Source organism: Dendrobates tinctorius, unplaced genomic scaffold (genome assembly GCF_039654945.1).
Source record: "Dendrobates tinctorius isolate UK_male_01 unplaced genomic scaffold, ASM3965494v1 ptg000270l, whole genome shotgun sequence".
NCBI lineage: Eukaryota > Metazoa > Chordata > Amphibia > Anura > Dendrobatidae > Dendrobates > Dendrobates tinctorius.
Window position 1 is genome coordinate 7647450 of NW_027361937.1, and position 232551 is coordinate 7880000.

Below are 232551 nucleotides of genomic sequence, written 5' to 3' on the forward strand. Positions count from 1 at the left end.
CTGGTTTGTGGCACAGTGGGGCCACAACCCCCCCGGCTCGCGCCATTCAGCCAAGGCGCGAGCGTGACAGGCATATACAGTGTGTGTGTGTATTGCGTACGGTGTATAGAGTGTGTGTGTGTGTGGTGCGTACAGCGTATAAAGTGTGTGTGTGGTGCGTACAGTGTATAAAGTGTGTGTGTGTGGTGCGTACAGCGTATAAAGTGTGTGTGTGTGGTGCGTACAGCGTATAAAGTGTGTGTGTGTGTGGTGCGTACAGCGTATAAAGTGTGTGTGTGGTGCGTACAGCGTATAAAGTGAGTGTGTGTGTGGTGCGTACAGAGTATGCAGTGTGTGTGTGTGTGGTGCGCACAGAGTATATAGTGTGTGTGTAGTGCATATGGCGTATACAGTGTGTGTGGTGCGTATGGCATATACACTGTGGTACGTACGGCGTATACAGTGTGTGTGGTGCGTACAGAGTATACTGTGTGTGTGATGCGTACAGAGTATACTGTGTGTGTGTGTGTGTGGTGCGTAGGGCGTATACAGTGTGTGTACGTGTGGTGCGTAGGGCGTATACAGTGTGTGTGTGTGGTGCGCAGGGCGTATACAGTGTGTGTGTGTGGTGCGCAGGGCGTATACAGTGTGTGTGTGTGTGTGTGGTGCGCAGGGCGTATACAGTGTGTGTGTGTGTGGTGCGCAGGGCGTATACAGTGTGTGTGTGTGGTGCGCAGGGCGTATACAGTGTGTGTGTAGTGCGTACGGCGTATACAGTGTGTGTGTCGTGCGTACGGCGTATACAGTGTGTGTGGTGCGTACGGCGTATACAGTGTGTGTGGTGCGTACGGCTTATACAGTGTGTGTGTGGTGCGTACGGCTTATACAGTGTGTGAGTGGTGCGTACGGCTTATACAGTTTGTGTGTGGTGCGTACGGCTTATACAGTGTGTGTGTGTGTGGTGCGTACGGCGTATACAGTGTGTGTGTGGTGCGTACGGCGTATACAGTGTGTGTGTGGTGCGTTTCGGCGTATACAGTGTGTGTGTATGTGTGGTGCGTGCAACGTATACAATGTGTGTGTGCTGAGTAAGGAGTATACAGTGTGTGTGGTGCGTAGAGCGTATAGAGTGTGTGGTGCGGTATACAGTGTGTGTATGTGTGGTGCGTGCGGCATATACAATGTGTGTGTGTGATGCGTAGGGTGTATACAGTGTTTGTGGTGCGTAGGGCGTATACAGTGTGTGTACGTGTGGTGCGTACGACGTATAGTGTGTGTGTGTGGTGCGTAATGCGGATACAGTGTGTGGTGTGTAGGGCGTATACAGTGTGTGTATGTGTGGTGCGTATACAGTGTGTGTGTATGACGTATAGTGTGTGTGGTGAGTAGGGCGTATACAGTGTGAGTGTGTGGTGCGTATGGCGTATGCAGTGTGTGGTGCGTAGGGCGTATACAGTGTGTGTGTGGTGCGTAGGGTGTATACAGTGTGTGTGTGTGTGTGTGTGGTGCGTACGGCGTATACAGTGTGTGTGTGTGGTGCGTACGGCGTATACAGTGTGTGTGTGTGGAGCGTAGGGCGTATACAGTGTGTGTGTGGTGCGTAGGGCGTATACAGTGTGTGTGTGTGGTGCGTAGGGTGTATACAGTGTGTGTGTGTGTGTGGTGCGTAGGGCGTATACAGTGTGTGTGTGTGTGTGTGTGTGGTGCGTACGGTGTATACAGTGTGTGTGTGGTGCATAGGGCGTATACAGTGTGTGTGTGGTGCGTACGGCGTATACAGTGTGTGTGGTGCATACGACGTATACAGTGTGTGTGTGGTGCGTACGGCGTATACAGTGTTTGTGGTGCGTATACAGTGTGTACGTGTGGTGCGTAGGGCGCATACAGTGTGTATGTGTGGTGCGTACGGCGTATACAGTGTGTGTGGTGCGTATACAGTGTGTGTGTGGTGCATACGGCGTATACAGTGTGTGTGGTGCGTAGGGCGTATACAGTGTGTGTGTGGTGTGTACGACGTAGTGTGTGTGGTGCGTAGGGCGTATACAGTGTGTGTGTGGTGCGTAGGACGTATACAGTGTGTGTGTGGTGCGTAGGGCGTATACAGTGTGTGTGTGGTGCGTAGGGCGTATACAGTGTGTGTGTGGTGTGTAGGGCGTATACAGTGTGTGTGTGGTGCGTAGGGCGTATACAGTGTGTGTGTGGTGCGTAGGGCGTATACAGTGTGTGTGTGGTGCGTAGGGCGTATACAGTGTGTGTGTGGTGTGTAGGGCGTGTACAGTGTGTGTGTGGTGCGTACGGCGTATACAGTGTGTGTGTGGTGCGTAGAGCGTATACAGTGTGTGTGTGGTGCGTACGGCGTATACAGTGTATGTGCGTAGGGCGTATACAGTGTGTGTGTGTGGTGCGTAGGGCGTATACAGTGTGTGTGTGTGGTGAGTACGACGTATAGTGTGTGTGTGGTGTGACTCGCCCCCCCAGAGGCCGTGGGGTACTCGGTGCCGGGCCCGTTCACTTCAATGGGAGAGGTCACAGCGGCAGTGACCTGGTCTGTGGCCTCAGGCGGTCAATGTAAAAGGGGTAGAGTGATGGGGATAAAGTTGTTGAGATGATTCGTGACGCCACCTGTGGTTTCTGGTCAGTTTGACCAGCGCTGCAGGGTTGCTTCTCTTGGACAAATGATGTGGTGCAGCAATGATGTTGAAGCTCCCCACAGGTGGAGCTCTAGTCCCAGGGCAGTGTAGATGAGGTTGGTAAGTGGGAAGATGGTGTAAAGAAGTAGATGTAGCAGAGCCGGGTGTAAGGCGCAAGAATAAGGGGAGGACACAAGGGCATGTAGTTCCAAGGCATTACTCACAGTCTGGTGCACACAAATGCCCGCTTCGGGGCCGTGTCCTCCAGGTCAGGGGCTCAGCCAACTCCCAGGCAAGGTAAAGTACACCTTTCCAGCACTCCTCCAACATGTACCTTCTCTGAACGTCTCCTCACTAGCGCCTAATCTGAAGTACTTGTAGTTTCGTATTAAACTCAAGTTCCTCCTTCTTGATGTTACTTAGAAGTCTACTTGTACGGCAGACAGCTGTAGCTTGCTTCGGGGACTTCTTTCTATCATATCCCGGCTCACCCATGTTGCTGTTGTGCCCCCAAGTCTCAGATGGGAATAAAGTGGTGACGACTTCTATTCCTCCAGTTTCTGCTGCAGGAATATCAGTTTCCATACAACCTCGGGGACCGGACCCCGGCCATGCGCTTCAAACTTGAGGAAGGGTTCTGCTCTGACCCTAGTCCTTAGTTCTCTTCTTCTCCTTATGTTCCGCACTAATCTTTCTTCCATCTGAAGAATCAGGCTTTCTATGGCTCTTCCTGTGCCAGCAGCTCCAGGTCACAGGAGTCTGCTGCAGCACTTCCTTCACTCCATCCCTCTCAGGGGATCTTCTCTCACAGACACAGACTGACCTTTTCCTAATATTCTCCCACTCTCTTGTGTAATCTAAGCTCCACTCACCTCCAGGGAGCCATGAAGGTTGCACTGCTACACAGTTGAGCCTAGACTGTATGGGCTCCTTCCAGGTCCTAACTGCAGCCCATACAGTCTAGCCGGCTCACTACTGAAGATGCTAGACTGGGCTCCTTCCAGGTCCTAACTGCAGCCCATACAGTCTAGCCGGCTCACTACTGAAGATGCTAGACTGTATGGGCTCCTTCCAGGTATATTTTCTTGAAGATAGCAGACATTATGGGCTGCTGCCTGGCCCTGACTGCAGCCCATACATGACACTAGAATGTATGTGCTCCTTCAAGGTATAAATTATTAAAGCCAGCCGAATATATAGGCTCCTTCCGGGTCCTAACTGCAGCCCATACAGTCTAGCCGGCTCACAACTGAAGGTGCTAGACTGTATGGGCTCCATCCAGGTATATATTATTGTAGATATAGACTGTACGGGCTCCTGTCAGGAATATATTATTGTAGATACAGACTGTATGGCTCCTGTCAGGTATCTATTATTGTAGATACAGACTGTATGGCTCCTGTCAGGTATATATTATTGTAGATACAGACTGTATGGGCTCCTGTCAGGTATATATTATTGTAGATACAGACTGTACGGGCTCCTGTCAGGTATATATAATTGTAGATATAGACTGTACGGGCTCCTGTCAGGTATATATTATTGAGAAACTGGGTCTGAGCAGAAAAAGTAAATTAATGTGCATGCAAAATGTAATTGCATATGAACACATGACCTTTACACAGAGAAAACCAAAAGCAAAACACAAAACAAATATCCTGGAATAAAAGAGTAATTTTATTCCAGGATATTTGTTTTGTGTTTTGCTTTAGGTATATATTATTGTAGATGCAGACTGTACGGGCTCCTGTCAGGTATAGATTACTGTAGATACAGACTGTACGGGCTCCAGTCAGGTATATATTATTGTAGATACAGACTGTACGGGCTCCTGTCAGGTATATATTATTGTAGATACACTGTACGGGCTCCTGTCAGGTATATATTATTGTAGATGTGGACTGTATGGGCTCCTGTCAGGTATATATTATTGTAGATACAGACTGTACGGGCTCCTGTCAGGTATATATTACTGTAGATAGACTGTATGGGCTCCTGTCAGGTATATATTATTGTAGATACAGACTGTATGGGCTCCTGTCAGGTATATATTATTGTAGATATAGACTGTACGGGCTCCTGTCAGGTATATATTACTGTAGATAGACTGTATGGGCTCCTGTCAGGTATATATTACTGTAGATAGACTGTATGGGCTCCTGTCAGGTATATATTAGATACAGACTGTACGGGCTCCTGTCAGATATATATTATTGTAGATATAGACTGTACGGGCTCCTGTCAGGTATATATTATTGTAGATATAGACTGTACGGGCTCCTGTCAGGTATATATTATTGTAGATACAGACTGTACGGGCTCCTGTCAGGTATATATTATTGTAGATATAGACTGTATGGGCTCCTGTCAGGTATATATTATTGTAGATACAGACTGTATGGGCTCCTGTCAGGTATATATTATTGTAGATATAGACTGTATGGGCTCCTGTCAGGTATATATTATTGTAGATATAGACTGTACGGGCTCCTGTCAGATATATATTATTGTAGATACAGACTGTATGGGCTCCTGTCAGGTATATATAATTGTAGATATAGACTGTACGGGCTCCTGTCAGATATATATTATTGTAGATATAGACTGTATGGGCTCCTGTCAGGTATATATTATTGTAGTTACAGACTGTACGGGCTCCTGTCAGGTATATATTATTGTAGATATAGACTGTACTGGCTCCTGTCAGGTATATATTATTGTAGATATAGACTGTATGGGCTCCTGTCAGGTATATATTATTGTAGATATAGACTGTATGGGCCCCTGTCAGGTATATATTATTGTAGATATAGACTGTACGGGCTCCTGTCAGGAATATATTATTGTAGATACAGACTGTACGGGCTCCTGTCAGGTATATATTATTGTAGATATAGACTGTACGGGCTCCTGTCAGGTATATATTATTGTAGATATAGACTGTATGGGCTCCTGTCAGGTATATATTATTGTAGATATAGACTGTACAGGCCCCTGTCAGGTATATATTATTGTAGATATAGACTGTACGGGCTCCTGTCAGGAATATATTATTGTAGATATAGACTGTACGGGCTCCTGTCAGGAATATATTATTGTAGATACAGACTGTACGGGCTCCTGTCAGGTATATATTATTGTAGATACAGACTGTACGGGCTCCTGTCAGGTATATATAATTGTAGATATAGACTGTACGGGCTCCTGTCAGGTATATATTATTGAGAAACTGGGTCTGAGCAGAAAAAGTAAATTAATGTGCATGCAAAATGTAATTGCATATGAACACATGACCTTTACACAGAGAAAACCAAAAGCAAAACACAAAACAAATATAGGATATTTGTTTTGTGTTTTGCTTTAGGTATATATTATTGTAGATGCAGACTGTACGGGCTCCTGTCAGGTATAGATTACTGTAGATACAGACTGTACGGGCTCCAGTCAGGTATATATTATTGTAGATACAGACTGTACGGGCTCCTGTCAGGTATATATTATTGTAGATACACTGTACGGGCTCCTGTCAGGTATATATTATTGTAGATGTGGACTGTATGGGCTCCTGTCAGGTATATATTATTGTAGATACAGACTGTACAGGCTCCTGTCAGGTATATATTACTGTAGATATAGACTGTACGGACTCCTGTCAGGTATATATTACTGTAGATAGACTGTATGGGCTCCTGTCAGGTATATATTATTGTAGATACAGACTGTATGGGCTCCTGTCAGGTATATATTATTGTAGATATAGACTGTACGGGCTCCTGTCAGGTATATATTACTGTAGATAGACTGTATGGGCTCCTGTCAGGTATATATTAGATACAGACTGTATGGGCTCCTGTCAGATACATATTATTGTAGATACAGACTGTACGGGCTCCTGTCAGGTATATATTACTGTAGATATAGACTGTATGGCTCCTGTCAGGTATATATTATTGTAGATATAGACTGTACGTGCTCCTGTCAGGTATATATTATTGTAGATACAGACTGTACGGGCTCCTGTCAGGTATATATTATTGTAGATACAGACTGTATGGGCTCCTGTCAGGTATATATTATTGTAGATACAGACTGTACGGGCTCCTGTCAGGTATATATTATTGTAGATATAGACTGTACGGGCTCCTGTCAGGTATATATTATTGTAGATACAGACTGTATGGGCTCCTGTCAGGTATATATTATTGTATATACAGACTGTATGGCTCCTGTCAGGTATATATTAGATACAGACTGTACGGACTCCTGTCAGGTATATATTATTGTAGATACAGACTGTATGGGCTCCTGTCAGGTATATATAATTGTAGATATAGACTGTACGGGCTCCTGTCAGGTATATATTATTGTAGATATAGACTGTACGGGCTCCTGTCAGGAATATATTATTGTAGATACAGACTGTACGGGCTCCTGTCAGGTATATATTATTGTAGATATAGACTGTACTGGCTCCTGTCAGGTATATATTATTGTAGATACAGACTGTACGGGCTCCTGTCAGGTATATATTAGATACAGACTGTACGGACTCCTGTCAGGTATATATTATTGTAGATACAGACTGTATGGGCTCCTGTCAGGTATATATAATTGTAGATATAGACTGTACGGGCTCCTGTCAAGTATATATTATTGTAGATATAGACTGTACGGGCTCCTGTCAGGAATATATTATTGTAGATATAGACTGTACGGGCTCCTGTCAGGTATATATTATTGTAGATATAGGCTGTATGGGCTCCTGTCAGGTATATATTACTAAAAAACAGTGCATATATGGGTGTGACCGCCCTCTTTCTGAGCTGGGAAAGCCATCCAGTCTGGCCCAAGCTGTTACTAGTGGTTCAGCCGCTCGACCCTTGTTCACATTTACGCCACTTGGCAAGTGAAAAGGTTTTAAATACTAGAGTAGGGACTGTCCCACAAGGGTTGCGGTGACGTGGCGGGATGGCTTGTACATTATTTTGATCAAAATTATGTTTACTAAATACCCTTATTATTATTATTACCTTTATGCATTATTTGCAGTATATTTTTTACTTTTAGTTCAGGATATTTGTGTTTTTTGCTTTCTGTTTTCTCTGGTTAATGGTCATGTGTTAATATGCACTTACATTGTGCATACACATTAACTTACTTTTCTCAGTTCAGATTTGTTTTTTATTCATTTCATTGTGCATTCAGTGCATATATGGGTGTGACCGCCCTCTTTCTGAGCTGGGAAAGCCATCCAGTCTGGCCCAAGCTGTTACTAGTGGTTCAGCCGCTCGACCCTTGTTCACATTTACGCCACTTGGCAAGTGAAAAGGTTTTAAATACTAGAGTAGGGACTGTCCCACAAGGGTTGCCGTGACGTGGCGGGATGGCTTGTACATTATTTTGATCAAAATTATGTTTACTAAATACCCTTATTATTATTATTATTATTACCTTTATGCATTATTTGCAGTATATTTTTTACTTTTAGTTCAGGATATTTGTGTTTTTTGCTTTCTGTTTTCTCAGGTATATATTACTGTAGATAGACTGTATGGGCTCCTGTCAGGTATATATTAGATACAGACTGTACGGGCTCCTGTCAGGTATATATTATTGTAGATACAGACTGTACGGGCTCCTGTCAGGTATATATTATTGTAGATACAGACTGTACGGGCTCCTGTCAGGTATATATTATTGTAGATACAGACTGTACGGGCTCCTGTCAGGTATATACAGTTAGGTCCATATATATTTGGACAGAGACATTTTTCTAATTTTGGTTCTAGACATTACCACAATGAATTTTAAACAAAACAATTCAGATGCAGTTGAAGTTCAGACTTTCAGCTTTCATTTGAGGGTATCCACATTAAAATTGGATGAAGGGTTTAGGAGTTTCAGCTCCTTAACATGTGCCACCCTGTTTTAAAGGGACCAAAAGTAAATGGACAATTGACTCCAAGGCTATTTCATGGACAGGTGTAGCTAATCCCTTCGTTATGTCATTCTCAATTAGGCCGGGATCACACTACAGCGAGATACAGCCGAGTCTCGCTGGTTAAAACCAAGCTCTGGCGCCGGCACTCCGGAGCGTGCAGCCACCGGCAGTGCGGAGCGTGCAGCCACACAGCAATACATGGATAAAATAAGAAATTTCCAAACCATATTAGTAAATTAGTGGTGGCAAAAAAAATTCCACCATGTTCAATAATGAACATAGAAGCAACGACTCCTGTATAGCTTTAAACAAATAGGAAAATTGAGTCTACGCCAGTATACAAAAATACAAATTTTATTAAGTCATAGAGTAATGACATGTACAAAAAATAAGTACAACAAACATTAGGTAACATACATGATCAGAGGAAAAGTGTATGAGGATAAAAATTAACAATCAATTTAATGACCTGTATACCCTAGATCATAGCAATTAGCCTGCCCACAATGGAAGTGCTAATAGGGCGGGAATTAGTAAAGTAATTAAATCAGCTGCTTATAGAGAGGGGCAGCACAAAGCAAGAGACACAGTACTACACCCCAGTCTAAAGGAATTCCACACAAAGGGATATTCCAAAATGAACATTAAGTGAGTCATGTAAACCTCATCAAGTGAAGATATTATGAGGTGAAAGCTACATATGCTGGGGGAAACTAGAAAGATTAGTCTCTGCAATTGCTGACCACACACCAACAAAAGCAAGCCTAATAATAATAGAATAACATAGTAAAATAATTACCCGTCATACTACAGATCCCAGGGGCAGGGAGAGAGAAACCGCAGCGCACGTTTCGGTGTGGATGTCCTTCCTCAGGGGGCGTGGCTTTAATGAGCCCCGGTTCCCATTTAAATACCCACTTTATGTCCCAATCAACCAATAAGAGCGTAAATAGTAAATGGCGCTGTATCGCCGTCATAGATAGGCATCCTGTGCGACTCATATACATTGTGTACACCACCCCCTATAGTCATATCAACCAATGATATTACACAAATAGTGGTGTGCCCACCAATGGTAAGCTAATACGTCATTGACCGCTTCCCAGGAAGTGAGGGGAAAAAAAAAAGAAAGAAAATCCCTCCTGCCAGCTTCATACCGCAACGTCACTTCCGCCCATAAAGAGGCGGAGGGATGCAGTACTAAGAAGAGGAGATAGTGCATCCGCCTAAGGTAGACCAGCACGTCACTCCCGCCCGGGAATCATGTCACGTGGGGCGGCCGGCACCTGGCCGTAACCAGGCAACATGGAAACAACACGGGCAGCAAGTGCGCGCTGGAAAAACCTGCCGGTGTCCAATGCATGTGCACTTGATCAAACTGACCAAGTAGTGGCGAAAAAGTAGAGCAGGATGAGGCGGGCAGCGGGAATAATCAATGCAAACCATTATATATTTTCCCATATAAAAAAAAACATAGTCATAAGGGGACATTAATTGCACACAATATACAGGTTGAATGGATATAAAATAATCAGAATATAATTCTGCAAAGATGGTCATGATAAAGTAAACAGTCCCTCCGTTATCAAACAGCATATTAGCGCAAATACATCCACATGAATTAAAAGCATATGGGAAATGCAAAGACAGATATGATAAAATATTATATAGATTAAGTTAAGTTACCGCGCAGGTACTTGATTACCAGGTGGGAAAGACCCATGAGTCTCATTGCTGCAGCTGGACACTGACACACATACCCAGATTAAGTTAATATACAATATAAATGACATAGCATATGACATAGCATTTCTAGTTAGGGGCATCCAACATATTCATAGTGGAATATGGGGTGGAGATATACAGCGTATACTAGCGCAGAAGGAATGTAGATGGATTGCCATCTTAGGAACAATGTCTCCACGGGGTCTAAATGAATCGCAGGGCTTTGCCTCGTTTCTGTGATTTATTTGAACCTATTTCTCATCTTCCCCTATTATGTTTGGTCCCTTTTAATCCTAGGTTTTCCTTACCTCAATTTTAACGGGCTTTTAATTTAATGTTGGCATTTATTTGTTGTTCACTTTTGTTGTGTGTATTTTTTCTAGTGACCAATTATGCCATCTTACCCTTGGTCCCATTGATTGTCCCTCAATAAGATGCCATCCAACATGCCATTGGTTGTTGCCACCAAGAACTATGGATATTCTGTCAAGACTTGATGTCCTAGAACAGGCCTCATGTGTGTTTGTTCCATTCAGGCATTAAGAAAATCAGACTTGGACTATTCATAGTACAGATCAATGCAAGTTATACAATATATCATTGGATATCTCATACATCATATGCTATGTCATTTATATTGTATATTAACTTAATCTATATAATATTTTATCATATCTGTCTTTGCATTTCCCATATGCTTTTAATTCATGTGGATGTATTTGCGCTAATATGCTGTTTGATAACGGAGGGACTGTTTACTTTATCATGACCATCTTTGCAGAATTATATTCTGATTATTTTATATCCATTCAACCTGTATATTGTGTGCAATTAATGCCCCCTTATGACTATGTTTTTTATATGGGAAAATATATAATGGTTTGCATTGATTATTCCCGCTGCCCGCCTCATCCTGCTCTACTTTTTCGCCACTACTTGGTCAGTTTGATCAAGTGCACATGCATTGGACACCGGCAGGTTTTTCCAGCGCGCACTTGCTGCCCGTGTTGTTTCCATGTTGCCTGGTTACGGCCAGGCGCCGGCCGCCCCACGTGACATGATTCCCAGGCGGTAGTGACGTGCTGGTCTACCTTAGGCGGATGCACTATCTCCTCTTCTTCGTACTGCGTCCCTCCGCCTCTTTATGGGCGGAAGTGATGTTGCGGTATGAAGCTGGCAGGAGGGATTTTTTTTTTTTTTTTCTTTTTCCCCTCACTTCCTGGGAAGCGGTCAATGACGTATTAGCTTACCATTGGTGGGCACACCACTATTTGTGTAATATCATTGGTTGATATGACTATAGGGGGTGGTGTACACAATGTATATGAGTCGCACAGGACGCCTATCTATGACAGCGATACAGCGCCATTTACTATTTACGCTCTTATTGGTTGATTGGGACATATAGTGGATATTTAAATGGGAACCGGGGCTCATTAAAGCCATGCCCCCTGAGGAAGGACATCCACACCAAAATGTGCTTTGGGGTTTCTCTCTCCCTGCCCCTGGGATCTGTAGTATGACGGGTAATTATTTTACTATGTTATTCTATTATTATTAGGCTTGCTTTTGTTGGTGTGTGGTCAGCAATTGCAGAGACTAATCTTTCTAGTTTCCCCCAGCATATGTAGCTTTCACCATATAATATCTTCACTTGATGAGGTTTACATGACTCACTTAATGTTCATTTTGGAATATCCCTTTGTGTGGAATTCCTTTAGACTGGGGTGTAGTACTGTGTCTCTTGCTTTGTGCTGCCCCTCTCTATAAGCAGCTGATTTAATTACTTTACTAATTCCTGCCCTATTAGCACTTTCATTGTGGGCAGGCTAATTGCTATGATCTAGGGTATACAGGTCATTAAATTGATTGTTAATTTTTATCCTCATACACTTTTCCTCTGATCATGTATGTTACCTAATGTTTGTTGTACTTATTTTTTGTGCATGTCATTACTCTATGACTTAATAAAATTTGTATTTTTGTATATTGGCGTAGACTCAATTTTCCTATTTGTTTACAGCAATACATGGAGCTGCACGCTCCGCTCCGGAGTGCCGGCGCCAGAGCTTGGTTTTAACCTGCGAGACTCGGCCGTATCTCGCTGTAGTGTGACTCCGGCCCTAAGCAGATAAAAGACCTGGAGTTGATTTGAGGTGTGGTGCTTGCATTTGGAAGGTTTTGCTGTGAAGGAAACATGCGGTCAAAGGAGCTCTCCATGCAGGTGAAACAAGCCATCCTTAAGCTGCAAAAACAGAAAAATCCCATCCGAGAAATTGCTACAACATTAGGAGTGGCAAAATCTGCTCTTTGGTACATCCTGAGAAAGAAAGAAAGCACTGGTGCACTCATCAATGCAAAAAGACCTGGGCACCCATGGAAGACAACAGTGGTGGATGATCGCAGAATAATCTCCATGGTGAAGAGAAACCCCTTCACAACAGCCAACCAAGTGAACAACACTCTCTAGGAGGTAGGCGTATCAATATCCAAATCTACCATAAAGAGAAGACTGCATGAGAGTAAATACAGAGGGTTCACTGCACGGTGCAAGCCACTCATAAGCATCAAGAATCAAAAGGCTAGACTGGACTTTGCTAAAAAAACATCTAAAAAAGCCAGCACAGTTCTGGAAGAACATTCTTTGGACAGATGAAACTAAGATCAACCTCTACCAGAATGATGGAAAGAGAAAAGTATGGTGAAGGCGTGGTACAGCTCATGATCCAAAGCATACCACATCATCTGTAAAACACGGCAGAGACAGTGTGATGGCTTGGGCATGCATGGCTGTGAGTGGCACTGGGTCACTAGTGTTTATTGATGACGTGACACAGGACAGAAGCAGCCGAATGAATTCTGAGGTATTCAGAGCCATACTGTGTGATCAGATCCAGCCAAATGCAGCCAAACTGATTGGTCGGTGTTTCATACTACAGATGGACCATGACCCAAAACCTAAAACCAAAGCAACCCAGGAGTTTATTAAAGCAAAGAAGTGGAATATTCTTGAATGGCCAAGTCAGTCACCTGATCTCAACCCAATTGAGCATGCATTTCTCTTGTTAAAGACTAAATTTCAGACAGAAAGTCCCACAAACAAACAGCAACTGAAAACCACCGCAGTGAAGGCCTGGCAGAGCATCAAAAAGGAGGAAACACAGCGTCTGGTGATGTCCATAAGTTGGCAGTCATTGCCAACAAAGGGTTTTCAACCAAGTACTAGAAACGAACATTTTATTTACAATTATTTAATCTGTCCAATTACTTTTGGTCCCTTTAAAAACAGGGTGGCACATGTTAAGGAGCTGAAACTCCTAAACCCTTCATCCAATTTTAATGTGGATACCCTCAAATGAAAGCTGAAAGTCTCAACTTCATCTGCATCTGAACAGTTTTGTATAAAATTCATTGTGGTAATGTCTAGAACCAAAATTACAAAAATGTTGTCTCTGTCCAAATATATATGGACCTAACTGTATTATTGTAGATATGGACTGTATGGCTCCTGTCAGGTATATGTTATTGTAGATATGGACTGTATGGCTCCTGCCAGGTATATATTATTGTACTGTAGATACAGAATGTATGAGCCCCTGTCAGGTAGATATTAGTGATGATATCAGAATGTATGGGCCTGTCAGGTATACAGTTGTGCGCAAAAGTTTACATACCCTGGCAGAATTATTGCTTTTTTGGCCTTTTTTCAGAGAATATGAATGATAACATCAAAACTTTTTCTCCAATCATGGTTAGTGTTTGGGTGAAGCCATTTATTGTCATACTACTGTGTTTTCTCTTTTTTAATTATGACAACCCAAAACATCCAAATCACCCTGATCATAGTGTCATGATCTGAAGTGATCTGACAGTTTTAAATCACTGGGTGAACTTTTTTTACTTTGGAAAGTTCCAAGGTGTCTTGACTGTCCCCGGTGGTGGTTTTGATATTGCACTTTAGGTTTTGTGCACTTAATCATGAATCAGGTGTTACACCCTATAAAGGTGTGCTAGAGGTGTGCAATCACTGCCTGTGATATTGTGAGTTTGTGTTCACTCTGTTTTTGGAGAGCCTGGATGAAGGATGGAGCTGGTGAGGAGTCCTGCGCAGCTTAGCCAGGGGGGATGTGTTTCAGCTATGGTGTCTGGATGAAGGGCTGGCATGGCGTGGTGGAGTCGCAGTGATGGTGTCAGCGGGAAGTGTCTGCATGGGCTGGTGGAGTGGCGACTATGGAGAGTGGCACTCACCATGTGGGACTTGGCCACTGAGCTGGACTCAAGCATGCTCGACTTCGTGTCAGCAGCTGAACTCATCCTTGGGACTCTGGTGCTGAGCAGCTGCGACTGGTGGTGGACTCGGCTCCAAGGCTGCACTAAGGTGAAGGATCCTGTTAGTGTGATGGATCCGGGTGGAGGAGAAGACGGACGCAGGTGGTGGACTCTGTTGCTAGGAGCGCACGCAACAGAGCAAAGCTAAGTGGTGTTTCCCCTGTATTGTCTCTTTCCTCATGTGTGTTATTAGTGCAGTGGTGGGATTAGTCTCCGCACCGACCCATTCCCTAGTGAGGGTTTAGGTTCAGGGTGAGCAAGGGCGTTGAGGTACGCGTGCGGCGCCCGGTGCGAAACCTGCATAGGGAACGTTAGGAGTGCAGGGACACTGGCTCAGGAGGTCTCCAATTCCCTTATCCCTATTGCAGGGACCACCATTGTTAAAGTTTCCCAGGTTCCCCCTTTATTATTTGATTATTGTATGTATAACGTGTAATACCTAAATTCGCCAGGTGGAGGTGGCGTATCCACCTGCACGTTTTTATTATTTAAATGCGCCCCACTGGAGGCGGTGTATCCAGGGTCACGTGTGTTATGGGTCCGCCTTGCGGTATCATCTGCGTCCCGACACACGTGACCATGACACATAGTTTACATACCACATTTTTTTAATACCATGTATTGCCCCCTCTAGTATCAATTGACTGCTTGAAGTCGTTTGTGGTAGTTATGGATAAGGTTCTTTATTTTCTCAGATGGTAAAGCTGACCACTCTGAACACCAAAAAGTTTTGAAGTTATCATTCATATTCTCTGAAAAAAGGCCAAGAAAGCAAAAGTTCTACGGTGGTATGTAAACTTTTGAGCACAATTGTATCAGTGATGACATCGGAATGGAATATATATAAGGAGAGAAAAAAAACTCTGCATCACCATTAAAAAATAGAAATAAACTAAAAACTTTATTCAAAACATTAAAATCATGAAAAATAACGCCCACAGGTAACAGCTCTATCAGTGATCTACCGCCCACACTGAAAAAATATTGCAACATTTGTTAATAGTGAGCTGTACTGCAGGTTGTGACTTCAGAAGCAGAGGCTATAAGTACAGAGATGCAATGTATCTCTATGTTCATATATTGTACAGTTGAAGAAAATATTTTTTTCATATAAAATAAACTTTAAAAAATGCCAATTTCAATAACCTTTTCATCCCCACCCCCAGTATTTTTTAACTTTAATGACAAGACCACTCCTAGGAAGTTTCACCACTGTACCGTGTTTTCTCCTTTTGTGGATAATGGGTCTCACGGTGGTTCACTGGAATATCAAAGCTTTAGAAATGGCTTTATAACCTTTTCCAGACTGATAGATCTGAATTACTTTCCATCTCATTTGTTCATGCATTTCTTCAGATCGCAGCATGATTTCTACCTTTTGAGGATCTTTTTGTCTACTTCACTTGTCAGGCAGGTCCTATTTAAGTGATTTTTTGATTGAGGATAGGTGTGGCAGTAATCAGACCTGGGTACGGCTAGGGAAACTGAACTTTGCTTTTCAAAGATGTGACAAACCACAGTTAAAAAAAAGTAGGGGGCAATAACTTTCACACAGGGCCCTGTATTTTCTTCCCAATCAATAATAAAGACCTTCATTTACAAATTGAATTTTGTGTTTACTTGTGCTATCTTTGTCAAATATTTTAATTTGTTTGTTACTCTGAAACATTTAAGTATGACAAACATGCAAGAGAGTAAAAAATCAGGAGGGGTGGGCAAAAAGTATTTCACATCACTGTACACTACCGGGCCACACAGATCTTTATATGAAGTATGTATCCACCACATCTCCTGTATATACAGTAATGACCCCCTACAAGTAGTGACTTAATCCCTTCCCGACCAGTGACAGCGTATGTGTCATGAAAGTCGCTGCCAATCCAACTAATGATGTATATGCTGTGTCATAGATTTAAAGCCCCCCTGCGGGTCAGGTGACCAGGGTCAATGAAAGGTCACCTGACCCGCAGATACAGGGGGCTTTGTACTTCATCACAGGGGGGTGGCTTCGCCCCCACGTGGCTACGATCGCTCTGATTGGCTGTTAAAAGTGAAACAGCCAATCAGAGCGATAGTAATATTTCATCAATGAAACATTACAAACCAGCCAGCTGCAGTAGCATCGGACATGGCTGGAGACACCGATCTAACCCCCCACACGGTTAACAGGGGCGATCTGCCCCCCGCCGCTGAATGACAGCGGCGATCGTCTGCCGCTGTCATCATCTGCTCCCCCCCCGCCTTCCGATCACCTCCCCTCCCCTCCCACCCCCCGGTACCTTTCCGAGTGCCGCTCCCGGTGTCCCGCGGTCCCGGATCATGGGCGCCGCCATCTTAGAAAATGGCGGGCGCATGCGCAGTACGCCCGCCGGAATCTGCAGCTGCAGATTTCATTCATTAATTTTGATCACTGTGATAAACTTTCACAGCGATCAAAGTAAAATAAAAAGTAAATAAAACCCCCCCTTTATCACCCCCATAGGTAGGCACATATAATGAAATAAAGAAAATATTTTTATTTTTCCATTAGGGTTAGAATTAGGGTTTGGGTTGGCATTAGGGTTAGGGGTGTGTTGGGGTTAGGCTTGTGGTTAGGGTTGGGATTAGGGGTGTGTTGAGGTTAGGGTTGGAGTTAGAATTGAGGGGTTTCCACTGTTTAGGCACATCAGGGGGTCTCCAAACGCGACATGGTGCCACCGTTGATTCCAGCCAATTTTGCATTCAAAAAGTCAAACGGTGCTCCCTCCCTTCCAAGCCCCGACGTGTGCCCAGTGTTTTACACCAACATATGGGGTATCAGCGTACTCAGGAAAAATTGCACAACAACTTTAGGGGGCTAATTTCTCCTGTTACCCTTAGGAAAATAAAAAAATAGCGTCCTAAAAAATCATTTTTGAGGAAAAAAAATGATTTTTTATTTTCACTGCTCTGTGTTATAAACTTTTGTAAAACACTTGGGGTTTCAAAGTGCTCACCAGACATCTAGATAAGTTCCTTAAGGGGTCTAGTTTCCAAAATGGTGTCACTTGTGTTGGGTTTTCACTGTTTAGGTGCACAGGGGCTCTCTAAACTTGACATGGCGTCCAATAACGATTGGAGCTAATTTTCCATTCAAAAAGTCAAATGGCGCTCCTTCCCTACCGCGCACAGAAACAGTGGTTTATGACCACATATGAGGCATCCGTGTACTCAGGAGAAATTGCCCAACAAATTTTAGGATCCATTTTATCCTGTTGCCCATGTGAAAATGAAAAAACTGAGGCTAAAAGAAAATTTTTGTGAAAAAAGTGGGTTTTTTTTACGGATCAATTTGTGAAGCCCCTCGGGGTTCAAAGTGGTCACTATGCATCTAGATAAGTTCCTCAGGGGGTCTAGTTTCCAAAATGGGGTCACTTGTGGGGGAGCTCCAATGTTTAGGCACACAGGGGCTCTCCAATGACAACCGCTAAATATTCCAGCATATTTTCCATTCAAAAAGTCAAATGCCACTCCTTCCCTTCTGAGCCCTGCTGTGCACCCAAACAGGTATCCATGTACTCAGGAGATATTGCCCAACAAATTTTAGGATCCATTTTATCCTGTTGCCGATGTGAAAATAAAAAAAAATTGATGCTAAAAGAAAATTTTTGTTGGAAAAATTAAAATGTCCATTTTTTTTTCTTCCACGTTGCTTTAGTTCCTGTGAAGCACCTGAAGGGTTAATAATCTTCCTGAATGTAGTTTTGAGTAGCTTGAGGGGTGCAGTTTTGAGAATGGTGTCACTTTTGGGTATTTTCTGCCATATAGACCCCTCAAAGTGACTTCAAATGTGAGGTGGTAACTAAAAAAAAAATGTTTTTTTTTTTTTAAATTTTGTTGTAAATATGAGAAATCACTGGTCAACTTTTAACCCTTATAACTTCCTAACAAAATTTTTTTTTTATGTAAAGTAGATATGTGGGAAATGTTATTTAGTAACTATTTTGTGTCACATAACTCTCTGGGGTAACAGAATAATAATTCAAAATTTGAAAATTGCTAAATTTTCGACAAATTTCTGATTTTAGCACAAATAAATGCAAAAATTATCGACCTAAATTTACCACTAACATGAAGCCCAATATGTCACGAAAAAATAACATCAGAATCGCTAGGATCTGTTGAAGTGTTCCAGAGTTATTACCTCATAAAGGGACACTGGTCACAATTGCAAAAAATGGCCTGGTCATTAAGGTCAAAATAGGCTTGTGATGAAGGGGTTAAAATACAATGACCAACTTTCTACTCTGCTTTCTGTGCCACTTTGAGGCATGGCAGGCACAACACGTAGGAATGTTCTCCCGTGTGGTCTGATGTCTGGCGGGTACAGTCTCATAACGTCCTCACGTGTGGTCCGAGGCACGGTCTCAAAACGTCCTCACGTGTGGTCCGAGGCACGGTCTCAAAACATCCTCACGTGTGGTCCGAGGCACGGTCTCAAAACATCCTCACGTGTGGTCCGAGGCACGGTCTCAAAACGTCCTCACGTGTGGTCCGAGGCACGGTCTCAAAACGTCCTCACGTGTGGTCCGAGGCAAATGTGAATAACATCTTATACTCACCTACGGGGCGGTCTGGTATTATGTTTGTCACTGTTCTTCCAGTAGTCCTCCTTCCCGTGGATGATGCATCCTACGTCATCCACACAACCTCTTCCATGACGCTTCTGTGCAGGAACACGTCTCTGCCCTGCTGATCACAAAGCAAAGTATTGCAAAGCGCAGAGAGAAGTCTGCACCGGAGCGCGATGGAAGACACTGTGTGGATGGACTTAGGACGCGTCGTCGACTCAAAGGAGGATAGGAGGAGGCACCGGATTAAGACTAGCGAAGCCCATTGGATGGGACTGCCCCGCAGGCAAATCTAATAAAAAAAAAACAAAGTTATGCAGATTGGCATTCTAGAATGTTGTGTATATATAAGGGCATTCAGATAGTGGACGTGCTTTATAAAATGCTGTATATAGAGGGTATACAGGTAGTGGTCGTACTATATATACAGCATTCTAGAATGCTGTATATGGCGACATACAGGTAGTGGTAGTACTTTATATGGGGGTGGGAGGGCATAAACAATGATTGAATACCCTGTAGTAAATAAACAGCAATAATGCATGAAAATATAAGGTACTTGGTTAACACGCTCGTTTTAAAAAAAATGCAAGAGCCGTAAGCCATCCTACCATTTCAGTGACCCTAATTGGGACAGTGATAACTAATATTAAAACCCTTTATATATTGATGTGGTTTCCCCTTCCTGTGTGTCCACTATTTGGGCCTAATCCTTCTCAGTCTTTATCCACAAGCAAGTCACAGGACAAAGCGGTAAGGTTTTTAATATTAGTTAGGACTGTCCCAATTACGTCACCGTGAAGTGGTGGGATGGCTTTGGCTTTTTTTTAATAAAGAACGTGTTAACTAAATCCCCTATATTATTTTCATGCACTATGCCATTTACTGCAGGGTATTCAATCATGTTTGTTTTTTTTTCTGTTCAGTGGCCAGTGTGAACATGCGCTTACACGCTCCATGCACACCAGTTTGTATCGTTTTTTTATGGGGAATCCTGGTGACATGTTCCCTTTAGGCAGGCTTACATCTATGCAGCTTGTACAAGTGAAATTCACTGTCTCAAAAGTGGTTGACCTGTCTAAGGCTAGTTTCACACTAGCGTATCTACACGCAGCGCACAGGGCCGCTAAGCCCCGCCCCTCCGGTCATCTCCTCCTATCGCACATCGCTGCATGCGATCTGCGCACCCTATCTTTAGCATAGGGTGCGCAGACCATGCGCTAGTAGGATTTTGCGTTCGCTGAACCCTTTTGACGGTGCGCCGAACGCACCATGTTGCATTTTGGGGCGCTCGGCGCACCGTCAAAAGAGCGCAGCGCACGCAAAATCCTACTAGCGCACGGTCTGCGCACCCTATGCTAAAGATAGGGTGCGCAGATCGCATGCAGCGATGTGCGATAGTAGGACGAGATGACTGGAGGGGGCGCCGTGCGCTGCGTGTAGATACGCTAGTGTGAAACTAGCCTAACCCAGTTATTACAGTACCTTCCATGTGTTACACAGATGCATCATGGGCTTGTCCATGCATGAAATAAAAGGCTAAATTATAACATGGAGACTTACGGTAAATCAGAGCAATGTTTTATTTACATTCAGAACCAGTTTAAGAGGAACAAATTAAGATTTCCCACAGAAATCTGAGACTTTTACTTACAGAAATATTGGCTAAATAACATTCTTACATATATAGAAACCTTTAATTTTATAAAAGTGCATTTTTTTGCATTGAAAACTTTTGCTTGTTTCATGTAATGCATTTCTTATGTATTGTAGAACTGTAATATGCTGTTGGTGCATGCGGGCAGGACTGATGGGAGGGTCTGTGGCTCGGCCCCCCGGGGCCTGCTTCCGGTGTCTAGGACCAGATATCATAATACCAGCCTTGAATAGTGAAGGAGACGGCAGCCAACCCTGAGAGACATCCAAGGTGGGAACACCCCGTCATGCCAAAGGGAGTCTGCTAGATCCAGGCGTAGTAGACCAGCGCTGATGGGTTTGTGGACGCCAGGAGGGGGTTGGGCCTGAAGGAAGGTTTCTTTTCCTGGCGGGTAGGAGAGTTGTCCTGTTGGTTGCTTTTTTGGACTGAACAGTTCCGAAACAACCACAATTGGACTGTGCTTCTCTTGGGAAGCAGGAGTTTAGCCCTCAGTTGCAGAAGAAAAGTACTCTTACCCTGTTAGGTAGAGGGCAGGAAGCACTAGAAAGTTGGCGTGCATGATTGTTCAGGGCGCTGGCAGTGTGGCCCGGCCACCAGAGGCTAGACGAGAGCCTGGATTTTTTTTTTTTTTTAAAGTAGGGTCGCAGGAGCCTCTGTCAAACGTGGAGGCTGCATGAATAGGAAGGTTTCCCCAGGAGATGTCCATATTGCTCAGGGGAAAACTAGGACATATTTGTCTTGTCCCTTCATTTTTTTAATGGAGCCCCCTCACTGACTGGTAGGATATACCTGTCCTGAAGACTTCAAATCCTAACCTTTACACAAACTTTCGGGCGACTGGCAGGTAACGGATTTGTCTTCCCTCCCTACTCTATCTGGCTCTGGGGGGGGCGAGAGGGTAGGGGATTAGTGGCAAGGACTGTCCGCCGGAAAACCGCAAACACTCTTGATGTGTTAGGGCCCTGCCTCGTAGACCACAGATGATATGGTAGTGACAATTCTAGGTGGGAGATCAGAGTGATAACTCCACTCTGTCGCCCTTAAAAGCCATATTTGAAAGAAAAAGGGAAATCATTACTAAAAAAAATCAAGACCTAAGGCAGAAACCAGCCTGGGTGGTACGGACCCATGTCTGCCTCCTACTGACACTAAGCTAAAACGGATTAGCTTCATGCCAGTTGGTGTACACTCCTAGCATAAGCAGCATACAACCATAGTTTTTTGTGTGCCCCAATGAAGCATTAACCACCCCGCACGCCAACCAGAGGGCCACACAGGGTAACCCCCCTGTCCAATCATAAACCTCCACCTCATACTAATCAGTGGACCCCACAGGATAAACCCATCAAAGCCCAAATGCCCCCTTCCCCCAAGCGTAAATCGCCATCAGACGCCCGCTCAAGCATAAATCCCCATTATGCACCCTCCAACCCAAAGCAAAACCCCCCAAAGGATGCCACCTCAGCTTAAACCCCCCATTGGACGCCCTCCCCCACAGCATTAACCCCATCGGACGTCCAACCCCCAAGCATAAACCCATAAACTCCCATCAGACGTCCATAAGCCCCCATCGGACGTCCAAAAGCCCCCAAGCATAAACCCTCATCGGACGTCCACCCCCCAGCATAAACCCTCATCAGACGTCCACCCCCCAGCATAAACACTCATCGGACGTCCACCCCCCTTAAGCATAAGCCCCTATCGGACGTCCACACGCCCCCAAGCATAAGCCCCCATCGGACGTCCACACGCCCCCAAGCATAAGCCCCCATCGGACGTCCACACGCCCCCAAGCATAAACCCTCATCGGACGTCCACCCCCCAGCATAAACCCTCATCGGACGTCCACCCCCCTTAAGCATAAGCCCCTATCGAATGCCACTCCCAGCATAAACCCCCATCGGACGTCCACACGCCCCCAAGCGTAAGCCCCCATCGGACGTCCACACGCCCCCAAGCGTAAGCCCCCATCGGACGTCCACACGCCCCCAAGCGTAAGCCCCCATCGGACGTCCACACGCCTCCAAGCGTAAGCCCCCATCGGACGTCCACACGCCCCCAAGCGTAAGCCCCCATCGGACGTCCACACGCCCCCAAGTAAGCCCCCATCGGATGTCCACACGCCCCCAAGCGTAAGCCCCCATTGGACGTCCACACGCCCCCAAGCGTAAGCCCCCATCGGACGTCCACACGCCCCCAAGCGTAAGCCCCCATCGGACGTCCACACGCCCCCAAGCGTAAGCCCCCATCGGACGTCCACACGCCCCCAAGCGTAAGCCCCCATCGGACGTCCACATGCCCCCAAGCGTAAGCCCCCATCGGACGTCCACACGCCCCCAAGCGTAAGCCCCCATCGGACGTCCACACGCCCCCAAGCGTAAGCCCCCATCGGACGTCCACACGCCCCCAAGCGTAAGCCCCATCGGACGTCCACACGCCCCCAAGCGTAAGCCCCCATCGGACGTCCACACGCCCCCAAGCGTAAGCCCCCATCGGACGTCCACACGCCCCCAAGCGTAAGCCCCCATCGGACGTCCACACGCCCCCAAGCGTAAGCCCCCATCGGACGTCCACACGCCCCCAAGCGTAAGCCCCCATCGGACGTCCACACGCCCCCAAGCGTAAGCCCCCATCGGACGTCCACACGCCCCCAAGCGTAAGCCCCCATCGGACGTCCACACGCCCCCAAGCGTAAGCCCATCGGACGTCCACACGCCCCCAAGCGTAAGCCCCCATCGGACGTCCACACGCCCCCAAGCGTAAGCCCCCATCGGACGTCCACACGCCCCCAAGCGTAAGCCCCCATCGGACGTCCACACGCCCCCAAGCGTAAGCCCCCATCGGACGTCCACACGCCCCCAAGCGTAAGCCCCCATCGGACGTCCACACGCCCCCAAGCGTAAGCCCCCATCGGACGTCCACACGCCCCCAAGCGTAAGCCCCCATCGGACGTCCACACGCCCCCAAGCGTAAGCCCCCATCGGACGTCCACACGCCCCCAAGCGTAAGCCCCCATCGGACGTCCACACGCCCCCAAGCGTAAGCCCCCATCAGACGTCCACCCCCCAGCATAAACCCTCATCGGACGTCCACCCCCCAGCATAAACCCTCATCTGGTGTGTGTATGTGTGGTGGTGTGTACGGCGTAGAGAGTGTGAGAGTGTGTGTGTCAATGTCTTATCTCTACAAAAAGGGTGGGGGAACAAGAGGTGCAATAGTGCCCTATCACTAGTGACACTACGATGTGAGTGGTGTAATGCAGTTCCACTCACCTATTCCGGTTGTGTGACCCACAACTGGCTTGAAGACATAACACAGTATCAGCTGCTGCAGGACCTCCACCGACCACTCCAAAGTGGAAAAACTGCCAGAGAATATGGGAAGCAAGATGTGCCACAGTCCGCGCTGCTGAATCCACAAAATCACCTGGGATGCAAGATGTAGTAACAAAGTACTGCTTTATTCCTTCCTACGCGTTTCGGCGCCCTTCCTGGCACCTTCCTCAGGGATATATCCCTGAGGAAGGTGCCAGGAAGGGCGCCGAAACGCGTAGGAAGGAATAAAGCAGTACTTTGTTACTACATCTTGCATCCCAGGTGATTTTGTGGATTCAGCAGCGCGGACTGTGGCACATCTTGCTTCCCATATTCTCTGGCAATGTCTTATCTCAAGTCACTTGCATATTTCACATCTTTATTGGTAGCACAATACTACATTGTCCTCATTCTTATGTCTTAATTACAGAATAGAGACTTTCATATTATTATTAGCTTTAACCTATCATTTGTTAATTAACCTCTCATTTGCTGCACGGACAATTCAAACATAATTTCTATGCAGTGATTGCACATGCGCCTTGGTATGCAGCAGTACTTTAAACAGGAGCTGCATAGAAGACTTTTCTGCACTGCACTTTAAACCCTGTCTCCGATTGTCTTACATGCATCTTTTCTCAATGATGGTGTGCATGTACAGGTTTCCAGCCTCAGAAGCTTCTGGAAGTGCATACTAGCTGACCGCATGCGTTCCACAGATATGTGTCACTTTGCACATGCCAGGAAGCTCATTTCACCGTAAACAACTCTGTACTTATAGATATAATAAAATATAACCTATAATGGTTTTCTTTAAAAACTTCAACCAGCCAATAAGTGAATCAACCAGAATAGAACCACCATCACCAAAACAGACAGCAGAGAGAAAATAGCCTGGGGGCAGTGCCTGACCCCGCTCAGCTGGCTACACTCTCCCAGCCTTGCAGCGGAGGATGGCATTCCACAATAAACGCAATTGGCGCCCCTGCTCCTCGACGCCCATCTCTTCTAGCCCTATAAGGCCCTGGCAATGGGGCCAAGAAAGGAATATAGGGACACAAAAGTTGAACACTTTGGTGTATACGTGTAAACCTGACTGTAGCAGTAGAAGGGGTTTTAAGGAAAGCTATATACATATATATAAACACCTTATCGTGTCTGTCTATAACCGAAATCGCAGGCCCCCGCCAGGCCTCAACCAATCAGTGACAGGCGCAGCTGTTTGTAACGGTAAGCTGCGCCTGTCGCTGATTGGTCGCTGCTGCCAGGCCGCGACCAATCAGCGGCAGGCGCAGGCCTTAATCTGTAAAAAAGAGAATTAAAATTAAAAAAAGTTATTCTCACCTTCCGACGGCCTCCTGTCTTCTTTCCACGCGCCCGGCCTCGCGTTCCCAGTAATGCTTTGCGGCTTAGACCGCTGATGACGTCACTCTCGCGAAAGCGAGAAAGAAGACGGACGTCACTCTCGTGAGAGCGAGAAAGACCGACGTCATCAGCAGTCTAAGCCGCAAAGCATTACCGGGAACGCAAGGCCGGGCGCGTGGAAAGAAGACAGGAGGCCGTCGGAAGGTAAGAATAACTTTTTTCTTTTTTTATTATTTTTGAACAGGGCCGCGGCAGTGAATGGTCGCGGCTACAGGGCCGTGTTGCTGATTGGTCGCGGACAGAGGGCCGTGACGCTGATTGGTCGCAGCTACACGGAAAGGGGGGTGAGGGGACCATGCATACCAGGAAAGAGGGGTGAGGGGACCATGCATACCAGGAAAGGGGGGTGAGGGGACCATGCATGCCAGGAAAGGGGGGTGAGGGGACCATGCATACCAGGATTTGGGAGTGAGGGGACCATGCAGACCAGGATTGGGGGGTGAGGGGACCATGCATACCAGGATAGGGGGTTGAGGGGACTATGCATACCAGGATTGGGGGGTGAGGGGACCATGCATACCAAGAAAGGGGGTTGAGGGGACCATGCATACCAGAATTGGGGGGTGAGGGGACCATGCATATCAAGAAAGGGGGGTGAGGGGACCATGCATACCAGGATAGGCGGGTGAGGGGACCATGCATACCACAAAAGGGCAGTGAGGGGACCATGCATACCAAAAAAGGGGGCTGAAGGGACCATGCATATCAGGATTGGGGGTGAGGGGACCATGCATACCAGGATTTGGGGGTGAGGGGACCATGCATACCAGGATTGGGGGGTGAGAGGACCATGCATACCAGGACAGGGGGGTGAGGGGACCATGCATACCACAAAAGGGGGGGTAAGAGGACCATGCATACCAGGATTGGGTGTTGAGGGGACCATGCATATTAGGAAAGGGGGGTGAGGGGACCATACATACCAGGAAAGGGGGGTGAGGATACCATGCATACCAGGATTGGGGGGTGAGGGGACCATACATACCAGGAAAGGGGGGTGACGGTGAGCATACATACCAGGATTGGGGTGTGAGAGGACCATGCATACCAAGAAAGGGGGGTGAGGGGACCATGCATACCAGGATAGGGGGGTGAGGGGACCATGCATACCAGGATCGGGGGGTGAGAGGACCATGCTTACCAGGACTGGGGGGTGAGGGGACCATGCATACCCCAAAAGGAGGGTAAGAGGACCATGCATACCAGGATTGGGGGGTGAGGGGACCATGCATATCAGGAAAGGGGGGGGACCATGCAAACCAGGATAGGGGGTTGAGGGGACCATGCATACCAGGAAAGGGGGGTGAGGATACCATGCATACCAGGATTGGGGGGTGAGGAGACCATACATACCAGGATTGGGGGGTCAGGGGACAGTGAGCATACATACCAGGATTGGGGTGTGAGAGGACCATGCATACCAGCAAAGGGGGGTGAAGGGACCATGCATACCAGGAAAGAGGGGTGAGAGGACCATGCATACCAGGATTGGGGGGTGAGAGGACCATGCATTCCAGGATTGGGGGGTGAGGGGACCATGCATACCCCGAAAGGAGAGTAAGAAGACCATGCATACCAGGAAAGAGAGGTGAGAGGACCATGCATACCAGGATTGGGGGGGTGAGAGGACCATGCATTCCAGGATTGGGGGGTCAGGGCACCATGCATACCAGGATAGGGGGTTGAGGAGTAGCATGCATATCAGGATTGAGAGGGAGAGAACCATACATATCAGGATTGGGGGTGAGAGAACCATACATATCAGGATTGGGGGATGCATTATTGCATTATTATTAAATCTTCAAAAATAAACTGCATATATATTGTAGAATTCCCGATGCGTTAGAATCGGGCCACCATCTACTATACCATAATGGCCAATAAGACAAATCTGTGCACAATAAGGCCCCAGATAGGTAAAGTTAATCATGATATATACTAAAAGGAGTGGTATATATGAATGATCTCCTAAATAAAAGTCTGACCAAATCAAAGTGGGGGACGGTATCTCCCTTAAATTGCCCCTGCCTACGAAGGGAGGTTGGCACCCTATGTAAGGGCGGTTTCACATGTCCAGATAATTCCGGTACCGGAAAAACCGGTACCGGAGCTATCCATGTCCGTGTGTCCATGTGGATACGTAGGCCATCCGTGTGTGATCCGTGTGCTATCCGCATGTCCGTGTGCACCATCCGTGTGCTATCCGTATGTCTGTGTGTGATCCGTATGCTGTCTGTGTATTAAAAAAATGGGTTTCAGTGTTAACCCTATGACTCCTAAAAACGCACACGGATGGCACACGGACGCCATCCGTGTGCGGTAAGTGTTAACATGGACCCATTGACTTGTATGGGTCCGTGTGATCCGTGCTGTTGCACAAAAACGGACATGTCAGCGTATTTTGCACACGGTCCGTGAAAACACGCCGACATCTGCATAGACACATTCATTAGAATGTGTCTATGTGTGTCAGTGTCTCTGGTACGTGAGAAAACTGTCACTACGCGTACCAGAGCCACTGACGTGTGAAACTGGCCTAAGCCAAAGTGGCACACCCGCTCCCGACGGCTTACCCTTCTGTTCCTATTGGCACAATCAGTGAGGGGATAACAACCAATTAGACAGATAAAGATATATCATTGTGAGAAGGGATACGCTTAATGCATCTAGTATGGACTAAATATACCCAATCTATCAAATGCGCAATAGGCAGTTTGATGACAGAGCGTAGATATATAAAAACAGGGAACACCAAAATAATGATTTAGTCACATCAGTCTGCAACATCAGAACAGAATATTATCTATCAACATTAAGATACTGAAAAATCCTGTCTGTTTCATATTGAATGTGATCATTATGGTACTAACAAATTCCATCATCTTAATCATTAAAGGGAACCTGTCACCTCTTTTTTGGCCTACTAGGTAAAAAATTAAATTGAGTGTCAGCTATGCGTTCTACAACTAGTTCTGAAACCCCCTGACTCCCCATGTATCACCCATAAAAACCTTTTTTATTTGTCCCGCGCTGTATATTAATCTGTTTGGTCCAGTCCGATGGGCGTTGCCTCTGTTCCGTCACTCCACCCCTCCTCGGCTTGCTGTACGCATTCTTCTCTGTGAAGATCGCAGATCGTGTACATATTTTGCGCGTGCGCATCAAAATGTGACCTTGCGCGTGTGCAGTATGCTTTGCTAAACTGAGGATAAAGCCGAAAATCAGTAATGCGCATGCGCCGGCATACGCAGTTGTTCCTTATGTCCCGGAAGTATTTCGCGGCCATGGGCACTACTGATTTTCAGCTTTGCCCTCAGTTGGGCAAAGCATACTGCGCACACATGAGGTCACATTTCAATTTATACCATTTTTAGTAATTACTATAGGATAAGAACCTATTTAGCGCTACTTTTTCTCCTCAGCTGTTTATATCTCAGATGTTTACTTATGACATGATCATGATGCACTTTACCTATCTGGGGCCTTAATGAACACAGGTTTGTCAAACCAAGAAGACGAGAAAAAGCACTACTATAAAGTATGCCCACTACACCAAAAAATAAAGAGCAGTAATAATAATAATGAAAAACGAGTATGAATTTAATTGGCACACAAAAACAAGGAACATTAAAACATAAGTAAAAACATGTGGCTATAACCACTCAGTCACCTGCATTAAGTATACACAACATACCGTATATACTCGAGTATAAGCCAAGATTTTTAGCCCATTTTTTTGGGCTGAAAGTCCCTCTCTCGGCTTATACTCGAGTCATTTACGGGGGTCAGCGGGGGTGTCAGAGATCATACTCACCCCCTCCTGGCGCACGGTCTCTGCAGCCCCTCTTCTCCCATGGTCTCGGTGCCCCAGCACTTCCTGCGTTCAGAGGTCATGTTGTACCGCTCATTAAAGTCATGAATATGCGCATATTCATAAGTCTAATGAGCGGTACCATGTGACTGCTGAAACCTGAAAGACCTGCGGCGCCAAGACCATAGGAGAAGAGGGGCTGCAGAGACCGTGCGCCAGGAGGGTGTGAGTATGACGGGGGGGCGCCATATTCACCTGTCCCCGTTCCATCACCATCCACAGCTCTGTCTCCCGGGTCTTCTGGCTGTGAAGTTCAGCAGAGGGCGCGATGACGTAGTCAGTGCGCGCCCTCTGCTAAACGTCACTGCAGAGACCCGGGAGACACAGCGGTGGATGGCGATGAAGTGGGAATCGGTAAATATCGCCAGTGCAGGATTCTGAACAAGCGGTGACACCGGCACCTGGCCCCCAGCGACGAGAGGTGAGTATGTCATTTTTTTCTTTAATTGCAGCAGCAATATATGGGGGGTATTTATCTATGGAGCATTTTCTTGGGCCAGCATTAACTCTTGTGCAGCAGCAATATATGGGGGGTATTTATAGAGCATCTTCTTGGGCCAGCATTAACCCTTGTGCCACAATATATGGGGGGTATTTATCTATGGAGCATCTTCTTGGGCCACAAATAACCCTTGTGCAGCAATATATCGGGGGTATTTATCTATGGAGCATCATCTTGGGCCAGCATTAACCCTTGTGCAGCAGCAATATATGGGGGGTATTTATGGAGCATCTTCTTGGGCCAGCATTAACCCTTGTGCCTCATTCTATGGGGGGTATTTATCTATGGAGCATCTTCTTGGGCCACCATTAACCCTTGTGCAGCAATATATGGGGGTATTTATCTATGGAGCATCTTCTTGGGCCACCATTAACCCTTGTGCAGCAATATATGGGGTGAATATGTGGGGAGGAGGACCCCCATATAGTGATCGGGCCGGAACCAAGGAGACCGCCATCAGGGCTATTGAAGGAACCACACCAGGGGGATTACAAAGGGAGACATGTGACTGAAGTTGTCAGGGCAACAGGAGGCGGGGCTAGGACAAAAGGAGCAGGGGGCGCGCTGAGTTGGCAGTTGGCAGAGAGCCTGGGAGGAGACAAGAAGCCGTGTGGAAGAGAGAGGACTGAGGTAACGGACTGTGTGTTGAGGAGAGACAGGCAGGGGACTGTAAAAAGAAACCTTTGGACTCACCAACCGGTGACACGGGAGAGACTTTCATCGGCGGTCCCTCCCCGCACACGTTCAGAAAAAGCCACGCCCACTGATTCCCTCCGTGGTGTGACAGGCCTGGGACCCCAGGCAACCGCTGCGACGAGACAGCAATCCGGTACAGCGGCCAGGACACTGCCTCCCTACCTTCTCCCACAGCTGTGGCCCTGTCATCACCGGCCACAGGGGGGTGCCACCTCGCTATAGGAGGCCGTAGAGCCCCCGTCCCGGTTACTGGGGGGGGGGCACTGAGCGGAGGCTGTTAACCGTTATGTTTTTGGACTGCGTCATGACCTTGCTGAGGGACGAGAGCCTCTAACCGGACGCTTGAGAGATCCCCACCACACCAGTCTCTTCAGGGCCCGTTGCGCCCCACCGTACCAGTTTCTTCAGGGCCTGTTGCGCCCCACCGTCACAGTCTCTTCAGGGCCTGTTGCGCCCCACCGTCCCCGTTTCTGCAGGGCCTGTTGCACCCCACCGTTCCAGTTTCTTCAGGGCCTGTAGCGCCCCACCGTTCCACCGATTCTTCAGGGCCTGTTGCGCCCCACCAATCCAGTTTCTTCAGGGCCTGTAGCGCCCCACCGCTCCTGTTTCTTCAGGGCCTGTAGCGCCCCACCGTTCCAGTTTCTTCAGGGCCTGTTGCGCCCCACCGTTCCACCATTTCATCAGGGCCGGTCGAGCCCAAATCCTTCCAGGATATCGAGGATTACAAGGCAGCCACATCAGCAATCCCTGAGCGGTCGCATCTGCGAACCCGAGCGACGCCTGGAAGGTTAAGTGCGCTATAGAAAATAAGGGCCCTTAGTTTGGTCATTCGTGGACTTTGACACCCGGAGTAGCCAGGTTGCTTCCAGTTTATTTAAAAGCATTGTTCTATTGTTATACTGTTTCGAGTCCCTGCGAGGACAAATGTTTCATACCCCTTTTTGCTGATTCAGCTTAGCCTCGGCGGCTTAAAGTTTTATAAAAGTTCATTCTACAAACCACATTCAGTCTCGTGTCTCGTCACTGCATCCTGCGAGCCTGCTCGAACCCTACACTTGGTGTAGTCGGCAGAATGCAGTCTCCGAGCGCGGACAGTGGTGGCCCAGGTCCAGGGGTAGCTGTAAGCTCTGTAAATAATGAGGGCCCCCGTACTAGCATTTCATTGGGGGCCATGCTGAACAACCTACCTAGATTCTCCGGCTCCAATACTATGCTATGGAGCTGGACAGAGCGAATGCGGGGGCTCTTTCGAATGCACCCGATGACCCCTGACCTGGAAGCCGAAGTGGCACTCACAGCACTAGACCGGGAGGTGCGGAAGTCAGTGATGTTGAAACCTCCGGGGCACCGCAACACGTTTGAAAAAGTGTTACAGATAGTAAAACAGACCCATGGGGACCCTACTGATGTGGGAGAGTTAAGAACCCGTTTGTTTAGTTGGATGCAAGTAGAGGGGGAGACGATCACAGAGTACATTAATGTCCTCCAAGAATTGCTTACGGCTTTAGAAAGAAAAGACGGGGTAGGGGTAGGACCTGTTGACATTACCCTACGTGATTTACTGGTGACTGGACTGCGAGATCCACTAATAAAGCAGGCATTACGGGAGCGGATCAGAATGAATCCCCAAACAGACTTTTCAGAAGTGGGAAGTCAGGCACGGGTTCAAGAGCAAGAGCAGGGGATGGCGGTCCCCATGGGAAAGGTCCGAGGTGTGTAGGTCTCCTTGAACGCAGTTGAGGAGCCTCAGTGGGTGGAGGAGATGAAGAGAGAATTGAAAAATATTAAGGGCGAGTTGGCCGAAGTAAAGAGAAGAACCGAAACTGGGACTGGGCGACCTAGCTGTAATTCTGGCCCCTGGGGGTCACGCTCCCCGCGGGGTGGTCAGTCTATAACAGCCCGGTGTTATGAGTGTGGAGAACCAGGCCACTTCATCCGAGAGTGTCGGTGGCGTGGGAGATACCCACCCCGGCGGCCATTAAGCTAAAGGGCTCTGGGCTGGGGGGATGCCGCTCGGAGCCGAAAACCACAACTAGGGGTGGTGGAAGTCCCGAAGATTTGGTAGCAAAGTGTCCGGTGGTTTGGGCAGAAGTGGAGGGCCGGGCTGTCCGGTGTCTGGTAGACACGGGGTCACAAGTAACCACTATGCCCGCAACGTACATTCAACAAAACTTTCCGGAAGCAGCAAGGCCTCAGTGGGGGCCCATGATCAGATTAATAGCTGCCAACCAACTGCGGATCCCGGTTGCCAGGGTAGTGTGGGTGCAGGTGACGTTGTGCTGTAAACCCCTTGGTTGCAGAAGGGTGGTGCTGACTCAAGGAGAAGCTGATCAACGACACCCCGTCACCCTAGGCATGAATATTTTGCGAGAGTTTGGCAACCTGTATGATCCCACACAAAAGATACTGAAGCAGTGGGGTTCTCGCACAGCTCAAGGACAGGTATTCCAACAGCTGGTGCGAGGTGCGCGGGTGCATTAGGACTGCCAGGAAGGCAAGGCTCTAGGCAAAGTCATCGCGTCAGTGGCTCCCCTGCTTGTATTACCTCCTGGGCAGACTGTGGTGGCCCTGCCAATTCGAGCCTCGATACCTTTGGAGGGCGTGGAGGTGCAGGTGGAGTGCTTGCCTCCTGGCATACTGTTGGCCCGTTCCCTGGCTACCGTGACAAAGGGAACCGTCCTGGTATGCTGCGTTAACCTTGAAGATCAAGACACCGTTTTAAAAGCACGGACTGAACTGGCCAAACTAGTAAGGCCCTTAGAGGAAGTACTGCCAGCTCCTGCGGTTCAATTGCAAATACACCCTGAGGATCCATGGGAGGTCACGATTCGAACCCTACAGGCCACCGACATCTCAGCTCAGGAGAAGGGTCAAAATATTCTGGAGCAGATGCGGGCCGAGCTTTCCGGGTTAACTGCAACCCAACTCTCACAGGTGAAGACGTTGCTGTGACAGTACCACAAAGTATTTGCTAGTGATGAAGAAGATTTCGGATGTACCACCACCATTACTCATGAAATTCCCACAGCAGGAGCGGCCCCTATCCAGGAACGATACCGACAGATCCCTCCACAACTCTATCAAGAAGTGAAAACTTTGCTAGCCCAGATGCTGCGAAAAGGGGTGATACGGGAAAGCCAAAGCCCTGGGTGGCTCCAATCGTGTTGGTCCGGAAGAAAGATGGCACACTACGGTTCTGTGTGGACTATCGGAAACTGAATGCTTGCACAGTTAAAGACTCATATCCATTGCCCCGCATAGAAGAATCCTTGTCCGCCTTGGGGAAGGCAACATACTTTTCGACCCTGGACTTAGCCAGTGGGTACTGGCAGGTGCCCATGTCAGAAGAAGATAGAGCCAAGACGGCATTCATATTGCCCATGGGACTATTTGAGTTTAACCGGATGCCATTTGGGCTGGCCACTGCCCCCGGGACCTTTCAGCGATTGATGGAGCGGTGTCTAGGAGATCTCAATTTTGAGGCCACGTTGATCTACCTGGACGATATCATTGTCTATGCCGCCACATTCAAGGACCACCTGAAGCGGTTGGGGCAGGTACTCAGCCGGCTGCAAAAGTACGGGTTGAAGGTGAAGCCTCAGAAATGCCACCTATTTCGCTCCCAGATCGAGTATCTTGGTCATGTCGTTTCGGCAGAGGGTGTGAGACCATCCTGGGAGAAAGTTGCTGCTATCCAGGAATGGCCTACCCCCGAGACGGTAAAAGATGTGCGGGCTTTTCTGGGGTTAGCTGGATATTACCGTTGTTTCGTAAAGAATTTTGCATGTCGAGCTCGAGCCCTGCACGACCTGCTGAAGGGGGCTCCCGCTGGGGCTAATGGACGAAGAATCCAGTGGCAACACCCTCAGGAACAGGCCTTCCGAGACCTCAAGGCTGCGCTCTCGGATGCCCCAGTGTTGGCTTATGCGGATTTCTCTCAACCATTCATTTTGCACACTGACGGGAGTCTTCACGGGCTGGGGGCTGTGTTGTCACAGGTTTAGGATGGCCGGGAGAGGGTGATCGCATATGGACGTAGTTCACTCCATGACTCCGAGCGTAAACCTGACAATTACAGCTCTTTTAAGCTTGAGCTCCTCGCAGTGGTGTGGGCTATGACGGAGAGATTCGCAGAGTACCTAGCAGGCTCCGTGGTGGTAGTGCGAACTGATAACAACCCACTGGCTCATTTGGAAAACGCCAAATTGGGGGCTCTGGAACAACGATGGGTGGCCCGGATGGCGAAGTACAATTATAAGATTATCTACAAAAGAGGGGCCGAGAATGTCCATGCAGATGCCCTCTCCAGGATTCGACATACAACTCCAGGGCAGAATCGAGACGAAGAATTGGAAGGAGAGGAGATACCGTTCGCTCTCACTGCTACCGTGCTCACCACGGACAGTAAAAAGATATCTTCCTCTGAGACCCCAAGAGGCATATTGGAACAATCCCGGTGTCACGGGGCTGGATACGGGGGCAAGAGTGGACCCACTGGACCGTGACGCCGAACTCTCCCTGAGCGAGCGCACCAGGTGGACCGACCCCTATACAGGGACCGTTTGGGAGCAGGCTCAGGAAGCTCAAACGTCACGGCGGCCAGGACCAGGGGTCGGCTCAAGAGGATGAGCAGCGGAGAGGAGGAGGAGAGATCCGGGGTAACCAGGGTCCAGGGAACGGAGGTTGTTGCGGAAGGGTGAGGAGAGCAGCGGGAACCAGACGGAAGCGGGGCACAGGAGGCTGAAAAAGGAAGACACAGGGAGGTTAGCAGGGAGACAAAGGCTGATGCAGCTACAGGAGCCGGGAGAGCGAGCGAGAGCAGGGGCCAGCGAGAGCAAGCAGGGCCTGAGAGCAGCGAGGAGAACTCGATAGTCAGGCGCCTCCCCTAAGGGAGGGCGGCCTGAAATACCTGCTGGTATCCCCCGATTGGCCAGGCGGAGGGTCAGGATCAGGTCAGGCAGTGGGCGTCCATACGGCAGAGCGCGCGGTCAGGCCCCCCGGCGCGTGCGCAGAGGCACAGTGCGCGCGGCCGAAGGCAGAGGAGGAACGCGCCGGAAGACCGCCCGCCGGAACGGAGGACGACTGGTGGTGCGCGCAGGGAGCGAGAGGCCAGAGGAACCCGGACCGGACGCCGACGCAGCAGCGGTGAGTATGGGGACGGCAGGGACAGTGGGACCCGTAATAGCAGCGGTGCTAACACCCGGGATAAGTGGATAAAACAGCAACAAGAAGACGAAGAGGTTGGCCTCCTCAGGACATGGGTTGCCGCTGGGCAATTACCCACTGACTCTCAACGGCAAAATTTGACTCAAGATCTGTTGCTTATGCTGCGACAGTGGGAGAGGTTGGTTATCCGAAAGGGACTATTGTACCGTAAAATAACATCGCAAACAACCTCAATGACGGTTTGGCAAGTGGTTACGCCCGGAGCTCAACTACACGAACTGGCTCGAGAGGCTCACGATAAAGGGGCCCACTTTGGAGTTAAAAAGACTTTGCAGTGGTTGCAACAGCAAGCTTATCACCCACGCTTGCCGGCTGGTGTGGACGAAGTTCGCAACACAGACAATTGTGACTTCAGCACCCCTTGAGCTCCTGACGGTGGATTACCTGACCATTGGTCCCGCCTTCCAGGGATACGAACACTGCCTCGTCATGGTGGATCATTTCACCAAGTTCGCTGTGGTCACCCCTACTCGGGACCAGACCGCGGAGTCGGCCGCCTCCGCAATTTGCAGAAACTTTATACAAGTGTATGGCTGTCCTCAACGTATACATTCCGACCAGGGAGCATGTTTTTTGGGAAAAGTTATGGAGGAACTGCATCATCTCTATGGGATTGACAAATCCCGATCCACACCGTATCACCCGCAAGGAAATGGGGCCTGTGAACGATTTAATCGGACATTGATTCAAATGCTACGTACTCTGGAGAGTGACAAGAAGGCTCGTTGGCCTGAATATGTTGCTGAACTAGTATGGGTCTATAATAATCGGGTACATCGGGTTACTGGCTATACCCCTTATTCTCTGCTATTTGGACGAGAAGGTAAAGGGATCATGGAGGTTGAGTTGGACCCTGAAGAGCCTCGGCCCTGGACCGGAGTGTCGCCCTGGGTCCGGAATCACAGGCTGCAAACTCTTCACCGAATCGTACATGCCAAACTCCAAGACTGGGAACACCCAGGGAGGAATACAACTCCACCTCCTCAACTCCAAAGCGGGGACCGTGTGCTTGTACTGGATCAACGCCCCCAGAACAAACTGGAGTCGCGTTGGGAAGAGAGTCCTTATCGGGTACTACGCCGTGTCCATCCGGAAGGACCTGTGTACGAAATACGGCCCGAAACACTGCCCACCTGCATTGTGCATCGTAATATGTTACGCCCGTGTATTTCCACTGACCCAAAAAAATTGGAGCCCATCCCATTGACATCTGAACCGGCGTCCACATGCTGGGACCCGGACGACGACGAAGATTTTCCTCCAGAACCCAAAGGCCCTCTACTCAATAATGAGCCAGTTGACACAATTAGCCCGCCTGCATCATCCAGCCCACCAATGTCCATCACCCCAGAAGACTCTACCCCAGTCGAATTAAGATGTTCCGAGTGGTCAACAGCCGGCAAACCCCCCGAACGGTATGAACAAGACCAGTTCGTATGGCAACGAACATTGACACCCTTACAGGTCAATCTCAATAGACTAACGCCCTTGCCCAAGGACTGGCGAGCTGGACCCCCATATAGTGATCGGGCCAGAACCAAGGAGACCGCCATCAGGGCTATTGAAGGAACCACACCAGGGGGATTACAAAGGGAGACATGCGATTGAAGTTGTCAGGGGAGCAGGGGGCGCGCTGAGTTGGCAGTTGTCAGAGAGCCTGGGAGGAGACAAGAAGCCGTGTAGGAGAGAGAGGACTGAGGTAACGGACTGTGTGTTGAGGAGAGACAGGCAGGGGACTGTAAAAAGAAACCTTTGGACTCACCGACCGGTGACACGGGAGAGACTTTCATCGGCGGTCCCTCCCCGCACACGTTGAGAAAAAGCCACGCCCGCTGATTCCCTCCGTGGTGTGACAGGCCTGGGACCCCAGGCAACCGCTGCGATGAGACAGCAATCCCTACCTTCTCCCACAGCTGCGGCCCTGTCATCACCGGCCTCAGGGGGTGCCACCTCGCTATAGGCAGCCATAGAGCCCCTGTCCTGGTTACTGGGGGGGGGCACTGAGCGGAGGCTGTTAACCGTTATGTTTTTGGACTGCGTCATCACCTTGCTGAGGGACGAGAGCCTTTAACCGGACGCTTAAGAGATCCCCACCGCACCAGTCTCTTCAGGGCCTGTTGCGCCCCACCATACCAGTTTCTTCAGAGCCTGTTGCGCCCCACCATCACAGTCTCTTCAGGGCCTGTTGTGCCCCACCGTCCCCATTTCTGCAGGGCCTGTTGCACCCCACCGTTCCAGTTTCTTCAGGGTCTGTTGCGCCCCACCGTTCCAGTTTCTTCAGGGCCTGTAGCGCCCCACCGTTCTACCGATTCTTCAGGGCCTGTTGCACCCCACCGTCCCTGATTCTTCAGGGCCTGTTGCGCCTCACCGTTCCAGTTTCTTCAGAGCCTGTAGCGCCCCACTGCTCCAGTTTCTTCAGGGCCTGTAGCGCCCCACCGTTCCAGTTTCTTCAGGGCCTGTTGCGCCCCACCGTTCCACCAATTCATCAGGTCCGGTCGAGCCCAAATCCTTCCGGGATATCGAGGATTACAAGGCAGCCACATCAGCGAACCCTGAGCGGTCGCATCTACGAACCCGAGCGACGCCTGGAAGGTTAAGTGCGCTACCGAAAATAAGGGCCCTTAGTTTGCTCATTTGTGGCCTTTGACATCTGGAATAGCCGGGTTGCTTCCAGTTTATATAAAAGCATTGTTCTATTGTTATACTGTTTTGAGTCCCTGCGAGGACAAATGTTTGATACCCCTTTTTGTTGATTCAGCTTAGCCTCGGCGGCTTAAAGTTTTATGAAAATTCATTCTACAAACCACATTCGGTCTCGTGTCTCGTCACTACATCCTGCGAGCCTGCTCGAACCCTACAAATATATCTATGGAGCATCTTCTTGGGCCACCATTAACCCTTGTGCAGCAATATATGGGGGGGTATATATCTATAGAGCATCTTCTTGTGCCACCATTAACCCTTGTGCAGCAGCATATGGGTTTCTTTTTTATCTATGGAACATCTTTTTGGGCCACCATTAACCGTTGCGCAGTAATATATGGGGGTATATATCTATGGAGCATCTTCTTGGGCCACCATTAACCCTTGTGCAGCATTTTATGGGGGTATTTATCTATGGAGCATCTTTTTGGACCACCATTAACCCTTGTGCAGCACCACCCTCAGCTTATTCTCGAGTCAATAAGTTTTCTCAGTTTTTTTGAGGCAAAATTAGGGGCCTCGACTTATGCTCGGATCGGCTTATACTCGAGTATATACTGTATTCAGAGTGTGGGGGATTTATTCAGTGTGTGTGTGATTTATTCAGTGTGTAGGGGGGTCAGGTATTTATTGTGCGTGTCTGTGTGGCTTTTATTCAATGTGTGGGAGGGATTAGCTATTTATTGCGTGTGTGTGGGTTATTCAGTGTGTTTGTGTGTGGGGGGTATTTATTCAGTGTTTATGGGCAGATTTATTCAGTGTCTGTGGGGGGTATTTATTCAGTGTGTGTGGGCGGATTTATTAAGTGTGTGTGTGATGGGGATTTATTAAGTGTGTGTGAGGGGGATTTATTCAGTGTGTGTGTGGGTGATTTATTCAGTGTGTGTGTGGGTGATTTATTCAGTGTGGGGGGTATTTATTCAGCGTTTGTGTGTGTGTGGGAATTTAATCAGTGTGTGTGTGTGTGGAGGGATTTATTCAGTGTGTGTGTGGGGGTACTTATTCAGTGTGTGGTAGGGGATTTATTCAGTGTGTGTGTCTGAGGGAGGGTATTTATTCAGTGTGTGTTGGGGATTTATTCTGTGTGGAGGGGTGTGGATTTATTCTGTGGGGGTGAGTGGGGAGAGGGGTGTCGACACAGTGAGTAGCGAGGGGAAAAATATGTGCTGACGCAGTATGGGGAGCAAGGGTGATGGGATGTGTAGGGACACAATATAGGGAGTCAAGGGGGATGTGTGAGGAGGAAATATGGAGAGTGAGGGGGTAAATATGTGAGGAGACAATATGGTAAGCAGGGGGGACGTACATGAGGATGGGGGAGTAAAGTGTGAATGGGCACATAATAAAGACTGAGTAGTTTGGGGAACAGTGTAAGGGCACAGCCAGTAGGGGATAGTATGCCAAAAAGGAGGAATATAATGAAGGGGCACAGCATAGAGACTGTGCCCAATGGAGGGGACACAGTGTGAGAGGACAGTGTGAAGAGAGGGACCAGTATGGAAAAGAGAGAGCAGTGTGGAGGGCATGTACCATAAGAGGGAAACTGTGGGGTCATATTTTGTGCTGGGAATATAGTGAGGGGCTTTTATTTATTTAGGGGCTCAGCGCAGGGCGGATATTTTTATTCATGAGCATTCTAATTACACTGCTATTTTAAATAGCATTGAGTGGGGATGTGCTGCACAAGCCTGAGGAAGATGGAAGTCTACAGAGACCGCAGTGGATGACAAGAGTCATCATGGCGTCTGGACAAGATGAAGATGAAAAGAAAGAATGACTCCAGAGATGACGTCATGTCATCTATCAGGTACCTGGATGTAAATGTTTTTGTGATAATAATTCTCATATTGTTATTTATGTTAGGAACATTAAAGGTGTTGTCCAGGTTTGTGATGAGTATGCAGGAGTCACTCTATGTGACTGCAGACTTCTGAATTCTCACAGTGCGCACTACACGCTGTCAACACGCTGGTGTTGGCGATTTTCATACATGCAGTTACGTGCTGACTAAACATGCATGGCGCCACTCAATGAAAATGAATAGAGAGAGGCTGGACACGTCTAGTCAGAATGTGGCCAGAAGTATACAAATCACATACGTGTGCTGACGTGACCATCCACTCTTGCCATCGGCAAGGGAGAATACAAAAAGTGTGCAGTGCATGCGCTGTGAATATTCCGAATCCTGCAGTCACATATTGTGACTTCAGACTTTCATCTGAAACCTGGACAAGCCCTTTAATTATAAAATGAAGCTCTGTAGCCAATCATGACAGCATGTAGTATCCTCACTGTCAGGGTTCAGCTCTGCAGGTTCACATGGACACTTCACTCATATGCAATTTTCATACGGACAGTCCCTTGACAACAAGCTTTTCTTCCTACTTCTCTCAGTTTTTCAATGAACATTGAGAGAATTAGGGAGAGCAGCTTGTTGGCACGTGGCCCAATGTTAATCTATGGGGCAGCTTACATCAGCGTTTATTTTCTCAGTAGTGTTCGGCGTGCGTGTAAAATCGCAGCATGCTGCGATTGTTAACAAGACTCGCCAATGCAAGCCTATGGGTGCGAGAAAAAAAGTCACACAGCACTTTGACCATGCAGATAACAAGGGTGTCGGTGGAATAGATGAAATTGTATGTATGGTTTAATTAAGATTTATTAAAGAGTGTGTGTCATTCTTTCAATTAAAAGACTATTCTGGGTGTCTGTTTTCATGCAATGTGACTGTGGGGTTAGTAATGGGGGCGTCTTATTGACGCCTCTCCATTACTAACCTCGGGACTTGATGTCACATGACAATACAAAGGTGACATCAAACCCCCCCCCCCCCCAACTATCACTCCACTTTCCACCGCTACAAGGCAAGTGGGAAGAGCAAGGCTAAGTGCCAGAATTGGTGCATCTTAGAGATGCACCTTTTCTGGGGCGGCTAGGAGGTGATTTTTTTTAGCCTGGGGGGGCCAGTATACATCGCCCCTTCCTAGGCTATTAATATCAGCTTGCAGCTGTCTGCATAGCCTTTGCTGGTTATTAATTGTAGTGGGGACCCTATGTAATTTTTTTGGGTCCCCCATTTTAATAGCCAGTAAAGGCTTATTATACAGCTGTGAGCTGATATCAGTAGGTTGGGAAGCTCCATGGGTATTACCTATTATATATATATATATATATATATATATATATATACATACACAAACACACACACACACTGTGTGTGTATATAGATATATATATACACATATACACACACACATATATATATATATATATATATATATATATGAGTGTGTGTTTTGACGAATATTTCCTTTGAAAACAATGTGTGAATGACAGAGAATTGCTCTATGTAAAAGCTCATGTTAAAATCGCATTGCAGTTGGATAGCAGTCGCACTGCATTCGGATGTAAATCGGATGCTAGGTGTGAAAAATCGTATTGTACTCGCATGACGCTTGTATTACACTCTTGGCAGGGAGACTCGGACCAATTTTTCATATGTTTAGTGTGATTCCGGCCTAAGTGTACAAATCGCGTATGTGCTTGCGGGTGTGGGGGCACCAAAGTGAATTCTTGCTCTGGGTGCCAGAAAACCTAGATACACCTCTGCTCAGAGCAGGTCCTATTCTGATTCAATTTGTGGATCAGACTCGGCCACTCTTATCTATGAGGATCTGTGAGGCACAGATACAGATCAGAGGCTTCACATTTGTTTCCATTTTGTATCACAGATTTGTTGCTTACTGATGAACCTGAAAGTAAACATGATCTTTCAAAAGATTTTATTATTGGCTTGAAAGCAAGCACCTCTACAGACAGAAGCAGCTAGGATACAACTAGCAGGATACATAAGAAAATTGGTACATTTATCTCAGATTGTAACACTCACACAGATGAGTGAACGTAGCCTTAGACTGTGAGCCGAACACGTTGATATCGGCGAGTGCAGCTAACGTTAGTCTACTCTGTATAGTTGACCCCTTAAATGGGTTATTCAGGACTATATCATTTTTTTTACTATGGGCATAAGAACAAACAGGCAAGTAGTTAGCTAACCTGCTTGTTCTACCCGTCACTGATCTCTGCTTGCAAAGAGAGGTCACAAAGCATTCATGCTGGCAATTCTGCAGCTTCCACTGATGTCACATCAACAGAGCAGCAGCTTCTTTTCCACTCTGCTCTGTTAATGGTTTGTGACCTGCCAATGTCATGGTGATTGTTGACAGCCGGCTCCCCACTGCCTAACTGCGGGAAGCCAACTTTCAATCAGCATAATGTCAACAGAGCAACCAGGAAAAGGATGAGCTGCTCTGCTAATGCGGAGCAGCTGAATCGCCAGCAGGAGCGGTCAATGACTGCTCTGAGCCAGTGTCGGATAGAAGAGGATGCTAGTTAGGAACTACCTAACTCTCAGCTTTTTGGCTCATAGTAAAAAAAAAAAAAAAAAATCATCTAGTCCTGATAACCCCTTTAACTACTATCTAAAGGGTATGTGCACTTTTAGTCTGACTTACCAGTAGGGGGCGTGACCATTTAAAGTGCCTAGGGCAGCATGAATACCAAATACAGCCCTGAATAAGCTGATTATTATTATTACATGTATGCGGAGTTGTCCAGTGCTCTTTTTTAAATGTATATTTATGTAATTTTATTATTTCATTACTTTAAAACACATACAAAAAAGAAAACTAAGGGACCGATTCCTTACTGAGTCAGCACCTTATTTTGTCTTGTTTTCTGCGTGTTTTCATTTCCACCTTTTTTAAAGTCTATTTTATATGTGGCCTCTTTTTTATGTTTGTCATTGTGGTCAAAGTTTGGAGCTTCCAAATGTTTTGGCCAATTCATCATTTGCATTTTTTTCTTTTAAAGTTGTGAAATTTTGAACATTTGTTCACTGGAGTGATTTTATAGACGTTGAATATTTTTGCTTAAATTTGGCAATATTTTAGTGAACTGTGTGACTTTTTGCATGAAAAAGTCGCCAAAAAGTTAAAGATAAAAAGACATTTTTGCACAAAACTCATGAACTTGGACTGCATGCTCCATTGTGAAGAATTTGGCACCAAAAAAGTAAACGCGCACAAGACAAAAAAAAGCATCTTAAACCCCCCACAAATGAGGATTTGGCAGCCATGGTGCTTTTTGTGAATCTTTTGTCCGTGTCGTATATGGCGTCTTTTACTCTTGCTGGTAATTCTTTTGCTTTTTTGTGTATGTAATATTTCATAACTTGAAGCAAATACAGCTGATTATGGCCTGCAGCCAGTGGCACAATCAGGGCATTATTGCCCCTACTGCTGTATGGGGCCCGGTGAGCAGCAGTACAGAAGGGGGCCCCGCTCTTGTGCTTCTGCTCACCGGCCCCATGTGCTGTGCGCCATAGGACCCCAAGTGTTGTGTCCTGTGGTGCACATGTCAGCACACTCATCGGCACTGGTGCCCGAGGCCGGGAGCTTTCTTGGAGCTGTGCACGGCTGTCTAACCTTGACGGCTGTGTACCTCCCACTTCCTCCGTGTTCTCTGTACTTCCAGTCTAGTGACGGTGAAAACGCGATGACATCATCGTGTACGCGCTGACATGTACTGACGCTAGAAGCAGAGCTGCGCTGTTGGGGAACGACTGCGAGGCAAGTATGTAAAACATTTTTGTTTTCTTTATAAAATGAATTCAGTGGGTGGAGGTGTGAGAGTAACTGCAAGTGATGAAGTGGAAAGTGTAAGGGGGACTGCACATGATGAAGTAGGGTGATTAAAGGGGACAGCACAGGATGAAGCGGGAGTGGGGCTGCACATGATGAAGTGGGGAGGTAAGGGGGACTGCACATGAAGTGGGGGGTAAGGGGGGACTGCACATCTTGAAGTGGGGGTAACGGTGACTGCACCTGATGAAGTTGGGGGGGAAGGGGACTGTGTACATGATGAAGGGGGTAAGGGGGACTGCACATGATGAACTGGAGGAAGAGGACTGCACATGATGACGTGGGAGGAAGGGGACTGCACATGATGAAGTGGGGGGAGTGGGGCTGTGCATGATGTAATGGGGGTAAGGGGACAGCACATGATGAAGTTGGGGGAAAGGGGACAGCACATGATGAAGTGTGTCTGAGGGGGGACTGTACATGATGAAATGAAAGGGAGATAGGGGTCTGCAAGTGATGATGGGGCACTGCAGATGAATTGAGGGGGTGATAGGGGACTGCAATTGATGATGCAAGGGGGACTTCAAATTAAAGTGGGGGACTGCAAATGATGAAATGGGGGGAGAGGACCGGTGACTGCAAATGATGAATTCAGTGTAAGGGACAGGGGACAGCATTTTTAATTGAAGGTGGGGTGGGGAGAGCAAATGATGAATTGAAGGTGGGGTGGGGAGAGAAAATGATGATTTATGGGGAGAACAAATGATGAATTTTGAGGGTGGGGAGTAAATGATGTATTGAATGTGGGATAGAGCAGTTGATAATGAATAAAGAGTGGGAGAGAAAGACATGAAAATAAATTGGGGCTGGAGGGGCATGTAAAAATAATGAATCGGGGTTAGGGTTAGAGCAGGAGGTACATAGTGGGGGGGGTGTGTTAAGGATGAAGTGACTGGAAATGAATTGGGGGTGCTCATTAAATTATATATTAAATGGGGAAAGTTGGTGCAGCGTGACAGGCAGTTATCACAAGGAAAGTTCACAGGAAAACATGTTTAATGTCCAAAACGCACACAGTGTATGTACAGCACACGATATCCTCGTGATCGCAGCCGGGAAACAAGACGCTGCGGTTTGCCAGGAGTTCGCTCTGCTGGGCTCTGTGTTGCTTTCACACTGCTTGCTGCAAACTCCACTCTGATACTGACACACAACGCTCTGCTGCAAGGGTTTTTACAATAACCTGTGGCCATAGGCCACATGGAAAACGAGGCCTGGGGGAGGAAAAGGACCAACCCCACTACCTTCCTGTAGTACATTTCAAAAATAAAAGCCCATGCAGGTTTTCTTAAATCTGCCCTGGATAAATAGCTTGTCCAAGACTACACTTACTTTTATTCTGCATTGCAATCACAGCAACGTCTGTGACTGCAATGCACTCCCGCAGCCTCAATACGCTTCTGAGCACATCCTGGGGGACACATAGTGACCCTCGCAAATAACACCAGTCGCTGCCTCACAACTAACACTACATACTGTATTCGCTGCCTCACAACTAACACTACATACTGTATAGTATATACAGTGGTCCTGTGTATAATGTCACTGGTGATCCCTTTAGTAACTGTACACTGACACTATATACAGAGCTCCTGTGTGTATCACCAGTGATCACTGTTTTACTTGTACACTGACACTATATACAGAGCTCCTGTGTATAATGTCACTTGTGATCACTGTATTACCTGTACACTGACAGTAAATAGAGTTCCTGTGTATAATGTTACTGATCACTATATTACCTGTACACTGACAGTAAATACAGAGCTCCTGTGTACAATAGTAAGGAGGATGACCGGGCTGCGGGTACCTGCATTGAGCCAGGTCCGGAACTGTCGAGACTGCACCCCATGTTTCCCGGGGGAAGGAATAGGGGACCGGACAGACCCCATGACTCGGGAAGAGGGGTTTAAGTGGCACACAGAGCTGGGGGCAGTTTCCCGACTTCGTGGAGAGTGCAGCAGGGTGAGCAGCACACTTTGCATCCAGGGCCGCCAAGCCGATCAGCATCCACATTTACCCGCACGCACCAGCGGGACTTTGACTAAGGAGAGCGCCGTGTACCCGGATAAGCGATGGGCAGTGCTCGTGTGGACAAGGGTGAGCCATATACGGGACTCTGGAGTGCGTCTCCCTCTGCTGATCAGCGTGCACCAGACCACGTTTGTTCCAGGGACTCCTGCAGCTTCTTTGACTTTGGCTGTGCAGGCATATGGACTAGGGGCTCAGCGATTAAAGCTGGAGACCGCCCGCTGCCGCCAGAAGACAGATTGCTAACATCTGACCCCACCTGAGGACTCTATACCGGCTGTGGCCGGAACTACAACCCGCATCGGACTGTGGACTAAGGAGCACCCACAAGAGCCACAAGAAGTGTTATTGGAACTTTAGACTTGCGCATTAATTCCTACTGTTGCTTTAATTCTTGTTCACTGCTTATTATCTCCCCGTGAGATTACTCCATCTTTACTGTTAAATTAAATAATATTGTTATACCATACTACTCTGCAATCCCTGTGTACTGCATCTCTGCATCTGCTTAAACCATGTCACCGGTGATCACTGTATTACCTGTACACTGACAGTAAATACAGAGCTTCTGTGTATAATGGCACTTAGTATTGTGCTTTTTTTTTTATTAATGATCAGTATTGTAGTATTCAGTCATTACGGTGCCTTGCGAAAGTATTCGGCCCCCTGGAACTTTTCAACCTTTTCCCACATATCAAACAGTTGTGGCCAACAGTATTGACACCCCTGCAATTCTGTCAGATAATACTCAGTTTCTTCCTGAAAATGATTGCAAACACAAATTCTTTGGTATTATCTTCATTTAATTTGTCTTAAATGAAAAAACACAAAAGAGAATGAAGCAAAAAAGCAAAACATTGATCATTTCACACAAAACTCCAAAAATGGGCCAGTCAAAAGTATTGGCACCCTCAGCCTAAATCTTGGTTGCACAACCTTTAGCCAAAACAACTGCGACCAACCGCTTCCGGTAACCATCAATGAGTTTCTTACAATGCTCTGCTGGAATTTTAGACCATTCTTCTTTGGCAAACTGCTCCTTGTCCCTGATATTTGAAGGGTGCCTTCTCCAAACTGCCATTTTTAGATCTCTCCACAGGTGTTCTATGGGATTCAGGCCTGGACTCATTGCTGGCCACCTTAGAAGTCTCCAGTGCTTTCTCTCAAACCATTTTCTAGTGCTTTTTGAAGTGTGTTTTGGGTCATTGTCCTGCTGGAATACCCATGACCTCTGAGGGAGACCCAGCTTTCTCACACTGGGTCCTACATTATGCTGCAAAATTTGTTGGTAGTCTTCAGACTTCATAATGCCATGCACACGGTCAAGCAGTCCAGTGCCAGAGGCAGCAAAGCAACCCCAAAACATCAGGGAGCCTCCACCATGTTTGACTGTAGGGACCGTGCTCTTTTCCTTGAATGCCTCTTTTTCTCCTGTAAACTCTATGTTGATGCTTTTGCCCAAAAAGCTCTACTTTTGTCTCATCTGACCAGAGAACATTCTTCCAAAACGTTTTAGGCTTTTTTCAGGTAAGTTTTGACAAACTCTAGCCTGGCTTTTTTATGTCTCGGGGTAAGAAGTGGGGTCTTCCTGGGTCTCCTACCATACAGTCCTTTTTCATTCAGACGCCGACAGCTAGTACGGGTTGACACTGTTGTACCCTTGGACTGCAGGGCAGCTTGAACTTGTTTGGATGTTAGTCGAGGTTCTTTATCCAACATCCACACAATCTTGCGTTGAAGTCTCTTGTCAATTTTTCTTTTCCGTCCACATCTAGGGAGGTTAGCCACAGTGCCATGGGCTTTAAACTTTTTGATGACACTGCGCACGGTAGACACAGGAACATTCAGGTCTTTGGAGATGGACTTGTAGCCTTGAGATTGCTCATGCTTCCTCACAATTTGGTTTCTCAAGTCCTCAGACAGTTCTTTGGTCTTCTTTCTTTTCTCCATGCTCAATGTGGTACACACAAGGACACAGGACAGAGGTTGAGTCAACTTTAATCCATGTCAACTGGCTGCAAGTGTGGTGTGATTTAGTTATTGCCAACACCTGTTAGGTGCCACAGATAAGTTACAGGTGCTGTTAATTACACAAATTAGAGAAGCATCACATGATTTTTCGAACAGTGCCAATACTTTTGTCCACCCTCTTTTTTATGTTTGGTGTGGAATTATATCCAATTTGGCTTTCAGACAATTCTTTTTGTGTTTTTTCATTTAAGACAAATTAAATGAAGATAATAATACCAAAGAATTTGTGTTTGCAATCATTTTCAGGAAGAAACTGAGTATTATCTGACAGAATTGCAGGGGTGTCAATACTTTTGGCCACAACTGTACTTCAAACATAAAGATACCAAATGGAAATTTTTGGTGAAGAATCAACAAGTGGGACAATTGTGAAGTTGAATGAAATTTATTGGTTATTTTAAATTTTTGTGGAAATTCAAAAACTGAAGAGTGGGGCGTGCAATATTATTCGGCCCCTTTAACTTAATACTTTGTTGCGCCACCTTTTGCTGCGATTACAGCTGCAAGTCGCTTGGGGTATGTCTCTATCAGTTTTGTACATCGAGAGACTGAAATTCTTGCCCATTCTTCCTTGGCAAACAGCTCGAGCTCAGTGAGGTTTGATGGAGATCATTTGTGAACAGCAGTTTTCAGCTCTTTCCACAGATTCTCGATTGTATTAAGGTCTGGACTTTGACTTGGCTATTCTAACATCTGGATATGTTTATTTGTGAACCATTCCATTGTAGATTTTGCTTTATGTTTGGGATCATTGTCTTGCTGGAAGACAAATCTCTGTCCCAGTCTCAGGTCTTTTGCAGACTCCAACAGGTTTTCTTCAAGAATAGTCCTGTATTTGGCTCCATCCATCTTCCCATCAATTTTAACCATCTTCCCTGTCCCTGCTGAAGAAAAGCAGGCCCAAACCATGATGCTGCCACCACCATGTTTGACAGTGGGGATGGTGTGTTCAGGGTGATGAGCTATGTTGCCTTTACGCCAAACATATCGTTTGGCATTGTTGCCAAAAAGTTCGATTTTGGTTTCATCTGACCAGAGCACCTTCTTCCACATGTTTGGTGTGTCTCCCAGGTGGCTTCTTGCAAACTTTAAATTACACTTTTTATGGATATCTTAGAGAAATGGCTTTCTTCTGGCCACTCTTCCATAAAGGCCAGATTTGTGCAGTGTACGACTAATTGCTGTCCTATGGACAGACTGTCCCACCTCAGCTGTAGATCTCTGCAGTTCATCCAGAGTGGTCTTGGGCTTCTTGGCTGCATCTCTGATCAGTCTTCTCCCTGTTTGAGATGAAAGTTTAGAGAGACGGCCGGGTCTTGGTAGATTTGCAGTGGTATGATACTCCTTCCATTTCAGTATATGATCGCTAGCACAGTGCTCCTTGGGATGTTTAAAGTTTTGGAAATCATTTTGTATCCAAATCCGGCTTTAAACTTCTCCACAACAGTATCACAGACCTACCTCTTGTGTTCCTTGGTCTTCATGATGCTCTCTGTGCATCAAACAGAATCCTGAGACTATCAGAGCAGGTGCATTTAAACAGAGACTTGATTACACTCCGGTGGATTATATTTATCATCATTAGTCATTTAGGACAACATTGGATCATTCAGAGATCCATAATGAACTTCTGGAATGAGTTTGCTGTACTGAAAGTAAAGGGGCCGAATAATATTGCACGCCCCACTTTTCAGTTTTTGAATTTCCACAAAAATTTAAAATAACCAATAAATTTCGTTCAACTTCAAAATTTTGTCCCACTTGTTGATTCTTCACCAAAAATTAACATTTGGTATCTTTATGGTTGAAGCATGATATGTGGGAAAAGGTTGAAAAGTTCCAGGGGGCCGAATACTTTCACAAGGCACGGTATGTGGTGGCAATATGTGATCTGGTCATGGTGTGGCAGTATTTGTTCCTTGCTTATGGTATTATTTGGTCACTATGTGTTGGTAATATGTGGTCTGGTCATGGTGTGAAGGTATTTATCCCTTGTATGTGGTATTAATGGTCATTTTAAAAAAAGTATGAGACTCATTCCCTTAAAGAAAATACATAAAAATATAAGGGGTAACGTTTCTCCTTGTGGAGAGTGACATGCCAGTTCTGGCTTGTCAAGGTAAGGAGGCTTATTCGCTGTGCAATGCTCCTCTGGGAAAATAATATGCAAATTGCCTCTTCAGAAAGAAAAAGGACTTTTACTCTACAGCACCATCTATTTGGCTTTTATCCTAAGTCATATTAAAAGACTCGTTAAAGGGTTGATTGTGACTTGTAGGATCGCTACTACCAATAGGTGGTGCTGTAGAGTAAAAGTCCTTTCTTTCTGAAGAGGCAATTTGCACATAAAAAAATATTTATTTTTAATAGTTTAAAGTAGAGTAGGGCCCAGCCTAAAGAGTCTACCGTGTCGTGGTGGCGGCTTAAAAATTCTTTTGGCCAGAACAAAAGCTGATGGTTATGAATGTGATCTGGTGTTAGATGGGAACTGTTAATTTCTGATTGGTGAGGACGTGGTGGCAATGTTGAGTTTTTCCAAGAGTGGGCGGTGAGATTGTGGAGGTGGAGCTGGAGCTGGGATGGAGCCTGGGTGGAGTCTCAAGGGGGCCCGAAAATTTTGCCAGTATGGGGCCCTGTAATTCCTAGTGGCAGCCCTGCTTGAAACTACTGAAACTTATCAAAAATACACCACTTCACAAGATACAGAAAAAGATTTTGTTTTATATTATCAAAGTAGAAAACATGATAATTTTTCATGATCACAGAGAAAAGTGAATTATTTGTAGAATTTCAGTCTTCCTTCCGCGGCCAATGCCTCTATTAGGTTTGACTCGAAGTCTGCATTGTGGACACCTGTCCATCTGAAAGCACCTGCAAATCTGTTGTTTTCCCAGTAGTGGTGCCAGTTTCCTTTTCGGTCTGCACCAAAACCAAATACTGATATCTAAAAAAAACCCCACAAACCAATTACTAGCGGAATCATTCTCAAATTCACTATTATTTACAAAGCTAATTAAATACATTATGCATGCTTGCCTTATTTCTGGGTAAAGGTATGTGCACACAACATCTCTTTCAAGGTGGGTACGTTCCGTAACCTGCCTGATAAAATTGTGAAATAAATATTTAGGCCACGTTCACACATTCAGTATTTGACCCTTATTTGTAAGCCAAAACCAGAAGTGGGTGATAAATACAGAAGTGGTGACTTTTTTTTTTATACCGTATATACTTGCGTATAAGCCGAGATTTTCATCCCATTTTTTGGACTGAAAGTCCCTCTCTCGGCAAGTCATTTACCGGGGGTCAGCCAGGGAGGGGGAGGAGGGGGTGTCAGATCATACTGCCCCCCCGGCGTGGTCTCTGCAGCCCCCCTGCTTGTTCCATGTTCTCAGCGCCCCTGCTCTTCCTGCGTTCAGCGGTCACGTGGTACCGCTCATTAAAGTCATGAATATGCACATATGCATGACTTTAATGAGCGGTACCACATGACCGCTGAACGCAGGAAGAGCAGCAGCGCCGAGAACAGGGAACAAGCAGGGGGGCTGCAGAGACCGTGCACCAGGAGGGGGTGAGTATGACGGGGGAGCCATATTCACCTGTCCCCATTCCAACACTGGGCGTCGCTCTGCTGTCTGATGCGTCCTCTGGCAGTGATGTTCAGGTCAGAGGGCGCAATGACGTAGTTAGCATGCACCCTCTGCCTGAACAGTCACTACAGAGCCGGCAATGCTGATGAGCAGCGGGCAGCGACAGAGGGGACTATATAGTTTTTTTTATTTTTTATTTGCAGCGGCAGCATATGGGGCATAATCTATGGAGCATCTTATAGGGGCATAATCTATGGGGCATTTTATGGGGGCATAATCTATGGGACATTTTATGGGGGTATAATCTATGGGGAATTTTATGGGGGCATGATCTATGGAGAATCTTATGGGGCATAATTTATGGAGCATCTTATGGGGCATAATCTATGGAGTATTTTATGGGGCATAATCTATGGAGCATCTTATGGGGCCATAACCTTTATGGAGCAGCATATGAGGCATATTATTCTATGGAACATCTTATGGGGCCCATCATGAACTGTATGGAGCATTATATGGGGCTCCTGATTCAATATGGATATTCAAAAACATTTAACCTACTGATGTCTCAATTAATTTTACTTTTATTGGTATCTATTTTTATTTTTGAAATTTACTAATAGCTGCTGCATTTTACACCCTAGGCTTATACGTGAGTCAACAAGTTTTCCCAGGTTTTTCTGGCAAAATTAAGGGGGTCAGCTTATAGTGGGTCGGTTTATACACAAGTATATGCGGTACTTTTCCTTCCTCTGATTACTCCACTCCTGGTTTTGGCCTACAAATACGGAGGTCAAAAACTGACCAAAACTGAACCGTGGCCTAGAAAGAATAAACACACGTGGCAATGTAAAAACAACTTGTTGTGCATATGTTCAGAGACACAACAAAAGACTCATCAGAAAAAAAAGTGTTTTCCTGAAGTGTCTTCTGCTTGAAAAAGATGATGGGTACGGTGGAGTCTGAAACACGTGGCGTGCACATACTCTGAAGAGGTTTTTCAGTTTTTGACATTCCCTCTCCCGAGGCGCAGTTCTGTTTTTTTAAAAACTGCTTCACTCACCCTTCCTGGGTCCAGAGCCAAGTTTCCACTGCTGCTGCCGATGTCTGTTCTTGTCTGCAGCCCTGATGTCATGTCGATAGTGCAACCAATCAGTGAGCTCAGCAGAGCAGCTAATCTCAGTATTTGGCTGCTTTGCCGTTGACACAACATAAATGCTGCGAACAATAATAGACACCCGGAACAGTGCCTATGTTTTACTCATCCTCTCCGGGTCCAGTATAACTTGTTTGTTTTTTCAAACAAAACTGTGTCAGGGCAGAGGGGTTCTCAATTTAGAAAACCTCTAACATATATGAATGTACAAACAAATCTTGGTAAATTTTGAGATATTATCTTCAAACTAGTATTAGTTTGCAATATATTTATGTATTTTCTAACCCGACCACACACACTATATTTAGTCTATGTGGCGCCCATATTTGCTAGCAAAACAAAAAACTAGGGTGTGCACTAGGCTTACAATAAAGGTTAACACATATGGTAACTGCCTAGTTTAGTTGTAATACAACCCTCATTCAAAAAAAAAAAAGTTTGGACCCTGTGTAATAAATATGTAGAGAAAATAATAATACAATGATTTGGAAATCTCTTATAACAACATTTTATTCACAACAGAACATAGGACACTGATCAGAAGTTGAACGTTAGACATTTTTCCATTTCATTTAAAAAAAAAAAAAAAAACAATTTAGCAATTGCATTTAGATGGTAGCAGCACATCTCACAAAAGTTGGAACAGGGTTAACAAAGGCTGGAAAAGTGGTGCAAAAGTGATACCAATAAAAAATAGCTGAAGAGTCAATTTTCAACTAAATGACATGATGGTGTATAAAAAGGGCATGCTAGAGAGGCAGAGTCTCTCAGAAGCAAAGATAGTCAGAGGTTCACCATTCTGGACAACTACCGTACATCTAAAAGTTGTGGAACTATTTCAGAGATAAGTTCCTTGACAGAAATTGAAAAGACTTTCTTCCCACCATCTACAGTACATCTACTGTTGTAACAAAAAAAAAAAAAAAAAAAAAAGAGATCCTACACAATAAAAGATATAACCCTGTCCCAACTTTTTAACGATGTGTTGCTGCAATCGATTTCTAAATTAGTTCAGTTCTTTCAAATGAAAAAAAGTCTAACATTCATGTATATCAATCTGATCAGCACATCATGATCTATAACATCCTGCCTGCAGATATGATACCATTTTCAACATAACAGGTTCCATTTAAAAGAGGTGTTCCGGCTCCACTTCAGATATAGAAGGTGAGCAGGCCAGTGACATCATGTCTACGGATGTGTGCTGATCAGGCAAGGATATGAATTCTGGAGGCGCAGGTGACCTGCAGATCATGATCATGTTGTGGTAGGTATCAGTAGATTTAATGTCCCCATGCTCGCTCACCTCTTGTTGCTTAAAGGGATAGTTTCGTTTCAGACAATGTTCTGCCCCAGCGGCAGTTTAAAAAAAAAAAAAAATAAGAGCCAAGTAGTCATTTCAGTTGTACTAAAGGGGGTGTTCTGTGTAAATGGACAGAACAGCTAAGCACAATGATTGGCTGCCGTGTTGTCGACATGTCAACACCAATGCCAGACACCGAGAGCAGTGGAAGAGAATAGCCAGTGGACTCAGGGAAGGAGAGTACAGCACATTGTCATGTTTTAACAAACTACAGCTGTGGCAGAACATCAGAGCCAGAATATCCCCTTCAGAAAAATTTAAAAAAGCAATATCCACCCCAACAATCCAATGCTTCCAAGTCTGAAATTGCCTAGTTCTGCGCCATTGTCTACTTCCTGTTGCAGCGATTACATCATTCGATCCCAACAAAAGTGTACTTGACCACTGAAACGGATACTGATCACCTCTATAGCCAGTGAAGGTCAAGCAATAGTGATGAGCGAGTATACTCGCTCATGTCTATTAAGCAGTCATTTCCTGTGTGCTATGAGGGACCTGTTAAGTGCCCAGAAAGGAGCGCCAGGAAATCATGACGAGAGTATCACTTTTGATTTCATTCCATTCTGAGCTTCTTTAAAAAAATTTTTTTGAAATGGACAACCCTTCTCAATTCTCCAGCACCCAGCTGTTCCAACGGTTAGCATTTGCAGCTGACATTTTTGCATCACTGCATTATAGTCTATACGTATAGAATAGAGGTACTTCACACAAAAACTAGCCAATTTGTGTACGCCCACTAGCCATGACACAGCGACCATTCTTTCATCGGATGCCAAGTATCAGACATGCTTCTCTCGTGCAAAGGTCAAGAAGTTATAACTAGATATACTCACCTCATCACATATATGTAAAGCAAAAAAGAGCGCCAGCATTCCAGTAGACGGATACTTTCCATGATGTTTTGTCCAGTTGTCATGGATGTATTTAAAAAAGGTTGGATTAAATATTAATATCTGAAGTGTCGGGAAAAAAAACACATTACTATACACTGAAAGCATAAATGGGATCAAATTATACATATATACCCAGAATTCCTTATAAATAAAGGAAAAGTAATACTGGCAAAGCAAACCTGATGGGCACATAAACGGGGCAAAAATACAACGGGTAAATAGCCCTTATACTTTTTTATTCCCAGAAATTGTTTTTCAAGTAGAGCTCACCTTATCTTTATCAGCTTGAATGAACTGCTTCACTCTTGTGTATGTACTAAAATGAGAACGTAAACAGTATAAATCACAAAATGAAAATTATCATTTATACGTCCGGTAAAATCCCTAATGTAAAACACATGTTCGTACGCAAAAAGAAGACATTTAGACAGTAGTAATATAACAAAAAATAGGGTCAAATTAAAATACCAAAAGTTTATTAAAACTATATGATGTCAAAATTACCAATGCTGACAAAGGTCCATCTTACTAGTAACAAAAAATAAAAAGTGAAAAAATGTAATGTAAAAAATATCTAACCGTTTTAGGCTAGTTTCACATTTGCGTGTCAGGGCGCAGCGACGGCCTGTGCACGGCCGCCGTTAATCCTCGCCCCCTGCCGCGCCTCCTCCGGTAGCTCCGCCTACCGGCGCATGATGCTGCATGCGTTCCCTATCTTTATCACTGGGGACGTAGGCCATGCGCAGTATGCGTTTGGCGGCGCATGCGTCCTTTTGACGGTGCGCTGACCAGCGCCAAACGCAACCTGTTGCAATTTGGTTGCGCTCGGCGTACCATCAAAAGGACGCATGCGCCGCCAAATGCATACTGCGCACGGCCTGCGTCCCCAGTGATAAAGATAGGGGACGCAGGACACATGCAGCGTCATGCGCCGGTAGGCGGAGCTACCGGAGGAGGCACGGCAGGGGGTGGGGCTTGGCGGCGGCCATGCGAGGGCCGTTGCTGCTCCCTGACACGCAAATGTGAAACTAGCCTTAGCATAGAGACAGACAGTGGTGAAAAAACAATTGATTATTTTGCTATAAATAGAAACTAAGCACAAAAAGGTGTTAGAGCATGCACTCTTACTATTCATTTATTTACTTACTGCAGGACATTTGCGTATTTTTAAAAAATCATTTTTAGATTTGTCTGTTAAATGGCCACAGTGTGAATGTGCACCTACACACTGCACTTATGCCAACACGTCTTCTAGCTCATTTCTTTGGTTTTGCTGTAGCTTTTTGTACATATGGACTGTGGCGCCCCTTTTTGGGCTGAGTATCTGCTGGGCAAAATGAAGTTATATTCTCCCTGTAGCCACTCAGCTTCAGTTAAACCCTCACTGACATATGATGTACATATATACAAAACATGCGGCCACAGGGACCTGTCACTCGAGCACCCACGATGCATACCCGAGTGAAATAGGCACACTCGACTAACGAGCACTTGTGCTCATCACTAGTTGCTATGATCGTCAATGGTCTGCTGAAGACCCCCGTGCTGCAGGTGGAATCGCTATCTTCCTGTGGCTGTTAACACGTTAAATGCCGCTGTCAATCTTTAACAGCGGCATTTAGCATGATCGGGCCAGAATCTAGAATATGGGATCCAGTTTTGGGCTCCACATTTTAAAAAGGATATTCGGAAGTTAGAGTCAGAGTAAAAGCAGCAACTAGATTATTACAAGAGATGGAAGGTTGGATAAGTTGGCCTTGTTTAGCTTAGAAAGAAGACGCCTCAGAGGAGATCTCATTTATAAATATATGTGTGGTCAATGCAAAGGACTGGCACATGACTTATTCCTTCCAAAGACCATACTTAGTGACAGAACGTGTATTGTGAGAGAAATGTTGAACTTGATGGACCTAGGTCTTTTTCAACCCATGTAACGATGTAAAAATAAAGTCTCATGAGAAAATGGGTTAAATAATAACACAGCATAATAACATAAAAATGTAAAAAGCTATATAATTTTATTGCAAGGCGTGTAAAACAGAACAATGCACTTAAACCTGGTTTTACAATTGCTATATGGCTGGCAATCCTGTTTTATAATAGGTATAATCTGTCAGATAAATGCTCACTGAACACATACCATAATGTACTATAACGTAGACGCACGCTATCTGCCTTGTTACTTACACCTTTATCTCTCCAGTTGAAAGTGCACTTGTAATCCACCTTAGGTCTTGGAGTTTAAAAGGGACCAAAACCAAGTGCACTCCATGTGAGAGGTGTACCGCACTTTCTGGGTACATAAAATGGTGGGTTGTTCTGGAGCCAACATCCGCCTCAAAGCCAGCGGTTCGAGCCCCATTCATTCTGTTGAGAGAGTGAATATGAGATCTGTTATTTGAACCAGTATGAAAAAAATAAATAAAATACAATAAAAACAATGGAAATATACAGTAATAATCTTTTACTTGAAAGGTCAACCTTTAAAACAGGTGGGTGGTTGTTTTTATTTTTGTGGAATGAATTCTATTTCCTCAGTGGTATCTTTTTTATGGTGCTAATGAACTTGTCGTTCAGTGTAAGGGATAAATAGCATTAACTTTATTGTACAAGTTACTTAATAATAATAATAATAATAATAATCTTTATTTATATGGCACCAACATATTCCGCAGCGCTTTACAGTTTAACAGTTTCAAAACACAAGTCATAAGTAACAACATTAACAATACAATAATTAAAGCAAAGTAAGACGAGATAAGACGACCCTGCTCGTGAGAGCTTACAATCTACAATGAGGTGAGGGAGATACAGAGTACAGGTGTGTATTTACAATGGTGTATTTACAATGAAGGTCCAGCCATCTTGAGGGAGTGATGGATGGATGGAGATAGTGAATGGGCTACGCACGCACACTTACACATAGAATGACTGTGATTAGTGAACGTGATAGGCCGCTCTGAACAAATGTGTTTTGAGGGAGCGCCTGAAACTATGCAAATTGTGGATAGTCCTGATTTCTTGGGGTAGAGCATTCCAGAGGATAGGAGCAGCATGGGAGAAGTCTTGGAGTCGGGAGTAGGAGGTACGGATTAGTGCAGAGGTTAGTCGAAAGTCGTTTGCAGAGCGCAGTGGTCGGTTAGGCCGATGGACAGAAATGAGGGAGGAGATGTAGGGGGGTGCTGCACTGTGGCGAGCTTTGTGGGTGAGAACAAGTACTTTGAATTGGATCCTATAATGTATGGGCTGCCAATGCAAGGACTGGCGAAGAGCGGACGCGTCCGAGTACCGATTAGTCAGATAGATGACCCTGGCTGCTGCATTAAGTGTGGACTGGAGAGGGGATAGTCGAGTGACGGGGAGGCCAATTAATAGAGCGTTGCAGTAATCCAGGCGGGAGTGGATCAATGCTACAGTGAGGGTTTTTGTTGTTTCCATGGTGAGAAATGGGCGGATTCTAGAGATGTTCTTTAGGTGTAAGCGGCAAGAGCGGGCAAGAGATTGTATATGGGATGTGAAGGAGAGATTGGTGTCAAACATAACACCCAGACAGCGTGCCTGCTGCCGGGGTAGTAACCAAATGTATATAGCATTATCTACAATTTATTACATTTGTCCAATTTGTTTTCCTCCAAAGAAAAACACCTGAACTGCCATTTTCAGAGAGCCACATTTTCATCAGTGTAGCTTCACTAGTGCATTACTTTTGTGGAATGAGTTATGTTTTTCAATATAGTTAGGGAATAGAGAAGGTGCACACTCAGCAGGGCGAGCTGGTGCCGGCTGAACAGGACTTGGTCCAACGTAACAATAGGAAGAACAGCCGCACTCATGGGTGAATGCAAAAAGTGAAACGTTTTATTTACAATAGTCAAAAAATTTACAAACACAGCATCAGGAAGTCTAAACATACTACAGCTTATCTGTGAGGGCTGGCTAGAGGGCAATGAGGCGAGTATTTGACTCATTGTCCACTAGCCAGCCCTCACAGAGGAGCTGTAGTATGTGTAGATTTCCTGATGCTTTGTTTGTAAATTTTTTGTTTGTTAATATGGCACACTAATACTTGTGTACCTCTCTTGTAGCAATGTTTGAAAAAGACCCAGGATTGGGTCCAAACATTGCTTACTGCTGTCTTCCAAATTATCAATCTCTGTTATTTTACTAGTGTGGTGACTATTGTAAATAAAACTTTTCACTTTTTGCATTTACCCACGAGTGCACCTGTTCTTCCTGTTCTATTTTTCGATGACACTCATTTCGGCTACATGTTAGGGTCCTTTCACATTGCGTTCTTTCCCATGTTTGGTGGTCCTGTTATGGCTTACATCAAAACCACCGCAAAATAGGATTCGGGCTTGTGCGCCAATGGGGCTATTGACTCTAATGGTACAGATGGAGTCACCGTGTGCTCTGCCGTGCATCATTTTTGGCTGTATATGGCTATTGGAGGCCAACACTAACAGAGAACACAGTGTGAAATGACCCCAAGTCATTGATTAGTTGTTTTTATTTTTAGCCATATTCTGACATCTTTATCGTGTTATGAGACTTGGCCATGCAATCTACCTGCACACATAAAACTTCAACATACTTCATTGCAGGATATTATTGTTTGTCAGTCACCTACTGACAGGAAAATCATTAGTCCATACCTGATCAGCAAATACAAATGGCTGCCATCACAGACCAATGGCACCCTTGATTTCTTGCTATTGATTACAGTAGATGCCATCAGTTCATTACAGACTTTCCCCAATGACATAATAGTATGCCATTGATTGGGAAAGGGTGAACAATCAAAACAAGGCCAAGTTCTAGATTATACTATTTTCACTTTAATTTTTTCTAATTCCTGAAATCTTGAAGTTTTTACACTTGTTACATATTGGCCAACACTTTCCGCGTTGTAGACATCACTTTACAATTACTGTACGAGGATCTATGGTCGTCATATCATCTTAAAATGGCAGTACTACAAAGAAAGGTGACCTGTGTTACAAAGCTGGCAGGAAATAACAGGATGGGTTACATAGACAATAAGTGAAGTGGAAACCTCATACTTCTACCATCCTGCACCTTCATATTGTGACATGTAATAGACTAGAGTTTGCTCAAATCAATAAACTAAGGGAACACATTCTTTAAAGTAAATCTGTCAATATAAACTACATGCATTATTAAATGGATCTCTTAAACCTGATGAGACTGATGTACTTATTTTGAAAATCCATGTAATAATGACTATATAAACCCTTGTGAATTTTTTCCTGCATAACATTGAAAAGAACATATTGGGAGTAGAGCTCTAGCCGGAAACGCTCATTTTTATCAATGTAAGTACACAGGTCTCAACAGGTCTAAACATCTATTCAATAATGTATGAAGTTTGTATTGTGAAATCTGTTGGAAAATTTGCTAAAAAATCTGCTCATTTTCTAGAGAAATCCAGAAGTACAACATGCTGCTCTCCTCTAGAGAGTTTTTTATTGACAGATCAGCTTTTTTTTTTAATAGTAATAAATAGATTATGTGGTGTAGTAACCACTGTGTCCGCTAGGGGGCGCTGTGTGGATGTCCCAGGAGAAAGGATGAATGGCAGAATACTGAATGGCCTCTATGTATCTCAAAGTGGGTGGCTTTGAGATGGAGACTTGTGTTGATCAGAAATGACATTGCTGAGGTGTTGCTTCAAGGTGTCAGGGAGAAGTCTCCAGGTAACTAGGGAGATGGGCGGGCCAGTTACCTACAAACCCACCCAGGGGGTGTGTTTAAAGAACACTGTTGTAAAGAGTGTGTAAGTGCTTGAAGGACCTGTGATGAGGTCAGAGTCATGTGACCCGGTGGGCGTGGCTATGATGCATATAATGTGGCCAGGGTAGGTCACAAGTAGTGAATGCAGGGACCCGATTGGTCCATATGGAAGGTCTCGTGCAAAGAGATGTCTGTCTTCCTGACAGAACGTGTGGACGCTGTGTTTAATGGCTGCAAATGCCTGAGAGTTGCCTGGAGGGAATGAATGTCTGCAGTATGGAGAAGCAGCCATGAGAGAACGCTGATGGGGTGAGATATAACTGTGAGGCTGAAAAGCCTGCGTATTGGACATTGCTGACAGAGAGAAGCTCTGTCATGGATGCTATGCCGTTAAGTGAACTTTATGTTGCTTATGTGGCGCCCCTGAGGGTTCAGTCACCACAGAGGTACTGCACCTCCTCCTGAGGTGTGGTACCCCACTATCCGGGTAAGGTGGAGACACCTGACCACACTGCAACACCTGCACCCCACACCACAAAGTAGTGTAGCAAAGCACCTTCGGCAGCTCCCTGCTTGGAGTGTAGCATAGCACCCCTCGGTGGCTCCCTGCTTGGAACACAAAACGTGCTGGGAGGTGGGTGGAGCTGAGTTTGCGCTAAAAGTGCGGGAAGAGGATAGGATTTAGTCCGTTAGTTAGTCACAGGGGTCTGTGAAAGGAGATCCCCTGAGTGGGATGGAGGAAGGATCTGGGGTACGCTGGCACAAGAAAGGAACATTGAAGGAAAGCCTGACTCTACATAAGGAAAGGATTAGTACAGAACGTGAGGAGAATAAGAGAACAAGGACCAGGGTTAGAGGAGAACCCTTCCCAAGTTCTAAGCGCAAGGCCGGGGCCCGGTCCCCGAGGTTGTATGGATCCTAATGGTCCTGCAGCAGACACCGGAGGAATAGAAGTAGTGACCACTTTATTCCCACACAAGACTTGGGGGCACAACAGCAACGATAGTGAACCGGGACCATAACTCATTATCAGTAATTCCTTCCCTCACTGTCCCTGGCTGCTGGCAGCAGTGAGAACAGACTGTGTGATGGCCAGTGATGGGGGTCTGCAGCTTCTAATCTGCACAGGGGATGGCAGTCACTGATGTAATCTGTTGTGTGACAAAGCCTCTGCTGTGTGAATGAGACAGCTCTGTGTCATTGATATCTTCACACAGCAGCAGATTTGGTGCAGTGTATGTGCGAAGCTCCACCAAACTCCCAGCAAGCTTCAGTGACCAGCACCACCCACTGCCCACTCATTGGCTGGCAGTAAACTGCACCAGCACTCATCTTTATCATTATTCCAGCATTGGAAAGAACACAGCAGTGATCCTGTATTTGTGAAAGCAGCACAATACATACATACATACACCCCCCAACACTTCACACTGTTACAGCTGCTGATTGGACAGGCTGCTCCCATCAGTATTTGTGTCATTAGAGACGCAGTGCTCACACATACACTGCACCAAATCTGCTGCTGTGTGAAGACATCAGTGACACAGAGCTGTCTCATTCACACAGCAGAGGCTTTGTCATAGAACAGATTACAGCTGTGACTGCCATCAATAAAAAGGTGCAATAGTACATATTTTAACTAAAACATACAAAAAAGTATTAATATATATCTCAATACATGCACACCACCTTATATTCTAGTTCATGTCTTCAGGTGTTTTTGTTTCATTGTTTTTGCATTTTGTGCAACTAAACGAGTGGCCTGCCTTTTCTCTGAGCTACACATTACATTCATGTACTTCCCCATGCCGGGTGTCCATTAACATGGCTCAGTCCTTCTCGGACCTTATCCACATATACGTCACTTGACAAATATTAAAACTTTACCACTAGAACTGTCCCAAATAGGGTCACCGTGACGTGGTGGGATGGCTTTTAAACTTTACTGATCAAAATTATATAAAACTAAGCACCCTATGTTATTTTCATGCACTATTGCTGTTTATTTATCTACTGCATGGCATTGGCTTTTTATGTTTTTTTTATCTTGGGTTAGCGCTCAATATATGTATAGGGATGATCATGGATCTGCATGTATAACTGTGTACTTGTAGGTAGCTACAAATAGGTAGGGTCTATCAATGCAATTATATATTTGTCCCTTTAAATAGATCACCCAAATGTAAATTTGTGAGGCTGAACAAAACCAAATGCATAATGCTTCATCAGGGCTGGTGAAGCATTGGTGCCCTGATGAAGCATTGGTGAAACGCACGTCAGGTGTTTGGTGGGTGAGCTTGCTATGTAATTTTGGTGTTAACCTGAGATATTTACAAATTTTTACTAGTGAATTTTCTTGTGGGAAATACCTACCTTTATGACGCATACATGTATCAATAACTGCCTTCTTGTTGAGATTTTACAAACCTACACTGGCATATTTATGCATTTGATTATTTGTTCAGCTTCACAAATTTATATTGGGATAATCTATTTAAAAAGGGACAAACATATAATTACATTGATGGGACCTACTTATTTGCTTTCCAAACGTTTTATTGGAGTTTTAATAAATGGGGAAGAAGGTGTACGGGAGGGAAGGAAAGATGAAAAGGAAAAGAGGAAGGACAACAATGTCCAAATCTAAAGAATACATAAAATGTAACATGTTAATGCATAAGCATATTATACAATTAACTATTACAAAGGTAAGTATTTAAGCATATATGTTAAATTTGTTCCAAGTCAAAGACCTAACCCCAAAGGGGCCTTAGGCAGGCGCACTTTGGTTGAAGACCTTAAGAGAACAGCTCCAGCCACATCTAGGCCATTTCCTAGCATGTTTGGCAAATTGATCATGCATATGTGCAAATTTCAGTTCAAAGGAATGATGAAGGCTAATTTTGTCTATAATATCGTTAATTTGTGGAGGTTTTGGATTTTTCCAAAAGGAAAGCGATATTGTGTTTGGAAGCTAGTAAACTGGGCATAATCAACAGCCTGTTAGTAGGGTCAATTTTGTCTGCGTCTAGAGAAAGAAGGGCCAGACGAGGAGACAAAATAAGTCGCGTTCCTAAGATAAAATCGATAAGATTTGAATCCTTTCTCCAAAAGGGAACAATTTTGGGACATTGCCAAAATATATGCAAAATATTTCCTGGCCTTCCACAACCCCTCCAACAGAGCGGAGAATTGTCAGGTTTTATTCTATGAAGTCTAACGGGGGTATAATACCATCTCATTAAAAGTTTGAAGTGGGGCTCTTGTAGTGATAAGGAAATGGTAGAGGCGTACGAGAGGGAGCATGCCTGTTCAAGGTCAGGAGGGTAAATTATTGTATGTAATTCGTTTTCCCATTTGATAATATTTTGAGTCTTGACCACTGCAAAGCTATTGTTACACCATTTGTACGTGTATTCAAAACTCCAAAAAATATTATGGTCTATATTACAAATAAGATTAACTGCTGGTTCAGAAATTCTTGGTGAAATAGCAAGGAACTCATGGATTACGTCTTTGAGGATAACATATTGTAAGAAAGCAGGAGTAGTAGATTGAAATCTATTCTTGAGTTTTTTATAAGGTGTACAAAGAGCACCATCGTATAAATCTTTGTGTCTTTTGAGACCAAGTGCAGACCAAACGGGGTCAATAGTCTGATTGGATGCTTGAAAAATAACTGATAAGGTCAAATTTTTTAATGTGACTTCTTTATTAGAGCCTCTTTTTGGAACAGAAATTTTTTTCCAAGCTTCAGAAATAGCTTGAAAAATTGGTTGAGAGTTTTCAATTAATTTTTTATGAAGGATTTGGTTCAGAATTAGTAGGTAAAGTGGTTTATAATTGTTAAAAGACAATTCTAGTTCATGCCAAGCTGGTGTCTTATCATGAGGCCACCAGTATGAGCTTTGTTTGACTAAATTTGCAGTGTAATAAGCCGTGATATTTGGGGAACCAGCTCCACCATAAGATTCATGATTGTAGAGAATGTTTTTTGCTATTCTGGGTCTTTTGTTATTCCATATAAAGGAATTCAATGAGGCTTGGAGATTTGTAAGAGAAGAAGTGGGAACTTTTAAAGGAAGAGAATGAAGTAGATATAGGATTTTTGTGAAGATGTATGATTTAACCATCATGATTCTTCCCCACCAAGAGAGTCCATCATCTCTAGATATACGAAATTCAATAAAAAGCTTTTTGGTAAGAATCTCTAAGTTTAATTTTATAAGAGTTTATATTTTTGACAAATTTTAGGCCTTGGTATGTCAGCCCATCAGTAGCCCAACACCAAGGCGAGAGGCCCTCAATTTTTCCTTGGTCTATTTCCAGGTTAAAGCCAAGTATTTTGGATTTAGAGTCGTTTATTTTAAAATAAGAGACCTTGGAAAAAGTCTGGATTAGAGTTTGTAAGGCAGTGATAGAGTTGCTTGGATCGGTAAGGGTAAGAATGATATCATCTGCACATAACGCTATTTTAAAGTCTCTATGCAAGGTTTTAATTCGTGAGATCTTTGTACTATTCCTGATTAATTGGGCCAGAGGTTCAATGGCCAATGCGAAAAGCAATGGTGACAAGGGGCAGCCCTGTCTAGTCCCATTAGCTATATTAAACATAGGGGAAAGATGATTGTTGGAAAATACCCTCGCCCCAGGGCCGGAGTACAAAGCCAAAATACCTCTCGTGAGTCGAGAATTCATTCCAAATTTTTTGAGAGTCGCTTCGAGGTAAGACCAATTAAGGCGGTCAAACGCTTTCTCAGCATCAAGAGAGATAACAGTGGTTTTGAGGTTTTTTGAGGAAATGAGCTTAATTATGTTAATGAGCCTTCTCGTACCATCTATGGATTGTCTTCCTTTAATGAAGCCTATCTGATCGTTGGAAATTAGTGTCGGGAGAAATTGATTTAGTCTTAGCCAAGATTTTTGCGTAAATTTTTACGTCTGTGTTGATGAGGGATATAGGTCTATAATTAAAAACTTGGCTAGTGTCAGAATTTGGTTTAGGGATTAAGACAATGGTCGCTTCCAGCATCTTTTGGGAAACTGACCTGATTGGAAAGCTGAATTAAATACTTTTACAAGGTGAGGGGCCAATAATTTACTAAAAGACTTGAAATAATCATTACTAAACCCGTCTGGTCCGGGTGATTTAAAGGCTTTAAGTTTTTTTTTTATAGTTTCCAGGACTTCTTGTTCAGTGAAGGGAGAAGACAAAAAAGATAAGTCTTCAGAGTTGAGTTTTGGAAGGTTCATGCTGGAAAGGAATGATCCAATCTCTGAGGTAGTTGGCTGCAAATTAGGGTTATCCTGATTAATATTATACAGATTTTTGTAATAATCGGCAAAAGCCTTTACAATATCTTTAGGGTGGACCAGAGATGTACCATTAGAGGAAGTTATAGTGTCAATTCTATTCCGTTTCCGTTTATTCTTAATTCTGTTTGACATGTATTTTGTAGGACAATTTATAGATAAGTAATGCTTGCATTTTGCCGATCTAATAGCTGAGTCGTAAAAATTGAATATGAGTTTCCTTAATTGCATTCTAAGATCAGTAAGTTCTGATAATACAGCTTGTTTGCTAGAGTAAACAGAGGATCAACAAAGTTCCTCTTCTTTAGATTTAATTGACTGTTGTAGGGTAAGGATTTTATCTCTGTTAACTTTTTTTTTGTCTGGAGGAAATTTGGTTCAAAACTCCCCTCAATACCGCCTTGTGAACGTTCCAACAGGAAAATGGATTTAGGAGGACGGAGTCGTTTTCACTAAAATAATTTTGTAAGGCTGAGCTGATTTCAGATGTGGGTTATGGAGCAAAGAGGAGTTGAATTTCCACATGAATTGGGGGTGAGTTGGAGGCCCTATTGTCAATTCTGCAGTTACCGGAGAATGATCTGAAATAGATTTATTAAGTATGGAGACGGAGGAGAACCTTGGCAAGGAGAAGACATCTGTGAGTATCAAGTCTATTCTAGAGGCCGACTGATGGCCATCAGAAAAATGAGTAAATTCTCTAGATGTGGTGTTCAAACAGCGGAATGAGTCGAATAGCTCGTGATTATAAATCCAGCTGTTCAAGGATTGCGATCTTTGTCTGCTGGGGGAGGTAGAGACTAGTGTATTATCTGGCACCATATTAAAGTCACCTAATAAAAGTAGAGTTCCTGAGTGTAAGGAGTCGATTTTTTTCATTAGCTTATTTAGGAAGCTAAGGTGTCTGATGGTGGGAACATAAGTATTAACTATTGTGAAGGTGTGGCCGTTCAATTTGCATAGGAGAATATGATAATGACCTTTTACGTCCTTGACTTCAGAGAGAAATTCAAAGAAAATTGAATTACCAATCAGGGTTAAAACCCCAGCTTTCTTTCGTGGGCCGCAAGACTCAAATACAAATGGGAAATTTTTGAAAATTATAGAAGGGTGGTTGTCTTTTTTTAACTTAGTTTCTTGGAGGCATACAACCTCAGGATGTAACCCGTTAATTTCTTTACCAATGTAAAATCTCCTCCAAGGGCTATTTAGCCCCCTGACATTATAAGACACAACTTTTATTTTCATGTTACAAGAGTGGCAAGGACCGTATGAAGTGGGGTAAATGAAATAAGGAAACCAGAGGGCACCTACCTTTGAAGAACTTAGTTAACAAAAAAAAAAACCTAAAACTGAAGACCTGTTTAAAACAGAAAACAGAAAAACACAAAACAGTAAGAACAAAATTGTCCCTCAGAAAGAGCCTAGCCGGTAGGCTCTAATTCCTTAGTGGGGAAAGTTTATGTAAGGATCCCATTATAGGCATCCTTTAGCTGTCAATCATAACTGCACTGTTCCTAGAAGGAAAATAATCTCATGTGATATATGAGTCCATAAAGAAGTAGAGAAGTAAGAAAACCTGTGGAAAGAAGAATAATAAGCAGAGTAATACACTGAACAAATAATCAAAAAGTATAGAGAGGCCTTTTAACCAGGAGAGAAAATGTGTAGGCAGGGTCTTTCAGTTGGATCATCCCGTCTCTGAAGAGGGCCTGGAGTCTTGAGAGTTAGAGTTTCTATGGCGATCGGGTATCCTGCAGTAGGACAGGAAATCTCTTCCTTCCTTAGGCGAGAATAGGACGGTCGTCTTTCCTTTGTAGAATACCAAAAGTTTAAGTGGAAAACCCAATTTATAGGGGATATTATTTACCCTCAAGGTGGAGGTAACTGGCTTAAAAGACTCTTCCTTTAATCGTTTCCTTTGAAAGTTCTGGGTTCTGGAAAACCTCCTAGATCTTTAACCGATTTTTGAATTTTTTCCTTGATCTTGAAGAAGTGGACCCTTAAGATGGTATCTCTAGGTAGATCTTTATCGATATTCCGTGGTTTGGGAAGTCTGTGGATCCTATCTATGATGAGATCCTTGTCTGTAAGTGCCGGTAGTAATTTTTTGAAAATTGTCTTGACAAAGTCTTCTAGTTTATCCAGTGAGATAGATTCTTGTATTCCTCTTATTTTCAAGTTGTTTCGTCTGTTCCTGTCTTCTATATCCGCAACTTTAATTTTAAGTCTGTGAAATTCAGATTTGAGGTCATGGGTGTCTTTTGATAAATCATCAGTGTGTTCCTCCACTACAGTTAGCCGTTTTTCATGGTTGTCTAACCTGCTGCTAAATTTATCCAAGGTAAACTGTAAAATTTTATTTTGGTTTTCAAATGATTGAGACATACTGGACGTGATTTTCTGGGCGAGAGTATCCATGTAAGAGCGTATGGATATAACATCCAGATTTTGGGAAGGAGAAGGATTGGTGTTATCCATCTTAAATTTTGACCTTTCCGGCGAAAGGTTTGGTGAATTATCTCCAGACTCAGGACCTGAAGCGTTGGCTGGCGATGTGAATTTTTCAGAAGTTTTACCAGGATTTTTCCTTTTTGATGAGAGAGATGTATCCATGACCTCTTTATGAGGAGATCTGGCCTTAAATGGGTTAACGATATCCACTTGATCTTTAAAGTGAGGATTGTAAGAATCCTGAAATTTTTGTGCTTTTTGAGGAGTCGTATTAGACACTTTCGTTGATTTGGACACTGGAGTAGCCTTGTGACTCATCTTGTGCCCTTTTTTGATTATATTAGAGAGAATTGATATTATTGGTGATGTTTATACTGAATAAACGCTAAAAATATAGAAAATTCTTGTGTTTTCCTATGCCTTTTTATAAAAGGGACCGTGAGGAATGAGATACACCACAGAATCAGATGGCACTGTTAATATTGTATGATGCATACAGAAAAATCCTTTATTAACTGCGCGCCAATATAGACGCGCTCCCTATGACTTTAAATGCAGCCGTGACAGGCGGCTAGTCTTCACACAGGGCTCAGTGATGTCAGTCCCCGCTCATAAAATATGCCACAGGGGAGCCGGCAGCTGATACACGGCACCGCTGAAGAAAGGCAGATCACCCCAGTGGAGCCGCACAGGAGCGGAGGTAACACAAAAATAGGCACAAATCACAGACTATTTTGTGTCCTTCCGCCTCACAGGTCTGTTATGACAGGAAAATGGCGTACTTGAGATAGGACGTCGAGATGAAAGAGATCCCTCTGCAGCAGTTATAGCTCCTGCAGCCTCGCACAAAGCAGGGGAATATAGCTAAATTAGGACACCCTGGGACTTCCAAAGGGTCTAAAACAGACAAGAGGAGATTTAGAAAAAAAGTCAATGTCTTTTAATTATGCAACGAGAGAAATCCTGTCAGATTAGGCACAGGGTAGGGACTATTTTGTATAATTCCGCCAATCAGCTGGTATAGGTGGTTTCCTTCATTGGAGACTGCCCTTCCCGTGGTTGTTCCTTCCCGGGGAAAGACCCGGCTAGTCATTGCTTGCATTGAGAAACATGGTGATGGTGTCTCCGCGGCTTGTGTTTTGCATGTTTTTACATATTTCCCATAAAGGATGGGGGCATTGCTCTAGAATCACTGCGTTAAGAAACATGTGATGGTGTCTCCACAGTGTTGGATGTTGATCTCCATGAGTTCATTCATCCTCATTTTTCACAATCAGCTGGTATATGACAGGATTTTTGTAAAAAAATATCTCCAAAAGACAATAAAAATCTTTAAAATGTGGTAGACAATCGTGGAGATACTTTTTCTGAGGACAAGGACAGCCAGTGGGTAATGGAGGGAGCAGGGAAAGGATTTTTTCACTCACGGTTCAAAATGGTGTCACCTTGCAGTAAAATGGCGGGAAAAGGCCTCAGGTTTCAAAAATGTCTTTTTTAATGTCCAAAGCTCAGACAAGGGGTATCAGAATGTACCTCTGAGTAACGAGAAAACAATCCTTCCGTGGGTTATCGAAGAGAGCGATTTTCTTTTGCTTTATTTGTCGCTTTAGGAGATGCCGCCTAAGAGATCCTGAGCCATGCGTGTTACACCATTGCCAGCTCAGGCCACGCCCACGGGACCTACTTATTTGTAACCATCAAGTATACAGTGCTGCAAAGCTGCAGTTCTAACCACTTAGCCACCATGCTGCCTCAGGACATCTACTCCTCAGAACTGTTCCTCAACACACAATCCTGTGTCTCCAAAACACAGCAACCTCATGCTCTCTCCCGCTCCCATCTACTTACATTTTCTCTGCTCCTCCTCACTGCCAGTGATGTCTATCCAAATCCTGGTTCTCCTCACCACATCCCCACACTCCCTTCTACCTCCCCATCCATGATCTTCCACAAATTTCCACAACCTCTCTAACCTTATATCAATTCACCCAGCCTCCTCTTCACCAGTCCCTCTAACAGGAGCTCTATGGAACGCTCTCTTTGTCTGCAAAAAACTTTCATACATCCATGATCTTTTTATTGCTAACAAACTCTCCTTCCTCTTCATCACCAAAACCTGACTCGCCCCCTCTGACACAGCCTCTCCAGCTGCACTTTCTTATGGTGGGTTCCTTCTTTCTAACACCCACTGCCCCAGAAATAAGCATGGTGGAGTTTTTCTCCTGTCAGATAAATACTCCATCACAATTCCACTGCCACCCTCTGTTACTCTCCCTTCTTTTGAGGTGCATCTACTCCCCCTCCAACTGGCTCATTTACCGCCTCCCAGGGCCAGCCACCACTGTTTTTGACCACTTCACCAACCACTTAATTTCCTTTCTACTGACAACCCCACTATATCATGTGTGACTTCAATATCCCCTTTGAGACTTGCCACTCTTTCTGGTTTCTATCTCATACTTTCTCCTTCGGCTTTGCGCAATGGTCTTCCGCGGTTACTCACTCACAAAGATGGCCACACAATGGAATCTCATCTTCACCCGCCTCTGTTCCCTATCTGACCTAACTCACCTCTCCCTCTGTCTGACCACAACCTACTCACATTCTCTTCCCTCTCCTCTCCATATGCACAGTCCCCACTCCACACAAACTTGCACACCCTCACTGAAATCTCAAACACCTTGATTTACACTCACTTTCTGAATCCCTTCTCCCTCTGAGGGAGTTCCTTACACAATGCAAATGCTGCTGCCCCTTAATATAACAACAGCTGCAGCTCTCAAATCAGTTGCCAACTTCACATACACAAAGCTCGTACTATCAACTGGCATCCCAGGCACACCAGCCTGATTAAAGACCTGAGTGGGCTCCCAGGATTGCTGAGTGGAGATGGAAAAGATCCCACAACAATGAGCCCTTAATCACATTCAAACAGTCCCTCACTACTTTCAAGTGAACACTCACTAAGGCAAAAAAAAACTACTTCTCATTTCTTATATTCTCCCTGCCTCACAACCTTAAACAGTTATTGAACACTTTCAATTCTCTCCTCAGTCCCTCAGCACCTCCTCCCTCTCCTCTTATCTCACGAGGCAAAGAAAGCTTTGGACTACAAACTCCACAGTCCCTCATAGCTACTCAGTCCTCCTCCTCCAAAACCAGCTTTTCCACCATTACAGAAGATCAACCTTCCTCTCTAATCTCCAGATCACATCTGACCACCTGTGCACTTGATCCAATACCGTTCACATAATCCCAAACCTCTCCACAGTCTTCATCCCAACCCTAACCCATCTCTTCAAGATATCAATAAAAAATGGTGTCTTCCCCTCTTGCCTCAAACATGACTCGATCACGAACATCCTCAAAAATCCCTCCCTTGACCCATCTTCTGTGTCTAGATATCACCCCATATTACTTCTCCCCTATGCCTCAAAACTACTGGAACACATCCATCTTGAAGTCTCCTTCCACTTCTCCTCCAACTCGCTCTTTGACCTCTTACAATATGGCTTCCGACCGCATCATTCCACTGAAACTGCTCTGAGTCACTAATGACCTATTAAACGCCAAATCCAAATCACACTGCACTGTCCTCCTCCTGGACCTGTCTTCTGCCTTTGAGATGGTGGAACATTCCCTCTTACTACAGATTCTCTCATCTTTTGGCATCACAGAACTGGCCCTATTCTGGATCTCTTCATACCTCACAAACTGGACATTCAGCATCTCCCACTCACACACCACCTCCTCATCTAGTCCCCTATCTGTCAGGGTCTCAATGTTCATTTGCAAGACCCCTGCTCTTCTCCATCTACACCTTTTGCCTGGGAGTCCTATGGCTTTCAGTATCATCTCTATGCTGATAACACACAGCGCTACCTCTCTGGACCAGATTTTTTCTCCTTACTAACGAGAATCCCACAATGTCTGTCTACTATTTCATCTTTCTCAGCTACTTTAAAACTTAACATGGATAAGACAGAATTCATCATCTTTCCCCCATCTCACACAACCCCCCTCCCCCCCCAACAGACCTATCCATCAAAGTCAATGGACGCTCACTCTCCCCATTCCTGCAAGCTCGCTGCCTCAGGGTAATTCTTGACTCTGATCTCTCCTTCCAACCACATCCAAGCCCTTTCCACTTCCTGCTGACTTCAACTCAAAAATATTTCCTGGATCTGCATATTCTTTAATCGGGAATCTAAAAAAAAACAAAACACTAGTGCATGCCCTCCTCTCCTGCCTCGACTATTGCAACCTGTTTCTCTGTGGCTTCCCTTCTAACACTCCAATCTATCCTAAACTCTGCTGCCCGACTAATCCACCTGTCCCTTTCTCCTCTCTGTCAATCCTTTCACTGGCTCCCCATTGCCCAGAGGCTCCAGTTCAAAAACCCTAACATTGGCATACAAAGCCATCCACGACCTATCTCCTCCATACATCTGTGACCCAGTCTCCAGGTACTTACCTGCACGCAGCCTCTGATCCTCACAAGATCTACTTCTCTACTCCCCTCTCATCTCCTCTTCCCACAATTACATATAAGATTTTTCATGCGCTTCCTCCCTTCTCTGGAACCGTCTACCCCAACATATCAGACTCTAACTTTGAAAATGAACTTGAAAACCAACCTCTTGCAACAAGCCTTCCAACTTCTAACTCTTGTTGCACCATACTGCTGCACTATCAGCCCTACCCTCAACTACTGTATCCTCACCCATCCCTTGTAGACTCGTGGACAAGATTCTCTTTCCTCCTGTACCAGTCGGTGACTTGTTTTGGTCAAGATTATTGTACTTGTTTATTTAGTTAGGCATACCCCTTTTCACATGTAAAATGCCATGGAATAAATGATGTTATAATTATTATTAATAATATTTTACTGGTGCATTTTTGCAATATATGTATTATATGGATATTTTAGTTTAAATCTTGTGGGTTTTTTTCCCACAATAGCTCACCCACCAACACTTCAGTCTATTTGTCTGTACTCTGTGGATATTGTTTTAATTATAGTCTAAGGGTACCCTTACACTAAGCGACGCACCAGCAATCCCGACAACGATACGACCTGGTAAGGATCGCTGGTGCGTCGCTAAGAGGTCGCTAGTAAGCTGTCAAACAGTCAAATTTACCCAAAGACGCAGCAACGATCTCGGCGGGATCACTGGTGCGTCGCTTAAGGGGGCTTCACACATAGCGATATCGCTAGCAATATCACTAAAGTGTCACCGATTTTGTGACGCAGCAGCGATATTGCTAGCGATTTCGCTATGTGACACTTACCTTCGACCGGCTCCCTCGCTGGTTATCGCTGATCACGCGAGAATGTCCTGGGCCGTTTCTGGTTGGCGTCTTCCTGCTGGCGCCGACGAGCGATGCGTGGACGCGGGCGGGAGGACGTCTTCATCGCCGCGTCTGACAGGTAAGTAACGACCGCCGCTATGTCGCTGGTGAGATCTGCCTGTTTGGCAGCTCACTAGTGATCATTTAGCGATCCTGACCGGGTCGTATCATTGTCGGGATCGCTGGTGCATCGCTAAATGTAACGGGACCCTTAGTGTCACACAGCAGCGATTCTGACGACTCCCGCCTGCATCCATGATTTCTGAGTCGCTAGCAAGGTCGCTCGTCGGTTTCAAATACAGCGATGCATGCTGGCCAGCGGGACACCAGCAATCAAAAAATGGCCCAGGATATTCGAGCACGATCAACGACATTGCAGCGGAGGCCTGGTCGCTGCTATGTGTCACGCAACGAGATCGCTGGCGAGGTCGCTGTTGCGTCACAAAATCGGTGCCACGCTAGCGATCTCGCTTAATGTGAAGTACCCCTAAAGTCTTGATTGTTCAACCATATATTTGTTTATGATCTGCATCTTCAGCACAAAAGATTTTTCTTTTTGGTTGTTTGCATATTATCCGTGTCTCATGGGGACACATATGATATTTATATTTAGTTGAGTTGCAAAGTATTGGTTAGTGCTACACAATAAAAACCACCATTTTCTATTTTTGGGTCACTGCCATCAAAAGCCACAACTTTTCATTTTAATTTTAATGTGTGGGTAACTATGGTGGCGGTGATACCAATTTTGCAATACCAGCAAAGTGGATGAGTTTTAAAGGGGTTTTCCACTACCCCTCCTCAATCACTATTGATAAATTGCTTATAAATAACGAAACTTATACTCCCTTCCAGTGTGGGCAGCATTCCAAATGTGTCAGAGCTGTTTCTCCCTGGGTTCATGCGATCTAACAATTCATGTGGTCAATGAGCGGCCACATCACTGTCCCAGCCTTTGGACAAAGTCAGACATCTAGCTGAAGTGAGAGCAGCTGCAATTCTCAGTTCTTCACCCCCTGTGTATACTATGTGATGTACAGTATATACACTAGACCCAGTGATCCTATGTGTTGTACATACAACAATTTCAGTGTCACCTGTGTGATGGATGAGCAGCAGTCTCTGTCTTCTGTGTTGATTTACAGCAGTTTCTGTGTCTCCTATGTGTTGTATGTACAGCAGTCACAGCGTTTCCTATGTAATGTATACAGCAGTCTCTGTTTTTCATGTGATGTATACAGCAGTCTTGGTGTCACCTATATGAAGCATACACGGCAGTCTTGGTGTTTCCTATGTGCTGTATACAGCTCCCTCTATGTCTCCTATGTGTTGTATATACTATAGAAGTCGGGATGTCTCTTATTTTATGTAGACTGCAGATTTTCCACTGCTGGAATCCTATAAATGCAATGTTAGCAGTGATGAATTTCTCGCTATCATTGCGAGAAATAAGTTGATAAGGAGGAGAACTGCATCTGTGTTTGGAATAACTTACTTGTGCAAGTTCTTTACAAAACTTATCATTGCAAAGAGTCAAGAGTGCTCCAGACCAATGCAAATCTAGAAAAGCAGTTACAAGTAGCCACATCATCCATACCAGCTAGCATCATAGAAGAGAAGCAGTTCCAGACCTCATATTAGCATGTTGGTGGGTGCGATAATTGCTTGACCAAATATAGCATGGTAAATTTCAAGTTGATAATTATAATAAATAATAAATTTTATTTCTATAGCGCCGACATATTCCGCAGCACTTTACATTTCAGTGGGAATTTGTACAGACAATAGACATTACAGCATAACAATAATTACATAGATTATAACAAATACCAAGAGGAATGAGGGCCCTGCTCGCAAGCTTACAGTCTATGAGGAAAGAGGTAGACATGAAAGGTAGGTGGTAATAATTGCCCTGATTGTATGGACCAGCCATAATGTTAAGTGTGTAACAGTACAGACACAGAGGGCTAATGGATGCATAAAGCATGTGGGAACGTGATGCGGGGAACCTGGTTATGGTAAAACTTTTGGCTGTGCCACACAGGGATAGATTAGGTTAATGTGTTGAGGCGATAGGCCAGTCTAAATAAATGCGTTTTCAGGGCACGCTTAAAATTGTGGGGATTGGGGACTAATCATATTGACCTGGGAAGTGCATTCCAAAGAAATGGCGCAGCATGTGTAAAGTCTTGGAGAAGGGAGTGGGAGGTTCTGATTATTGAGGATGGTAACCTCAGGTCATCAGCCGAACAGAGGGCGCGGGTAGGGTGGTATACTGAAACAAGGGAGGAGATGTAGGGTGGTGCTGAGCCATGGAGGGCTTTGTGGGTGAGGGTAATAAGTTGATAATTTTTTGTACAGCCCCCGTAGGATGGCATAAATATCCAAAGGGCCCTTGGCAGAAAAATGGCTCCCCACCCCTAATTTAGATGTAGCCATTGCTATTGACTGCGGTTAAATGCCATGGAATAAATGATGTTATAATTATTAATATTATTTTACTGGTGCATTTTTGCAATATATGTATTATATGGATATTTTAGTTGAAATCATGTGGGGTTTTTCCCATAATAGCTCACCCACCAACACCATCATGTAATCTGCAGCACATCCCATTTACATAGTGGACTTAGTCATGGATAACCCTTTAACTTCAAACTAAGTCAACTACCATTTTATCACAGATATTACAAAATTCTGTTGCTTACAAACAGCGTGTCCACATCGGATAACCTGTCTGAATCCTGCTCATATAGGTACTATACACATGATCAGGTTTTTAAATACATCAGTTAGGGACTGCTCTGATATGGGGGACCTTGACGTTTGGTAGAGCGGCTTAGTATACATTTTTTGCAAAAAAAAACGTATCAACCAAATACCCTGTTTATCTTTTTTTACTAGTACTTGCCGTTTACTGTTATACTGTATTTTTTTTACAACAGAATATTTTTACATGTTTCTTATACTATGTTTCTCGGTGTTTCAGTCTTTTGGTGGTGTGAACACTGTCCTACCAACTTGTTCACTGTATGTGCATGACCCATGCGTTTGTATTCAATTGGTTTCTTGCTTTGGCAAGTTTTGAGAGGTCTCCACCCCTCCCTTGTGGGCCATGCACATATAAAGCCGTCTTACAGAGCGTGTCCACATCAGACATTATTTGAATCCTGCTCATATAGGTACTAGTCACATGGTCAGGTTTTAAATACATCGGTTAGGGACTGCTCTGATGAGTATACCTTGACGTTTGGTAGATCGGCTTAGTATACATTTTTTGCAAAAAACGTATCAACTACCCAGTTTTGCAGTCATCTTTTTACAAGCACTTGCTGTTTACTGTTACTTTTTTACAACAGAGTATTTTTATACGTTTGTTTTACTGTGTTTTTCTGTGTTTCAAAATTCTATTGCTTGTAGGAGATTTTTACTGAAACATCAGCAGAAAATTACTACCCTTTTCTTTATTCTAGATACTTTCAGTAAATTTGGAAATTGCTGATGTCGCTTTTACTCAATCATTCACATTTTCTATTAAAAACAAGAACCATAAAAAATTGTACATGTGCAAAAAAAAAAAAAAAATAAATCCGCTCAAATTTAGTGTGTTGAGGACTCACAACTTGCATGGATATCTGACTAGGTCCACAAACTTTTCAATATCAGATTTAGAAAGAGTCCAGAAATCAGAATTAATCCTAGAAGATTTAACACTTATTCCATCATGGTTAAAAAAAGGTGTCAAAAAATACCGGAGCCCATGAACTGGTCTTCATGTTTCAGCAGGTTATGCCTTATTCATGGTCAACAGAAAGTCTGCCCCCCTCTGTAGCCTACTTATGGTGAGGTATGTTAGATCAGCCAAACCTCACCCACTGTGGCATAGCAAACCCAACCACTCGTCAAGAATTTGAAGAAGCTGGGTGAAAATGGTGTGAAAACGACAAAAGGTGCAAAATTTTAGCCCAGCCGAAATTATGCACATTTTCCAAGCCACATCACTGGCTTTGATGAATCGGGCCCAAAGTGTACCCCTGTCCAACTAGTCATACTAAGAATATACAGCACAAGAGCAAACACTGATTTTACCATTATGCTGACAACTTTGCTTTAATGTTGGGGTTGCTAGAAATCAGCATGTGATGCCCAGTACAGCCCTGTAGTAAATTAGTAGGGGAAAATCCGGCTGCTAGGTTCCCTTGAAAATAATGAGAAATTTCTATTCTGTCGCTTACTGGGATTACGAATACAAGGATTTGCTAGTGTAAATGGGTCTTTGGAATGAGTGAAAATAGAGAAAATCCAGCCATTCATCAGATAACAAAATATACAAAAGATATACTGCAGATTTAGCTAAAACAGAACATTCCCACAATTGTAAAAAAATCTACCTTACGCGTAGGATAATTTATCATTGTTTTACAGTACTGGGAATGTCCTGTGTTATCTAAATCTATAGTACAGCTTTTGCATTTTTTTTTAACTGAAGAATGGATGTATTCTCTCCATTTTTCACTCGTGTGTTACGACCCGGCTGGAATGGCTTTATCCAAGCCGAGGATTGCTGCCCACTTCATTATAGATGAGCTGGATCACAATTTTTTCCTTTTTCTTTAGAGTGAGTCCCATTAGGGCAGGAAATGATCGGCGTGCTGTGAAATGTGCTACATTGTATATATTTTAGGATATAATAGTCTAATACAATGGCCTTGCTAATCGGTATTATTGATATTAATTTAGATATCTTCACGCACAACTTCTCGCTTTAAAATCAATACATCAATCACTTTTAGGAAGAGCAATCTGAATACAATAAAAGGCAGAACTACCTGATAATGAAATTATGAGAATCAATTATTTCTCCATGACTTGATCCCTTGAGATTACCAGAATTTCCCACAACAGCACAGCGTCGGCAAGGCCTGTTATTCTGTTCTTCGTATGGGTTCCCACTTGGAATAACTTTAAATAGTTCTTCTAGGATCCATGGAATTTGACTTACATTGTTTTTCCCTTGAAGTTTCTAAAAAAAAAAAAATAATTAAAAAACACTTTTAATCAAAGTAGAAATTAGCTCTTAAATAAAAAAAATTCAGGCTTAAAAGGAAACCAGTTATTAAGAATGCAGGCATTAATTCACTGCCAGCATGCTACAGGGCTCAAACACCTTTCTTTAAAATCCCAGCTTTCATAAAGGGGGAACTTAAATTTCCAAACTGGCACATGCAACTCTCATGAGTCCACTTTGTGGTGCGGCAGTGGGGACCAGTAATGGGTTTCCCGATTCTTACACCCACAATTTGCATTGAATGATGACTGGCTCACCACTTTTGTCATCAAACCACTATTTTGATGATAGTTCCCTTTAACCCCTTCATGACCCAGCCTATTTTGACCTTAATGACCACGCAATTTTTTGCAATTCTGACCAGTGTCCCTTTATGAGGTAATAACTCAGGAACGCTTCAACGGATCTTAGCGATTCTGAGAATGTTTTTTCATGACATATTGGGCTTCATGTTAGTGGTAAATTTAGGTCGATAATTTTTGCGTTTATTTGTGAAAAAAATCAGAAATTTGGCGAAAATTTAGAAAATTTTGCAATTTTCAAATTTTGAATTTTTATTCTGTTAAACCAGAGAGTTATGTGACACAAAATAGTTACTAAATAACATTTCCCACATGTCTACTTTACAACAGCACAATTTTGGAAACAAAATATTTTTTTGATAGAAAGTTATAAGGGTTAAAAGTTGACCAGCGATTTCTCATTTTTACAATAAAATTTACAAAACCATTTTTTTTTTTTAGGGACCACCTCACATTTGAAGTCACTTTGAGGGGTCTATATGGCAGAAAATACCAAAAGTGACACCATTCTAAAAACTGCACCCCTTAAGCTACTCAAAACTACATTCATGAAGATTATTAACCCTTCAGGTGTTTCACAAGAACTAAAGCAACGTGAAAAGAAAAAATGGACATTTTAATTTTACCAACAAAAATTTTCTTTTAGCATCAATTTTTTCATTTTCACATGGGCAACAGGATAAAATGGATCCTAAAATTTGTTGGGCAATTTCTCCTGAGTACACCGATACCTCATATGTTTGGGGGCACGGCAGGGCTCAGAAGGGAAGGAGCACCATATGACTTTTTGAATGGAAAATTAGCTCCAATCGTTATGGACACCATGTCGCGTTTGGAGAGCCCCTGTGTACCTAAACATTGGAGCTCCCCCACAAGTAACCACATTTTGGAAACTAGACCCCCTAAGGAACTTATCTAGATGTGTAGTGAGTACTTTGAGCCCCCAAGTGCTTCACAAAAGTTTATAACATAGAGCAGTGAAAATAAAAAATAATTTTTTTTTCCTCAAAAATGATTTTTAGCACACTATTTTTAATTTTCACAAGGCTAACAGGAGAAATTGGACCACAAAAGTTGTTGTCCAGTTTGTCCTGAGTACGCTGGTACCCCATATGTGGGGGGGGGAACCACTGTTTGGGCACACAGCAGGGCTCAGAAGGGAAGGAGCATCATTTGACTTTTTGAAATGCAAATTACTTCTAATCGTTAGTGGACACCATGTCGTATTTGGAGAGCCCCTCTGTGCCTAAACATTGGAGCTCCCCCACAAATGACCCCATTTTGGAAACTAGACCCTCTAAGGAACTTATCTAGATGCATAGTGAGCACTTTGAACCCCCAAGTGCTTCATAAAAGTTTATAACGCAGAGCCGTGAAAATAAAAAATATTTTTTTCCTCAAAAAATTATTTTTTAGTGTGCAATTTTTTTATTTTCACAAGGGTACCAGGATAAATTAGACCCCAGAAGTTGTTGTCCAGTTTGTCCTGAGTACGCTGGTACCCCATATGTGGGTGGGGACCACTGTTTGGGTATACGGGGCTCGGAAGGGAAGTAGTGACATTATGAAATGCTGACTTTGATGGAATGGTCTGTGGGCATCATTGTTGTGAGTTCATTTTCCCCTTCATTACTGAGGCCCGAGGAACTCCCTCTTCTGGTAAAGAAAGGTAGTGAGCCTGATTATCAAACACCTGAGGCTGATGATGATGACTGGCTGAGTGGAGTTACTGACTGGATATAAGGCTGCCGACGCCCTTCTGCCCTGCGGGTGATTTCTCTGTGGGATCCTTGGAGACCAGTCTGAATTCCTGCTCCTCTAAAGCTAAGTTTGCTGCTCGGCCTTTTGCTTTGGTGCTTTGACTTTGTTTTGCTTTGTTTTTCTGGATTTCTGCCATTCCCTGCTGGGGTGTGCTGAATTCATTTAGCTCTGTCTTCTGAAAATACCTGAGTGCTGATTTAGTTTTTGAAGCCTAGCAGCTTCAGGGCCTTTTTCATATCAGCCTGTTGGCTTATGTCTTTGATAGGGTTTTGGCAGTTTGCAGACAGCAGCCTTCCTGTCCTTTCCTATCTAGGTAGTTTTGGGCCCCGTCTTTGCTCAGTCTATCTTTCTGTCTGTGTTGGTATTTTCATCTTGCTTCAACGTCAATATATGTTGGGGGCTGCCTATTGCTTTGGGGTCTGCTCTGGGGCAGTTTAGATTTCCCCTTTCTTTCTTTAGGCCTATGTAATTCTCCGGCTGTGATCGAGGGGTCTAGGGCATCGTAGGAACCCCCCACGGCTACTGCTAGTTGTGTTGATAGGTTCAGGGGTCTGCAATCTGATAGTTGCCAACTTCTCTGGTTTTCTGGACTTAGCTTGTATTTCTGCTTTTGCCTCCTACGGTGACTCATTCATAACACATCATGTAACATTTGCAGAGCCCCTGATGTACCTAATCTGTGGAACCCCCCACAAGTGACCCCATTTTGGAAACTAGACCCCCCCAAGGAACTTATCTAGATGTGTGGTGAGCACCTTGAACCCTCAAGCGCTTCACAGAAGTTTATAACACAGAGCTGTGAAAATAAAAAAAAATTTTTTTTTCCTAAAAAAAAAAATGATTTTTAGCAAGCATTTTTTTTCACAAGGGTAGCAGGATAAATTGGACCCCAAAAGTTGTTTTACAGTTTGTCCTGAGTACGCTGGTGCCCCATATATGGGGGGGAACCATTGTTTGGGCACACGTAAGGGCTCGGAATGGAAGTAGTGACGTTTTGAAATGCAGACTTTGATGGAATGGTCTGCGGTCGTCGTTACTTTTGCAGAGCCCCTGATGTGCGTAAACAATAGAAACCCCCCACAAGTGACCCCATTTTGGAAACTAGACCTCCCAAGGAACTTATCTAGATGTATAGTGATCACTTTGAACCCCCAAGTGCTTCACAGAAGTTTATAATGCAGAGACGTGAAAATAAAAAAAAAAATTTTTTTCCACAAAAATATTTTTTTAGCCCCCATTTTTTTATTTTCCCAAGGGTACCAGGAGAAATTAGACCCCCAAAGTTGTTGTGCAATTTTTCCTGAGTACGCTGATACCCCATATGTTGGGGTAAACCACTGTTTGGGCACATGTCGGGGCTTGGAAGGGAGGGAGCACCGTTTAACTTTTTGAACGCAAAATTGGCTGGAATCAATGGTTGCACCATGTTGCGTTTGGAGACCCCCTGATGTGCCTAAACAGTGGAAACCCCACAATTCTAGCTTCAACCCTAACCCCAACATGGCCCTAACCCCAACACATCCCTAATCCTAACCCTAACCCCAACACACCCCAACCCTAACCATAACCCTAACCATAACCCTAACTACAAGCCTAACCCTAATTCCAACCCTAACCCTAATTCTAACCCTAATTCCAACCCTAACCCTAACCCTCTTTCCAACCCTAACCCTAATGGAAAAATTAATAAAATAAAGAAATTATTTTTATTTTTGTTGATCCTGCCTATGGGGGTGATAAACGCGGGGTTTATTTACTTTTCATTCTATGAGAGTTTATCACAGTGATCAAAATGAATGAATGGAAATTGCAGCCGGCGGGCGCACTACGCATGCGCCCGCCATTTTCCAATATGGCGGCGCCCATGGTCCGGGACACCGGGAGCCATAACGGCACTCGGTGAGTACCGGGGGGTGGGAGGGGGGCGATCGGAAGCCGAGGGAAGGCGGGGGGAGATGATGACAGCGGCGTCTCAGTGGCAGGGGGCGGATCGCCCCCGTTAACGGGTGGGGGGGTCGGATCGCTGTCACCAGCCATGTCCCACGCTACAGCAGCGTCGGACATGGCTGGATTGTAATATTTCATCAATTTTCATTGATGAAATATTACTATCGCTTTGATTGGCTGTTTCACTTTTAACAGTCAATCAGAGCGATCGTAGTCACATGGGGGCGAAGCCACGCCCCCTATGGTGAAGAACAAAGCCCCCTGTATCTGCGGGTTAGGTGACCTTTCTGTGACCTAGGTCACCCGACCCGCAGGGCGGCTTTAAAGTCATGATGCCACATAGGCGCCACTGGTAAGATTTGCACCAGCTTTCATAACGCCTATGTGGCGTCATTGGTCGTGAAGGGGTTAATCGATATCTTACTAATCAGAGATGACGCCGTGTGTGGGTTGAAAATCAGCATCATGACAAATGTAAGACCTGATTTTCTACCTGGTCGTAAAACAATCTCCTAGAAAGAAATTTCTCATGATCAAAGAATCAACTTACTCTTTGGTCTGGAATTTACTGAGCAACTATCTGTCTAAGGGTCACATAAATTTGTAATTGTATCTACAATTATAGATCAATATTTCCAATTACTATTCCAGTGCCCAGGCACTACAGGCAAATAATAAAATGCACTTTTGACAACTTCCTTTAGGCTGCACCCACGATCAGGAAAAGTAGCATTTTGGACGCAAAGTATTTTTGCTGTGTTCTACATTACGTACTTTGTTATGATTGGGTCACCGAGGAGGAGAGCCAGCCCAGCTCAATACAAGGCCTTAATGAACCATCTTTCTTGGCCACAAAAAAAAAAACCCGCACCTAAAGGTGAAGAGGATGGTCTAATATGACCCTTCTCCAACGACTCCTTGATATAAGATCGCATAGCATCATGTTCGGGTACCAATAAGTTGAAAAGCCGACCCTTGGGAAATTTACACCCGGGCATTAAGTCAATTGCACAGTCATAACTCCTATGAGGAGGCAAAGACGCAGACTTACTCTCACTAAATACATCAGAAAAATCAGCCAAATAGGCAGGAATATCATGAGACTGGGGAGAGCTTTGGGCACCATAACCCTGTAAAAAATTGAATTTAAAATAAAAAATATTGTTATTCTTACCTTCCAGCGTCCCGCGCAGCCTTCCCGCCTCTCTCCACACTCCCGGTCCCAGTAATCCTTTGCAAGAATGACCGCGAGACATCGCGATCCCGCAAGAACGGACGCCATCGCGGTCATTCTCGCAAAGGATTACAGGGACCGGGAGCGTGGAGAGAGGCGGGAAGGCTGCGCGGGACACCGGAAGGTAAGAATAACAATATATTTTTTTTTTTTATTATTTTTTACATTCTATCTTTTACTACTGATGCTGCATAGGCAGCATCAGTAGTAAAAAGTTGGTCACACTCGTCAAACACTATGTTTGACGAGTGTGACCAACCTGTCAATCAGTTATCCAAGCGATGCTACAGATCGCTTGGAAAACGCTTGCATTCTGCAAGCTAATTACGCTTGCAAAACGCTAGTTTTTCCGCGGGAAAATTGCAGGAATTTAAAATGCGATTTTCCCGTGGAGTGGAATCTGGAATTCTCGCGGTAATTTCCGCAAGAGTTCCACTACGTGTGAACATAGCCGAAGTGTTAAAAAGAAGCACAGTGGGCATGAGATTTATATAAATCCCATCCACTGTGCTTGCAATGTAGAATGCTGCATCCAAAACGCTACTATTCCGGATCGTGGGCACGTAGCCTACACGAGCGGCTACAAAGGCAAAAATAGAAACTATATTGACCTCTTGTTCTCTCATCATAAAGCACCCACTTATGTCTCTCTAACACTAGATACAGGTTATTTTAGGCTCAATAGACAGTGAAGAGATCTAATTTTACCTCGCTTCCTTAGTGATCTCACATTTTTTTTTACTGGAGACAGCCCAATGTTTTACAGCTTCTGGTGGTCCATTACCTCATGAGTGACCATATGGATTAGTGCTCTGAAGCTTTGTATCATCTGTGCATACAGACCTCTGCTACCACAGATTATTTGGTAATCCCAGGCTCTGATACAATGAGTACTAATGCAAGGACACTGTGTTAACACGTTGCGTTGTTTTCTACGCGGAAAAAACAGCATTTTACAGTTCCAGCAAAACAAATGAGATTTTTAAAATCTAAAAAGTAGTTATTTTTCCTTGCGCATTTCCAGCTGTGGTGTGTTTTTTTTCAAATCTGTAGCATTTCAATTATTTCAGCAATTTTCACCCAAATGAGTGGATGAAAAAAAAAGCAATTAAATACGCATAAAAAAAAACACACACATAGCATTTTTACGCACAATTTCCTTCCAAGACAAGAATTTGCAGCAGATTGTCCTGCACCAAAAACCAAACATGTGCACACAGCAAAGTGGTCCAGCAGAGGAGCTCTCAAATTAAATCTGACTTAAAAGCCACTGACATCTATTTCTTATAGGTTTTCATTCACACATGACAAAAACTGACCAAGTTTCACCAGTGATTTCGGTCAGTTTCATCCAAGTTTTATCAGAGATTGGTCCAAGTTTCAACAGTTTTTCTCTTACATGAAAAAGAAATAAAAAAAATTTCTCCGCCTTCTGCTATCTAACAGTCTGTGAAAAATTCAGAGCAGAGATGGCACACGATTTTTTCCATGGACCCATAGACTTGCACTTCCTATTTTGATCCGACTTTCGGATCAAAGTTGGGCATGCCTCTGTGATTTTGTACGGACTGCTAGGTCAGTGAAAAATAATGGACTTGTCAATGACCCAATTTACTATTATAGATACGAGTGCCATCTGTGAAAAACACACCACAAATACGTAAAAAAACAAAATGTATGAAAGAGGCTGAATAAAGTGTATAAAAAGTGCATATTTTCATTACAGATGGAGGGTGATCCTTTAGAATCAGGTACTTTGGGCCAAGGAAACCGAAGTCTAACAGTGGCTAGTATTGTAAACCACTAGCAACAAGCAGAGAGATACTTGGAAATCAGTGCAACTGATATAAGCAACAATGTGGGATTTTTACATTAGAATACTAAACACACTTATCTTTATTTCTGTTCTTGTTCCTTATGTAGTCTACTCACCATGCTCTTTTTTTGCAGCTATGAATTATTGAAACTAGTTGGCAATCGCATAACTACATGGAGACCTTCAGAGAACAAATTAAAAAGGTATTTGGTTGGAATATGTTTGGTGCAACAACTCCATTCCTGTCTGAGTGTTTAGTTGCTAGATTTGTATGCTGTTTATAAAATTAAAACACAAAAAACTCACAGAGGCACACATAGGGAGAGCATGTGACTGTATTTCCTGTTTTTTCCTGTGTCTGTGTATGAGAGAAGCAGCCTGCTGGAGATGCTGCCCAGATAGAGACAAACAAATGATTTATTCTTGATCTATTAAGCTTGTCATATATTGTTTCTGTTTGTTCCTGAATAAAGAAGCTCTGTTGTCACATGCTTGGAGAGTATCCTGAATAATCTGCTGCCAACAGGTTATGGGCCCAGAGTGACACAGAACACCAGAGTAACACAGGAAAAGAATCCCAGAGCAAAAGCAGCACAGAGCAACAGAGAAGATGTCCACTAGCAGCAATTGTCAAGTTCTCAGTGCCAAGCCTCACTAACCAGAATGACCAGTCCTGGAAATTCAAGTGACGATGCTGCTCATAAGAGAAGGTACGTGGAAATATACACAGGAACAAGTGCCTCATCCATTACCAGATGATTGGTGAGAGAAGGATCAGAAAGCACAAAGCACGATCTCAGCCCGCAGCTGTCTGCGCAGCCTTTCTGGCTATAAAATATAGGGGGACTCCCACGTCATTTTTTGGGGGGGTCCCCCTATTTTAATAGCCAGTAAAGGCTATGCAGACAGCTGCGGGCGGATATTCATAGCCTGGGAAGGGGCCATGGGTATTACCCCCTTCCCAGTCTACAAATATTTGCCCACGGCCGTCGGCTTTCCCCCTCTGGCACAGAAAATTTCACGGGAGCCCACGCCATTTTTTTTTTTTTAAGTTTTTTTAAAAAAATGAAACATATTGTTCATTAATAAACATGGATATGGATGTATCTATAGATAGATATAGATAGCTATATGGATAGATCTATCTTTCTATCTACTGTATCTGTCTGTGTGTAATGGAGTGTGGGTTGGACAAATGTAAAAGAGGAGGTTGGACAGAAATGACATCACAAATCTTTTTTTTGTTAAATAACATATCTTTGTTTAGCTTACAAAAACGTATACAAATCCGCATGTAAAAAACGCTTGGAAAACCGCATCAAATCCACACCAAAAACACACCTGCGTTTTCTGCCAAGAGATGCAGATTTTGTGCGGAAAACTCCGCACTAGAATCTGCAGCGTGTGCACACACCCTAAATGTGTGTTCACCTGTGGTGAACAAATAACAGAGATCCATTCAAGATCCAAAGAACTGGCTCTTTTTGGTGAGTAGAGCCAAATGATCCACATCATCAAAGCGAGCCAGACTTCCTATCACTACAAGCTTTGACTAAAGAGGTATTCCCATGTTGTACAATAATGTTATATCCTTAGGATATGCCATAAATGTAGAGATGATGCACGTCACACTAATGGGACCTGCATCTACCTTGAGGACAGGTACTAAAATTCTGACACCCTCTACGCTGGCATTGCATACGTCAGGGACCTGTTCATGAGATCGATGCAGGTCTCCCTGGTAGAACCCATATCTATTAACCACTTCCTGCATATCCAAAGGAAATACCCCTCTGCAGAAACGGCATTTCTTTGTGATTAAATGTTGCCTCATCAGTCACTTATCTTCCTATTTGGGCCACCGCCGTTTCATTTTAGCTACATGTACACCGAAAGTAGCTAGAGAAAAACCTGACTGTCTCTCAGTGCTGCACATGCTTATTCTAGGGCAAGATAATCAAATGGTTGAATGACATTTTAGTAGAAAATATACCGCTTCAGCATTTAAAGGAAATATCTCACCAGGTTTTTGCTCCCACATCAGAGAAGCATGATGAAAAGGAAGTGATTTATCACTTACTATACTGGGTGATGCAGTTTTGATGAAATCACTGCTTTATCTGCTACAGATCTAGCAGTTCTCTGAATGCTGAGCTCTGTGTAACCCCACCCACACCACTGATTGGAAGAGATTTGTGTACACTGTGCATAGGCAGAGAGCTCCAAAATCTGTGTTGAAGGTGTAGTGGGACTACCTAGCAGCAGGATTACTAGTCCTCTAGTGATTGTTCTATCAGCAGAAAATTATGATTTTATAAAACGCACAGCAAGCAGCCCAGTAAGTGAAATATCAGTGGAATCAGGATCTCTGGTTTTACATGACGCTGTCCTCAGATGAGGCAGCAAATACAAAGGCTATGTTCCCACAGCGTAAACGGAGCATTTGGCCTCCTGTTTTTTCTGTGCAGAAAATCCACTGAGTTTAGCAGTTAACACAAAGTAGATGTGATCTCATAAACGCTTATGGCCACTGTGTTTTTCAAAACACTGCAGATCTATGGGGGATTCTGTACGTCATTTTCTCGTGTCTAACAATAACTTGAAAAAAAAAAATGTAGAAACACTGAAGTGAAGAATCCAGTGTTTCTGCACAGAAAAAAAGAAAAAAAAAAGATCAAGAAACAACTCAGTAAAAATGCAGTAATTAGAGTAGATTGTTACCTTGTACTTTGGTGCAGACAACAGCATAAAAAAAAACCATAAGAAAGAGGAATGGACCAGCACTGCAGGGATGAACGGGCTCTGTGCCATATACCAAAACAGCATATATAAAAAGAAAGGTCTATATTAGCCAGCAATAAGGCCATAACAATGAAAAATATTAGGCGTATGCAAAATTGATAAAAAGTTAGAAAAATAAGTGGGAGAGCAAGATGCCTCACGGCTGATGAAGCCACGTCGCGTGGTGTCACGAGTTGGACATCTTGCGCTCTCCCACTTATTTTTCTAGCTTTTTGCTCTGCTGCATTTGTGGTCACACGTCAGCATTCTTGTCTTATCCCACACGAGATCGAGGTCTTATCTTTATTCCCTATAGGATCCTTTGTACGTACTCTCTCAGGACAGGTTTCGTGGTTTATATTTATTACCGTACTCATATTTCATTGCATGCGACGTCATCTATTGCAGTCATTTTTACTGCCGCTTGTTGCATAGCTCGTTCTTTGTATCGTTGGTAGCAACAAACTTTAATATTGTATTCTAATATTTAGCCAACATTTTCAGGCTATTTGGGACATTATTTATGTGTCCATATTTATTATAACATGGACCTCTCTAAGGCAGATACATCATCCCTACTATGGTTTCTGCTGTTTTAAGAGCTTTTCATAGTTTTTGGTGCACTGTATATATGTAATAAAGGTATTTTTTTCCACTCTATCAGTCTTGTTTACGCCTAACATTTTTCATTATTACAGACTTATTGATACCTTATATACACCTTCAAGGACCAAGGAACATACCGGTCCCATAGTTTTAAACTGCCTCCAATGAGTTTGAATCAACTTACGGTCCGGAAAGAGTTAAGTGTATAGCATGCATGTAAAAGATTGTAATTATATGTAAAAACTTATTTGATTATACTCACCAGCCACCATTTCAGAACATGGTCAGGTATGACTTGATCCTTTCTTACTAATAGCGGTTCAATAGATCCATTGAAATGTTCTTGAAACCATGGAGTCATTAGGGTTTTTTGGTTGCACGGTCCACAAGTGCATTCATTTTTATCAGTAAGATCAACAGGATCCACTGGGTTTGAGTAGTCTGGGCAGAAATAGAAGAAATAGATCAAGAAGGCAACTGCGCACAGCAGCGGTGGAATCCATACTGTCCTCTTCTGGTGGGGGAATCGGTGCTGCCAACGAGTACAAGGCATCATAACAAGAAGGAGGCTCCTTTGTAATTCCAAGAAGTTTTAAAGCATTGAAGTCATATCAGAACATGCCATATTCTCTTCTGCATTTTACCCCGAAATAAGATGACTTTGGAGGTCTTGATGAACTTACTACTTTGTTTGGAAAGTATCTCAGATGCCGCTCCACATAACATAACTGCTGAATATAGGAAAAGTATTTATGGTGCGTAGTGAGATGGCGTGAACATTATGCAAGATCTTTATGACAGTACATCCCGTAATACTGCCAAAAAACACGCCTTATTTCATATATCCAGTGGATGGAAGAAATCTTGAAAAAAAAAATTTAGCTACAAAAATTATTTGTAATTCAATTAAATTATAGAATATACATCTAGAAAAACTGAGGTCAGATGGAAAAAAGTGTATAACATATAGGGATCGGATGACCCTGTGCCTTTATACAAACTTGAATAGCAATTTCTATAGAATCCTGAAATTCTTTAACAGAAAATAATTTTCACTCTCTGAACTCAATTCCTTCATATCTTAACATAGATGATGTTATTTCCTTGGAATGCCTGAAAAATAATTAAAAGAGGCATCATTTAGAACGTTATACGCATGGAAACGATGACAGATGCATGAGAACATTACGAATACAAGTAGACTTCTCATTTAGCTACTTCTGTAGACATACCACTAATTCACAAATTACAATGCATAGGAAAATGAAAACAGAACCGTATGGACAATGATAAAAAAAACAAAATAAGCAGAGACCAAAAATGGACAATGTGCAATCATCAATGAACCCAAAAGGGGTTGTCTGGTAGAACAAATCCCAATTTTACATAACCCATCAGGGAAGTCTTCATTCCTAGGTGTCCCTTTCCTCAAGACCGCTGTAAGAAGTACCCAGAGTGAAGAATGGCTATGAAGAGCATCTCGTTCTCAGTTGAGAAACGAATAAGTCTGTATGTTATATGATCAACACTTTAATGAAACATGGACACTATCAACTTACTTGAAGACAAATGAAAACTTGCTGCCGCATCAACAAAAATAAAGGACTTCTGCACACACTTTGTAAGGAGAAGTCATAGACCCCCAAGAGAGGGCCTGATTCCTTAAGGTACTGTCACACTTAGCGATGTACCAGCGATCCCGACCAGCGATATGACGCGGTCAGGATCACTGGTACATCGCTAAGTGGTCACTAGTGAGCTGCCACACAGGCAGATCTCACCAGCCACATCGCTGGGGATGGGGGTCGCTACTTACCTGTCACACTAGGCGATCCTGCGTCCTCCCGCCCGGCTCCACGCTCGTCGCTCATCCTCACAGCAGGAAGCGCCGCAGGAAGCTGATGACCAGAAACAGTCCTGGATGTTCTCGCTCGATCAGCGATAACCAGCGGGGGAGCCGGTCGTAGGTAAGTATCAGACACAGCGATGTCGCTAGCAATATCGCTATAACTTCACAAGTTATAGCGATATTGCTAGCGATATCTTAGTGTGACAGTACCTTTACTGTACCTCTTTATGTCTCCAATATCATACAATTGAATGTTGGCGCAGGCATTTATGATTAATTTGACAGAAGCCATGTCCTCACCCCTGTCCAACCCCAGCTCCACCCATTTTGGTGGAGCAGAATCAAATTAGCAAAAAAACACAAAGTCACAACATTTTTTTCACTACTCCCCATTGTGTTAAAAATGTTGTGACTTTTCAAAGCTTTTACACAAGTTTTTTGGTAGTAAAGCTTTGATGAATAGGCCCCAAAGTGTGCAAATTAGCTTTCCTTCAGAACAAAAATAAGTCATCATCAGCCAAAGAGTCCTCCAAAAAAGAAGAGAGACCATACTACAGGCTCCTCATCAGCCATCTGTTGAGGAGTCATATACTAGCGGGAAGAGTCTCTGGTCGGGTTGATGTGAAATAGATTTCTTCCTTTTTGAGGAAAAAAAAAGTCTTATTTAAAATTCTGTCGAGATCAGAATATAAATAGTGCTTTGCTCCGCAGCGTCAGACAGACCATGTTCGGCAAGGCGGCGGGGGGGGGTTGTACAGCGCCGCGGGGGGGCTGTACAGCGCTGCACAGGGTCTGTGCCCGTGTGCATGAACCTTGATAAATGGCACATTCAGCATCAGCTTCTATTTAGAGGATGTTTATAATGAAAAAAGGGTGCAAAAAGCATTTTTAAGAATCTCCCGTGTGTTATGCATTAACTGTTCTGGAATTGTAGCCATTTATTGCATCATTTTCTGTCTTCAGAATAGGGAGGGTAGATCATGTTCTGGTGTCACACAATGTGGGAGGAAAGGGGTGTGTATTGTTCTGCATCTCTTGGCATCCCGTTATTAAATGTAATTTACGGTGCTATACATTGGAAGAAGAAGGAAGAAAAAAAAAAAAAAAAAAAGATTAAAATAGGAATAAAATAGTTTTTCTCCAAAGCAGACCAAAGCCAAATCCACACAGAGCGTGAATATTGCACTGGTGAACTGGCCTGCAAAGATCTGCATGGGTTTAATTGTGAATAAAGTTTTCTCAAAGCTTCATACCAAGGAGTATCAGATTATTTCACCCTAGGAACAAGCTTTTGACTTTGGCAGCCCGTTTAGACTACACGATTATCTTGAAACAAGTGTTCTTTAAGAACTCTCAGGATAATCGTGCAGGGTAAAAGCATCTTTACTTTGTACTGTAGTTTGCTGTGAAAATTATGAGCGAATTCCACAACAGAAGTCCCCAAAGTAAGATCTGAAGGATTGTACGCTGCCTAGACAGATAATACTGTTAAAGCAGGTGGCAACCAGTATGTTTTCTATTGTATGGGAAAGCAATTTATTTTATAGTGGGAGAAAAAAATAATTTTGCATAAATCTAAATATTACAGCACGTAGCTGCCTGAGTATAAGGCCTGCTGTCCAGCACATCTCGTTTATGCCATTTGGTATGATGGCTGCAAACTGACTTTCCCTTCTCTAACCAGGACTGGGAGCAAGATGTGACATGCCCTCACTGAATTTAGGAGTTCTCTCAGTGGGCTCCTAAGAAGCCTAGGGTCACAAAATCGTATTTTGTCTCATCCGTCAGATTATGCAGATCACTCTTTGATCACAGTGCGAGTTGATTTTTTTGGATGAGATGATGAAAAATTCTCCATCTTATCCACTCTATCAGTCTGTTTAAATGTCATTCAAATGTGGTCCACGGTCCGACTCTTTTCCACGGACTCACCGACTTGTATGGCCAAGAGCGTTCCGAATATCAGATGCAAATTGAGCATGCTTTGATTTTTTTCTTGCAGAGACTCGGTCTAAGGAAAAAAATTGAACATGTGCACGGCCCTATAAAATAACATTGGTCTCAGTGCAATCCGATGTTTTGTCATATTGCATGCAGACCAAAAATACGGTCAACTCTACGAGCCCTTAGTCTTAGCAAGCATCCAGATACATTTTCCAAAAAAAGTGGGAACCTTCTAATCCCAATATATACATTAAATATAGGCCATGCTGAATGTCATGCAGTGGTATCTGTCACCAACAAGCATCCCAGTTACTGAATACCATTCAATTGACTACTTCCTACCCTATGCCATCATCTTCTCTACTACTATTGTATAGCATGATGGAGGGCAAAAAGGTGTCCTTTTCGCTTCCTTCAGACTATGAAGTCAACATGCTAACCGAACATCACAAAGTATGATGTAAACAATCTTAAAATCATTTCTAATATTAATAAAAGTGGTGTTTGGCCTATCCAGTAACCCCAAACTGTTGGAAGAGCTGCTGAATGAAAGAAAGAATAGCAGTAAGCCATATTGCTCTTTCTCAAATGGGGTTCTCTATTGCTTCTGGGACTTGATCTCTCTGGATAAAGCCGTACGTCATCTCTCTTCTCCTCAGAACAGTTGTTCTGCTCACCACAACCCACGAGTTACTAACCTGCTCAACAGCAGGCTCCACAACCCATCGCTCAGTTGCGTGTCCTCCCACTGTTTTGGCCCCAAATGCTCCATTCTCCTAGCATTCTTAACCTCCCCATGTTACTCTTTGGAAGCAGAGAACCAATATAAACTTTGGTTTTAAATGTCGCTGAGCAAATGGCAACTTTTGGTACAGCCCATGCTTAGCTTTGGCTATATCAATGGGTGTCCTAAGTGTGGGTATAGATAATTTAATGAAAAAGAATGTATAATTGGTGGAGAAAGGTCAATCACCTTTTTCAATCTATGCAACCATCAGTGCAGCGCTAGCATACCAGTTAGGCTATGTGCACACGTTGCGGAATTCCCGCAGAGATTTCCGCGGGAATTCCTGAATTCCATTCTGCGGGAAATATGCGAGGAAATCGCATTTTAATTTCCGCCTATTTCCCACGGAAAAACTAGCAATTTGCAAGCGTAATTAGCTTGCAGAATGCTAGCATTTTCCAAGCGATCTGGAGCATCGCTTGGCAAACTGATTGACAGGTTGGTCACACTCGTCAAACATAGTGTTTGACGAGTGTGACCAACTTTTTACTATTAAGGCTGCCTATGCAACATCAGTAGTAAAAAGATATAATTAAAAAAAATAAAAAATCATGTTTTTTTTACCTTCCGGCGTCCCGCGCAGCGTGCCCGATCATCCCGATGCTCCCGGCAGGTCCCGTTCCCAGTGATGCATTGCGGCAATGACCTTTGATGACATCGCGGCCTCGAGGTATCGCGAGACCGCGACGTCATCAAAGGTCATTATCGCAAGGCATCACTGGGAACGGGACCTTCCGGGAGCATCGCTGAGACCTGCTGACGCTGCGAGGGACATCGGAAGGTGAGAATATGACGATTTTTTTATTTTAATTCTATTTTTTACAGGGATATGGTACCCAGAGCTTGGAGGAGAATCTCCTCTCCTCCAGCCCGTGGGTACCATCCGCAAATGTTCTGCTTACTTTTTGCATGGTGGGTACAGCCACATGCGGAAAGTAAGCAGAACAGTGCATTCCTATGTGGGCAGAATCGCTGCGATTCCGCAAAATTAATTAGCATGCTGAAATCGTGCATGCGAAAACGCAAAAAAACCCGCTACGTGTGAACACAGCCTTAGTGTGGTCTTGGGGCTGTCCAGTTTTGGGTCCTGGATAGTAGTGTGACAACTCTATAACTACACTACTATTTTAATTTAAAAAAAGGCTATAAGATCAAGGATTTGTCCTATGTATGCTAGGACAACTAAGATAACAATTGTAGGGATTCCTCACTATGACAGCGGTTGAGGTAGGTACAGGCACGAAGTAGCTTAGTGCAAAACAATGGTACTTTTATTGAAGTTCATAAATCTTCACAGAAAAGAAAAAGCCTTTCCTTTGCATGAAGGTAAAAATAAAACAAACAGTCCTCAGTACAACAGACATGGGCTTACCCGTTTAAAGCACAGTAATTTCTGGTCAGCCTCTCCCAACAGACTGCTCAGTGAAGCACATGTCTTTTCCTCCTTCCACACACAAACCATAATGAGGCAGCACCAGCTGCCTTAAATAACCAGCTCCAAGTCCTGGAACTGGAGGTAAGGGAATGGAACGGCCAAACCTTCCCAGCTCTAGTGGTCGCTCCTAAAACCTGGACCCAAAATCCGGACCCATTAAAACATCTCTCAGCACAATACGTGCTGGAGCCTGCTTCTCCGACTCCTAAATCACCAAGGCTTGGCACCTCGGTGACACACTGGGTCGCCCTCCCAGGGCTGTGGGGTACTCGGTACCGGGCCGGTCTCTCAGAGGGGATTGTCACAGCAGCGGTGACCCGGTCCGTGGCCCTGGGCGCCCATGTAAAAGGGGTTGAGTTGGGAATAAAGTTTATAAGTGATTCGTGACGCCATCTGTAGTGTTCGGCAAGGGAGGTGTTAAGCCGACGCTGCAAGCAGATCCTCTGGGACAGATGGTGTAGTGCAGCAATGATGCTGTAGCCCACCACAGGTAGGGCTGTAGGTCCCAGGGCAGTGTAGCGGTATGTTTAGAAAGAGGGTGCAGTGTTTGGCACAGAGATGTAGCAGTGCTGAGGATGTTGCAGGAAGGAGGCAAGGACACAACAGGGTGCAGTTTCTTTACCTTTACTTGGCAAACGCAGTCCAGGGTCCTGGTTACAGATGGCACAGGAGCAGGCTAGCCTGGAAGCAACTCAGGGATCTCTCTATCAGATGTGTTGTGTAGTCTCCTTCCTAGCGCTGGCTTGAGGTACATCCAGTACTGTGTTACACTGAAGTTCCTCCTTCTTATCTTCTCTTAGAACTACCTCGTATGGCAGACAGCTGTAGCCCTCTCTCTCTCTTGGCTCACCCGTCGCTGTTGTGCCTCCGAGTCTTAGTTGGGAATAGAGCATTTACAGCTTCCTATTCCTCTGGTTTCTGTTGCAGGACCTTCAGTATCCATACAACCGTGGAGACCAAGCTCCAGATCATGCGCTATCACTGGGAGGGAGCTCTCTATCCTCAGCTCTACCTCCAGCTTCTCTCCACATGTCTACACTCTTTGCCCTCCTCACACTAACTCCTAATTTCCCTTCCTGGCCCTCAGAGAGCACTCCTCCCCCAATTCTGGTTCATTGCTCCCTCTGCTGGCCTGGAGTGGGAACTATGTTGCATGACATGGTTATCTGTCAGAGAGACCCTTCATTGCCTCCAAGCCTGACATCACCCTCCCTGGAGGAAGGCAATGCCACTGTGGCGACCATACTCCTGGGGGCGCTACATTCCCCCCTAGTGCAAGTCAGTACTCCTGGACTGATAAAAGAAAAACATGAAAAACATATAAACATGTAAACAATATGAAGGCTACAAGATTTAAGAAAAATGAAAAATTTACAAAAACCAAAAGCTCCAAAAATAGTCCTGTGATGATAAGTCCAAGCATCAATGTCCATGGTCCATTCCTGGGCAATTGGTGAACTATGTACAAAGTTGGTGACCACACACAGTCCTGTGGCCAGAATGTCCATCAAAACTAAACTGGAATATTCAAAAAGGGATTTCTTACAGATTATCTGTAGGCACAAACTTGAACAGTTACATACATACACACAATTTCAACATTTACATGAACTTATCTATACACGATATCTGATGGGCGGTATACCTTGTGTAGTATGGGTAGACCTGCGTAACTCTGGTGTGGGTAAACTGGGTAGTATTCTCCTACGGACTCTTAGTCTCACCATGGGTATGGCAGATTCATCACTAGCAGGGCGAGGGTTCTCTGGCTCCACTGCTGGTATGGCATCTGCTACCTGAACTTCCTGATTTTCAGAGTTCTCATGAGTCACTTCTTCTTGTACTACCAGTTGGGGAAATGTCAACACTGGCACCACTATGGCATCATTCACTTTAGTCCAATTTACAGGGAATTCTCCAAGTATAGTGTTGACCTTTTCTTCTTCTATGGGTTGGATGTTATTTTGTTCTTCCATTCTCTCTCTTAACTGGTCAGGGCATAATTTCAAATGATCCCTTGATACTGCTGCTGAGGTTTCTCCTCCATCTTTACTAATAAGGCACACCTTGGTATTGTCAAAATTTGAGGGTAGAATGGTGTAGGGTTCAGCTTCCCATTGGTCATCCAATTTATGCAGTCTTCTTTTATTCTTGAGGACTTGTTCTCCTGGTGACAAGGGGACTGCAGGGGCATGTTGGTTGTAGTGCCTTTCTTGTTTTTGTCTTGCCTGAGCTAGACTCTTCTCCACACACTCTTGTACTCTACGGTATTGTTGTTGTCGTTCTGTATCCCAGTCAGCATCTGGTGATGTTATTTCAGGTGTCAGGACTCCCACATCCAAATCAATAGGCAGTTTACCAGGCCTCGCCCTCATTAGGTAGACTGGAGTGCAGTTGGTGGGATTCACAGGAATGTGGTTGTAGAGGTCTACCAGATCTGGCAACTTTTCTGGCCACAGATTCCTCTCTTCCAAAGGCAAGGTCTTCAGCAGGTCGATCACCAACTGGTTCATCTTTTCACACATGCCATTGGTCTGTGGATGGTACGGTGTTGTCCTGATCTTTTTGAAACCGTACAAGTTACAGAATTCCTGGAACACTTCTGCCTCAAAAGCTGGACCTTGATCTGTAAGCACTCGCTCAGGATATCCATGTGGTCTACAGAAGTGCTGTTGAAAGGCTCTGGCCGCTGTCCGGGCTGTTTGATCTTTGACAGACACAACTACCAGGAATCTTGAGTAGTGGTCCACGATGGTAAGAGCATAGATGTAGCCTGAGCAGCTTGGGACCAGCTTCACATGGTCTAGGGTGACCAACTCAAGTGGCTGTTTGGTTATTATTGGCTGTAGAGGAGCTCTCTGGTTGTTTCGATCCTTTCTGCGCAGGTTACATTGTCCACATTCTCGGCACCACTTTTCAATGGCTTTCCTCATACCAGCCCAGTAGAATCTCTCCCGGAGCAAGGCTTCCAACTTCTTCCATCCGAAGTCTCCAGCTCCATTGTGGTATGCTTCCAAGACCATTGATGCCTCTCTCTTCGGGACTACCACCTGCCAGACCAGCTCATGAGTGCGGGCATTGATACTCCTCCGACACAGCTTTCCTTCATAAATGAACAGTCGGCCTCTCTCCTTCCACAACTGCTGGGTTTCTTTAGTTACATCCGGCTCTGGGCGTGAGTCAGCTTGTGACAGTAGCTCCTTCACCATGCGGACTGCGGGGTCACTATCCTGCGCTTCTGCCCAATCGTGATGGGGCAATGGATTTAGGGTGACCGCTTTCAAGCCAGACCGCCTGTTTCTCACTCCTTGAGCACGTTGGGCCGCAATTGGCCGGTGGAAGGGAGGTAACTTTCTTCAAGAGCCTCAGGGTCTTCTCCTGCATCTGACAGATTAGGCATTCTGGACAGCGCATCAGCATTGGCATTCTTATGCCCTGCTCGGTACTTGATGGTAAACTCATAGTTAGACAGTCGAGCCATCCATCGCTGCTCCAGTGCACCTAGTTTTGCAGTTTCCAAGTGAGTCAACGGGTTGTTGTCCGTGAAGATGGTAAACTTGGCTGAAGCTAGGTAATGCTTGAATCTTTCAGTCACAGCCCAGACTATGGCGAGGAACTCCAGCTTGAAGGAACTGTAGTTGTCAGGGTTCCTTTCAGTGGGACGAAGCATCCTACTGGCGTAGGAGATCACCCTTTCTTTGCCATTCTGTACCTGTGACAGTACTTCTCCAAGTCCCACGTTGCTGGCATCAGTATACAACACAAAGGACTTGTCAAAATCTGGGTAGGCCAGAACTTCATCCCCTGTGAGAGCCATCTTCAGTCAAGTGAAGGAGCTCTCCAACTCCTCAGTCCATTCAAAGGTGGAACTTTTCTGTTTGGCCTTCTTGGACTATCCCACCAGAAGATTTTGCATAGGAGTGGCTATTTCAGTGAAGCCCTTGATGAACCTTCGGTAGTAGCCTACTAACCCAAGAAATTGGCGTACTTCATGGAGGTTGCTGAGCTTCGGCCAGTCCCGAATGACTGTGACTTTGTCAGGATCTGGTGCCACACCTTCTGCACTCACTACATGACCGAGGTACTGTACCTTGGGCTTCAGGAGGTGGCATTTGGAAGGCTTCACCTTCAGGCCAAAGTTGGACAAGGCTTCAAACACCTCAGCCAGGTGCTTCAGATGGTCTTCGTAAGTCTTGGAGAAAACAATGACATCATCAAGGTACAACAGGACCGTCTTGAAGTTCTTGTGTCCCAGGCAGCACTCCATCAGCCGTTGAAATGTTCCTGGGGCGGTGCAGAGCCCAAATGGCATATAGTTGAACTCACAGAGACCCATTGGGGTGGTAAATGCTGTTTTCTCCTTGTCTGCCTCTGCCACGGGAACCTGCCAATACCCACTAGTGAGATCCAAGGTGGAAAAGCAGTTAGCAGTTTTAAGTGCAGCTTATGACTCCTCAATTCTGGGTAATGGGTAGGCATCCTTATGTGTAATGCTGTTAATTTTTCTGTAATCAACACACATTCTCATGGTACCATCCTTTTTCTTTACAAAAACTATTGGAGCTGCCCAGGGGCTACAACTGTCTCTGATAACCCCATCTTCCTTCATCTCTCTCAACATACCTTTAGCACATTGGTATTGTGTTGGGGGTATAGGCCGGTACCTTTCTTTAATGGGTGGATGATCTCCAGTGAGGATATGGTGTTGAACCCCTTTTGCCTTCCCAAAATCTAGGGGGTGTTTACTGAATATCCGCTCATATTCCTGGGTCACTCTGTAAACCCCATTTTTCTGGTATGAAGGTGTGGAGTCAGTTCCCACCTGCAGTTGCTGGTGCCACTCCCCCAGCTGCTTGACAGAGCCATTTTCCTCCACCTGGTTGGATGAGACCAAGGGCTCTGTTGTCTGCATTGCATTGTTACTGACAGTGAGCTTAGCAACTGTGGCATACCGAGGTATTGTGGCCTCCTCCTCCCCACAATTCAGAAGGCGTACAGGTACTCTCCCTTTACGGACATCAACTACCCCTCTGGCTGTCAGGACAGTGGGCCTGCTATCAGAGTACACTGGTTCTACCATAGCCTGGTAATCTTTTCCTCTGAGGCCTATGGCTGCCCGACACCAAATCAACATTTCACATCTGGGGGGTATTGCAATGGGGAAAGCATCACTCACTCTGACGCTGTCAATTTCTCCGCCAGAGAGTTCTACCTGTTGTCTTTGCATCAGGGCCTTGATCTCCTTCTGCAGGACTCGTTGTTCACTGGAAGTCTCAGCCACCTGTTGCAACAAGACAATAACCTCGGAAAGACAATTTTCAATTACATTTGTACCAAGAGTCATCATGGGATTACATTCTCGTCGATCAATATCCACAACTATCAGACCTTGAGATTTTAACTCTACTCGACCCAATTTAACAGTAATTTCTTTATATCCCACTTGCGGTAAAGACTGACCATTACTGGCAACTACTGTGAGTTCATCACTTGGGCCACGGGTAAGTTCAGAGTCTGCCCAATACCGCTTGTAAAGGATATATGGCATAGTTGTCACCTGGGAGCCAGTGTCCAGCAAAGCGTTCATGGGGATGCCGTCAATCACCACTGGGAGGATCGGTCGTCCTCCAACATACTTGGCTCGCCAGTTCCTTGGGCCTTGTGGTCCTACTCCTGGGGGTTGGCCCTCTGCCCCAGGGGTAGCTCGTTTAAATAACAGAATCTTGCAAAGTGACCTGCCTTGTGGCAGTGACGACAGATGGGACGTCCGTCCTGGTCATAGCGATCATTGTTCCTCCCTCGGAGTGGCGGGGTTCTCCTCTTCCGGGGCCACGGGACATCCTCTGGACTGGAAGCAAGCTGGATCTTCTCCTTGGAGGACACCTGCAGGGACTGCACGATTTTAGTAAGTGCAGCCATCCCTTTGGTCAATTCCTGGACCTGAAGACGCAGCTCTTCTGTTGGATCTTTATCCAGAGTCTGCATCAGCCTCCACAGGGGTGGAAGGGAAAGATATTGCTTCCCGGTGGCAGGTGATTGCTTGACAGTTGGTTCTTGCAGCACCCGGATAGCCCTGTCTTTAAAATCAGCAAAGTCTAGATCAGGGTTCTGTAGGGCTATGATGCGCAGCTGAGCTCTGTGGGTGCTGGATAAGAGTCCTTCAATAAAATGCTCCTTTAACAGTCGGTCTCCATCTTTCACACTGTCTGGGTCAATCTGCTTGACAGCTCGCAGCGCCTCCTGCAGGTTAAGAGCATAGTCCCGTATACTGTCCTGCGCTGTTTACATCCAAAGAATCTCATCTTGATTTCAGCGGCAGAGCCGGTGTCAAAGGTGCTCCTTAGCTTAGCCAGGATCTTTTTAACAGTCTCTTTATCATTGTCCTGCCAGGCTTTTACCTCTCTGTGCTGCACCTGTTAGCTGCCCAATCAGGATGTTCACCTTCTGGCTTTCAGATAGAGGATACACCTCAAACAAACTGCACAGTCTCTCTTTAAATTCACTCAGGGTATGTGACTCCCCTGAATACTGCGGTAGCCAGGCTGCTCCCGGGATGTAAGGCATAGACAGAGGCATTATGGGGACCGCTGCGGTGGGCGCTGTTTCTTGCGGTGCCCTGGAAGCAACACTGACTGCTGGATTCAGCGGCGCTGTGGGGTCTGCGGGGGCGTCCGCCGCTGCATTGGCGTTGTCCTCAGACATTTTCTCTTCCCCCTAGTTAACGTGGGCCAGGCCGCGGGGTTACGCTGGCTTACCGGATGCCGCTCCTCGGCTGGATCCCGGGGACGCCGGAACTGCAGGCCTCAGCTTTTCACTTCCCGCGCGCTCTTCTCCTTTCGTGCTTCTCGGCTGGCTCCGCCCACGAAGGCCTGCCCCCTTTTTTTCCCGCGCGCCAATCAGCGGGATAATGGCGGCAATGGTGCCAATTTCGCACACAGTCTATAGCACCAAACACAGTCTCTGGCACACAGGACCCGGGGCTACCGGGCTCCGTAATCCTGTTCGTGACTCCAAAATGGGTCGCTCTCCCAGGGCTGTGGGGTCTCTCAGAGGGGATTGTCACAGCAGCGGTGACCCGGTCCGTGGCCCTGGGCGCCCATGTAAAAGGGGTTGAGTTGGGAATAAAGTTTATAAGTGATTTGTGACACCACCTGTGGTGTTCGGCAAGGGAGGTGTTAAGCCAACACTGCAAGTAGATCCTCTGGGACAGATGGTGTAGTGCAGCAATGATGTTGTAGCCCTCCACAGCTAGGGCTGTTGGTACCAGGGCAGTGTAGCTGAATGTTTAGAAAGAGGGTGCAGTGTTTGGCACAGAGATGTAGCAGTGCTGAGGATGTTGCAGGAAGGAGGCAAGGACACAACAGTTTACCTTTACTTGGCAAACGCAGTCCAGGGTCCTGGTTACAGTTGGCACAGGAGCAGGCTAGCCTGGAAGCAAGTCAGGGATCTCATAAGATGGGTTGTGTAGTCCCCTTCCTAGCGCTGGCTTGAGGTACATCCAGTACTGTGTTACACTGAAGTTCCTCCTTCTTATCTTCTCTTAGAATCTTAGAACTACCTCGTATGGCAGACAGCTGTAGCCCTCTCTCTCTCTTGGCTCACCCGTCGCTGTTGTGCCTCCGAGTCTTAGTTGGGAATAGAGCATTTACAGCTTCCTATTCCTCTGGTTTCTGTTGCAGGACCTTCAGTATCCATACAACCGTGGAGACCAAGCTCCAGATCATGCGCTATCACTGGGAGGGAGCTCTCTATCCTCAGCTCAACCTCCAGCTTCTCTCCACACATCTACACTCTTTGCCCTCCTCACACTAACTCCTAATTTCCCTTCCTGGTCCTCAGAGAGCACTCCTCCCCCAATTCTGGTTCAGAGCTCCCTCTGCTGGCCTGGAGTGGGAACTGTGTTGCATGACATGGTTAACTGTCAGAGATACCCTTCATTGCCTCCAAGCCTGACATCACCCTCCCTGGAGGAAGGCAATGCCACTGTGGCGACCATACTCCTGGGGGCGCCACACACACCTTCTGTCCAGCTTCCATCTTACATAATATATGTTCTATATAGATAACGGATGAGCCCATGGAATCCCACATGAACACTGGTTGCTCTCCCACTACATTATGCAAAAATAAATCACTAAAATAGTCTTAGTTATTTACAAAAACTCTAATACAGTATATTGTGCATTGTAGTAAATTGTACACTTTGCATAATTTGTGAAAATTGGTCAACATTTCCAATCCACTTTTATTACCAGTTTTTATCTTTTTTTTTCTGGACAAATGGCAACTAAAAGAAACAGCTAAATATTACATTACCTTGCTATGGATCATCAGCATAGAAGAATAGTTTTAACTACACTCGTGTAATATCTTTTCTCAACTAGTGGAAGTCTGCAGTGCTGCGGGAGATTGAGATTATGTTTATAGCATGAAATACTTTACAATATTCTGTATATATTTATTTGCAGAATTAACGTGGTCCTTTGAATAGACAGGTGTACAGTTTTTGCTGACTGCGTCTGAAAGTTAATGGAATAGTTGGCACAGAGAGTAAGTCTAGGACGTCTGGAATAAGTCTCCAGGGTTTAACCAGACTGCAGTACAGCTGCAAATCTTTATAATGCTAATGTACCCAATGCTGAAAATTCTGATTAGTTTCAAAGATAAATTATCATCGCAATAGATGAAAAGGTTTTTTTAGGGTCATATCAAATTATAATAAATTTATGGATTATCCTCTGAATAAGACAAAGATCATTAACCCCTTACCTACAATTGACGTAATATTCCGTCCATGTGACCATGGACCTAATTACCATGGACGGAATATTACGTCATCGCGATCAGCGGCGCCCACGTGGTGAGCGCCGCTGATCGCGGCCGAGTGTCAGCTAATTATCATAGCTGACACCCGGCACAATGTGTCAGGGGCGGTCACGGACCGCCCCCGACACGTTAACCCCTTGCACACCGCGATCAAACGCGATCGCGGTGTACCGGGGGTTAAAGGGAAGCATCGGCAGGGAGGGGGCTCCCTCCGTGCTTCCCTGAGCCCCCCACGGCAGCGCAATGTGCAGCGCTGCTGCGGGGGTCTCTTTCCCTACAGGCCCCCGGATCCAAGATGGCGACGGGGGCCTGCAGGGAGCTGACTTCCTCACTGCCTGCAAAGCGCAGGCATGAGGAAGTCTGCAGCAGTGCCTGTGACAGATCGCTGATCTGTCACAGTGATCTGTGATGTGACAGATCAGCGATCTGTCACAGGACAGTGATGTCCCACCTGGGACAAGGTAATAAAGTAAAAAAAAAAAAAAAAAAAGTGTTAAAAATAATTAAAAAAAAATCGCTAAATAAATCAGTAAAAAAAAAAAAAATATTCCCCAATAAATCCATTTTTTCAAAATAAAAAAAAACAAAAACAATAAAAGTGCACATATTTGGTATCGCCGCGTCCGTAATGACCTGCCCTATAAAACTGTCTCATTAGTTAACCCCTTTAGCGAACCCCTTAAAAAATAAAAATAAAAAACGAAGCAAAAAATAATGATTTATTATCATACCACCGAACAAAAAGTGCAATAACGCGCGATCAAAAAGACGCATATAAATATGCATGGTACCGCTGAAAACGTCATCTTGTCCCGCAAAAAACGAGCTGCCATACAGCATCATCCGCAAAAAAATAAAAAAGTTATAGCTCGCAGAATAAAGCGATACAAAAATAATTATTTTTTATATAAAATAGTTTTCATTGCAAAAAACCGACAAAACATAAAAAAAGACCTAAATGAGGTATCGCTGTAACCGTACTGACCCGAAGAATAAAACCGCTTTATCAATTTTACCGCACGCGGAACGGTGTAAACGCACCCCCCCAAAAGAAATTCATGAAACGCTGGTTTTTGTTCATTCTGCGTCCCAAAAATCGGAATAAAAAGCGATCAAAAAATGTCACGTGCCCGAAAATGGTACCAATAAAAACGTCAACTCGTCCCGCAAAAAATAAGACCTCACATGACTCGGTGGGTCAAAATACGGAAAAATTATAGCTCACAATATGTGGTGATGCAAAAACTATTTTTACAATAAAAAGCGTCTTTTAGCGTGCGACAGCCGCCAAACATAAAAACCGCCATAAATCGTAAATCAAACCCCCCGTTATCACCCCCTTAGTTAGGGAAAAATAATAAAACTAAAAGAAAATGTATTTATTTCCATTTTCCCGCTAGGGTTAGGGTTAGGGTAGGGCTAGGGTTAGGGCTAGGGTTAGGGCTAGGGTTAGGGCTAGGGTTAGGGCTAGGGCTCAGATTAGGGTTCGGGTTGGAGTTATAATTGGGGGTTTCCACTGTTTGGGCACATCAGGTGCTCTCCAAAGGCAACATGGCGTCTGATCTCAATTCCAGCCAATTCTGCGTTGAAAAAGTCAAATGGTGCTCCTTCCCTTCCAAGCTCTGCCATGTGCCCAAACAGTGTTTTACCCCCACATGTAGGGTATCAGCCTACTCAGGACAAATTACAAAACAACTTTTGGGGTCCAATTTCTCCTGTTACCCTTAGGAAAATAAAAAATTGGGGGCAAAAATATAATTTTGCGGAAAAAAATGTTTTTTTTATTTTCACGCCCAGGCGTTATAAACTTCTGTGAAGCACTTGGGGGTTCAAAGTGCTCTCCACACATCTAGATAAGCTCGGTGGGGGGTCTAGTTTCCAAAATGGGGTCACTTGTGGGGAGTTTCAATAGTTTAGGTACATTAGGGGCTCTCCAAACGCATATGACACCCGCATACCAATCCATCAAAGTCTGCATTCCAAAACGTCACTACTTCCCTTCCGAGCCCCGACGTGTGCCCATACAGTAGTTTTCTCCCACATATGAGGTATCAGCGTACTCAGGACAAATTGGACAACAACTTTTGGGGTCCAATTTCTCCTGTTACCCTTGGGAAAATAAAAAAAATGGGGACTAAAAGATGATGTTTGTTGAAAAAATACGATATTTTTATTTTCACGCCCGGTCGTTATAAACTTCTATGAAGCACTGGGGGGTTCAAAGTGCTCACCACACATCTAGATAAGTTCATTAGGGGGTCTAGTTTCCAAAATGGGGTCACTTGTGGGGGGTTTCCACTGTTTAGGTACATCAGGGGCTCTCCAAACGCAACATGACACCCGCAGACCATTCCATCAAAGTCTGCATTCCAAAACGTCACTACTTCCCTTCCGAGCCCCGACGTGTGCCCATACAGTAGTTTTCTCCCACATATGAGGTATCAGCGTACTCAGGACAAATTGGACAACAACTTTTGGGGTCCAATTTCTCCTGTTACCCTTGGGAAAATAAAAAAATGGGGACTAAAAGATGATGTTTGTTGAAAAAATACGATATTTTTATTTTCACGCCCGGTCGTTATAAACTTCTGTGAAGCACTGGGGGGTTCAAAGTGCTCACCACACATCTAGATAAGTTCATTAGGGGGTCTAGTTTCCAAAATGGGGTCACTTGTGGGGGGTTTCCACTATTTAGGTACATCAGGGGCTCTCCAAACGCAACATGACACCCGCAGACCATTCCATCAAAGTCTGCATTCCAAAACGTCACTACTTCCCTTCCGAGCCCCGACGTGTGCCCATACAGTAGTTTTCTCCCACATATGAGGTATCAGCGTACTCAGGACAAATTGGACAACAACTTTTGGGGTCCAATTTCTCCTGTTACCCTTGGGAAAATAAAAAAATGGGGACTAAAAGATCATGTTTGTGGAAAAAATACGATTTTTTTATTTTCACGCCCGGACGTTATAAACTTCAGTGAAGCACTGGGGGGTTCAAAGTGCTCACCACACATCTAGATAAGTTCCTTGGGGGGTCTAGTTTCCAAAATGGTGTCATTTGTGGGGGGTTTCTACTGTTTTGGTACATCAGGGGCTTTCCTAACGCGACATGGTGTCCGATCTCAATTCCAGCCAAAAAGTCAAATGGCGCTGCTTCCCTTCCGAGCTCTGCCATACGCCCAAATAGTGGTTTACCCCCACATGTGGTGTATTAGCGTACTCAGGATAAATTGCACAATATCTTTTAGGGTCCTGTTACTTTTGGAAAAATAAGAATTGAGGGTGAAAAGATCATTTTTGTGGAAAAAATATGATTTTTTAATTGTACTGCTGTACGTTATAAACTTCTGTGAAGCCCTTGGGGGTTCAAAGTTCTCACCACACATCTAGATAAGTTCCTTGGGGGTCTAGATTCCAAAATGGTGTCATTTGTTGGGGGGTTTCCACTGTTTTGGTACATCAGGGGTTTTCCAATCGCGACATGGTGTCCGATCTCAATTCTAGCCAAAAACGTCAAATGGCGCTGCTTCCCTTCCGAGCTCTGCTATGCGCCCAAATAGTCATTTACACCCACATATGGGGTATCAGCGTACTCAGGACAAATTGCACAATAACTTTTAGGGTCCTGTTACCCTTGGAAAATTAAAAATTGGGGGTGAAAAGATCATTTTTGTGGAAAAAATATGATTTTTTAATTGTACCGCTGTACGTTATAAACTTCTGTGAAGCCCTTGTGGGTTCAAAGTTCTCACCACATATCTAGATAAGTTCCTTGGGGGGTCTAGTTTCCAAAATGGGGTCACTTGGGGGGGTTTCCACTGTTTAGGTACATCAGGGGCTCGCCAAACGTGACATGGCGTCCGATCTGAATTCCAGCCAATTTTGCATTGAAAAAGTCAAACGGCGCTCCTTCCATTCTGAGCTCTGCCATGCGCCGAAACAGTGGTTCCCCCCCACATATCAGGTATCAGCGTACTCAGGACAAATTGCACAATAAGTCTTGCAGTCCAATTTCTCCTGTTACCCTTGGTAAAATAAAGAAAATTGAACCTGAAGTATTTTTTTTGTGAAAAAAAGTTAAATGTTCATTTTTTTTTTAATATTCAAAAAATTCCTGTGACGCACCTAAAGGGTTAATAAACTTCTTGAATGTGGTTTTAAGCACCTTAAGGGGTGCAGTTTTTAGAATGGTGTCACTTTTGGGTATTTTCTATCATATAGACCCCTCAAAGTGGCTTCAAATGTGAAGTGGTCCCTAAAAATAAAATGGTGTTGCAAAAATGAGAAATCGCTGGTCAATTTTTAACCCTTATAACTTCCTAACAAAAAAAAATTTTGGTTCCAAAACTGTGCTGATGTAAAGTAAACATGTGGGAAATGTTATGTATTAAGTTTTTTGTGTGCCGTATCGCTGTGATTTAAGGGCATAAAAATTCAAATTTGGAAAATTGCGAAATTTTCAAAATTTTCGCCAAATTTCCGTTTTTTTCACAAATAACCGCAAGTTATTTGAATGCAATTTTACCACTAACATGAAGTACAATATGTCACGAGAAAACAATGTCAGAATAACCGGGATCCATAGAAGCGTTCCAGAGTTATGACCTCATAAAGGTACAGTGGTCAGAATTGTAAAAATTGGCCCGGTAGTTAACGTGCAAACCACCCTTGGTAGTGAAGGGGTTAAGGGGAGGCGTTATATTTATACTGCTCACAGGAGCATCAAACATAGATGGGCTTGCTCATTTCTAATGTCTTTATTTTATTATATTTCTGTGTATGCAGAGGGCAATCAAGCGATGCGACAAGGAACAGTCGAGGTGACCGTTATGCCCGATGCTTTATAACCTACGATTCCTCTACAACCCTGCAGTATTTTAGAGTAAGACAAGGATGCCGGAAGTAAAGGCAGCGTGTTCCTTTTACATGCCACTCTCCCTTTAATCATCAGTATGAAACATGTGGTTATAAACAGTCCATAGCTGTTGGCTGAATGCTCATTTGGCTAAGAGCCATTTTCCCATGCTTTGGTTGAGCATTCATGTGGTTTTCAATGGGGGAGATGGAAGCCGTGGAGTAACAAAGATTTTGCATTGGGCCCTCAAGTTTCAACAGGACCCCCCCCAACTATCATGGTCTTAAATTATTTACCTTCTCAATTGGGCCAAAGACCTTTTTGGCCTCCATACGTCCAGGACATGGGTGCGACTGTAACCCCTTCACTTATTATAGGTACACCCCTGGATGGAAGGAAACTGCTGCCAGACACCACTGCATTTGGCATTTTGAAGCTCAACATCTCCATGGTCATCAGAGCAGAAGTGGTTAATTTACGATCGGCCTGTCTATTGTGGCGCATAGAAAAAGATCGAGTGGAAAAAGTGGGAAATATTTCCCCAACAACGCCTGTAAGCTCCAATAGGGCTTATGGACAAGAGTTTCCTTAATGAGACAACCCCTTTAGAATTGCACACACAGATTTTGCAACAGATTTCTGCATCTGAACAAATCACAGCTAATGGAGAATGTTAGAGTCAAGGCATGCGAGTTATACCCATGCTATTTATATATTCCCTTGAGAAATTCTTAAGCTAAAGCCAAGCGATAAAATTAGATTCCTCTATAGTAACCTCTAGACAATTCAACTGCTAGCACGGGGCCCATGATATAGGGCGCACATTCCTGAGATGCATTGCCAGATGACTTCAGTTCAATGTTTTCATTCCAATTTACAAGGAAATGTAAATTCCAGTCCTCAAAATAAAATGTCTTCTTTACACCTCTGCACAAGTCTAGAAGCCACAGGTCTCTTTAAATAGCAGCTGTGTGTGGGTTGTATGGACGTCGTCCCAACCGCGGTCACTAAATGAAAAGATTCACAAAAGTAAACAGCGTTTTATTTCGACAGCTAAGCTCTCCAAATTTAGGCTGGTCTATCTTCCTGCAAAACGCACCTGATTCCTAGTGGACAACAGCCAACCCTCTCAATATTATAAATACTGTAAAAGTAACAGCACACAGAGGTGTGGGTACAGGTGGACATGCCATTGGTGCAACCTTTGCACTAGCAGCATACAGAGAAGTGTGGGTACGGGCGGACATGCCATTGGTGCAACCTTTGCAGTAACAGCATACAGACAGGTGTGGGTACAGGCGGACATGCCATTGGTGCAACCTTTGCAGTAACAGCATACAGAGAGGTGTGGGTACAGGCGGACATGCCATTTGTGCAACCTTTGCAGTAACAGCATACAGAGAGGTGTGGGTACAGGCGGACATGCCATTGGTGAAACCTTTGCATTAGCAGCATACAGAGAGGCGTGGGTACAGGCGGACATGCCATTGGTGCAACCCTTGCAGTAACAGCATACAGAGAGGTGTGGGTACAGGCGGACATGCCATTGGTGCAACCTTTGCAGTAACAGCATACAGAGAGGTGTGGGTACAGGCGGACATGCCATTGGTGAAACCTTTGCATTAGCAGCATACAGAGAGGTGTGGGTACAGGCGGACATGCCATTGGTGCAACCCTTGCAGTAACAGCATACAGAGAGGTGTGGGTACAGGCAGACATGCCATTGGTGAAACCTTTGCATTAGCAGCATACAGAGAGGTGTGGGTACAGGCGGACATGCCATTGGTGCAAACCTTGCAGTAACAGCATACAGAGAGGTGTGGGTACAGGCAGACATGCCATTGGTGAAACCTTTGCATTAGCAGCATACAGAGAGGTGTGGGTACAGGCGGACATGCCATTGGTGCAACCCTTGCAGTAACAGCATACAGAGAGGTGTGGGTACAGGCAGACATGCCATTGGTGAAACCTTTGCATTAGCAGCATACAGAGAGGTGTAGGTACAGGCGGACATGCCATTGGTGCAACCTTTGCAGTAACAGCATACAGAGAGGTGTGGGTACAGGCGGACATGCCATTGGTGCAACCTTTGCATTAGCAGCATACAGAGAGGTGTGGGTACAGGCGGACATGCAATTAGTGCAACCTTTGCATTAGCACCATACAGACTGGTGTGGGTACGGGCGGACATGCCATTGGTGCAACCTTTGCATTAGCAGCATACAGAGAGGTGTGGGTACGGGCGGACATGCCATTGGTACAACTTTTGCAGTCGCAAAGTCGCAGGAGCTTAAGAGGTAAGGGGGCCAGTTACACCTCCAAAGTAGCTTCTGTCACAGACACATAAAGCTGTGCATTAGGAAGAGCTATTGGACTGCAAAGGGTCCAGACACTGTTTTTGCATGGTGTCTTCCCCTGAGCAATGGAAAAAAGCGTATTACAAAAAAGTGCAATCTATAGCTTGAAAAAGCATATATTCACTTCAGACCATTTATAAACTTAAGTCATATTTACAAGGTCACAATTACCAGGTATCTTTTGGCAAAAGGTAAAAGGAGTATGGGTCATCTCTGGATTATTGAGAGGATTTCCAATAAATGTTAGCTAGATATGGGTCCCACAAGGGTGCGTACATAGATATCATGGGGCCCCATAGCAGTTCTAATTGGGCCTCCTAAAAATATATTATATATATATAATATATATTTTTTTTTTATTTATTTGGTGATGTCACAGAGGCGCATATGTCACAACTTTGCAGTTCTTGCAAAAGTAATTTTCCTACTATTGAAACACCAAGATTCCCCTCTCGTTGCCACAATAAAGTAGAATGTCAACAAAAGTGCCCCCAAACACTCTATAATATTCCCACAGTCTATTCCTCCACAATACCCTCCACACACAGTGTGAGAACCCTACTTTCCCATTGCACTTCATATAGTATAATATTCCCCATAATACTCCATATAGTATAATATGCCTCTGTTGCCCTCCATATAGTCTAATGCACTTTATAAGTGCATTGCACTTATAAAGTATAATGTATCTCCATATGGTATAATGCAGGGCAACCCCTAGGCCCTCTGCTGCTCCAGATTTCCTGAAGATATGGTCTGAAGCACCGCACATCTCCGCACAGTGGGTAGCATGTAGTGACATTATCACACCCGCTACACTAAGATGTCAGATCTCAGACGAGGGAGAATGATGGAGGAGGGAGCGGACAGCTTCCATCCTCAATCGTGGCTTTGAACTGTATCGGCATCCACGATGCTGATACAGTTGAAAGTGTGATCCAGAGGGGGGCTGGCTCTGGAACTGGGCTGAAGTCGGAATTGACAACTGACACATGCTCAGTAGAGCAGGGACTAGCCTAGCTCCTGAAATGGACATCACAGATGACATTTCGCTTCAGGTAAGGGCAGAGGCTGCACCAGTGACCGAAGTCTTGGGCCACCTGATGACGTCTTATTTGAGTATCCCAGCATGCACACTAGGGGGTTCTCAAACAAAGCGTCATCAAACAGGAAGTAGGTAATAAAAAATAAAATAAAGCAGGTAACAGTGAGGGAACATTAGAGACTTTTTAATTACAGTCTATTAGAAAAGAGATTTGATTATTACATTAAACAGGCAGATATTTAGGATTAAAACAAATGTTATCTCGGACAACCCCTTTAAGGCCCCCCATATACATTAGATAAAAGGCTTCCAAACCCACCTGTTGAATATTATATAGCAGGAAGAGCTGATCAGATCGATATGTAGGTTTGTGGGCAGATATTCACATGTAAATAATAGGGCACTTTGTTAACCATATTTTGATCAAAAGAGCAAAAAAGTCATACCATCACGACAAGATGTACCCATCGGGGCGGTCCTAGCCTCTCTTCCTGTCTTTAGTATTAAAAGTGCCCTATTTTATTTACCTGTACTCTTAGTGTCATTTGTTATTGATGGAAACCCCCTTTTTTCGTAGCACCGGGGGGGGGGGGGGGGGGCGGGATGCCCTACCAACAATGTCTATATATAGCCTTGGGTGATAAATAAAAAATATATTTTTGCTGCAAATGTCCCACAGGACAGATTATGAGCTAATTAAAAATGTTAGGTCAATAGTAGAAGAATAGATAAAAAAAAGAAAAGGATTCAGAAAAAAGAAATGCAGACGGCCTGGTGCCCTGTAAGCACTGGTGGAGCAGGCCAACATTACATAATTATGCCATAACTTGGAAGAGGGTTAATATATCCCTAGTGTGCATCCAAGTCAAATGTGTATCTGTCATGAATTCCAGTATCCTAATTATCAGGACAAATGAGAACTAACCTGCTCTCTTGACATCTGTGGTTTCTCTGCTACACAGCTGAAGCATGGTGCTGAGGATTAGAGCCTTCCTTGGGGGTTCCCACAGAACTCCCCTGAGGTGCCCAACGCTAGTGGCACCAGTGATGACCATGTAACCCTCCTGTGACAGCACCACTAAACTGCTGATGTACTATGAAGAATAATCCAAAGGAATGTCCTGTCTTCTGAGGAATGTGTAGCCTAAGGAAAATACAGAAACCTGATCAGTGGTTTCTGATCTCAACTTGTGTCGTAATGGGAAGTCTTCAGCCAGATAAGGAGGTTTTAGAGGCTGGCAGTTAAATAGAGGAAGCATAACTCTGCATTATGCTGCGTGTAAAACTGCTGTGTTCACAGATGTATACTCTTATTTTCTCCAGAGATGGACGCAGACAGCTGGGCTCCCTGCGCAAAACAGTCTAAGGGCCCTTGGTATCTCTTCACATAGCGCCCCCTTAGGTCTAACAATTGACAATTATTAGCTATAAATCTCATTAGCTGAGGAACATACCGTACTTCCAGTTTAATAGATGGCAGAAGGCTCCTTAAAGGGCGAGAGGCCTTGTTCAGTCCACACATAAACTACCAATTATGACCCAGCAATGTTTTTCCTTCCCATTAGCCAAATTTCACCCTCATTTACTACAGAGTTGTATAAACATACTCCAATTTTTTGCAGTTCCTAAACCCCTTAATACCAAAAGTATTTTTAGGCCATAATTACCTAAACACAGCGGTTAAAGGGGTTGTCTCAACGCTTTATCTTCAGGAGCACACCACTCTTCTGAATTCCAGCTTCCTAGCTTACAAGGGAAGGTGGTGTGCTTCTAAAAATTGACAGATGGCATCACTGGTCATAACTGAACTCTCTCGGGTGGTTAGCAGAGGGTTTTTTTAGACTTTTAAAAAACTAGAGCCTCGAAAATTTTAAGCAGATCCTATAAACGTATGACACAAGTAGACAGTAAACCCGATGTTCCATATGCCATTTGATTCTTCTTCAGGTTCATTAGAAGTAGATATGAGGTCTATATTATGGACCTTGATAGATCACAGAGCTTATCTAATTAATGTAGGGCAGCTTCATTAAAGCTCAGTTAGAAACGTACATTGCTTTTAGACACCCTCTATAATTGATGTGCTTCTTAATAGTTTATGCACAATGTACTTTAGTCTATTCTACAGTGTGCCAGTTCTGGAGTTGTTTCTTGCATCATTTCCTTCATGGATGCTACTTTCCTACTAATATGTTTGTCTGCCCCATAATACGTAACACTTCATTGTGGTACTGGGCCAACTGTGGACTCTTGCCAGGGCTAGACACAGGCAGAAGGCACACTATGCAAGAGCAGTATATGGGCTCTTTACAGTCCAATAATGCGTATGACAGAAGCTGCTCACCGCTTTGGAGGTGGAGGTGCTCCCCTTACCTCATGAGCCCCTTGTGCACAGGTTGTACCAATGTTATGTCCCACCCCTAACTCATGGCAACTAATAAGCAAATGTCACCAGAATCCCTGCTCTTATTTTTTGCTTTATTTTCAGATCCATATCACCTCAGTGCTATACAAAACCACTCTGTTGCCTCAAAGCCATCTTGAAATATACCATATCTGTGAAATAGCTGACTACTGCATAACAAGGCCCCAAAATTGAAAAATCGAATGTGCCTCCCTGGAGGTTCAGACTGGGGCTGAAATTCAGCCCTGGCATTTGAAATCACACAGGCCCATGTTGTCCCCGTCCCCATGAACCAGATGGGATATATTACGAATATTACCCTGAATGGATGAAAGCAAGATTTTCTACAAGACCAATATTTCTAATGATACTCGTGGTCTGCTGGGGTAAGTGACGGAGTCAGCGACTTTGTGCTCTGTCACAAATCTTAATAGTATGGGTATCTTGAGAACACCGATTATATTAACAACGTAGCAGACAAGGCAGCCCATGACCAGACAGGCCCTTCTAGCATTTGCCAGAATTGCCAGATGGCCAGTCCGGCCCTGCCTCCCTGTCAGCTTCCTGAGCAAGTTTTTTTAATCTGTGTAAAAAAAAAAAAAAGAAAAATAAGAGCTGTGTGTATTATACCTAAGCAGACCAATTCTGCCATCACATTCCAACACTCAAGGCTATAATTTATTGTAAAGGAAACTTTTTCTCTTTTTGTGTACAGCAGACCGCTTGTCAATCTAGCTAAGTCAAGTAGGGGAAAAAAATCGGCACGACCCTCCCAGTGACTGGTCTCCATGTAGCCGGCACATTTTTTCTCCTATTTAAAAAAAAAAAAAAAAAAACACCTCAACTGTCAGGTTTATTTTAAAGTGTTGCTCGGGCTTCTGGTGAAAGTTTCTAGTCATTCTAAGGGACTTGGGACTGCTGAATCCTTCCAGAATGTGCACCTCACGCTGTTAGGATCTTCTGGTGTTGCCGGTGAGTGGGCAGCAGTGTCAGCTCCAGGTTTTTGTGGTGCACAGATAAGAAATATAGGTATACTGCAATGCCAAAGATTTCATTTCTTACATTACATGAGTGATATCTATTGTAAATTCTGCAGTAGCTCAAAAAACGGTGAATCCTCGCAGCACACAGTACACACAGAGTGACTGCAAACTTATAATTTTAGACCGGACAGTGTAGTCCTCCATACAGTATTATGGGCCCCATATATTGCTCCATACAGTATAATGGGCTCCATATATTGATCCATACAGTAAAATGGGCCCCATATATTGCTCCATACAGTATAATGGACCCCATATATTGCTCCACACAGTATAATGGGCCCCATATATTGCTCCATACAGTATAATGGGCCCCATGCAGTGTGGGGTGCATCACGCAAGCATCTCATAAGCAAAGCATCACAGAAGCTAAGCATCAAGAAAACGGCAGTTATACATGGCATGGAATTAACATTCATCTTCTCTCTTAACACAGGTAATCAACTGAACCACCCTGCATGTATTTACTCCATTCACTGCTAGCAAGCAGCCTGAATGGTACAACTTCCCACCTCTGCTGCCTCTATTTTCTGCTGCAATACATCCAAATGGTAATCAACTGAACCACCCTGCATGTATTTACTCCATTCACTGCTAGCAAGCAGCCTGAATGGTACAACTTCCCACCTCTGCTGCCTCTATTTTCTGCTGCAATATATCCAAATGGTACAAGTCCATACTTCTGCTTGCGGTCTGTCTTCTGCTGCTTTACCATTTTGCTGCATATTTAAATGTGCTTGCTAAAACTTTGGTTTAATTAATTTGTTGCACTGTATGTAATACTTACTGGTTTAGATCCGTGACTGGGGCCTCTCTAGATCATATCAGGTGGAAGGTGCTATAGCATATCCACACAGCCTGGTCTAGTGCCTTTGATCATCTAACCACCCCCTGGTGTGCTGGCCCCAGCTGCAAAATTATACCCAACCAGCTCCCAAAATCCCTCTCTCCTGACCCTGTAGTGTGGCCTATATATGTAGTAGTTCCTAAGGGGAAGCATGCAGTGTGGGGTGCAGCACGCAAGCATCCCATAAGCTAAACATCACAGAAGCTAAGCATCAAGAAAACGGCAGTTATACATGGCAGTTAATCAGGGCAGGAATCAGGTAACCCACACTTTGCTCTCTCTTTTATCCATGTGCTTTATTTCTATCCTCCTGTGTTCCCTTGCCATCCACATTCACCACCCCATCCCCCTCCATCACGACTCATGCACATCAGCCCCTCTATACTTCCCTCTCCCATGTACAGCTCTCATGCACTCCTCACCTTCCTGAGAAACGTCAGCCCTTCTTGCCCAAATACATCACAGAAAAAAACTATGATTTCAGGGGAAATCTCCCCCAACCCTGGTCCACCATCCCCCAACCTCAACCCCTACCTCATATCAAAACCATAATAATCTAATTAATATTACTTGCACTCCCTCATCTCCATCTTTTAATTGTGCCCTCTGGAATCCAGGGTCTGTTTGTAACAAGCTTCCTTTCCTACACAACTACTTTCTGAACAACTCTCTTAATTGCTCCCAACCCTGGTCCCCCATGTTATAGAAAGTCAAACCCCCCAACTGCTACACTCAGAAACCAGTCTAATCTTATTAATATTCCCTGCATGCCATCTGTCTCTCTTAATTGTGCCCTTTGGAATTCTCGCTCAGTGTGTAACAAACTCGCCTTCATTCATGACATTTTCCTTTCTAATTCTCTTAACCTTCTGGCTCTTACTGAAACCTGGATCCAGCAGTCAGACACTACTGCTGCTGCTGCTCTTTCATATGGTGGACTACACTTCTCATACCCCAAGATTAGACAATAGAGCAGGTGGAGGCGTTAGTCTGCTCCTATCACCAAAATGTACCTTTCAGGTTATCCCTCAAGTACCCTCACTTGTCTTCCCTTCTTTTGAGGTCCATGCCGTCAGACTCTACACCCCCTTCTCCATGCGAGTGGCAGTGGAATATCGTCCTCCCGGCCCCGCCCATCAGTTCCTGCATCATTTTGCTACTTGGCTTCCACATTCTCTCTCCTGTGACATCCCTACCCTGATCATGGGCGATTTTAACATCCCCATTGCTCTTCCCCTCTCCCCATCTGCTACTCACCTTTTATCTCTAACCTCCTTGTTTGGCCTTTTGCAGCTTAGTAATTCTCCAATGCATGAAGACAGAAACTCCCTCGACTTGGTCTTCTCTCAGCTTTGTGCAGTGGATGATTTTGCAAACTCCCCTCTCCCGCTCTTTGACCACAACCTTCTTTCATTCTCTATCAAAAACTGCCAGGCTGCTCAGGCCACCCCCACTGTCCATATTTATAGAAACATACAGGCCATTAACACCCAGAAACTTATAAAGAACTTGCAGTCTTCATTGGCCCCTATCTCCTCCCTCTCATGTTCTGATTCTGCATTGAAGCATTACAATGAAACACTTCAAAGTTCCCTGGATGAATTTGCACCTCCTATACATAGAACACCACAACACAGACGGCGACAACCCTGGCACACCCTGCAAACACGTTTCCTGCAGCGATGCTCCAGGTGCGCCGAACGTCTGTGGAGAAAATCCAACCTACCCGAAGATTTCATCCATTATAAGTTTATGCTTCGAACATACAACACTGCCCTTCACCTCTCAAAACAAACCTATTTCAACACCCTCATCACCTCACTGTCCAATAACCCTAAACGTCTCTGACACTTTTCATTCTCTACTCAACCCAGGAGTACAGGCCCCAACCACGGAGCTTTGAGCTGACGATCTGGCCAATTACTTCAAAGAAAAAATTGACCAGATTCGACAGGAAATTATCTCCCAATCACCTCATACCATGCACTGTCCTCCCTCCCCCATTGCATCTAGCTCACTCTCTGATTTTGAACCAGTCACAGAAGAAGAAGTAAGCAGGCTCCTTGCATCTTCTCGCCCAACCACTTGCACCAGTGACCCATTTCCGTCACATCTCCTCCAGTCCCTTTCCCCTGCTGTCACCCCTCACCTAACTAAAATATTTAACCTCTCTCTCTTCTGATATCTTTCCCTCCTCATTTAAGCATGCCATCATACATCCAATACTTAAAAAACCATCCCTCAACCAAAACGTTGCCGCTAACTATAGACCTGTCTCTAATCTTCCCTTCATCTCTAAAGTCCTGGAACGCCTGGTCCACTCCCGTCTTATCCGCTATCTCTTTGATAACTCTCTTCTCGACCCTCTCCAATCCGGTTTCCGCTCTTTACACTCTACTGAAACTGCCCTCACTAAAGTCTCTAATGATCTGCTAACAGCTAAATCAAATGGTCATTACTCCATGCTAATTCTCTTGGATCTCTCTGCAGCATTCGACACTGTGGTTCATCAGCTCCTCCTCACTATGCTCCCTTCCATTGGCCTCAAGGACACCGTTCTCTCCTGGTTCTCCTATCTCTCTGATCGCTCCTTTACTCTATCTTTTGCTGGCTCCTCTTCCTCTCATCTTGCCCTTACTGTTGGGGTTCTTCAAGGATCAGTCCTGGCACCCTCCTCTTCTCTTTGCACACTGCCCCTATTGGTCAAACAATCAGTCGATTTGGTTTCCAGTACCATCTCTATGCTGATGACACCCAATTATACGCTTCTTCTCCTGAAATCACGCCTGCCTTTCTAGAAAACACCAGCAATTGTCTAAACGCTGTGTCTAACATCATGTCCTCACTATATCTGAAACTGAACCTGTCAAAGACTGAACTCCTTGTGTTTCCTCCCGCTACTAATGTACCTATACCCGACATTGCCATTTCCGTGTGTGGTTCCACTATTACTCCCCAGCAATATGCCCGTTGTCTTGAGGTCATACTTGACTCCGAGCTTTCCTTTGTCTCCCACATATGATCACTGGCTCGCTCTTGTTATCTGCACCTCAAAAACATTTCTAGAATTAGACTTTTTCTTACTTTTGACTCTGCAAAAACTTTTACTGTTTATCTTATTCATTCTCGTCTCGACTATTGTAACTCTCTTCTAATCGGTCTCCCTCTTACCAAACTCTCCCCCCTCCAATCTGTCTTGAATGCTGCTGCCAGGATCATATTCCTCGTCAATCGTTACACCGATGCCTCTACCTTGTGCCAGTCATTACAATGGCTACCCATCCACTCCAGAATCCAGTACAAACTTATTACCCTCACCCACAAAGCTCTCCATGGCTCAGCACCACCCTACATCTCCTCCCTTGTTTCAGTATACCATCCTACCCACGCCCTCCGTTCTGCTGATGACCTGAGGTTAGCATCCACAATAATCAGAACCTCTCACTCCCGTCTCCAAGACTATACACATGCTGCGCCAATTCTTTGGAATGCACTTCCCAGGTCAATACGATTAGTCCTCAATCCCCACAATTTTAAGCGTGCCCTGAAAACTCATTTATTCAGACTGGCCTACCGCCTCAACACATTAACCTAGTCTATCCCTGTGTGACACAGCCAAAAGTTTTTACCATAACCAGGTTACCCGCATCATGTTGCCACATGCTTTATACATCCATTAGCCCTCTGTGTCTGTACTGTTACACACTTAACATTATGGCTGGTCCATACAATCAGGGCAACTGTTACCACCCACCTTTCGTGTCTCTGTTTCCTTATAGATTGTAAGCTTGCGAGCGGGGCCCTCATTCCTCTTGGTATTGTTATGATCTATGTGATTATTGTTATGCTGTAATATCTATTGTCTGTACAAGTCCCCTCTGAAATGTAAAGTGCTGCGGAATATGTCGGCGCTATAGAAATAAAATTTATTATTATTATTACTCTGTTGGCCCTCACTGAAACCTGGATTCAGGATTCTGACACGGTCTCTCCTGCTGCCATTTCCTATGGTGGCTTACAATTCTTTCATTCCCCGAGACCCACAAACAGACATGGTGGTGGAGTCGGCATACTCCTGTCCCCACAATGCACTTTCCAGGCCATCCCCCCAGTTCCATCACTCATATTCCCTTCTTTTGAGGTCCACACTATCAGGCTCTTCAGTCCCCTCTCCCTCAGAGTAGCGGTCATATACCGGCCCCCAGGCTCACCCACCCACTTCCTTGACCACTTTTCAGCCTGGCTGCCACACTTCATGTCCTCAGAACTACCAACTCTTATCCTGGGAGATTTCAATATCCCCATTAACAGCCCTACTTCCACATCTGCATCCCAGCTTCTATCACTAACCACCTCTCTAGGCCTCTCGCAGCTTTCAACCTCTGAGACACACAAGGACGGTAACACCCTTGATCTGGTCTTTGTCCGGCTCAGTTCAATCTCCCACCTAAATAACTCACCGCCTCCACTTTCTGACCACAACATTCTCTCCTTCACGCTCACAACTCCTTACCCACCCCAGCTCACTCCTACCCACCACACAATTAGAAATCTACAAGCCATTAACCATCAGACACTTTCAGATTCCCTACACTCATCACTGTCCCCAATCTCCTCTTTTTCCTGTCCTAATCTGGCTGTTCATCACTACAACGACAATCTTAGAAGCACCCTTGACTAAGTAACTTCCCTCACCCTCAGAACCTCCAAGCACAGAGTAAAACAGCCCTGGCTCACATCGCAAACTCAACTTCTCCAGCGATGCTCTAGGAGTGCTGAATGCCTATGGAGAAAAACCCGCACACCAGAAGACTTCATCCACTTCAAATTTATGTTAAGAACCTATAACACTGCCCTTCACCTCGCCAAACAGACCTACTTCACCTCCTCACTAAACAACAACCCCAATAAACTTTTTGACACTTTTCACTCCCTCCTCAGGCCGAAAGCACAAGCCCCTATCACAGACATTTGTGCTGATGACCTGGCCTCCCACTTTACAGAAAAATAGATAATATCCGTCAGGAAATCTGCTCCCAACCACCAAGTGCTGTGACTCCCATCGCTTCCTGCATCTCCCCTGGCTCACTTTCCACATTTGATCCCATCACCGAAGAAGAAGTCTCCAGACTCCTCTCTTCCTCTCGTCCGACCACATGCACTACCGACCCCATTCCCTCACATCTCCTCCAGTCGTCACAACCCACCTAACTACAATCTTTAATCTCTCCCTCTCCTCTGGCATTTTCCCATCCTCCTTCAAACACGTCATCATTACTCCATTACTAAAGAAACCCACTCTCGACCCATCCTGCACAAACAACTACAGACCAGTCTCCAATCTCCCCTTCATCTCTAAACTTTTGGTGCGCCTAGTTTACTCCCGCCTTACCCGTTACCTCTCCACTCACTCCCTTCTAGACCCTTCACAGTCCAGCTTCCGCCCCCTACATTCGACTGAAACTGCACTCAAAGTGACCAATAACTATTATGAATGAGTCACCGTAGGAGGCAAAAACAGAAATACTAGCTAAGTCCAGAAAACCAGAGAAGTTGGCAGCTATCGGATTACAGACCCCTGAACCTATCAACAACAACTAGCAGTAGCCATGGGGGGTTCCTACGGTGCCCTAGACTCCTCGATCACAGCCGGAGAACTACATAGGCCTAAAGACAGAAAAGGAAATCTAAACTGCCCCAGAGCAGACCCCAAAGTAATAGGCAGCCCCCAACATATAATGACGGTGAAGCAAGATGAAAAAACACTCACACAGATAGAAAGATAGGCTGAGCAAAAGATGGGGCCCAAGCTAACTACATAGGACAGGATAGAAAAGCCGCTGTCTGTAATCCGCCAAAACCCTATCAAAACAAGAGCCAACAGCTGATAGGGAAAAAAGCCCTGAAGACGCTAGGCTTCAAAAAGACTATATCAGCACTCAGGTATCTTCTGAAGACAGAGCAAAAAGGAATGCAGCACACCCCAGCAGGGAATGGCAGAAATCCAGAAAAACAAGGAAAAAACAAAACCAAAACACAAATGCAAAAGGCAGAGCAGAAAACTTAGCTTTTGAGGAGCAGGAATCAGACTGGTCTCCTAGAATCCCTCAGAGAGATTACCAGCAAGGCAGAAGGGCGTCGGCTGCCTTATATCCAGTCAGCAATTCCCGTCACCCAGTCATCATCATCCTGCCCAGATGCTTGGTAATCAGCCTTACTACCTTCCTTCACCAGAAGAGGGAGTTCATCAGACCTCAATGGTGAAGGGGAAAATGAACTCACAACAAATAACCTTCTGACAGCAAAACGTAACGGTGACCACTCTCTGCTCATTCTTCTTGACCTATCTGCAGCTTTCGATTCTGAAGACCACCATCTCCTACTCTCTAGGCTCCAGTCACTAGGCATTAAGTACACTGCTCTCTCCTGGTTCTCTTCCTATCTATCTGACCGCTCCTTCAGTGTTTTGTTCTCTGGCTCCATGTCATCTCCTCTTTAGAGTTGAGCGAAACGGGTCGAAAAAATTCAAAAGTCGCCGACTTTTGGCAAAGTCGGGTTTCATGAAACGAAACCCGACCCTAGGATGAGGTCGGCCACGAGGTCGGCGACTTACGCGCCAAAGTCGCGTTTCAAAAGTTTGTTTTGCGCTCTTTTTCAGCCAATCAGGATCCACGGACACTGTGGGCAACGTGATGACATAGGCACGGGTCACCACCATCTTTCAGAAGGGCATGCAAGTGATTGGCTTGCTTTGGTGGGCGTCACAGGGGGTATAAAAGGGCGTGCACGCCGACCGCCATCTTACTTCTGCCGATCTTAGTATAGGGAGAGGTTGCTGCTGATTCTGTAGGGAGAGCGTTAGGCAGGGAAGAAGACAAAAAAACTGCTTCTGCTGCTAGCGATTTGGCCTGCACAACACACAAGTCACTGTGTGTGCAGTGCAAGGGGAGGCTATATTGTGGTGTATCAGTGGTGTTGGTTGTTGGGCTGCCTTTTAAGGCTTCCTGACACGCTGGCATTGCTGTTTACCCACTGCTCCGCAAACTGCTTTTTTAAAAGCAATCCAATCTCCCTTATCCTCTCGTCACTTTGGTCACAGGCAGCTGTGCCATCGAGCGTGTCACATAGTGCTCAGATATCAGTGGGCCGCACACAATGCACAAGTGTCCACTGTACAAAAGTGTACGCAGAGATTCAAAATCTCCATTATCCTCTCGTCACTTTGGTCACATGCAGCTGTGCCATCGAGCGTGTCACATAGCGCTCAGATATCAGTGGGCCGCACACAATCCACAAGTGTCCACTGTCCACAAGTGTACGCAGAGATTCAAAATCTCCATTATCCTCTCGTCACTTTGGTCACAGGCAGCTGTGCCATCGAGCGTGTCACATAGCGCTCAGATATCAGTGGGCCGCACACAATCCACAAGTGTCCACTGTCCACAAGTGTACGCAGAGATTCAAAATCTCCATTATCCTCTCGTCACTTTGGTCACAGGCAGCTGTGCCATCGAGCGTGTCACATAGCGCTCAGATATCAGTGGGCCGCACACAATCCACAAGTGTCCAGTGTCCAAAAGTGTACGCAGAGATTCAAAATCTCCATTATCCTCTCGTCACTTTGGTCACAGGCAGCTGTGCCATCGAGCGTGTCACATAGCGCTCAGATATCAGTGGGCCGCACACAATCCACAAGTGTCCACTGTCCACAAGTGTACGCAGAGATTCAAAATCTCCATTATCCTCTCGTCACTTTGGTCACAGGCAGCTGTGCCATCGAGCGTGTCACATAGCGCTCAGATATCAGTGGGCCGCACACAATCCACAAGTGTCCACTGTCCAAAAGTGTACGCAGAGATTCAAAATCTCCATTATCCTCTCGTCACTTTGGTCACAGGCAGCTGTGCCATCGAGCGTGTCACATAGCACTCAGATATCAGTGGGCCGCACACAATCCACAAGTGTCCACTGTCCACAAGTGTACGCAGAGATTCAAAATCTCCATTATCCTCTCATCACTTTGGTCACAGGCAGCTGTGCCATCGAGCGTGTCATATAGCGCTCAGATATCAGTGGGCCGCACACAATCCACAAGTGTCCAGTGTCCAAAAGTGTACGCAGAGATTCAAAATCTCCATTATCCTCTTGTCACTTTGGTCACAGGCAGCTGTGCCATCGAGCGTGTCACATAGCGCTCAGATATCAGTGGGCCGCACACAATCCACAAGTGTCCAGTGTCCAAAAGTGTACGCAGAGATTCAAAATCTCCATTATCCTCTCGTCACTTTGGTCACAGGCAGCTGTGCCATCGAGCGTGTCACATAGCGCTCAGATATCAGTGGGCCGCACACAATCCACAAGTGTCCACTGTCCACAAGTGTACGCAGAGATTCAAAATCTCCATTATCCTCTCGTCACTTTGGTCACAGGCAGCTGTGCCATCGAGCGTGTCACATAGCGCTCAGATATCAGTGGGCCGCACACAATCCACAAGTGTCCAGTGTCTAAAAGTGTACGCAGAGATTCAAAATCTCCATTATCCTCTCGTCACTTTGGTCACAGGCAGCTGTGCCATCGAGCGTGTCACATAGCGCTCAGATATCAGTGGGCCGCACACAATCCACAAGTGTCCAGTGTCCAAAAGTGTACGCAGAGATTCAAAATCTCCATTATCCTCTCGTCACTTTGGTCACAGGCAGCTGTGCCATCGAGCGTGTCACATAGCGCTCAGATATCAGTGGGTCGCACACAATCCACAAGTGTCCAGTGTCCAAAAGTGTGCGCAGAGATTCAAAATCTCCATTATCCTCTCGTCACTTTGGTCACAGGCAGCTGTGCCATCGAGCGTGTCACATAGCGCTCAGATATCAGTGGGCCGCACACAATCCACAAGTGTCCAGTGTCCAAAAGTGTACGCAGAGGTTCAAAATCTCCATTATCCTCTCGTCACTTTGGTCACAGGCAGCTGTGCCATCGAGCGTGTCACATAGCGCTCAGATATCAGTGGGCCGCACACAATCCACAAGTGTCCACTGTCCACAAGTGTACGCAGAGATTCAAAATCTCCATTATCCTCTCGTCACTTTGGTCACAGGCAGCTGTGCCATCGAGCGTGTCACATAGCGCTCAGATATCAGTGGGCCGCACACAATCCACAAGTGTCCAGTGTCCAAAAGTGTACGCAGAGATTCAAAATCTCCATTATCCTCTCGTCACTTTGGTCACAGGCAGCTGTGCCATCGAGCGTGTCACATAGCGCTCAGATATCAGTGGGCCGCACACAATCCACAAGTGTCCAGTGTCCACAAGTGTGTGCAGAAATTCTAAAACTCCCCTGTCCTATAGACACCTTGTACCTTGTTTTACATTACTATATAGTTTGTTGGATTTTGTCTACATTTCTACCAAAAATGAGGAAGGCTGGTGGAAGAGGCCGTGGAATTGGGCGGGGGTTGGCAGCTGGTAATGATGGTGTTGGTGGTGGATCTGATGGTAGTGGCAAGAGCAAAATAGGACCGAATGCAGGAGGCGCTGACCCTGCGTCATCGTCTGGCTACATAAGGCCTCGAACGCTTAGTTTTCTAGGAGTTGGCAAACCGCTTTTAAAGGCAGAGCATCAGGAAAAAGTTTTGTCTTACATTGCTGACTCAGCCTCCAGCTCTATCGCCTCCTCTTCTTCAGTTGTAAAAAGTAAAAGCACTGAGTCGTCATTGGAGGCTCATGTTCATGAACCACACCTTTCCTTGTGTCCTTCACCCCAACCAAGATTGAAGGATGACGCAGGCCATACTACTGATTACTCCATGGAGCTGTTTTCACATACCATGCCTGGATTATCAAGTCAAATGGTGAATTACCCAGGCCAAGATGAATCTGACATAGAGTGCACTGATGCACAGCCGCTGATGGATGATTCTGCTGGTACATTCACTCAGAGCACTACATTGTCCTCGCAGTGTACAGAGCCAGATTTTGACCCTGATGAGACTCAGGTGCCCCTTCCCGCACACTATACCACCATACACGGTGACACAGAGAAAGGTGCACATGACATAGAAGAGGAGGTGATGGATGACCCAGTTGTTGACCCAGATTGGCATCCATTGGGGGAAGAGGGTGCTGCTTCCAATAGCTCAGATGAGGAGCATCCACAGCAGACATCGACATCGCAACAGCTGTTATCTGGCAGGCCCGGAGCACTCCAAAGACAGGTTCCAAACATCAAAAGAGTTGCTGGACAGCTTGTCCAGAGGGTCAAAAGATCACAGCGTGCTAGGCCGCAAAATGTCTGCCAAAGTAGGAAGAGTGCAGTGTGGCACTTTTTTGAACAAAATCCTCATGATCAGGCCAAGGTTATCTGTAAGAAGTGCGCAAAGACCTTTAGCCGAGGGAAAAATCTGAAAAATTTGAATACCAGTTGCATGCTTAGACATTTAACCAGCATGCACTTGCAAGCGTGGACACAACACCAAACCTCAAGTGCCACATGTGCAACTGATCACAACGAAGGTAGTCAGCAACGCTACATTGTTTCCCCCACTGTAAGCCCACCGGTTAGCACAGCAGCAAATGTTGAGGTGTCGTTGCAAGGCCACAGCAGTCAGGGAATCCCACTGTTATATCAACGAAAGACTGATTCTAGGCCATCAGAAAGAACACCAACTCCATCACCATCATCAACCCTCTCTCAGTCCGCCCTGTCCACCGCTACTTCCACCATATGCAGCTCTCAAGTCCAGCTCACCCTCCCAGACACTATGAGTAGGTCAAGAAAGTACTCAGTCTCTCATCCGCGTACACTGGGTTTGAGCGCCCACATTGCCAAACTAATCTCGTTTGAGATGATGTCCTTTCGGTTGGTGGAAAGCACAGCTTTCCGCGAACTCATGGCCTATGCAGTACCACGCTATGACCTACCCAGTCGCCACTTCTTCTCTCGCAAAGCCATCCCAGCCCTCCACCATCATGTGAAAGACCGCATTGTCCATGCACTCAAGCAGTCAGTGAGCGGAAAGGTGCACCTCACAACTGATGCATGGTCCAGTCGGCATGGCCAGGGCCGTTACGTGTCCATCACTGCGCACTGGGTTAATGTGGTGGATGCAGGGTCCACAGGGGACAGCGGTGGTGGGACAGTGCTGTCTAGCCCACGGTATAGGAAACAGTTGGCTGTAGGCGTTCGACCCTCCTCCTCCTCCTCCTCCTCCTCCAGAAGCGACAGCTCGTCCACAGAGCGCAGTCGTACGAGCACTCCATCTGCAGCTGCCACTGTTGCACACGATGTGTCCCCCTATTGAGCAGCTAGTGGAAAGCGTCAGCAGGCTGTGTTGCAGATGATGTGTTTGGGCGACAGACACACCGCCGAGGTGCTGGCCGAGTACTTGAAGCGACAAACTGAGTCATGGCTGGGCAGTGTACATCTTGAGGCAGGCAAGGTAGTTAGTGATAACGGCCGTAATTTTGTGGCAGCCATAGCCCTTTCAAAACTCAGCCACATACCTTGCTTGGCTCACACCTTGAACCTGGTGGTGCAGTGCTTCCTCAAAAATTATCCGGAGTTAACAGCCCTGCTCCAGAAGGTGCGAAGACTGTGCGCGCACATCCGCCGGTCGCCTGTACACTCCGTTCGTATGCAGAAGCTGCAGCGATTGCTCCACCTTCCCAACCACCGCCTCATTATCGACATTGCAACAAGGTGGAACTCCACCCTGCACATGGTGGAGCGGCTGTGCGAGCAGAGGCAGGCCATAATGCATTTGTGGGAGGATACACGGCCAGGCACTTTGAGAGCAGACATGGAGTTGACAGGCGTGCAGTGGTCGAAGCTGAAAGACCTTTGTAAAGTCCTTCAGTGTTTTGAGGAATGCACATGGCTGGTAAGCGCAGACGACGCCATCCTAAGCATGAGCATCCCACTTATGCGTCTGCTCATGCAAACTTTGACGCACCTTAAGGAGCAGGCGTCTGCAGCCAATGTTGATGAGGAGGAAGAGGAGGAGGGAATCCTTGATGACATTCAGCCATTGTCTGCTCAGGGACCTCTCCTGGACGAGGTGGAGGAAGAAGAGGAGGAGGAGGAGGAGGATGATGGGGATGATTACTTAGGGGAGGAGGATGCATCTCGTGGGGCAAGTGAAAATGTTGGCGTGGCAAGGTCTGGTACAGGGTTTGTGCGTGACTGGAGGGATGTGGATTTGCCAGAAAGTGCTCCTCCACCCAGCACTCGCAGTGCATCATTGACACCGGGAACATTGGCCCACATGTCAGATTATGCCTTGCGGATCCTAAAAAGGGACCCCCGCATTGCCAAAATGATGAACGATGACGACTACTGGTTGGCCAGCATCCTGGATCCACGCTATAAAGGCAAATTACAAAACATCATGCCACAGGAGAACCTTGACCTAATATTGGCTAATAAACAAGCAACTCTGGTAAATCGGTTGCTTGAGGCATTCCCAGCACACAGCAGCGGTGATGGTTCTCACACGAGCCGTACGTGCCGGGGGCAGCTTGGCAGAGGTGTTCGTGGTGCCCACAGCAGAAGTGGCGTTGGAGACAGGGGTTTCATGACAATGTTGTGGACTGATTTTTCAAATACCGCTCACACAACTGGTAATACTGCATCGATGGAAAGTGACAGGAGACAGCAGTTGTCAACTATGGTTACAAACTACTTTTCCTCCCATATCGATGTTCTCCCACACAGGTCATTCCCCTTTGACTATTGGGCCGCTAAACTGGACACCTGGCCTGAATTGGCCCAATATGCCTTACAGGAGCTCGCTTGCCCAGCTGCAAGTGTGCTATCGGAAAGAGTCTTCAGTGCAGCTGGATCAATCCTGACAGAAAAAAGGACCCGTCTGTCAACCCAAAATGTGGATGATCTAACCTTCATTAAAATGAACCACGCATGGGTTTCCAAGGATTTTGTCCCACCTTCCCCTGATGACACATAGGGTGACAGAAAAATGGCTTGCTTTGGTCCACCTCTTCCTGGTACTTCACCTATTTCGCCTTTTGCATCAGTTGAATGTCCAACATCAACATATGCCACTTTCTAAAACTCCCTAACTGTGCTGCCTCCCCCCCCATGGCCGGGGTCACCACCTAGCGCACGACACCGTGCGAGTGCCGTTGCCCTGGACAGGTGGGTAGGCCGACTCTTGGGCGCGGGCACTGGCACAGGGTCCCTCATAGTGCAATCAAGTGTCTCTGACGGTGGTGGTGCACACCCGCCGTCAGACACACCGCTGTACTATGAGGGGCCCAGTGCCAGTACAGACGCCCATGAGTGGGCCCCCCTTGCTTGGCCAGGGCCCCAGCATTTGCAATCTTTACCTCTCCCTGCTCCTCCGCTGTGTAATCTGGGCCGTCAAATCCATACTGTGCCTGACACCGTTTGAGCCTGCCTCCTGAGACATATATTTTGAATGTGTACGCTATCCATACATGTTATCCGGGGATACGGTACCCTTTCTAACCTTTGTGCAATGACGTGCAATCCATACTGGGCCTAACACCGTCTGAGCCTGCCTCATGCTGTATAGACATATATTTTGAATGTGTACGCTATCCATACATGTTATCCGGGGATACGGTACCCCTTCTAACCTTTGTGCAATGACGTGCCATCCATACTGGGCCTAACACCGTCTGAGCCTGCCTCATGCTGTATAGACATATATTTTGAATGTGTACGCTATCCATACATGTTATCCGGGGATACGGTACCCCTTCTAACCTTTGTGCAATCACGTGCAATCCATACTGGGCCTAACACCGTCTGAGCCTGCCTCATGCTGTATAGACATATATTTTGAATGTGTACGCTATCCATACATGTTATCCGGGGATACGGTACCCCTTCTAACCTTTGTGCAATGACGTGCCATCCATACTGGGCCTAACACCGTCTGAGCCTGCCTCATGCTGTATAGACATATATTTTGAATGTGTACGCTATCCATACATGTTATCCGGGGATACGGTACCCCTTCTAACCTTTGTGCAATCACGTGCAATCCATACTGGGCCTAACACCGTCTGAGCCTGCCTCATGCTGTATAGACATATATTTTGAATGTGTACGCTATCCATACATGTTATCCGGGGATACGGTACCCCTTCTAACCTTTGTGCAATGACGTGCAATCCATACTGGGCCTAACACCGTCTGAGCCTGCCTCATGCTGTATAGACATACAGTATATTTTGAATGTGTACGCTATCCATACATGTTATCCGGGGATACGGTACCCCTTCTAACCTTTGTGCAATCACGTGCAATCCATACTGGGCCTAACACCGTCTGAGCCTGCCTCATGCTGTATAGACATATATTTTGAATGTGTACGCGATCCATACATGTTATCCGGGGATACGGTACCCCTTCTAACCTTTGTGCAATGACGTGCAATCCATACTGGGCCTAACACCGTCTGAGCCTGCCTCATGCTGTATAGACATATATTTTGAATGTGTACGCTATCCATACATGTTATCCAGGGATACGGTACCCTTTCTAACCTTTGTGCAATCACGTGCAATCCATACTGGGCGTGAGAACGGCTGGCGAGCTGTTAAGCAAGCTACAGCACCTGTCCAGACAAGTACAGGGATTCCCTAGCGAGGAGACTTATTTGATTGTTTTCTATTTTGGGACAGCAATTTTTGGGGAGCACTATACTCTGGAGAATGATAGATGGGGCCCACCATACACTGTAACATTCCAAAGGTGGACATCAGACACTGGAGCAGCATTTACAGGGCCCATTATACACTAGAGCAGTAGAAATGGGGCCCATTATGTTTGGAGCATTATTTGGGCCCATAAGACAGTGGAGCTTCATCCATGGGGACCAACATATACTGTAGCATTATGTGGAGCTCATCATATACTGTTTCAAACATTATATGGGACCAATGATTTTGTATGGAGAAATAGATGGGCCTCGTCATGAGATGTAAAAAGTGAGGTATTTTTCATTGTACTATACCGCTATTTCTCTGCCGTATCGGAGCATGATGAGTTGTGGTATGTGTTAAAGGGGCGCTCTTTCGCCCAGGGCACATGAAAACCTGCAGCCAGCCCTCCCCCCCCACAAATTTAGCCAAATAACCCCCATTTTTCAGTGCGTAACTTGTATTATGAAGTTAATTAAGGTTGACAAGCTTAAGTAAGAAGAATTGATGCTTTTGGCATTCAAATGGGCACTGTAGGTGTGTTTCCTGTCCTCCTCTCACTGCCGACTTTTATTCCCCATTGACTTACATTGGGTTTCGTGTTTCGGGACGACCCCGACTTTTCCCTATAATCGGACGATCTTGCTCGACCCGACTTTTGGAAAAGTCGGGTTTCACGAAACGAAACGCGACCCTAAAAAAGCAAAAGTCGCTCAACTCTACTCCTCTTCCTTTTGCAGTCGGGGTACCTCAGGGCTCAGTCCTTGGCCCCCTTCTTTTCTCTCTCTACACGGCCCCAATTGGACAGACCATCAGCAGATTTGGCTTTCAGTACCATCTTTACGCTGATGACACACAACTATATACGTCTTCCCCCGACCTTACCCCGCTGTACTACAGAATGCCAGTGACTGTCTGTCCGCAGCCTCCAACATCATGTCTGCTCTATATCTGAAACTCAACCTCTCCAAAACTGAACTTCTTCTGCTCTCGCCGTCTACTAACCTCCCTAAATCTGACATTTCCCTCTCCGTGGTTGGCACCACAATAACACCCCGGCAGCAGGCGCGCTGTCTGGGTGTTATGTTTGACACCAATCTCTCCTTCACATCCCATATACAATCTCTTGCCCGCTCTTGCCGCTTAAACCTAAAGAACATCTCTAGAATCTGCCCTTATCTCACCATGGAAACAACAAAAACCCTCACTGTAGCATTGATCCATTCCTGCCTGGATTACAGCAACGCTCTATTAATTGGCCTCCCCGTCACTCGACTATCCCCTCTCCAGTCCATACTTAATGCATCAGTCAGGGTCATCTATCTGACTAATCAGTACTCGGACGCGTCCGCTCTTCGCCAGTCCTTACATTGGCTGCCCATTCATTATAGGATCCAATTCTAAGTACTTGTTCTCACCCACAAAGCTCTCCACAGTGCAGCACCCCCCTACATCTCCTCCCTCATTTCTGTCCATCGACCTAACCGACCGCTGCGCTCTGCAAACGACTTTCGACTAACAGCTGCACTAATCCGTACCTCCCACTCCCGACTCCAAGACTTCTCCCGTGCTGCTCCTATCCTCTAGAATGCTTTACCCCAAGACATCAGGACTATCCACAATTTGCATAGCTTCAGGCGCTCCCGCAGAACACATTTGTTCAGAGCGGCCTATCACGTTCACTAATCAAAGTAATTCTGTGTGTAAGTGTGCATGTGTAGCCAATTCACTATCTACATCCATCCCTCACTCCCTCAAGATGGCTGGACCTTCATTGTAAATACACCATTGTAAATACACACCTGTACTTTGTATCTCCCTCACCTCATTGTAAACTGTAAGCTCTCACGAGCAGGGTCATCCTATTTTGCTTTAATTATTGTATTGTTAACGTTGTAACTTATGACTTGAGTTTTTAAACTGTTAAAACTGTAAAGCGCTACGGAATATGTTGGTGCTATATAAAGATTATTATTATATATTGCTTCATACTGTATAATGGGCCCCATATATTACTCCATACAGTATAATGGGTCCCATATATTGCTCCATACAGTATAATGGGCCCCATATATTGCTCCTACAGTATATTGGCCCTAATATAATGCTACATACAGTATAATGGGCCCCACATAATGCTCCATACAGTATATAATGGCCCCATATAATGCTCAATACAGTATATAATGGTCCTATATACTGCTCCATATAGAAAAAATAATGGCCCCATATATTGCTCAATACAGTATACAATGGCCCTATGTATTGCTCCATGCAGTATAATGGCACTATATATTGTTCCATGCAGTATAAAGACCCCATATATTGTTCCATACAGTATATCCTGGCCCCATATAATGCTCCGTACACAAAAAAATTAAATCCTCACTTTTCCTGTTACCCGCTGCTCCGATCTCTTCAGCGTCTAACTCTCTGTACTACTCAGCACATAGGACACACTGTAGAGACCTCAGCACGCACTCTGCCCGAAGATGTCACAGAGAGTCAGAAGATGCTGAAGAGACCAGAGCAGCAGGTAACGGGGAGAGGCACCAGGCTTCCCCGATGGCGAGTGGGCCTCCCTGTTCATGAAGGGCCCCAGTTGGCAATCACTTGACTGCAAGTATGCACTTTGCATACACATGGTCAGTTGTTGAGTAGACATGCTCTGCGTCACTCAATGCATGTGAACTAAGCGAGGCTCTGCAAGTCTAGTTGGAAGTATGCAAATCACTTATGTTGTTGCCTTACAATCCTGACAGCTGTTAGGAATCAGAAGTCTGCAGTCACAGAGTAAATTCAAATGCTCACCAGATGGCTGACCGATGGGGCTATTAGGATCCAGTACTTAACCATAGAATTCTGTGCACTGCTAGGGTAGTGGAACAGGACAAATAGTCAAATTAATACACTGCTGAAAAAATAAAAGGAACACTTAAACAACAGAATATAACTCCAAGTAAATCAAACTTCTGTGAAATCAAACTGTCCACTTAGGAAGCAACACTGATTGACAACACTGGGCTGTCAGCACAACCCCCATCTGTGGACGTTGGGCACTCAGACCATCCTCATGGAGTTAGTTTCTAACTGTTTGCCAGACACATGCACATTTGTGGCCTGCTGGAGGTCATTTTGCAGGGTTCTGGCAGTGCTCCTCCTGTTCCTCCTTGCACAAAGGCTGAGGTAGCAGTCCTGCTGCTGGGTTGTTGCCCTCCTATGGGCCCCTCCACATCTCCTGGTGTACTGGCCTGTCTCTTGGTAGCGCCTCCAGCCTCTGGACACTATGCTGACAGACACAGCAAACCTTCTTACCACAGCTCGCATTGATGTGCCATCCTGGATGAGCTGCACTATCTGAGCCACTTGTGTGGGTTGTAGAGTCCGTCTCATGCCACCATGAGTGTGAAAGCACAACCAACATTCAAAAGTGACCAAAACATCAGCCAGAAAGCATTGGTACTGAGATGTGGTCTGTGGTCCCTACCTGCAGAACCACTCCTTTATTGAGGGTGTCTTGATAATTGCCAACAAATTTCATCTGTTGTCTATTCCATTTGCACAACAGCATGTGAAATTGATTGTCAATCAGTGTTGCTTCCAAAGTGGACAGTTTCATTTCACAGAAGTTTGATTTACTTGGAGTTATATTCTGTTGTTTAAGTGATCCCTTTATTTTTTGAGCCGTGTATATAATTAGAGATGACTGGATTGACAAAGTTGAATTTCCTGAAATTCTTCACTCTCCATGAATTTGAACAATTTGAGATTTGATGTGCAAGGATCGAGAAAAAAAAAAAAGCGCCTGGTGCCTTCACTCACTGCTGAAGATTGTAGCTGCTAGAGACCAGCTAATGACATAGACGCTGTTGTGAGCTTCACGATAATTCCTTGTAGCCATCACATCACAATGGTTTACCACATCCAATTGGGTGGACCATGACAGCCACTATAAAAAATGAAAGACAGAATAATAATCCAAAGAATCAAGTGATAGGGTGATAGGTAGGTGCAGTACCAGCATAGTCAGTGCAAATGTGATATATTGCAATAACAGCACCTCAATAACAGCATTTTTATTATTGTGTACACCATGCAAACAATAAGGTCAGTTTAATACTAGGGATGAACGAGCAGTAAAATGCTCAGATGCACATTTCGAGTAACGAATAAAATGAGATTCAATGGGAAATCGGAGCATTTTCCCGGGAGGCCCTACAAGAAGGTCTGGGGGCAGTGAATTTTTTAAATGGATGGAAAAAATGATCAATTGAAGGAGAACAGCATGGAGAAGACCCCTGCAAGTATCTCAAACGCCCAGATCGATGTAGAGAACAATAGCGTCACACTTTTACTCCACTTTAAGGACAGACAATAAAACATTCACGATCAAAGAGAAATTGGAGTTTACAGGAAAAAAAAATGTTACAAAACATTTTTTCCAGTATAATGACTTGCATATAAGGCAAAATGTAAAAGAATATAATTTAAGTAAACAATTTTTTTTTATTATTTTTATTACCTTTTCATTATTTTTTTTTTTAAATGTAACCCCTTTCCTACATTGGACTGATTATCACAGCTGACACCCGGCACAATGTGTCAGGGACGGTCACGGACCGCCCCGACACGTTAACCCAATAACAAACAATAAAAACAATAAAAGTACACATATTTGGTATCGCCGCATCCGTAACGACCCACCCTATAAAACTGTCCCATTAGTTAACCCTTTTAGCGAACCCCTTAAAAATAAATATAAAAAACAAAGCAAAAAATGATTTATCATACCGCCGAACAAAAAGTGCAATAACGCACGATCAAAAAGACACATATAAATATCCATGGTACCACTGAAAACGTTATCTTGTCCCGCAAAAAACAAGCTGCCATACAGCATCATCAGCAAAAAAATAAAAAAGTTATAGCTCACAGAATAAATCGATGCAAAAATAATTATTTTTTAGATAAAATTGCTTTCATTGCATAAAAGCGCCAAAACATAAAAAAAAGACATAAATGAGGTATCGCTGTAACCATACTGACCCGAAGAATAAAACCGCTTTATCAATTTTACCGCACGCAGAACGGTGTAAACGCACCCACCAAAAGAAATTCGTGAAAGGCTGGTTTTTGTTCATTCTGCGACCCAAAAATCAGAATAAAAAGTGATCAAAAGATGTCACATGCCCGAAAATGGTATCAATAAAAACTTCAACTCGTCCCGCAAAAAATAAGACCTCACATGACTCGGTGGGTCAAAATATGAAAAAATTATAGCACTCAAAATGTGGTGATGCAAAAACTATTTTTACAATAAAAAGCTTCTTTTAGCGTGTGACAGCTGCCAAAAATAAAAACCGCCATAAATAGTAAATCAAACCCCCCGTTATCACCCCCTTAGTTAGGGAAAAATAATAAAATTAAAAGAAAATGTATTTATTTCCATTTTCCCATTAGGGTTAGGGCTAGGGATAGGGTTAGGGATAGGGTTAGGGCTGTGTGTTGGGGTTAGGGTTGGAGTTATAATTGGGGTGTTTCCACTGTTTGGGCACATCAGGTGCTCTCCAAATTCAACATGGCATCTGATCTCAATTCCAGCCAATTCTGTGTTGAAAAAGTCAAATGGTGCTCCTTCCCTTCCAAGCTCTGCCATGCGCCCAACCAGTGGTTTACCCCACATATGGGGTATCAGCCTACTCAGGACAAATTGCAAAACAACTTTTGGGGTCCAATTTCTCCTGTTACCCTTGGGAAAATAAAAATTGGGGGCAAAAATATTTTTGTGGAAAAAAAAAGATTTTTTTATTTTCACGCCCGGGCGTTATAAACTTCTGTGAAGCACTTGGGGGTTCAAAGTGCTCACCACACATCTAGATAAGTTCCTTAGGGGGTCTAGTTTCCAAAATGGGGTCATTTGTGGGGGGTTTCCACTGTTTAGGTACATTAGGGGCTCTCCAAAGGCAACATGACACCCGCAGACCATTGCATCAAAGTCTGCATTCCAAAATGTCACTACTTCCCTTCCGAGCCCCGACGTGTGCCCATACAGTAGTTTTCTCCCACATATGGGGTATCAGCGTACTCAGGACAAATTGGACAACAACTTTTGGGGTCCAATTTCTCCTGGTACCCTTGGGAAAATAAAAAAATTGGTGACTAAAAGATCATGTTTGTGGAAAAAATACGATTTTTTTATTTTCACGCCCAGCTGTAATAAACTTCTGTGAAGCACTGGGGGGTTCAAAGTGCTCACCACACATCTAGATAAGTTCCTTGGGGGGTCTAGTTTCCAAAATGGTGTCATTGGTGGGGGATTTTCACTGTTTTGGTACATCAGGGGCTTTCCAAACGCGACATGGTGTCCGATCTCAATTCCAGCCAAAAACGTCAAATGGTGCTGCTTCTCTTCCGAGCTCTGCCATGCACCCAAATGGTGGTTTACCCCCACATATGGGGTATCAGCGTACTCAGGAAAAATTGCACAATAACTTTTAGGGTCCTGTTACCCTTGGAAAAATAAGAATTGAGGGTGAAAAGGTCATTTTTGTGGAAAAAATATGATTTTTTAATTGTACAGCTGTACGTTATAAACTTCTGTGAAGCCCTTGTGGGTTCAAAGTTCTCACCACACATCTAGATAAGTTCCTTGGGGGGTCTAGTTTACAAAATGGGGTCACTTGTGGGGGGTTTCCACTGTTTAGGTACATCAGGGGCTCTCCAAACGTGACATGGCGTCCGATCTGAATTCCAGCCAATTTTGCATTGAAAAAGTCAAACGGCGCTCCTTCCCTTCTGAGCTCTGCCATGCGCCGAAACAGTGGTTCCCCCCACATATCAGGTAACAGCGTACTCAGGACAAACTGCACAATAACTTTTGCAGTCCAATTTCTCCTGTTACCTTTGGTGAAATAAAAAAAAATTGAACCTGAAGTATTTTTTTTGTGAAAAAAAGTTAAATGTTCATTTTTTTTTAAATATTCAAAAAAATTCCTGTGACGCACCTGAAGGGTTAATAAACTTCTTGCATATGGTTTTGAGCACCTTAAGGGGTGCAGTTTTTAGAATGGTGTCACTTTTGGGTATTTTCTATCATATAGACCCCTCAAAGTGGCTTCAAATGTGATGTGGTCCGTAAAAATAAAATGGTGTTGCAAAAATGAGAAATCGCTGGTCAACTTTTAACCCTTATAACTTCCTAACAAAAAAAAATTTTGGTTCCAAATTTGTGCTGGTGTAAAGTAAACATGTGTTAAATGTTACTTATTAAGTTTTTTGTGTGCCGTATCACTGTGATTTAAGAGCATAATAATTCAAAAGTTGGAAAATTGCGAAATTTTAACATTTTTTGCCAAATTTCCATTTTTTTCACAAATAAACGCAAGTTATTTGAATGAAATGTTATCACTAACATGAAGTACAATATGTCACAAGAAAACAATGTCAGAATCACCAGGATCCATGGAAGCGTTTCAGAGTTATTACCTCATAAAGGGACAGTGGTCAGAATTGTAAAAATTGTCCCGGGAGTAAACGTGCAAACCACCCTTGGTGGTGAAGGGGTTAAAATTCAGTGCAAATGCCATTCTGTTCAATTTGGCATTTAGTGGTACTCTTGCACGCATAACAGCTCTGTGCAAAGTGCAAAGCCTGCCAAAAATTACAATGGGGGTCATCTATACACCCTTGATGGCACCAACTGTAGTGCCTCATTCAAATATTGTGAGCAATTTGTAGTTGTGTACATGTACACTCATAAAAGGCTTTGCACAAAGTGCAAAGCCATGAAAAAATTATGAGGGTCATCCATACACCCTTGTAGGCACCAATTAGAGTGCCTAATTAAAAAGCTAACAAAGTGTAGTTGATGTACTCCTACAATCATAAAGGCAAAGCCAGGAAACAATTATAAGGAGGGTCATTCATACACCCTTGAAGGCAACAACTGGAGGGCCTCAGTCAAATATTGAACATTAAAAACACTATGTGCTGCTGCCATCTAATGGTACAGAAAAGTGGTGGCTAATCCAGGCTTTGTTTATATTTTTCAGAGTGAGCCTGTCAGCAGGGCAACATAACACCTCCAAGGCATAGTGAGACAGCTCTTGCCAGGTGTCCAGCTTTGAGATCCAAGAGTTAAAGGTCAAAGAGGAATTAGGAAATAGGGATTAAGCTGGTTTGGTTGGCCAGGTATTACTTGACCATGTATTAAACTTTTTTTGGGTCTTATGTATCACAAAAATGTACCCCAGAACAAGGAATTGAATATGGGTAAGAATGTGATTATACAAGCAAAATTTTCAAACGCTTTTTTGTACTGTTATGCAACACCAAAAGTCTGACACAAAGCTAATACTCTATGGATGAGTAATCTAATTCTTGAATTTTTTTACGCTTTTTGTAAGTTTTACATACCACCATAATGCAACAATAACAGTGTTAAAATGTCTTGATGAGTTTTTGAATCTATAAAAATTTTTTGAATAAAAATATTTTGAAAGTGTAGTTGAAGTACTTACAGTATATAGTCAAAAAGATTTTGCAAAAGTACAGAAATTATGAGGAGGATCATCCATAGACCCCTGAAAAGCAACAAATAGCATTCCTCTTTTAAATATTGAATATTTCAAACATTTCTTGCGCTGCTGTCATCTGCTGTTGTGGAAAAGTTTGGACTTTGTTCATTTCAGCATTTACTGTTTATAGACAAAAGCGCCTGTGTATTATGACCCCCCACCCCCACTGGCGGCACTAAACATTTACTCAAACATGAGGCTAGTGGCAGGGCAGCACAACACCTGCAAGACATAGAGGGCCAGCTCATGCTAGGTTTCCAGCTTTGAGATCCAATAGTAGAAAATCGCAGAGGAATTGAGTAGTACAGTGGTTTGGGTCAGTCAGGTATTGCTTGACCATCTTTAAAAACGTTTCCCTCCTTGTCAAAAATACCTGGTCATCAGGATCTGGATCCTGGGATGGTGTCATGAAATTGGCCCAGGCCTTTGACAATGTACCCCTGCCTCTGCTGTGTTTCTCCCTCACCTCTCCTCCTTAGTTGGGCAAGGCAGCATTTAGGCTGAGTTCACACGTGGCGGTTTTAAACGCGCGATTTTGCCGCAAAAACATAAAAAATAAGCATCCCATGCAATACTATGGGATTCCGCAATGCTGTGCTAATACTGCAGTTTTTACCGCGGCGGAATCGCTTTGTGGTAAAAAATGCAGCATGCTCATCAATTTACCGGAATCGCGGCGATCCCGCACCCATAGGAATGCATTGTTCTGCTTAATTTCCACATGGGGCTGTGCCCACAATGCGAAAAGTAAGCAGAACATTTGCGGATGGTACCCACAGTCCGGAGGAGAGGATACTGTCCTCTGGGCACCATATCCCTGTAAAAAATAGAATTTAAAATAAAAAAATATTGTTATTCTCACCTTCCGGCGTCCCGCGCAGCCTTCCCACCTCTCTCCACGCTCCCGGTCCCAGATGTCGCAATCCCGCGAGAACGGACATCATCGCGGTCATTTTCGCAAAGGATTACTGGGACCGGGAGTGTGGAAAGAGGCGGGAAGGCAGTGCGGGACGCCGGAAGGTAAGAATAACAATATTTTTTATTTTTTTACATCCTATCTTTTACTACTGATGCCTCATAGGCAGCCTCAATAGTAAAAAGTTGGTCACACTCGTCAAACACTATGTTTGACGAGTGTGACCAACCTGTCAATCAGTTCTCCAAGCGATGCTACAGATTGCTTGGAAACTGCTAGCATTCTGCAAGCTAATTACGCTTGCAAAACGCTAGTTTTTCCGCGGGAAAATCGCGGGAATTTAAAATGCGATTTTCCCACGGAATGGAATCCGGAATTCTCGCGGTATTTTCCGCAAGAGTTTCGCTACGTGTGAACGTAGCCTTAAGGGTCATGTCTGCACTAGTGTCATCACTTCAGTTTAAATCCTAAGCCAGGACTGCAAGGCAGATTCTTTTCCAGCGATCAAAATCAATATCTGAATTTTATTGTATTTGTAGTATTCAGTTGGAGTTCTCATCATTTTGACAGTAAAAATAGAGCTGCACTGTTCTTGGCTTCAAAAGTGACACCTCGGTCAGACCACTGCCAGAGGTTCTGAATTCATTTATTTTATCTATAATCTTTTATCAAGCTTTTTTCACAGACTACAAACACTGTTCGTGCAGTCTAAGGGCCCCGTCACACATAGCGATCTCGCTAGCGAGAGCGCTGCTGAGTCACAAGTTTTGTGATACAACAGCGATCTCACCGACTGGCCCCCCTGCCGGTATCGCTGATCGCTGCAAGAAACCTCTGGACATTTTTTTTCGTCGCTGATCTCCCGCTGGCCAGCACGCATCGCTGCGTGTGACAGGCGGGAGACCAGCGATCAGCTGGTAACTAACGTACACATCGGGTATCCAAGGGACGCGCGTCCCTTGGATACCCGATGTGTACATTAGTTACCAGCGAGTTACAGGTTCCGCCGTCGCACGCTGGGGACCAGGAGGCAGCAGGACGCCGCCAGGAGAGACCGGGGATGCAGGTGCGCCCTCTGCTGGTGGAGGACTGGAACAGCAGGCACACTTGTCCGCTGCTCCCGGGCTCGCTCCAACTCGGCGTCGGCGTGCTGATCGCTGGTGAAGCTGTCTGTGTGACAGCTCACCAGCAATCACATAGCGACTTACCAGCGATCCTGGCACGTTGATATCGTTGTCGGGATGGCTGGTAAGTCGCTATGTGTGACTCCAGCTTAACACTGTTTGTGCAGTCTAAGGATACCAAATTCTCAGTGGATCCCTGTAAAGTCAATGTGGACTGCCAGAATTTGTCAAAAAATATATTCTTTTAAACAGAGACTAGGATTCTGTTGTGAACTGATAGAAAGCTAAATTATGCAGTCTTCGCCTGAATCCACAAAACTATTCAGGAGTGATCTTCAGCATACAAAATAAAATAAATTACATTTTCATGGATTAAATCCATCTCAAGCACCATGACAGCTTTTCACCTATTTGTATCAGTTGTAAAAGCAAAATGAGTTGGTAGCCTTGCAGATAAGGTCTCTAGAGAAACAAGAAATAACCTTGTACTGTCCCAACATTTCCAAATCCAGAATACACACAGGTGATGCCAGGGAAATACAGTGCCTTTACCAATTACACCAGTTCCAAAGGACTTCTATGTTACTCACATGGAGAAGAAATGCGGAAATGACTTCTGCTCTACTATATCACAAGATCACGAAGTGTGAAGGTAAAGCGAAGAAGAGAAAAAGTTTCAACTGCAGCTCATTAGCAAACGGAGCCACAGTGAACTCAGTGGTTGCATTGTGTAACTGAACACTTAACCTGCTTCACTCAGAAAGGCAGGGAATAAATTAAAGAAAGCAGCATCCACTGCCCAAATGCTATATCCACCTTTGCAAATTTTCTTCTATATTGTTCCAGTGCATTTAAAATTAAAAAGCAAGCAATAGTCTTCATTAGAGTCTTCCTACCTTTTTTGTTTAAACGCTTGGCAGACTGATGTATTTCCATGGTTTCGGAACATTAATAAGCATAACGCAGTCTAATCTAGATTATGTAATCTTATCTAGACTATGTAACAAATTTTTATTTATTTTTTGTTCCTGGGTCCAAAGTGTGTTTCCCTAACTCGTTATGCCTAAAACAAATAGAAAATAGTTGTTGTTCCACAAAAACTTTGCTTTTGTGATCAGGACATTGAAATTTTGAAATTCGTCTGTTTTCAGGAAAATTCTTGATTTGTATTCAATACTGAGTAGTCTGCTGGAATATTGTTGAACTGCTAGAATTGTGAATTTTCCAGAATTATCTAGAAGTTTCTAGAAACTTTTAGAATGTTCTCGGACTGTTCAATAGTAGTCATACAAGTATAAAAGTGTGGCGCCCCCAGGAGTATGGCCGCCACAGTGGCCTTGCCTTCCTCCAGGGAGGGTAATGCCAGGCTTGGAGGCAATGAAGGGTCTCTCTCGCAGTTAACCTATACATGCAACACAGTTCCACTCCAGGCCAGCAGGGGGGACTATGAACCAGAATTAAGGGGAGGAGTACTCTCTGAGGGCTAAGAGGAAGGAGTGGTCAGTTAGTGTGAGGAGGGTGAAGTGTGTCTGACGTGGGGAAGAAGCACAGAGATTGAGCAGAGAGGAAAGGCTCATCTCCAGTGAGAGCGCATGAACTGGAGCCTGGTCTCCACGGTTGCATGGATACTAATGAACCTGAAACAGACACCAGAGGAGTAGGAGGCTGTAAATGCACTACCCCCATCTAAGACTCGGAGGCACAACAGCACGGCGTGAGCCAAGAGAGGAATAGCGGCTACAGCTGTCTGCCATACGAGGAGCAAGAGTAGAAGAGAATTGAGAGGAACTTCAGTGTAACTCAGTACTAGGAGTACTTCACTCAAATAAGTGCTAGGAAGGAGACTGAGAGAGAATCCCTGAGTTGCTTCCAGGCTAGCCTGCTCCGGTACCATCTGTAATCAGGACCCTGGACTGCATTTATTAAGTAAAGGTACAGAAATTGCACCCCGCTGTGTCTTTGTCTGCTTCCTACCCTTCTGGCACCGCTACATCCCCATGCCAACCACATCTACACTGCCCTGGGACTACAGCTTCACCTGTGGGGAGCTTTTACTTCTTTGCTGCACCATACCATCAGTCCCAGCGGATCTGCATGCAGCGTAGGCTTAACACCTCCCTTGTCGAACACCACAGGTGGCGTCACAAACTATTCATTTAACCACATTCCACCATTTCAATTCCCCCATTACTTGGGCGCCCAGGGCCACGGACCGGGTCACTGCTGCTGTGACACCTCCCGCTGATACCGGCCCAGTACCGAGTACCCCACAGCCCTGGGAGGGCGACCCAACTTGGCGTCACGAACAGGATTACAGAGCCCAGTATACCCCTGGGTCCTGTGTGCCATAGACTGTATTTGTGTAAAAGACTGTGTGAAATTGGCGCCATTGCCGCCATTATCCCTCTGATTGGCGCGCGCGGGAAGAAAAGGGGCAGGCCTTCGTGGGAGGAGCCCCTCCGAGAGCGCGAAGCAGTGAAATCCCGCGCGGGAAGAGGAATAAGCGCGCAAGAGGTGGGAGGAGCTGAGGCCTACAGCCCAGAGCGTCGGGCCTGCGAAGCGGCCGCCGGTAAGCTCACCCAACCCCCGGCCCTGGCTAACATTAACTAGGGGGGGGGAAGAGAATGTCCGTGCCACACAGCAATGCAGCGGCGGACGCCGCCAACCCCTCCGCGCCGCAAGGAGTAGCGCTCACCGCAGCGGTCCCCATAATGCCGCTGTCTATGCCCTACCTTCCGGGAGCAGCATGGATACCGCAGTATTCAGGGGAGTCACATACCCTGAGTGAATTCAAAGAGAGACTGTGCAGTTTGTTTGAAGTATACCCCGTGCCAGAAAGTGCACATCCTTATTGGACAACTGACAGGTGCAGCACAGAGAGAGGTGAAAGCCTGGCAGGACACTGATAAAGAGACTGTTAAAAAGATTCTAGCCAAGCTGAGAAGCACCTTTGACACCCGCTCTGCAGCTGAAATCAAGATGCGATTCTTTGGATGTAAACAGAAAGTGCAGGACAGTATAGGGGACTATGCTCTTAACCTGCAGGAGGTGCTGCGAGCAGTTAATAAAGTTGACCCTGACAGTGTGAAAGAGGAGGGCAAACTGTTAAAGGAGCAGTTCATTGAAGGACTCCTATCCAGAACACACAGAGGACAGTTGCGCATCATCACCCTACAAGACCCTGATCTGGACTTTGCTGATTTCAAGGACAGGGCTATTCGGGTACTGCAGGAGCCAACTGACAGCCATCCTGCGCCCCTGAGGCACCCAGCGATCACCTACCACCAGGAAGCAACATCTTTCCCTTCCATCCCTGTGGAGGCTGATGCACAGACTCTGGATAAAGATCCAACTGAAGAACTGCGTCTTCAAGTCCAGGAGTTGACCAAAGGAATGGCTGCACTTACTAAAACTGTGCAGTCCCTGCAAGTGTCCTCCAAGGAGAAGATCCAGCTGGCCTCCAGTCCAGAGGATGTCCCGTGGCTCCGGAAGAAGAGGATTCCGCCACTCCGAGGGAGAACCAACGATCGCTATGACCAGGATGGACGCCCCATCTGTCGTAACTGTCGCAGGCCAGGCCACATCGCCAGGTACTGTCATTTAAACGAACAACCCCTGGGGCAGAGGGCCAACCCCCAGGAATAGGCTCCCCAGGCCCAAAGAACTGGAGAGCCAAGTATGTTGGAGGGAGACCGATCCTCCCTGTGGTGATTGATGGCCTCCCCATGAACGCTTTGCTGGACACTGGCTCCCAGGTGACCACTATGCCGTACATTGTTTACAAGAGGTATTGGGCTGATTCTGAACTTACCCGTGGCCCAACTGATGAACTGACAGTAGTTGCCAGTAATGGTCAGTCTTTACCGCAGATTGGATGTAAAGAGATTACTGTTAAAGTGGTTCGGGTAGAGCTAAAATCTAAAGGTCTGATAGTTGTGGATATTGAGCGACGTGAATGTAATCCAATGATGACTCTTGGTACAAATGTAACTGAAAACTGTCTTTCCGAGGTTATTGTCTTGTTTCAACAGGTGGCTGAGACTGCTGGTTCCAGTGAACAACAAGTCCTGCAGAAGGAGATCAGAGCCCTGAGGCAAAGACAACAGGTAGAACTCTCTGGTGGAGAAATTGGCAGTGTCAGAGTGAGTGATCCTTTCCCCATTGCAATACCCCCCAGATGTGAAATGTTGATTTGGTGTCGGGCAGCCATAGGTCTCAGAGGGAAAGATTACCAGGCATTGGTAGAACCAGTATATTCTGATAGCAGGCCCACTGTCCTGACAGCCAGAGGGGTAGTTGATGTACGTAAAGGGAGAGTACGTGTACGCCTCTTCAATTGTGGGGAGGAGGAAGCCACCATACCTCGGTACACCACAGTTGCTAAGCTGCTCACTGTTAATAACAACTCATTGCAGGCAGCAGAGCACTTGGTCTCATCCTATCAGGTGGAGGACAATGGCTCTGTGAAGCAGCTGGAGGAGTGGTGCCAGCAACTGCAGGTGGGGATTGAGTCTACACCTTCATACCAGAAAAATGGGGTTTACAGAGTGACACAGGAATATAAGCGGGTATTCAGGAAACACCCACTAGATTTTGGGCAGGCAAAAGGAGTTCAACATCATATCCCCACTGGAGATCATCCACCCATGAAAGAAAGGTACCGGCCTATACCCCCAACACAATACCAATGTGCTAAAGGTATGTTGAGAGAGATGAAGGAAGCTGGGGTTATCAGAGACAGTTGTAGCCCCTGGGCAGCTCCCATAGTTTTTGTAAAGAAAAAGGATGGTACCATGAGAATGTGTGTTGATTACTACTTTTCCACCTTGGATCTCACTAGTGGGTATTGGCAGGTCCTGTGGCAGAGTATCACACTTTAACAGAATTATTCCGGGAGAAGTAATCAAATAGTGAACATATATTTCCCTTAAAAACAATTTTAATTCCTTATTATAGTAAAAAACACCTATCCCAGTGTGTAGGGTAAAAAAAAACCATATAACCCACAATATTAACACACAAAAATTGCCTGCAATAACCCTGCAATATGCCTCACTGACTTCTTCCTTGCCGTGGAGGTTGACACCCTAAGAAACGATTTTTTTGGCGCCCCCACTCACCGTGAACTGTCCCTCTTTCCCCTAATATCACCCTATCAATATAGGGGGGAAAACAATATAGCAAAGAAAAGAAATGAAAGGAATAGGTCCTTACACAATATATAACATTTCATTTAGTAGGTTCAAACCCAGAATTAGCAGGCAACATAAAAAGGCCAAACAACATTAAGGCCCATAATTGCCACAATGATCCAAATCCAGAAAAAATGTTAAACACACAGCGGCATTTTCACATCCTAGGAGCAACAATTTTTTCCCCATAAATAAAGGACTTATTCATATATGATAATATCAATGTAACAGCCCCTCAATCATAGGGACATAAGGCCTTTGAATTAGAGCCATATATAATAATACAAATGATTAAATTTTGACATATATTTAAGCCACCTCAAAGAGTGTTACACACACAGAGGCATATTCATTAACCTAGGAGCAATAGTCTCCCTCATTTATAAAAAACTTAATCACATATGGTAATACCATCATGGTATAACATCATCATGGCATCTGGCATCAATATGCATTCCTCCTGATGAACCGTGCAAACGGGGAAACGCGTCGGGTGGTCTGAACATACGCTAAGTTCCAATTATTTGCATCATTGTATATTGCTCTATTTTTAAGGCCCTATGACCCTACGATTGAGGGGCTACCTATTGGTATTACCATATGCGATTATTGCATAGCAATGCAGTAATTCTGCTACATAGAGATGATCTGAGTGTTACACCGCTTCGCCATACTCACCCGGCCTCCGCTCCCACGCCGCAGTCGCCCTCCGCTCCCACGCCGCAGCCTCTCTCCACCCGACGGCCGCGGCGGTCACCTGAGACAGGTCCGCGACCGATGCCTTCCCTGCATGCTATGCGCATGCGCCATAGGCCGCGGCCGCGCCTCCTTCCTGCTTCTTATGCTCCGGCTGTGCCCTAACCCGGAAGCACCTGTGGACCAATGGCTGACCAGACGGGGCCATATCAGGCCGCTTCCCCCTGAGGGAGGCGCCTGATCGTTGTGTTTCCTGACACTCTGGCCTCGCTCCTTCGTGCATACACTGCTGCTGCAGTTCCTGTCTCGGCTGCTCCTCACAGCAGCTTCTCAGTCCCGCTACCTGTGTTCCTGCCGACCTACTACAGTCCTGCCTTGTGTTCCTGCCGACCTACTCCAGTCCTGCCTTGTGTTCCTGCCGACCTACTCCAGTCCTGCCTTGTGTTCCTGCCGACCTACTCCACTCCTGCCTTCAGTGTTCCTGTCGTCCTACTCCAGTCCTGCCTTGTGTTCCTGCCGACCTACTCCAGTCCTGCCTTCTGTGTTCCTGTCGTCCTACTCCAGCCCTGCCTTGTGTTCCTGCCGTCCTACTCCAGTCCTGTCTTCAGTGCTCCTGCCGTCCAACTCCAGTCTCAGTCTTACTCCGGTCCATCCTGAGCCGCCCCTCTCGGTACCGGCTACCGTGGTACTCGACCCCCTGGGCCTGCTCCTAACGGTCCCTGTATAGGGGTCGGTTCCACCTGGCAGCTCGCCCGGGGCCCCTCGGTGCCACGGTCCAGAGGGTCCACTCTCGGAGTTCCCGCTCCTGACCACCCGCGCTAACAGTACGATCAGGCCATGGACTCCGCCGGTACTACGGCTGCTACCCAGAAAGAGTTGCTATTCCTACGGGAGAATCAGGGGCGCATTATGTCAATCATGAAGTCGATGGACACCCGTTTGTCGGCCTTACAGGTGGCCGATCCTGGAAATGCCACTCAGCTGGCCAGTCTCCAACAGGAGCTGGGTCAGCAGCAAGATACTCAAACCCACATTTTGTCCTACATGGCCTCCTTTGATAGTCGCTTGTCGGCCCTCCAGGCTGCGCTGCAGTGCCGACTCCTCCCCCTGCGTCTACTGCTCCTCCGACGCCCCGCCTCGCCAAGCCGCCTCGTTTCACTGGGGATCCCAAGCTCTGTAGGGGGTTCTTAAATCAGTGTAGTCTCCACTTTGAATGGCTGCCGCAGCAATACCCCTCGGACCGGGCCAAAGTGGCCTTCATCATGTCCCATCTGGAGGGAGAGGCCCTTTCTTGGGTAAACCCGCTCTGGGAACGTGACGACCCGGTCGTTTCGAGTCTCCCGGTTTTCCTGGATACGTTTCGTAAGGTTTTCGATGAGCCGGGCCGGTTAGCCTCTCTCACTGAGTCACTCTTTAACTTACACCAGGGCTCTCTCACGGTCAGACAGTACGCTATTCGCTTTCGCACTATTTCCTCCGAGCTCGGCTGGAATAACGCAGCTTTGGTCGGGGCATTCTGGCGCGGTCTTTCTAGTAAAATAAAGGATGAACTCGCAGGTCGAGATACCCCGTCCACCTTAGAGGACCTTATCTCGCTGGCTACCCGCATTGAGCTGCGCTTCCTGGAGCGCGCTCGGGAGTCAGTGAGAGACAGGCGCTCCTTCAGGTCAGTTTCTCCTTTCACTCAGTCGGCCAGCTCACGTTCAGTCGGATCTTCTTCCCTCTCTTCGGGTGAGCCCATGCAGATAGATCATCTCAGGTTGGCCAAGTTACGTCAGAGAGAGAGACGGGCACAAGGTCTGTGCCTCTATTGCGGTCATTCGTCACACTATATCCGCACCTGTCCTAAGAGACAGGGAAACGACTCCACCTAGGTCAGGTAAGAGAGGCCTTCCTAGGTGATGATGAGGATTCCTCTCAACCCCTTACGATTTCTGTGCTTTTGGTTTCAGGAGGGAGGCGTGGTTCCGAGGTGGCCTACGTGGATTCGGGCTCAGCGGGTAACTTCATTCGGCCGGAGGAGGTAGACAAATACCGAATTCCTGTAGTCACTCTACCTAACCCAATTCAGATTGCCACCGTGGATGGCAAACCGCTACAGGTGTCCGTCACCTTAGTCACTGAAGAGGTGGAATTGCAAATCGGAGCCTTACATCGAGAGAAGATAGCCTTTTACGTTTTACCTAAGCTCTCTCACGCCATTCTACTCGGTCTTCCATGGTTAAGGACTCATCAGCCTGTTCTCGACTGGTCTTCTGGGGAGATACTCCGCTGGGGGCACCCGTGCCAAGCTCGCTGTCTGATTCCTGTCCGCCTGGCGGCCGCTCCACGGTCACCTCCAGACCTCCCGGGTCTTCCTCCAGCTTACAGCTCCTACGCCGATGTTTTTGATAAGAAGGAAGCGGAGGTCCTCCCCCCACACCGGCCGTTTGACTGCCCAATTGAACTTGTTTCTGGTTCAACCCCCCCAAGGGGCAGAATCTACCCTCTGTCTCCCGTGGAGACCACCGCCATGTCTGAGTACGTCCGAGAGAACCTCGCCAAAGGCTTTATACGGAAATCCTCTTCGCCCGCAGGAGCCGGGTTCTTCTTCATCAAAAAGAAGGACGGGACTCTTCGGCCATGCATCGACTATAGGGGCTTGAATGAGATTACCATCAAGAACAGGTACCCTCTTCCACTCATTCCAGAACTGTTTGACCGTCTCAGAGGGGCTCGGGTCTTTACCAAGCTGGACCTCAGAGGAGCCTACAATCTGGTCCGTATCCGTGCAGGTGACGAGTGGAAGACCGCTTTCAACACTCGAGAAGGCCATTACGAGTACCTGGTCATGCCCTTCGGTCTTTGCAATGCTCCTGCAGTCTTTCAAGAGTTCGTCAACGAGATCTTCCGGGATCTCTTGTACTCCTGTGTGGTCGTGTACTTAGACGACATCCTCGTCTTCTCGCCGGACCTCTCGTCCCACAGAAAGAGTGTCCGCCTGGTGCTTCAGCGGCTTCGGGAGAACCGTCTGTATGCAAAGATCGAGAAATGTCTCTTCGAACAGACCTCTCTGCCATTTCTGGGATACATTATCTCCGACGCTGGTCTAAGGATGGACCCCGTGAAGTTGTCTGCCATCCTCAAATGGCCTCGCCCCGTCGGATTAAAGGCGATACAACGATTCCTCGGGTTCGCCAACTATTACCGGCAATTTGTCTCCCACTTCTCCGCGATCACAAGACCCATTTCTGTGCTCACCCGTAAAGGGTCTACTTCCAAGGATTGGTCTCCTGAGGCAGAGCAGGCCTTTCTGACCCTAAAATGGGCTTTCTCCACGGCTCCGGTCCTGCATCGCCCTGAGAGCGATCAACCTTTTGTACTCGAGGTGGACGCTTCCTCGACTGGTGCCGGGGCGGTGTTGTCCCAGAGAACCGTCTCCGGTCGCCTGCACCCTTGTGGCTTCTTCTCGAAGGCCTTTTCTCCATCCGAGTGTAACTACTCGATCGGTGACCGGGAACTTTTGGCTATCAAGTTGGCCTTGGAGGAATGGCGCCACCTCCTGGAAGGAGCTGTACATCCTTTTGTCATCTTCTCGGACCACAAGAATCTGGCCTATCTCCAGTCTGCCCAGAGACTAAACCCTCGCCAGGCCAGATGGTCTTTATTTTTTGCCCGATTTGATTTCGAGCTCCGATTCCGTCCCGGCAACAAGAATTCCAAAGCCGACGCCCTGTCCAGGGTCTTCCAACCACACGAATCCACGGAGGAACCGTCACATATCATTGATCCCACTAGGATCATCACCGTGGCTCCAGTGAACTGGCTTACTCCTCCGCCTGGCAAGACGCTTGTGCCAGAGAATCTCAAGCAAAAGGTTCTTCTATGGGGGCACTCCTCCAAACTGGCCGGCCATGCCGGAACTAAGAAGACTCTTGACCTTATCAAACGTCACTACTGGTGGCCCTCACTTCGCCAAGATGTACTCGACTTTGTGGCTTCTTGTCCATCCTGTGCAAAAAACAAGGTGCCACGGAGATCTCCGTTCGGCTTGTTGCTTCCGTTGCCTGTCCCTACGGTTCCTTGGGAGAACATCGCCATGGATTTAATCACCGATCTACCCTGCTCTGCGGGCTGCACAGTCATCCTGGTGGTGGTGGATCGTTTTTCCAAGATGGCTCACTTCATCCCTCTGCCGGGCCTTCCCTCAGCGCCAGAGCTGGCCAAAATCTTCATTCATCAAGTCTTCAGGCTTCATGGTCTACCTCGACGCATTGTGTCTGACCGAGGGGTTCAGTTTACCTCCAAGTTCTGGCATTCGCTTTGTAAGCTCATGAACGTTTCCCTCGACTTCTCCTCGGCCTACCATCCACAGTCCAACGGACAAGTAGAGCGTACCAACCAGACGCTTACGGGATACTTACGCCACTTCTCTAACGCCCACCAGAACGATTGGGTCAACTTACTCCCCTGGGCAGAGTTCGCTTATAACAACCATGCTGGTGAGTCTTCGGCCAAGTCTCCGTTTTTCATTGTTTTTGGCAGACATCCTGGTGTTCCTCTTCCGATAACCCCTGCCTCTGAGGTACCCGTGGCCAATGCCTTGTCCTCGGAATTTTCTAAGATTTGGGCTGAGACCAACACATCACTCAAGAGATCCGCTGATCAGATGAAGAACTATGCTGACAAAAAGAGGTTGGATTCTCCTCCGTATCATGTTGGCGACAAGGTCTGGCTCTCCTCCAAATTCGTCCGACTAAAACTGCCCTCTTACAAGTTGGGTCCACGCTACATTGGTCCGTTTGAAATTCTGGGACGTATTAACGAAGTTGCCTACAAATTGAGGTTGCCTGCTTCGCTCCGGATCCCGAACACCTTTCACGTCTCTCTCCTGAAGCCTGTGGTGCTGAATCGTTTCCACTCCTCGCTTGATCTTGGTCCTCAGCCGGTGGGGGCCGACAACATTTTTGAAGTACAGGACATCCTCGCTGTGAAAAGGGTTAGAGGTAGGACTTTCTTTCTCGTTGATTGGAAGGGCTTTGGTCCTGAGGAGAGATCCTGGGAGCCTCGGGAGAATATTAATGCTCCCCGTATCCTCAAGAGGTTTCTTGTTAACCTCCGGGGGGGCGGCTTAGGGGAGGGGGTACTGTTACACCGCTCCACCATACTCACCCGGCCTCCGCTCCCACGCCGCAGTCGCCCTCCGCTCCCACGCCGCAGCCTCTCTCCACCCGACGGCCGCGGCGGTCACCTGAGACAGGTCCGCGACCAATGCCTTCCCTGCATGCTATGCGCATGCGCCATAGGCCGCGGCCGCGCCTCCTTCCTGCTTCTTATGCTTCGGCTGTGCCCTAACCCGGAAGCACCTGTGGACCAATGGCTGACCAGACGGGGCCATATCAGGCCGCTTCCCACTGAGGGAGGCGCCTGATCGTTGTGTTTCCTGACACTCTGGCCTCTGTCCTTCGTGCACACACTGCTGCTGCAGTTCCTGTCTCGGCTGCTCCTCACAGCAGCTTCTCAGTCCCGCTACCTGTGTTCCTGCCGACCTACTCCAGTCCTGCCTTGTGTTCCTGCCGACCTACTCCAGTCCTGCCTTGTGTTCCTGCCGACCTACTCCAGTCCTGCCTTGTGTTCCTGCCGACCTACTCCACTCCTGCCTTCAGTGTTCCTGTCGTCCTACTCCAGTCCTGCCTTGTGTTCCTGCCGACCTACTCCAGTCCTGCCTTCAGTGTTCCTGTCGTCCTACTCCAGCCCTGCCTTGTGTTCCTGCCGTCCTACTCCAGTCCTGTCTTCAGTGCTCCTGCCGTCCAACTCCAGTCTCAGTCTTACTCCGGTCCATCCTGAGCCGCCCCTCTCGGTACCGGCTACCGTGGTACTCGACCCCCTGGGCCTGCTCCTAACGGTCCCTGTATAGGGGTCGGTTCCACCTGGCAGCTCGCCCGGGGCCCCTCGGTGCCACGGTCCAGAGGGTCCACTCTCGGAGTTCCCGCTCCTGACCACCCGCGCTAACAGTGAGCATCACCTCTGTGTAGCAGAGGCGATCGAGCTATGGCAGCTTCCAGCCTCCCATGGAGGCTATTGAAGCATTACAAAAGCAAAAGAAAAGATTTAAAATATGAAAAAAGTAAGCAATAAAAAAAAAAAATCAAACATACACATATTTGGTATCGCCGCGTTCAGAATCGCCCGATCTATCAATAAAAAAAGGATTAACCTGATCGCTAAACGGCGTAGCGACAAAACAGTAAAAACTCCAGAATTACGTTTTTTTGGTCGCCATGACATTGCATTAAAATTAAATAACGGGCGATCAAAAGAACGTATCTGCACAAAAGTGATATCATTAAAAACGTCAGCTCGATGCGCAAAAAATAAGCCCTCACCAACCAGAGATCACAAAAAATGGAGACGCTACGAGTCTCGGAAAATGGCGCTTTTTTTTATTTATTTATTTTTTTTTTAAGCAAACGTTGGAATTTTTTTTCACCACTTAGACAAAAGATAACCTAGACATGTTTGGTGTCTATGAACTCGTAATGACCTGGAGAATCATAATGACAGGTTCATTTTAGCATTTAGTGAACCTAGCAAAAAAGACAAACAAAAAACAAGTTTGGGATTGCACTTTTTTTGCAATTTCAAGAATTTTTTTTCCCGTTTGAGTACACGACATGCTAAAACCAATGGTGTAGTTCAAAAGTACAACTTGTCCCACAAAAAATAAGCCCTCACATGGCCATATTGATGGAAAAACCTCTGAAGGTGCTTTGCCACCACTGCATATCAAATTAGGCCTCATCAAGCAATTTGTCACGGCTCTTGACAAGGAGTCAACTGCTTTCAAGTACATCCAAGATCTCTTTCCAAAGCTGTCCGAGTCAAATGTCAAGGCTGGTATCTTCGTCGGACCGCAGATCAAGATCATAGAATGTGATGAGTTCGCCAAGCTGCTGAACAGGATGAAGAAAGCGGCTTAGGACAGTTTTGTTGCAGTGGTTCATGGCTTCCTGGGTAATCACAAGGCTGAAAACTATGTGCAGTTGGTTCAGACTCTTTTAAAGAATTATGCCATAATGGGATGCAGAATGTCTCTCAAAGTCCATATCCTTGATGCCATCTTGACAAGTTCAAGGGGAATATGGGAGCTTACTCAGAGGAGCAAGGTGAGCTCTTTCAACAAGATATATTGGACTTGGACTGTCGTTACCAAGGACAGTATAACGAAACCATGATGGGGACTACATTTGGGGGCTTCTTCGAGAAAGCAATTTGCAGTACACTCGCAAATCTAGAAAAACTACTCATTTCTGAACCTTTTTGAGTGATTTTTGACTGTCTGTCTATTTACCATGCAAGTGTTATTTTTTATCAGACCGCATGAATCAAAATATAATTTTCTTTTTTTGACACAATAAATACAAAATTTTTCTGGCCTGTGGTCATAAAATCAAAGTATGTGCTGAATGTAGTCGTTTTTCCATAGTCTTTAAACATAAGCAGTTGAAATATTACATTTGGAAGCCAGTAACAAAAACTGTTACATTTATTTCTAAAATTAAAAATTACAGTGTGGGAATCCTCTATTTTTGAAAACCAACCAATATAAAGCTGATTGACACCTGAGGGTGGCAGCCCATAGCTGGTAGCTTTACCTGCAGTGATCAAAAATAGAGAGGAACCCACACCACCTTTTTTGCTGATTTATTGCACAGGCGTCAGCTGAATACTCATCAGTTGACTCCTGTGACCGGCGGTATTCTTTTTATCGCCGGTCAGAGTGCTGTCTCACATGCTCTCATCTGACAGGCGGTAACAAACTTACCATCGATCAGAGCCGTCAGTATTTTTCTCCAGCGTGGGAAACAGTCTATATAACACGGACTTCCTGGAGAAGTCAGTGTTCGGGGTCTGTGCAGGGACACTAAGTGTTAGGTATGGACCCCAAACTTTGCTGTTCGGGTTCTCCCATCACTACTAATATTCCTTTGGCAAATTATCAGAAAATAGAAAACTGATGAGACTACACAATGTTGATTTATAGGCAGTAACATACACTATATTGGCAAAAGTATTGGGAAATCTACACACGACACCTACAAGAGGTTTGTGACCGCTAAGTCATCAGAGGTCATTCGCGTAATGCATCCCTGGGAACGGAAGTTGCCACTAGCGCCAATGAGGACCGGGACGACTCCGGGGGCCGACAGAGGGTGAGTATATCCATAGTTTTTATTTTAATTCTATATTTTACAGGAATATGGTACCCAGGGCCTGGAGGAGAGTCTCCTCTCCTCCAGACCCTGGGTACCATCCGCACATGAAGCGCACATTTTACGCATGGTGGGCATAGCCACATGCATAAAGTGAGCATTTCAATGCAATCCTATGGCGGCGGAATTGCCACGATTCCACAGAAATAATGGACATGCTGCGGATTTTACCACTATGCGATTCCGCAGCGGGAAAATCCGCAGCATGGGCACAGCAACTGCAGAATCCCATAGGATTGCACGGGAAAGTGTTTAAGCATTTCCACCACAGCAAAAATGCGGCGGAAACGCATTAAAAATGCAACGTGGGCACACAGGCTAAGGAATCTTGAAAACGTCATGTGTTGTGGGCCGTGAGGACTGGCGCTTAAAAAGCATTGCTCTAGATATATCTAAAGTGTTTAAAAGATCTAAAAAGTGCTCCTTGCAAGGATATCAGTGCCTCTCAATACAATTGCAAAGAACCCTGGGGTACCTATGGCAGCTTGGGGGCCTAGCAAATATATCAATGGTTTAGGCATGCCAGATTTAAGACCTGAACCCCAGTCTACCACCAAGTATTGAAAGGCAAAATGGATTCAAAAGATTGCTGCTTCAAGTCCATTGAGGAGATCAAAGAAAGAAAAAAAGCAAAATTATCTTCAACAAACCTTAAAAAGTGAGCTTGTCCCTGAATATACTTCAGGCTTGGGTCAGAAGAGTGTATGAAACATCTTCCAAATTTGATCCATAAAACTCAGACAATTGTCATCCGTGTGTCCATTTTTTTCATCCGTGTATCATTTTATACATCAACAGTTTTAATGTACATAAGCAAATACAGTTTGCTATGTTAATAAGGCAATGCATCTGTAAAAATCGGACATTAAGTAAGCAGGTGCCGGAATGCAGTAACGCAGGGATTGCAGAACAAGGCTGTATAACAATATTATTTAATTTCTCAACAAAAGGGATGGCAATTGTCTCCTCACAGGGAGTTAATAAACAATGAGCGATGAACAATAAACAAGGTTAACTCAACAGTCTGATATTTAAATGGCACTTATTGTAGTCTACTCTGGTCCTTATCCAAATAAAGTCTGATGGGAGATGGAGTACGAGCAACGGCCGGCGTGGTATCCTCAGAAGAACAAAGCACGGTCCATCTTCTGGCGGCAACGGGCGGTCAATGGTTCTGCCCACTGAGCCCCTAGTCCATAAATCTGTGCAGCCAAAGTAGGGAGCGCTGCAGGAGTCTTTGTACGTGCTGCCGCACGTCTATCAGCAATGGGGAATGCACTCATGGTCCTGCACGTGTCACCTGCTTCTGTGCGTGAGCACTGTACTCTGCTTAGCCGGGCGCACGGCGCTCTGCACTCTCACTGGCTTAATGGCGTGTAAGCGAAAGCTCGGCCGCGGCTCCACTCCACGCTCTCTCACACTGTGGAGCGTGCCACACACTTGCCTCTCCTCTCACTGCTGGCGGGAAACTGAAACTTCTTTCCCGCACTTCCTGTACACTGCCCAGCTTAGCCACGCCCCCTATACCCTGGGTCATGGGACCTGTCCGGTTCCCCATTCTTCCCCCCGGCAACACAGGACGCAGCCGAGACAGTTACGGACCCGACCTGACGCAGGTACCTGCAGCCCGGTCTTCTTCCTTACAGTTACACAGAGGTTCTGTATGGGACCAGTTTTTTACGCACCAATAGACTTGATTCGATGAGTCTCAGATGACATTTGGAAGAGAACAGTGCTGCTGTGTTCTCTATTAGAGAGACTGTGCCAAACTTCTATTGTGTGGTCTTATCTCACTGAAAACAGAAGGATTGGCAGTTCAAAAATCAGACATTTGAGGTTACCTATCTCCATCAACTGTTGAAGGAGAGTAGATCAAAAGGCCACCAAACACAAAGGTGTCAGAACCCACCAATATCTGTGAGTGTCGCTGACGTTAGTCTATGAGTACAGTGCCTTTACTGTTGAGGAGAGTTGATCGAGAGGCCACCATCCAGATAAAGGTGTCAGAGCCTGCCAATATCTGTGGGTGTGGCTGACGTTAGTGTATGTGCACAGCGCCTTTACTCTTGTTCCTCATATATCCCCATAAACAGTGATTTTCTAGGCTTGGTAAATTCACAGTAATATGTTTATCAAGGAGAATGGCATCTTTTAAAAAAACAGTACCGAGTTATACTTTTTAACTTAGTTATTTTAGCAGGAAAAGATCACGAAAAATGTCCGTTTTTAAATATATATGATATTATACCGATGTCTCTACCCATTGCCAGTTATTACACTGGTTACTCATTCACTCCAGAATCCAGTACAAACTTATTACCCTCACTCACAAAGCACTCCATGGCTCAGCACCAACCTACATCTCCTCCTTTGTCTCAGCCTACCACCCTACCCGTGCCCTCCCTTCTGCTCATTACCTGAGGTTAACATCCTCAATAATCAGAACCTCCCACTCCCATCTCCAAGACTTTTCACATGCTGCACCAATTCTTTGGAATGCACTACCCAGGTTCATATAATTAATCCCCAATTCCCACAATTTTAAAGGGAATCTGTCACCTATTTTTTGGTATATAAGATGCGGCCACCGCCATCAGGGGCTTATCTACAGCATTACAGAATGATGTAACCTGAAAGAGAAGAAAAACGAGTTCTATTATACTCAAACAGGGGCAGTCCGGGTCCGGTTCAGGTCCGGAGGGTGTCGCGGTCTGGTGCCTCCCATCTTCTAGCAATGACGTCCTCTTCTTTGCTTCCTGTCGCGGCTCCAGCGCAGGCGCACTGCTCTGCCCTGTTGAGGGTAGAGCAGAGTACTGCAGTGCGCAGGCGCTGGAAGAGGTCTGGCGCCTGCGCACTGCAGTACTCTGCTCTGCCCTCAACTGGGCAGAGCAGTGTGCCAGAGCCGCGACGGGAAGCAAAGAAGAGGACGTCATTGCTAGAAGATGGGAGGCGCCAGACCGGACCGTGACACCCATCGGACCCAGACCGCCCCTGTGTGAATATAATATAACTCGTTTTTCTTCTCTTTCAGGTTACATCGGGGGCTTATCTACAGCATTCTGTAATGCTGTAGATAAGACCCTGATGGCGGTGGCCGCATCTTATATACCAAAAATTAGGTGACAGATTCCCTTTAAGCGTGCCCTAAAGACGCATTTGTTCAGACTGGCCTACCGCCTCAACGCATTAACCCAACTATCCCTGTGTGGCCCATTCAAATTTTTTTTTTACCATAATCAGGTTCCTCGCATCATGTTCTCACATGTTTTATGCATTTAATAGCCCTCTGTGTCTGTACTGATATATACTTAGGTTGTTAACTGGTTCATGCAGCAGGAACACCCGAGTCTTACATTATGGCTGGTTCGAACAATAAAAGCAATTTTTACCACCCACCTTTCGTGTCTCCCTTTTTTCCTCAGACTAAGCTTGCGAGCAGGGTCCTCATTCCTCTTGGTATCTGTTTTGCTCTATGTGTTTACTGGTATGCTGTAATGTCTATTGTCTGTACAAGTCCCGTCTGTAATGTAAAGTGCTGCGGAATATGTCGGCGCTATAGAAATAAAATTATTATTATATTATTATTATGTGTCGACTTTCATTCTAGATGTAAAAGAGCACACACAAGCAATTTTGCTAGAGAGGTCTGCCAGGGTGCACCAAAAGATCTGTTACACTCTAATTGTAGCATGTTAAATACTATCTTCCTGCTCACTTAGCATTCCATTTGCCTTTTCCCTTAAGGCCTGCTAATACATGTTTCACGGTTGCCCTAAATAGACCGGCATGGTTTACTCATGACTACCACAAGACAGACTAAAATATTTGCAAATCTCACTAGTACATAACGATGGCCAGGTACACAACAATTTATTCAACATGCCCCTCATACTATTGGAAAATGGTATATAAAGCTGTGGTCACATGGAAGTATCACTCCTGCATCACAAAGCAGTAACATTATCAAGTCCAGCAACAGAACATTACATTACAGCATTTCTCTGTAGAGAAAGTTCAGAAATTCATAGGGCTTATTCGTGTGTAGTGATGCTTTTTTTTTTTTTTTTTTTTAAAGAGTGGAAAAGAATGCAACCCTTTACAATTTGGTCGTAACAAAGATATTAAATTTATTTTATTTCACATGTTGCGTTTTGTTTCTTTGCGTATATTGACTTCCAGCTTTTTTCATTTTTTTTTTTTAAATGCAGTCTATATTTTCACTGTTTACACAGCATTTTTCCCCATTGAGATCACTAAGGCTACTTTCACACATCCGTCTTTTTGAATCCGGCACGATGCGGCGAAAAGTGTGAAAACCGGATCCGGAATTGGATCCGGTTTTGTCACATAGGAAGTAATGATCGCCGCATCGTGCCGGATGTACATGCGGCGGCACCGTTTTTTTCCGGATACGGCAAAAATGCGCCGTCCAGCGTCTGCAAAAATCGTTCCCTGCAACTTTTTTTGCAGCGCCGGAACGGCTTTTTAAAGTGCGCATGCCCGAACACTGAGATTTAACCCCACAAGTGCCCGGCAAGCGCAAGTTATCATTCTCTCTCCTTCTCTCTCTCCTTCCTCCATACCTTTCTTTGCTTTCTTTGTCTGCCTCACTCGTCCCCCGCTCTCTCCAGATGGCTCTCATCGCTGCAGCTCCGCTCTCTACAGCTGGCTCTCGTCCCCCGGTGCTGCGGCTCCTTTAAATATTATCCAAGCCGCATCAGGCGACGCATCCACATCCTGTGTCACCGCTACAGGCCGGATCCGGCGGCACGGCTTTTCGCCGCACGCCGCCGGAACCCTGACACCGGATGTGTGAAAGAGGCCTAAGAAAGCACAATCATAGAAAAAAAACAAAGCACAAAATTGAAAGATGTAGAAAATAATGCTGCTTGTAAAGATAACCATTAGGCCGGAGTCACACTAAATGTATGAAGAAAAAAAAAACACGGTCTGAGTCTTACTGCCGAGAGTCGCGCGAGTGTAATATTAGCAAGTGTCATGTGAGTATAATCCAATTTTTCACACCTAGCATCCGATTTACATCTGAATGCAGTGCGATTGCTATGCGATTTTAACATGAGCTTTTACATAGAGCAATTCTCTATGTCATTTACACATCGAGATATTCGTCAAAACGCACACATATAATAAATATATAGACAGCTCTGGCAAAAATTAAGAGACCACTGCCAAACTTTGTTTGTCTGATTTTTCTCTTTATAGGTATATTTTTGAGTAAAATGTAAATTGCTCTTTTATTCTATAAACTACCGACAACATGTCTCCGAATTTCTAAGTACTACATTTTGTATTTATTTTGAGAAAATGAGAAATGGCCAAAAGAACAAAAAAATGCAGTGCTTGCAGACCTCAAATAATGCTAAGAAAACAAGTTCATAATCATTTAGAAACAACAATACTAATGTTTTACCTCAGGAAGAGTTCAGAAATCAATATTTTGTGGAATAACCATGATTGTTAATCACAGCTTTCATGCAACTTGGCATGCTTTACACCAGTCTTTCACACTGCTTTTGGGTGATCTTATGCCACTCCTGGTACAAAAATGTAAGCAGTTCTTTGTTTGATGGCTTGTTTATATCCATTTTCCTCTTGATTACATTCCAGAGGTTTTCAATGGGGTTCAGGTCTGGAGATTGGGCTGGCCATGACATGGATTTGCAGTGGTGGTCCTTCATTCACACAGTGATTGACCTAGCTGTGTGGCATGGCGCATTGTCCTGCTGGAAAAACCAGTTCTCAGAGTTGGGGAACATTGCCTGAGCAGAAGGAATCAAGTGTTTTTCCAGGATAGCCTTGTATGCAGATTGATTCATACGTCCTTCGCAAAGATTAACCTGCCCAATTCCAGCCTTGTGGAAACCTCCCCAAATCATCACCGATCCAACACCAAATTTCACAGTGGGTGCAAGACACTGTGGCTTGTACGCCTCTCCAGGTCTCAGTCTAACCATTAGACGAAAAGATGTTGGGCAAAGCTGAAAATTAGACTCATCAGCGAAGATTACCTTACTCCAGTACTCTATGGTCCAATCCTTATGGTCTTTGGCAAACTTCAGCCTTTGCGTCTCATTGATGAAAGGCTTTTTTCTAGGTTTACATGACTTGAGCCCTGCCTCTAGGAGCCTGTTATTAACTGTTCTTGCAGTGCACTTCACCCCAGCTGCCATTTCTTATGTAGGTCACATGATGTCATCCTGCAGTTGCTGAGTGACCATCGAATAAGATGACGGTCATCCCGGTCAGGGGAGAGTCATCTAAGGCTGGTTTCACACTTGCGTTTTTTGCGCCAAAAAAACATGCGTTTTTTTTTCCTACTCTTAACATGGGTGCGCATACACATGCATTTGTACACACATGCATTTTTTTGTAGTGTGCGCTCAGGCATACAAAATGCACTCTGCTGCATTTTTTGAGCGTCCGACTTTCCCCAAAAAACGCATGCGCACGCAAAGTGTTTTTTTTCACCCAACCACCCATTAAAGTCTATGGGTGCGCTGATGTGCGCATGGAAATGCGCACATCAGCGCAAAAAAACATGCGTTTTTTTTAAAACGTGCACAAACCCGCAAAAAACGCACAAAAATGCATGATGCGTTTTTTATGTGCGTTTGCACTGCGCACAGTGCGCAGCGCAAAAAACGCAAGTGTGAAAGTAGCCTTAGCCCTCTGTTGGTCTGTATCTTTGTTGTCCCCAATGTCTGCTGCTTGATCTTGTTGTAATGGACTGCCGTCTTATAAATTTTAACGATGGAGGCAACTTGACGCTTACTGTATTCGTCTGCTAGTAAAGCTAGAATTGAGCCCTTCTTTTTCCTCACTGAAGACTTTTCTTTTCAACTCCTTTGGCATGGTTAAAAGTTACTTTTTCATTCCTATTACCTTTGGGCTATTACTAGCACATGTTTTGCCATCCAACCTGTCCTATTGCAAGAGGATTGTGGACACCACAGCAGGTTCTTTATACTTTCCTTCATTAAATAAGATTTAGTTCAGGTGATCACCTAATCAGAAGCACATTAAGTAGAATGAAGTGTACTCTGGTTGGAATTCAACTGACATTGGAATGGAATGGCTGTCAGACATGTAGAGAAGCTGATTTTTATAAAACTGTGCAGTGGTCTCAGTGACACACTCATAATATATATTACATGGATAGATAAGATAGAAGAAAAGCCGGCAATTCAGCAGCCGTGTAGTGTAAAATCACAGCAGGATCCGACAGGATAGAAGAGATGGATTACCGGTACATGCAGTAAATACAAATAGAATAGGTAGATATACAAATGTCTGTGAAAAATACAATTAGTACAGTGGGTGCAGCTTACTGTATGTATAATTAATAAGTTATTTTTTCTGAAAATGGTGTGGCCTCCCGCATAATTATCGGAACCAGCAGAGGGTAAGCCAATAGCTGAGGGACGATGTTTATAGCCTTGGAAGGGGGTAATACCCATGGAGCTTCCCAGGCTAATAATATCAGCTCATAACTGTATACTTAGCCTTTACTGGCTATTAAAATGGGGGACCCAAAAAATAATTTAAAAAAACAATTACGTAAGGTCCCCCTATAATAATCAGCAAAGGCTATGCAGGCTGATATTAATAGCCTAGGAAGGGGCCAAGGATACTGTGCCCCAGGCTAAAAATATCAGCTGTCAGCCACCCCAGAAAAGGCACATCTCTAAGATGCCCCAAATCTGGCACTTAGCCTCATTCTTACCACTTGCCCTGTAGCGGTGGCAATTGGGGTGGTAGTTGGGGGGTTGATGCCACCTTTGTATTGTCAGGTGACATCAAGCCCTTAGGTTAGTAAAAGAGGGGTGTCAATAAGATGCCCCGTTACTAACCCTATAGTCACATTGTGTGAAAACACACAAAATAAAGTTCTTTAATTGAAAGAATGACACAGACTCCTTTAATAAATCTTAATTAAACCATACTTACGACCTCGCCAATTCCACCGATGCCCTTGTTATCTGCAAAAAAGTTAAAAATAAAAAAACAACATTCCTCACCTTTCCTCAGAGATGCTACTAATCAATTTTTCCCATGATGGGTCTAGTTCTGCTACATCTTGATGGCAGGCTGCATGATGCGCCCATACAGCTTATCATCCAGCAGACGACAGTCCTGTTCATGGTGCCGTCAAACAGGCCCTATGAGTTCACAGCCAATGAACTCACTTCACCTTTCTGACGTCAGCACCGTGGGAATATTTGCCTGGACGAAACCATAAGTCACCACAAAGCATCATTCTAAGGCCGTGGTCACACTATCGTAGAATAAGGATGAGTGCTATGCGGGAAAACATTGCATATCACTCAGACCAGTGCTAATCTATGGGGCAGCTCACATCACTGTATTTTTTGTCAGGCATATTCAACATGCGTGTAAAATCACAGCATGCTGCGATTGTATGCATATTTCGTCCGAGACTCTCCAATGCAAGCCTATGGGTGCGAGAAAAACTTGGGACACTACACGCACTATTCATGTAGCTTGCAACAAATACGCACGCATTTTCCTCATTTCAGCCCTTTGAGCCATTAAATTCAATGGGGAAAATCAGTGAGAAATGTAAAGCCATACGTATGTCATATGGAAACATAGGTGAGAGAAAAATTGCATCATCGCATAGGAAATGCATTACACACGGATTACCATACGGAGAACACTTGTGCGACTCTCGTCAGGGAGACTCGGACCGATTTTCCATACGTTTAGTGTGACCCCAGCCTAACCACGAGTCTCTAAAGTCACCGCAGAGGACATTTGCTCATAGCCACGTCACAAGCACAGTTATGCTTTTCTCCTTCAGTGCGGCTTACCTTATTGGCTCAAAGGACTGGATAACGATCGGGATATATTCCCTCTTGGGCTATATAATTTATAGTACTTATCTTTTATCCAGCTTCTGCAGCCATTGTTATCAGCACTGAGCTACTACCTGGTAAAGTCTACAGTTACCCTGGTCATTCTAAATGCCCCCCATCACGCTATATGTCTCCTTATTACTATTCTGGTTATATTTCTTCACATATTTTGTAAGTCTGGGATTTCGTTCATAATCTATACTAGTCTTTTACTTCTTGCTATACAAGATATGTTCATGTCTTAGGTCCTCTTTTTTTGTTTTTTTAAATATACCTCATGTGTGATCTTCAATCCCTTAACGACCAAAGGTATTATTGGTTTTGCATTTTCATTTTTTGCTTCCCTTCTTCCCAGAGCCATAACTTTTTTATTTTATGGTCAAAATGGCCATGTGAGGGTTTGTTTTTGGCAGGACAAGTTATACTTGTGTACAACACCATTAAGTTTTAGCATGTTGTGTACTCAAAAATGGGAAAAAAAATCCAAGTGCGGTGAAATTGCAAAAAAAGTGCAATCCCACACTTGTTTTTTGCTTGGCTTTTTTACTAGGTTCACTAAATGCTAAAATTGACCTGCTATTATAATTCTCCAGGTCATTACAAGTTCCTAGACACCAAACCTGTGTAGGTTCTTTTTTATTCAAGTGGTGAAAAAAAATTCCAAAGTTTGTTAGAAAAAAAAAAAATTGCGCCATTTTCCCATATCTGTAGCATCTCCATTTTACGAGATCTCGGGTTGGGTGAGGGCTTATTTTTTTGCGTGCTGAGCAAAGAATATCATTTTCATGAAGATACGATCTTTTGATCATCCGTTGTTGCATTTTAATGCAATGTTGTGACGACCAAAAAAACGTAATACTGGAGTTTTAAATTTTTTTCTCGTTACGCTGTTTAGCGAACGGTTTAATTTTTTTTAATGTTGATAGATCGGGCGATTCTGAATGCAGCTATACCAAATATGTATAGGTTTTAATTTTGTTTATTGTTTCATTTTGTATGGGGCGAAAGGGGGGTGATTTGAACTTATATTTTTTATAATATTGTTAACCCCTTTCTGACATGTGACGTACTATCCCGTCCATGGTACACGGGCCCTTATTACCGGGGACGGGATAGTACATCACCACGATCAGTGGTGCTCAAGGGGGAGTGCCGCTGATCGCGGCCTGGTGTCAGCTGATTATCACAGCTGACACCCGCCACTATGTGCCAGGGGCGGTCACGGACCACCCCGGCACACTAAACCCCCGGCACACTGCAATCAAACATGATCGCAGTGTACTGGGGGCACAGGGAAGAATCACGCAGGGAATCCCTTAAAAAAAAAAAAAACAGCAAAAACCAATGCTTTATCATCATACCGCCGAACAAGAAGTGCAATTATGCACGATCAAAAAGACATAAATAACCATGGTACCGCTGAAAACATCATCTTGTCCTGCAAAAAACAAGCCGCCATACAGCATCATCAGTAAAAAAATTAAAAGTTTTAGCTCGCAGAACAAAGCGATGGAAAAAAAAATTACTTTTTACATAAAATTGTTTTCATTGTATAAAAGCGCCAAAACATAAAAAAAGATACAAATGAGGTGTCGCTGTAATCATACTGACCCAAAAAATAAAACCGCTTTATCAATTTTACCACACGCGGAACGATGTTAACGCCCCCCCCCAAAAGAAATTCATGAAATGCTGGTTTTTGTTCATTCTGCGTCACAAATATCGGAATAAAAAGCGATCAAAAAATGCCACATGCCCGAAAATGGTACCAATAAAAACATCAACTCATCCCGCAAAAAAATACAGTAAGACCTCAGATGACTCGGTGGGTCAAAATATGGAAAAATTATAGCTCTCAAAATGTGGTGATGCAAAAACTATTTGAGACAATAATAATAATCTTTATATAGTGCCAACATATTCCGCAGCGCTTTACAGTTTAACAGTTTCAAAACACAAGTCATAAGTAACAACGTTAACAATACAACAATTAAAGCAAAATAAGACGACCCTGCTCGTGAGAGCTTACAATCTACAATGAGGTGGAGGAGATACAAAGTACAGGTGTGTATTTACAATCAATGATGTATTTACAATGATGGTCCAGCCATCTTGAGGGAGTGAGGGGTGGATGGAGATAGTGAATGGGCTACACATGCACACTTACACATAGAATGAGTTTGATTAGTGAACGTGATAGGCCGCTCTGAACAAATGTGTTTTGAGGAAGCGCCTGAAACTATGCAAATTGTGGATAGTCCTAATTTCTTGGGGTAGAGCATTCCAGAGGGTTGGCGCAGCGCGGGAGAAGTCTTGGAGTCGGGAGTGGGAGGTACGGATTAGTGCAGAGGTTAGTCGAAAGTCGTTTGCAGAGCGCAGTGGTCAGTTAGGCCGATGGACAGAAATGAGGGAGGAGATGTAGGGGGGTGCTGCACTGTGGAGAGCTTTGTGGGTGAGAACAAGTACTTAGAATTGGATCCTATAATGAATGGGCAGCCAATGTAAGGGCTGGCGAAGAGTGGACGTGTCCGAGTACCGATTAGATAGATGACCCTGGCTGCTGCATTAAGCATGGACTGGAGAGGGGATAGTCGAGTAATGGGGAGGCCAATTAATAGAGCGTTGCAGTAATTCAAGCGGGAGTGGATCAATGCTACAGTGAGGGTTTTTGTTGTTTCCATGGTGAGAAAAGGGCGGATTTTAAAGATGTTCTTTAGGTGTAAGTGGCAAGAGCGGGCAAGAGATTGTATATGGGATGTGAAGGAGAGATTGGTGTCAAACATAATACCCAGACAGCGCGCCTGCTGCCGGGGTGTTATTGTGGTGCCACCCACAGAGAGGGAAATGTCAGATTTAGGGAGGTTAGTAGACGGCGGGAGCAGAAGTAGTTCAGTTTTGGAGAGGTTGAGTTTCAGATAGAGAGCAGACATGATGTTGGAGACTGCGGACAGACAGTCACTGGCATTCTGTAGTACAGCAGGGGTAGGGTCGGGGAATGACGTATATACTGTAGTTGTGTATCATCAGCATAAAGATGATACTGAAAGCAAAATTTGCTGATGGTCTGTCCAATTGGGGTTGTGTAGAGAGAGAACAGAAGGTGGCCAAGGACTGAGCCCTGAGGTACCTCAACAGCGAGATGAAGAGGAGATAACGTGGAGCAAGAGAACAAAACACTAAAGGAAGGGTCAGAAAGATAGGAAGAGAACCAGGAGAGCGCAGTGCCCTTAATGCCTAGTGACTGGAGTCTAGAGAGTAGGAGATGGTGGTCAACAGTGTCGAAAACTGCAGATAGGTCGAGAAGAATGAGCAGAGAGTGGTCACCATTACGTTTTGCTGTCAGAAGGTCATTGGTCACTTTGATGAGTGCAGTTTCAGTCGAATGTAGGGGGCGGAAGCCTGACTGTGAAGGGTCTAGAAGGGAGTGAGTGGAGAGGTAATGGGTAAGGCCGGAGTAAACTAGGTGCTCCAAAAGTTTAGAGATGAAGGGGAGATTGGAGACTGGTCTGTAGTCGTTTGTGCAGGATGGGTCGAGAACGGGTTTCTTTAGTAATGGAGTAACGAAGGTGTGTTTGAAGGAGGATGGGAAAATGCCCGAGGAGAGGGAGAGATTAAAGATTGCAGTTAGGTGAGTTGTGATGACTGGAGAGAGAGACTGGAGGAGATGTGAGGGAATGGGGTCAGTAGTGCATGTGGTCGGATGAGAGGAAGAGAGGAGTCTGGAGACTTCTTCTTCTGTGATGGGATCATATGTGGAAAGTGAGCCAGGGAAGATGCAGGAAGGGATGGGAGTCACAGCACTTGGTGGTTGGGAGCAGATTTCCTGACGGATATTATCTATTTTTCTGTAAAGTGGGAGGCCAGGTCATCAGCACAAATGTCTGTGATAGGGACTTGTGCTTCGGCCTGAGGAGGGAGTGAAAGGTGTCAAAGTTTCTTGGGGTTGTTGGCTAGTGAGGAGATCAGGGTGGTGAAGTAGGTCTGTTTGGCGAGGTGAAGGGCAGCATTATAGGTTCTTAACATAAATTTGAAGTGGATTAAATCTTCTGGTATGTGGGTTTTTCTCCATAGGCGTTCAGCACTCCTAGAGCATCGCTGGAGAAGTTGAGTTTGCGATATGAGCCAGGGCTGTTTTACTCTGTGCTTGGAGTTTCTGAGGGCGAGGGGAGCTACTTGGTCAAGGGTGCTTCTAAGAGTGTCGTTGTAGACATGAACAGCCAGATCAGGATGGGAAAAAGAGGAGATTGGGGACAGTGATGAGTGTAGGGAGTCTGAAAGTGTATGAGGGTTAATGGCTTGTAGATTTCTGACTGTGTGATAGAATCATAGAATCATAGAATCATAGAATCGTAGAGTTGGAAGGGACCTCCTGGGCCATCTGGTCCAACCCCCTGCTCAAAGCAGGATTCGCTAAATCATCCCAGTCAGATGTCTGTCCAGCCTCTGTTTGAAGACTTCCATTGAAGGAGAACTCACCACTTCTCGTGGCAGCCTGTTCCACTCATTGATCACTCTAACTGTCAAAAAGTTTTTTCTAATATCTAATCTGTGTCTCCTCCCATTCAGTTTCATCCCATTGCTTCTAGTCTTTCCTTGTGCAAATGAGAATAAAGTTGATCCTTCTACAATGTGGCAGCCCTTTAGATATTTGTAGACAGCTATTAAGTCTCCTCTCAGTCTTCTCTTTTGCAAACTAAACATTCCCAAATCCTGCAACCTTTCCTCATAAGACAGGGTTTGCAGACCGGTCACCATTCTGGTCGCTCTTTTCTGAACTTGCTCCAGTTTGTTGATGTCTTTTTTAAAATGTGGTGCCCAAAACTGGACACAATATTCCAGATGAGGTCTGACCAAAGAGGAGTAGAGGGAAATAATGACTTCACGTGATCTAGACTGTATGCTTCTGTTAATACATCCTAGAATTGCATTTGCCTTTTTTGCTGCTGCATCACACTGTTGACTCATATTCAGTCTGTGATCTATTAGTATACCCAAGTCTTTTTCACATGTGCTGTCACTTAGCCCTATTCCTCCCATTCTATATATGCTTTTTTCATTTTTATTGCCCAGATGTAGTACTTTGCATTTCTCCCTGTTAAAAACCATTCTGTTAGTTGCTGCCCACTTCTCCAGTTTTTTAAATCTTTTTGAATCCTCTCTCTCTCTTCTCTAGTATTAGCTATCCCTCCTAGCTTTGTGTCATCGGCAAATTTAATCAGTTTACCCTCAATTCCTTCATCTAAATCGTTGATAAAGATGTTGAACAATACAGGGCCCAGGACAGAGCCCTGTGGTACCCCACTTGAGACATTCTTCCAACTGGATGTGCAGCCATTTACGACCACTCTTTGGGTCCGATCACTAAGCCAGTTATGAATCCACCTAACAGTTGCCTTGTCCATTCCATACTTAGTCATTTTTTCAATAAGGATTGTATGAGAGACTTTGTCAAATGCTTTGCTGAAGTCAAGATATACTATATCTACAGCATTTCCTTGATCCACCCAATCAGTGATACCGTCATAGAAGGAAATTAAGTTAGTCTGACATGACTTATTAGTTAGAAACCCATGCTGACTCTGTTTAATCACTTCATTCTTATCCAGGTATTGACATACATGTTGTTTAATAATTTGTTCAAAGATCTTTCCTGGTATAGAAGTCAGACTCACCGGCCTATAGTTGCCTGGGTCCACCTTCTTCCCCTTTTTGAAGATAGGAACAACATTTGCTCTTCTCCAGTCTTCTGGCACTTCTCCTGTTCTCCAAGAATTTTCAAAGATTATGGAGAGGGGTTCAAAAATTTCTTCTGCTATCTCCTTCAGTACTCTGGGGTGTAATTCATCTGGACCTGGAGACTTGAATTCATTTAGGTTAGCTAAGTGTTTCCTCACTATCTTTCTGTTTATAGATATCCTGGATTCTTCTATTCCCTTAATAGGACAGTGAATAACAGTTGATGTTGCATTTCCTTTCTGAGAGAAAACAGATGCAAAATAGGAATTTAAAAGTTCAGCCTTCTCAACATCCTGTCTTACCATTTCATCATTTTCATCCTGTAAAAATCCTATAGCATCTTTGACTTTTCTTTTACTTTTGACATATCCCCAAAATCCTTTATTATTGCTTTTGACATCTCTTGCAAGCCTCAGTTCATTTTCAGCTTTAGCTAATCTGATTTGTGCCCTGCAGGTTCTGCAGACAGCATTATATTCTTCTTTAGATATGCCTCCCTCTTTCCATTTTATAAACATTTTTTTCTTCCTTTTTAGCATGTGCTTAAGTTCTGTGTTCATCCATCCTGGTTTCCTTAAATGCTTCCTATTCTTCCCTCTTTTCGGAATTGTTAACAACTGTGCTTTGAGAATTTCATTTTTCAAGATTTCCCATCCTTCCTGGACATTTTTGTCTTTAAGGATATCCAGCCATTGGATCCCTCCAATTCTCTTTCTGAATCCGTTAAAATCTGCCTTTCTGAAATCTAACCTTGACGTCTGAGTCTTCACAGGTCTTCCACCTCTAGTAATCCAAAATTCTAAAATAGCATGGTCGCTACCTCCTAGGGTCCCAGCCACTTTTACCTCCTCAACCATTTCCTCCCTGTTTATAAGGATTAGATCCAAGGTAGCAGTTCCCCTTGTTTTCTCCCTTACCTTTTGGAAGATAAAGTTGTCAGCAAGAGAGGATAAGAATTTCCTTGACCTGTTAGTTTTGCCTGAGAGAGATTCCCAACAAATGTCTGGATAGTTGAAATCTCCCATGACAACTATGTCATATTTTTTGGAGAACTTGGCCATCTGATGCATAAAGAGTTCATCTATATCTTCGGCTTGCACAGGCGGCCTGTAGTAAATACCTACAATGGTGTCCTTTCCATTGTTCTGTCCTTGTATTCTTACCCAAACAGTTTCCACAGAACTCCCAGTCTCTGAAGCTTCAATCTCTGTGCAGATATACGCGTTTTGAACATACAATGCGACACCCCCTCCTCGTTTATCAAGTCTGTTTCTTGCAAATAAGTTGTATCCTTCTAGTCTTGTATTCCAATCATGTGTATTGTCCCACCAAGTTTCAGTGATTCCAATTACATCATATTTCTTTTCCTGTGTTAGTAGTTCCAATTCTCCTTGTTTGTTGCCCATGCTTTGTGCATTAGTATAGAAACATTTTAGTTTGTGATTGGTTTCTCTTTCTCCAATATTTTTATTAATTAGATTCTTTCGTCTTTGTTCTTCCTTTCCACTTCTAATAGCAGAGTTCTCAATAGCATTTGTCAGGTGTATGGCTTTTTCTGGTCTTTTGCTTCCCTTCCCATGTTGTTCTAGTTTAAAGCTCTCCTTACAAGTGTAGCAAGGCGACTTCCAAATACATGCTTTCCAGTCTTCGTAAGGTGCACCCCATCTCTAGCAAGTAGTCCATCGTATAAGTAGTTCACTCCGTGATCCAGAAATCCAAATCGTTGCTGACGGCACCATCGACGTAGCCAGTTGTTCACCTGCAGAATCTTATTCCACCTCCTTGTTCCATGGCCATCCACTGGGAGGATGGAAGAGAAGACCACCTGCGCTCCCAGTTCTTTCACTTTCTTGCCTAAGTCTTCAAAGTCTCTGCAGATGGTTTCCAGGTCGTTTCTTGCGGTGTCATTTGTCCCCACATGTAGTATCAGGAATGGGTAGTCATCTGTAGGTCTGAAGAGTCCTGATATCCTATCAGACACATCTTTAATTTTTGCACCTGGAAGACAGCACATTTCTCTTGTAGTTATATCCGGTCTGCAGATAGCGGCCTCTGTTCCTCTCAGCAGGGAATCCCCCATGACCACCACTCTCCGTTTCTTCTTCACAACATTTTTCTTTCTCCATCCAGGAGGACTCTGAAGGCATACAAGGTTGCTGTTTGTTGGCAAAGTCTTATCCTGATGTATTTCTTCATCGTTTTCCTGCGTGAGAGCCTGGTACTGGTTTCTGAGCAGTATGGGTGCTGACTGCCTCCTGATCCTCCTGCTTCTCTGGGTCACATGTCTCCATTCCTCTGTTTCTTCAGGTGCACTTCGAATTTCTTCTCTTTCTGTAACATGAAGAGATAATTGTGCTCTGTCCAAGAACTCTTCACCTTCCTTAATGATCTTCAACGTAGCTAACCTCTCTTCGAGATTTTGCAACTTTTCCTCCAACAGGGACACAAGCTTGCATTTGTGGCATGTGAAGTTTGGCTTTTCCACTGGTAAATCTGTGAACATGTAGCAAGAAATGCAGCTCACCAAATGGCTCCTGGCCTCTTCCATCTTGAGATTTCTTAAAAACGATGAAAGATGAGCCAAATTTCGCGCGCCTATCGGCGCGCGGTTTTTCCAATTTCCTCTTTTCAGCTGCAACGGCCAAAACCCAGTGATCGTTGAGCTCGCGGAGACTCTTCACTTATCCCAGAAGGCACTGGGAATATGCAAATGATCTCCTCAAGACTCTTCCCCTGGATAGGTAGGAGTGAGCTGGGGTGGGCGAGGATTTGTGAGCGTGAAGGAGAGAAAGTTGTGGTCAGAGAGCGGAAGTGGTGAGTTATTTAGGTGGGAGATTGAACAGAGCCGGACAAAGACTAGATCAAGGGTGTTACCACCCTTGTGTGTCTCAGAGGTTGAAAGCTGCAAGAGGCCTAGAGAGGTGGTTAGTGATAGAAGCTGGGATGCAGATGTGGAAGTAGGGCTGTTAATGGGGATGTTGAAGTCTCCCAGATTAAGGTTAGGGGTGTGTTGGGGTTAGGGATGGAGTTAGAATTGGGGGGTTTCCACTGTTTTGGCACATCAGGGGCTCTCCAAACGCAACATGGCGTCTGATCTCAATTCCAGCCAATTTTGCGTTGAAAAAGTCAAACGGTGCTCCTTCCCTTCCAAGCTCTGCCATGCGCCCAAACAGTGGTTTACCCCCACATATGGGGTATCAGCCTACTCCGGACAACTTGCACAACTTTTGGGGTCCAATTTCTCCTGTTACCCTTGGGAAAATAAAAAAATTGGGGACTAAAAGATCATGTTTGTGGAAAAAATATGATTTATTTTCACGCCTGGGCATTATAAACTTCTGTGAAACACTTGGGGGTTCAAAGTGCTCACTACACATCTAGATAAGTTCCTTGGGGGGTCTAGTTTCCAAAATGGGGTCACTTGTGGGGGGTTTCCACTGTGCAGGCACATCAGGGGCTCTCCAAACGTGACATGGCACCCGATCCCAATTCCAGCCAATTTTGCATCAAACGGTGCTCATCCCCTTCCAAGCTCTGCCATGCGCCCAAACAATGGTTTACCCCCACATATGGGGTATCAGCATACTCAGGACAAATTGCAGAATAACTTTTGGGGTCCTGTTTCCCTTGGTAAAATAACAATTGGAGGTGAAAAGATAATTTTTTTGGAAAAAATATGATTTTTTAATTTTACGGCTGTACATTATAAACTTTTGTGAAGCCCATGGTGGTTCAAAGTTCTCACGACACATCTAGATAAGTTCCTGGTGGGTCTAGTTTCCAAAATTGTGTCATTTGTGGGGGAGTTTCCACTGTTTAGGCACATCAGGGGTTCTCCAAACGTGACATGGCGTCCGATCTCAATTCCAGCCAATTTTGCGTTGAAAAAGTCAAACGGCGCTCCTCCCCTTTCGAGCTCTGCCATGTGCTGAAACTATGGTTCCCCCCCACATATCAGGTATCAGCGTACTCAGGACAAATTGCACAATAACTTTTGCAGTCCAATTTCTCCTGTTACCCTTGGTAAAATAAAAAAAAATTGGACCTGAAGTAATTTTTTTGTGAAAAAAAGTTAAACGTTCATTCAAAAAATTCCTGTGACACACCTGAAGGGTTAATGAACTTCTTGAATGTGGTTTTGAGTACCATCAGGGGTGTAGTTTTTAAAATGGTATCACTTTTGGGTATTTTGTATCATATAGACCCCACAAAGTGACTTCAAATGTGAGGTGGTCCCTAAAAAAAAAAATGGTGTTGTAAAACTGAGAAATCGCTGGTCAACTTTTAACCCTTATAACTTCCTAACAAAAAAAAATTTTGGTTCCAAAATTGTGCTGATGTAAAGGAAACACATGGGAAATGTTACTTGTTTAATTTATGTACAATATCTCTGTGATTTAAGGGCATAAAAATTCAGAGTTGGAAAATTGCTACATTTTCACCAAATTTCTATTTTTTTCACAAATAAATGCAAGTTATATGAATGAAATTTTACCACGAACATGAAGTACAATATGTCACGAGAAAAACAATGTCAGAATCACCGGGATTCTTGGAAGCGTTCCAGAGTTATTACCTCATAAAAGGACAGTGGTCAGAATTGTAAAAACTGGCCCGGTCATTAACGTGCAATCCACCCTTGTGGGTAAAGGGGTTAAAAACTTTTTTGCTTTTTTTTTTTACTTTTTGCATGCTTCAATAGTCTCCATGGGAGACTACAAGTTGCAGTTGTCAGATGGGCTCTGCTACATACAGGCAATGTTCATATTGCTGACTTGCTATGAACACCGACCACCGGGCAGTACTCATAGCAATCCAACATTGAGAACCATAGATAGGCGAATATCCGTCGTAATTGCTGGAAGCGCATGTTAAATGCTGCTCTCAGAGTTTGACAGAGGCATTTAACGGGTTAATATCCACCGGTGGATCGCGATTCCACCTGCAGCTGTTCCGAGCACGTCAGCGGTTCAGCTCACCGCCGGAGGCCACATTAAAGGGATGGAGTCCGACATCGGCGTACTATTATGCCTAATGTTGGAAAGGGTTTAAGAGATGATCCTTTTTCCTATGTATTATAAACTAAAATAGGGGCGGAACGGTGGCTCAGTGGTTAGCACTGCAGCCTTGCAACGCTGGGGTCCACGTGTTTGCATGGGTTTCCTCTGGGTACTCCGGTTTCCTCCCACACTCCAAATACATACTGATAGGAAATTTAGATTGTGAGCCCCATCGGGGACAGTGATTATAATGTCTGTAAAGCACTGTGGAATTAATGGCGCTATATAAATGAGTAAAATGAATAACATGTACAGTTGTGCTCAAAAGTTTACATACCCATGCAGAATTTTTGCTGTCTTGGCCTTTTTTCAGAGAATATGAATGATAACACCAAAACTTTTTCTCCACTCATGGTTAGTGGTTGGGTGAAGCCATTTATTGTCAAACTACTGTGTTTTCTCTTTTAAAATCATAATGATGATTGGATGAAAACATCCAAATGACCCTGATCAAAAGTTCACATACCCCATTTCTTAATACTGTGTATTGCCCCCTCTAACATCAATGACTCCTTGAAGTCTTTTGTGGTAGTTGTGGATGAGGTTCTTTATTTTCTCAGATGGTAAAGCTGCCCACTCTTCTTGCCAAAAAGCCTCCAGTTCCCGTAAATTCCTGGGCTGTCTAGCATGAACTGCGTGCTAGAGATCTCCCCTGAGTAGCGCAAAGATATTGGGGTCAGGGGTTGAGCACAACTGTATATTCATGTGTATCTATATTTGATTTTTTTTTGTTATGCATTACCTTTAGCTCTGAAGGTCAACATAGCCCGAAACGTCAAAGAAATTGCATAGTGGATCCTTTTTATGTGTGCAATAAAAACGTTCATAAACTTCAGCATCTAATATTGAAGTGCCAAATTCTCTTTTTCACATTTATAAATGTGTATAGGAAGATCCAAAAGTAATTACAAAAAATAAAGAACACAATGTTTACCTACAAATCCTCACATTTGCCCATTATCAGTGCAGGGTTGGGACACATCCTCCCATTATCAGTACAGATCAGCACTCCCCATGTAGTTGCAACCTTGACCTGCAGTTTATCTGGTCATTCCTTTAAAATATAACAGAAAGGAATTCACTTTGTTGCGTGAGATTTTCAGTTGCAGAAACGTCTGTAACTAATCTGCTGCATGTGAACCAAAACCTCATTTAGGCTGAGTTCACACTTGGCTTTTTTTTGCGTTTCCGCGGCAGTTTTAACCGCGCAATTTTGCTGCGAAAAATAAGCATCCCATGCATTCCTATGGGATTCCGCAATGCTGTGCTAATGCTGAGGTTTTTACCGCGGTGGAATCGCTTCGCGGTAAAAAACGCAGCATGCTCATTAATTTCGCGGAATCACAGCGATCCCACACCCATAGGAATGCATTGTTCTGCTTACTTTCCATATGTGGCTGTGCACACCATGCGAAAAGTAAGCAGAACATTTGCGGATGGTACCCACGGAGGAGAGGAGACTGTCCTCCGGGTTCTGGGTATCATATCCCTGTAAAAAATAGAATTTAAAATAAAAAATATTGTTATTCTCACCTTCCGACGTCCCATGCAGCCTTCCCGCCTCTCTCCACGCTCCCGGTCCCAGTAAGCCTTTGCGAACGATGACGTCCATTCTCGCGGGATCGCGAAGTCTCGGTCATTCGCGCGACGTCATCGCGAATGACCGCGAGACGTCGCGATCCCGTGAGAACAGACGTCATCGCGGTAATTGTCCCAAAGGATTACTGGGACCGGGAGCATGGAGAGAGGCGGGAAGGCTGCACGGGACGTCGGAAGGTGAGAACAACAATATTTCTTTTTTTATTATTATTATTTACATTCTATCCTTTACTATTGATGCCGCATAGGCGGCCTCAATAGTAAAAAGTTGGTCACACTCGTCAAACACTATGTTTGACGAGTGTGACCAACCTGTCAATCAGTTCTCCAAGCGATGCTCCAGATCGCTTGGAAAACGCTATCAATTCTGCAAGCTAATTACGCTTGCAAAATGACAGTTTTTCAGCGGGAAAATCGCGGGAATTTAAAAAGCGATTTTCCCGCAGAATGGAATTCCGGAATTCTCGCGGTAATTTCCGCGAGAGTTCCGCTACGTGTGAACCCAGCCTTAGACTTTTATTTCACATACAGTTACATGTTAAGGAGCCGAAACTCCTAAACCCTTCATCCAATTTTAATGTGGATACCCTCAAATGAAAGCTGAAAGTCTGAACTTCAACTGCATCTGAATTGTTTTGTTTACAATTCATTGTGGTAATATCTAGAACCAAAATTAGAAAAATGTTGTCTCTGTCCAAATATATATGGACCTAACTGTATATGTTCTATCCGTGTTTTCACTTACCCATTATAGTCTTTGGGGCTGTTCACGTGTCCGTGTTTCTTTGCAGACTGTGTGGCATCAGTATGCAGTCCGTGTTTAACAGTGTAACGTACAGGGGAAGCTTTGAAATTTATTTATCTGTACGTGAAAATCACTGAATGAAGCACTGAAGGTAAAAACTGACACCGACCAATCACTGATGAAACTCTGACCCAAAACACTGATGACACTTGTGCTACTTTTTTTTGCAGTGACAAAATACGAACGTGTGAACAAGGCCTAGAAGAGATAATCCAGTCTAAACAAGTAATCATCTATCCAAGGAATAGATGATAAATGTTAAGTCTGCCACTGACACAAGATGGCTGTTGGCCAAGCAATGGTTCTACCGATCATTCATCTGGCTCTCCCTTACACAGGAGGGCTCGCTCCAATTCTGGCACTTACCCTCTCCCCATTGCCCTGTAGCGGGTAGCATATGGGGTAATAAGGGGTTAATGTCACCTTGCTATTGTAAGGTGACATTAAGCATGGAAAAAAAAATATATAAGTGCTTTAAAAAAATATGTGCATAGCAAACACCGAGCACACCAGTAGGAACGATCTACGCGTTTCAACTAAACAGTCTTAAGGGGGTTTTACACTAAGCGATATCGCTAGCAATATCGCTAAAACGTCACTGGTTTTGTCACGTTATAGCGATATCGCTATGTGTGATACTTACCAGCGACCGGCTCCCCCGCTGTCCATCGCTGATCGCGCGAGATTGGGCGGCTCCATTTCTCGTCGGGCGCTTCCTGCTGAGACTTCCTGCTGTGACGACGAGCGACGCTGGATGCGGGCGGGAGGACGTCTGGATCGCTGTGTGTGAAAGGTGAGTATTGTGCGCTGCGTCGCTGCTGCATCGCTGTGAGATCTTTCTGTATGAAAGCTCACTAGCGATCATTTAGCGATGCACCAGCGATCCTGACCGGGTCGGATCGCTGGTCGGATCGCTGGTGCATCGCTAAATGTAAAAGGGCCTTTACTCATGATCACAGGCATGCTGTGGGATTTAACTACAGACCGGTAAGCTGATAACACTTTTTTTTTCTCTTCCATTCAATGTGACATTAAACATGGTGTGAGTGCTCTCCGATTTTTTACCCGCCCCCATTGACTTGCATTGGCGAGTCTCATCCGAGAATCGTAGCATGCTGCAATTTTTTTTTCCTCAGTCAGATTTCGGCTGAGAGAGAAAAAAAAAACGCAAATGAAATGTCACCTATTGAATAACATTGGTCCGAGTGCAATCTGATTTTTTTGTCGGATTGCACTCATCCGTATTTCTCGCCAGTGAGTATGAGCCCTAACAGGACTTATGGCATAGGCACTGGAATGTGTTAAACTCTTTCCATATCTCAAACATTTTAAAGCACCACTCTAGCATTTTTTTGTTTCAGTGCTGGAGTGGTGCTACCAATCTAAGTTCCCTGACCCTAGTCTTATGCTTACCAGACACTGCTCTGGTCCCGTGCCGCCATCTCAATGAAAGTCTATGAGAACCTGATTCTGTCCTCATTCTGGCTCTCCGACTTACATTGAGTTGTGACTTCTGGATCACCCAGCAAACAGGGGAGTGGTCCGGCAGACCAACCAGAACGATGAAACTTAGGTTAGTAACACCACTCCAGTGCTCCAATAAAAAAAACCTGCTGGAAAGATGCTTTAATGGAACATGACACCACTGCTCTCTGGCTCATCGATGGTCCCAACCATTGGATCTACATTCAGCATTTTTAATAGACATAAGAGAATGACAATTACATTCTCCCAGTTTAAATAAAGCAATGGAAAGCGGCTATACATATATAAATTAGTTTTGGCAGTCATATCAACATTCCTACTGTGAACATGCCAACCTGGACTTGTGGATCAGAAACAGAAAAATGGAGAACTATGAAAGGAGCTTGCGCAAAATGGGTAAAATTGGTTTGTAATTGGCTTATCATTGCCTGATGCTACATTCACACAAATGGGCCAAATTTCTCCATCCATTTTTAAAACACAGAATCAGGCAGACTGTGAACTTTTTTACCTGTTGACTCTTGACAATAAATCAGATAAAAACACAGATGCAACACTGAAGTAGAAGTACGTTTTCTGTCTGAGATCCCTTTTTAACTAATCTCCATAGACTTTAATGGCTGAGCCTGATGCAAAAAAAAAAAATGAGAATAGTACATGCTCTTGAGTTTCATCTAACAATTGGACGGCACACGGAAAAGAAGAGTGGATGTTAGAAAACAGCCATACACACAGGTTTAGATGGCAACCAGGGTCATCTTTTATAGTCCTTGCTGCATCCGTTGTTCACATATGAAAAGATATTCTTACCTTCTCCTACCCATGAAACAGTACAATACAGATAGTAACTAGATGACATCCATGTGCTCGTTGATCGTAATGTCTCATGATTTAGCCATAAAAAATAATGGAGAGCACACGCGCCCCCCCCAATTAGGACATTTTAAAACAGTCTCAGTACACAGCTTGCTTGGTCTTATGTAGCAGTTGTAGTCCCTTGCATACATGGCTACTACCTGTACTCAAATGGTGGTCTGTGGTTGGTGCCAATGGTTGGTAAATAATCTGGTTAACCACAAACAACAGAATGCAACAAAGAGGTGTAAAATAATACCGTAAAGTTACAAGAATACCAGCCAAGCTGCCATATGAGTGATACTAGAAGTAGAACAGTCTAAACCCCGGCTTCAGCAGTTGTACGTTCTACTATAAGAAGTATACTGATGGTACTGCTGACCACTAGGGTGGTTACTGTAGTACCGACTGACCACAGCTATCCCCTGGGGACAAACGCAGACCACCAGCAAGGTGCACAACTTCCTCAATTGATTTCTACAAGGGTTTCCATTTTTACAATGGTGAACTAGGGGGGCACATACCATATATCTAATTGCACTGTTGGATTAAGGCAAGAGGAAAGAGAAGATTATATAGGCAAAGCAGCAATTATAGCCATTACTCCTGCATCCTTTATGTAATGTGCTTTTACGTAAAATCTCATACAAAGCAACATCTGTCTCGTCTTGCCTTTCCATAGCCATAGTAACTGCATAAATGAAGCTTAAGACATGTTCTCAGCTAATAAACTCTGTGCTATTCATCCAAATGCCGAGCACTAAGTATAGGCTGCATTTCATCCAGTACATTAGAAAACTGCAACACCCTGAAATCCTGCCGGGTGACGCCAATCAAACCCTTCAGCGGACATTACCTTGGGGGTCCCTGGCACCACCTCAAAAACCTGGATGTTCGTCCTGTTTTGCTGCTGAATATTACATGTGAACTGTGTGTAGGAGAGCAGTGAAGGCTTACATCCTTGCTAGAACCTCCCCCACAAGCAGACAGGAAACATCAGCATAGTTAGCAGATGTTTTGCTAGCTGGAGTGTGGAGGGTAATGAACTTGCTACATGCAGTCACCAAAGTCTATTGAACTGTCAGTTGCTGGAGATTCGCTTTGGAACCTCCTTTCCTCTACAGCTGTCATACCTTCTGACCTGAACCAAAACTCACTGCCCCCAAAAACATCCTGACACAGCAAGACAGAAATGTAAAGTGTTCTAATAACAGGAATTGTGTTAACGGCTTAGAGAAACAGCCGACACGGAGCTGAAATGCTACCAAGAAAAAAAGAAAAATGAAAACACTTTCACCAAGCAGAATTGTGGCCTTTTCTGGCCTTCATTGTCAGAGAACGGTCCAAGTGTTGAAGTGGCCACCAAATCAAAGATTAAAATGAGCCACCCATTACGGTGCCTGGGTCTTGTCAACCAGGACTTGAGGTTCCAGTGTTCATTTTTCCATCCATGTCATTTGGGCCAATTACCCACCCCAATTTTAGTGAACATGAATGGGGTGCTGCATAGGGAATAGCAAAATAGAGAGAATAATCAGGACTCTGCATGTAAGAGGTTTTAACATGGGTCAGCCAAAAGACTACAAAAATTAAAGGGAAACTTTCCGGTCAAAAAACACCATTAACCTTCACGTATAGGGTTAAAGGGACTCTGACGGCACAGGATTACTGTTCAATCTAAGTAACGGCGCTCCGTGCATGATGGAGGGGCCAATCATTCACCTGTTTTCCCTCAACCTTCACCCACCTCTTCTTTGATTGACAGCTCTGGCTTCACAGAGTCAAACAAGGAGATAGATGCAAATCAAGCAGATGGGAAGGTGTATTTAAATTATTGGCCCCACGGTGAAAAACCGAGCACGTGTAGTTGGTTTGAACATTCATTCTGTGCTGAAAGAGTCACTTTAAGCAGCAGGTTAGTAGCATTCTAAAAAGGTGTGCACCAAATGCCCAGCCACCGGGAGGAAATTAACTTTATTCTTCCCGGCGGCAGTTACGACTTCAGTCAATCCTTAGTACACGATAATAACACCTATATAGTCCCAAATGTATGCAAATCATAAATAGTCCATCACCCCTGATGAAGCACACTATATGAAACACATGTCGGGCAAGCTAAGCATCCTTGATTTCCCTTAATTTTGGTTGGTACTATGACTATGATTATGGTGTATTTTTTTTGCTTTACTTTTTGGTGTGTTTCTCTGTGGTGAATGACACCAGTTTCTACTCTATGCATGGTTATGGTCAGCATACTGTCTTTTTATGAACTTACTATTCTATACTTTTTGCACTTTACTTGATATATTAATTTACTGGTTCCATTCACTGATGATTACCAAACTACTTCCTTTTTGACATATGTTTATAGATTTTCTTCTTTACATATTGTGAAAAATATGAGGGCTATAGTTTCTTGCTAATCAACTATCATATCTGGTTCAAGATTATAGTTCTCTTACAAAGTGTGAAGTTGAGACAAGAAACCATTCTCAGTAGGTAGCGGAGCTAAATTCACGCTTCCAGCAGATAGCTGGAACCAAGCTATTCCTAGCAGGATGGATCCCTATTGAGAGTGTAATGCTAATTAACTGATGAAAGAATTCCCCCAGCCTCAAGGGAGCCATAATTTCATAAGGAGTTATGGACTTATTGTATGGTACTGAATAAATTTTCGAGATCTTGGGAATGGCCTGAATGATTGTCGGGGTCTCAACCCATTCTAGCATCCAGGGGTAGGGAGATATGTAGAACAGCTAGTAGAAACCAAGTAAAGCCTTGTTTGGTCTTCTAGTGTAATGGGGGTCTGGCGGTTGAAGTGAGTGACTGACTAAGGGGATAAGTGCAAGGGCAATGATGTGGGTCTTGGTGCTCTGTTAAGGGAGGTCACACCATGCAGTGTGTTGGAAGAGACCGGAAATAGCTGGCCCTCACACCTCCCATGTGGTTGCCAGTATACAACAGTTGAACATCAAGCCAGTAACTGAGTTTTTTATCATCTGCTGATATCTTTTGTCCTACTACTATTGTATTTGCATATCTGACCATTGTATATGTATAACCATTGTATATATAGTGTATTGTCTAGTGTGCCCTTAAGGCAATTAGATATATAATTTAACCCTGGGCTGCTCTTTTATCTCGATCCACAAGTCTGTATTCTCGGTTTTAACTTTCTATGCTAGCGGTGTTGGTTTCTGGCCCAATATAATCTTGTTAGTTGTTAACGGACTGGGCTTATATCTAACGAGGAGCTGGTGACAGTACTACCAGACTGACCAGGCACTATTTCCCCAGTGCTAGGAAAAGGGGCCTCTCAGCCTGTCAGGGTTGTGAGCGAGTGTGGTGCCACGTCAGCGGCTGCGTGGGCCACATCCTCTCACTCCTAGTGCCTCCCTGGGCCCGTGTGGACGGGGGGGTCTGTGTAAAACTGTGCCAAGCTGACCTTACGTGTCCCCAGGGGGTGCGAAATGTCACTTGGTGCATGTCAGGTGGAGGTGCGGGCTCACACATATGTTTGTATATATTATATTTTATTATATTGTCACTTGCATTGTACCATCCTTTTGGGTTTCCAGCTGCCCTGCCTCTTTCCTTTCTCCCTGTACAGTTTTTTTTTAGCATGTTTTCATTATTAAATGGTCATAGACCTGCTTTTCTTTTAGGTTATTCAGTACACAATGAGCTGTGGCTATAACCACTCCCTGCACTCCTGACAGTGGACAGTGAAATGTGTATAGGGGCACCGGTCGACTGGTCATCTGGGGGGGGAAGTTGATTGGCAATCCAGAATCGCACATGCTCAGTCACAATCACATTGTTTGCTCTGAGATGGGTTGCCGGCCGACATATCATTTGGCAGCTTTCTCAGAGAGCACGGGCACTCTCGATCGAACAAGCACTACTGTGTGTGGGAGAGTTAGCTGAAATGGCTGTCAGCCAAATCATTGGCTGAGGCCCCATTTGGCCATTAGCCATCTAATGTATATGGCCAGCTTAAATCCTCTTCAAGAGAATGATCTATGTAGGCCATAACCTACAGCAGCCTGAAGCGTACAGGACAGACAGTGGTGGTGCAGGGAGCCTCTGACTTGCTGCTGTAACACAGGATCCCATTGTATTGGTGTCATGTTGACACATACAATTCAAAAAGGCTCTTGCCCGAGAAAATGGGGCATCCATCTAGAAGTCCGGGCATGTGCACTAAACTCCTCACCCTACACTGGTATTGAGAATGGTCCTGCCATTTCACCAATTTACATTGCAATACATGTATGAAATACCCCTGACTGTATTACAGAGTATAGATCTGCACAAACCGGACAAATTTTGTAGACTCCAAATGAAGGTCAATGTGGAAAATCTCTTATAAGACATATTACTATTATATTAAAGAACGTGCCTTCCAGACAACTATAGCTTGGCATCCTCCTCTGGTAAAATAAAAATTTATAAATGAATATTGTATTTATGCAGTGAATTTATAGATGAAAACCATAGCTAGCAAAATGTGTTGCTTGCCAAAATGTACGTGAAGTGACTACCAAAATGTAAAGACCAGTAACAATCTGACCAGAGTATATTACAGACCTGCTATGGAAATACAAAGCCGCAAAATCAATATAATAAATGCTATATTTTGTCAGCGAGTGCGTCATCTATGTGTACAGTTCAATATTCGCAATTTATCTTTCTTTCCACTCTGACTCACTCAGCACTAAATCGTTTTGGTGCCATGGTTTCAACTGCAAACTAAACAATGAACTCAATAGCAGACACGAACTCGCAAATTTGGAATTTTAGCTTAAAATCTAGACAGAATAGTAATATAAATTTATGATGGAAGACTAGCCCGTCATATAATGCCAGGGCGGGTGGCATTACATAGATCTATTGTTACATAGATCTTAAGACACAAAGGCAAATAAATACTCAATAGCAAGTTGTTTTGTGAAATTATGAAGTATCTACCCCTATAAATATATTTTTTCAAACCAATATTCAAGATTTTTTTTTTAAGTAACTTATTTTTTGCCTGGTGGTATTTGTAACTAACACCGAGAGCAACAGTGGATACCTAGCTCTTGACCTGGAGAGTGTGAGTAAAGCCAGTTCGTTGCTTTAAATCAAACTGTGCTGAGCACAGGGTTTTTTTTCTGAAAGTGGAAAACCACTAATGGCTTAAGTGCCATCTGTTTTCATGAAAAATGGAATTAGACCTACTTGCAATTCAATTTCCAGGTAGTCCCTCGGGACAGCACACCAGGAGGTAGTTCCTCAGGACAGCACACCAGGAGGTAGTCCCTCAGGACAGCACACCAGGAGGTAGTCCCTCAGGACAGCACACCAGGAGGTAGTCCCTCAGGACAGCACACCAGGAGGTAGTCCCTCAGGACAGCACACCAGGAGGTAGTCCCTCGGGACAGCACACCAGGAGGTAGTCCTTCCTTGACCTATGATGGGGCAGTATCACAGAGCAGTTTAAAGACTCCTCCAACCTCCAGTTTTAGTACCATAGAAGGATGGATGCTAATGGTCTATCTATATAAGCCACTAGAAACGCATATGCATGATTAACACTTTTAGGGTATGTTCACACTGGGCGTTTTTGCTGTATTTTTTTGCTGCTTTTTTATGCCAATTTTCAGCTACTTTTTACAGTACCAGCAAAGCCTATGAGATTTAAGAAATCTCATGCACACACATTGGTTTTTTGTGGCATCAGGATTTTGTGCTTTGCTGTGTTTTTTGGACATGAGCATGTCACTTTCAGCGTTTTTCACCCATTGGCTGGAATAGGTGTTGAAAAAAACGCTGTAAAAATGCAGGTATCATTATTTGCAGTGTTTTTTCTGCAGAAAAGTCATGGACAAAGACACAAAAAAAACGCACCAAATCCACACCAAAAACACACCTAAACCTGCGTTTTTGCTGCAGCTTCTTTCCTGCCAAGAAAATCAGGTTTTGCTGCAGAAAAAAAAGCAGCAAAAACGTCCAGTGTGAACTTACCCTTAATGGCCCCAGCTCTATTTTGAGTCATGGCAACATGATGAATGAACAATTTGCAGGAAGACTGATCTTGTGCAAGCCCAAAGTTAAACATAGGTGAGGAAAAATAAAGGTGCTATCCTGAGGGACAATATGGAAATCGAATTACCAATAGGTCTAATTCTCTTTTTCCAGTATGTCCCTATGAACAGCACACCAGGAGTAGTGCCAGAGATATGGCACCAGTGTGGGGCAGAAATCCTAAAGGGCCAAAGTACTGGGCAAGAACTAGGCTTCATATAATAACCAATCTGTAAAATTAGAAGAAACTATTAGACAATTGTAGAAATCAGCAAAGATAAATCACCACCGGCCAGGCACTTACACCTGCTGGCATGCAGGGCTGGCAGCTGCCTAGGGCTCCTGCTGCTCCAGGGGGCCCCAGCCAGTGGTGTGACACCAATAGCGGCACACCTAGCTACTATGGGGCCCATGAGTCGGGGGGCCCGTTCGATGCCAGCAGAGCAGCAGCTGGAGATAGGAGAAATGAATATTCATGCTTCCCCACGCCCCCGTGGGCGTGGAGAGACACAAATATTTATTTCACTTTAATAGAGGGCAGTATTAGCCACAGGCAGAGGCTAACACTGCCCGCAGTGGCAGACATACCGCATGTAAAGTCGGTGCGGCTGCATCGGAGCCCCGGAGGTGGGCCCCTGCAAGGCGGCTAACACTGAGGGCAATCCATGCTCCGCAGCCTACAGGAGAAAATGGCATGAGGGAGAAGGAAAGATATCCAAGACAACAACCATAGGTCTATTATGTAAAACTACTTTATCTGTGGAAGGCAAGAAAACAGTATTACATGCTAAAAACCGCCAATAGTCATCCACAAGAATAGAAAAAAGACAAAATGACCATGAATGCCTTAATTATATAGGTTGTCAAGCATTAGAACACCACTATAACACAGGTGAATACATTCATACAATAGCGTGTCATTGAAACAATGCAAATAATTAAAATGACTGCTGGTCAGAAAATGTCATGAATAATAACAAATAACTCATGTTAATATAATGAAAAATAACATAATAATTGGCACAGATACATCACCTAATGTGCAGGCAAGTGTGGGCAAACAGAGGGTCCACTGTGCCAGCTATTATGTTATTTTTCATTGTATTAACATGAGTTATTGAAGTTTTAATTTTTATGACCTTAAATCAGTCATAATGCACAAAATAGCTAATAAATAACATTTCCCTTATGTCTACTTTACATCAGCACAATTTTGGAAACAATTTTTTCTGTTAGGAAGTTATAAGGGTTAAAAGTTGACCAGCGATTTCTCATTTTTACAACAACATTTGCAAAACCATTTTGTTTTAGCAACCACCTCACATTTGAAGTGACTTTGAGGGGCCTATATGACAGAAAATACCCAAAAGTGACACCATTCTAAAAACTACACCCCTACAGTTTATTAGCCCTTCAGGTGCTTCACAGGAATTTTTGGAATGTGGAAGGAAAAAAATAAATATTTACTTTTCTTTTTTTTATTTTTGCAAGGGTAACAGGAGAAAGTGGATCATACAATTTGTTGTGCAATTTCTCCTGAGTATGCCGATACCCCATATGTGGGGGAAATATACTGTTTGGGCAAACGGAAAAGCTTGGAATGGAAGGAGCGCCATTTGACTTTTTGAATGTAAAATTTGCAGGAATAATTAGCGGACACCATGTCGCATTTGGAGAGCCCTGATGTGCCTAAACAGTGGAAACCCCCCACAAGTGACATCATTTTGGAAACAAGATCCCTTAGGGAACTTATCTATATATGTATTGAGCACCTTGAACCACCGGTGCTTCACATAAATTTATATCTAAGCCGCCCATAATCACAAATCACATATTTCCCACAAAAATCTTTTTTAGCTCCAAATTTTGTATTTTCACAAGTGAAAACTTCTTTTGATGCATAGTGCAAAGCTCAGAAGGGAAGAAACACAATATAACAGTGTAGATTTTGCTGCACTTTTTCGCGGGTGCTATGTTACATTGGCAAAGCCCCTGAGGTGCCAGAACAGCAGAACCCCAATGTGTGACCCCATTTTACAAACTAAACCTCTCAATGAATTAATCTAGAGGTGCAGTGATTACCGTATATTTACACCACAGATGTGTCACAGACTTTTATACTATTGATCAGTGAAGATAAAATAATTTACACTTTTACCACTAAGATTGTGTGTTAGCCCCAAGTTTTACATTTTCATACTGGGAAATGGTAAAAATGGCACCAAAATTTGTCCCACAATTTCTACTGAACGTGGCAGTAACTCATATGTAGCTGTGCAGTACTACTTAGACATACTGAGAGACTCGGGAGGGACAGAAGGCTATTTGCCTCCTTGGACACAGATTTTCCTAGTATAGTTTGCAGATTCCAAATAAAGGGCCCCGAAGTGCTAGAAAAGCAGAATCCCCCTCAAGTGACCCCATTTTGGAAATTATATCCCTTTGGGAATTTATCTACAGGTGTAGTGACGATTTTGACTCCATGGGTGTTTTCCAGAAACAAGCAGCAGTGGATGCTGCTGAGTGAAAATTGCAGACTGCCGTTGTAGTGACCAGCACATTGCAGTCACCAGTACATTGTGCCCAGCTTGTGCTTCTGGAGACGCACCTGTAAATTAGACGGGTTCTCATCACTACATAAATGCCAAACATATGGGCGCTAAATGTGGTTTATGCACACTGGGTTTCAGAAGGGAAGGGGGCATTTGGATTTGGGAGTGGAGAATTTGCTTAATTTCTTTTGGGGAGGGGCGAGGAGCAAATTCGCTATTCCAAAGCCTTTGTGCTGCCAGTGACGTGGAAGCCCCCTATAATTCCATTAACAGATGGAGAGCAAGGGCTTGCTTTTTTGTCATTGAAGTTTTTATTGGGAACATTTTACCTAGCATTTATGATCACTTTTATCCGGCGCTCTATGCTGAGCACTTACATCAGGGTTTCCATCAAAATCTACGAGTGACGTGACAGATGAAACCCCCGGTGGATCCATTCACTATAATGAGACAGCAGAGTTACTCTGGACTCTGTTTGGCCTCTGTTCAGCGGTGTCCTTTTCAGAATTGCACAAAAAACTGTGGGCGACTGTAATTTTATGCAATCCTGCCTCATTATAGGGGATCATCCACTGGAGGTTCTGTATGAATCACATATCTCAGAGATTTACACAAAAACCCCGATGTAAGAGCTCAGCACAGAGCGCAGGATAAATGTGCCCCAAGCCTTACTGCCATCTTTGGGAGGCAGAATGAAAAAAAAAAAAAAAAAATCAACAGCATGTGAAGAATTGGCTTTATTTATTTCTTATGCCGTTACTCATGCGGTATAAGTGATGAGGTGACTATTCTTCGGTGCATTTACAGCTATACCAGATATATGTTGGGTTTTTATGTTTGGCTGCTGTCACACACTAAAAAACGCTTTTTACTGCGAAAACTATTTTTTGCATCACCATATTTTGAGAGCTATAATTTTTCCATATTTCGGCCGATGGAGTCAGGTTATGGCTTGTTTTTGCGGGATGAGCTGATGTTTTTATTGGTACCATTTTCAGGCACATGACTTTCTTTTATCACTTTCTATTCCAATTTTTGGGAGACAGAATGAACAAAAACAAGCAATTCAGGAATTGATTTTTGTGTTTTTTTTATACCGTTCTGCGTGTGGTAAAATTGATAAGGCAGCTTTATTCTTCAGGTCTGAACGATTACAGCGATAACCAATTTATATTTTTCTTATGTTTTGGTGCTTTTACACAATAAAAACTATAGAAAAAAAATATTTTTGTATCACTTTATTCTGAGAGCTATAACTTATTTTTCTGCTGATAAGCCATCATACAGCTTTGTTTTTTGCTGGACAAGATGATATTTTCAATGGTACCATTTTTAGTTAAAATCCAATCAAAAAGATGAATGTATTTCTCTTTTTGTTCGGCAGTATGATGCTTTTTGCTTCTTTTTCACTAGTGAGACAGTTTTATAGAGTGGGTGGTTACGGATGCGGCAATATCAAATATGTCTACTTTTGTTTATTTTTTATTTACATAAATGTATTTATTGGGAAAATATTTATTTTTTCTTTATTTGGGGATTTTTTAAAAAAATTTTACAAAATTATTTTTACACCTTAAAAAAAAAAATTTACATTGTCAAAGTATGGGATATTACTGTATAACATCAGATTGCTGACCTGATGTTCTGCAATGCATCTGCACTGCAGGGCATCAGAGCAGCATCTGACAGGCAGGGAGGAGGCATTTCAGGTCCTGCGCTGAGCAAGCACTGGCACCACCTTCCCTGAAGGACCTCGCGGCCATCTTGCGGCCTGGAGTCTCCATGGAGACCATAAAGGCAAAACAATCGCATTGCATTGTCATGATGTAAACACGCAGGGAGCCCCCTCCCTGCGCGATGCCCCTCTGTCCCTGTCACTACGGATAGCGTTATCAGAGGGGATAAATGCCCACGATACATGCTAGCACCAATTTTGGGCGTTGCTGCGGGGTGTCAGATACAGCTGACACCCGCACCTGATCGCCCTGGCGCTCAGAATGAGGCCACGCGATCGGTGCGCCATACTAGTAACGCTGTTTGCGGGAACGCAGTTAAACACCTCTTTTTGCACAGCAAAAGTATGGACCGCCACAAGACACAACGAGGACTGCTGCGTTCGATATTTCCAATGCTTTTCCAGTCGAATTTCCTTGACAACAGACACCCAATAGGCGTGTCTCATGGGATTTCTACATATAGACACACTGCACAGATGAAATCCTCATGTTTTTCTGCTGTATCCAGCTGCAAGAAGGATCTTAGCGTGGAGAGTTTCCTTATTAATCTTGATTTGTCATTGAAATTGGCTGTTGCCTTTGCTATGGCTTGTGAAGAAAGAAAAAGAGAAAGGTGGCGAAGTAGTCGTCATCGTCGCTATTGGCAACACCCCATCTTAGAAGTCTGAGAGACCCGTGGAACCTACCACTCGTACACAGAGCTGCATGAAAACCCTGAGAGGTATGCTGGTGAAAGAATGCAGTTTTCATGTAAGAGATGGCCAGGGTACAGATGCACCGTAGTGCTCGGCCATGACTACAGTCCTGGACCTCCTTTACATATCCTGTATGTGTGTGTGTAATATGCATTGTTACACATGGAGTGTGTGTAGCGGGGAGTGTCTTTGTATAACATACAATATTTGTGCAGCATGGAGTGTGTGTGACATTTAAAATGTAAACATGTCAGATCACCCAACAAATGAGCAAAATGTTCAGTTATCTGGTGATTGGATCATTTACAGTGGGGGAAAAAAAAGTAATTAGTCAGCCACCAAATGTGCAAGTTCTCCCACTTAAAAAGATGAGAGAGGCCTGTAATTGACATTATAGGTAGACCACAACTATGAGAGTCAAAATGAGAAAACAAATCCAGAAAATCAACTTGTCTGATTTGGCAACATTTATTTTGCAAATTATGATGGAAAACAAGTATTTGGTCACCTAAAAACATGCAAAATTTCTGGCTCTCACAGACCTGTAGCTTCTTCTTTAAGAGGCTCCTCTGTCCTCCACTCATTACCTGTAGTAATGGCACCTGTTTAAACTTGTTATCAGTATAAATGACACCTGTCCACAACGTCAAACAGTCACACTCCAAACTCCACTATGGTGAAGACCAAAGAGCTGCCGAATGACACCAGAAACAAAATTGTCACCCTGCACCAGGCTGGGAAGATTGAATCTGCAATGGGCAGGCAGCTTGGTGTGATGAAATCAACTGTGGGAGCAATAATAAGAAGATGGAAGACATACAAGACCACTGATAATCTCCCTTGATCTGGGGCCCCACGCAAGATCTCACCCCGTGGGGTCAAAATGATCACAAGAACGGTGAGCAAAAATCCCAGAACCACACAGGGGGACCTAGTGAATGACCTGCATAGAGCTGGGACCACCGTAACAAAGGCTTCCATCAGTAATACACTATGCTGCCAGGGACTCAGATCCTGCAGTGCCAGACATTTCCCCTGCTTAAGCCAGTACATGTCCAGGCCCATCTGAAGTTTGCTAGAGAGCATTTGGATTATCCAGAAGAATATTGGGAGAATGTTATAAGGTCTGATGAAACCAAAGTAGAACTGTTTGGTAGAAACAAAACTCATTGTGTTTGGAGGAAACAGAATGCCGAGTTGCATCCAAAGAACACCATGCCTACTTTGAAGCATGGGGGTGGCAACATCATGCTTTGGGGCTGTTGCTCTACAAAGGGACCAAAATGACTGATCCGTGTACATGAAAGAATGAATGGGGCATGTACATGAAATTTTTAGTGCAAACTTCCTTCCATAAGCAAGGGCATTGAAGATGAAACGTGGATGGGTCTTTAAGCATGATAATAATCCCACACATACCGCCATGGCAACAAAGGAGTGGCTTTGTAAGAAGCATATGAAGGTCCTGGAGTGGCCTAGCCAGTCTCCAGATCTCAACCCCATAGAAAACATTTGGAGGGATTTGAAAATCCATGTTGCCCAGCGAGAAGCCCAAAACGGTGACAGGACAATTGTGTACAAGATAATTGTGTACGGACTATTGTGTACAGACAATTGTGTACAGGCCAATTGTGTACAATGACAATTGTGTACAAGGCAATTGTGTACAAGGCGATTGTCCTGTACACAATTGTCCTTGTACACAATTGTCCTTGGACACAATTGGCCTGTACACAATTTTCTGTACACAATTGTCCGTACACAATTATCTTGTACACAATTGTCATGGAACCGCCCAAAACATCACTGCTCTAGAGCAGGGTTCCCCAACTCCAGTCCTCAAAGCCCACCAACAAGTCATGTTTTCAGGATTTCCTTAGTATTGCTAAGGTGGGAATTGCATCACCTGTACAATGCAAGGGAAATCCTGAAAACATGACCTGTTGGTGGGCCTTGAGGAATGGAGTTGGGGAACCCTGCTCTAGAGGAGAGCTGCATGGAGGAATGGGCCAACATACCACCAACAGTGTGTGTCAACTTTGTGAAGGCTTACAGAAAACGTTTGAACTGTCATTGCCAGCAAAGGATATGTAACAAATTGAGATAAACTTTTGTTATTTTCCACCATATATTTGCAAATTAAATCTTGCCAAATCAGACACTGTGATTTTCTGGATTTGTTTTCTCATTTTGACTCTCATAGTTGCAGTCTACCTATGATGTCAATTGCAGGCCTCTCTCATCTTTTTAAGTGGGAGAACTTGCATATTTGGTGACTGACTAAATACTGTACAGTGCAACAAAAATGATCGCTGTTGGCAGCACATCGGGCAGCGTACACAGGAGCTAAGCAACAGATAGGATAATGGTGTCTGGGGACCAAGCGAGTCTATTAGCCTTCATTCTGTGTTCATATTTATTTGGCAGCTTGTGTAAAGAGACTGGTAAACAAGCAAACGTTTTTGAATATAGTTGATTGACACATTTAACGGACCAAAAATTCATCTTGAATGTTTCTATGTGACGGTGCAATTTAGGCATTTGGGGCCGCACCATACACATTATCTTTGCAGAATTTATACAGGATTTACCCAGATATACACAATGAACAAAATGCAGGTACTGCAGATTATCCCAGTCTCCACAGGCCGCAGTGGGAATTATGTGGCACCCTGCATCTTTATCACCACAAAAGGGTTAAATATGTGCTGTTTTGTATGTGTTTTGTGAGCAATGGGAGTTATGCTTTCTCTGCTAGAGACCACAACACACACACACAATTTACCGCACTCCCTTACTAGTCTGGAGCTTAGAGCTTTGCAGACATACCCTAACTGGGAGGGGGAGGGGCCGAATTGTTGTTTCAGTGAACAAGAAGGAGGAAGAATGTCTTGGAGGCCATGATTAGACATGTGCTCGATCCAGGAGTGAGAGCTAAGAAGTATCAGGGTGTCAGCCCCTAGACCATCCATGCTTTCAGAGCAGGATGGTAAGCTGAGAGACTGTGGATTATACAACCAACAGCATCATGTTTTCTCCCTGGAAAACTGCAACAACCTAGGATCAGTGACGGATAGTGCAAGTGGTAACTTGAGCTGCTCACACACAGGATCCATGCTGCAAGTTGCCAAAGGAGAAATACACAGTGAGTAGAGGCAATACTGGGAAGTTCTAAACTCCGGGAAGTCTTGGTCCCAGAAGGGATTAGAATAGCAGGAAGTTACACTGAGTCACAACAGGGAAAGATAACTCCCATTCTGCAGAACAGTCTGTAACCTGGTGAGAGTTGTAATATCTCCTTTGAACTGCACCTGAACTACAGTAAATGATAAAGTGACTTTCCTTGTCTCCTGCCTGATTACTCCGTGCCTTCTACTTCCATCACAATCTCTGGGGGTCAGCCCTGGTTGCAGAGGGTTTAACATCTGCACTGCCAACACCATCTACTCCCCCAGGGATCATCTGCAGTGCCGGCTATACTACAGTCGAACACTCCAACTGGCGTCACAAATCACTACATAAACTTTATCCCCATTCAATTCTACCCCTTTTACATGACCGCCTGAGGCCACGGACTGGGTCACTGCCACTGTGACATTCCCCATTGAAGTTAATGGGCCCGGAGCTGAGTATCCCACGGCCTCTGTGGCGCGTCAAATACACGCTCCAAATATTGGACGGGCTGCTCATTTCAAATACAGACATAAAAATAAATGTGTGCACCGCACATCTGAATAACAGACTTTATACTCCGGACTTTCACATATAGAAATTACTCTGCATATACAGTAAAACAGTCATGTAGAGGAGTCTGAAAGGGATTTCATTAGTTCACTGATCATTCAGTTTTAGGATACAAGTGGGTTACTTGCTTAGAATGGAGACGTGACCTCTGTCTTCTCATTATCAGTTTTCAATACTAATGACATATGTCCCTGTAATGTATAGTGTTTTGACCCGTCTCTTTAAGAAAAGGAAGTCTTGTGACTAGAAAGATATAGACAGGAAGTGGATTAGGGAAGTTTCAGTTTAGCCTGTTGAGAGAAATGTTATGCTGTGTGCTGGAGCAAGAAGGAGAAGAATAAAATACAGTAAAAGCGTTCTCTCTTGAATTCCTTATAATTACAGTCCCCACCAAGATCCTTAGTTCAAAGTAAAAAAAAAAGTCATAGCTGAGCCATAACCCAACTGGTATGTGACCACAAGAAATGGGATGCTAAGCTCTATCAAAGGATGCGATACCTTCGACAATAAACTTAGATTAGGAATAAAATAATTTCCTTGTTCATTTTCCTCCACCTAAACTGGGCAAATCAGATGTAGTCATTTTCAAAGCTGTAGCATGCCCTGTTCTGCTAATGAATGCCACTAATTATTTCCAGTGTACTGAAAAAGGCAGACTTAATGTCAAAAAGCAAATTATCTTGCAGACTTTGAGGAAAAAGTAAAGATGTGTGCACACAACATCTTCTTCTGATGGGTTTGCTCAGAAAGCTGACTTAAAACACTGAAGAGATTGAACACATGCATTTCCATGCCAAACCCTATATGCTGTTCATAGGTTTGGTCTTTTGATAGTCTAACGACCAGGGATAATTCAATTTTTGAATTTGTTTTTCGCTCCCCTTCTTTCCAGAGCTATAACATTTTTTATTTTTCATTCAATATGGCCAAGTGAGGCTTGGTTGTGCAGGACTACTGTACTAGTACTTTTGAAGAACACTATTGGTTTTAACATATCTTGTACTGGAAACCGGGAAAAAAATTCCAAGTGTGCTGAAATTGCAAAAAAAAAAAAAATGCAATTCCACAGTTTTGTTTTGTTTTTTTTACCATATTTACTAAATGCTAAAAGTGACCTGCCATGGTGATTCTCCAGGTCATTACAAGTTCACAGACACCAAACATGTCTAGGTTCTTTTTTTTATTTACTGTAAGTGGTGAAAAAGAAAATCCAACATTTCTTTCCTTTCTTTTTAAACAAATGTGACATTTTCTCAGACCTGTAGCATATCCATTTTTCGAGATCTGGGACTGGGTGTTGGCTTTTTTTTTAGCGCGAAGCTGACGTTTTTATTGATACCATTTTGGTGTAGATACGGTCTTTTGTGCGCCCGTTATTACATTTTATTGCAATGTAGCATAGGCTAAAAAAAACACTAATTTTGGCGTTTTGACTTTTTTCTCAATATGTGTGCTGTTCCGTCTAAAGTTATGATTATATGGTTTCATAGATTGTGTTATTTTCCATGCTGTGTAGTCTTGCATTTGGTCTGCTGCCACCTGCTGGTCTTTTTCTGTACAGCAGCCTGCAGCTAATTAATTCTAGTACATGCCTTCCACTTCCGGGTCAGTTCACTCCTTCTCTTCCTGCTGGTGGCCATTCTTAGTTTAATTTTCACCTGGGAGTGACTCGCCTGTACGGGCTGTGAAAGGCATCATTTTGACCAATTTGCTGAATAAATTTGCTGCACCTTGCTCCAACTTGATACCACCTTGCTGCATCTTGCTGTATCACGTTGGTTGTTACACCTGCATTTCTGGAGAAGAACTGCATTACCAATCAAATGCTGTATGTCCAGATTTCCAATAAACAAGTCTGGACTTCACAATCCAAAAAGTCGGCAGTGAGTGGAGGACAGGAAACACACCTACAGTGCCCATTTTAATGCCAAAAACATCAATTCTTATTACTTAAGCTTGTCAACCTTAATTTACTTTATAATAATAGTTAGGCATTGAAAACTGGGGGTTATTTGGTTAAAGTTGGGGGGTAGGGCTGGCTCCAGATTTTCGTGGGCCCAGGGCCAAAGAGTGTTAATGGGCTCCTTTAACACATGCCACAATTCATGATCCTCTGATACGGCAGAGAAATAGCAGTATAGTACAATGAAAAATACTTCACTTCTTACATCACATGACTGATATCCATTTTAAAATCTCCAATATCTCCAAAAACGGACAGTATATTACTCCATACAGTATTATGGCCACCGCATAGTGCGCTATACAGAGTAATGAGGCCCATATATTTCTCCATACAGAATCATTGGTCCCATATAATGTTCGATACAGTATATGATGAGCACCACATAATGCTACGGTATATGTTGGTCCCCATGGATGAAGCTCCACTGTCTTATGGGCCCAAATAATGCTCCATATATAATGGGCCCCATTTCTAATGCCCCAGGGTATAATGGGCCCTGTAAATGCTGCTCCAGTGTCTGATGTCCACCTTTGGAATGCTCCAGTGTATGGTGGTCCCCATATATATCATTCTCCAGAGTATAGTGCTCCCCAAAAATTGCTCCCAACCTTTAAAACAATTAAATAAGTCTCCTCGCTAGGGAACCCCTGTACTAGTGTGGACTCCTCGTCGTCCCCATCTTCCATCTCTCTGCACTTGGACTGTTTAGGCAGAGGGCGTACAGACGTGATGTCATCGCGCTCTCTGACCAGAATGTCACTGTCAGGAAACGCGGAAGATGTCACGGCAGTGGAGCAGGGAGAGGTAAGTATTTCAACTTTGCAAGTGCTGTGATCCTGAGCAAGCAGGGGGGCCCACTCGTTGGCAACGGCACTGGCACAGGGCCCCTCATAGTACGGCGGTGTGTCTGACGGTGGGTGGGCTGGGCCCTCCCACCGGCAGAGACACTTTTGCGTACTATGAGGGGCCCTGTGCCAGTGCCGTCGCCCATGAGTATGCCCCCCCACCTGCTCAAGGAACCTGCACTTTCATCTGCACCTTCCTCTTTGTCACCGTGTATGGTGGTATAGTATGCGGGAAGGGGAACCTGAGTTTCATCAGGGTCAGATTCTGGCTGTGTAGAGTGCGAGGAGAATGTAGTGGTCTGGGTCAATGTACCAGCAGAATCATTTAGCAGTGGCTGGGCATCAGTGCACTTATGGCGCCCCCAGGAGTACGGTCGCCACAGTGACATTACCTTCCTCCTAGGGAGTGTGATGTCATGCTTGGGAGCAACGAAGGATCTCTCTAGCAGTTAAACCAACACACAACACAGTTCCCACTCCAGGCCAGCAGGGAGAGCTCTGAACCTGACTGCTGAGGAGCTGCTCTCTGTGGTCGGGAGGAGGGAAGTTAGGGTAGTCTGTGAAGGGAAGGGGGGAAGTGTGTGGACGTGAGAAGGGGAGCTGGAGGATGAGCAGAGTTAAGGCTCACTCCTAGCTGGAGCGCATGGTCCGGATTCCGGTCTCCGAGTTTGTAGGGAAACTGATGTTCCTGCAGCAAAAACCGGAGGAAGTAGCAGCTGTAAATGCTCTGTTCCCAACTAAGGCTCAGAGGCCCCAGCAGCGACTTGTGTGAGCCAGAAGGAAAAGACTACGGCTGCCAGCCATATGAGAAAGTTTCAAAAGAGAGTCAACAGGGGGAACTTCAGTGAACTCAGTACTGCGAGTACCTCAGATAAGCGCTAGAACGGAGGCCACACTACATATCTGCAAAGAGAGAATTCCTAATTTGCTTCCAGGCTGACCAACTCCTTCTCCATCTGTACTCTGGGTCCTGGACGGCACTTACCAAGTACAGGTAAAGGAACTGCACGACTGTGTCTGTCATCTTTCTCCAGTGCCTGGTGCACGGCTCTGCTACATCCTGCTCTGCACACCATCTACCAACTATTTCATCTGCCCTGCGACTACGGCCCTACCTGTGCAGGGCTTCTACATCTTAGCTGCACCACAACATCTGTCCCAGAGAAGCGACACTGCAGCGCTGGTCAATCTGATCAGAAACCACAGGTGGCGTCACGTATCATTCACCTATAAACGTTATTCACCCCTTTGCACGGACGCCCAGGGCCACGGAATGAGTCACCACCACCGCGACACATCCCTCTGAGACACCGGCCTGGTATCGATTAACCCCACTGCCCTGGCTGGCCACCCACCCTCCATGTCAGATTCATCTTTGACTGGGGAATTAACGATTTGACTTGATAACCCAGGCATGGTATGTGAGAAAGAGCTACATGGACTAATGTGAAGTGTGGCCTGCAGCATCATTCACTTTTGGTGGGGGTAAAGGACACAAGGAAAGGGGTTCTTCCTGACCAGGAGGCAGCACTTGACCACTCAGTGCTTGCATTTTTTGAAACTTCAGAAGAGGAGGGCATATTTGCTGGAGTCTGTTTCGGCAATGTAAGCTAAAACCAGTTCCTGATGCTCCGGCTTTAAAAGCGGTTAACCTACTCCCAGAAAAGGTAGCCTTCCAGGCATTCCGGAGCCAGACCATGACGCAGGCTCAACACCTCCTGCCTTAGCTGCTATTGTGCTTTTGCCACTACCAGCAGATGTACCACCACCATCAGTACGAGCTGGCCCCCCCACGCCCACGGCCTCTTCCACCATACTTCCAAATTTTGGAGAAAATTTACACAAAATAACATCAGATATATGGTACTGTATTAGAAGCGTACAGCTGTATACAGTTAAAGGATAATTGTCAATCTCCCTATATATTTCATGAATCACACAGACGCTCACAGGCTCAGTATGGATTAGACAAGAATATAAAAAGTAGAAAAAGGGTACAGTATCATCTGATACCAGGTATATATAGTATAGTTTAAACATTCTAAATCTCCGTATATATTTCAGGAGGCAGACAGACGCTCTCAGGCTCAGTATGGATTACAACACAATATAAAAAGCCACAAAATGGTAATGGATCTGAAGTGTACAGCTGTACACAGTGTAGGGGTCATTGTCAATCTCAGTATTTATTTCCACAGTCAGAAACAGACTCTCACTTGGTCAGTTTGGATTAGACCAGAATATAAAAAGCAGTAAATGGGTAACGTATCACAAGCATAGAGCTGTATACATTGTTGGGGTAATTTTTAAATCTACATATAAATTGCAGGAGTAACCCACAGACTCTCACACGCTCAGGATGGATCACACCACAATATAAAAAGAAGATCCGCAAGAAATAATCACACATGTGGGCCAATGTTTCAGGTGTCAACAATACACTTAGAGTGGTGGGTGGAGGAGGACTTCCTGGCAGAAAGGGTACAGTATCACCAGATACCAGGTATATATAGCATAGTTTAAACATTAAAAATGTACGTCTATATATCAGGAGTAGTATTGAGCCACCCCGCTAGTGTTCGAGTTCGGTTCGTCAAACAGGAGGCAAGTTCGTCGAATGTTCGTCGAACCCCATTGAAAACAATGGCAGGCAAACACAAACACATAGAAAACAATTACAAAACACCTTAAAAGGTGTCCCAAAGCAGACAAAATGCTCAGAAGACAAAAATGACATATGGAAAAGGGCAACTACATATAGAAAAGAGGTGGTGGAGTAAAAAGGAGGAGGAGACACAGATATAGGCATGTCATGCCCTTATAAAGTCAAGAAAGGCTGGACTTAAAATCTAAAATAAATTTTAAAAAATCTAAAAATCGAAGACGATCATATACCGTCGGACTTCCTACCATAAATTATGCCAACTGCCGATCGGGCGGCGTTATTCCCATGACCCTCCGAACATCGTCCATGAAGGCAAAGTGTTTGGTTTCCGGGGGCAGTATGGTTGCAAAGCTGAACCTTAAAGGAATGTCCAGAAGGGCACCACCAGGAGTGGAGCCTGAGGCTTAACTGGACTCCACACGGACAACCTCAACCATGCCAGCCACGGAAAAGATGGACAGATTGCAAGCTTTGTCGATTTTGTGGGTGGTGGTGCATGGCCGTTGTTAGTTGCGCTAGCGATTTGTCAGCTTAATTCCGTTAACGAACGAGACGCTGGCATGCCCCCGCGGTCTGCGTCCAGCTTACTAGAGGGGCACATGAGGCTCTGGCACGCTAGATCGAGCAATAACAGGTCTGTCATGCCCTTACATGTCCGGGGCTGCATGTGCGCTACACTGAAAGGACCAGCGTGTCGCTTACAGGTGCGGATAACCCGCTGAAACCTGTTAGTGATGGGGATCTGGGATTTCAATTCTTCCTCGCGAACAAGGATTTCCCAGTAAGTGCAGGTCAACCGGAATTCCGGAATTAGGCCTAACCGGCATTCCAGAAAGAATGTGAAAAAATTAAGTGTCCAAACCTCAGGTGCTGTAGCTTGCTTAACATCTGGGCTCCTCTGCTGAGTAGCACGCAGTTGTTACATAAACAGGTGGCATAGCTTGGTTCACGGGTGGGCAACTCTGCTGAGTAGCAGACAATGCTTACATAAACAGGCGGCATAGCTAGGTTCACGGGTGGGCTCCTCTGCTGGGCAGTAGACACAGGTACTAGGCCCAAAGTATTCACTGGGCTAAATGGAGTTAAAAAATGGTTCTTACATAAACAGGTGGCACAGCTTGGTTCATGGGTGGGCTCCTTTGCGGAGTAGCAGACACAGTTACTAGGCCCAAAGTATTAACTGGGCTAAATGCAGTCAAAAACTGTTTTTTTCATAAATAGGCGGCATAGCTAGGTTCACGGGTGGGCTCCTCTGCTGAGTAGCAGACAGTGCTACAAGGCCCAAAAGGATTTTCTGGACAAGATGCGGTAAAAAATTATTAGAAACACACACGGTGTAGCTCCTTGACAGGTGTACTACACCGCTGGCTACCAGACACGGCTACTATGCCATGAAACTGTCTATTAACATTGAAAACCATTATTAATGTGAAAATAAAGTTACGCTTTTGGTGAACGAACCGTTCTCGAACGGAACCTAGAACAGTCGAATTTTAAGCAAAGTGTTCGAGTTCTACGAACAGCTCGAACGTCGCCCAAAACAGCTCGAATTTGAACTTGGCAAACAGATCGACTTGAACACCGCTCATCTCTAATCAGGAGGCAGACTCAGACGGTCTCAGGCCCAGTATGGATTCAACAAGATTGTAGAAAGTTGAGAAAGGGTACAGTATCACTGGATACCAGGTATATATAGCATAGTTTAAACATTAAAAATCTCCGTGTATATTTCCGGAGTCTGACAAAGATACTCACAGCCTCAGTATGGATTAGACAAGAATCTAAAAAGTAGAAAAAGGGTAATGTATTCGAAGCGTACACCAGTATACACTGTTGGGGTATTTTTCAATCTTCATAAATATATATATTTCAGTCTCAGTAAGACAGTCCAGACTCTCCGCAAGAGGAAACGAGATGGATACAAGTACAGACGGAAAGTCGAGTGATTGCAGAAATTTTGGAATTACTTATCACGGGAGAATTCTCAGAGGCGATGCTGACCCTCAATTACTTTGTCTGTGGAGACAGCGAAAACAGTTATTGTGAAGAAAGGTTTGCTGTATCGCAGTATGATAGATCCCATCACCGTTACGGTCATGATCCAGGGTGGATCTGACAGAGTAAATGCACAAGGTAACCTTTTTTTCCCTTGGCTGTGTGCCAAGGGTGGTTTTGCCCCCGGTGGCCATTAGGGTCATTGCACTGTGGTGATTTCAGTTATAGTTTTCCCCCGGTGGCCATTAGGGTCATTGCACTCTGGTTACCTTAGTTTGTGCACTTAATTAGGTATCAGGTGTGATAGCTCTATAAGAGAGTATCAGGTGTGTAATCACTGCTGGTGATAGAGTATTCATTTGCAAGCAAGCCTGGGTGAAGGATGGAGCTAAAGGAGAGTCACGGGCAGCTCAGTAAGATTCCTGGAGTGTCAGCTATGGTGTCTGCAAGGAGTGCTGGCATGGCGTGGTGGAGTCGCAGCTATGGTGTCAGCAAGGAGTTCGTGCATGGTTTGGTGGAGTGGCAGCTGCTGTGTAGAGCTGCATTCAAAATGCTGGACTTGTTTGCTGAGAGCTGAACTCAAGCATGCTGGACTTTTTGGCAAAAAAGCTGGACTCATTTGCGGGACTCTGTTTCTGGACAGCTGCATGCAGGTGTGGACTCTGTCTGCTCCAAGGCTGCACTATGATGCTGAGAAGGTCCGTTTCTGGACAGCGCACCCAGATGTCGGACACAGTGGAGGAAAAGATGCACGCAGGTGGTGGGCTCTGTTGCTGGGAGCGTAAGCAACAGAGCAAAGCTAAGTGGTGTTCCCCTGTTTTGTCACTTTTCCTTATGTGTGTTTAGTGCAGTGGTGGGATTAGTTTCCGCACCGACCAATTCCCTAGTGAGGGTTTAGGTGCAGGGTGAGCTAGGGTTTAAAGGTATCCTGAGCGATGCCAGGTGCTGAACCGGCCTAGGGAATGCTAGGAGTGTAGAGACACTGACTCAGGGGAGTGCAGGAGGTCTCCAAGTCCCCATTCCCTATCGCAGGGCCACCATTGTTATTGTTACCCAGGTTTACCCTATTCCCCCTGTCTTATTGTATTAGTTACCGGCCTGCGGGCCGCATCACATAGGACAATTACACATGCCGCATCCTGTTGTATCAGTTACCAGCCTGCTGGCCGTGTCACTCAGGACGGGGCATGTGATAGTTACTCATCTCCATCAAATTGTGATCACAGGGAGAGATGTAGACATTGTCCTCACTGCCTATCATGATATGTCAGGTAACTTTGGAGTGCAAAAGACAGAAGCCACAGGCCGTAGGCGATTCTATTGGATTGGCATGAGAGGACACATTTAAAAATGTGGGCAGGAATGTCACACGTCTGTGAGTAGGAAAACCGTGAAAGCTGATGATAAAACACCACTGCATCTCATTGTGAGTCGACGTCCATAACAAATGGAAGCCATTGATCATCTGAAGATAGAGCCCAGCAGGACAGGGCATAGCTACGTCTTAACCATCATCTATCAGTTCACCAAATTTGTATTGGCAGTCCCAGTGAAGGATTTAACAGCCCAGACTACATAGCGGTGGAGCAGGGAGAGGTAAGTATTGCAAGTGCTGGAGCCCTGAGCAAGCAGGGCGGGCCCACTCCTGGGTGGTGGTACTGGCACTGGGCCCCTCATAGTACGCCGGTGTGTCTGACGGCAGGTGTGCACCCCCACTGTCAGAGACACTTGATTGTAATATGAGAGACCCTGTGCCATCGCCCAAGAGTGGGCCTACCCACCTGTCCAGGGCAATGGCACTCGCACGGGTGCGTGCGCCAGGTGGTGACCCAGGCCCTGGGGGGGCAGCCCAGTTACAGAGGTTGAAAAAATGGCATATGTTGATGTTGGACATTCAGTAGCTGCAAATGGAGGAATTGGAGAAGTCCGAGGCAGAGGAGGACAAGAGCGAGCGATTTTTCTGGCAACCTACGTGTCAGCAGGGAAAGGTGGGACAAAATCCTTTGAAACCCATGCATGGTTCATTTTAATGAAGGTTAGATCATCAACATTTTGGGTCGACGGACGGGTCCTTTTTTCTGTCAGGATTGATCCAGCAGCACTGAAGACTCTTTCGGATAGCACACTAGCAGCAGGGCAAGCGAGCTCCTGTAAGGCATATTGTGCCAATTCAGGCCAGGTGTCCAGTTTATAAGCCCAATAGTCAAAGGGGAATGACCTGTGAGGGAGAACATCGATATGGGAGGGGAAGTAGTTTGTAACCATCGTTGACAACTGCTACTGCTGTCTCCTGTCACTTTCAATCGATGCAGTATTACCAGTCGAGTGAGCGGTACTTGAAACATCAGTCCACAACATGGTCATGAAACCCCTGTGTCCAACGCCACTTCGGCTGTGTGCACCATGAACACATCTTCCATGTTGCCCCCTACGGCTCGTGGGAGAACCATCACTGCCGCTGTGTGCTGGGAATGCCTCAAACAAACGGTTCACTAGAGTTGCTTGTTTGTTAGCCAATATTAGCTCTAGGATCTCCTGTGGCGTGATGTTTTGGAATTTGCCTTTATAGCGTGGATCCAGGATGCTGGCCAACCAGTAGTCGTCATCGTTCATCATTTTGGCAATGTGTGGGTCCCTTTTTAGGATCTGCAAGGCATAATCACACATGTGGGCCAATGTTCCAGGTGTCAATGATGCACTGCGAGTGCTGGGTGGAGGAGCACTTTCTGGCAAATCCACATCCCTCCAGTCACGCACAAACCCCGTACCTGACCTTGCTACGCCAACATTTTCTCTTGCCCCCTGAGAAGCATCCTCCTCCCCAAAATAATCATCCCCATCATCCTCCTCCTTCTCTTTTTCCTCCACCTCATCCAGGAGAGTTCCCTGAGCAGACAATGGCTGACTGTCATCCAGGCTTCCCTCCTCCTCTTCCTCCTCGGCTGCAGACGCCTGCTCCTTAATGTGCGTCAACGTTTGCATGAGCAGACGCATAAGTAGGATGCTCATGCTTATGATGGCATCATCTGCGCTTACCAGCCGTGTGCATTTCTCAAAACACTGAAGGACTTTACAGAGGTCTTTCAGCTTCGACCACTGCACACCAGACAACTCCATGTCTGCCCTCAAACTGCCTGCCCGTGTATTCTCCCACAAATGCATTACAGCCTGCCTCTGTTCGCACAGCCTCTGAACTATGTGCAGGGTGGAGTTCCACCTTGTTGCAACGTCGATAATTAGGCGGTGCTTGGGAAGGTGGAGCAATCACTGCAGCTTCTGCATACGACTGGAGTGTACGGGCGACCGGCGGATGTGCGAGCACAGTCTTCACACCTTATGGAGCATGGCTGTTAACTGTGGATAATTATTGAGGAAGCACTGCACCACCAGGTTCAAGGTGTGAGCCAGGCAAGGTATGTGTCTGAGTTTTGAAAGGGCTATGGCTGCCACAAAATTCCGGCAGTTATCACTAACTACCTTGCCTGCCTCAAGATGTAGGCTGCCCAGCCATGACTCAGTTTGTCGCTGCAAGTAGTCGGCCAGTACCTCCGCGGTGTGTCTGCTGTCGCCCAAACACATCATCTTCAACACAGCCTGTTGACGCTTACCACTAGCTGTTCGATAGTGGGACACCTCGTGTGCAACACTGGCAGCTGCGGATGGAGTGCTCGTGCAACTGCGCTCTGTGGACGAGCTTTCGCTTCTGGAGGAGGAGGAGGGTGGAACGCCTACAGCCAACTGTTTCCTATACCGTGGGCTAGGCAGCACTGTCCCACTGCCGCTGTCCCCTGTGGACCCTGCATCCACCACATTAACCCAGTGCGCAGTGATGGACATTTAACGGCCCTGGCCATGCCTACTGGACCATGCATCTGTTGTGAGGTGCACCTTTCCACTCACTGACTGCTTGAGTGCATGGACAATGCGGTCTTTCACATGCAGGTGGAGGGCTGGGATTGCTTTTTGAGAAAAGAAGTGCCGACTGGGTAGGTCATAGTGTGGTACTGCGTAGGCCATGAGCTCACGGAAAGCTTCGCTTTCAACAAACCGGTAGGGCATCATCTCTAACGAGATTAGTTTGGCAATGTGGGCGTTCAAACACTATGTACGTGGATGAGAGGATGAGTACTTTCTTGTCCTACTGAGCATCTCTGGTAGGGTGAGCTGGACTTGAGAGATGCATATGGTGGAACTAGTGGTGGACATGGTGGACTGAGAGAGGGTTGGTGATGGTGTTGGTGGTCTTGCTGATGGCCTAGATTCAGTCTTTCGTAGCAATAACTGTTATGAATGGGTCACCGAGGAGAAAAAAGCAAAACAAGCTAAGTCACAGAAAACTAGAGAGGTTTGTAACTATGCAGATTGCAGATCCCTGATCCTACCACACAACTAGCAGCAGCCGTGAAGCGTACCTACGATGTTCCTAGACGCTTCGTCACGGCCGGAGGACTAAATAAGCCTGAAGCATGAAAAGGGGAAAACTAACTGCCCCAGAGCAGACCCCAAAGGAATAGATAGACCCCACACATTTATTGACGGTGAAACAAGATGAAGGCATAAACACAGGCAGGAAAATAGGCTGAGCAAACGATGAGGCCCAAACTAACTAGAAAGAAAAGGAAAGACACTGTCTGCAACCTGTAAAAAACCCTACAAAAATAATGTCCAACACTTCTGATAGCAAAATTAACCCTGATGTCACTAGACTTCTCACACTATATCAGCACTCTGAAATATTCTGAGACAGAGCAAAAAGAGACCAAACTAGTAAGGGACAAAAAGCAAATTGGCAAAATACTGATAAATAAGAGTGGAAATTCAGCACAGCCCCCAGCCGAGGCTGGCTGACCACAAAAAAAACTGAATAGACCAACAAAATCAAGAGTGAACATTAGCAGAAAAACTTAGCTTTAGATGACTGGAACAGAGCTGAAAACCAAGAGCTGACAAGCCAGAAGGAATCACCAGCAACTGAATAGGGCGTCGGCTGTCTTAAATCCAATCTGAGACTCCTGAGGTCCAATCGTCATCCTCATTCTCAGGTGGCAGATCTCCACCGATCAAATCAGCCTCACTACCTCCTGTTACCACCAGAGGGAGTCTGGAAGGTGAACTCACAACTGGTGAACCAGAGAATGAACTCACAACAAATAACATTGTGATTCCCTGACTGCTTTGGCCTTGCGACGACACCTCAACATTTGCTGATGGTGGTGTGCTAACTAGTGGGGTTACAGTGGGGGAAGCGATGTAGCGTTGCTGACTACCTTCATTCGGAGCAGGTGCACATGTGGTACGTGAGGTTTGGTAGTCCGTCCACGCTTGCAAGTGCATGGTGGTTAAATGTCTAAGCATGCAACTGGTATTCAAATTTCTCAGATTTTTCCCTCGGCTAAAGGTCTTTGCGCACTTCTTACAGATAACCTTTGCCTGATCATTAGGATTTTGTTCAAAAAAGTGCCACACATGCACTCTTCCTACTATGGAAGACATTTTGAGGCCTTGCACGCTGTGCTACTTTGACCGTCTGGCCAAGCTGTCCTGCAACGCTTTGGGTTTTTGTAAACCGTTTTTGGACTGCTACGGGCCTGCCAGATAACAGCTGTTGCGATGTCGATGCCTGCTGCGGATCCTCCTCCTCCTCTTCTGAGCTATTGGCAGCGGCACCCTCTACCCCCAATGGATGCCAATCTGGGTCAACAACTGGGTCATCCATCACCTCCTCTTCAATTTCATGTGCACCTTCCTCTGTCACCGTGTAAGGTGGTATAGTATGCAGGAAGGGGCACCCGAGTTTCATCAGGGTCAGATTCTGGCTCAGTACACTGCGAGGACAATGTAGTGCTCTGAGTGAATGTACCAGCAGATAAATCAAGCAGTGGCTGTGCATCAGTGCACTCCATGTCCGATTCATCTTGGACTGGGGAATTCACGATTTGACTTGATTACCCAGGCATGGTATGTGAAAAGAGCTCCATGGAGTAATTTGTAGTGTGGCCTGCCGCATCCTTCACTTTTGGTAGGGGTGAAGGACACAAGGAAAGGTGTTGTTTCTGACCAGGAGCCTCCACTGACGACTCAGTGCTTTTATTTTTTGAAACTTCAGAAGAGGAGGCGATAGAGCTAGAGGCTGAGTCAGCAATTAAGCCAAAACTTGTTCTTGAAGCTCCGGCTTTAAAAGCGGTTTACCTACTCCCAGAAAAGGGAGCCTTCGAGGCCTTGTGGAGCCTTGCGTTGATCCAGGGAGCTAGTCTGATTGCCGTATGTGGAGTCGGGAAGGAATTTTTTTCCCCAATGTGAAGCTTACTGTTTGCCACATGAGGTTTTTTGCCTTCCTCTGGATCAACATGTTAGGGCAAGTTAGGATAGGATATGGGTTGAACTAGATGGACTTAAAGTCTCCCTTCAACCTTAATAACTATGTTACTATGTTACCTCCTGCCTTAGGTGCTTATTGTGCTTTTGCCACTACCAGCAGATGCCCCACCACCATCAGTACCAGCTGGCAACGCCCGCCCACTTCCACGGCCTCTTCCAGCATACTTCCTCATTTTTTGGAAAAATGTACCCAAAATACCACCAGCTATATGGTACTGTAAAACAAGGTACAAGGTGTATATAGTATTGGGGAGAATTGGAAGCTCCCTAGAGATTTTAGGAGGCTGAACTATTATCTCAGGCCCACTATAGATTACACCTCTATTTAACAGGCTGAAATTGGCTGGTGTATGACAAAGTACAAGGTGTATATAGTATTGGGGAGAATTTCAATCTCCCTAGAGATTTTAGGAGGCTGACAATGATGCTCTCAGTCCAAGTTTGGCAGCAGGCAGCCTAATAAGCAGGACTGCTGCACACACAAAAGTGTGGAAAAATGAAAGCTTGGTAACTGTGCAGAAAAGAGGAAGAAAAGTATTTTTGCTTTTAAAAAAGCAGTTTGCACAGCAATGTGCAAACAGCAATGCAGCTATGAGGGAGCCTTATAAGGCAGCCTAATAACCAAGAGAGCTGATGTACAAAAATATAGCCTCCCCTGTCACTGCACACAAACTGTAGTGTTGTACAGTGGAAATCGCTAACAGCAGAAGCAGTTTTTTGGTTCTTCTTCCCTGCCTAACGCTCTCCCTTATTCAGAATCAGCAGCTGCAACCTCTCCATAATACTAATATCGGCAGAAGTAAGATGGCGGTCGGCGTGCACGCCGTTTTATAGCCCCTGTGACGCCACACAAAGCCAGCCAATCAGTTGCATGCCCTTCTCAAAGATGGTGGTGACCGATGCCCACGTCATCGCGTTGCCCACAGTGTGCGTCCTCCATCATTGGCTGAAAAAGGGCGCTCGAAGCATCATTTGAAACACGACTTTGGCACTCTGGTCGCCGACCTCATGCTATGGTCGGGTTTCCTTTCATGAAACCCGACGTCAGTGAAAGTCGGCGACTTATGAATTTGACGACCCGTTTTGCTCAACTCTACCCTTATATCCTAACCCGTCTACCCGCTCACATACTGCAGCCCTGCTCTGCTAAGAAACTCTGCAGCGTCACCCCAGACCGCATTGTGCATAGAGACTCTCTGTATATTATACAACATCGCTGCAGATTGTCGGACTGCAAACCCCACAATTCTCTAAAAACACATTGGGAATCTCGCCAGGACGTCTTAACTAACCTGCACTGCGATTTCCAGCCCCCAATTCAAAAGTTCAGTTTCTTAAAGAGACAGTGCACCTTTAATCAAAATGGCCAAAAAAGACCCTGCACAGTCTCCCACTGCTGAAACAGAGCAAATACTACGCGATACTGTCCATTATGAAGAGGGGGAAACAGAGCCAGCTTCAGAAACAGACCAAGACTCACGACCAAGACGCTCTGTCAAACCAACCATAAAGGCTGTTGAAAACTATCACAGTACAAAGGATGAGTTCAGTGACAACCTGGACGACCTATGGGAACGAGTCACCTCCCTCATATCAAGCATCCAACGCCAGAAAAATGATGCAGCGAATCTACAGGACACTATAAAACGGCTAGACACGACCCACGGAAGATACAAGAGACTATCCGCAAGGTATGTTGCCTTCCTAAAAGACTCTAATATTGATGAAGCCTCATCAGAATTAAGCAAAGTAGATTCCACAGAAAGAGAAAGGGACGCCACTGTGCAAGACGCCAAAGATAAAGCGGAGCTCCGTATTGCTCATCTGCAAGAATCAAGATCCCACAGGTCAGGCTCATCTAGACACTCTGCTCGGTCATACAAATCATCCTCATGCTCAAGAACTTCAGCCCTCAGCGACAGAATCCTAGAGGCCCGTTTAATTGCAGAGCGATCCAAACTAAGACGTTCCTTTACAGAAAAGAAAGTAGAAGCTGAGGCCCAAGCAAAGATCCTTCAAACAGAAGCAGAGGCTCGGGCAAAGACTCTTCAAACAGAAATGGAGGAAGAAATCGCGCTAGCCGAAGTAAAAATACTTGAGCAAGCATTGAAGCAAAACCTCGACCCGATTTGCCTACCACCACTGGAAGAAGAGGACCCAGACATCCGTACCAGTGATTACGTGCAGAAACAGATATATGCAGCACACACCTTCTCCAGCGACGTTCAACCCAACAATGTGGAAACGTCCAAGTCAGCCCAACTTACGGTGCCAGTGTTACCCACAGCATCTGCAGAGACCCAAGACCAACACAATAATGTGTTCCCTCGGGAGCAGCAATCACCACAAGATGACCACAAAATGCACTCCAGTCCATCTCCACAGTTCAAGCCGCAGCAACATCTGTTGTGAGTTCATTTTCCCCTTCACTATTGAGGTCTGATGAACTCCCTCTTCTGGTGAAGGAAGGTAGTGAGGCTGATTACCAAGCACCTGTGCAGGATGATGATGACTGGAATTGCTGACTGGATATAAGGCAGCCGACGCCCTTCTGCCTTGCTGGTGATCTCTCTGAGGGATTCTAGGAGACCAGTCTGATTCCTGCTCCTCAAAAGCTAAGTTTTCTGCTCTGCTTTTTGCATTTGTGTTTCGGTTTTGTTTTGCCTTGTTTTTCTGGATTTCTGCCATTCCCTGCTGGGGTGAGCTGAATTCCTTTTTGCTCTGTCTTCAGAAAATACCCGAGTACTGATATAGTCTTTTTGAAGCCTAGCGTCTTCAGGGCTTTTTCCCTATCAGTCTGTTGGCTCTTGTTTTGATAGGGTTTTGGCGGATTGCAGACAGCAGCTTTTCTATCCTTTCCTATTTAGTTAGCTTGGGCTCCATCATTTGCTCAGCCTATCTTTCTATCTGTGTGAGTGTTTTTTCATCTTGCTTCACCGTCATTATATGTTGGGGTCTGCCTATTGCTTTGGAGTCTGCTCTGGGGCAGTTTAGATTTCCCTTTCTGTCTTTAGGCTATTTAGTTCTCCGGCTATGATCGAGGGGTCTAGGGCACCGTAGGAACCCCCCACGGCTACTGCTAGTTGTTGTTGATAGGTTCAGGGGTCTGCAATCCGATAGCTGCCAACTTCTCTGGTTTTCTGGACTTAGCTAGTATTTCTGTTTTTGCCTCCTACGGTGACTCATTCATAACAAACATCATTCTACCCGGGAACAATTCACCCTTCCACGCCACACAGCTTATACGCCCGAGAGGCAACACAAGCTTACATGGTAACAAGGAGTGAAGGATCGGATATGCCCGAGTTAACCAGGTTTATGGTGAGCAAAGATCTAATCAGCACCAGCCTCTCAAAGTTTGACCACTGTGCAGAGAACTACAGAGCCTGGAAAGCAACCTTCAAGGCCACCATTGCTGACCTCAACCTATCGGCAGAACGGGAGCTCGACCTCATGGTAAAATGGTTGGGTCCTGACTCCACAAACCGTATCAAGAGTCTTTGGACCGTCTACATCGGGCAAGCCGAAGCAGGTCTCGCTGCTGCCTGGCTGAGACTCAAAAGAACCTATGGCAGCGCTGAAGCCATAGAAAAGTCCCTGTTCAAGAGACTGCAGAACGTTCCAAGGATCAACCTTAAGGAAGCCCACAAGCTTCTTGTCACGCTTGCGCCTTGGCTGAATGGCGCGAGCCGGGGGTTTGTGGCCCCACTGTACCACAAACCAGACTACCCTGGAAGGGGCATGACTACGACAGCTGCCTCGGTCTTCACTGGAGCCTCTGATGGTGAGGTCAGGCTTGTGCAGCAGATAGCTGTCGGGTGCCACTCCAGGGTGGTGTCTGGCTGTGGCTGCTGATCCCACACGGGGACAAGTCACTCAGACAGGTGTGACTAACAGGCAGGCTGAGACACTGGGCAAGAGGGCACGGTTTGAAGACACAGGACAGGCGGGCACGGCTTGGAGACACAGGACAGGCGGGCACGGCTTGGAGACACAGGACAGGCGGCCACGGCTTGGAGACACAGGACAGGCGGTCACGGCTTGGAGACACAGGACAGGCGGGCACGGCTTGGAGACACAGGACAGGTGGGCGTGGTAAGAGAAGGGGCAGGTAGGGACCTGTTCACACAGCAAGTGTAGGTAGGAGGGAGTGGTGTATGAGAGAGCAGGTTTGGACCTGTTCACACAGCAGGTGTAGGCAGGAGGGAGTGGTGTATGAGAGAACAGGTTTGGACCTGTTCACACAGCAGGTGTAGGCAGGAGGGAGTGGTGTATGAGAGAACAGGTTTGGACTTGTTCACACAAGAGGTGCAGGTATGGATATAGGCAGGAAGGGGTGGAATATGAAGGAACAGGTTTAGACCTGTTCACACAGGAGGTGCGGAGCAGGCAGAGCCGCAGAGGTGCGGAGCAGGCAGAGCCGCAGGAGTGCGGACTGAGCGGCTAGGGTGCAGATGCACAGATAAAGCTGCGAGGGTGCAGATGCACAGATAAAGCTGCGAAGGTGCAGATGCACAGATAAAGCTGCGAAGGTGCAGATGCACAGATAAAGCTGCGAAGGTGCAGATGCACAGATAAAGGTGCGAAGGTGCAGATGCACAGATAAAGCTGCGAAAGTGCAGATGCACAGACAGGGGGAACACAAGGAAAGACACGGCAGAGAAGGAACCACAAACAAGGAGACTGACAGACAGAGGTAAGACTGAGTTCAGACAGAGACACCGGTACAAAGACACAAGGACCAGGATATACTGCCTCCTGGCAAGCGGACAGAGAACAGACAAGGCACTGGGAACAAGACTCAAGGGCCAGGATATTCAGCCTCCTGGCAGGCAGACAAGGTACAAAGCAAGACTAGAGTAATCCTCCAGAGAAGGAGACACACAGAACAGGGCCTGGCTTGCTCAGCAGCAAGATACTAACTGAGTATAGACATTGCACAGGCAATGTTTCAGTGGGAGTGGTGAAACTAAATAGTCAAGGGCTCCAGGTGATTGGTCAGGGACAGATTACCCAGGTGCACCCTGACTGCATAAGAACCAGAGAGTTCAGGCGCCGCCCCCCTATACACACAGTCAGGAAACATGGAGAGCAAGCAGGAAAACACGAGGCATAGCACATCGAGCACAGGGCTGGCAACAGACAGTATTCACAGCATGGCTTGAAGTAGAAAGTAAGTTGGTGTGCGGGGGATGGGAGGCCATGTAGTGATGCCAGCAGGGTTGTTACACTTCTGGACTTAAGTGATCTGCTTATGGAGCTGGAACTTGAAAAAAAGAGACCCGCGTCTGTCTGTATTGTGCTACCTGGACACCGCCCATGGGGTGAACCCAATCGTCTCAAAGCGGCCACATCACAGTCTGCAAGAGAAGTGGGCAGTATGCGTTTCCAGGTACAAAAGGTCACATGATGTCACCTTTCCTCCGTTTAATCAGTTCTGCAAGTTTGTCGACGAACAGGCCCAAATGAGGAACGACCCTAGCCTAGACTTCCTGGAGTCTAACACTACAGCTCCAGCAACACCGTCATCAAGGTATGAAAGCACCTCACATAAACGCAAGGACTTGAGGAGCAGTATAAGTGTCAGAAAGACTAACCTGCCACCACCTGCAGTAACTGCCGATAAACAGTACACTGTTCCATCGAGAGATAAGTCTTTCAATCGTGAGTGTCCCATTCACAAAAAACCACACTCACTGAACAAATGTAGAGGCTTCAGGTCCAAAACCATGCAGGAGCGCAAGAAAATCCTCAGTGAACCTGGGGTATGTTTCAAGTGCTGTGCCTCATTAGAACACATGGCCAAGGACTGCAATTCTGCCATTAAGTGTGAAGAGTGCCATAGTGACAAACACCCATCAGCTTTGCATCAAACCTCAGTCACCAGCGATCCAGCAGTCGCAGTTACCTCTAGTCCGGCTACAAGCCATGGCGGGGAGCCACAGAATAACGCCAAGTCTACCACGGCTGTCTCCTGCTCAGAGGTATGTGGGGAGAGCCAAAGTGATAAATGCTGTGCCAGGATATGCCTAATCAGAATTTATCCAGAAGGGCAACCAGAGAACGCAGTAAAAATGTATGCCATCATTGACGATCACAGCAATCGATCCCTAGCTGGACCCAAGTTCTTTGAAGCCTTTGGAATCAAGGGACCAGCAACGCCATATACTCTGAACACTTGCTCAGGTCGCAACTAGCGGCAGAAGGGCACAAGGTTTCATTGCTTCTCCTGTCAACGGAGGCGTAGAAATACCCTTACCTACGCTAATCGAATGCGATCAAATAACCGACCAAAGGGATGAGATCCCTACCCCGGAAGCTGCGTTCCACCAACCACACCTAAGGCACCTAGTCAGTGTTATCCCACCTATGGACTCAGATGCTGAAATCCTACTTCTGCTTAGCAGAGACAATTTAAGGATACATAAGGTCCACCAACAGTGTAATGGTCCTGACTATGCCCCCTACGCACAGAGACTCGACTTGGGGTGGGTAATCATAGGAAATGTGTGCTTGGACTGAACAAGAGTCGATTCCTTTAAGACCTATGTATGCAGAGACGGACGAGCTACTTTCTGCAAACCATGCCCTCATCACTATGAGGTGAAAGAGAAGCCTCCAGATCCCGTACAACTGCCTGATGTCATTCCTTCTCCCTATGCAGACAACTTGGGAAGATCGGTGTTTCATACAACTAAGGATGACAACAATGTAGCCCCGTCAATGGAAGACAAGGAATTTGTCAGGATAATGAACATGGAGTTCCTTAAGGACGAGACTAATCACTGGGTTTTTCCCCTACCCTTCCGAGCTACCAGGGTAAGACTCCTGAACAATCATGAACAAGCCTTGTCCAGCTTCAACTCTCTCCAGCGCACACTTAGCAACAAACCGGAGATGAAAGAACACATTGTCACCTTTATGAGCAAGATATTGCGGAATAACCATGCGGAGCCAGCGCCTCCCTTAAAGGAAAATCAGGAGCGCTGGTACCTACCCTCATTCCGAGTATATCACCCACGGAAATCGAAGCAAATTAGAGTTGTCTGATTCAAGCGCCAAACATCAAGGCGTATCTCTCAAAGATGTCCTCCTCACGGGTCCTAGTCTAACAAACAACCTAGTAGGAGTGTTGATGAGGTTCCGGAAAGAACCCATTGCCATCACCGCCGACATTGAACAGATGTTTCACTGTTTCATAGTCAGAGAGGACCATAGGAATTTCCTCAGGTTCCTGTGGTACAAGGACAATGACCCCAGCAAAGAGATGGTGGAGTATCGCATGAGGGTGCACGTATTCGGGAACAGCCCATCCCCCGCAGTGGCAACCTACAGCCTGCGGAGAACCGCTCAAGAAGGAGAGACAAAATATGGAACAGATGCCAGAGACTTTGTAGAGAAAGACTTTTATGTAGATGATGGACTAAAATCTCTACCCACAGAAGAAGCGGCTATCGATCTACTCAAGAGGACCCAAGGTATGCTGTACCAAGCTAAGCTTAGATTGCACAAAATTGCTTCAAACAGCCAGGCTGTCATGAGAGCCTTTGATTCAAGTGACCAAGCTTCAGGATTCAAGGACATAGATCTGGGACCAGACTGTCCGCCTGTGCAGAGAAGCTTAGGCTTGAGGTGGAACCTGTCAGGCGACACCTTCAGTTTCCAATTCAACTGTGCAGACAAACTATTTGGGTCACCCTCCCAGGGCTGTGGGGGTACTCGGTACCGGGCCCGATGAGCTTCAATGGGAGATGTCACGGCAGCTGAGACCCGGCCCGTGGCCCTGGGCACCCATTGTAAAAAGGGGGAAAGATTATGACTGAGTCGTGACGCCACCTGTGGTGTTCGGCAATGAAGATGTTAAGCCGACGCTGCAGACAGATCCTCTGGGACAGATGGTGTGGTGCAGCAATGATGTTATAGCCCTCCACAGGCAGGGCTGTAGTCCCAGGGCAGAGTAGGTGAAGTGACACTTAGATGGTGTAGTGTCGGGCGCAAGGGATGTAGCAGTGCTGGGCAGGTTGGCACAGGAATAAGTGGAGGACACCAGGACATGTAGTTCCAAAGCTTTACTGAGAGTCTGTTGCAGGTACAGGTGCCCGCATCTGTGCCGTGTCCCCCGGGTCAGGAGCTCAGCCAACTTCCAGGCAAGATGAAGTCCTCCTTTCCAACACTCCGCCAACATATGTGCCTTTTCCGAACGTCTCCCTCTTAGTGCCTTTGAGTGAAGTACTCACAGTACTGAGTTACACTGGAGTTCCTCCTGTCAGATGTTCCTAAGAATTCTACTTGTATGGCAGACAGCTATAGCCTGCTTCGGGGACTCCTTACTACCTAGTCCCGGCTCACTATCATTGCTGTTGTGCCCCCAAGTCTTGTGTGGGAAAAAAGTGGTCACTACTTCTATTCCTCCGGTGTCTGCTGCAGGACATTTAGTATCAGTACAACCGCGGGGACCGGACCCCAGCCTTGCGCTCAGAACTTGAGAAGGGTTCTCCTCTAACCCTGGTCCTTGTTCTCTTATTCTCCTTACGTTCCGTACTAATCCTTCTTTCTTATGGAGAATCAGGCTTTCTTTCTCTCTTTCCTGTGCCAGCAGACCCAGGTCACTGAGGCCTGCTGCAGCACTTCCATCAATCCATCCCTCTCTCAGGGATCTTCTCTCAACTCCCTGTCGCTCTCTGACCTTCTGTCAGACTGACTGACTAAATCCTCACTCTTCACGCTCTTTAGTGTAAACTAAGCTCCACCCGCCTCCCAGCACATTTCGTGTTCCAAGCAGGGAGCCACCAAGGGGTGCTATGCTACACTCCAAGCAGGGAGCCGCTGAAGGTGCTTTGCTACACTACTTTGTGGTGTGGGGTGCAGGTGTTGGAGTGTGGTCAGGTGTCTCCACCTTACCTGGATGGTGGGGTACCACACCTCAGGAGGAGGTGCAGTTCTTCTGTGGCGACTTAACACTCAGGGGCGCCACACATTCACTAAACGTGGTGTCCTGTCAGTGGTGAATAGCTTATACGACCCACTGGGGTTCGTAGCACCAATTACCATACAAGGTAAATCCCTTCTGAGACAGCTTTCTGAAACCGTCAAGGACTGGGATGCTCCACTCCCTCCTGAGAAGGAACCAAAATGGGAAACCTGGAAGCAGTCTTTATGTGCCTTGGATGAGATCCACATACCGTGATGCTACGCCAGAACCTCACTTGCTGCTAGCACTAGGATGGAACTCCATGTGTTCTCGGATGCATCCACGGAGGCCATTGCAGCAGTTGCCTATCTGAAGGTGATGGGACCCGACAATCAAGATCACGCTGGGTTCGTCTTCGGCAAGGCTAAGTTGGCTCCCCAACCTGACCACACTATTCCCAGGCTTGAACTCTGTGCGACCGTGCTTGCAGTAGAACTCGCAGACTTTATACAGCACGAGTTTGACACCAACATAGATGACGTACAATACTACAGTGACAGTAAGGTTGTCTTAGGTTACATCTACAACCAAACAAGGTGCTTCTACAAGGTACGTCAGTAACCGCATCGAGAGAATAAGGACGTCTTCCAAGCCTGAACAATGGCACTATATCCCATCTGAACTTAATCCAGCTCACCATGCCACTAGACCTATGTCTATATGGTCCTTTGCTAACTCTTCTTGGCTTTCAGGTCCTAAGTTTCAGTTGGAACAGAAGGGAAGTGAATGTGTCGAGGAAGTCTTCAGCATCCAGGATCCGGATGGTGATCCAGAAGTCCGCTCCGAGGTCAGTGCTTTGGTGACGAACACTAAACCAACCTCCAGCCTCGGTTGCCAGTGCTTTGAATGCTTATCCAATTGGATGAAACTCATCAAGACTATAGCAAAGTTAGTCCACATTGCGAGATCGTATCACAACTCACTTGGAGACAGACTGTCACGGCTGGCACGGCTGCCGTAAACCACTCTCTGCTGAGGACATTTCTCACTGTGAGTCCCTTATAATACATTACGTCCAGCAGAGCGCATTCAGTGCTGAATGGGAATGCCTACACCACAAACATCAGATCCCTCTGAAAAGCCCCATTGCCCACTTGAATCCAGTAATGGACGGCTTCGGTTTGCTCAGAGTCGGTGGTCGTTCAAATCAAGCCAAGATTGTGGCTTCAGAGCAACATCCTTACATCATTCCCAGTAAACATCATATACTGATCTACTGATCCGGCACTTTCATGAAAAAAACGAGCACCAAGGCAGGCAGATCACAGAAGGCAAGTTACGGTCTGCAGGGCTTTGGATCATAGATATGAAAAGACGCGTAGCAGGATCACGACATCGCTGTGTGCAATGTCGGAAAACCAGAGGAAAACAGGTACATCAACAAATGGCCGACCTGCCCTCTGACAGACTGAGTGCCGAACCGCCTTTCACCTACGTTGGCCTAGATGTCTTTGGGCTATGGATGGTATCTGCACGCATAACTCGAGGTGGCCACGCCAACAGCAAACGCTGGGCCGTACTATTCACTTGTATGAGTGTCCATGCCGTCCACATAGAGGTAATAGAATCTATGGACACATCCAGCCTGATCAACGCCCTCCGGCGTTTTCTAGCGATCAGATGACAGGTGAAACAGCTAAGGTCCGATCGTGGAAGCAACTTCATTGGTGCATGTCGAGACCTAAATATCAACTGGCAGAAAGAGGTTGCACCTGGATCTTCAATCCTCCGCATAGTTCTCACATGGGAGGTTCCTGGGAAAGGATGATCGGGATCTCACGCAACATCCTGAACTCTATGTTTATGGACGTAAATTCTTCAAGGCTTACGCATGAGACCTTGGTTACTCTTCTGGCTGAAGTCTCCACCATAATCAACTCAAGACCACTTGTCCCAGTGTCCATGGATCCCGAAAAACCGACCATTCTTACGTCAGCTACTCTTCTCGCGCAAAAGACCGGGAACTCGCTAACAGTTAGTGGAGAGTTTACTCACGCAAACACCTAGCAGAAACAGTGGAAACGTGTGCAGTACCTCGCTGATTACTTCTGGAACCAGTGGAGAAAGGAGTATCTCGTGATCCTCCAAGGAAGAAGGAAATGGCGACAGAGTAAACCGAACTTGGAAGGAGACATGGTACTAATGAAAGAACAACAAGCCCAAAGGATCGACTGGCCTATGGGAATCGTTACAAAGACTTTCCGTAGTCAAGACGGTAAGGTCCGGAAGGTGGAGCTGAAGGTCCTTAGAAAAGGCGAGCCTAAGACATTTCAGAGGCCAATCCACAAGCTCGTATTAATACTACCAATTGAGGACATACCGGTAGGATGAACTGTTATGGATGAGTCACCGAAGGAGGAAAAAACAAAAATAATAGCTAAGTCCAGAAAACCAGAGAAGTTGGCAGCTATCGGATTGCAGACCCCTGAACCTATCCACAACAACCAGCAGTAGCCGTGGGGGGTTCATACGGGGCCCTAGACCCCTCGATCACAGCCGGAAAACTAAATTAGCCTAAAGACAAAAAGGGGAAGTCTAAACTGCCCCAGAGCAGACCCCAAATCAAAAGACAGCCCCCAACATATAATGACTGTGAAGCAAGATGAAAACACTAACACAGATAGAAAGATAGGTTGAGCAAATGATGGGGCCCAAGCTAACTAAATAGGACAGGATAGAAAAGCTGCTGTCTGCAATCCGCAAAAACCCTATCCAAAAATGTACCAACAGACTGATAGGAAAAACAGGCCCTGAAGTCGCTAGGCTTCAAAAAGACTATATCAGCACTCAGGTATATTCTGAAGACAGAGCCAGAGATAAACAGATCAGAGACAAAAATGGAATTCAGCTCACCCCCGGCCGGGGATGGCTGAACTCCAAAAAACAAGGCAAACAAAACCAGAACTAAAGAGTACAAAAAACAGAGCAAAACTTAGCTTTGAGAATCAGAAATCAGACTGGTCTCCAAGAATCCAGCAGGAAAATCACCAGCAAGGCAGCAGGGCGTCGGCTGCCTTATATCCAGTCATCAGTTCCTGTGACCCAGTCATCATCTACCTGCTCAGCTGTTTGGTAATCAGCCTCACTACCTTCCTTCGACAGAAGAGGGAGTTCATCAGACCTCACTGGTGAAGGGAAAAATGAACTCACAACAATGAACCACGAACAGAACTCTGCCCTAGTACTTCATCCATTGGATTACCGTTGGGTCCGAGACAGTTTGGCCTAGTGCGGCTTCTCCGATCCAAAGATGGGTTTTCTTTGGATTGTCTCAGGAACTTTGTCATCTACCTTGTTTTGAAGTTATTATTGCATGCATACATATTTCTGTTTATTTTCCAGGTTATTGAACTATATTTAAAAAAAAAAAAAACAAAAACAATATAGTGAAATCCCTTACAGAATTTTAGATGGGGAGTGTGCTGTTCCATCTAATGTTATGATTATATGGTTTCATAGATTGTGTTATTTTCCATGCTGTGTAGTCTTGCATTTGGTCTACTGCCATCTGCTGGTCTTTTTCTGTACAGCAGCCTGCAGCTAATTAATTCTAGTACATGCCTTCCACTTCCGGGTCAGGTCACTCCTCTTTCTGCTGGTGGCCATTCTTAGTTTCATTTTCACCTGGGAGAGACTCGCCTGTACAGGCTGTGAAAGGCGTCAGTTTTTTTACCAATTTGATGAATCAATTTGCTGCACCTTGCTCCAACTTGCTACCACCTTGCTGCATCTTGCTGTACCACCTTGGTTGGTACACCTGCATTTCTGGAGAAGAACTGCATTACCAATCATACGCTGTATGTCCAGATTTCCAATAAACAAGTCTGGACTTCACAATCCTTGGTGTGTATAATCTCTCCGAACACTGAACAGCAACAATGGTCCTGTCTGCTCTGCATTGAGGAAACTCTCCCAGCCCCAATCAACTACACCTCCATTCGTCTCATGTGGGGACAGAACAATATGCCCTTTAGCGATTGTTAATTATCTTTTTTTATTGATAGATCGGACGATTCTGAACGCGACGATACCAAATATGTGTATGCTTGATTTTTTTTATTGTTTTATTTTGAATGGGCTGAAAGGGGGGTTATTTGAACTTTTATATTTACATTTTTTTTAATATTTTTAAAGACATTTGTTTACTTTTTGCATGCTTCAATTGTCTCCATGGGAGATTAGAAGATGCAGTACTTTGATTGTCTCTTCTATACAGAGGCAATGATTAGATCGCCTGTGTATAGCAGAAATGTTCACTTGCTATGAGCGCTGACCACATGGTGGCGCTCATAGCAATCTGGCAATGATATCGATCGAGGTCTGCTACAGACCTCTGGTTGTCATTCCGACCCATCGGTGACCCACAATCATGTGATGGGGTCACCAATAGGTGGGATTAGTGATGTGCTTCCGGTAAGCTGTCAGAGATTGCCAGTCGCAGGTGGACTGTGATTCCACCCGCAGCTGTTGCGGGCGCATGTCAGCTGTACAGATCAGCTGTCATGTGCCAGGAAACGGCGAGTCCGATGCGGGAGAGCTATTACGCCCAATGTCGGAAAGGGGTTAAACTTCTTCAGGTTTCAAAAGACATGATTTGATGTGACTATGCTTCTGGTGTTTAGCACGTGGAGATTCCACAAACTAAATAAAGTCTAGGGGGCCGAAAAAGACAAGAGGAAGTCACCAGGCATCTTCTGTAGCGTTTAAAAAATGATCAAACATCTGACCGTATGAACAAGTCGTTTTTCCAATAGAAATGAAGACTCTTTCAAGCAGTTTAGCTATTTTTCAATTTTTTTTTTTTGTTTGCAAACCGTATGTTCTTGCTGTATTTGATGTGTATAATTTTGGCTAACAAATCTAAAGCCACATAAAAAGAGTGACATGCTGTTTTAAAGGTTTTGTGCTTCTATTGTTTCAGTGTCAAAATCGGAGTCACCTCTTGTTAATTGCTCTACTTTCCCAGCACACAAAAAAAAAATGGAATACTCACCATCGGACTGGTACCATTCCCCCGATCTTCATGTTGCCTCAGTGATCATGTGACAAAAACGGTTACCTAACCACTGCAGCCAATCAATGGCTGCTGAGCCAACACGCATACAAGTTTGCAGTAACAAGGTTCACATGACAGCCGCACTCTGGGACCCTACCATATGGCTAAGTTAAGATGAGTGTGTGAAAATTCATCCCGTTAAAAATGCACAATTCTTTATGAATTTGGGGCATCTTACTTGAGTGGACGCTGCTCTAAGAGCGATATATAAAAGCTACCCGGCTTGATGAGATTTCCCACCAGCTCTTTTCTTTTACAGGTGGGTCGCCCTCCCAGGGCTGTGGGGTACTCGGTACCTGGCCGATCTCTCAGAGGGAGGTGTCACAGCAGCGGTGACCCGGTCCGTGGCCCTGGGCGCCCATGTAAAAGGGGATTGAGTGATGGGAATAAAGTTTATTGATGATTCGTGACGCCACCTGTGATGTTCGGCAAAGGAGGTGTTAAGCCGACGCTGCAGACAGATCCTCTGGGACAGATGGTGGGGTGCAGCTGTGATGTTATAGCCCTCCACAGGCAGGGCCATTGGTCCCAGGGCAGTGTAGATAGGTGTTGGGGACAAGGGTGCAGTGTATGGCACAAGGATGTAGCAGTGCCGGAGAGTTTGTAGGAAGAAGGCAAGGACACGACAGGGTGCAGTTTCTTTACCATTACTTGGCAAATGCAGTCCAGGGTCCAGATTACAGATGGCAAAGGAGCAGGCTAGCCTGGAAGCAACTCAGGAATCAATCTCTCAGATGGGTTGTGTAGTCTCCTCTCTAGCGCTTACTTGAGGTACATGCAGTACTGTGTTACACTGACGTTCCTCCTTCTTCCTGTTATGAGCTCATTTTCTCCTTCACCTTTGATGTCCGATGAACTCCCTCTGCTGGTGAAAGGAGGTAGTGAAATTGATTTGGATGGGAAAAACCTGTCATCTGAACAGGTGGAGTGTGATTGGACATCCGGAATCTCTGAGTGGATATAAGGCTGCCGACGCCCTGCTGGGTTGCTGGTGATCCTCTCTGCTCTGAGCTCTGGCCTCCAGTTTAGTCCTGTCTACTAAAGCTAAGTTTTTGCTCTGCTATTGTTCCATGAGATTTTGTCTGGTTTACTTAGTGTTTTTGTTCAGCCAGCCCTGGTTGGGACTGGCTGAGCTCCATTTTTGTCTCTGATCAGTTGATCTCTTTGCTCTGTTTTCAAAATATACCTGAGTGCTGACATAGTGATTTTGAAGTCTAGTGACTTCAGGGCCTTTTCTATCAGACATGTTGGACATTATTTTTGGCAGGGTTTTTGCGTGATTGCAGACAGTTGCTTTTCTTTCCTGTCCTATCTAGTTAGTGAGGGCCCCATCGTTTGCTCAGCCTGTCTTTCTGTCTGTGTTTGTGTTTTCATCTGTTTTCAACGTCAATACATGTTGGGGGCTGTCTTTTGCTTTGGGGTCTGCTCTGGGGCAGTTTAGATTTCCCCTTTCTTTCTTTAGGTTTATTTAGTTCTCCGGCTGTGAACGAGGTGTCTAGGACCACCGTAGGAACACCCCACGGCTACTGTTAGTTGTTGTGAATAGGATCAGGGGTCTGCAATCCGCTAGCTACCAACCTCTCCAGTTTTCTGGACTTAGCTTGTATTTTTATTTTTTCCTCCTCCGGTGACTCATTCATAACATCTTCCCTTTTGGATCTACCTCGTATGGCAGACAGCTGTAGCCCTCTATTTCTCTTGGCTCACCCATTGCTGTTGTTCCTCCGAGACTTAGGTAGGAATAGAGCATTTACAGCTTCCTATTCCTCTGGTTTCTGTTGCAGGAACTTCAGTATCCATACAACCGTGGAGACCAGGCTCTGGATCATGCGCTATCACTGGGAGGGAGCTCTCTATCCTCAGCTCAATCTCCAGCTTCTCTCCACACATCTACTCTCGTTGCCCTCCTAACACTAACTGACTAATTTCCCCTCCTGGCCCCCAGAGAGAAACTCTTCCCCTTAGTATTGGTTCAGAGCTCCCTCTGCTGGCCTGGAGTGGGAACCATGTTGCATGACATGATTAACTGCTAGAGAGACCCTTTATTGCTTCCAAGTCTGACATCACCCTCCCCGGAGTAAGGCAATGCCACTGTGGCGACCATGCTCCTGGGGGCGCCACATTGGCCTTTTCCATCTAGGATCCATTTCTGTCTTGGACTTAAAAAAAAAATGCGTGGGGGGGCGTGAGGAAGCGATGAAATATCAAGCGAAAGGTGCGTTGGGGAACGTGGTCACAGAACAGGCAGTCACTATGGGTAATTAACCTCTTCATTCTTTACTTAGTCATGTAGCGGACTTTGCATATGTATACATATATATTCATTGTTGATACTACCATGGTGATGTTTATGATTTAGGGGCACTTGTTCAGCATGCCATTGCACTGCATGGTTGGCTATATGAGCCACCTGATACTGAGTGAATCAGCTGCCTGATGTTTACATTAACTCTTTCTATCACCATTGGTTTGACATAGGTTATTTTTTGCTCTGTCCTGCTATTATGTTTTGCTCATAGTCTGTGGCCATCAGTCTTGTGGATCATATGTATCCATACATACTAATTGATATGATATATTTTATTGTACATTTTACTATTTATGTAATTGATGAACTTTTCTATTAATAAATACTTATTTTTCATTGTATATGGTAAACTCATTTTTTCTCCGTATTTTTTTATATGTATCTCTAAGTTTATATACATGAAGTTTTCTTGACTTTGTGCTGGTACTTTTTATGTTAACAGTATGAGTGTCTTGAGAACATCAATTCTGTTAACAACGAAGCAGATAAGGCAGCCCACGACTAGACAGGCCCTTCTGGCATTTGTCAGAATTGCCAGATGGTCAGTCCGGCCCTGGTTGAAAATATAGGGAAAAGATGCCGCTACAAAAAAAGATGGCAAAACAAATTATAAAAGCTCCTTCAGAAAAAAGACTGCAGGCATTTTCCTAAAGAGGCTTCACCTAGGACAACCTCAGCAGACGACGAGTGCGCATACCCTAAGAGGCTTTAGGACATAGTCGTTCAGAAGAGTTTTTATAGTTTTGTTCTTCTTCATTAGTGCTGTTATTCAATAGGATCATTTTAAGTTCTCACAACGAGTATTTCGTGCTGCATGTTTTTTTATGGAAATGTATTCCTGTAACTTTAAGGCTTTTATATGAATCTCATTTTCACTGTGCTTTTTTTTTTTTTTTTTTTTTTATAATGCAGTGCTTCTTCCACATAGACTTGATTCAGAAGAGGAAAAATCAGCAGGTATGGAAAAAAACAAAAAACAAAACATATAATCTACACATGATTTTATCAATAGAAGTTTTGACAAAGCCAAACACCAGGAAATATCCAAAGCAAAGCAGTTAGATTTAAAACATGACATACCAAAAGGAGACAAAAACCACAACATAAAAAAGTAATAAAAATGGACGTAAAAAGACTCGCTAATAATACAATTAGCCTAATTTAGGTAACTACTGCAGAACATCTGCAACATGAAAAATTAATCAAATATTCATAATGGAAACTTCCACCTTTGATTCACCATGCGATGCACACCTTGGTTAGTATAATCTACCTAGCATTTTTTTATTATGTCAAAAGAAAAGTAACAGATTTTGCAACATTTTAGCTGAGAAAATGTAATTGTAGTAACCCAACAGATTTCTAACTTTGCTGAAAGGCCCTTTTGAAATATTCAAGCACTGAAAATATAGTAAGATAAATCTCTTAAATGCCAGACACAAAAGCATGCTGTGAAGAGGAAAAATGAAGCTAAACACCCTCAAATTGGGGTTTTGCTTTTTTACATCAGTACAGGAGCCATTTTACATAAAGTATGGTATTTTTCAAACTATGAAATGCACCCCAAATTTGGGGGTGGAAAATAGGGAAAAAAAAAAGCTTTTTATAAGATGGGGGTTCGTCTTATATTCTGAATTTAAGGAATCTTACCTGGAGGCTGGCGGTGGTGATGGGCCACAGGAGACATGGTCCCCTTCCTTAGGAAGCTGGCAACGACAGAAGTGGGCCAATACTGCGGGCCCTGGGTGGGAGGAGGGGTAGCCCAGCAGTGCAATGCTGCGGGTCCGATGGCGGTGAGGCAGAGCAGAGTACATTGCGTGGAGCAGGGTCCCTTCCTCAGGAAGCCGGTGTCAGAAGTGTGGCAATGCTGCAGGCCCGGTGTTGCCGGTGAGCAGAGTGCATTATAGTTTTCCTGGTGGCCATTATCCTGAAGCCGTGGGCTGCCGGAGACGGCTCGTTCGCAGAGTGGGATCTCAGCCCAACCAAGATTTCAATCTGATCACGCGCCGCCTCCAGCGACCATTTTCCTGAAGTCCACAGCCTCAGGAAAATGACTGCTGGAGGAAGCATGTGTGCAAATTGAGATCTCAGCTGGGTCGAGATTCCAATATGCGCATGGCACCTTTGGCCTCAGGAAAATGGCTGACGGGAAACCAATGATGCACCGGGCCCATAGCATCGCCACACTTCTGCCACCACCAGCTTCCTGAGGAAGAGACCCTGCTCCACTATCATCGCAACCCCCTGGTAAGCCTGCATTCAGACTATAAGACCAACTCCCCATTTTTTGAGAAAAAGTGCATCTTATAGTGCAAAAAAAATACAGTATGCTCTTAAGAGACTTGTTCACAGACTTGCGGGAAGAGGTTGTCCACTACTTTTTGATTGATGACCTATCCTTAAGGGCCCGTTACACACAGCGATCTCGCTGGCGAGATCGCTGATTTTGTGACACATCAGCAATCTCTCCAGCGAGATCTCTGTGTGTGACATCCAGCAGCGATCGGCCCCCCCTGCTGGGTGTCGCTGATCGTGCTGGATCATCCTGGGCCATTTTTTCATCACTGGTCTCCCACTGGCCAGTGTGCATCGCTGCGTGTGGCAGCGGGAGCCAGTGATGAGCAACGCTGCACGCTGGTTACCAATGTAAAAATCGGGTTTCTAAGGGCTGCGGGGCCCTTAGAAACCCGATGTTTACCCTAGATACCAGCGTGCACTGCAGGCAGGGCGGGAGGTGGAGGCAGAGCGGCGCACAAACCGGAGTAGCTCTGCTATCTGCTACTCCAGTCTGTCAGACCAGAGTAGCAGATAGCAGAGCTACGCCGGTCTGTCTGTGTGCCGCTCTGCCTCCACCTTCCACCCTGCCTGCAGTGCACGCTGGTATCTAGGGTAAACATCGGGTTTCTAAGGGCCCCGCAGCCCTTAGAAACCCGATGTTTACGTTGGTAACCAGCGTGCTCGCTGGTCCTGATCACTGGAGGGGCTGTCTATGTGACAGCTCACCAGCGATCAGCTAACAATGTCCCAGCGATCCCATCCACGTCGGATCGTGGGTGGGATTGCTGGGACATCGTTATGTGTAATGGTACCCTTACGATAGTGCATCAATGTCTGATTGGCCAGGGTCCAACACCCAGTATCCCCACCAGTCAGCTATAATCAGTATCGGCTGTTATGAATGAGTCACCGTAGGAGGCAAAAACAGAAATACTAGCTAAGTCCAGAAAACCAGAGAAGTTGGCAGCTATCGGATTGCAGACCCCTGAACCTAACAACAACAACTAGCAGTAGCCGTGGGGGGTTCCTACGGTACCCTAGACCCCTCGATCACAGCCGGAGAACTACACAGCCTAAAGACAGAAAGGGAAATCTAAACTGCCCCAGAGCAGACCCCAAAGCAATAGGCAGTCCCCAACATATAATGACGGTGAAGCAAGATGAAAAAACACTCACACAGATAGAAAGATAGGCTGAGCAAATGATGGGGCCCAAGCTAACTAAATAGGACAGGACAGAAAAGCTGCTGTCTGCAATCCGCCAAAACCCTATCAAAACAAGAGCCAACAGACTGATAGGGAAAAAAGCCCTGAAGACGCTAGGCTTCAAAAAGACTTTATCAGTACTCAGGTATTTTCTGAAGACAGAGCAAAAAGGAATTCAGCTCACCCAGCAGGGAAAGGCAGAAATCCAGAAAAACAAGGCAAAACAAAACCAAAACACAAATGCAAAAAGCAGCGCAGAAAACTTCGCTTTTGAGGAGCAGGAATCAGACTGGTCTCCAAGAATCCCTCAGAGAAATCACCCGCAAGGCAGAAGGGCGTCGGCTGCCTTATATCCAGTCAGCAATTCCAGTCATCCAGTCATCATCATTCTGCTCAGGTGCTTTGTAATCAGCCTCACTACCTTCCTTCACCAGAAGAGGGAGTTCATCAGACCTCAATGGTGAAGGGGAAAATGAACTCACAACAATCGGCTGCTGCCGGCCAGAGGTACTCACTTGTGGAGCTGCTTACTCTTCTGGTAATGAACGAGACAAGGCACTGCACATCCTCCTCCTATTCAAATTAGTAGGAGGCACATGTGTAGTACCCTGCGATGGCCACTATTAGAAGGCGGTGCAGCTCCGCAAGTGGGTACTTCCGGCTAAAACCCAGAGTGGAACTGACAGAGAAAAAGCTATAATGGAAACATTGACGCCTGTTCTGTGTTTTAGAGACAATCCTGTTTTTGGCTTACAAATACTAATGAAATACTGATGTGTGAATAAAGCCTTATACACTGCACTGATATATCTTTCCCAATCCTTGGGTGTCATATTTAGCATTAGGTTTTTTTTTCTCAGAAAAAGAAATCAGTAAGGCATTTAGTTCTAAACTAATTCAACCTTACTTGTTCCCTTTTTGTGGTTTTGCTAAAGTCAGATGTTGATTACTCAAACAGCACCAAAGAACATTTCATTATAATTCCAAACTAAAGCTTCTTGTTTGAACATAAAATGGATCCTGACAGCACAACATAGAGGCACATTTATGTTCACACCTCCATTCACTAGATTTCTCTCACACCATATAAGGCCTCATTCACATCACGCATCAGTATTTTAAATATTTTTGATCAGTATTTGTAAGCCAAAACCAGAAATGTCTCAAAAACACAGAACGAGTGTCAATCTTTCAATTATAATTTTTCTCTGCAAGTTTCACTCCTGGTTTTGGCTTAAAAATACTGATATGTGAATGAGGCCTGCAAGGCCGGCATTACGGGCAGGCAAACTATGCGTTTGTCTAGGCCCCCCCCCCCGGAAAGATTTTCTCACCTCTCATTATAGTCTTAAGGCCCTTTTACATTTAGCGATGCACCAGCGATCCGACCAGCGATCCGACCAGCGATCCGACCCGGTCAGGATCGCTGGTGCATCGCTAATTGATCGCTAGTGAGCTTTCATACAGAAAGATCTCACAGCGATGCAGCAGCGACGCAGCGCACGATACTCACCTTTCACACACAGCGATCCTGACGTCCTCCCGCCCGCCTCCACGCGTCGCTCGTTGTCACAGCAGGAAGCTGACGACGAGAAATGGAGCAGGACAATCTCGCGCGATCAGCGATGGACAGCGGGGGAGCCGGTCATTGGTAAGTATCACACATAGCAATATCGCTAGCAATATCGCTATAACGTCACAAAATCAGTGACGTTTTAGCGATATTGCTAGTGATATTGCTTAGTGTAAAACCCCCTTAAGGGTCCCGTTACATTTAGCGATGCACCAGCGATCCCGACAACGATATGACCCGGTCAGGATCGCTGCTGCATCGCTAAATGGTCGCTACTGAGCTGCCAAACAGGCAGACCTCACCAGCGACATAGCAGCGGTCGGCGGTCGCTACTTACCTGACAGACGTGGCGATGAAGACATCCACGCATCGCTCGTCGGCGCCAGCAGGAAGCCGCCGACGAGAAATGGCCCTGGACGTTCTCACGTGATCAGCGATAGCCAGTGGGGGAGCCGGTCGGAGGTAAGTGTCACATATAGCGACATCGCTAGCAATATCGCTGCTGCGTCACAAAATCGGTGACGCTTCAGCGATATCGCTATGTGTGAAGCCCCCTTTCCAATCATTAGCTGCAGTCATCACATGACACACTGGTATTATATACCTCAGACCTCTATATGCCCAAACACTTTCAAACAGCTGTCAGCCAATCTGCCCATCCATACACATGTATACTTGGTTCAGCCAAATGTGCAAGTGCTTACAATGGAGAGAGGGGAGTAAGTCACTACTAGATATCTCTAGCAGCAGCTCTTCTCCCCTAACAGCATGATGTATATGATGAAGGGTCAGACAGCCATATAACTTGGGCCGAGGATCGCAACACAATGCAAGGACTGGCCGTTGACTCTCCCATCCAAGAGACGGCATGTATTTTTATGCAGCTTTCACGCTTGGATCGGGAGAGCCACTGGCCAGTCCTAGCATTGCACTGCTATCCTCCTCCAAGTTATACGGGCATCTGACTTCCCAAAGAGGAAAGGATTAGGCATTTTGAAACCCACCACTACCGATATATATTTTATAGGGGGAGGAAGCTTGATTCCAATAGGATAGTTCCCCAGTCACATCAATTGTTCTCTAATATGTATTGGAGTCATAAGGCTACATTCAGACACACAATGCATGGGGAAAACATTGTATCACACAAAATATCAGTATTATATCACAATGTAATGCTTACATCATTAAAACTACGGCCAAAAAACAAGAAAATGCAATAGTAGCTGTCCAGTATCACTTTTTTTTTTTTTTTTTAACTGTACAGTAAAATGTTAAAGCTAGTAATGTGTAATTCTTTATCGGTGTCAGCAGGGGGCAGCATGAAGCTACATCCACACAACGAGCTGACACAATCCGCCAGTAAGTCCCACGAACAGAGCATTTAATATAATACATAACAAATGCTACAGTTTGAAAATCCACAGCTTATCCATTTTTGCTCTGAATTCTACACAGAAAACCAGATATTTGTTCTGCAGAATCACAATGGAGTTTATCTGC

At 45.1% G+C, this 232551-nt stretch overlaps 1 protein-coding gene and 1 long non-coding RNA gene across 5 annotated transcripts; one reads left to right on the forward strand and one right to left on the reverse strand.

Annotated features, from left to right (window-relative positions):
• Nucleotides 1–51052: 51052 nt before the first annotated feature.
• LOC141069641 (CMP-N-acetylneuraminate-beta-galactosamide-alpha-2,3-sialyltransferase 2-like) lies at nt 51053–182007 on the reverse strand. 4 transcript variants are annotated; one of them, XM_073559377.1, is made up of 7 exons: nt 181870–182007; nt 90004–90854; nt 79056–79249; nt 57541–57720; nt 55624–55669; nt 55294–55413; nt 51053–51295 (listed from the first exon to the last, which is right to left on the reverse strand). In XM_073559377.1, exons 2-7 carry the CDS (start codon nt 90295–90297, stop codon nt 51128–51130), a joined length of 1002 nt encoding a protein of 333 aa, XP_073415478.1. In that variant the 5' UTR covers nt 90298–90854; nt 181870–182007; the 3' UTR covers nt 51053–51127. The 4 variants fall into 4 exon arrangements, with proteins under 4 accessions (XP_073415478.1, XP_073415479.1, XP_073415477.1 ...); XM_073559378.1 differs by lacking the exon at nt 181870–182007 and adding an exon at nt 113767–114015; XM_073559376.1 differs by lacking the exon at nt 181870–182007 and adding an exon at nt 95694–95797.
• Nucleotides 86898–226964, forward strand: LOC141069642 (uncharacterized). The gene is made up of 3 exons (XR_012226614.1): nt 86898–87064; nt 146468–146542; nt 226906–226964. It is a non-coding gene; the product is annotated as an uncharacterized lncRNA (long non-coding RNA).
• The last annotated feature ends 5587 nt before the right edge of the window (nt 226965–232551 follow it).

What these genes read in the sequence shown, in the direction of transcription:
- LOC141069641 (XM_073559377.1), bottom strand. Translation starts at nt 90,297, where the DNA reads ATGATGCCTTGTACTCGTTGGCAGCACCGATTCCCCCACCAGAAGAGG. An exon ending in TCTCATAATTTCATTATCAG is followed by an intron (nt 57,721 to 79,055) that starts GTAGTTCTGCCT and finishes CTCTCTCAACAG; the next exon opens with AATGAATGGGGCTCGAACCG. An exon ending in CTTTACATATATGTGATGAG is followed by an intron (nt 51,296 to 55,293) that starts GTGAGTATATCT and finishes GGTTTTTTTTAG; the next exon opens with ATATCAGTATTTGGTTTTGG.